Genomic DNA, 252,177 nt, shown 5'->3' with positions numbered 1-252,177 from the left:
AAAAAAAAGGAAAAATTGCACGATTATACAGAAAATAATTGGTCTTACTAATCTAATTTGATTATCTAATTAGAAATAAAGGACTTTAAACAGCTTCCACTAACAAAAAATTTGATACACATTCAGTAATAATTTTTCTCTAGCGGGAACAGATATCTGAAGTTTTTCTCACAATCAAGCACTTTACTTCAACTTCTCATCCATGAAATAAAAGAAAAAAACAAAACAAACAAAAACGAAAATGATATGGCAGAAGGATCTTTTTGACGTGAGACACCAAGGTTAACCGGAACAATTATTTTGCAAAAGTCAAAATTATTTTTTGTTTACTCAGCCAAAACCTTGGCACTCTAAGAAGAAACGAAATGTCTTTTAATTGGAGTTTAAGTTGAAAAAGTTTTGGGCTTAATAGTTTTGAATCAGTCTAGCTTATTAGTCGTGTACTTCTTGCTCAAAGTCACAGCTCTCTAACGATTTTTAGAAACACGTACACATGAATAAGCGATTAGATTTGGATAATTTATTACTGAATATTAATATTTACTTGATACAGCGCTTCTTACTAATAGCTTAAAAGTGCTTTACATCGAATCAATGAAAAAGAAAAAAAAACCGCACTTACCTAACTAATAACGAAAAAGTAATGATGAAAAGGTAAATTATACACCGTGAAAAGATGAAAAAACTTACTGACGTTTCGTACGCTAGTCCTTCGTCGGAGTAAAAGAGAAAGAAGTGGTAGAAAGGAGTGTATATATGATAGAATAAGACAAAAGAAACCAATGAGAGCAAGGTAGGCAAGGAAACAAAAACAAGCATATATATATCATATATACACTCCTTTCTACCACTTCTTTCTCTTTTACTCCGACGAAGGACTAGCGTCCAAAACGTCAGTAAGTTTTTTCATCTTTTCACGGTGTATATTTTACCTTTTCATCATTACTGTTTCATTAGAAACACCGACGCAGCTCACACTAGTTTTTAGCTAGTTATATATTCTTAATAACGAAAAAGAAATTCAGTCGAGAAGACTGTAGTCTTTCACAAAGAAATTTTACTCTAGAAAAATGAAAAACAGAGATTTTGAAACTGAAAAAAAAAATACAACCAGCATTTCTATCGGTATTAATTTTAGTTTAGTTTATTTTTTATCTTTTGATAAAACAAACAAATCTTAGATCAGTAGTGAAGTGATGGTGATAGTTTTCATCTATCACTTGACCACGGAAACAGTTACGACTATCAGTCAGTAAACACGACGACTTAAACTTTTACTTTTACGTCGCTTGTAATGAGCTGTCAGTGTTCCATCAGAAAGTTAAATCAGACATTTGATCGCCATTTGGTCACGTAAACGAAGAAAGGACTTTGTCTTTTTTGAAAAATTCTCACCGAACGTGAATGCTGAGTTTACTTAAAAAACAAAACAAGAAGAATTGGATTGATTTGTTTAGCTTTCTTTCTGTTATGGATACTCTAATTGTCTAATGTTGTATAATATTGGTAGAGTTAAGTTTAAATAGTTAAATACGTAAGTTAAAGCAGGATAAATTGAACGTTCTTCGAGATGACGTGTGTTACTGTTGGTTTTGCTAAGAAGTCTAAGGAAAGTCAACAGAAAGGGAAAAAATGCAAAATGATTCGAAAAATAGTCTTAGCAATAATATATACAAAATATTCTACTTTGGAAGTCGTTAAAGCAGATTTTGCAGAAGGAAAAAACCGTGCGGACTTTCGAATGGCTTCTATAACTGAAGTGTTGTGATTGTATGGTGTGAGTGTTCTTGTTTTTGATTGGTTTACAGTGGAAGCTATTTGCTATTTATTTTTAAGCACTGCAAGAAACAAGAGAAAAATAGACAGACAGACTTACTGACTTACCAGGGCGGGAGCGGACAGACGGACAGACCAAACGAACCAACAAGCAAACAAGAAAATCGTTCTTGTGAAAAAAATTCTTCTGACAAGGCTAAAACACCTAGAACACATCTACATGATTTGTTTAATGATCTGTCACCATGACTACGAAAATCAAATCCATTTTAATGAGAAAGAGTGGCAGAAACCTAATGATAATTCTTTACAGCACAAAGCCTGAGGACATTTCCTAGAAATATTTAATTTTTATTCACTTTAAAAGGGGCCAGGACACATCAGGGACATGTAGTAGAGACATACTTCAGAGGCAATGTCCTCTAGTGTGTGTTGGTCGTCTTCAAAAAACATTATTTTGTTCTACGCGAGACCAATTTTCATAATTACGCAACCCAGAAGCAAGCTGTAATTAGGTATGTTTTTTGGCTTCCGTCAACAAATTTGCCATACTTCATAGTTAGTATCATTGTGACTTCACGGAACGCCGTTGAAAAATTCAGACGTCTTGATTTTTGTTGGTCGCGTGATAGAATGTTTTACCTAAATATTTCAGCCTTGAATAAAAATGCTTTGCCATTGAAATAGTATATAGTATAGACTCCTAGCACGTCTGAGTTCCGAGAGGAATTGCTCTGGGGGACTTGAAAACAATGAATGTGTTTTGCATAACAAAAGAGGGTCTATTAGCATGCAGCCCGTAAAGTCCTCCACTGGTCGTAAATGTAAAGCGCATTGAGATTTTTGAAATGCGCTATATAAGAGACTCCCATTATTATTATTATTATTATTATTATTATTATTATTATTATTATTATCATTATCATTATTATCACCATCATCATCATCATCATCATCATCATTATTATTATTATTATTATTATTATTATTATTACTGTTCTCAGAACAATTCCTCTAGGAAATCAATGCAATGGATCTATACAACAGCAAAAAATTTTAAAAGGAACACCAACTATAGGTCTTTTTATTTTTCATTATTTTTAGGATTTTTTTCCTGTTTTCAAGATGACCGTATTTTTTCATCCTATTGACGAACAAGAAGGTTCAAGAAGACAAATTTATTTCCTTATTTCATAGTATATCCTTCAGGTAATGCATAATATAATATATGTTAGGTCATATCCTATAATTCACATGTTGTAGGAGTGTGGTGTATGTTATATGGTATTTGTATATAATATTTAATCAGTTCATTGGGCGTATGGGTATCTTGTTTCTTAAGGCATACGGTAAACATAGTAAGCTGCAGGTCCACCAACACCTGACCAACACTTCGAATCAGGCGCGACGCCATATTTGTCGTACTGTACTTGTGACATGTCACCGCTCCAGCACTCGCCGTAGAACTGAATGCCAAAAATCTAAACAATTACAAGCAGAGCTCATCAAAATTCAGCATTTCTGTTGGAGATACGAGGCATGGGCGGTAGAGATGGTGTAGCAGGGGTACACTCGCCTCTCACCTCTGCTCTCAGAATCTGATGTTAGTAGAATTTGTAAGGTTCGCTCCTTTGATTTGAGGGTTTTTGCGGTTGCGCAAAGCAGAAATGATATGAATGATCGTATATCACGTGACACAGGAACGCGCAAACAGTATGTCACATGATCAAGGTGGCGCAAAGTCTATACCACGTGATGAAGGTTGCGCAATTATTATACCACGGATAAGTTGGCCATTATTATACCACGGATGAAGTTGAGCAAAAATACACGTGATGAGGTTGCACAATACTATACCACGTGATGAAGGTTTGCACACAAATTATACCACGTGATGAAGGTTGCACAATTACTATACCACGTGATGAAGGTTTCAAATACTATACCACGTGATGAAGGTAATATACACGTGATGAAGGTTGCGCAAACACTATATACCACGTGATGAAGGTTGCACAATACTATACCACGTGGTGAAGGTTGCGCAATTACATATACCACTGATGAAGGTCGCGCAATATTATTCCACGTGATGAAGGTTGTGCAATTATATATCCACGGTGTTGAAGGTCGCGCATTATATAATTACCACGTATGAAGGTTGTGCAATTATTATACCATGTGATGAAGGTCGCGCAATTATTATACCACGTGATGAAGGTTGTGCAATTATTATACCACGTGATGAAGGTTGCACAAATACTATACCACGTGATGAAGGTTGCGCAAACACTATACCACGTGATGAAGGTTGCACAATTACTATACCACGTGGTGAAGGTTGCGCAATTATACCACGTGATGAAGGTTGCGCAATTACTATACCACGTGATGAAGGTTGCACAATACTATACCACGTGATGAAGGTTGCGCAAACAGTATATTACGTGATAACATTGCGCGAGCTTTATACACTTGATTATGGTTGCGCAAACATTATAACACGTGATGAGGGTTACGCAAAGAGTACGAACCCTGGTGAGTGGTTACTAATGATGTATTAATTTCGAACTATTGCGTTATTAAAACACAGTAGACTATAAAATAAAGGACATAAGAACCCATGTCTTACCTTGTAACCTTTGAGATGAGTCAGTCTTGCGCATTCGTTAATCGTCTTATTCATGTTAAACCAATCGATATCTGGCCTCAAGTTCTTGAGGAGCTCAGGAATGGCGTGTGGAGATCCGTCCAGAAAACAACCAAGAGATTCCACTGAAATAGAGAACAGTACCAAGGTGAATTGACCTTCATGAGAATGCCAAGGCCAACCAATTACATCATTGAATTAGAGAATGATTGAAAACTCCTCAGAGATGTTGTTTTTATTACTTACTGAATGAGTGTTACTTACTGCATGGGTGTTCCTGGAACTTTACGTCATCTAGTGCAATATCGCCGTTAAAACTCTTTCCTCGAACTCCTTCAATGATCAACTACAGTTAATAAAAAAACATCAAAATTTTAGCCATAGATATTAATTTTCCTTCTATTTTCGCTTTATTCTCTCTCCCTTTCTTGATTTCTCCCTTCTTTCCATCCATCCTTTCCACACATTTTCCCTTGCTTTCATTTCTTTCTTTTCCTAATTCATTTTCTCACCTCGTAATTCGAGTCAATGAACAGCGACACCTGCGCCAGTTTCCAAGTGGTTCCCTGCTCACCGACTCTAGTCCACAGTTTACGCAGCCCACCCCCGTTGGTTTGAGAATAGACATTCAATTCACCGATGGACGAGCCCCGCATATGATACCAAAACGATAGACAACGACCAGATGTTGGCGGGAAAGTCTTGCTTATGATCCTCGCCTTGTATCCAGGTTGAGCAGGACTGGAAGACTCGATATACAAGTAATGACCTGGAAATTGAATGATACAAGTTTTCAAACTTCATTAATCTGAATTTGTGGCTTGATTTGGTTAGTGTGCTGCCTGCTAAGCAACAGGCTTATAGTTTGATCCTCAGTGACCTAACACACTTGTTTTAAGAAGCAAGTGTTGCTTGGTTGGTTAGTGTGCTGCCTGCTAAGCAACAGGCTTATAGTTTGATCTTCAGTGACCTCACACACTTGTTTTAAGGAGCAAGTGTGGCTTGGTTTGGTTAGTGTGCTGCCTGCTAAGCAAGAGGTCCATAGTTTGATCCTCAGTGACCTCACACACTTGTTTTAAGGAGCAAGTGTGGCTTGGATGGTTAGTGTGCTGCCCTTAACAAAAGGTCAATAATTTGATTGTACACCTATTGTTTTTCACTTCTTATAAATTTCTAAACATTTCAACTCGTACCTGTTCCAGTAGTGTGGTCAGCGGTTGGTCCAGTATTTTTACTCGGTGTCGCCCCAGTCCCACGCAGCCAGTCAAAGGTGTAAACATTGCTTTGTTCATTTTTCCAGAAACAAAATCCATCAAAATCAAACTCACAATCATCGGGACCTTCAACACACAGATATTCAAAAATTTGCCATAGTTATAGTTCGAACGCTCTGATTGGATGATGTCAACGAAAGCCACACGGGAGTAAAATCCTTAAGAGCTCGTAAAATATACTTTTCCTGAAGCTTAAGATTGTATGAGAAACACACTTATTTCAACATTTACTGGCGATAACATTTTCACTGAGGCTCAGTAGGAGACAGTAGAACAATTCTTGAGGAATTTATTAAGCACTGCCTCGTTAGCGCAGTAGGCAGCGCGTCAGTCTCATAATCTGAAGGTCGTGAGTTCGATCCTCACACGGGGCATTATTTTTCATTAAGAAAAGGGTTCAATTTTTTTTAGGAATTCTGTAACAAAAGTCAAAAATATGGAATAGTGCACGTGTGTTTATAATTTTGAGACAATTTTAATCCATAATATATCGAAGAGCTTCATTTTTCCATGTTTTTCTTATTCTTTCAGTAGATTGTCTCTTGTCAATGTTTGTTCACAACCGGTAAACTCATCCTAAAGCGTGGCCTAACGCGAGGCAACGCGGGGAAAAAATGACAAAATGGCCGACACGTGAGAAAGGTTTGACTTACCAAGCCCACACCGTCTGAGATAACACGAGTGGGACTGAGTCGAGTTGCCCGTACAATTTGAACCGCCATTTTTGGGAAGAGGGTCATCACATTGTCTTGTTCTCGTCTGGTACCCAGGGCCACACGAGGTGCAGTTACTCCAAGAAGACCATCTGCCCCAGTGACCATCGACTGGTGCTGGGAAATGTAGGAAAGGAACACAAGGAAAGAAAGAGTTAAATGCATCTAAATACGATCTTTTTCAGTTTACCTTGGAAAGCTATACAACGGTGTCCCAATTCCTTTTAGCAGTGCGATAAATTTTGGAGAAATCCCAGCATGTTAGCATTTTTTTCGCGATTATCTATTTTCCCCGATGATCTAATTCCCAGTCCTAATTTATGAAATTTCATTTTTATTCCAGTGCAAAAATATGCAGCAAATCTTTATAGTTTTCATATTCCATCCAATATGTATTTATTGAAGTTGCTATATGTCTTGTTATGATTTGAAATTTTAAAACTTATATACGGGCTCTCTAGATAGCAGGCACACCCTGAAATCATCCAGGATCTGCCACCAGTGAAATACCGCTTTGTCCATCACCACGGACTCAAATATTAAATCTAAATCCGACTCACCATAACATTCCGTATTGTTACAAACCACTGTCTCAGTTTCCACCTTGTAAGGATGGTTGCCAGGACAATCAACCGCTGGATTGTCAGAGAAGCAGTATCGCTGGCGCTGCTTCTTACAATCGAGGCTACACGGTCCAAAACTAGACCACGGGCTCCATCCAGGTTTAGCAGTGTCTTTAACAGAACGAGAAAAAAATTCTTACGAGTGATTTAAAAAAAGAAAAGAAAACTAACGAAACCCATCCAGCTTGCAGTCGAAACTTTGCGATCCTTTCTACAAATGAGCCTTAATCGTGAGACAAACGAATAAGGAACATTTATTAAAATAGTATAATTCTTATTTCAGTGATATTATTTCCTATTCCAACGACATAGATTCCGGTCCTAGTACATTAAATGTCATTTTTTCAGTGAAAAAGTGAGCAAGTCTTTCCATCTTAATCTTTCACGAAATGCATAGTAATATTTAGCAATTATTGGTGAATGTTTGCCGAGGCGCGAGTCTTCGAGCGGAGGCGTGATGTAATTTTAGAATTGAATATCAGAGAAAAGATTCAGGATGAAAAAACGATTAAGTATTACTTCCTATCTGGCAAACTTGGAAAGTCTCATTATCACCACTCAAGCAGTGATTCTCGTCTCAAAATCACTGGTCAATCACAGCGCGCCAAACTTTACATTCAAGTCTAAAATTCTACTAAAAAGAAATACTTACTTTTGCAGTCATACATGGAATTAATCTCATGAAGATCAGTCGGTGAAAACCCCTGTGTGGTTCCCAGCGGCCTGTTTGGGTCGTGAAGGGCCCTTATCGTGTCTTTTCCGTTCTTTGAGAACTGTTTTCTTCCATAATGCATGATGCTGTCGTAGTCGTAAGGTACTTGAAGACCGTCTACCATATCGTGCTTGTATTTATTGAAATTGTGTGCCTTCTCTAAACAAAACGATCGTTAAAATACCCGCTATTAGTATGGGAATTTATTATTATTCTTTTAGAATTACTCCTTTGTGATTATTGACAAGAGAAAAACTGAAAATTCACAAGACGTGGCCGCCATGTTGGATGACATAACCAAAGGAAAACCTTTTGTTAAACTCAACCAAGATGGCGGCCATGACCATATATAGCATTCTTCGCTTTAGGCACCTTCAATGATGTTCTCCCACAGCACCTCCACATATTGGTTCCTGTCGGTTCTGCTGTGTTCATGCCAGAAACCAATAGCATGCATTAACTCGTGTATTACCGTTTCCATGTTGTTACAGGAAGGACCGAGGGACAATTCCTGTCCGTAATTTACGCGCCAATACTTTCTACCGACGGTTGACCAGCAACTGGAAGAGAAATAATCTTTGATTGGTTAGTGTGACTGGTTACTCGTTTAACTTGTTTTCGTCTAGTTTGCCTGGCTTTACTAGTTTGACTAGATTCACTGTTTGATGACTTTAAAGGCCGATTCACACGGTACGATTTTTCCTCACAACTCGCGCGCAAGATGCTTTCGACACGAATTGCTTCTTGCAAATCGACTGTACAACTTGCTTACGACTTTGAATGGCAGCCAAAACTTGGCGTAAGAATGTTGCGCGACAGTTGTGAGGAAAATCGCACGTACCGTGTAAATCGTCCTTATTATCAAGTTTGACTGGTTTGACAACTTTAACGTGTTTGATTGGTTTGATAATGACGTACCCCTCTTTATGAATAAAGACAATCCAGTTTGACTGGTTGGTTCTTGGTCTAAACTTCAAACAAGTCTTGAGATGAAACTCGTCTATGGCCGCCATGACCGTACTGTGATATGACACTTGATAAAAGATAACAAAAAAATAAGGAAGAGCGCAAGAAATTCTGGTCGTCGTAGTATATGACGTGATAATGCACACAGCCTATTAGTTTACTCAAGACGGATTAACTTTCTCACCTGGTATGCTTGAGTCAAACTCGTATGGTACTTCCCTGTTCGACCACAGTGCCTGCTTGTCACGCATCACATTCCTCTGGTAACGATTGCGTGACGAGTCTCCATCCACGTCACCTTCGTCTGTCATGTCGACTTTATCTTTATCTATGTCCATCAACATGATATCCCCCTCGAATAGATCCAGGCCTAGTTCTAAATTGACAAGAAAAAAATTAGCTTCAAGAGATTACCCAAGGGACCCAATCATGTAGGAATTGGGCTGTTGCGAAATCATTATATTTTTCCTGTGAAATTTAACTTAAAAGACAGACAGACAGACAGCTAGACAGACAGATAGCTAGACTGACAGATAGCTAGACTGACAGACCGAAAACTAGACAGACAGACACTGACAGACAGCTAGACAGATAGACAAATGAATCCGTCATTTTTTAATTGAATCTGCTGCTGTCTATATATACTGAGTATACTTATAAGGCCTCACGTTTGACTTTTAGGGACTTCCCTTTTTTAACCGCGAGTAAATTCCGATCCCTTTCAGTGAAAAAAAAAAACGTTCCAAAGAAGAAAGCGAAAACGTGTCATGGTGAAAAAGCACAGGAAAAAAACAGACAGAAAAAGTCATGAAAACGTTTAGAAAGCAGCAATTAAAGCAACAATAACGTGTCAGATGATAGAACTTTTGAAACCAAGCTTTGCAATGCGAAAGAAAAATAGCTAAATGGAGAGATCCCAGGAGAGTTCGACTGAAGATATCTTGACAGCTAATTGTATCGTTTTTCAACTAAAACTGCGCAACATTTTCCAGGCAAAAAACCATACTATTTACCTGAATTTATAACAGAGATTTGATCAGTAACAGACTCGCCACTTGCTTTTTTAACATCCCACTTTGTTCCTTCGGCATAAGACTCTATAAAAGAATATTAAACAAAGCCGTTATATCTAAACAAACACTATATTTACTTATCCGGAAATGTTATTAACATCAAGAAAATCAATAAACAGAAATCCTTCTTTTGGAAGTACTACACTTCATTGAATAGGTTGGTTAGAAAAGATAAAAATTTAGAAGAAAAGTATCCAATCATTGTTTTCAGGACACGACATAGCGAGCTTCGGAAGAAAGTCACTTTCTCTTGTTTTTCTGTGAAAAGCTCGCTGCTATAGGCTCAGTTTTAAATTCTAATTCGTGACAATCTCGAAAATTAAACAACTAAGAATACAAGGCTAAAACTTTGGAATCTGAGTTAAAAAGTATCAAAATTCTTACCTGTTTGAAGGTTTAGCATTTTCAAGGGCGTTGCATTTAGAAATCCAGCAGCAATCCAAACGCAGAACCCAAATTGAAAAAGCATTTCAAAATGTGCAGAAAAAACTTGGCTCTTACCGAGGTGTAACCGCAAGTAAAGAAAGACCTCAGAAGTGATAACGAAGCCTTTTTATATGATACAGTTAAGATGTTATCCAGCTGTAATGTTCGCATCCATTAAGCATTCTATAGCGAGAAGAGTCAAGTTTGGTTATAGTGTTCGTTTATCTGTTTGATTTCGAAATAAAATCTCACATGTTTTTCGTCTAATTACTCGATTCAATATGACAAAGTTGACCTTGGGTACTAATTGTTTACTTTCCTTGAACGTCGCATTTAATGGTCGAAAAGGGTTTTTGAGATTTTGAGTAAACAAGATGACAGGATATTGAGAAGTGCAATTTTTGATACCAAGACTTTTTGGCACATTGTCTTAGCTTACAGCTTATTTAATTCAGACCGCGCTGCTGCAAGCTAAAGAAGAAAAGAAAAGAAAGGAAAGGAAAGGAAAGGAAAGCGGAAAGAAGAATACAAACAAACAAACAAGGATTGAAAAAGAAAAGAACAAATATATCGGGCATTTTTTAGTTTATATTGTTTCTTATTGTCTTTGTCTTGTTGTAGCAGTCGTAAATTCCAATTGGATTTAATTGGTTAAAATAAGACTACCATACCTTATGTAACTGATCGAAGTAAGAACATTTCAACCTTACTTTCTGCCCCTCTCTCCTTCTCTGCTCTCACCCGTCCCCCAGGCACTAAATAAATTAGACAGCGGCACCATGCAGCTGGCATTTTTTGAGAAGACTGATGTTGGTGGTATGTATGTGTGTGTGTGTATGTGTAGCAAAGGAGTTGCAGTAAGGAATAGTTCAATGTACGATATGGAATCGCATACTCATAGACATGTGTACTTATAATAGCTCCTCTTGCATACTAGGCTTTCGTTTTTCTTCTTATTTTATTTCCATAAGGAAACATTTAAAAATCATCTAGGTCAAAAAGAGGGAGGAGGGGAGTGGAGGGTAGCGTCTATAACTTCCCTGCCTCGATCGATTCTACATTAGCTAGTCCCAATATCTACGTGTCTAAAAGAAAGAAAGGAAAGAATAATCTAGTATCACATGGCTCTGATTGAAAATTGATGGATCAATTATAAGAAGTAATGCAAATAAAAGAGAAAACAACCGACAGATTTCAAAAAGCTTTTATCTTATTTGTTGTACGTGTGAGACAAGGACATAAGGTAACAAAGATTCGAGAGATGAATTGGTGAATTACTGATAGAACAGACACGGTAACCGAGTCAACGCAACATCCCAAACCTTCCAACCTCTTTCTTTCTTCTTTCCTTGCATTCATGCATTATTCCTTTTTCCTGTCAGCTATTTTTCTTTCATCATTTCCTTCATTCCTTTTTTTCCTTTTCCCTTTCTATTTACAGTAAATTCTGTATCAGTCATGCATGTGTTAATGTACAATAAGGAGAGTATTAATATCCCTTTCTATCTATAATCTAAGAAATCTAACTTCATTCAAAAGAATGTTAAGCTTGACATGCAGGGATCTGGATTCGTTACCTTATAATGATAATTCAATGTCACTTATCCACTGTAATACTCTATATCTAAGACTATATACTATATGAGAGAAAACTTGATGATTATTGAAGGAAACTAGTATGCCAAGTCAGAAGGATAAAAGATTAAAGGACAGGTTTAAGGAAAGTGCTCAAAATATTTAATTACTGATAATGATCAAAAATTTTAGACTCGACATGACTTCGCCTGTCCAGATTTATGTTATCATTGAAATATTCACATCTTATCGATACCTTGAAACAACTTCTGGGCTTATAAAAGTCAGGGCATGGCTATTGCTTACGTGGCATACTCCAGAACGATTTCAAGGGGGTAACTGTACTGTTACCTAAAAAGGCATCGCATAGCGTCCTTCTTAGGTTTTACATCATATTTATTCTTATTATTTTCACCTCTAAAGGGAGGTAGCGAGTCACTAAATACACCCTCCTGGATCCACACTTATTAAAGATCGAAAAATCAAGACTCAAATCAAGAATTAAGCTATCGTTGCTTTCTTCAAAGGCACTAGTATCCCTTCTCCTTGGCCCTAAAAAAAACAACAACATAAGTTAGAATTTAAGTATTTTTTCCGGTTTTTATTTATTTATCCCGTCTAACGCTTGTATCTCAGTAAATAATCGGGGCTCTCATTGGAGCGAACAATTTTAGCCAAAGTTACAATTGCGACCGCCTACTCACTACAGCCAACCAAATTCAGCATTATGAAGTGTGCATTGCCATCATTACCTTAGCCCGTGGCGTTGTTTGGGTGTCTGCGGTGTTGCGAAAAAGAGCTGGAAATTAAAGACCCTTTTTCTCTCCCGCCTTTTCCCTTCTTTGCAACACCGCAGGCCAACGAGAATTGCAGGCTATCTTTACCTGGGTACGATGATACAGCAGCCAATGATGAGGATGATGACGATGACGAGAAGTAAAAACAAAGAGAAGGACAGCAGTATGAGTACAGTGGGAGGACGCCTTTTATCATCGTTGTCTTGTCCTTGTCCTTGTCCTTGTCCTGAAGCTGAGAAAAATCGAAAAATTTAGATTTAAAAATGTTGAAATATTTTCAGAAAAAAAGCTTGGATAAGAGCAGCGCTCTGTAAAATATAATGACCAACTGAGATGTTTGTTTTCAAGATAAAGGACGAAGGTCCCCAGTTCTATAATTCCCGAGAAATTTTAGCGACATTATTCGAAACTCATTCCACTTTTCATTTTTATTTCCTATTTCCATTAACCAACATTTCACTTCCAGTGTACGAGATTCCATTCAATTATTCCGCTTACTTTACCCAGAAGGACCCCATATGGACCAGAATGCTGAGTTCACCAATGTTCGCGCTTAAAAGAGCTAAGAGTATTTTTTATTGTTAAGAATGTAATAGACCCCTTGCAGCACGTTGGAATGCAGCTCAATTTGGAGGACATAACAATAGGTTCCCAATTCTCATGAGATTGAAATTCTTTTGTTTTGCCCTCATCCGAATTAAGCTCCTCTTTGACGTCACATGCAAGGGGTATATTGTTTAACAAACATGTGCCTGTGAAACTACGTACGTAATCCTGACGATCCTGTAGGAGTAGTAGGAGTAACACCAGCAGTACTGGATGATGATGCTGCTCCAGTAGCGGCACTAGACGTGATCGAAGCTGCCCCTGCAGTGGTAGCAACAGTAGAGGCCGCAGTGGTAGTCACAGTAGAGGCCGCAGTGGTAGGGGCCGCAGTGGTAGGGGCCGCAGTGGTAGGGGCCGCAGTGGTAGGGGCCGCAGTGGTAGGGGCCGCAGTGGTAGGGGCCGCAGTGGTAGGGGCAGCAGTTGTTGTAGGAGAGGCACTAGCTATAGTAGAGGCTGCTGTAGTCGTAGGCTCTATGAATATTGATGAGCCGACATTACTCATTGCAGAGAAATGAAATAAAAAAACGCGAGTCGCCCTCGAACGTCGAGGGCGACAACCATTGATCTTTAATCAAACGCTGCGCAGAGTCCAGGAAGCACGCCAACCTTAAGTTCATCAGTATAGGTCTGAGAGTATCAGATAAGACATGGGCTTGGTTGCTATTAGTAGCGATCGATCGTTTATCAGTTGCCGATATGAGCCTATTCTTCGTTTGCATGTTACGTCATCGCGGCCATTTTGGTACCATTTAACAAAAACATTTAGCATCCATTGTTAACGGTACCACAATGGCCGCTATGTTTTTGTCTTTTAACTCTGTTGGGAATGCTTGCAACCCATCAATACTACAACTAAATTAACTACTCCGAAATCTTGAGCAAAAAATTTCTTACCTGGACAATTCAGTTGGATTCCTGAAAGAGAAAATGAAGAAACAATTGATAAATATAGCCCTTTTCACCTTGGACGTGGTATTTAAATTCTGTAGCATTAGAAATAATAGAGTGTGTGTTACCATATGTGACTCAAAATCCCTTGAGCTATGAATAACAATGAGACAGCCGCCATCTTAGTTGATCTAACGAGAGAAGCTAATGAGGAATGCTTCGTTATCGTCAACCAAGATGGCGACTATGACGTAACATGCACATGCTCTATAGATGGATGTCTAATAAAGTCCTACCGGTTGACGGGTTAGAATATATCTGTTGAGCCTCCGTTCGGTTTAATGATCTGAAGAAGAAAGCCAATTGCGATAGAGCAACCTGTCTTCCGCCAAAGAGAGCGCTCGTATTGTCGTGGCCAATCAACAAGCTAGTTTCGGTGTCAGCGTGTGTACAACTCGTCTCGTATCGGGCCGTTTCTTTATGTGTACCGTTAACATACACGTAGAACTTGTCTGCAGCTGTTGTACCAGCAGGATTGTAAACTGCAACTACGTGCGTCCAATCACCAGGAAATGAGATTTCTGCTGGGTAACGTTTTGTGCCATCACACAGGATGACGTTTGTGTGAGAGTTCCTGGAATTGAGAATGTGGTACTTAGATATAACAAGACTGATCAAATTTTATCACTTCCTGGCTAGCGCTTCCTCCAACCTCTCTTTCCTTCCTTCCTTCCTTCCTTCCTTCCTCCCTTCCTTCCTTCCTTCCTTCCTTCCTTCCCCTCTTCCTTCCTTCCTTCCTACCTTCCTTCCTTCCTTCCTTCCTCAATACTGATGAGTATTTTAGTCACGATTCTTACGTGTAGAACACTTGAAGCCCTCTTGATGTATCCATCCTTCCTGTACTGATGATGTGCCTGTCTCCTGACCCACTGGCATTTAGACGAACCCAGAATACAACTGTCATACCACTAGTACACAACCCAGGGTTACTGATACACGTGCCGCTGAAATCTCCAAGATTGACCCAGTTGTCTGGAGCAAGATTCACTGATGGATCGCTCTGTGATGAGTCGGGCCCTTTTACTGTAGTAAGTGCAGAGCCTTGGATTGAAGCGGAGGTGAGAATGGTGCAGGAACCATTCTTGGTCACACCGGATATCGTTGAAGAGTTGAGTGGGAAGAAGTAAATTATATCTGGCGAAATTTGAAAGTAAATATTTTGTATAATTTATTTTAAATTGATATTCAGTCGTCTTGAGTTGAGGACTTTCTTTTTTAATCTTCGAACACATATTATTCGCTTGAGTAATATTTCTTTGTTTATCGGTGACACCAGATAAGTCGACACGCAGTTTTTCCCAAAAAGCTTGGTGAAGGTTTTGTGCAAGTTGTACGTTGCATGTTAAAAGCGTAAAAAAAAGAAGCAAATCTTAAATGAAAACTAATTAAAATTTGAAAAATTATAACGTTGTGAATATACTATAATAGACTTTACAAAACATACGAATTCTGCATGAATAATCTCAAAGTTTTTTATACATGAAGAACTTAGTACGATGTTTATAAAGTTTATTCTCAATGCTTCAAGACCCCGTGCCGTGATATATAGACGAAGGGAAAAATGGTAACATCTGTCGAACATTCTAGAACTTCTTCTTTAGCGCTCAAAAAATATACCAAAACATTGCGAGAAAAATTTCAAATAACAAAATAATCAAAAAGATGTTTTTACTCTTAAAAATGCAAAAAAGTTGAGTATTCGTTCTTAAATTTTTATGTTTCTGAATTAGGAAATATTATGTCATTATTGTATTCGATGCGAAAACACTATGTAACGTTTGACAGAAAAACTAAAGCGTCGAGCCAAGATTTGAAATTTGAAATATTCATTGCAGTAAAATTATGTTTGATAGTTAAAATCGTATAAATTTGGTAACTCATTTGTTTAAAAATAAAAATTCTATAAGTCACTAACCTGAGTTTGATAGCAAGGGTAAGAGAAAACCTCAGAGTGAAAAAAATAACTGATGCAAGTAGCTTTACCATGATTCACTCAGCTCTGTGTTGTATACAGTTTTACATTCACATTCATAAAATCCTTTTGAAGATTACAATTTCGGTGAAAATGAGACTAACCTTAAGTTAAGTATTTATAATATTCTTGGTTGGCAAGGCCTCGAAAACGTATGACCCAGGTTCGTTAATCTCTCGTATATATATGTAAACTCCGAAAATGGAATAAACTCTTTATCGAGAGAAAATAAGCAATGCACTACAGGGGACTAGTCTGTTTGTTTTATAGTTATATCGCCATGGTAGCAAGGAAGAACTTTATATTCTACTTCACTACGACTGGAATTTTCTTGAAGTGTCTCCTTGACATTTAAGGGGGTACTTACTTATTTACCAGCCACGGTTGCTATGGGAAAAGATTAATATATCTAAGAGGTTTTTTCTATGTTTTGCGCTAATCAATAAAACCAATTTGTGAAATGGATCATTTTCTGATGAGTGATGACGTCATCGCTCCTACGTCATATTTCATGAAACAGGATGATCAAGTGAATGACTTCAAATCCCACTTCTAACATCATTTCTCTTATTTTCAGTCATAAAGTATTTATGGTATACCTTTATCATGCTTCCTAGCATCTGCGCAACGTTTCTGCATGGCGTTTTGTGCAAAGTTTTAAGATTTCGGTTGAAATTGGGGCCATGCGAGTCAAAGAAAAACTTGTAATAACTTTCGAGGCTTTCATCCAGAAGTGCTTTTGATTTTAACAATATTGTTTAGATTTATTGTCATAGTTGTCAGGATGGCCGAGCGGTCTAAGGCGCCAGACTCAAGGTAAATCCTTCCCAAGATGCTTGGGAGCGGGCGTTCTGGTCTCCGAATGGAGGCGTGGGTTCGAGTCCCACTTCTGACATTATTTTATTTTTTATTCACACAATTGAATATAATTCGCTCAAAATTTTTTAACATAGTAGAAAACCAGAAAAGAGAGAGAGAGAAAAAAAAGGAAAAGTAAGGAAAAGTAAGGAAGATATAGGGGAAAAAAAAGTGAGACTAAAACATTGGGAAAAAGGAAAAAAAAAACATAAACGCAATTTTTTACATTTTTTGTATTTATTTGTACATACAGATTAAATATACAACTTTTTTTGGTCGTTCTTGGTTGAGAACCCGTGCGCTTCAAGCAACCACAGGCAGCCCAAAAAGCGGACATTGAAGAGATGATTGTAGTCATGGAGCAGGATACATGCTATAATTTTAGCTACCTAACACGTGATACTTATAAACCAGCCATGTGATTTTCACTAGACTATCACGCGACGTAGGGAAAGACGATAGAGCGTAAAAGATGTCGTTCATTGATGATAGTCGAATGCAGAAGACAGCAGCTATAGAGAATATATACGGAGACGAGCAAGTTCTAGCAGGAGTATATAATGTTCGCAAAGGATGGCGGTCCAGAATGGGAGCAAAGAGTTTTAATCTGTAGGTAATAAGAAGAGAAAAAATATGTTTAGATTTTCGAGAAAATCAGTGCAAATATTCCGGTCGATTCTTACCTTATTGTTGTGGTTGTTGCTGCGGCTGTTGTTGAACTTGTTGGACTTGTTGTTGCTGTTGTTGCTGTGTTTGTTGTTGTTGTTGCTGTTCGGCTGTGGCGAGTGTTGGCTGTTCTGTTGTTGTTTGTTGCTGGATAAATGTCTGTTGTGGTTGTTGCTGTTGTTGTTGAGGTGCTGTTCCTATCGCTACTGCGGTTGCCGTGCCCGAATGCAGATTCTGCTGGATTTGATATATCTGAAGAAACAAAATTCAGACACCTTAAAAGAAAGGCAATGATGTCCTTGAAACCTTAAGAAGAAAACCCGGAAGTTGGTCTTAGAGATACATACACTTTGTAACCCCAAAAGTTTCGGGTAATATGTGGAACAAAAACAGTGTTGCACTGCTAGTCGAAGGGGTAACATAGCAACAAATGAGGATATTGACTTACTTGACCTCCTGATGTAAAAGTAAACTCTGTTGGTTGTTGAGCGGTCGTTACTTGTGCTGGTTGCTGGGCTTGATCGACTTGTTGTTGCTGCTGTTGCTGTTGAGTTACTACTATCTGTTGCTGTTGTTGTTGCTGCTGCTGCTGCTGTTGTTGTTGTTGTAGCTGTATTTGTTGTTGTTGCAGCCTTAAGTACTGCATTTGTGCCGGGTTGAAATGTATTTGCTGGAAAATGGACAAATATATGTATAAGAACGATTTCTTGACAGACATGCATCTTCAGGGGTGTCTCAAGTTTAAACACTCTCTCTATGCAACATTTTCAATAACACCCTACATTTCGATTCGGTGAATAGAAACTCTTAATTATTGTTAAATAGTTCTTGGAACATTTTAACCGTGAAGGTAATACAAAATAGTGAGCAAATAAGTCCAGTGAATCAGTTATATTTTACATACTGTGTATTGTACGTCTCCTTGTTCCTGTGCAGGTTGTTGTATGGTCTGTGGCTGAGTCTGAAAACACATAGTAATACATTGTTAAACGAATTCCATAAAGAATAAGCGTTGATATACATCGAATCAAAATATGGCGACCAATTTGAATAACTATTGTTCGGCGCTGACAAGCGACTGACTAGCCTCGTGTTCATGTGGAAACACAAAAACGTTTTCACATGAATGAGAGGCTAGTCAGTGCAGAACAATAGTTATTCAAATTGGTCACCATATTTTGATTCAGTGTATTGATTGGCTGGATAAGGGTAATTTTTAGAAAGACTGATGTTTCAACACTTTTATTTGCACAAAGGTGTGCCTTGTGATCATTCATGGTCACACAGTGGCAGCCTAGTGCACCTTTAACAGTCTTTGACTAAACCATCTGAACTGCTGTTTGGGGACACTAGGAAGGAATTGGGGTTCCAATATATCACTTACTTAGGCATGCTAACAATTCATTTGGGAGGGGGAGGGGGGGGATAGTGGGGTTAAATCTACTTCTTACCGTCGCCATGCTAACAATTTGTTGGGGGACCACATTAGGGCTGGTGATGATAACTTGAGCCTGAGTAGTTGAATTAGCTGCAGCAGCAGCAGCTGCTGCCGCTGCTACCTGTTGCTGTGGCACCTGTCCTGGTATAGCCTGCACTGTTTGTGCCTGTTGTACTTGCTGTTGTTGCAAGGAGACGGCATGGTGTTGCGCAAGCTGTAGATAGTACTGGACTTGTTCAGGTGCAACTGTTTGACGAATTGATTCCTAAATTGATAAAAAAGAAAAGAAATGAAGAGACCACTCTGTTGTATGATGATGATTATTGTGATGATGATAATAATAATACGTTTTTAAAATATCATAAACAAGAAAATCTCTATGCTTTTCACAAATGTAACTAGTTCTTTTAAAATAAATTAAGAAAATATAGTTGCTATGTATCTACACTCGACTATAATAACGTTAATAATGATGGTGATCATGATCATGACTTTACTTACAAAGGATAAACACAAAACAGTAAAGATGGTACTGAATCATTAGCCATCTGTATTAAATGGAAAGGACGATAGCTAGGATTGTTTTCAGTTGCATTTCTCTTTACCTGTCTCTTTGTTGGCTTCAGTTCATCTCTTGGAACGATATCAATAAGAAAGTCAAACTGGTCAAACTTGGTGATGGCCATGGCAATGTCATTACGCTGCAAACCAACATTACTAAAAGTAAGCATTCCTTAGCACTGAGATGCAGTGGTCACTCACTAAGGGTGGTATAGAGCTGGTGCACTTGCCTCTGGGGTCTCCGGTTTTTTCTAAATCAATCAGCCCAGAGGTTGTTTCAGGGTTCAATCTGTGTGTTGGCTAGCCCTGACTTAGATCAGCCCAGAGGTTGTTTCAGAGTTCAATCTGTGAGTTAGCCGTGCCCTGACTAGGGTATCAATAACATATGAAGGTTTCTTTTGTGCATTGACATTAATGATTCTCCCCTGATACTACTGTATACCAAAGCAATGCAATACTGTACCTGTAAAGTCCTTCTTTTGTTGTCCTCTGTGTGAATCCATGCCCTCAATGACAACTCATTTATAAATATTTGTGCTGCCTTAGCAAACAGAACTGGAGCCTGCAATCCAACCATAACATGTTTGGCATCAGAATTTATTAAGTCTAATTTTCATACTACATGTAGTTCAAGTTGATTTTAAGATTAAAAATATCAAATAGCATGAAGGAAGACTACTATGAAGTCTTGGGAATGCACAGATGTCAAAGAAAGAAACAATAGTATACACACTTACCTCAGCACTGATCATCTGAAAGGTAAGAAAAGAATAGATTTGTAAGATATGTCAATGCTATTTAATAAACCTTACTTATTTTTCCTCAAAAAATAAATACATTTCATTATGCAAAGATGACAGAATATTTTTTACGAAAGGATTTTTCACCTTTACTTCCTCGTCTTGTTTCATGATTTTCTTTATCCGTGCAAGAGGAAGTTCTTGGATTTTGAAGTCTTGCTGGATTTGAGTAAAAGAAATAAATTAATTAATGACTGAGAAAAATAAAAGTTACTTGCTTCCTCATTCCCTTAGCTTATAATATTTCTCTTTACCTTTGGTATAATGTTTTCTCATTTCAGACCATGTGTCATTCCATAGAGTATATTTCTTTGTTTAATGCTTGTGCATGAGAAGTGAATATGGATACAATCCAAACAAAGAATCTTATTCTCAAGGAAATGATATATGGTCTGAAATGGGAAAACAATATGCCCAACCACCTATAGTGAACATCATACATCATTGTTACTATACTTGTTCCTCCCTAAAATCGAAAACCCTTTTATCATTGTGTTACGACATTGTCACCATCACAGCAGAGATATGCTCTAATCTACAGTAAGTGAAAGCCCAGATTATAATATGAAAAATTGGCTCCAGAACTCAAAAACACAAAAAGTGGTGTATCTCTGTGCCACCCAAAATCCTATAACCTTTCATATCTAAAAGTATATCTCAGTAAATACTTACTGTATTCATGTTTCTAATGTCTTGCATCTGCCGAGGCCAAAATGTAGCAAGGAGCTGAGCGGCTTCAGACTGATTCTGTTTACAAGGAAACATACTTTTTATAAAGCATACATCTATGATATTCTCTGTGTTTCTTAAATCTACAGTGTAAATTAATAAATGAAAACATCTTTGCAGGGGTTTATCAGTATATTTACAAATTTTAAAATTATAAGACCTCAAAGTTTATTTGCTGACTAAATATAATTTGTAATAAAATAAAAAGATAAAAATTCTGAATTCAAATTTGATTATGATCTCCAACAGGGCGGCCTTAATGAAATAATAGACTTAACCTAGAGAATGATATTCTCGTGAAAAGATTCAAAACTAATAGAGTGACTCAGTGGGTTGCACTGGCCACCCTCTGTTTAAAATACTTTCTTGCTTTTAGTAAGGCAAAGATTTATCGTATATAAATGAGAAAATATCTTTCCATTTAAAAAATTTTTTAAAGTGCTCATAAGCCTTTACACAATATTTTCAGAATTGATTCTTTAGATAGTGAATAGTTGAAGGGATCATTTAATATACAACACTGCACTCGTTCTGGAATACAGTATTTTAAAAGCATCACCCTAATTTACTCGTGACTCACGTAAAGGTTCTTACAAATTTTTTTTCAAAAAATGTCCAGCGTTCAATATTAAAAGTTGCCACAAAATAACTCAAATCCCTTATGTTACGTCATAGTCATTTACATATTGGGAATATAAACCTTTGTACCCGACATTCAAATGACGAATTATTTTCACAATCAACTATTCACTATTTAAAGACTCAATTCTGAAAATATTGTGTAAAGGCTTATAAGCACTTTAAGGTATTCCATAAATGTAATGCAATACACAGATAGCATTAGATATCAAAGAAACAAACTAGTTATGGCCATCTTGAAATTGAATTTACTATGTTTGGTTCCCAAATAGAGGAAAACCTCAAATCTAGGAATAGAGCTAGCAAACTCCACTTGCTGATCTGAGTCAGGGCACTGATAAAACACAGTTGAGAAGCAAGAAACCACTCTACTTCATGTCATGGTTTCCTATACTTCTCTCTCTGACTCAAGTTCTATCAGCATCCCATGTGTTTATATCACATTATCTAAAATGGAAAACTGTTTTTAAATTTAATAACAAACAAATAAGATTTTTTTGTAAAAGTTAGAGAGAAATTAGACAATTTAGATTTGTATAGAGTAAAAAGAAAAGAGTATTATAGACAAGCATAACAATCAATAGGAGGTAATCTACTTAGGTTATATGTTATTAAATCTAATTTTTAGCCTATCCTATTTGTACATCTCTGGAATAATTAGGTAAAATCCAAAAATCCAAATATTGTCAAAAAAATATAACTCAATATAAATAAAAAAAATTACTATTATCATTTTTACTTAGAGAAGCATTTTCTGTATCGTGGTATAAGTAGATAGGTAAGGGATTTTTTAGCAGGTGTTAGTATGATTCCAATCGTTTGATATTTGTTCTTTGGTCTTAGTTTTATGATAAGATCAGGACAATTTTCCCACTACAAAGCACATCCTACAAGGCGATAACATATCCGTGTTGAAGCTTGATGTTTTAATAATTAAGTGTAAATTGAATTTGTGTTTCAAATACGTATACTTTTGAAGGAGAAAGGTTTCTTTTTGACAATTATTTGTATTTAAGTATTTTTTCGTATTTTGAATCTCATGCACAAGTAGGGGCTTGTAAACATTTATAAATACTTTAACAGGGGATTAGACCATAGAGTTTTCTTCCTCGTTCAATCACGCAACGAGAGTAAAGAAGAATAAAACCAGAAAATGAAATCCTTTGGAAAAAAAAAAGTGTGACAATTCGAATTTTGAGGTATTATTTAGTCAAAGAAATATTTTTTTCTAAAATCAAAGGAGGCTTACCGATTGCGCGTACACATCACCCATTGTGTTAAGTATTTTGTCCTTGAATTGAAGTGATATGTGTTTAATAAGGAGTAGTTTTTGAAGGGTTTTTCAGCACGTCTTGTGTTCTTCTTCTTCTGTTTACCGCAAGATGGCGTCCTTTCCTTCTGAGACGGCCTGAAATGCATTATGGGGATTTACCACAGCTAACCCATTCAAAATAAATACAATCCGTAGTTTTCTCTTACTTGAGTATGTAATTGTTATTTTATTACCTTGATTTAGCAATAAATATAAATGAATTACAGTTATTTATAAATTTTATTTCTTTATTTGATTTAAATTATTTTATTTGAATGATTAATTTATTTCCAGCTGGGCTTCCTGTGGTATTTCAAGGTCTGAAGTTCTGGACGCCATCTTTGTTTTTCTTCTTCTTCTTTATTCTCGTTGATCAAAAAGAGGAAAAATAAGATGGACAGCGCAATGGCTATGAAAACGTGGGAGTTTTCCAATAACATGGAGACGGTGAACAGCGTTGATGAAATCTTCAAATACGACCGTCAACAACAACAAGAGATTTTACAAGCCAAACCTTGGATGAACAAGTAAAATCGCAATATTTTGTACAAAAAAAAGTTTAATGTCATTTATAAGTTTTTATATTTCCCTTTATTTTTTTCCCAGCCCTAATTACTTCAAGTATATAAAGATATCAGCTCTAGCTTTACTGAAGATGGTAAGGCTGAATAAATGATAACATTTACAAAGGGATATTGAAAATACTTATAAAAACATTGTTGTTATTTGACTGGATTGATTCGGTATGTCCTACTGTCTTTAAAATAAAATTATATCCGAGGGTTGTCAGTAACTATAACCCCTTTGTTGTACAGAATATATATGGTGGTGATGTTGTTGGTGATGATGGAAGTAAAATAAAAGGAAGGAAACGCCCCTAGAGCAGACCTGGATATGCGCTTTATAATTATATTATATTATATCATTATTATTATATTATTATGGTGATAATAATGGTGATAATGATGAGGATAATGGTACATGATGATGATGATGATGATAATGATGATGATACATGATGAGGATGATGATGATAATGATCATGATGAGGATGATGAGGATGATGATGATACATGATGATGATGATGATACATGTTGATAGTGAGGATACTATAATGATGATACATGATAATGATACATGATGATGATATGATACATGATGATGATGATGATACATGATGATGATGATGATGATGATGATGATATGATACATGATGATGATGATGATACATGATGGTGATGATGATACATGATGAGGATAATGATACATGATGATGATGATGATACATGATGGTGATGATGATACATGATGAGAATGATGATGTTGTTGATGCTGATAATGATGATGTTTGGGATGTTGATGATGATTATGATGGAGATGATGACAAGCACTTTTCTGGATACTAGTTACGAAGATGATAAATTACATCCCTCACAAGTGTTCATTTTTTCTATACCTTGACAGGTAATGCATGCTCGTTCAGGTGGTAACCTAGAGGTCATGGGTTTGATGCTTGGTAAGGTAGATGGGAACACAATGATGGTGATGGATGCCTTCGCTCTACCTGTGGAGGGAACAGAAACAAGGGTTAATGCACAGGCTGCAGCATATGAATACATGGCAGCATATATTGAGTCAGCAAAATTGGTGAGTTATTAAGAAATATATCATATATTCAATCTTATCCATCATCGCCAATTAAAAATTGATGCACTTTGACAGCCAATCACAATACAGGGAAGGCATTGTACATTTAGGGGGGTATGCCACTGTTTCTTCCCATCAGGCACTGCAGTCTTCTTTAAAATTTATGAACCAAGTGTTTGGGTTTTGTATTTATCTAATATATAATCTATTACTGTGAGGACGCTTGGAATTGGAAATAAAATGTAAATTGATCACATGGTGTGTTTGACGTTAGTGCTTCATTTTAGAGGGTTGAAACAGATTGAGTGTCCTCGCTGTAAATAATAGCATATAACTCTTTTTTTAGGTTGGTCGGTTGGAGAATGCTGTTGGCTGGTACCATAGTCATCCAGGATATGGTTGTTGGCTGTCTGGTATTGATGTTGGTACGCAGATGGTCAACCAACAGTTCCAGGAACCTTTTGTTGCTATTGTCGTAAGTAAATCATTCAGCAATATGTTTGCAAAAGAAATTTATGTTCCTCATAAACAAACAACAACAAATGGATGTGCAGGATAGGAAGCCTATAGCGATTTGGGATGTACAGTTGCCAGTCTGCTGTGAATCTTTTGGCATTTCTAGTTGGTTAAGGGTGTAAGGTTTTCTCTTTTGTTAATGTAATTTACCAAGAAATAATTCTACTTAGGAAGATCTAACTAAGTTCTAATATCAGAACTAAGATCTTGTTCAGGATCCTATTCAGGATTTTAGCGAGGATTCTATCCCTGGGATATGTAGAAATCTATTCAGGATCATATTCCTAAAAGTTGCTCATAAATAGGATCCATCCTACATCTTATTTTCCTAAACAAAATCTTATTGGATTCAGTTAATCTTTTTTTAATTAACAGATTGATCCAACAAGGACTATTTCTGCAGGAAAAGTTAATCTTGGTGCATTTAGAACTTACCCTAAGGTAAATTATGGAAAAATGCATGCAGTTGATAATATGTAAAGTAAATACATTGAGGTAAACATTTATTTTATTTGCATTTGCATTCCTTGCATCTATCAGGGCTATAAACCACCAGACGAAGGTCCATCAGAATACCAAACCATACCTCTGAACAAGATTGAAGACTTTGGAGTTCATTGTAAACAGTAAGGGGACACCAAATTGTCTCATACACACCTTATACATCACTCTATATTTAATTAGATACTTTATATTCATTTCATGACCCGAAATGTTTTCTTTTGATTTATTTCTGGTTTTTTTTTGTAAGGTATTATTCTTTAGAAGTTTCATATTTTAAGTCATCCCTGGACAAGAAACTCTTGGACCTGTTGTGGAACAAGTACTGGGTCAACACTCTTTCCTCGTCAAGTTTACTAACAGTAGGTGTTTGGGTCACTCTATTCTTGGGGTTCATGTAACAACATTAAGTCATCATTGCCACCATGTTGGCTTAAATTTCCTTTGCTATATCAACTAAAATGGTGAACATGTTTTTTGCCCTTTTTTTCTCCACCTGTTTTGTGTGTTGAGATGTTCATGATCATTATCATAATCATCACCAACATTACCACCATCATCATCATTGATAATATTATCTTCATCATCATCATTATCACCATCACAACTGATAATCATCATCATCACTGTCAACAATATCTTCGTCATCATCTTCACCACCACCATCATCATCATTGATAATATTATCTTCATCACACAAATCTCATACACACATCACAATGACCAACATCATCAGCAAATCCGTGTATCACATCACATCACACATCATCATACTCACAACATCTCATCATCATCATCACCATCATTCAACATCATCACATCAATCACTGTCAACAATTTCGTCATCATCTTCACCATCATCACATTACATCATTAATGCAATCATATTCATTATTAACATCATCACCATCATCACAACCACTATTATCATCATTGTCACCTTCATCATCATGAAATCATATACTCCTTTATGACAATACAGATGTATGTGTGGTGCTATCTGATACATGATACTCTTCTCAGAATGCCGAGTACACCAACCATCAAATAGAAGATTTATCAGAAAAACTAGAACAGGCTGAATCTCAGGTAAATGGCTTATTTATCAAGTGTTTATAATGTTTTCACTTGTATAGTGGTATCATAAGTACTATCTGTATTGGTTTCTCTTATTTCAGGTTGGAAGATTAGGTAGTTTTGGGTTGGATGCAGATAAGAAAGAAGAAGGAAAACTAGCAAAGACAACAAAAGACAGGTACTAATCATAACAGTAAAGAATATTCGTTTGAAGGTTTAAGCTTCCTATGGTGAACGTTCTCGTAAGTGACAATCTCATCCCACATGGCTAGGGGTGTCTAGAGTGTCTAGTGCCTCTGGCATGGATGACCACAGGCAGCCCAATTTATATAAAATCTAGACAAAGATAAAATCTGGAAAAAATTCCATTCATTGAACATTTCGATTTGAGGCCAAGAAAGTATACTAAATAATACAAGCAATTAGATTTGAGCGTTGTTGTCTTTCTACATATTCCCATCCCCTATGGTATCCTATGTTGTCCTGTATGTAGAAATAAAAAACTGGGTTCCCTGTGGTACGGCTAGCTTAGTGATCATCAATCACAGACACTTTATATAACTTTATTTTCCCTCTAGTTGCAAGACAGCTATTGAGACAGTAAATGGACTGATGTCACAAGTTATCAAGAACAGACTCTTTAACCAGGTTGGACTAAAACAGTCCCCACCATCATCATGAGAACAGGACCATGTTAATATGATAGAAAACTGCTGTTAACTGAATAGTGATGAATTCTTGCATCAAATTAACTGAGATCAACCCAAGAAAGATTCTCTTCAGTGATACTCCTGGGAGCCCAAGTGGTTTACTTCTCAACAGGATTCAAAAAAGCTTTAAATTTCAAGTCAATTCTTAAAACACTATTCATGTTTTAAATTCGGAATTATCTTTTTCTGTTTGGCTCTCCTGCATAGTCTTATGAAGGCAACGAAAAAATGCTTAAATTTAAATTGATCAGGCATAGCTTTCCAAAGCTATTTATTTCCTATTTCAAGTCACTGTTCCTTGAGTATTATTACTTTCTTTTCGGGATAATTTGCTCCAGAAAATGCGTATAAAGAAGGTTTTTGGTTGGAATGGCTCAGTTTTTGAAAACCTTTATCGAGGTAATGTACATAAACAATATGTTTATTCTTCGAGTTTCGATATCTGTACATGTCACAAGTGTTTACTGATGTACGTTATGAGTATAAAGAACATATAAAGATGAAGTTGTTCACTTGTCTTTTATCAAAAATAAGTGGGTAGTACAGTATCCCCTTTTAAAAATAGACCTCTTCAACTTGGGCGTAATTTTTCCCTATTTCACACCAAGTGTATCATTTTCTTGAGATTCTTCGTTTGAGTTGTATCAATAGTCATGTGTCTTCTCATGCGGAACCGTTAAACAAAGAAATGATACGCTAGGGAATGACGCGTGGTCTGAAATGGGAAATACTAATAATTCGCCCAAGCCAAAGAGGACTGTTCTAAAGACACCCATTCCTTTTCAATACTGAACAAAATATAGAAGTTTGATGTTTTTACTCTTTTCCTATTCATATATGCCAGAGCTCGGAAAATAAAACTCAACGAATGACAGCGATAATGAATGGGTTTCAAGCGTCACGACCGCGCGCTCTGACGTAATAATGGTAACGACCTCAGATGTTGTAATATTCATAATTAAAATGTCGGCAAATTTTGAATAGAAAGATTTGCTAGTACTGATCTTAAGCCAAGAAATTTTCCTGGAGTGCTAGTCTACAACACCGATGGACAACCCTGTTTAGACCGAGCGGTCGCTCTGCAGGCAATCGAGTGTCTGTACGTCTACATCTTCAATAACGATACCAAGTTCTTGCTCAGTGAACAAGAACCTGGTGTCGTTATTAAAGACATAGACGTATCTTGAAAACTATGTATCATTCAAGGACAAGGAAGAACAAAGAGAAAACGAGTCTAGTTGTGGAGTTCAGATATTTAGTCCAGTATACAATGAAAAGCTACAGTGAAGACGAGACTCTACAGAACTTTGAATTTGAACTTTGAACGAGCATGCACACCTTAGAATATTCCAAATCGAAGCATTTAAAAACTCATTTGCAAGGAAGAATTTTTTTCAAATTATTTTTCTCTTTATTAGTTGGATAAAAATAACCGAAGACCATACTCCCAGACCCGAATGCTGAAGCGTCGTATAGCAGCGCAAAGCATTTACGGCTATGCCAGAGATTTCGACCCCAACACCGCTATCCCCGGGAGGAATTACAGCCTGGTCAGGAAGCTCGGCAAAAGCTTAAAAGGGAGAAGTTAGTCGGCCCCTAGACCATAGATGATTAACCCCTTGCTATGACCAGCAGACCTAATACGTCGTTTGTGTCCCTAACGACTAACCATTCATGGCCACTCTTTTCCATGTGGGATGCGCGTTGAGAAAGAAAAACGCTATGTATATTTACACGCAAACTCAATAGGGATCAATGTCTACACCTTATTTTATTATCCTGTGAGAAACTTTGACAGAAGGCTTTTTTTACTTCCATAAAGAAACTTTTGGTAGAAATTTAGAGTAATTAACAGACAGCCAGCAATAAAATTAAGAGCTAAAATAATGGAATAATGAAAATCGAATAGCAAAATTTATCTCCGACTGGGCTTCCTGTGTTATCACGTGTTTTCAAAATGGCGGCGTGTTATGTGCAAAAGAATATCACTGCTATAAAAAAGCTTCCTCGAGTGGCTTTAAACAACATTAGAGATATCCCAGAGGCGTTTATAACGGTAAGAATGATACTTCCTTATGGATAAAGCATAGCTTTGAAACTCTCGTCTGTATTAAGTAACTGTTTTTTGCCTGTGGAATGACTTCTCTTGCACGATGTGTGGTGGGCTCTCTGCCATAGTAAGTTAAAATTATTGTTATTCTCATTCAACTACTATTTTTATCCAATTGAATAAGATAAGACAATGTCAACACAACCTTCTGGAGGTGATATTGTCTGTTAGAATGAGATTCAGTACAAAAAGCACGCTAAAAGATGCCTTCATGATCGATTGTCCCTCCATATCAATCCCCAAATAATGCTCAGAACAGCACCTTCCGTTGAAAGGGGGCGCGAAAATTTGAAAATTTAGTAAACTTGTAAATGTTACATGTAAAGTCATATATAAGATTAACAGTGCAGTATGTGTCGGAGGAGGAAGGGGGGAGGGGATGTATTGTTGTCCCAGAGCTCAGCCTTAATTAGACTGCATCATTCAAACTGCATTACCAAGAGCTAATTAGGAGTCGATCAACACGATATTCTAACATCATGCAAAAAGTTTACCAAATTTTATGATAATTTAAATTACATGAATCCAAACTATGTTTATAAAAGTTATACTTTTTGCCTTATACAGCATCGCCGTAAAGGAAGAGGACCTGGCTCAGGGCGTGGTAAAACATGTGGGCGTGGTCACAAAGGTCAAGGTCAAAGAAGTGCAAAACCAAGGTTGGGATTTGAAGGAGGGCAAACGCCATTCTATATCAGAATACCGAAACATGGCTTTAAAAACAAGTAAGTTATTCTCTTTATTGTCAAGAGTGCGAATCAAGGTAATCACTGGTGGTGTAGCAGTATTGTGCTTGCCTCTCAGCTCCGGGGACTCTGGTTTGATTCCTGGACTCGAAATGTTCTGGGTCTCTCTCTTGATTAAAGGTTTTTTCTCCAGGTTCTCCCAGTTTCTTTCCTCCACAAAACATTACAACATTTTCTCTTTTGACAGGAAATGATTTTGTTTGATAAGAGAAAATAGAAGCAGCTAGTAAATTTTCAAAAAGCTTTAAAAATGTCATGTTCTTTCTTTCATGCATATTAATTGTGTATTTAAATCCAGATTTCAGAAAGTTTATGAGCCTCTGAACCTAAATAGACTACAGTATTTAATAGACAGTAAGAGAATTAACCCTGCCGAACCAATCACAATGTACCATTTATGGAGAGCTGGAGCTGTAGGGAAGATACAGGATGGAGTTAAATTACTGGGAACAGTGAGTAAAATATCTAATATTATGTCCCTCTTTAACAGTTATTCACCAAAGACAAAGTGATTAATGGTGAATATTTACTGAGCTGTGAATGAAAATGTTTTAAAGGTTCAAGGTTCAAATTTATGGGAGAGGGTAGGGGAGGGGAGGGAGGAACAAAGGGTAAAAACATGTCTGTCTTGTCTTGTCAGGCTATGATTGACAGCTGTTCAGATATTGCTTTTTTCCTAGTGTTTTTTATCATTGTTCATTGTAAAACTACTTCTATGGGGTGATAACAAATTGGGAAAAATTGTCATTCTATGATTGACAGAACACTCCCATGATAACAAAATTAATACTCTTTCCTAGGGCTCTTCGTGGTTCAAAACCAAGGTTGACCTTGAAGTCAGTAAAGCATCGCAATCAGCCATAGAAGCAATAGAACAACAGGGAGGTAAAGTTACCTGTGCTCATTATAACAAACTTGGATTAAGAGTGTTACTAAAACCCGAAAAGTTTGAAGGAAAGTATGTACCACGAAGAGCCCAACCTTCGTCCAAGTTGATGCCATTCTACACGAGTGTAGAGAATCGTGGATATCTGGCAGATCCAGAGAAACTCGAAGAAGCAAGACTAAAAAATGTTAAGAAATTTAACCCAGATGAAGAAGTTGATTAAATACGACTTAAACTATGGTAAAGCATCAAGCATCGGCGATAGAGGTTTTCGGTCAGTTTTTTCCCCCAAGTTTTCATCTGTAATTCCTAATTAATTTTTTACTCTCACTTTCATTTTGATACCTAATTCCATCAATAGAAATGGTCTTCTGATTGTATTTTTACTTTCTATCAATCCCAAATTTTCATACAAAACTTTGATCCTAAATCCCAAATTTTTTCTCTCATTTTGATGCCCTACAGTTTTACCATCAATCCCATCAAAATCGTATTCTCCCACCCATATACCTAGTGACACCCTTGTAAAATGGCCCTAATTGAAGGTTTTGGAGAAAGAATCCTAAAATTTGAAATTCATCCAGGAAACAGATTTTATACCTGGACACTGGAAAGTGAAAAAAAGTAAGAATGAAATAACTGTTTGCGATGGTTGACCGGGGTTTCATTCAGTTTTTTAAATGATATGAGAAGGTCATGAACTAGCCGTAGAGTCTAAGTGAACCTCTTACAAATTTTCTATTTAGGCCAGAGAATTTTGCTCATTTACTGGAGCATTCTACGATCCTTGACCCTTGAAACCCCTGGGTAAGACAAGTACTAGGATAGGGTCACTCGACACAAATATGAAAATGGGTAAGAGAATGGTCCCCTTCACAGTTCCCTGCACCATCTTGAAAAGTAGCCGTGCCTTTGCATAGAAGCAAGACGAATAGTGACCTTGCAATGATAGAGACCTTTTTTAACACCTCGTACAATTATTCACATGTCTCTATCATTGCAAGCTCACCGTTCGTCTTGCTTCGATGAAAGGCACCTCTACCTTTCAAGATGGCACATGGAACTGTGAAGGGGACTGTTGGGAAATCTGTTTTCCCTGTGTTCAACATGGAAGGGTCAGTTATGTGGTTATAATCCCTAAACAAGACCCTTGTAGGGCTTCTAAAATTCCGACCTTTATAACAGACGGAGATACAAACATCTGCAGTACAGATACGGAATGCAGTAGATTGTCACCAGAGAACCCTTTTCTAGAAATAAAAACAAGGTAGTAAATGCCTTCTCGAGTTTCCTTGCGTAGAATTCGAAGCTTGAAGGTGTTACGAATTAAGAATGTCTTCGAGGAGTTGCGAACACTAAAAAAACTGGTGAAATTCTCTTTAAAATATCCATTTCGGTTTTCTTTTCTTAAGTTAATTAACTGAATCCCTAATTAATTTCCCATTTTCTAGAATAAATGTCATTCAGTTAAAGTTTTCCAAAAACACGACAGACCATCCCTTTTAACGGTCTACACTGAAGAAATAGAGAGTGCGAAGCGCGTAAATGTTTTCGAAACATTTTGTTGCATGGTTTTTGCCTAGTGCGTTGGGTGGCATGAGTTGTCTCTCACTGCTGGTAGTCCGTGGCTGGGGTCGCTGGTTCGCGATTCTCGACTGAACCACATGTTAGTTGATCATAAGTTTGTTTGATGTGTGGTTCTCTACCTTGCCACGAGGATTTTTCTTCGGGTTCTCCAATTTTTCTTACTCCTTAAGACTGAACTGTGAGTTGAGAGTTGTACGGATAGGACATTGAGTCTTGTAGTAGTGCGTGTGAGTCAGTAAAAGTGGACCAACGTTTGGAAAGCAGTATTCATACCGAATTCGTTCACCTACCAGCGTGCCGTCAAATGAAATTTAAAGCTGACAGAGTTATATAGTGCCTCATGCGTTTGGTGACTGCGTTGCTCTCCAGAAATAAGGCAGTTCTATCGAAAGCTCATCCTACTCGCCAGAACCTATAACCTATAAATAGAAACTCAATAAAATGAGTACAAGTCAAAAAAAAAAAAAAGAGCTTTAGGGAGATTCTAGTAACGGCAATTGCGAGAAATCTGCTTATCACTGAGGGAGAAACTTTTCAATTGATTGACAAGCCATGTTATGGACAATGCTTCTTGTGAAACTTGTATTCTTTAAGCGCACAACTTTGGCACAGATGCGCAAGGTTTGCGTGACATTTTCATATTAGCTACAGGTGTGTTGACGTAATAAGTCTATCGCTAATAGAAAACTGCCACAACTATTCACTAAACCTGAGTTATCCAACCCCCTTGGGCTATTTTTTTTGTTTTCAGGTGTGTAAACGAATGCATGTCAAAAGTATCTTCTCACGTCAATAGAGGGGGGAATTCAAGGAAAAGAGTTGCTTTAGATCCAAAGAGCTCCAAAGGAATTCATATCGCAGCATTGACTTAAAAAATAATAACAATATTTTTGGTGTCTAATGTTGCTTAAGATAACTCGCGTAGCATGCAGCAACACGGTTGTCTCCAAACAAAGCCAAGCGCTGAGAGATGAGATCAAAACGATTGGCTTTCAACGCCATGGTTGACCTGTAACAAGAGCCCCTTTTAAACTACCTCAAATGTTGTTTTAAAAGTTCGCTACTCCATCATTCGACCGATCCGCAAGTGCTAACTTATACAGCTGAAAAATCGATTACCCTAATGACGAAGCTAATAGCTTGTAACCGTGGATTCGAATTAGAAATCAATTATATATCTCGGTTCTTTAGTCAGCACAGACCTCACACAATTCCATTTTGAATCCCAACACGATGCGGAAGACTGATCGCCAGTCGGTTAAAATCGATAAGGCGCGAGTTGATGTCTTTGGAGCATTTGGAAAAGTCGTTCTGAGGAAAGGTGTTTGTGCGCTTAAATGCGTCGGCCGTGCAACTGGGATAACAGAATTGAAATGTTCTTAAAAGATGTTATACTCTTTAAGTAAGCGATAGGCGGTCCGACAAGAGTATTTTAGCAGAAGTCGTGTCTACTTGACGCCTGAAATAGATTGAACAGAACATGCTTTTGGTGAATATTTCCTCTGTCAACGTGACGACACGTTTTACTTGACAGGAGACAGAAATAGAACAAATTGTACATTTTTTGGTCCCAAATTAAGCTTATTTCTTAGAACTATTTACATTTGGCTTAATCTTTCTTGACTCGTATAGTGAACAGAAAGCAAGATCATTGCTAGTTATAGCTTTCCTGACCACAGGGAGTTTAACAGATTGTGAACCTAATCTGCCAAAACCAGCCACTACGGATATGATTCAAGCCTTGCCTAAAATCCTTGATAACTTTTCCAAATGGTAAATGACTTGGCGATGTGTAATCACCGATTGAAAGAGCTGAGCAACCATTTGCTCACTAGGCTCTTAGAACAGAGCGCCAAATCTACAGTCGACTCCATAAACAGAGTCCTATGAAATAAAAAAACTTTTGAAAATCAAAAAAAAAAAAAAAAAAAAAAAAGAAAGTAAAATATGGGGAATCACAGAAATATGAATTTCGTGAATGGTCGATGTAACCGTGGAATAAGTTTAGTGTTATGTTGATGCTTTCCGTTCTTGCCAGGCCTCTGTTCATTACATTCCTATTTTTTTACGTCTTGAAAGATCTTTAGGGGCTGTGGCACACAATACATTCGCTTGCATCTTGATTATCAATGCCAAAAGACAAAAACCAGAGATTCCCAGTTCACTTACATCTGTGGAGAAAAATACAAAAAAAGACACGAAATTAAATGCTGGGATATTCAAAATAATGCTAAAAAATGAAAGCGTTAAAAGTTTACTCCTTGTGCCAAAGAAAAATAGGGCTGTTTGTTTTGTTCTTAATCACTAAGAAACAGAAAGTAAAACGCCTGAAGACATCTGGAGACTAAGACAAACTTGCTCAAGTATTTCCTGTGTTTTTTCTTCAAAGTTTCAAGATAAGCCTGAGTTGTCCAAGCTTTTTCAAGTACCCTTGATGGAAGGACCTTTAGCTTAACAAACAACAATATTTAACTGAGTGCTGTCTTTAGTGAATGCTCCTGAACTGTTCCAAGGTACTGACAGCAAGACGGACATCGTAATTCAGCTCATACGAAAAGAATGGTGTTTCTGCTAAAATGCCGGACTTATTATTTTTTTCATATTTCGTGTGCAATACATAAATCACCTCTGTATAAGAGTATAGACAAGTTTCTTCGACTCATATTATCTGAGATAACACAGGTTGTTTCGTATAATAAATATCATCCTATTCGAAGAAGGCTCTACATCTACTATACCCATTTTATTAATCTGCAGAAGTTGGTTAATACATAACTCTCTCATTAAGAACATTTTTCGTCCAATTCACACCATATCTTTTCATGGTTTCACTTATATAGGAATTTAGCTTTGACGTCAAAGGAATTATTCTTTTTGTTTGTTTAGTATAACTTGGTAAAGGAGCATGCGATTCTCTGAGTGCTTAAGCAATCTGAATTCTGCAAATTGTCGTCTACAAGGAATTCATATTTAGTCAGTTATACTTGCAGACATGTGTGATCCCAAAGGAAGCCGATATTCGACTAGTGCTATAAGACAGCTAAGGATAAAACGACACACAAACCAATGCTATTCTCGTTTAAACTTAAGATAGATTTTTAATAGATTTTAAATAACTGACTTTGATATTCAAAATTTGTCCTAGACAGTGATTGCTCATTTTGCTGCCTTTGTTTGAGGATGATCATAAACTCAATACCATGATATATCGCTGTATCCAAGTGTCTTTAAGGAATATATCCCACAAGTCATCGTTTTATACCAATTTGTTCTAAGTCTTATAAATCACCTTACCTTATTTATTGACTTATTGAGTGAAATAGAAGTGAGTGGTCTTCTGTTAGCTCGGACTAGAAGGTGACGTAGGAGAGCGTAAAGACGAGTTTGCCTCTAGTGCGTTTTGTAGATCTTGTATGTAGTCAATCACGTACTGTAAGATCTCCACTTTGCTAACTCTTCTTTCCAGGGGAATAAATGGTACCATATTCTTTAGGCGCTCATAGTAAGCATTCATATTGTGAGAGCAACCTTCTTCAAGATCTCCAAGAAGTCTACGACGAGTTATACTAGATGCTGATCGGAGAGTAGCTCTGAGGGACTCTTCTAGTTTCGAGTTGGACCGGTTGGATTGTGGTTTCATTGTGTACTCAATGGAGAAAAGGATTTGAAGATCTTGTGGTGTATCAGATGCTGTGTACAGAGTAAAGGTATGTGGCGGACGGAGAGGTTCACTCTGCTATTTATCCACTGTTGCTGTTTAGTAAAATTCTTGATGCAGCTGTGTAAACTTGGTGACAAACCTTGACCAATCATGCACGATCAAAGCAACGTCTGGCAAACAACTTTGAAAAGTCACACGGCCGTTTGTACAGTGTCAATGACAGCACAGGATGGACCAATGAACGAGGGGTTTGTATCTACTTCTGTCAAACAGGGCCATTCGCGGCAAGGGCAGACAGATTTACTAGCATCCGCTGCGAGAGCTTAATTAAACACCAACGTTTTCCTATGAGCTTGACTCATTTTTGTTAAAGATTTAATAGCTGATAGATACGTGTAAACACGTGTAAACACCTTACGGCTGTTTTGTTGGACTTGAAAAAAGAGCATTGAAGTAACGTCATCTGCAGGGTTTTGATGTTAGGAGCGATAATTCGCTTTCAAATACTAGTGACAACAGGTCAATTACGCGCCAAAACCTGACCAGTCATCAGCCCCTCAGAGCTGTCTTTGGCGCCAAAACTGAAGTCGCCAACGTGACAACTGGACCGACTGGACAACAGTTGTCTTCGACTCCTTCAGTAAAATTTAAACCGTCTTGTCTTGTTCCTTTAAAATGGAATTTGTATCTAAAGTGCCGGGAAGTTGGTGTCTATGATCTGTATGTTCAACAGATGTAAAGTTTCTGTGTAGTGTATTTCGGTGTTGGACTGTTAGTATCGGTCTAGGGAAGGAAATGTTATCGCACGTCGCCTCTTAGATCATTAGAAGATGCACTGAAATAACTCGCCAACCTGATGGTTGGTCACAATGCAGGCAGGACATTAGTTAATGAACCTATTTCATGGAAAATGCGCTTGGAATGTCGATCCCTGTCTGTGAGTCTTAGCATGTTGTCAGGCCAAGCGACACTCTAGGAATTCAACCTAAAAGTGATTGGTTTTAAATTCATTTCTCAAAAGACACCAAACAAGCACTTTTCTCGAAAACTCTTCATATTAATTAAGAGTTTTCTGTTTCCTAACAAAGGTTTTTGCCTCATACAAGCATCCAAAAGGGTTGAAATTCGTCTAAGAAGGGGTATGTTATGTTTCTTTTCACTGAGCAACGCCATCTGCTAAGTTAAAGGCACAAAGTCGGCCAACGGAAGCTTAGCAGGTCATCAAGAGGGCCTTAAGCATTTGCTCGCTCAGTGATAATAAGATCAAGATATATCCACAGAACTCCTCGAATCTAGTTTTAAGTCGTCCCGCCTCAAGCATCCATTTGCCCAATCCATGGACAGAATGTTTTCATTAGAAGAATAATCCTATAAAGACTTTGAAAGCACCCATAGCTTGGAGTAAACTTGCACAGGAATCAAGCAGTAGGATTTCTCTTTTCCAGATGCAAGAGACAAAGCGCAAAAGGAAATAGTTTTTAATACAACAAACAGGGCTCTTTTACTATAACACTTTTTTCTAGGTTCTCTCATGAAATGATTTTTAGAAAAAGTCTTTCATTGATACTTGTACAAATTTTAGGGCAATTTGGTCTTTAGTTAGCTCTTTCTTGTTCATGTTGTATTCAACAGATTTGCGTCGATGGAAACATGTTTGGATTCATGCTGTTCGCAGCTGACTGAACTCCAGATCAGGGGCGGGGTTTGATTGATAAAAGATGCATGTTTTAGGTTTGTTAGTAATTATCTCGATGAACCCGCGACTCAGCCAAACCAAAAAGACACCGACACAGCCCAGCCTTGCAGCTGCACCGTCCTCACGCATTTGTAAAACACATCTACAAACCAAAATAATCGTTCCTCATACTTAAATACACTCCAGACACGATAAGTGAAGTAAAATCTGTTAGTCAGGTTAAAGGGATTTTAATATGAGTAATGCGTGTTGTATATGGTAGGGAGAGATTCCAAAGACTTGTACAGGCAGGGACGTGTTTCTGCCACCACTGTTCTTTGTAAAGGAATGGCTATTTTGAAATCCAGACGGGTCTTACTAGCACGCTCCATCGTCACGCCCCCACAATTAATCTTGTCAAGAGGCTGGTTGAGGGGATTTGGTAAATGTATTGCATAGCGTGACTGCGTTACGAAGCAACAGGAGCGTGAAATAAATAAAAGTAAAAAAACTACAAGATTGCAGCTTAAATAATCGGAAAACTATCAAAAAGGATTGTTATTTCTGAAAGTATTTAGTATGTTTGATGTATTAAAAAGTGTAGCATAAAAGTCTACGCATTGGAGTTGATGTATCCCTCCCTCCCTCCCTTGGGGAGGACAGATCGACTGAAGTTTAGGATCGCCGTTGACAGAAATCTTTCATCAAATAAAGTCAAGGCTCACACACATCGTCTTATATAGTAGCTGAATTGGTTGCAGAAATAGTCGCCCGATAGTTAAAACCAGATTTCAGTGCATGACCAGGACGTCTGTTTGTGCGAAATAAGGTAGTCAGTAAGTGAAGGAATTCCAACAACATAGACAAGGTTGTATGGAGAGTTTGACAGAACTGATAACAGGAAACGTGTGGCAGCCTTCGAGTCTAGTGTTTGTATTTCTCGATTCCTGTTTACATAGCAGGATTTCCTATCTCAGTAATATTCATGGCATGGATTCTTTACTTTTAAAATATTTGTGTCGATCAAATGAATAACCTTTCAATGGACTGTAGATAACCCGTACACTAATGGTGATACAACATGGTTTACACTCAATGTGGAGGAAGAGGGAGAGGTCGAAATATACTGGCAGAGAAAGGATGGCTCAAGCTAATGAGGGGCGGGTCAGTTTAAAAACCTTAGTTTTATCGAAACCTAAAACAACCTTGCTCTGGGCTGATCTAGGGTTTTGCAGAGGGAGAAAAATAAACCTCGAACATGGAAGAGACCCGACCAACAAACTGTAATGCTGACTCACAGAAGACGAATAATAATAATGGTGGGATATGTTTTGGGGGAATCGTTTAAAAAACAATGACGATAATGATGAAATAAAATATAACAACATCAACTATATTCAAAGTCTTGTGTGAATGTATGATTATAGATTTTGGACCTGAAATTTAGGGAATAGTTCACTCATTTCCATGCGGTAATGATGGGTTGTTTGGGCTAGGAAGCGGCAGTAGTCACGTAATAGAATTCATGATTGGAGCCTTAATTTGCCCAATCACTGATTAGACCCCTCATTGCATGTGAAGTCAAAGCAGCTTAATAGTAGTACAAAACAATAGGTTTCCAAACTATCATGAGATCGAAAATTCTTTTGTTTTGCCCTTCAAATTGAGCTGCTTTGAGGGGTCCTATTAATGGTTTTCACAGCCGCCATGTTGGATGAATTTAACAAATGAATCGTCATTAGTCTCTCTTGTCATATCATCCAACATGGCCGTCGTGTCTTTCGTTATTTCCGCTACCTTGAGAATGATTGAAAACCAGCAATAGGAAAGTAAATACGAATTTGATTTTCTCCTAGATAGTCGCCCCCTTTGAACTAATGCTCTTCTAGTTTCATTAATACACCGTATATGTAAAGCAAACTGCCTACACACTAGCTAAACCGCTCTGGAAGGCAGGCAGGATGAGTACCTCAGTCATCAACACTTCTCTATGATTTGATTGCATAATTGAAATCAAGAGTTGTACAACAAGTCTCATTCAGCTCAAGCATGCAAAGGTTACTTTTAAATTAGCAGTAACCTTGGCCTATAGCAGCATACTGTTTCAAACGAGAGTTAATAATCTTCTAAAATGGCTTGTGGTACTTGTGTAACACTGGCGCTGAAGTCAGGGGGGAGATGTGATGCTAATTTTGTCGAAGTAGAGGACTGTGAGAGAGAGGGGATTCGATATCGTACTTAGCTGTAGTGTCTGTTCAAAATCTTTTCTGCAAGTCAATAGACAAGAATACATATCCTTTATTATGTTTTCACATGCCGAATCAATTGTTACCCGGCCCATTTCAAAGTTAGAGGTCATAGCAGGAATGCGAGCATCATAGTGAATACGAACGAACAAGCTTCTAGCTGATATTGACCATAAATGCTTCTAATTTAAGCATACATGTTTTTCCTCATTTACTCAAACACATTCTCTAAATAGTGATAATATCTATAAATTCGAGTGTTTCCCTAATCTGTGAGGTAAAGTATACCTTTACTTGTTAAATTTCTTCTTAACGAAGCTGCTGGCGACGCAGATCTCTATTCTCAAAACATTCGTAGGACATATGGTTGATCATCGAGGCGGGGCCGACACAAATCCCACCAGCTAAATGAAAGTTACAAAGCAGAAAACAGTCATTTAGTCATCCCATCGAACAAATCCTGAACAGACTTCCTAGACATTTGACAGAGCCATGGAATTAGAATCGTCATAAAACTTGCCAGGAGCGTAGAGCTGGTTGCTTCATTTCCTAATCAGATAGCCTCTTGCCCTCATTAGAACGGCTAATAAGTATAACACTGGTTAAAATCATTTGTCGACATTCACCATCAGCTCTTCATCCACAGTTTAAGAAGTATGGCGACTTCGTTCTTAGGTACTATGCAAGCCGGGGACGAAATTTAACGATATGGGTCTAAAATTGAAGTTCTTGAAAGGTACTGAACAGAAAAAGAGTTTGTGGATGAATTTCGTACTGTTTTTTAATACCTTCGCTCGGGTCGTGATGAAACCCCGGGTCTGGATTTCGTCCTAGCTAGTAGGACTTTACTCCAAAATTTCTAGCCGGATTATATGATGCTTTGAAAGCTAAGTTAGGCGGTGAAATTGAATTAGAAAATACTGCCTCAGGCTTCAAAGACTGAGAAAAAAACTCTTTTATCTGGCCCGTTATGAATTCCGTTACTTTAAGTGTATTTCTATAGTTCAACGGCATCGCCATGCAAGACGTTGAACAGAACATCCAGAATTTTCCCGGAGGATGTTTGCAAGGAACGTATCTTTCAAGACCGGGAGCTTGTTTATAGATTCCTAGTATTAACGCTCACAAGTTTTTGATTAAGAAAGAATAGCTTATAATCAGAAACCATGTCAAAAGATTGCCTTGATAAGGATCCATATTTTAGCTTCTCGAAGACACTTAGTGATTGCAAACGTTAACGATAGAATAACCAAGATGTTAAAGACACGTACATGAAAAAAAAAAGCTTACACACTAATAGAAAACAAATGGAAAACTGTTTTAATTTTCAAAGATTTGTTCCAAATGCTTTCAAATTGTTAAATTTTTTCCGATCATGACGCATGCGTAGTGAATACTACTGTTCGGCGCCGACGACTGACAGACGAAAGCAAGTATTCTTATTCACTGGCCGCCCTTTTTCGACAAACAAAATGCAGAATTCCCCCTCGTAAAAAGTCAGGAAAAACTACTATGTTTTGTTACATCGACATATATACTTTATTTTAACATTATACAACATACAAAATCTTTTAAAATATAGTAGATTTGGATATTTCGGGACTCTACAACTGACGACCACAATTTGAAAGATGAGGAGCTAAAAATTATATTTTGCAAGCTATGTAATCAATTTAATGATGTTATAAACTTTTTATATCTTACATTTAAAATACTATCTAACTTCATAATAAGCCCCAGAATCGTCGATTTTGAGAGAATCTTCGCTAAAACTCACTGCAATTAATTTAATCCAGCTTAATATTCATTGACAAGATACAAGACAAAGCATAACTCTTCAATGGCTTCCATTGCTCTGATCCAATCATAAAGCATAAAAATACGAACCATCCAATCACGTTCGAGTAGGGAAGCCATTTGGGAATCATGATAATAAGATTTATAAGATAATAATTTATTGCAAGAATTAGATTTCTGTATCTTTATAACTACTTCAGCTAGTCCAGAAATAGCTCCCATTGAACTATTCATCTATCTATGTTATTTAGATTATTAAACTTTAAAAGGTCGGGCTGTTAGACTTGGTTGGGTTAAATACGTAAGGATCGAAGGACAACGCTGTGTGCTCTGTAATTGAATCTGTGGATTTAATAACGAGAGATTATGGATTAACGTCCAAGTATAATGTAATGAGGAAAAGTGGAGGAAAGAAATAGAACAGATACGATTCTATGGTTGTACATATTAGGATTGGAGATAATCTGGGATCAATAAGTCCAAATTCTAGACATCTGGCAACCTCCCTTTTTAACTGTTATTTCAAAACATACTGTCTTACTGAATAATGAAAACTTCATAGTGAATAGAGCATTACTTTGTTGAAATCCTGGACAAAATTTAAGTAAAGAAAAGTATTCTGTTTTTATTTATACCAAGAGAGTATTGACTACAATAGGTAAAACATGATGGTTTAGCCTTGGTTATGGCTTGCTAAAAGACTCTCGTTATGATTTACAGCGAAGACTCGAGGCTGCAATTATAGTTGCCATTGAGGATAAGATCTCTCCAGTTAATAATAAAACTGTTATCATTCGCAGAATGATGTAGAGTGAACGTATTTAGAGAAGTATTCTCGAATTTATAACTGCAATAAAAAGACTTAATGCGTCATAAACGATATCAATGGATGCAACCAAACTGAACAAGTAAAAAGAAAAGACCAACAACATACACACCTAATACCCATCGCTCCGAAACATTGATTGTCTTGGTTTTTCTACTGATGGTTCCAACAACAACGCCAGCTTTTCTGATTGATGTACAGATCTTAAGCAAGAAAACGAAAAAAGATCTGGAGTGTTATAGGATATATAAATAGTTAGGTAGATAGGTAGGTGCTATGGTACAAAATTAAGGAGCAAATGTGGCAATGACGAGTGGTCTATAATGGGAGAAACATTATAACCATCTAAAGAGGCCTATTAGCCGTCCCGAGGTTGAGGGAAAAACGTGGTCGAGTTCGCATTGCGGTGCATTGTTAGGCTGCTTTACTTGAGTGAAACCTAAATATATCCTAATTTAGGGTATATTCAGGTTTCACTCAGCTGATAAAAGTCTTTGAATCTCATTATCTGGTCCAACACTGATCACCATGTGCTGTCAACCTCAATGAATGCCACTTAAAACTTGCGATTCAGCTGATGAACATTCCGCACGAGGCAGGAAATGAAGTGAAGTGAAAGCCAGCAATACCATAACCACAATGTACTGTAATGCAAACTCGACCTAGTTTTTTATTAACATCAGTTGCTCACCTTGCCGCCACAAAGGGTGATAAGCTGAATGAGTGTTTCACGTGGTGGTGACGTATTATCAGACACAAAAATAGGATCAACTTCAGCGAAGAGTTCTTGGTGATAATCAGGTCCGGAGCTCACTCGCTCTAGTCGACTTAACTGAAATTTGAACAAGATAAGTACATAAATGACACCAGAATCAAAAGTCATTAGGTAAGAAAAAGGATCACGATAAAATACATATATATATATAAAGACAATCTTTATCCCTTTCCTCCCATTTCTCATGCTTTCATTTTTTCCCGTTTTTTCACCTGAGCGGAAGGAAAGGCATCAGCTAGCTCGTACGGTTCTTCGTCCACCCAGTAACCTGTCTCCAGAGACTTCATAACCTGCGTTAAATGACATCGAAAATATATCATCTTCATACCATCATCAAAACCTCTTCATGAAACTCAACGAAAATATTACAAAACCCAACATTATAATTATGTAGCATGAACGATACATTATTGCATAAAAGTACAATTTTAATGTAGTTTTGACAGCTACTCGCTATTTACCCCCCCCCCCCCCCCCCAAGTCAGTTTTATGAGCATGCGCAGTATGTATCTAGCATGGGAACCCCTAACGAAAGGTTCCTTTGGTTTTGCGCAGTTCTGCCGTCAGTGGGATGTGGTTTTTACTCACCCATTCAGGTGACACTAGCCAGTTGCCTTGTGCGATGGCCATTAGAACGTTCAATGTTCGTCTAGGGCTACCGCTGATTACATGCGTAGTACTGGGACCGACCGTATCCGCGATGTAGAAGCCACCCAGCTTACGGACCACTGAGATTACTATGTCTTGTTCACTATACCACGATCAGTAGTGAAAGAAACAGTATCAAAAATATGAGTCAAATGAAAATTGAAAACAAAATTGAAAGACTTACATAGACCTAATTTGCGATCCTAAGAGAAAGTGAATTTGAAAATCAAAGGTGGAAAGAATGCAATATTAAAGACTAAATTGAATTAAACCAAAACAAACAAACAAACAAACAAACAAAAAAAAAAAACGACAACGACGTCATACCTGAAGTGCATGCTGGTAAGGACCAAGGACCGTGAGGGCTGGGAACAAAAAATGATAAATAATAGATTGATGACTGATAAGTTCATACTAAATCAAATTAAACGGCGCATAGTTTGAAATAACGCCGTCCACTCTCCCTATCATTCTTACTACGCATGCTCGACGTAACCTCTTCGTGCATGCGCACTAAGAATGACAGTGCTCTGGGGTCGAGAGAGAACGCTGTCAAATATCGCTACAGTACCCTTGTGTTTTTTATTCGAGAATAGTGAATAGATAAATGAATCCATTCAGGAGTTTAGAAGTGATTACCAAAATAATAGTGATTTATAAATTTACCTTTTTTCTGACTACTTTTTTTTCTTTCGTTTTCTGCTTTCCGTTATTTTGCTTCTCGTTCGATTTATGTGACACGTCTTCTTCGCTATAATCACCATCGTGGATATCACTTTTATCGCCATCATCCTCAGTACTGCGGTCATCATTGCCATCATCATCATCATCATCATCATCAGTGTCATCAAAGATCTTTTTAAGAACAGGTTTAGTTTTCCGTGAGATGTCCTTTTTTCTACAGTCGTCATCATCATCATAATCACCATCTTCATGATTGTTATCAACAATATCATTTTCATCTTCATCATCAGTGTCCAGAATAGTTTTACGAACAGACCTCTTTCTCCTTAAGATATTCTTTCTTTTTCCATTGTCATCATCATCGTCATCACCATCATCATTATTATCAATGACATCATCTTCATCATCAGTGTTAGGAATGGTTTTACGAACAGGCTTCTTTCTGCTAAAGTTACACTTTCCTTTGCCGTTGCCAGTATAGTCATCGTCATTACCACCATCATCATCATCAATGACATCATCTTCATCATCACTAACTTTTGATATATTTTTACGATACATCTTCTTCCTCCGCGAGTCATTCTTGTCTAGTTTAGCTTTCATTTTCTTCGCATCGTTTTTCTTCCCGTCGTCATCTTCTGCTGTGTTGCATATATCACCAGGTAATTTCTTGTCTTCATCCCTCGTTAGCTCCATTGTCTTCTTTTCATTTTTCTTTTTAGATACAGATTGTTTGCCTCGTTTAGTGTCACTCGTTTTCTTAGCTATAGATTCGGTCTTTTTTTTCGATTTAAGTGGTTCAGTTTTCTTACCAACGTCCTCAAGTTCGTTCTCATCTTCTGTACTCACGACTTCACCGACTGTTTTTTCTGTCTTCTCGGATGTTCTCTTGTTTTTCTTTAATACTTTGGTCTTCTTCTCCTGCATTTCCACCTCACTGAACGAAACCCCCGAATCAGACAAGCCCGTAGCACAAACTAAATTATCCAGATCCCGTTCTACGTCCCGCGATCCTGAACCTTTTCCCGAAGTGCTTTTGAGTTGTGCGTCTTCTTGCTTTGAGCTCGAGATTCTTTTTCCTTTGGTCTTCTTCGCAAGGCTGTTTGCTATTAAAAAACAAAAAATATGTTAACTATGATAACTGGTTTTCATAGCCGCCATGTTGGTTGACTCGAACAAAAGATTTGCCCTTGGTTTCTTTTGTTATATCAACCAAAATGGCGGCCACGTTTTTCTCGTTTTTTTCCATACCCTTGGGAATGATTTAAGACTATCTACATATAAAACTTAAAATGACAGATTAAGGTCGACAAAATGTGTGGCTGGCTTACGCTGTTTGTACACCGGTCCTTGGTAAGACCGGACCCGACATAATATGTGGCTGGCTTACGCTGTTTGTACACCGGTCCTTGGTAAGACCGGACCCGACATAATGTGTGGCTGGCTTACGCTGTTTGTACACCGGTCCTTGGTAAGACCGGACCCGGTGTTCGATACTCACTTCGTACAGGTATTTATACAATTTTTTTCTTGGCAAGTTTTAAAATGGCATGGGCTTTCAATTTCCTTTTTATACGTTTATGAACCCAAAATTCCCTTTTTAAGGTATACTTATACTTACTTTTTTGCATTGCTCTCTTATCCCATATTATAATTGCGGGTCAAATGACGCATTACGCTTTAATTATAAATCATAAGTTTATTGAATTTCATTCATTTGTAGATACTATTTATATGACGTTGTAAGATAAAATCTTCAGCAAAGAATTATTGGAAGAAGAGAATTGAATAGAATCTCTGGTATGCTAAAGCTACGGACACACGGTGCAGCATAGCGCGCCACAATTTGTTGCACGCAATGTTGCTGAAGTAGAAAACGATCCTTCTTGCAATCCTGCCTGCAATATTGCGTGTATTGTTGCACCGTGAGTCCGCGCATTAATTCATACTATTCATGTAAACAATAGACCACAAAAATTATTGCATAGCTATCAGCTCTTCTCTCAAGCAGATGAAGGCACTTTTTAGCTGAACGTTACGGGCAGCGGCGTTGGTAGCCAAGTTCCATGACAACTTGACGTAAACCTCGCCATGCACACGAATTTCAGCTAAACTTTTCAACGTGCAAAAAAACCCTTTAGAGACAGAAAAAGATTCAAACATCTTTTTGTTCACCCAGAAGAAAGTCTTACATTGTTTCTATTCTCTTTCTCGTCATAGGAAGAGTGGGTCTCGGTAAAAATATGACTTGGATTTAGAAAATCCATACCAGTCTGTGGTATGAAGCTGAATCTACGCCTTAACCTACCTGGCAAGTTATTTTCTAGTTCATCCTCACGTGCAGCACACGAAGACTCCTCCTCAATCATAGTCTCTACACCACTTGTAGACTTTGATCTTGGTTTACGAGTCCTTTTGAGTTTACTCGTTTTAACATCGGGAACTTCTTCCTCATCAAATGTAAAAACGTCTGTATTCTCGTGTGGGGTTTTGGCTGGTTTGCTTTTCTTGTTTTGATGAGGTTTTTCATCAGGTTCCTTTGGGGTGCTGTCTTTACTAGACAGTAATCGTTTTCGCTTCTTTCCTGGTCCAGAAGCTGTATAAATATTCAAGGGAAAATAGTGCAAATCAAGGGTGGTTTATCGGTAATGCCCTCACCACTAGGGTCTCAGGTTTGATTCTTGGACTCTGCATCACATGTGAGTAGATTTTGTTAGGACTCTCCCTTGATTTGATTTTTCAATTGGTTCTCTGGATTTCCTCCGTCCGCAAAACCTAACACGGTAGATTCCAACTCGATCTGTGAGTTAGCTGTGCCCTGACTTAGATCAGCCTAGAGGTAGTTTTAGAGTTCAATCTGTGAGTTAGCCATGCTCTGACTTAGATCAGCCTAGAGGTTGTTTCAGGGTTCAATCTGTGAGTTAGCCGTGCCCTGACTTAGATCAGCCCAGAGGTTATTTTAGGGTTCGATCTGTGAGTTAGCCGTGCCCTGACTTAGACAAGCTCAGAGGTTGTTTCAGGGTTTGATCTGTTAGTTAACCGTGCCCTGACTTAGACAAGCTCAGAGGTTGTTTCAGGGTTCGATCTTTTAGTTAACCGTGCCCTGACTTAGACAAGCTCAGAGGTTGTTTCAGGGTTCTATAAACTAATTCTTATAGTTTGTGTTATTTGATGTAATGACACTTACCAGTCTGTAGAATATCTGTGGGGATAGTCTTGGGGCTTACAGGGGTCTTGACAGGAGCTGATAATGGTGAGCCAAGAGGAGTGTCAACTGTTGGGAAACATTTTGAAGACTTTGATTTTTTTGAAAAGACAAAAGCTTTCAAAATTGGTGTCTTGGAAGATCCTTAAAGAGGGGTCTAAATCCCTTCCCAAACTATAATTTTCCAAAATCCCAATCGTTGCACCAGTTCAGAAATTTAATTTTTCAGCTCAAGTAATTCCTGCCATCTATGAGGACCCTCAGTGACCTCGTGGATAATGATCTTGAAAGAACTTGATAAACCTCCTTCGAACCCTGCACAAGACTGTCTTTTAATAACGTTTTTAAGTAGTAATATATTTCTGTTGAAAATCCAACATACTTCAAATATATTAATGTTCACAAAAACGTTCTTACCAAAATTTAGTCTTTTGCTTGGGACTTCTGTTTCTTTTGAATCTGAAAAAAACGGCTTTTAGTTACAGTCTGATTGACAAAAAGTGATCTTATATTTGAGATTTTTGTTGTAGGTCATGAACGGATGGATGGGTGGATGGATGGATGGATGGATGGATGGATGGATGGATGGATGGATGGATGGATGAATGGATGGGTGGGTGGGTGGATGGATGGATGGATGCATGGATGGATGGATGTATGGATGCATGGATGCATGCATGGATGCATGCATGGATGCATGCATGGATGCATGCATGGATGCATGCATGGATGCATGCATGGATGCATGCATGGCATGCATGGCATGGATGGATGGATGGATGGATGGCTGTTCTTGCAATAACAGACACGCAATATTTACCTCTATCCTTATGATCAGGGCTGTTTGGCTCAGAATATACTGCTGTATCTGGAACATGCTTCATGGATGAGCTGACAAGCTACAACATAAAATGTGATAAATTTATTGGATAACAGCATTGGCTTATCCAACACTATCTACCCTTTGTACAACTGGGTCCTGGTCAAACTGTGATGGAAAACAACTAAAAATTTGGCAAAATAAAAGACAAATAGTACTAAAAGACTAGTATGGTTCTGTAAATGTTACTTACAGGACTAGCAGGTGCAGGTGAGTCTTCACTCAATAATCTTAGAGCTGTTAATATGATAGAAGTAATAAGAATAGAGCAAACGATTGGTAAGGGTAAGGTATGTTGAGTTGAGCAAGGGGACATGCAGTGAGGTAAGGGAAAGCTGATGAGAGGTGTACAAGTTTATGTAAGGTGATATAGTAAGGTGATATAGTAAGGTGATATAGTAAGGTGATATAGTAAGGTGATATAGTAAGGTGATATAGTAAGGTGTATTGTGGAAAGTGTGATGATGTGAGGTGAGCTGAGGATAGGTGAAGTGAGACAAGGTGAGGTGATAAGGTGTGTTATATGGTAAGGCATTGTGTGAAGAGACTGCCCCTTTTAATGTCAGGAGGTGAGATGTAAAGTAATGCCGAGCTGGCATATCTTTATCAAAATCAGACCCAGGATTTTGGACCCATCTCCTGGTATCCTGGTCAGTGCCCTAAATCTTCCGGATAATTTTATATATTCCAGATATTACAATTTTTTTTTTGCTAGGTACGCCAATGGAATATGGATTTTCTTGGGTTTTCATTCCTTCCTTCCTTCCTTCCTTCCTTCCCTCCCTTCATTCGGCGACGTCACGCCCCTTCCGTATCGATTTTCCAGATCTGGATACTTCAGGGGCTGGCAGCCCTGCAGGCCATTTCACACATCAATGGAAAAAGGAAATGTTAGTGTAAGAAAAGGAAAAGGTAAAATGTGATTCAAGATTAACCTCAACAAGGCTAGAAAGTAACAAGAAACAAAACTTACTCAAAGGTGATAAAATTGATGTCGGCGTTCTTTCTGATGCGATCTTTCGTTGTCTTTTACGATTGATTCGCTCTGTAAAATGCATGCAAAATGGCAAAAATAATATACAATATACAGTAATACCTTTGTTTTGAATAGTGATAGCCTTGAGAAATAAAGTAAACATAGGATGTTTTTCCATGTACATTTGGGAACATTCCTTCAATGATTAGTGTTGTCCAATCACAAAGCGCTAACATCCCGTGCGCACGTTGGTATGTGTGGCGTTGGCTTGATCCAGCTTTTTCGTTTTATAAAATTTACATGGGCAAGGACAAGGAAATACAACACATAACTTTGCTTTTAGGCAATTCAAATGATAAAAATAGGATATATACAGGGGAAAAAGCGATACAGAGCTGACGTAAGCTCTTCGCCGCTCTATTAGCCCATCTCGTCGATGAGCGCTGTATTTTCAAACGCGAACCGATCTTAATTCACGTCACTCATCTTGTCTAAAACGTGAGTACATGAGAATCTTCTTTTATTCCTTGGCGACATGTGATTGAGAATGGTTCTAGTACAGAGGTCTTTCCTCAATTCCTTCCCCCCTCCTTCCTTCCCTTCCCTTTGTTTCCTCCACGTACCAGCACTGTTCCTGACATCATCTTCAAACGCTCTTGGCTGCATTGACTTGGTTCTTTTAAGTTTCCCTGTTACGAGTGGCGTGTGGACTTCGTCAACAACAGGGAAGAGGTCTTCGGGGACTCTTTTACCAGATTCTCGACAGCTTTCAACCCACAGCACGTTGACCAGATGAATTCCCTTCTTCAAGGCCTTCTCTCGAGTTGATTTCTTGCCGTCTTTAAAGATCTAAAGGTAAATTAGAAAAATATGCTTCACCAAGCTCTTAGATGGCAATATCATTTGGCGCGCTAGCAACTGGTCAGCAACTATTTTTAGATTTTTCAACTTTTTTTGCAACATTTTCAAAGCTTTCAAAACTCATACAACTAACTGCAGTTTTTCGATGCTCTATCTGTAAGCTCCTTTTCTTCTTTTTTTTTTTCTTCCAAAAATAATAATGAATAAAGATTGCTGTGTTTCGCAGATTGGGGAAGGGGCGGCAATACTAATAGACACTTAAATTTTTGAAGGTGTTCTTGGTTAATAGATATTATTAAATACACTCTTCCACAGTCTGTGGAAGAGTCTGATTAATAATATTCATTATTGTGTGTGTGTGTGTGGGGGGGGTTAGGTTGAATGAGAGGACTATGAAATTTAAAGATGACAAAGTAAATATACCTCTTTCACTTGGGCTTAATGTTTTCCCATTTCAGACCACACATCATTCCCTAGAGTATCATTTCTTTGTTTAACGGTTGCACATGAAAAGCAACACAAATATGGATACAACTCAAACAATGAATCTTTTTATCAAGAGAATGACATGTGGTTTGAAAAGGGAAAACAGTATTGCCAAAGGTAAAGAGACCTGTCGATTCCTATGACACATAAAACAAACAAGAAAGTTAACATACATACCACATGAGTTACTTCTGGAATAAACTTTTTGACAACCTAAAAAACAGTATTCAAAAACAATAAACTAAATACCATAACCAACACGTAATTATTCAGTATTGAAGAACTTAAAATGGTTTCACATTTGAATCATACACTTCAATACAAAACGTGGGTGCACATTGCAGGAATGTATACTGTGATATAAACGTGCTGGCAGCCAAAGAGCACAAGAGAAGCAAGATTAATAGGAGGAACAGTTCATTATTTCTCTTCTCTTTGAGTTTTTTACAAGCTACCAGAATGTTTTCCAGTATATTGAAATTGTACAAAGATAAAAATATAGCTTATTGGTTTAATGAAATATTTTAAAGGATTTTGAGCAAGCGCAAATCTTTGTCCATAGTTAAAAAGTAGCAAAACCAATCAATCAGCATATACCTTATATAACAATAATATGTATTTACTTCATGATGTAGAGCAAGACATTTTAAAGGTGTAAGGTTTCCTGATTTCAGATCACATGTCATTCCCTAGAGTATCATTTCTTTGTTTAAGGGATGCGCATGAGAAGAAACATTTGGATACAACTCAAACAAAGAATCATATTTTCAAGAGAATGACACGGGATCTGAAATGGGAAAACATTTGGCCCAAGGTAAAGAAGTCTAGTAAAGATAAATTTTACTCACAACAGCACCAAGAAGTTCCATCTGCTTTGAGATTCCTTCGAATCTGTTTTCAGTATTTGATCTGGCCTCAATATAAGCAATAACACCTGAAATTGGTTTTAAACAAAAGATCATTCTAAGTAGTACAAGGTGTTGATAAATTTTATTTTTACTTCCAGAAAATACCAATATCACCTCCATGTTATGACAAGGAATTGGAATTCCAAGGGGTGGGGAGGGTATATGGTTTTGTTGCTGAAAATATCTATAGAGGCTTTGGACCATCACATGATGGTAACCATGACAGGGGGCACAACAATAGAGTCGTTATCCCCTGGGAAACTGAATCTTTTCTCATGTTAATCAGATTAGATCAGATTTAATTGTTCCTGGCTCCTGTCATGGTTGCCACCATGTGATGGGGCAAAGCCTCTATACCTCCCCTATGGAGGGAATTGGAATTTCCAAGGGGTGGGGAGGGTCTGAGGAGGGTATATTGTGTAGTACCAAAAAATACCCATACTGCCCCCATGGATGGAAATTGGAATTATTTGGGCTGAGCTCTATTAATATTATTAATAGCATTACAGGGCTAAAATAATGGCTGTTCAATTACTGGACATGATGACAAAAAAACACCTGACGTCGAACTGTAGTTTGAAGTTTGCGGGGCTTTAACAAGAACATCTTGCTAAAGGTCTCTATCTAATTTACAACTTGTGTGTAAATTAATTCGTTGAATGGATCATCCATGCAAGGTAGCCAATGTATCAGACAGTTTCAAGTGAAGTTGTCTGGTACACAGATATGAAATATAGCTTTAATTACTGCCTACTATGTCTCGGCCTGCAAACAGACTTTTTTATTAGGGTGGGAGGGGACAGGGTTGAGAGGTCTCCCTCTCCTTCCCCTTCACCCCTCCCCTACCGCTAAAACAACTAAGAATAGGGCCGCTAACCACTAAGAATAGGGCATCTGCTTATTTATTGCAGGTAGTGGTTGTACCTTGTAGTATGGCATCTTGGCTGACTGGCTGTGTGCAAGAAAACGAAATATTTTGACTGTTTTCCTCGTCGCTTTCAAACGAACAATGAAAATCAAACTCTTCGTTCCTTTTTTGTTCCCTTGGGCTCTCCTTGATGCTATCACCTAGGGAAAACCTTACTTTGGAGTGACTGCTGGCTTGTTTTCCAACACTGTCTTTCAACACATTCTTATAAAGACTCGTACTCTTGTTGCTGACTGGAGAGTGAAATCCAGAAAAAACCTTCTGAAAACAAAAACCACAAGATGTTTTCAAGCTTCCTGATACTTAATTAATTAGTCAAATTATATAAGTAAGTATAAATGGAGAAAACTGTAACACGTTTTTCAAACTTTCAATTACACATTTTATTTTTCTCGCGGGCAAGTTTGATCATGTTTTTGGCTCCATCGTTGTCTTCAACGTCTTTCCTGATCATAACAGTCAGAATTTGTGTTTCTAGGTAGATGATCTAACTTTATTCATCTCTCGAACTGGGATTCAGGGTATTGCTTACATTAAAAACTTGAGATCAAGAGAAAAATACGTGATAAAAATCCCCTCATATAAAGATTCAACGTTATATTTGCATCAAGCCAAGACGTGAAAAGCATAAAATCTTCAAAAACGACTTACATTTTCTGGTGTTGTTCTCTTCTTTGAACTGAGATTCAAACCTAAAGAAGCTCTCTTCTTATCCATTGCTCAATTGAATACCAGGATTGAGAAATCAAGACAAATATGAAGCTTTAAAGTAGAAAAAAGCTACGAAAGGAGAATATAAACATCTCGACAAGAAATAACTGATTTCGAATTCAGCGCGCTGTGCTGTCACGTGATAGGTAACACAGGGTGCCCAAAATGGGTACTGCAAAAGTGATGGCAAAATATTCAGAATTTGTCAGAATTTTTAAAATTTTACATGAAAAAAGTAAATCGTGCTATAAGTATAAAATATGTAAATATAAAATGGGGGTCATCGGCTTCGTTTAGCCATCAGGTTACGTGGAACTTTTGCGGTAAAAACGCGCAAACCGACGCAAACATGGAGCTTTCAAAAAATTTCGGTAATACGTTCATGTTCTATATGCACCAAACTGCCAATTCGGACTATATATTTTTCTTGTATTTATGTGATTTGGCATCATTTGCTGTCATTAGACATCATTCACCGTCATTCACCATCATTCACCATCATTAGACATCATTGACCATCATTCACCATCATTCACCATCATTCACCATCATTCACCATCATTCACCATCATTAGACATCATTGACCATCATTAGACATCATTCACCGTCATTAGACATCATTCACCATCATTCACCGTCATTCACCATCATTCACCATCATTCACCATCATTCACCATCATTAGACATCATTCACCGTCATTAGACATCATTCACCATCATTCACCGTCATTCACCATCATTCACCATCATTGACCATCGATAGACATCATTGACCATCATTCACCATCATTAGACATCATTAGACATCATTCACCATCATTCACCATCATTCACCATCATTCACTATCATTGACCATCATTGACCATCATTAGACATCATTAGACATCATTCACCATCATTCACCATCATTCACTATCATTCACCATCATTCACCATCATTCACCATTGACCATCATTGACCATCATTCACCGTCATTAGACATCATTCACCATCATTCACCGTCATTCACCATCATTGACCATCAATAGACATCATTCACCATCATTCACCATCATTGACCATCATTAGACATCATTCACCATCATTCACCATCATTGACCATCAGTGACCATCATTAGACATCATTCACCATCATTCACCATCATTCACCATCATTAGACATCATTGACCATCATTCACCATCACTGACCATCATTCACCATCATTGACCATCATTCACCATCATTAGACATCATTCACCATCATTCAACATCATTGACCATCACTGACCATCATTCACCATCATTCACCATCATTCACCATCATTGAACATCATTAACCATCATTGACCATCATTAGACATCATTGACCATCATTGACCATCATTGACCACCATTGACCATCATTGACCATCATTGACCATCATTGACCATCATTAGACATCATTGACCATCATTAGACATCATTGACCATCATTCACCATCATTATACATCATTCACCATCATTCACCATCATTGACCGTCATTAGACATCATTGACCATCATTCACCATCACTGACCATCACTGACCATCATTCACCATCATTCACCATCATTAGACATCATTAGACATCATTCACCATCATTCACCATCATTCACTATCATTGACCATCATTCACCATCATTAGACATCATTCACCATCATTGACCATCATTAGACATCATTCACCATCATTCACCATCATTCACCATCATTGACCATCATTTACCATCATTGACCATCATTAGACATCATTCACCATCATTAGACATCATTCACCATCATTAGACATCATTCACCATCATTAGACAACATTAGACATCATTCACCATCATTAGACATCATTGACCATCATTAACCATCATTAACCATCATTAGACATCATTCACCATCATTGACCATCATTAGACATCATTCACCATCATTCACCATCATTCACCATCATTCACCATCATTAGACATCATTGACCATCATTCACCATCACTGACCATCACTGACCATCATTCACCATCATTGACCATCATTAGACATCATTCACCATCATTCACCATCATTAGACATCACTGGCCGTAATTAGACATCACTGACCATCATTAGACATCACTGACCATCATTGACCATGTTGACTAAAAGCATAGGCTCATTAGGCTTATCTAATAAGCAGATGGCTGAAAAACTGAAGCTAATGCCCACGCTACTTCATAGCTGACCTGCGTTACATAAGCCCCTCTCTGGCGAAGTGTTCTGGCGTGCCTGCCAAATTCTCAGGTCAATCTGATGATCTCGCACAGGAGATACAGTCGTCCACTGATGTCCTCACCAGGGCTGTAAGGTGGCATGTACAGTAGATATTGTTGATGTGACTTCTGGATTTTGTACACACAGCTGAGGACACTACAAAAATTTCAATGGAGTTGCCTTGTCTCATGGACTTCCACAAGTGTGGGCTTATGGCTCGTTTCTTGGATCACTGGGCGTTTTCTTTGAGTTATTCACATATAAGTAACATAAAGCGCTTTTCTCACGATCGTATCAAGCATTTTTACTAAGACGCCGTAGAAATCGCCGTAGAACACTTTATCTGGCTTACTGTTAGGATAATGTCCATCTTTTAAATATTGCATCGGATTCTGGTGCTAACCCGCGAAAAATTAAGTTTCATGGGTACGGGAGGGGAGGGGATACAGTTATCGCGGCTTTTCTGTTTATCAGGGATATATCTTCACCTGCTTGCAAGAACGTTGTCATACGATATTAGAACATTAGTGATTTAGTGAGAAAGGAATACATTAAAAGACAAAAGAAAAAGTTCAGCTCCAGTGGTCTTTTGTTTTTTAATATAATTCCTATCCCACTAAATCACTAATGTTCTATTTTCGTATGACAACGTTTTTGCAAGTAGGTGTATATCCCGAACTGTTGAAACATTTTCCCATCCACTCTTTTGTTTGTTTCTCTTGTTTTGTTTTGCCCCTGTTGTAAAGTGTTGTTGTGTTTTTAATCATCGTAAACGATCGCATACATGTTAAAAGTATATTCAATGTTTTTCCCCAATTTTTCGTCTATTGTACTTGCTTTGTAAACGACCTTCATTACAGCGCAACGCGTAAAAGTATGACCACATTTAATGGCTCCGCATACTTTACATACTGTTCACGGGCTTTTGCAGACAAACGAGCTTTTACACATCTTATTTGGTAAAACAGATAGCTTCACATCGAAAAGCCTGTGCATAGAAGTATGCGAATACATTAAATGTGGTCATACTTTTACGCATTGCACTGTAAATTATGTTCAAAGTTTTTAAAAAAAAACATATATAACTAGGTTTATTGTTTTGAAAATTTCGCGTATGTGCGAGATAAATTGTTCAGTTTGCTGTCCCTGAGTCTTCAGCTGTTGTGGGGGAGGGGACTGGGTGAGACGAATATGAATGGTCACCATCTTGGGGGGTGGGGGGAGGATACACATATCGCTAGTGTTATGTGTGATGGGTACACATATCACTGTGACAGCGCATGTGGAGGAAGCTATTACTTTTACATCTTTTATTGTGGTATATCGAGCATATTTTCCTGATATTTTCCGTATCGTAAATCTAAGTGTATTTCAGAATATGAAAAAACGGTTGGGAAGTAAGCTTATATCCTATGCTATGCAACAAATGGAAAACGATATGGGTTCCACTTTGACTTAACGCGGTAAGTGTATAGTGTTGACTAAATTTCTCGTTATTTTCGAATCTGAACCATTATATTTTCATTTATGATGTGACGTGAACAGCTTTTATTTTCAAATCCAACGGGGGAGTGCGGGCATAACCAGGTGCTTTTGGCATTAACAAAAAAAATATTTTTCAATAAATTTGAATTTCCCCATCCTCAGCCATTTCAAACCTTGGTCAAAACATATATCTGTTTTAAAAAAACCCTCACCAGGGCATAATTTGCAGTCAAATGCCCCTGTATTGCCCGCACTCCCTCCATTATCGAGAAAATATACGCATTTGGAACTTCAACAGGGCGAAACCCTAAAATTTTGCACTGGACTATAATTGTTTTTATTTTTGGAGTTTCTTAAACAGCGGGTAAAACGCAATACTTTTGCAATTAAAATGTAAAACAAAAACCATGTACTACATTTATTAAGATTCAAAATATATTTATTTCATATCCTGAAGGCATAGGGTAATAATATATGTTCTAAGTGGAATTAGTAAGAAGTCACTACTCCATCAGCTCTGAACTTAAATTTTAAAGAACCATTCTCGTTTCAATTCGTAACATACATTCACAATTTATTTGAAAGTGTATTGTTAAAAGAGGATCATTAAAGCCTCACCAGAGACAGTACAACCGTTTAAGCATAAGAACGGAAAGTTTTGATAATCTTAGGGAGCATTCATTTTTTAGGAGGGGGAAGGGGGAGAAATCAAATATTTTAAAAATGCCTGCCCCCATGGTAAGGAATTGAGCTATTTTGATCACCCACCCCATCACCAAATATAAAAATGTACTAGTCCCCCTGCTTTAACTTTCAGAAAATTGTGATCCACCCCTTTTCATTTAGTAATATTTTTTGCCCCCCCCCCCCCCCCTCCTAAAAAATGAATGCTCCCTTATGTCCCGCATAAGGTTCTTAAATGCTTATGTTCAAGCATCTCGCTAGTGAGGACAAGGCTGAACTTTTATATCTCAGTCTTTGTAATTGACAAAAAACTGCAACAAATAATCATATATTGCGGGTTTTAAAACAGTACAAGTATATATCTATAAATCAAAGAAACACAATTATGAAATAAATAATATTTGGTGATACATGGTGAAAATTATAAGTTTTTAAGATGAAACTTTAGGTTAATTGAAATTAATATATATATATATATAAATTGTGGAATTTTGGGTGATCTTTTTTACGGGTTTTTCTTGCGTATTTCCGCGGTCATACTAACGTTATTTAGCTATGATTAGAGTGGTTTTCGTATAAGTGGGAAACTGACCGTAACAGTAACTGCACAGTTACGGTACTGTTACTGCAGAAGTTTCGAATATTTAGATATAAATTACGGTACTGTGGCACTGTTACGGTACGGACAGTATCGTTTCCCCGACTGTTTCCCACTCATACGAAAAATGCTCTATTTAAAAACAATTATTACAATTACATTACCCTTACCGCATTATATGAATTCACGAGTACGGTCTTAATACTTTTTTTATCAGAGGCATCATCCCATCCAAATGGAATGGTTGTTAGGGCTTGCCTGGATTCAATGTACTTCGCTGTTGATTCTAAATTTAATAGAACAATATATAAGTGACAGTGTGGGAGCTTTTCTTACTCTAGGTGTGCGCGTAATTATAAAAATTGCCGTAAGAAAACTGAAAAAGAATATTTTAAATTATCATTGTTCTAACTGTACATGTACCAACTGATTTGGTGACCGATGTTTTAATACATCCGAGTAGATATATACATGTATGATAATCATTATGACCATATTGTTTAGTTAGATTATAGGCAAACAGAAACAAATTTCAAAGTCAAAAATAGAAGGAATAACAATAAGATAATAATGTGACATTTTGTGACATCTTACCACTACTAGAATGAGGGTGCCCAAAGACACTTAACACTGCCTTTAGTGATGTGGTCTTGCCTGCTACAGGAGACCCCATAAGTACTGGTGTGGCACATGCGTCACATTCGTTTACAATCAATCTATAGTTTGCAGCCATGGCGCTGGCACCATGTGCCAGCAGGACTGCTGGAAAGTTGTTTTTCAGGAGTTGCCTTTCAGCAAAAATGAGCTCCTTTAAAGACTCCCCATTATCGAAATCTACGAGAAAAAGAAAAAAGGGGTTACAAAGGAAACTCTAACTAAGTCGCATGGGAGTAACGGCAGTCTGAATGATTCTTTTCAGTAAAAAAGTTAAATGACGAGATAAAGTAGTTGAGAGTTTGAAATCCGATTACACCGTTGACATTCTTCATGATACTTTGGGTTAAATTAAGAAGATATCGGGTCGCTGGTTCAAATGGAATTGAGTTTGCTTTTGTTGAATCTCTTGCCACGTAAGTTTTTTCTCCGCTATGGTTCTCGTATTTTATCCCGTAATCTTCGTGTTTTTTGTTTCACCTCTGTAAAAATTCATTGGCTTAAGTGACTTGCGCATGGTAATTTTGTTTATAAAACATGAACATGTATTTACCTCCTGTTATGTGTATTAATTGTGAGATATAACTAGCTAAAAACTAGTGTGAGCTGCGTCGGTGTTTCTAATGAAACAGTAATGATGAAAAGGTAAATTATACACCGTGAAAAGATGAAAAAACTTACTGTAGTAAGTAGTAACTGTAGTAGTAGTACTGTAGTAACTTAGTAAGTTTTTTCATCTTTTCACGGTGTATAATTTACCTTTTCATCATTACTGTATTAATTGTGGTAGAGCACTATCGCGTTCTTCGAATATGACATATTCCTGTCTATCGGTGGGAATAAGATTTCCATCTGCATCCATTTGAATTGTTGAGTTGAAGACCCACACGTCAGCGTTAGATTGCTTTCCAATAACCTACAAATTTCGGATAAAAGAAATTATAATTTGATGAAATGCATTCAGATTTGATCAGCAGTAATTTGGCAAACTGTGATTGGTTAACATTTACCTTTACGGGTTTAAATCGCCTGGGGTTGCCTCCTGCCACGTACGAGGCACACTGTTTGTAGATAAATTGCGGGAGGAACGTATCCTTCGACTGTGCCACCCATACAGCTTTCGATCTCTCTGTAAGGGCGTTTATGATGGCAACATGATTCCCCAACTGCCGGTTGGTAAGATAAAATCTCCTATACGAACAACATAAAAATATAGTTTATAAACGTAACGCGGATAAAATTTGTAAACGACTTTTAAATGGTAACAAAAGTTCTTGGAAGGGGGAGTGGTTCACAAGGCTATGCAATATGATGTTTCGAAACGCATAGCAGGTGGCCTGATATACGGTACGTTAGACATTGCCCGTTTCAAACCATGTGATGTTTACATGATGTTCCCTGGATAATTGTGTCTATATCTATTTTCACCATGCACTTTTTAATTGTGCAATAAAAATACTGGTTGCTACAACAGCGCAATAGACCCCTTTCACTGATTCCCAAGAGGAATTGTTCTGGGGAGAACATAATGATTTTTTTTTCACAAGAAAAGGTGGCTTATTGTTGAACCCAAAAACAATTCTTCTTGGGAATCAGTGCAAGGGGCCTATACCATTAGGCGCGCGAGAAAAATTTCTCAGGCTGCATCCTTAGCGATGACGAATCACTTGTTTCAATGACTACAAGAAAACACTAACCCTCGCAAGAATCTGGAGACGTGTCTCGTACAAACGAAGTAGAAGAATAAAAAAAAGTTTTGGACTTACGTGTGGTCACGGCGAGCAGAATCATCCCGTAAAGGGTCCTTGACTGCAAGCTCCAGCTCAAGCACATACCCCAACACATTTCCTCCGTCACCAACATACCCGCAAACTTTTACATAAAAGTTTGTCACTGCCTCAAAACCAGAGGGGCGTTCAAACCCCAAAACGTTCCCTTTTTGTGTTAGTTTGTTGGGGTCCACCTCTTGTGCCCCATCCCTTTCTCCTTCCGCTTCAATGCTGATCGCTTCTTCGACGAGATGGTCGCTGTCGTTGTTGTCTAGATGCGGGTCCATGGCAAACTGACATCCGAATAAAATAGTCAGTTCATTTTGAATGGAGCTAGTGGGTGTTGGAATTTCTTCTAATAAAAGGCCGGGAAGTGAAGGAATGTGAAAAAGATAACTACCTCAAGCGTTGCAACACCATCATAACACCTCAAGAATAGGCGGAAAGAAAGAAAGAGAGCAGCAGGGGTGTTCCTAAAACGCGAAAAAGCGAAACGGCGAAATAGCGAAATGGGCATACCTATATAAAATACGTATAATACACAAGGAAGGGATTTCGTATAGATCTTAGGCAAAATGCTTTTCTTTATTTCAATTTTAACGGTGCTTTTCTACTTCTTTATGTTTTTCTTCTTCTGAATGTCATCGAATGCTTGTTATCTCTCCGATACACCTTTTTCATGACCAGGTGTTTTTTAGCAAAGGACCACTACAAGGCACAATTCTGAATTCTGTAAATAATGTTTCGGATTCAACCCCCTTAGGAAGAGATTCTGTTTTGGTCGAGAGTCGAGAGTGGATACAACTTTTATGTATAAATTCAGTTAACTTTTATTGATAACCAAAGATGTTTCTTTTCTAAATGGTGGCTTTCGGTGACTTGTATTCAAGTAAGGTACATCTGGTTTATGTAGTTTGATTCGTTAAAGCCGTCATCTGTTATCTAACATACTACCTAAAAGCCCGCGGGGGGGGGGGGGGGGGGGGGGGGGGGTACTCCCCTATATTTGATATACGGATATGTGCCGCGCTATAGGGTATGGTTTTTCGGCTTTTGGATCTGGGTAGGGTATCGTTTTTTTGCCTTTTTTTCTGGGATAGGGTATGGCTTTTTCCTGGGATAGGGTTACAATTTGGTCGTTTTAGTCTGGGATAGGGGTAGGTTTTGGTAGTTTTAGTCGTTTTAGTGTTTCTGTCGACACAGAAATGTAAATTCCATTCAAAAGTTAGTAAATATTGATTGCAATCTATTGAATGACCGTTTTTTGCATGTCAACAAAATGTAATATGACCGAGATCATATTGTTATCACTAACTGTTTGTTTGAAATGGTTTCTATAATGCCCATTTCCGGTCTTTAAACTTTACACAAAAGACGGCTTTTATATTTAATTTGAGAAACAACAACAACAATGTTTTGTAAAGTATTCTTATCTATAAGTATGAGTATTCTTATTCTAATAGTATCATTGCTAATTACCCTCTTAATTATAAAACTATCGATCATTGTAAACACTTAAGTAATGTAAATTCTTGGGTTTAGTCTGGGGTAGGGTATGAAAAATCGAAATTTTAGGTCTGGGATAGGGTCAGGGTTTTGAGGTCCTGGCGGCACACCCCTACAAGTTGGGGTGGTAGTACAACTCACCGAAAGCCACCATTTAGAAAAGAAACATCTTTGATTAGATATTGTATATAAAAGTTGTATACACTATTCGTAATAATATGTTATGTATATCTTTAGTCTCGTCTGTGTTTGTCCGAAACCGGTACCACCCTACCTCCCGGGCAGCGTACGTAGTTTCGATAGTCCAGTGTTGTGTAAACTGTGAGATTGCGGTTGTATTTTGTGTGAGGATGTGTATATATCAATAGATCTTCAGACATTTTTGTATACTATTTTAAGTACAATTCCTTTTGTGGGTGTTATACTACATGCGAGTAGCCGACCCGTTTTTGTAAAGCTGTATTATTTCAACCGGACCCCTGCAGGGGTGTTGCTAAACCCCGAAACACCGAAACAGTACCAAAACGAAACACCAGTGTACAAATACTTTACAATATAATAGTTAAAAGTAGTAGATTAATGAATCTTTTGATTTTGAGAGCAACTGACATCATTTAACACCTTCAATATATCTTTGCTTTTGACGGAAATATGAATGTTGAAATTGGTCGCGTATAATATCTTCAATGGCAAGGAAGCTTACTCCATGGTCGATTAATGTGCATAGTTGTACCAACAAATCTGAAGTAAACCCAGCCCGATTGGTTAAGTAAAAAGGAACGTACGCATGAGAAGGAAGAGCAGCAAGTACAGATGGATGATGAGATGGGACTTGATGATTGTTCCGGCAAATGTAGACGGCAGAAACAAGAAGAACGGGAGTACATGTATCATAAACAACACGTGGTGCATACAAAACCCTTGACTGTCCATCTGTCCACAATCCTGATGGTCGTAAATGACAAAGTACTCCATTGGAATTACAAAGCCTGCAAGGTATGTCCGCTGTAATGCTGCTGTAGCTACTTAAAACATCCCATATCAAAATAGGAGGAGATAAGTAGGGATCAACTTCGATATCACTAGCATCGCTCGTGCACGGTGTGGGCCATACCTTTTGGTAAAACACTTGCTTCTCGTCGCTGTCCTCGAATTTCTTAATTGCTTCCTTTAACCTTGATAAAGTAAATTTTGAAAGCGGTATAGAATCACATCGAAAGATCAATACGATGAAAATGACATGGACTATAAGCGTCTTCATTGCCTCAACTTATGGGAAGTCAATAATGCAGTATGATCAGCCCGCTGACCAAAAAGCCGGAATATTCTGGACTCGAGATCGAATGTTTCCAGACCTCTCTCACATTTACCAGACCACAGGAAGCTCGATAACGTATAATATTACGTCAGCCCGAGCGTATGAATGATGGTCAATGGTGTCTAATGATGGTCAATGATGATGAATGATGGTGAATGATGGTGAATGATGGTGAATGATGGTGAATGATGGTGAATGATGGTGAATGATGTCTAATGATGGTGAATGATGCTCAATAATGATGAATGATGGTCAATGATGTCTAATGATGGTCAATGATGGTCAATGATGTCTAATGATGGTCAATGATGGTGAATGATGGTCAATGATGGTCAATGATGGTGAATGGTGGTCAATGATGGTCAATGATGGTCAATGATGGTCAATGATGATCAATGATGTCTAATGATGGTGAATGATGGTGAATGATGTTTAATGATGGTCAATGATGGTCAATGATGGTCAATGATGTCTAATGATGTTCAATGATGGTCAATGACGGTCAGTGATGGTGAATGATGGTCAATGATGGTGAATGATGGTGAATGATGGTCAATGATGGTCAATGATGGTCAATGATGGTCAATGATGGTCAATGATGGCGAATGATGGTCAATGATGGTCAATGATGGTGAATGACGGTCATGATGTCAATGATGGTGAATGATGTCTAATGATGGTGAATGATGGTGAATGATGGTCAATGATGTCTAATGATGGTGAATGATGTCTAATGTTGTCTAATGATGGTGAATGATGTCTAATGATGGTGAATGATGTCTTAATGATGGTCAATGATGTCTAATGATGGTGAATGATGGTGAATGATGGTGAATGATGGTCAATGATGGTGAATGATGGTGAATGATGGTGAATGATGGTGAATGATGGTCAATGATGTCTAATGATGGTGAATGATGGTCAATGATGGTCAATGACGATCAATGATGGTCAATGATGGTGAATGATGGTGAATGATGGTGAATGATGGCTAATGATGGTCAGTGATGGTGAATGATGGTGAATGATGGTGAATGATGGTGATGATGGTGAATGATGTCTAATGATGGTCACTAATGATGAATGATGGTCAATGATGGCGAATGATGGTCAATGATGGTGAATGATGGTCAATGATGTGAATACGGTCATGATGGTGAATGATGTCTAATTGATGGTGAATGGTCAGTGATGGTCAATGATGGTCAATGATGGTGAATGATGGTGAATGATGGTGAATGATGGTGAATGATGTCTAATGATGTTGAATGATGGTGAATGATGTCTAATGATGTTGAATGATGGTCAATGATGGTCAATGATGTCTAATGATGGTGAATGATGGTGAATGATGGTGAATGATGGTGAATGATGGTGAATGATGGTGAATGATGGTGAATGATGGTGAATGATGGTCAATGATGGTGAATGATGTCTAATGATGGTGAATGATGTTGAATGATGGTGAATGATGGTGAATGATGTCTAATGATGGTTAATGAAGGTGAATGATGGCGAATGATGTCTAATGATGGTCAATGATGGTCAATGATGGTGAATGATGGTGAATGATGGTCAATGATGGTCAGTGATGGTCAATGATGGTCAATGATGGTCAATGATGGTGAATGATGGCGAATGATGGTGAATGACGGTCAATGATGGTGAATGATGTCTAATGATGGTGAATGATGTCTAATGATGGTGAATGATGGTCAATGATGTCTAATGATGGTGAATGATGTCTAATGTTGTCTAATGATGGTGAATGACGGTCAATGATGGTCAATGATGTCTAATGATGGTGAATGATGTCTAATGATGGTCAGTGATGGTCAATGATGTCTAAAGATGGTCAATGATGTCTAATGTTGTCTAATGATGGTGAGTGATGTCTAATGATGGTGAATGATGTCTAATGATGGTCAATGATGGTCAATGATGGTGAATGATGGTGAATGATGGTGAATGATGGTGAATGATGGTGAATGACGATCAATGATGGTCAATGATGGTGAATGATGGTGAATGATGGTGAATGATGGTTAATGATGGTCAATGATGGTCAATGATGTCTAATGATGGTCAATGATGGTTAATGACGGTGAATGATGGTGAATGATGTCTAATGATGGTCAGTGATGGTGAATGATGGTGAATGATGGTCAATGATGGTCAATGATGGTCAATGATGGTGAATGATGGTGAATGATGGTGAATGATGTCTAATGATGTTGAATGATGGTGAATGATGTCTAATGATGTTGAATGATGGTCAATGATGGTCAATGATGTCTAATGATGGTGAATGATGGTGAATGATGGTGAATGATGGTGAATGATGGTGAATGATGGTGAATGATGGTGAATGATGGTGAATGATGGTCAATGATGGTGAATGATGTCTAATGATGGTGAATGATGTTGAATGATGGTGAATGATGGTGAATGATGTCTAATGATGGTTAATGACGGTGAATGATGGCGAATGATGTCTAATGATGGTCAGTGATGGTCAATGATGGTGAATGATGGTGAATGATGGTCAATGATGGTCAGTGATGGTCAATGATGGTCAATGATGGTCAATGATGGTCAATGATGGTGAATGATGGTGAATGATGGTGAATGATGTCTAATGATGGTCAATGATGGTTAATGATGGTGAATGATGGTGAATGATGTCTAATGACGGTGAATGATGGTCAATGATGGTGAATGATGGTGAATGATGGTGAATGATGGTGAATGATGGTGAATGATGGTGAATGATGTCTAATGATGTTGAATGATGGTGAATGATGTCTAATGATGTTGAATGATGGTCAATGATGGTCAATGATGGTGAATGACGGTGAATGATGGTGAATGATGTTGAATGATGGTGAATGATGTCTAATGATGGTGAATGATGGTCAATGATGGTCAATGATGGTCAATGATGGTGAATGATGGTCAATGATGGTGAATGATGGCTAATGATGGTCCATGATGGTGAATGATGGTGAATGATGGTGAATGACGGTGAACGATGGTGAATGATGTCTAATGACGGTGAATGATGTCTAATGATGGTCAATTATGGTCAATGATGTCTAATGATGGTCAATGATGGTGAATGATGTCTAATGATGGTCAATGATGGTGAATGATGGTGAATGATGTCTAATGACAGCAAATGATGCCAAATCACATAAATACAAGAAAAATATATAGTCCGAATTGGCAGTTTGGTGTATATAGAAGATGAACGTATTACCAAAATTTCACTGAAGAAAGTAAAATTGTCAGAGTATTTCGCGGATTTCTCTTCATGGCACTATATATAGGGGGGAAACACTCATGAATCGTACGACTGACTTTCGGGCACACAGATGTATCAATAATGACGAATTCTAATCAATTTCAAGTAATTTGTAGAGAAACTTGGAGCGACCTCCTCAGTTTGATAGATTTCAATTTGCCGTGTTTGTCCTTTCTCGGCACATAACAAATTAATCAGTTATTTATGTTATTGGTAACGTGACTGTTAAAATGCTCTTGTTGCTACCAAAAGTTACTTATGGATTTAAAAAATACTTTGCCAAAGTTTCTTACAAGATAATAATATAAGATAGACTTTGATCCTTATTGAGTTTGCGTGTAAATATACTTAGCGTTTTCTTTTTCAACACGCATCCCACATGGAAAAGAGTCACCATGGGAGGTTAGTCATTAGGGACACAAACGACATATTAGGTATGCTGGTCATAGCAAGGGGTTAATCATCTATGGTCTAGGGGCCGACTAACTTCTCCCTTAGGCTTTTGCCGAGCTTCCTGACCAGGCTGTAATTCCTCCCGGGGATAGCGGTGTTGGGGTCGAAATCTCTGGCATAGCCGTAAACGCTTTGCGCTGCCATACGACGCTTCAGCATTCGGGTCTGGGAGTATGGTCTTCGGTTATTTTTATCCAACCAATAAAGATAAAACTAAACTTTAAAATGTTCTTCCAAGCAGATGAACTTTTTAAAATGGATCAATTTTACAACACAAGAGGAAGTCAATCCAAAGTGTGCATGCGCGATTATAGGGTGAGTAGGTTCTCAGAAGTATATAGTTAGATCAGTCAGAATTATTTCATTGTTTCAATATATGAAAATAAGGTAAGATATTCGAAGTGTAAAGGATCGAAGAGATAGAGCCACCAATATTTTGCCTAAAATCTAATCAGAGGCAAGAAAAAACGGCAGATCTCCAATTAGCACACTCTGAAACGACTAGCTCGAATCTTTACGACGAGTATACTGATACGACCAAAAGGAAGAAAATCAAAGAACTAACATTTAAGTCAATTTTGAGCATTTTATTTGTCTTTTATTATATTTCATCACATATTGGAGTGTACTTAAGATTTTGTACAAGTTCTAAATAAAACCTAATTGCAAGAACTCGACCCATAATAAATGAATGAACTCGAAGAAATATAACTTTCTTTAGTCTTTTCTTTCTATCTTTTTTCTACCGAGATATTCGTTCTTGAAAGTAGGTTTTATTAAACACGTAGAACAGAAAATACCAAATTAATTTGTACAAGTGGGAGGTTTGCTGACATTCAAATGGCTTTATCTATGAACCAATCGGAAAGCAGAGAAACGTTAGCCATCCAATCAGATTGCATGATTGAAAAAACCATTAGAATGGCAGACTAATGAAATTTTCACTTGGAAATAAAAAGACGTTTTTACTGGGGATTGGGGACTCGCCTGGCTAGCGTATAAAATTATTAAAATGTTAATGTATATAACAAAAAGAAATGCTCAATGCAAAAGGGGGATAATCTGACGCTTGAAACACTGCTTTCCTCATCCCCTCTAAAGCCCAACCCCACCTTCCCCAATGAAAAACACGATTCTTATAATCGTCCTTGTCAAAGATATCTAAATAAATACTTCTGTATATAATATTCACATGTGGAGAGTGAAATCATGTAACTACAATAAATAATTCGTGTTAAGGTATTTTTACAATCATGACTACAATCAAGACAACATGTAAGATTTTGATATGATATGTAATGATGCGAATTTGAGGGAAACATTGGGGGATAGAAAATGAAGGCCAAAAGAAGGGGAAAGGGGGATAGTTAAAAATCGAAGAATTTCTGGTGTTTAACTGGCTTCTTAGGAGTAAAGGGGAAAATGTTCAAAAATAACATGCATCAGAAGAAAAAGAAAAAAGATTCTAATTTCACCGGGGGAAAAAATTGTTTTGGTACCTCAGAAAAAATGTTCATCTCAAAGTTGCACCCAAAAAATATCTGTGAAAGTTATATCCAACTCTAGGTTGATATTTATACATTTGCTATTGCTATAGGTATATCTCAATAATATATCTTATACTTTTCTCTCTCTATCCTATTTAATTATAATTCAATTTTGACTTATCGGATTAAGCCATGTACAATGATTTTTGTCCTCAACTGGGGTTATAAATATTCTTTTTCAAGTTTCCTTGCACTACGACTACCCAAACTTATCGTCCATCTTACTTTTCCTCTTTCTTTCTTTCTTTCTTTCTTCCTCTCTCTCTTTTCAAATTGTTCTCTCCGTAGAAGGTAGAAATAATGGGCAGATATATTCAACATTGCCTCTTCTAATAATATAACCAATGTAATATAGATGATTTCTAGGCTGTTTGAAATAACAAAAGCTCTCATGACTATAATATATATACACTTTAAGTCTTGGTACTTTTTAAGCACTTTATATATCTATAGCTTTCTATTTCCTAGTAATGAGATCCAGTCTCATTTATAGAATCAGTACTAATAATCTAAAGTCTATAATCAGTTATGTTGCACGTACAAATTATCAAAAAATTAATGGCGAAAACTGAGAAAAGGAAAGAAAATTATTCGAAAGTTTCATGGAAATAAAGATTCTCTCGGAGAATTTCTCTCAGTTTTTCAAGGGAAAACTTGAGCTTTGTAGCTAACAAAACTGTGCCCCTCAATCCGTGACTGAATGGGAACGCGACATCTAATTGGCTACCGCTTTTAACTAATTAAAATGTACGAAAACAAATGCATCCAATGAAAATGCTTGGCTTCGAAAGCCAGTTAAGAACCATATTTTCTTTAAGAAATTTAGATGCCAGCTTTAGCCTCGAAATTATTTTTTACTCGTAATATAACCGCTGAATGATAACTGAGAAAACGAAGATATAGATCAAAATTTTCGATTCTTATTTACAAATTTAAACGACCGACTCTCGCTGTAGTTATCTACTGGATTTCTTTTCTACCTTCATATTTTCGGACTCCCTCTTTACTTCATTGTTATTCAACGTCGCCTGACTAGAAGGAGTAGATTCAGGCGTCTTTCTGTTTTTTAAAACAGCATCATTTTCGTGCTCAATCTTGTGGTTTTCAATAGATTCTTCCTTCTTGTGGCTGTCCTCTGGTTCCTTCGGGTTTTGTTTTTTCTCGCCTCCTCTACGTTCATTCTCCTCATTGGAATCTTTTTCTTCCTTCGTTTGCTTCTCGTCGTCATCAGCAGATGGAGTTGGGCTCTTCTCGTTGTTTTCACTCTCAGATTTCTTGCGTTCTTCTTCGCTCTTTTCTTCATTTTTCATTATCTCTTTTTGCTTTGCAACACGTTCTGACCAAAGTTTTAAATTTTTCCTAAACAAGACGAAGAAAAAATAATATCAAAATAGAATCTAAAATTATATACGTTATAGACACTCGATACGAACAAAGAAAACCAAAAATTCACGTCAGTTAGGCTTGCTTTCATGAATCTTGCTTTGCGAATCCAGGATTTTGTTAAATTTTCAAATTTCAAAAAGAAGTCAAATTACTTACTTTCCACCAAGGACTAGGTTCTTTGTTCCCGGGATAATCTTGGCTAACAGTTCGTAACAAGGTAAGCAGATACCAACTAAGAAACCAACCTAAGAAAAATTGCAAAAAATGACTATAACGCAATGATAAAAACGATGCTTGTTGGAAAAATAAATCTGAGAATAAATTTTAAAAAAATGAAATGAAAATTAAGGGATGTTAAAAGGATGGCGTCAAGGAGCAATGTATTGTGCAAGGATGAATGGAATAAATAGATGAATGGGATGGATTAGTTGATAGATGGAGAGAGGGAGGCAGGGAGTAAAGGAGGAAGAGATGATGGATGGAGAGGGTGAAAGAGGTAAAGTAGCTATATGTGACGTCATGTGATCTGGCGCTAAAGATCAAAGTCAATTACCTGGTGAGCTGGCAGTTCATGGGCCGTGTTACGATCCTTCATTGGGATTGGCTGTTTCCCTTGCGCCTTCTCCAAGTCACCCTAGAAGAACACAATGAACGATTGTCATTTTACCAAACAGTACTCGAACGCAAACGCGCTATCAAGGACTTGGTACTAACTAAAAACTTCAATAATAATTTGGTTATTGGCTATAAATACCTCGGCATAGAACTCCTGATAGATGACTTTGACAATCTGGTACTGGATGTCCCAGGGTTTTGTACAGGCTGATAAGTCACAGGCCGTCATGCATATCGCTCGTAGAAGTCGCCTGGAGAGCACAATTAACACTTAGATCAACAATTTTGACACTCGGAAACTCCCTCTCTACCTGTACCCATTTTAGTATCTCTACATCCCACCTACCAGGTCTCCACCTCTACTTCTTCCCCTACTAGTATCTCCACCTCTACCTCCACCTCTAGCTCCACCTCTACCTCCACCTCCACCTTCATCTCTACCTCTACCTCAACCTCCACCTCTACCTCCATCTCTACCTCCACTTCTACCTCCACCTCTAGCTCTAGCTCCACTTCTACCTCTACCTCTACCTCTACCTCTACCTTCATCTCCATCTCTATCTGATTAAACTAAATCCTATCATCACCTGTGTTCCTGGTCTTCCCAAGAGAAAGTTCCCTTCTCCACAAAGTCTTTCAACTTGGCTTTGTTCCCGAAGAAAAGCGCAAGATCTGTTGCTAAGATACATTCTTTCATGAAGCCAAGAACGGACTTGTACTCGGTGGAGCTCAAGTGAGAGAAGATGTTGTGACCCTCGTGCTAAAAAAAAAGATTCCAAAATCAGCTTCTCATTAAATAGGGAAACAAAGGTGTCGTTGCATTACTGCTGACCTCTCACCTCTAGGGTCTCGGGTTGCATTCATGGACTCGACTTATATATATTTAAAAAAAATCTAAGTGAGGTTCTGTACTGCAAAAAAAAAAAAAAAAAAAAAAGCGCGCCAAAGTTTGCCGCTAATGGAGAAAGCGCTTCCGTGACAAGCGCGTTGGTTAGTTTCAATATTACGTGATCAAGCCCGTTCATTAGTGCGCATGTCACAGATAATTGATTCTAACCTGCAGAATGGTAATGGTCTGGTTAAAGTGATGGTGCTCCATAGTAGAGGTGCTGTACACTGCAGCAAGAGGAGTTCCCTCGTTCTTCATCCAAGAATTGGTTCGTCCACGGTGATCTAGGTCGTGACAGAGACAAGCAAAGAACATGGCCAGTGCCTGATGGGGAGAAAACGTTTTACCGTTAGAGCTGCGCGCCAAAACCAAAACCAAAACCATCTAGTGGAGGAAAAAATCTTACTTCTTTATTAACGGTGAGAGAATCATTGTTTGTCGATAGAAGCTTGGTCCTGGCACTAACTTGGAGTCGTTGTTTTGTGTCACTCAAACGAATAGACCCCTTATGTGACGTCAAAGGAGCTCAATTTGCAGGACAGAACAAAAGAATTTCAATCCCCTGAGAATTGGAAACCTTTCGTTTTGCCCTCCAAATTGAGCTGCATTCCGAAGTGTTGCTTTGGGAAAAGCTTTATGTCGCAGGGATGGCTTGACCCTTATACATACCTCAAGTCCTGAGAAGTTGTTATGCCCAGAACGTATCACCAGGTACATGCAGTGCGCCACAGCAAACGCATGAGTCCAGTTGTGATATGGAACACGACGGTAGTTCTTGCGAACCGTCAGCACAAACCGATACAACTCATCAACATCAAATCTATAAAAAAAATATCGAATACTGAAGCGACCTCTATGCTGATCTAAGTCAGGGCATGGCTAACTCACAGATCAAACCCAGAAACAACCTCTGGGCTGATCTAAGTCAGGGCATGGCTAACTCACAGATCAAACCCTGAAACAACCTCTGGGCTGATCTAAGTCAGGGCATGGCTAACTCACAGATTGAACCCTGAAACAACCTCTGGGCTGATCTAAGTCAGGGCATGGCTAACTTAAAAATCGAACCCTGAAACATCCCCTGGGCTGATCTACGTCAGGGCACGGCTAACTCACAGATCGAACCCTGAAACAACCTCTGGGCTGATCTAAGTCTGGGCATGGGTAACTCACAGATCGAACCCAGAAACAACCTCTGGGCTGATCTAAGCCGTGACATGGCTAATTCACAGAATGAATTGGAATTTAACATGCTGGGTTTTGCGGAACTCTGAGAAAACTCCTTGAACCAAGGGACAGACCCAACATATTCTACTCACCGGCATTCGATGCCGAGTCCAGGAGTCGAAGCAGAGACCCCAGAGGTTAGAGGTGAGTGTACTACTGCCATACCACCCTTGAATCCCACATTGTTTCTGCAATGATTATAATTGCAGGGACACCACTTTAACATAGGCCAATAATCAAGTGGTGAAGGGAGTGTTAATCTTACCTGGTCAAGGAGAAGAGATTTCTTGTCATGTCAATGACTAGTTTCGGCATGACCTCGGACTCCAGACTGTATGAATCAAAATCGTATCTAAAAACAAAACACCATACATGTCATCAACTTGAATAAACGATGTTGATACTCGAGCTAGACCTGAAAGCACTACTTCTGATATCTAAGAGCAGATTTTGTAGAAGGACCAATCATATAACAAGAAACACTATTTAACTGACTAATCACGACGCTTAAATGGCTTCCACTCTGAACCAATTACAAGACAAGAAAAAGCGCAACATCCAATTACAACGATTGAATTTGGAAGCCATTTCAGTATCATGATACCATATGCTCCCCATCTTCCCTAACTGAAGACACAACTAGACAATCACTATGGCAACAGACTTACGATTCCAGTTCAGGGTAAGGGTCAACAGTCTGTAATTCCTTAAGAGAGCGAAGCTCCTTTTCAGAGCATTTGCTGTGATAAGACAAGACTTCCAAAGCCACCTTAAAAGAAATACAGAAATGATAAGTTAGAATTTCATAGTTTGCCGAGTAAATTTGTTCATTTTTGGATTGTTTTTAGGCCAATAATCAAGCTAAAAACACAAACGTTTCTAAGTTGTGGAGTTCCCATAATCACTGCCATATTTTAGTTCTCTTTTGGTCCCTTCTATAGCTCAACTTATATGCTTAAACTTTCAAGACTCAGAATTGTTTCCGAGTCTTTCAATTTGCAGCTGCATAAGTTGCTTGATATACTGAGAGGATCAGCTCAATTTGATACATCATGTATCAAATAGAGCTGATTGAGAAACGATGTACAAATATATAGTTTATATATTGTCATATACGTAAACGTAAACTGTTATTGATGTGAACATACCCGGTGTTTCTGTTCAGATCTTCTGATTTTGTCGTACAACTAAACAGTGTAAAAACAAACAAATGTTAGTTAAGTAAGTGATTGAAAGATTGCAAAAATAATAATAACGTACAAGCGGAAGTGAACAAAACGAACTTAAAGAAACATCGAAAATTGATTCCTTGCCTTAGCATGGTGAAGAGCAAGACCACAATAGATAGCAAATGTCTGGAAAGATTTCTCATCTGTTGGCAAAATACAACCATTTTTTGATTAAAGGGGTCTTGGTTTATTCGAGACATTAAAACGAAATTACCGTAAATCCTCTATTTAGCCCCCCTCTCAAATAAGCCCCCCCTTTTTAAAGGAAGAAATTTGTTAAGCCCCTCTTCCCCTCTCTTTTTAGCCCCCCTCCCCTTTTCACGACTAAAGAATCACGTGTACTGATTAAAGGTGATTTATTAAAGTCTTGGTTGTTCAGAACATTTCTTTTTAGCTTACTTTGTTAATGTTACCGTGTTTTAGTTTTGCTATTCACAATAATCGTAAATTATACTTGAGAGACTAACACAGGTGAATCAAATTATAAAAATGCCATGTACATCACTACGGATTATACGAGACGGTCAATAGTAATGCTTCCGTTTAATCCTGAGTTACAATCATATTACATACTGCGTTTCGACTAAATCAATAAGCCCCCCTCTCTTTTAAGCCCCCCCCTCTCCAATAAGCCCTCCCTCAAACGTGCCTGAAATAAATAAGCCCCCTGGGGGGCTAAATAGAGGATTTACGGTATAATGTGGTTTCACCTCGGTCATGTCGTGGAGAAAAAAACCGTAGAAATTTTCTCCTTTGGAAATGAAAAATCTCGACTTATCATATGCAAAAGCATGTTATTGCTATTGCTCTACAGCATTGTTCCCGTGAAACCACGCTCTAACCAACTTTCTGGAGTGCAAAACGAGATGACCATTGGCCGATAATGACTTTAGGACTGCGTGGATGTGTCCGTTTTGCACGTTTGACCTTGGAATAAAAAAAGGCCATCGCGTTGACTATTGACTTTTTTAGATAGTGATAAGATCGCTATCTCAGGTATAGTAAAAAAAAGGCCCACTCTTAATCCACCGACAATACATTATAATTATTTTATTCTGATTTACTTTATCCTAATTATTATCTATTTACATCAATACTACTACTTTATCTATTATAAATATATTTACAACATTTCGCTTGGAAGCACAAAGAAGTATAATACAACCTCATTGTATTTTGGCTAACAGTTGGGAACATCAGCCAGGCTGAAGCCACCATTCTGATCGTAAGTGCGAAAGAATGCGGTTTGGCTATACACGGTTCTTTTAGCAATGTAGAATACACGGGTTGAGCAGAAAGCCTTCAGAAGTCTTTGGTTCAGTTCATTAGTTGTTTAACAAAGTCTCTACTTAAATGAAATGTTCCACATATATAAGATATGTATATAATTGAGTTCAGGAACATAAAAAAAGTTCATTTATAAAACCATATTTATAAGAGAAGGCCTTTGATATAGCACGCAGCTACTTCTTCCAAGGCCCGGCCAGCGAAGGCCCTCAGCCTTTTGAGGCATCCTCTCCATCCACTTCGAACAGTGGTTGCATCTTTGCTTGGAGTAGCATTGGATTTGGGGTCGCTGTTTTCTGCAGGTTGTGCACTGCAGTTCTCATCTACAAATGGAAGATCTTCATCGTCGTCTTTGCACTTCAGATTAGACTCACTGCTAACAACTGCAGGGCCGTTCGAAGTACATTTGTCATCTATATCTCGTAGATTTTCTTCATCGTTGTCGTTCAACTTGGGAACAAATGCTGAGGAAGCCCTTTCAGGGATTTTGTCCAAGGACAAGCTCACAGGGCCACGCTGCTCTTCTTCAGGCGAAGAGATAGATTTGCTCTTTGCAGCTGCAGCGACGATGACCTCTTGTTGAGCAGGCATTTCTTGTGGTTCTTTTGCAGACAACCAGTCGTTCAATTTATTCCTCAATACCTCCATGTTTTCTTCATTTAGGATGGATTCTTGTCCTGGAATGTGAAGGCTGAGGTCCCATTCTTCGAACTCTTGTTTGTCTTCGAAGTATTCAAAGTTCTGTAGATTCTCGTCTTCACTGTAGCTTTCATCGTATACTGGACTAAATATCTCCTCTATCTGAACTCCATAACTAGACTCGTTTTGTCTTTGTTCTTCCTTGTCCTTGAATGATACATAGTCTTCAAGATCGTCTATGTCTTCAACGACGACACCAAGTTCTTGTTCATTTTGTACGTCCCCTTTGTACGGCCACTCGATTGCCTGCAGAGCAACAGCTTTGTCTGAACAGGTTTGTCCCTCGGTGTTGTAGTCAGCAAACATAGGCAGGTCTGGCTGGGTTCTGCATGCTGTTGACTCCATTACATCAAGTGACTGAACGACTTTGGCACTGCTGAATGAGGAAGCACCTCCATACTGTTGGCTCTGGCTGTACTGGTTAACTTGTTCATAGTACGATGACATACCACCTGTCTCTACTCCTGCAGCAACTCTGGAACAACCAGCCACGTAGTTGGTACCTTGTGAATGACAGGAGTAATCTGGTTGATAATTACCACCCGTACCATGGAATAACTGGTTGTTGTAAACTTGATATTCCTGAACATAAGCGCTTTTGGACTGCATTTGTTGAAATGCAACTTCTTGATGCACATTACTTCTTGATTGCTCGTATGTGTCAAACGGTGGTTCCACATCTCCTTCCATTGCTGGGATCCCATGACTGCGACTCACGTTGGAGCTGTACGATGTGTTAGCGCATCCATTATCGTACACTCTTGAACTAGAAACTGTCTTGACATACTGAGTCACGTGACGTGTCTGGGTTGGTTGGATCACCGTGACTCCATAAGGTGCAGCGTAGGACACGACACGGTCACCCTCTTGGTAGCAAACTCCTGCTATGGCTGGGTCATCATTCCATATGCCTTGCGAAGCAGCGGCATTTGAATTACTGGAATAGGACTGGAAGGACGTCGAATACTTAGCTTCCGAAATGAACTGGAAATTTTGCTCATTCATCATTTTATCTGTGGTAATTGTCTATTGTTTTCTCGAGCACTTATAAATTGTTGCAACTTCACTCAAAACTTCTCTAAACAAGGCTTTTTTCGAGACCATTATTACGTTAGAGCGCGCGCTGATGACGTTGGAAAAAGCAATGACATGACAATGATATATCATACGCGCGCGCATCTTCGCGCGCTACTAACCACAGATAGCCCAAAGGTAGAAACACCCGCTGACCCGCGGCCCAGTGCTCCACCAGAAATAAGAAAAGACAAGTTACCTGAGGCAGTGAAGACGCCCGACTTTTTGTTGACCATTTGTACCACTCCAATTATACTATAAAGAGCAAACGAGGGAAAATGAAAAATAGAAAGATTAAAGATTTATTTATTTGTAATAATTTATATGTCTGTATGCTAATCTGTCCCTGATTGTATGTCTGTACGCCTGACTATCTGTCTGTTTACCAGTGTCAATCTATTTTGTGTAATGTGAGTGTCAGTGGGTTGGTTCATTCATCCCATACCTTCCTCTGATGAATATAGGCATGCACAGAAGAGTACGGGTCGTGTATGTCTATACGCCTGACTATCTGTCTGTTTACTAGTGTCAATCTATTTTGTGTAATGTGAGTGTCAGTGGGTTGGTTCATTCATCTCATACCTTCCTCTGATGAATATAGGCATGCACAGAAGAGTACGGGTCGTGTATCCCGTCTGTATGTCGATTTCCCTTTAAGATAAAAGAAAAAATAAATGAACTATGGGAGGTAACAGGTGAAAAAAGCATGTCATTTGTATGTCAAGCCCGTCTGTGGGCAAACGTTACTTTGACTGTGGATATGGAAGAAAAATATTAATAAAAAAATTAATGACTTGGACCAACGCCCAAGTTGGCTTAGTCGGGTTATTTTGAGCATCGGCCTGTCTTGGCAGGAAGTATTGGTTTCAGCCCCTGGCTAGATAAGATCTGATAGGCACGTAGCATTCTAGAACAACTTTGGAGAAGGTGCTTTCTTTATTCTAGTTTACCTATTGAATCTCTCGTCATGATAGGCGTCTGTAATATTAAGTGTCTCGCCCGTTGTCGCAACATACCCAGCTACTCCCTTTGTTTTGGGAAACCTGTGGGGGGAAAACAGCCAATCATCAATGAGCTTCTGAAAAAAGGAAGGACATAGTTCAAAAACCGGAACTTTGCAGGTTCACGTGATGGCAGCCATGACAGGAGTCTATTCTGGTTTACACGAGAAAAAACTTTAGTTTCCCAGGGAATAAGACTGTTGTCATGCCCTCTGTCATGGCTGCCATTGCTGCGACAGTGCAAAGCCTCTAGTCATCAATGGTCTTTCCTCCCCTTGCCACAGGGAGCCCATCACAAACAGACATACCTGATCTCTTTCTGTAGTTTGGATGACTTGCTATCCTCCAGGCTTCCACCGATATCAAATATCCTGGCGTAGAGTTCACTGGTTTTGTTGTCAACAAGAAACAGCGAAGTCCTGTCTGCATCTACTAGTGTCTGTGCGTAGTTCTAAACAGCAATCAATCAATCAGTCAATCAGTCAGTCAGTTCACACCCTGATCAGTCCCACAATCCATTGCGAGATTTGATTAACCAGTTTAATTGAACAAAGGACAGATAAATCAACAGTTCTGACATACCATAATTTTCATAATGACAGTATCCATGCTAACTATATCTTGAAATATAGACCTGGGGTAGACATCAAATCAATATAAATAATTTATATAACAAAGTGAGTAAAAATAATAGTATCGAAGATGGTGTAGCTCTTGGGTTCGATACTTGGACTCGACAATTCACATGTCAGTGACATTTGTTGGGTCTTCTGGTTTTCCTCCCTCCACAAAACCTGTGGGTGGTATGGGTGGCGTAGAAGTTTACAGCTCACCTCTCACCACTGTGGTCCGTGTTCAAGCCCTGGCCCAGACTGGATCATATGTGAGTTGAGTTTGTTTGATGTGTTGTTCTCTCCCTTGCCACAAGGGTTTTCTCCGGGATCTCCGGTTTCCTCCCTCCGTAAAAAGCAACATGTGAGTTGAGTGTTGTATGTTGTAAATATAGAATGTAGTGATAGTGCATGTGGAGGGAACCTCACGGAAGAGCCCCGTTTGGAGATTGGTGGTTGTAAAATATAAGTACATTGTATATTTGAAGGAAAGTAGTGGGATGTTCAAGTTTGTACATTTAAAGAAAAGTAGTGGGATGTCGGCTTCGGACAGGTCTGTGCACTGTGACCCTGCTTTACCTTGTAACGTTCAAGAGGAATTCTGTCAGCTTCCTGTGTTTATGCATGTGATGATACATCTGGAAAAAAGAAAAAAAATTCAGCTGCAGAGTCTAAAACAGCCTTTGAGTGGACGTTAGTTACTGGCCGGGCTGTTCTATCACAATCTAGTCTAATGAACATATTTGATTGGCTAAAACGGACTGGTCTATCACAGTCTAGGCTAATAAATACCTCTGATTGGTTGAAACAATACGGTCTATCAACATCTAATCTAATAAATGCCTATGATTGGCTTAAGTGATGTGGTCCATCAGAGTTGAATATAATGGGGGTCTCTGATTGGCTGAAACAGTCTAATATATCAAAGTCTGGAAATGAACAAAGATATAAATCCAATATACACTCTGTTCTATTGAGAAAAAGTAATAATAATAAAATAAACACAGCAAAGGCGAGCTGAGATAACATTTACTTGTATATTTTATTATCATAGAATGTCATTACTTTTTTGCAAAGAAAAAAAATGTTGACTTCTTCTAAATTCTAAGTTTTTTATTTATTTTCTTTTATTTATTATCAAAGATATATTGTATATCTTATTATTAAAGAATTTCATTACTTCTTTTGCAAAAAAAAATTTTTTTGACTTCTACTAACTTCTAAGTTATTTATTTATTTATTTTTATATTTTCTAAAAAAAATAATAATAAACAAGAAAAAGCAATTAAGCCTATCTTTCTTAAAATCCAACTAAATTAATAAAACTAATTAAGTAGTAAGCAAACAATACTTTAATCTGCCAATTTGAAGTGAAATAACAAACTTACTGTAACACACTTCCTTAACAACCCTGCCATGCATACAGCACACCAAATGAAACTGTCTGTCAATATTTGCTTTCTCCTAAAATAAAAACCCTTAACAAAGCCTGCTCTTTCGCTTTATACTGATTAAATATTTTTCCATGACGTACATAAAAATATTTCATTGAAAACGTTTCTTGTGAAAATTCAATATTGCAGCAACATTCTCAGGCACAATTTTTAGGTAAAAAATGAAAATAAATATGTTTTTGTACAAAATCATTAAAGGCCTTGATTGGCTTCTAAAAGATTCGGGTTAAAATTCAAAACAATGGCCTAAGTTGCAACCTTAAGTATTTATGAAAAAACCTTTTTGAAATAGCTCTATCTAAGGACATTCTCTGATTATTTTCCCAGTCGAAAAGTACTTTGTGAAGCCTGGGAAAGATACATCTGTACACTATGAAATAAGCTTTCAAAACCTTGACATGTTAAGTCAAAAAGTGCTTCCTAAAGTGTAAAGTACATTATGGGTAATACTCTAGATCTTTAGAGTACTTTATTGTCTAAAACATATACTTGAATTTTAATGTATTGGTTGAAAGACATGAAGGAATATTGCTATGTCATTGAAGAGAGAAAGTTTTGGACTTCAGGACTCCAGTACTTGAACAAAGGTTGTCCTTCAATTTTGATTTTTAGAGACATAATAGAATGTAAATAGCTATTAAGCTAGAGAAGTGTGTGACAAAAACATAGGAGTTGAGAGCAGGGGGGAGGGGAAGGGAAGGCTGGTAGGAGGGTTAAGTGGGCTGTAAACCCCATATTTTTTAATTACATGTCTAGGTGATTACCTCAGCATAATACAAAGATATTCCACCCCACACCAGATAGCTGTTTACGATCTGTCAAAACAAAAATAAAAACGAATATCAACAACTGTATTGGAGGGAGGAATACAGGGAAAAAGCAAGCAAGCAAGGAAGGAATGAAGAACAAAAGGAAGGAAGGATTAAGGAAGGATAGAAGGGAGAGAGGGAGGGAGGGAGGGAAGGAAGGAAGGGACAAGATTAATGGATTAAGGGTTGAAAAAAAAAAAAACTAGCTAAAAACTAGTGTGATAAAGGGTTGCACTTCTTGGCTTTTCTTATGAAAGACATACCTCTTCATCTTCCTCATCAAATGGATCACGACCCACAGTCCTCGTCAATTCAATCGTTCCTTAAAAAATAAGGTATAGCAAAGTTATAGTTTTGATAGGTAGTCTGTAAATTGGAACAACTGCAAAAAAACACATTTTCAAATATTACTCTATATACAACAATTAGTGATAATCCTGGGTGGAAGAGAGGGAATTAATTCTAATGAGCACTATTTTGAGAGTCACCTCAAAATCCAGAGGGTAGGTGAAGGAATTTTTGAAATTCATCAATTCTACGCACCTATGAGGTCACCATTTGATTGCACAATTGGCTGACATAAAACTGACTGAGCTGTAGTACCTGAAAAAAGAAACAAATTTGTGTTCATTACTAGATCTAGAGTAGGCCAAACTACCAGCCATGATAAATCATCAATTGGTCAGTCAATATCACTGTGTTTTTTGAGTTGGGAACAACTGATTTATCCCTCAATCACTGACAATCGATCACTCTACTATGCAGGAGCTGATCTAAGAGGTTGTGAAGGTTTGTCCGAACACCCTAAACCATGATCAAACCCCTTTAATGACAACTTCAAACATTTTAATTAGATCATCTTGATTTCATCAAACCCCCTAAAGGATGTAGGAGTGCGAATCTCATGATCTCATGATGCGGATCTCGCCAGTTGAGATCCCCCTTAGTGAAAATCCTTGATCTTCCTCCTGAATATTTGCACTCAATTTATGGGCACTTAGACGAAAATGGCAAATACCCTCTTTATATTAATAGTATATGAGACATTATATCAATAAGGCTAATAGGTTTTACTAACCATCAACACCAGTTCCCTGGGGAAATCGCTCATCCTAAAGATCAAGTGATAAAGACAGAGAAAATAAGCCATTCATATTTTGTTATGTTACTTAATAGCCCTAATGGCCTGTGGCTAACAAACCTGTGGCCTTCATTCCATGATTGAATTGAATTGTAGAAGTGCTGAAAAAAGTTTAAACAAAAGAAAGAAAGATTCCTTAGTTTCTTACCCCTAATATATCATTGGTCCTGACTGGTTTTAGTGCATGAGCGACGTATGCTGCTATTGTTGATTTGGGTTGAATTTTGATAGGAGAAGAAGTCTTCCTAAAAAAAAAAAAAATTATAAGAGAAAAAATTAAATAAGCAATGTTAAAACATTTAAAAGTAAGATTCTCTAACCCTAAGAGTTATCATAGTTCAGAAACGATGACACATTTTATACTCATTGACACCCATCTTTGTAATTATTTTAACCAAAACAATTCCAGACATTTGGATTCACAATCATTGTTACCATTAGCACCACCATCATCATTATCATAACCACCTTTTTTTTCTCTACAAAAATTTATTATCATATTCTAATACTTACCCCTCTGGTAGACTAGGGTTATGAATATACAAATCCTGCAATAAAAACCCACACATTCCTAGTCCATTATAATATTATATTCACTTAAAGTTATCATTTATATCTAAAAAAAATTTTTTTGACCCCCCTCCTTGTGACCTTTTTAACCCCCCCTTTTAAGTCAGCAAATACTATTAAAGCCCTCCTTTTTTGTGTGATTTTTTTTCAAAGCCCCGCTACTTTTCCTCCAGCCCCTTCCTCCCCCAAGGCATAATTAATGAACAGTATACTCACTACATTTGATAATGTTTTAAGCACACAACTATCAACTCACATGTTAATTTTTGAGGAGGGAGAAAAATTAGAGAACCCAGAAAAACTATTGTGGCAAGGGAGAGAACAACACATCAAACAAACTCTGATCCCACCGATAGGAGAGCACTTAGGAATCGGCAGAATGCATTGTACTTCTTATAACAATTGTTTCATGCTCTCCCAATCCCTACATGCTTTATATAACTGCATGCATTTTCTATTTCTTCCATTATAATAAATTAATTAAAAAAATGGGATTCTGATGAATTCAACTGGAATTTGTTAACTCACTTGTCCATTAGAATCAACCAAGTACAGAACAAAACCATCAGCATGACAAGCTATGAGAAAAGAATTTACATTCATGTTTGAATAGTAATGAAAAAAGAGTTTCTTATCTTAACAAATCTGTATCTTAACTCTAACCCTACAGCCTTGGGTTTGAGTTAGTTGCATGCTAAGAAAGATTTATTAACTAGTGGTTTACCTGATGCAATGCAATTTGCCAGCTCAAGAAGAACTTTTTGCTTGTTTGGTTGTGTGTGTATGTCATGTGTGAGTTCCTCGAGCATCTTCTTCTTATCACTATGAACACAAAACTGGGGAAAAAATCAAAACTAAATGTTATTAAATAATGTAAAATAAAAATGGGAGAAAATGAAATCGAAATGGGAAAAGTGAGAATAACTTTTTCGTAAGAAAGCGGTAAAAGAAAGGGAGTCAAAAAATGAAATAAATAAGTGGGAAATAAAATGAAAGAAACAACAGAACAAAAAGTTTGGGAATTGGGAAAGGGATAAACAAAGGAGAAATAAAATAGGGTTGATGATGATAAAATGAGAGCTGAGCAGAATTATGCAAAACTGAAAGAAAATTCAAATCAATTACAAAATTTAAGTAAAGGGAAACAAAGGATTAAGAAAAGCTCTAACATATGAACAAAAGAGCATTCAAAACCGTAAAAAAATAAATACATATTCACAATGCCCAGACTGACTATATAGAATTAAAACTTTAGATTTTGTTACTGTAGATTTTAATTTGTTGAATTTGAATTTTAAAATAGTGAGGAAATTGGAGGTTTCACACAAATATACAAATTGAATTTTCTGTAGAGTAAAGGTTTTCAATTTACATATATATTGTACAAAATCAATTTACAAATGAATGTTATCAAAATTTATTTAGATTTGAAATCAAGGTTCTTAATAAGTTTAATCTTGTATTTCTTAGAGCGTAACAATTGGAGTACAATGTTTGTTCTCAAGGGCCCCTTATAGTGATGTTATATAGGTATTATGGCCATGAATGGGAAATCCGGATTAAATGAAAACATGAAATATGAAATCCTTCTTTTTAATAATTAGAAAATTTCACGATATTTTTTTCCAAGGTTTAAAAGTTTTTTCTCTAAGTAAAACATAGGCTTCAATCAGAAGTAAGTCCATAAAGATTTTTTCAATTAGACATTTTTTTCGTTCAAGGTGTTATAATGTATATATTGTTCCTGTTCTTGGCGCTGGTGATGAAACCAGCTGTCAAAATGATACCGCTTTTGGATATCCCATCGATGATTTTTCCAAATCTAGATTTTTAAACTATTAGTAAAAAAAATTTTTTTTTCAAATGGTTATCCCACTCACCTTCCATTTTGACAGCGACGGACGGTGACTCAGGGGTCCTATAAAATGAACAGCGAGTAGTAGTTTTTTTAGTTTGCTTTTTAATTTGTCAAGCGGGCTTTTATCGAATCAATCCTTCAAATCTTTTTTTACCGTTTTGTTTGCTGTTTTCTTGATCGCCAGGTGGATGTCGTCCCTTTTGCTTTAATTTTCTAGTTTTCCTGATAAGCCATCGCTCGAGTCGATCTTGGTCAACATGTTTCATAACGAACTCGTCTAAGAACATTGGGTTCGCTACCAAATAACTCCTAACATTTTCACCATCGAGTTGAACTTCTAAAATATAAGAAAAATACTCGTTCCATTGACTAGAGCTTTACTTCAATGAATAAATGGTTAATTTAAAAAAAGTTAGATAAGTTAAGCACTAAAAATCGATATATTCATCGCTGACTGTTATTTCAAGAAATACTTCGTCTTTTCCCTAGAGACCATATAAGCTTAGTACACAACAATGACTACGACCTTTTGCGGGGCTTTGCCCTGACATCGAGAAAATCCTTCAAGCTCATAAACCGTTAAATACAAGTAAAAAAAAACCTGGGATGATTTTGCGGTTACACGGAATAAATAAGACACAAAAAGTCAGTTTCGAGGCTTCAAAGATAAATTTCGCGCGTTGTCAAGAATATGAACAAGTGCTGAAGGTTCGTATAAGAACGACAACTTCTGTCGATTATTTACCGTGCGTTTCTGGGTTTGGCCGCTCTCCGATCGCTTTTCCTTGAATCAAGGCAGGTCTAAACGGTCCGTCACTGAAGGGAACGTTTAAATCGTAGTGTCCATGATTGTTGACTTGACTGCCTTGATGGTTGCTAGTAGGACCGTGTCGAGAATTGGTAGAACAAGCACTTGTAGTTTTAACGCTCCCACCGCTCGTGATCCTTCGAATTGGACTACTTCGAGAACTATTGGGAAGCGGAGGAAGACGTCGATTCGATATTTGTCTTGAAGGACTAGACATCTTCGTGGGAATCGCTTGAGATTTCAGCTCATTTTCTTGCGGAGAGAACCGACCACTAACTCAAGTGGTGTTGGTGTTTACCTGCAAGGCTGCCTACACAGCCAGCTGTCTTCTACAAGTCACGTGTTTGCTCACTTCAACTGACTGAAAACCAACTAAAATCAACTAAAATAATATAAGCTTCAAATCCCATGTAAATCCATATCACTTTTCCTATGTTACCTATTTTTAATCCTTGAGAAATAAAATTAAAGTTTTGAAAAAAATTTTTTTTTTTTTGCCATCTGGTCATGAACGGATCGGTCGAACCAGGATCCCTGTCACCTCAGAAATCAAATTTTCAAAATCGGACAGTAAAACAAAACGTTGATAAATATCGCTAATGAATTTTCCAGTTTGCTCAAAAATCTTTTAGGAAAAAAAATATCGTCGTCAAATTTTGCTTTAGTGAACTAGTACTTATAAAGACCATTTACCTCAACTAATCTATTGCCTATTATTGCATTAAGGTGAACTTCGCCACTTTTTGTCTTATTTCGTAGCCCGGCCATTCAAAAATATAAAACTGGAAAGTCATTATAATCACAAAGTCGTTACAACTGGAATAATAGAAATGTCGTGTAATCATACTCTTTACATTAAAATATAAATTTAAGTTAAAATTCAGTTTTGTGAGCCTCGAAATATCGATAAAAGGCTTCTTAAAAAGTTCGTATTTTTGGTTTATTTTCGCAGAGCTAAAAATTTGCTCTTGATTAGAGGCAACAACTTTACTTGAACGAGATTACGTTAAGTGATGTTTCCAGGAAATTACCCATAACCATAGCATCACTAACTCCTTTCCAGATTTATTTATGTACTTGGACAAATCTCATTGTTGCCACTTGACAGCATTGCCAGCCAATCGGATCACGTAAAACTGGTATTTTCAAAACTTCAAAGAATATAGCGCTGAATTTATAAGAAAAGCTTAATGCAATATATATTTTTGGTCTTTTTTGATGAGGTAAATGCATTTGCAAGAACACGGAAAGCATAGGAAAGCAGATTTAGGAGTTTTGCGTAGTGGTGCAGTTCTTAACTACATATATATGAACAACTGTATGCGCTTGCACACAGCAGAAAGGAACCGCTTGTCATTCATGCCCGGAAGAAGAAAGCGTTTTTCTCATATACAAACAATTGCTCAAAGATTGTGTCTAGTGTTGTTAAGTTCCTTATCCATCTTGCGAAATCATTTTACGATAATTGATGCATTATATATATATATATTAAAGCTAGAGAGAGTATCTGCGTTTCTAGGGAATTTTCACTCCACGTTTCGGCAACTTACCAGCAGATGTAGACTGACTACAGTGATGCGATAAAAGTCATCTGTCCCCCCATTATTAAACTGGCGCGACTGAGGACTTTTCATTTCTCCTTCGCGCCGATTCAGAGTTTATATCATGGATCATCGTTATAATATATTTGAAACACTCTATGAGAAGATTTTTGGCGCGAAACGGAGGTTTCAAACAAATCACCCACTCTAGTACTACTCGCGTCGCTTGAATTTCAATAATGAGCTGCAGGAAGAGAAAAACAGTGGACGGATATTATGGTAGCAAGTTTAGGAAGTCTTCTCATTCAGCTAATCGGAATTTGTTCAATTTTCCTTTTATACCCCCTATAGGATGGGTTAGCAGCTTTGATTAAAAGCAATAAATTTAGATAAAGGTAGAAAAGCTAGGAGAAAAGAAAGGGAAAGAAAGAGATAAAGCAAGAGAAAAGAAAAACGAAATGAGAGATGTAAACGAAGAAAGAAAGAAAAAGACAAAAAATGAAAAAGCTCTAAGCTGCGAGAAAAGTAAGAAAAAAGAAGAAAAAAACTATAAGGATAAGAGAAAGAAAGAAAGAAAGATCAATAAAGTCCGAAACCGGAAGTCTACGTGGTCTTCGTTCATTGGAGCCAGACAGGTGGTAGCCCCGGTGTAATGTGGGAAGACCGGAACTCCAGCAACAAAAGAACATCATTTAGAAGAACAAGATGGCGGACGCAGTCGTCAACGAAACTCTGGCAAATATAACAGCGGCCGCTAATGAAACGGCTAAAAATGCCACGGGTAGAGCTGCTGCTACCCCCGAAGGACTATTCACTGCTTATTGTGGTTTGATCATTATGGCTCTTTTACCGATATTTTTCGGTTCTTTTCGGTCTGTAAAAGCTGTCATTCAACAGAAGGTTAGAACCACCACACACTCTCTTCCTCAAAACCTTTTTTCTTTTTCTTTAAATCTTTATTGCTCTCGTTCAATTCATTTTGAAAGGCTTTACAGTGTGTTTATCTATTAATACAGCGTTAATAGAAAGAGAAAGAGAGAAAAGCAGTTTTCTTTGGTCTGGAGTTTAATTTATGCCAAGGGTCGTAGATAAGACACGTAAGAGTTCAGAAAAATTGATAAGATTATGTTTTTTTTCGTCTTTGTTTTAGGAATCGGGTGAAAAACCTGAGAGCATGACTCCTAAGGATGCAGCTATGTTTCCAATCATCGCCAGTTGTACTTTACTGGGACTGTACATCTTCTTTAAAGTGAGTTCTTTTTATGATTTACCATCATTCTTTGTCAATCGATCTTGTTTTATGTGGCGGAAAAAATTAAAACAAGAACAGTTATTTTTTAGTTTGATAAAGAATAAAACAACGGCATTTCGATTCTGAAGGCAAATTATAACAATTTATTTTGGGTTTAACCATCCACGTGTATTTGTTTAAGTTATTCAAACCAATCAAATCCATCTTTGGTGGTAATGTTTTAGGGTTTAATAAAACATTACCACCAAAAATTTTTTTAAATGTAGAACTATATTATAACTGCCCATATAATTTATTATTCAATGCCCTTTTATTTTTTAAATATTCCATTTCTATCCCATACATTTCTCAATTTGTTCGGAAGGTACCTCTAGTATATGATAAATCTTTCATCTTAAAATACATCATATCAAAGACTATGAGATACTATGCTTTTTTGTCAGATATTCATCAAATTATTAGACTAAAGTGGTTAGTTGTTGGTGGTGAATGATAGATACTTTTGAATTTGTATGACACCGCTGTGTTCCTTAATTATAAACTCCATTTTCTCAAGGTTAACATCATTTCATCCTCAAAATCGTATAATAGGTAACAGAGGAGGGTGGCTAGGAGCTAGAGCATCCTCCACCCCCCCCCCCCCCCTTCCCCACTTAAGAGTTCAAGGGGACTCAGCACTCATACTTTGTTAGGGTAGTTATAAATACATTTTGGTTGTCTGATGATTTTAACCCCCCCCCCCCCCCCCCTACACCAGTCATGATTTAGGCCCACTTTCTGCTGCAAGGTTTAGGTGTAAGATCTTACACTCTGTTGTTATGGCAACCTTCTGGCTGAATCCAACTGCCGGTTCCACGTAGGAAAGTATGCATTACCAAAGGTGTCGCAACTTCTTGTCATAAACAAGGTTTACAACCTTGCGCCCTTGCAACTTTACAACCTTACGGCCTTACAACCTTACACCCTTGCAGCCTTACAGCCTTACAGCCTTACACCCTTACAGCCTTACAGCCTTACAGCCTTACAGCCCTACACCCTTACAGCCCTACACCCTTACAGCCTTACAACCTTACACCCTTACACCCTTACACCCTTACAGCCTTACAGCCTTACAGCCTTACAACCTTACACCCTTACAGCCCTACAGCCCTACACCCTTACAGCCTTACAACCTTACAAGGGTGTAAGGGTGTAAGGTTGTAAGGCTGTGAGGTTGTAAGGCTGTACACACATAGGACTCCCATGAATGTCAAAACGATTCTGATTGATAAATAGCTCTAGTACAGTTTTTTTCAAGTGTGTCATGACATGTCGGTTGTTATTGTCACACAAGCTCATAGCAAGAATGACCGTAAGACCTTGCAGAGAAACCTTACACCCAAATGCAGACCCTAAACCGGGACACATTTGCCCCCCCCCCCCCCCCCTCCCAGTCACTTTCATTTCATTCAGCCATTACTGGAATTTTTCACAAATGCCAACTGTACAGCTTCAACAGTAAAAACACTTGTACCTTTACTTGATTATTACACATGAATATTCTACTAGTAATCTACATTGTAGGCTTATCCTTTTTTTCCAGATTTTCAGTAAAGAGTATGTCAACCTTCTTCTTACTCTCTACTTCTTTGTCTTGGGTGTTTTGGCTTTGACCCATCTCATCAGGTACAGTACTGTATGTTGGAGAGTGAAACTCTCTAGCTTGGGTGTAATGTTTTCCCATTTCAGACCATGTGTTATTCCCTAGAGTATCATTTCAGGAGAAGACACACATGTAAAATAATGTAGTGGTATCTGAAATGGCAAAATACATTTCTTCCCATGTTATCTAGTTATCTAGTTTTTTCCCTCTGCAAAACCAACAAGCAAACTTATTATTTACTCAACTTTATCTCGAAGGCCAACTATTGAGCTGTTGTTGCCATCTTTCTTCCCAAATCAAGTGTACACATTTGATTTGACAGAAGGCAAAGGAGAAGAAAAGAAGGGTAGGTTGTTTGAGAACAGTGTACATGTAATTAAGAACTTATTTATTATTCTTTATTAGATTCTTATCTAATTAGATTTTGTGATTTTGACTTTGATGAAGATCATTAAACTTATAATTGACATGTTTCACATTGTCAAATGCCATCCTATGTTAATTATTCTACTCCTTTGCTCTATTTATATGTTGTGTACACTTGTACTTCACTTTCTGAGGATGGCGTTTGACAAGGTCGAAACATGTCAATTTGTATATGTAATAGGACTCCATGCTGTCCAATTAAGAAATAATTGGACAAGGAAAATTCTGAGGACTGACAAAATTGGATGAGGCTGTAGGTCAAGTCCATTTTTGCAGTCAGAGAAATTTTTCAAGTTCTAATTATTTCTTGATTGGGGAGCATGAAATCCCATTACCTATTAATTATATAGCTGCCTAATTAATCCCATATCAGCAAGACCTGTCCAATTAAGAAAATAATTGGACAGTTACCTATATGGGATTAATGAGAAGCTGTGTAATTAAAAGTTTAATCAACTTCATCAAAGTCGTAATCAAGTTCTTGCTGCTTCGACCATTTTGTGATTTATTAATACAAGTATCTGGAAATTTATTATTTGTTCATTCATTCACCCATCCATCCTTCTATCCATCCATCCATCCATCCATCCATCCATCCATCCACCCACCCACCCATCCATCCATCCATCCATCACCCACCCACCCATCCATCCATCCATCCATCCATTCATCCATCCATCCATCCATCCATTCATTCATTCAACTATTACCCATATTTATGTGTATGTTATTATTTCTCATAGAGGTTTCTCATTTGGATTTTGATCGTATTGATCTCCTGTGCCTTGGAGCTTCAGCCGGCTTTGGAGTCTGGTATCTTCTTAAAAAGGTTAGTTCCAAAAACCTCTAAAATGAAATTATATTGACAATTATTATATGAGATCCAAAAACTATACACATCTATGGCATTTATTGTCATCAGTGTCATTATCAACATAATCATCATCATCATCATTGCCTCATCATCATCATTGTCATTAACGTCATCATTGTCATCTTCATCATTGTCATCATTGTCTTTGTCATTAACTTAACCAACATCATCATTCTCATCATCTCTAAAAAGTTTAAACCTTCCCTGTGGCTTGGATTTCAACATTTACAATGGCAGTTCTGTCTCATTCAGAGACAACAAATGTAGATGGCCACTACATGTACTGTCACATGTTACCTTCGAAATAAATTATGACTTCAGTACTTCTGAAGCTATTTTTAATGTATGTCAAACGTTTTGTTTTGACATAATTGTGTTTGTTTTTCGTTATAGCATTGGCTTGCCAACAACATTTTTGGTTTAGCATTTTCACTGAATGGAGTAGAGCTCCTACACTTGAACTCTGTCACTATTGGCTGTATTCTTCTTGGGGGTCTCTTTATCTATGATATATTCTGGGTAAGCTGTTCTAAAGACACTTGTTGTTGCTGGTTTTGTGTATAGATCAACCATTACTATGTAATATTTTAGTTATTCTTTTCAAATTGGTATGTCTTTGAGCTCAATTAACTTTGACAACTGACCCCCCACCCCCACCCCTGCTAATCCATGTTACATTACTATTATTATTATTATTATTATTATTATTATTATTATTATTATTATTATTATTATACAGCTTCTCATTAATCCCATATAGGTAACTGTCCAATTATTTTCTTAATTGGACAGGTCTTGTCGATATGGGATTAATTAGGCAGCTATATAATTAATAGGTAGTGAAATTTCATGTTCCCCAATCAAGAAATAATTAGGCTTGAAAAATTCCTCTGACTGCCAAATTGGACTCGGCCTACAGCCTCATCCAATTTTGTCAGTCCTCAGAATTTTCCTTGTCCATGCAATTATTTCTTAATTGGACAGCATGGAGTCCTATTACATATACTTATTATTACTATTATTACTATTATTATTACTTCAAAAACCCTCTCACAATGTACTTTTTTAAGCATTACTCTTAGAAGTACTTATGCAGACTTTTATATTTTCATCCTTCAGGTGTTTGGTACTGATGTTATGGTGACTGTTGCCAAGTCCTTTGAAGCTCCTATCAAATGTATTTATTAATACTATTATATCAATTATTTATTTATTATTTTTTCCTCTCCTCTCCTCTATGAAACTTGCACAATATTGCTATTCCACTATTCCAAAGCCTTCAATAGTATTCTATATATTTGTAACAATAATTGGTCATACGCATGTAATATTTATTCATTTTCTTGTTGTTTATTCCAGTGGTTTTCCCTATGGATGTTCTAGAGAAGGGATTATCTGCCTCTAATTTTGCCATGCTGGGTTTGGGCGATATTGTTATTCCAGGTATAGAAATATATATGCCATTAATAGCAAAGAATGCAAACACAAAATCGGTCTTAAAATATTTAATTATTTTTCTATTGAATTAATCACTAAATATTGTTTATTCATATTGTTGTTTTATTATATATTTTTTTCTCTTTCATAGGGATCTTCATTGCTCTTCTACTTCGTTTTGATCACAGGTATTACTATGAATAAAAACAGTAACAATTTGGGACCAAGGGAAACAGTGTGTTTTGTGGTCTGCTGTTGAAGGACCTCAAAACACACTGTTTTCCTGAGGCTCCAATCAATGAGTGTTTTGTTAATAATATACCAAGTGTCAAAGAACACAAAGCAATATTATTTGATTTTGAAAAACTTAGAAAAACTTACATTTCTGGGAAAATCACTTCCGGTATCGTTATTAGCGGTCAACAACATTGTTGTCCACTGAGAGCCATGTTGCGGGGAAACAGAGAAACATAGAAACTTGTGATATCCTCTCGCCCAATCAGAGTACGAGAAAAATGGACTTTGACAGTTGGTATATAACAATAGTATTTATTGTACCCTAATATTTCCCATATTTCCACGGCAGATCCTGGGTGATTTAGATGGGGCCATTCCTACCTAGAAAGCCAGTATATTCCCTCTTCACATTTTACATGACTCTTTGTTCTTATATTTAAAAGTGCTGAAGACTGGTTGGCTAGTTAGGGTGAATCCACCCTATGGATCTGCCCTTGTACTAATTTAACTTCTGTAAATCATCCTTACCTGTCCTCAACTAAAACTTGGGATGCAGCATTTTTATACCCAATGAACCTTGATCAAATGTTGCCATGTTTCTTCCAATGAGCCCAAATAACTTCTATCTTTTGTTCCATCCAGCATGCCTAGAAAGGTCCATGCAATACTAGTTGTATGTCACCCTATTTAAATTTCATTAGATTGAGATTGTTCTATATAACTTGATTAATTGTTTGATATATTTTTACTCCCAATGTTCTCAGCAGAAAGGGCAGCAAGAATGTCATATATTTCTATGCCACATTCATTGCATACTTTGTCGGCCTGGTCACAACCGTGCTTGTCATGCATAAGTTCAAAGCAGCACAGCCAGCTCTGCTGTACTTGGTACCTGCCTGTGTTGGAACACCAGTTGCACTTGCTCTTGTCCGTGGTGAGATCAAAGAGTTATTCAAGTAAGTCAAACAATCAAAGTACCTTAACCAGGGTGCATCCAGGAATCAGGGGCTGGAAAACTGTGTCATTAGAGGAACTTCTATGAATAGGAGAAGGGGGATGCTCGTAGGACATGGGGCTTCTGCCCACACTTGTTACAAACTCTATTCATGTGATGCTAAGTTCAGAAATCAAACTTGAAAAATGAGACACGAGACCACTTATAATACTACGATACCTTAGAATCTCTGCATCCAGGACCAAGGAGCACCCTAAAAAATGCCTTAAGATTAGAAAATATAAGAGACTTGTATTAAGGGTACACAAAAGTAAATGCATTACAATACAATAACCTATTACAGAAAAGATAGAGTAAATAATTGCATACAAAAACAATAAATACTACAATAGTATAAGTGGCTAACTGAGAATTAAAAATTAAGTTGATATAATTACTGGAAGTTAGGAAGTGGGGGGGGGGGGGGGGGGGGTGACAGCTATAGTACCCCAACCTCTCCCCCTATGCACTCTACCCTAGCATCTGGGTCAGATATCAAATATTTAGTATTACAGACAGTGTCATTATATTCTCAATTAATGATTTTCTTCACTCATAAGGTACGAGGACCATCCTACAGAGGAGGAAAAAACAGAAACACCCAAGGAAACAGAAGTTCAGGAAGGTGCACAAAATGGAGAATCTAAAAAATCCCAATAAGAAATGTGACTGAACCAAACCATACCAGAATAACTTAAAAGGAAATGCTCAAAGTCGAACTTTTATTTAACCTACCGGATAAGAAATACTGTATGCTGTTAAAGATAGTCATTATATTTTTCAAAGTTTATTTCCCCAGAGTTCTTATAATTTCTTTATTTGTTGTTAGGGTATATTTAACAATAATTATTCACTGTAGCAGAAGTCATCATTAGTGAATGTTCACCATGTTAACTAAACCTGAGGCAAAAATGTTTTGAGCCTAATTTTAGACTTCAGTATCAAAGAAAAAAAATATTATTACTTCTGCTTTTGGTGATTTCACTTCATGACCAGTCTCGACCAATCGTAGAGTGCAAAACTCTATATTCAAGTCTAAAATTACACTAAGTAAGAGTTAATTACCGAGAACGGAGGCAATTAAGTATTTTATTTATCAATTGAGAAGGTTTTCTATCAAATGTTGCTCATTATAAATGCGAGGTCTATATATAGTTATTAACCAGGTTAATAACTAACTATATATTGACCTCGCATTTATGATGAGGGTTATAACAAAAATAATGCCTTGTGAATAACAAAGAAAACCGTGTCATTTGAGAAATAAATACTAGTTATTAGTTAAATACTACAAAAAAAATGTTTCATGGATTGAATTACTTTCTCAAGCTCATTAATATTTTGCTTTGAATTTCTCCAGGAACTATCAAAGGCATATCAAACATGAAACACTCTTTCATCCTCTACCCAAAAACCTTAAAGTTGGTTTTTCTTTGGTTGGTAGCTTTTTCTTTTTCTTTACCCCACTTCTTAGGATTTGGACATCAGATAAAACTTTATCATTATTGATATTACTTGAAATATGTTAAAAAATATATAGATAAAAATGCTCACATACTTCAGATTTCCTAATCTTGACTATTGGTTTTACATAACTAGCTTCTTCTTGACACCAGGGCTGGGTTGTTCAAAGCTGGATTAGCGCTAATCCAGGATTAACTCTATAGGTCTTATTCAGAGTTAACCAAGGATTAGCACTAATCGGGCTTTGAACAACTGGGCCCAGGATATTAACAGTAGTGTTGGGTGTTGGCTGGTGTTAAGGGTTCACACCACCAAGGACACACCCTGGGACGTGTGAGTTGGGTTCATTTTGGACTCTTTGCAGCCTCCACAACTCAAGCCATCGTATTTAATTTGGTGGACAGAAATCAAAATGAGCTAGAAACAGTGATTTAGAGAAAGAAGTTATGTACTTTCCGGCCATGTTGGAGGGCAACTTAAAACCATACTTTTTTACATACCCAAGACAAACTATTGGCCTATAAAAACGTACAGGATTTAAATTCTATTAAATTTTACCTTGTCATCCAACATGGCGGACGACTTGATCTGTTTTCTCGCTTTCATACCAATGTTTCTGAATATAATGAGTGTTGTAAAGTAGAAATAAACTGATGAACTCATGACTTACATTTGTGATTTTTAGAAATTTTGCGCAGCTTGCGTTACTTGACGCCACGCTATATTGTGATTGGCTGGAAATACAATATCCGAGAGCTGTAAAATTAAAGCCAGTTCTATAGACCTTTATTAGAATTCCACCGCGTAGCCTCTTATTCAAGCTCTTCAAGGAGCAGATTACTTGTTCTCGTGAATCAATAGTAGGAATGCCATATCCATTTTTAAAAAGTTTAATACGAATTTCCAAGCAGTCCCCCTCCCCCGTCAACAGTCAACAGATAACAGCTGTCCGCCTTTCTTGTGACATATTTTGGCAGACGTCAAGCTCATGGCCACCCTTTTTCAACACGCGAAATCCTCGCGTGCGCCTTTAACAGAAATCATTATCCGGCGCGCTACGAGACGGCACATTAAGGAATTCTAGCGTTTAGCCAACTATTTTAGAACCGCTCGTGGATCCGCCCTTTTAGTTGTTATTTCATTTCTATTTTAAGAAAATGTTATTTCAAGCTGTTACGAACGTGACGAAATCTCTTAACTGCTAAACTGATAACGCAGTGCATAAAGTAATATCTCCCAAACAGTAAGAGGAAAAAATAACTTTTTTGTCACCGATTGATCAGGATATTTCTGTGCTATAATTAGGAGAATATTTTATTAATATCAAGCAACAACAGCGGAAAGCCCTACTTGAAAAACATGTTCTTTGTAAGTAGGTTGGCGGTTGTCGGTCTCAGCTAGGACTTAACCTTTGAACTTGACAATTATTTTTACACGATTTCGTACAATGGCCAATTTGGAAATCACGTCAAAGAATCGTAAATAATTCGAGAACATTCGAAATAGTTCAACCTTTGCGATAAATTTTATTTTCATCATCATCACCATCATCACCACCATCATCATCCGAGTCATCGCTTATCATATTTGATGCTTGGTAGTGTAAGCTCAAGTAGCTAAGAGTTTTACGGAAGAAACGTATAAAAAGATATTACGTGCGCTGAAAGGCGACGTCGCAGTCTCATCACGAACCCAATCGCACAAACAAGAGGGCAATCCAAGTTTGTTGACAGTATGTCCCGTTCGAACAGATCTCCTGTAATGACCTACTAGTCCCTTATACGTGCTAAGAATTTTCCTACCTCTAATGTTTACATAATATGACCTACCATTACCTCTCAGCAATGTATGCGACACGCTTATCTCTTTATCTTGCTATTAGAAACTGTGGTCGTGTTTTATTTCATGTTTTATTTCTGTAGATAAAATATCATATTCATTATATTGAGAGATAAGGCCAAGGTGAAATACCAGTGCAGTTTTTTTCTTGGTTGCTGTTTTCTTGCCCTTTCCTTTCCTTTCCTTTCCTTTCTTTCAATACGAAAACAATGTCCCGCATTACGCCCGCAAAATCCCGCATCACGGGAATAAAAACAGCGGCCTACACCATTAGTGCCAGCACTACTCAACTCTCTTCTAGATTCAAGATGGCGTCGAATGCAGCTGATTGAAAGCCTTCCAAACATTCGCTTTCTTTCTTCATTATGAGCTTCATTTACCTTTAAATTCGATTTAAACTAAGGTCAATTAGAGCTTGAGTATATGAAGGGTACGTCTGACGCCATGCTTTGTTTAAAAAGGAGTTGGAATTGCGTCGAAACTTCGTCCAACTGAGCGAGTGATTCAACATGTTTACTTTATTTTCTGGACTTTGGAAATACTTGTTCCGAAAAGATGAATACTTTATCCTTATCCTTGGACTTGATAACGCTGGGAAAACGGTGAGTTTTAAAACAAACTTCAATGGAAAAAGCCGTGGAGCTTGGCATTCAGGATAAGAGAGTGGGAGGTCATATTTTCTGCATATTTTTATACTTATTCCTGCTTTTTTATTTCAGACATTTTTGGAGCAAATCAAGAGAACGTTTAGTAGCTCGTACAGTGGGATACCATTTGAGAAGATAAGCCCTACTGTAGGAATGAATGGTAAGAAGGAGAAATAATATTATCGCTTAGATCAAAAGCTTCTTTTTAGGCCAAGTAAAAAAAAAATTGAAGCCGGCGGGGACAAGAATTTTTTTTCCTGTTTTACTTAGCCTTATTTCATTCATTTGGTTAATGCAGTTATTTATACTAGTGGTTACAAATTATCCTATTAATATTCAACAAAATATGTGTATTGAAAAACAATTTATTATTAAAAAGTTAATATATATTTCTCATTTTTTATGGTACATTCTACATTTCACTTTTTAAAAATCTTTAATTTTTTATATTTCTCATACTTATATTATTTTTCAATTATTTCTTAATTTCAGTTGGTAAGATAGCAGTTAATGGTATAAAGCTGATATTCTGGGATCTAGGGGGACAGCTAGAGCTGAGATCACTATGGAATAAGGTAAAATTTCATAAGTTTTCTTTAGGGATTGAATCAAAGGTGGCGTAGTGCACTTGCCTCTTTCCTTTGGAGCCGGGGGGGGGGGGGGGGGGTGGGGTACTCTTGCCCGTTTAGGGTAGGGATGTGCTGCTGAGCCCTCTGAACCATGAACAAAATGTAGTATAATAGACCCCTTGCCAAAATGGCGGCTGAAAATTAAAGTTTGTTAAATTAAAAAGCCAAAACCAGCACTGGAAAGAGCACCTTTACTTTAGTGTACTTTGGTGTATACCCCCGGACATACAAATGTCTGTAAATTTGTCAATTTTCAACTTAAGTTTTTTTAGCCAATATAGCACCCGACATAATAAATCTTTTTAAGGTTACCAAAATAAAGGTGTTCTTTCCACTGCTGGTATTGTTTTTTTCTCAGTTTAATTTAACTCAACCAAATTCGTGGCTGCCATTTTGGCAAGGGGTCTATTCTCACAGTAATGAAAGACAAACATTTTAAGGATATGCTACCCTTGCAGCAAAATGAATGGTTTAATTTAACGTAAATATGAATTCTACAGAAGAAGATAAATGTTTTTTTCTTCATAGTATTTTGAGGAATGCCACGGAGTCATATTTGTGATTGACAGTAGCGATGAAAAAAGGCTTGAAGAATCACACAATGCATTTGGTAAGGCATGAGATTGAATTTTCCTGTCTGTTTTTCTTCATCTTTCTTGTATTAGGCCAAACAAAAAAGTGTGTTTCCTGTTGTGTGAGAAAAATAATTAGGGTCGGTAGGTCAGATTGTTTTCTTACTGATACTAAAGTGGAAATGAGGTTACTGGGAACCCTGTGGTGCATTTGGGAATGAAAAAATATTAGGGTCGGCAAAAATCGGCAAGAAAATTAGGTTTGGTTGTGTAATAGGAAACACACTTATTTTTTTGTTTGGCATTAGATTAGAGTATTGTTACTGTGATTTACCCTGTCTTGTCCATAAATATATAACAAACTCTAATCCTCTGCTTATAACCTATGGAGTTCCTCAAAGGTATATCCTAGGACCTCAACCTTACTTACTCTGTCAATAACATAAGAGTTCCTCAAGGGCCTGTCCTGGGACCACTCACTCTGATGGACTCTGCCATTAACTTTTGGAGTTCCTCAAGGGCCTGTCCTGGGACCACTCACTCTGATGGACTCTGCCATTAACTTATGGAGTTCCTCAAGGATTTGTCCTTGTGCTGTGGACTCACTCAGATGGACTCTGCCTATAAGTTGTGGAATTCTTCAGGGATATGTCTGGGACCAATCTGGACTCTGCCATTAACTTATGGAGTTCCTCATGTGTCTGTCCTTGGACCACTCACTCTGTTGGACTCTGCCAGTAAATTGTGAAATTCTTCAGGGGTCAGTCTGGGAACACTCATTCACTGCTGCATGTCATTATTGTTTGTTATTCTTCAGATGAAGCCCTCAAACATGAGTTTCTCAAAGGAGTACCACTGTTAGTGTTAGCAAACAAGCAGGATGTTCCTGTAAGTATATTCTCTTTCATTCATTCATTCCTTCAGAACAGGCCAGAACAAACTCTTTTCTCTTAAGACACTGAATCTGGGGTAGCTAGAACAAAAAAATTAGCTGGCTTATTCTGACAGAAATGGTATCACCTACTGTAGTTGATCTGAAGATGTTGATGACAGATGAAGCGATTTTCTTCTTTAAAATCTCCATACATTTTAATGCTCTGTGTAGGGTTCTCTTTCTGTTGATAAAATCCAGTCAGTTTTTCATCCCGAGTGTGCAATACTGGATGGACGACAGTGTTTTATACAACCAACATCGGCATTGCAGGGGTAAGCATTTATCTACATACTAAAGCATAGTTAACAATGTTTGCATCTCTAATCTCAAGCTTATTGTAGTAAATGTCGTCTTGGAAATATGTACTCTAAAACAGTCCCACAATGCATTGCCAATACAACCCAGTTTTTTCCTTGACCTCAAAATGGGTGATATGTTTCTTCATATCTGTACCTGTGACATGAATGAGATCTTGTCATGTTTTCATTGTAGCGATGGCATAGAACCAGGAATACTATGGATTGCAGATCAAGTAAAACAAAACCTTGACAGGCCACCACGTCAAAAGGATATCTCATGATATATCACATCTCACTTACATGTAAGGAATATTGACTGAAGTATGGTATGTTGAATAATCAGATCCACAGCTTGAATGTGCCATGGCTCATGCCCCCAGCTCAGTAGCTCTCATTTTTCTCTACTAGTGGGCTCTCACTTATAGATTTATCTTGGCATATTATAGTCAATCATATATGATATTCACATGTAGATATTCAATATCTATATATATATGTATATTGATTCCAAAGTTTTAAATTGTATATACTATATTCACTGAAGAGATTTTATGTACTTGTATGCAGGACATGGCTGATATACAGTATTACGGGAAGGGATAGCTTAGCCAGCTGCAACCATGTAACCAAAACTTTTAAAACCTTAACAGTAGACTGAAACAACCTCTGGGCTGATCTAAGTCAGGGCACAGCTAACTTACAGATGGAACCCTGAAACAAACTCTGTGCTGATCAAAGTCAGGGCACGGCTAACTTACAAATGGAAGTCTGAAATGACCTCTGGGCTGATCTACATCAGGGCATGTGTAACTCAAAGAGAAAGAAAAAATTTCTCAGGGTAATGATATTGTTCTTGAATTATTTGTTGGATCTTGTTCCCCTGGGCAAGATTCAAGACAATAGATAGATACATTGTATCATTCTTTTAGGTTTTGATCGTACACTTAATGAGTATAACGTTTGAGGATGTGGTTGCATTAAGCTGTCAAACATCATACTGTTGGATAGATGAATAGATAGATAGTTACATTGTATCATTCTTGGAGGTTTTGATCGTACACTTAATGAGTATAACGTTTGAGGATGTGGTTGCACTAAGCTGTCAAACATCATACTGCTGGATAGATGAATAGATAGATAGCTACATTGTATCATCCTTGTAGGTTTTGATTGTACATTTAATGTGCATAACGCCCGAGGGTGTGATCGCAGACTGTGGTTGCACCATGTCAGACATCATACTGTTTCTCATATCTAAGATATCTGTCAGAGTTTTAAATTTCTGTCTTTTACACCCCGTGAAGAGTGACATAATTGCTTGTGAAATAAAATCCTACTTGAGAACAGCTGGAAATCAAAATGCAACATTACAATGCAACGTCAAACTTAGAAGAATTTTTTTGTTTTTTTGTTTTTTGTTTTTTGATGGACGCAATTTTAATGATGCAACGAAGGTTTGAGATTCAAAGTCAAAGTAAAACAAAAGAAAACAAAGGAATTAGTGCATATTATGTATTATGCTTGTTTTTTTTCATGGGCCTGTTAAACTACGATGATTAAATGAAACGGAAATGCAGTGTCATGGTTCAGAGGTCCTCAGATTTGAGTGAAAGAAAAGTATAGTTGACATATTGCAGTCGTTCTCGCGACCATTAAGGACTCTTAAACAGCTGACAATTATCAATCTGTTGAGGGAATTTCTGGCTGCATATACCATTACTCCCATTGCCAGGCACATAGGTCATAATAATGAGTAGCTATTTTTTATTTTTTCGTATGGATAACAGTATTGCATGAAAGAAAATTGTCGTAAGACCTGGTAGATAAGCTACTAAACTGGTAAACGATCCCCTGATTATATCCATCCCTTAGGTTGCTTTGCATGAGGTAACAGAGTGTAAGACAAGCCACTAATCGACCCATGCTATGGTTGGCCCCCTCGTTGCATGAACTAAAGAAATACTCTCTGAGGCTCCAAGAGAAAATTAAGCTGTAATTTGAATATGAGGATAGACCTTATGGACAATCGAGATGAAATCACGCTTCTGTCAACAAATCTAATTCCCTGGAATTAGTTTTATAAATCCAACCTAAATTCCTCCATCCCTCTCCCCACCCTCTCCCTCCACCCATCTCCTCTCCTCCTAGAATTCAGCGTTCTATTTTATCATATTATATTGAAAAGAATAGCCAAGATATTTGAACACTATGCCGAGTGGAATTCCTGTGGAATTGGCGGGAAAATTTCGCGCCAAATCGCGCCACTCTCGTTGAATCTCTGAAACAACTGATATAACGACCACAAGCTTTTGAGAAATACGGGGTCGAATTTGAGGGAAGCAGAGGCGCCCCTACCACCCTTTGTGAGCTTATATGGTTAACCATTGCCCTCTTGCGGGAGTTCGTTAACACAATGATTTAACTGAATTTTAGGTGTAAAAATCTAGTTCTCATGAAATAATACTTGACACTAGTGAAAATTTGGCAAAACAGCTGGATAAATATATTTGAAGAATTACAAATCTGGATGCTTGAGGCTATACTGTCGGTAGAGCGCTCAATGCATTTTTGAAGAATTTTGGATATTTTAATCTGCACATGCGAAAATAAATCAAAATGTGCCCAAAATGACCCATATACCTCTGTACTTAGTGGATGAATTTTTCTTAGCATAAAATCAAACTCTCCCCTGTTGTTGAGATTTCATTTCTATTTCAAATGGTATAAGTTGTTTCATGTGGAAAGTGAAATAGTATTAATTAAATAGTATTATGAGTAGGTTTGTGTTGGAGATAAAATGTTGTAAGCTATTTTATGTGGAATATTTTACCAAAAACATCCATCATTTCAGACTATGTTAAGCTTGATGGTTTCCTAATCTTTTATGTTTTTGAAAAAAGAGTTGTAAAATGTGAAGTCAAAACTTTTAGCCGTCGACAGATTGGGCTTGGAGATATCCTTGTGTCGAATCACTTTGCTTGAGATTTTTATAATGTTTGATCAACCCCTGGAAAGACCAGGAATGTCACTACCACACATACCATCACGCACTTTCAAAATTCGTTGGTGCAATGTTATCATTCTTCTATTTTCCCCGTTCATTGCTCAAACTCTCTTTCTCTGTATACAGGTTTGGTTTCCTTGTGTATTCGTACATTCGTGCTTATTCTGTTTCTTTCTTTCTTTATTTCCTTTCTTCTTTCCTTTTTTTACATGTGCGCTCCACGCACGCGCACTCTACCCTTCACACTTCCCGCGCGCGTTGTACCCTTACATAATCTAACCTAGGGGGCAAAACTACCGTCCTGATTGGCTAAAATTTGAAATCTCGTTAGAATAAATAAGCTCACCTAATGAACAAGAAAAATGCATGCTTAACTTCTCAGTCGCTCTACATGGGTGACGATCTCTTCTCCTTTTCCTCTGACATTGAAGTGTGAGTACGAAGTGACTTTGCTCACGTTTTAGGTAGCCCTAAGAACAGCTGTCAAAGTTATATAAGTTGATTTCCTTAACCCCTCTTCACATTATACAAGGGAGCAGATCCCAGATCTTGATTGCAACCGATCCATTACTCCGTTATATAGCTATTCCTCAATCACATAACTAAAAATAGTAAAACCGCTTATGACTCTCTTGATGAAATCTCTTTCCTTCTACGAATTGAATCACTCGCTAAGTCTTGAATCTTTTTAATAAGTTAGGGGCCCAGAATTGACGAATCAATCATGAAGCATTAACGCCACCTCCCGCTGTTAACCCCGCTTAGACACCGTCAACTCAAATATCGATAGCCAACAAAAAAAATTTTAAGACAAATTTGGCTGCATTTTTTTCGTTCTGCGGTATATGTATTAAAAACTGATGTCGTATCGTCTTTTGAATATCATATTTAACAAACGTACTTACATTTAATGTCTTACAGATGGGTTGTAGATTTGTGTAATTTTTTTATTATTGATTCAAGGACAAATTGACGCCTTGTGCGTCACATTTCATGCTGTTATTTCTCCTCTTAGGCCAACGTTTCGATGAGCCTTGAACTGATTGAGATAATCTGATGTTTCCTTCAGCTCTCTTGCCGTTCTCCTTTTTGACCATGCCAATTAACTAGTGCGATTTTCTACTTTGCAATGCCAAGTTCAAGGCACCCAAATGAGAGGTCTTTATTTGTACCTATGGTATATAGCACGTAATTCTTGGTATTGGAGGATGTTTTGTATTCTTAGTATTGTAAGATGTATTGTATTCTTGGTGTTGCAGGATGTATTGTATTCTTGGTGTTGTAGGATGTATTGTATTCTTGGTGTTGTAGGATGTATTGTATTCTTGGTGTTGCAGGATGTATTGTATTCTTGGTGTTACAGGATGTATTGTATTCTTAGTTTTGTAGGATGGATTGTATTCTTGGTGTTGCAGGATGTATTGTATTCTTGGTGTTGCAGGATGGATTGTATTCTTGGTGTTGCAGACTGTATTGTATTCTTGGTGTTGTATGATGTATTGTATTCTTGGTGTTGCAGACTATTGTATTCTTGGTGTTGTAGGATGTATTGTATTCTTGGTGTTGCAGGATGTATTGTATTCTTGGTGTTGTAGGATGTATTGTATTCTTGGTGTTGCAGGATGTATTGTATTCTTGGTGTTGCAGGATGTATTGTATTCTTGGTGTTGCAGGATGTATTGTATTCTGTCCAACGTATAGCTTCGATCTGAACTACGCCTAACGATCAATTCAAGCTTGTGATAGAGTTATTATCGTGTGGAATTTGAAAAGGCATCGTTATCAAAGACCAACGTACTTTGCTTTAGTAAAAACCAATAATTGTCTTGGTCTTGATTGCACATAATAGTGCAAACTGACCTTATCTCCATGTATCAAGAGTACCTGTCTCGTAACATAGTTTTCAAACCAAACAAAGTAATACTCTAACACATTTTTTGCCTAACCCTTAATATTCTGTCAGCTTTTCCTTTATCTTCAGGTGTTTTATCGCTTTATTTTGCTTTCATAACTTTACTGTGAAGTGTCTTAGAATTGTTTAAATGGCTTTAAAAGAATCCAATTTCCTGCTCGCTCATAGGTAGAAAATGCAGAACTATCATAATTTCGATCATATTCATAGGTTCTGTTTATGTGTTTTAAAATATCTTATTTAAAATATCTTATTTTGCAGATTCAGATTAATAGCCCACTCTTTTTATTACCTGGACCTGCAACAGACAAGGAAAAAAAAAACGATTCGTATAAGAAATTTTTATGTTGTAAGCTTACAACAAGTTAAATTACAACTGGTTGAGGACTTTGAAAGCGAAAATTTTTTTGGCTCTTAAAATAAGTCCTCAATTTAAAAAAAAATTAAAACAAAATTGAAGTTAAAACTAGAACCTTCCATTTGCACGATCTGGATATTCAATCCTCTCGGTTTTCAGATGCCAGTCATATGCTTGCCATCAACAATGAGATTGCTCCTGTCACTTAATTGAGGCGATGACTGAAATGTTTTTAAATGCTGACTGTCTGGAATTCTGTCTGGAAATTAAGTTAGAATCGAATCAATTCCAGGAAAAAATTCGAAGTCGATGTGGAGCTATTTGCGAGCACACTTTACCTGGCACGTAAAGCTACCCAACGCCTTCTTGGCATTTCATTCTGGTAAAGGAATGCTTATTTGATGCAATTTCTTTTGAATAGCCTGGACAGTGTCAGATGAAAGAGAGAATTTTGGAAACGTAAAGAATCAAATCGAAAGGGTTAAATCTTGAATAGAGTTCAAGTATATTTGTATCGTGTTACTATTCCAGGTACAGCTATGTGCAACCTTCAACTGCACGTACAACGTGGTTTGTATCATGTTGCATAATATTTAGTACCGTATTATTACATTTAAGTCAGCATTTTTTTCTTTCATATAGATTATCTTGCTACCTGGAATTTTGTTTGCAACCTACTAAAGGAATTTAAGAAATCAAAAGTACAAAAAATCAGATAAAATATAATATGATCTGGCGAAGTCAGTATTGCATGAGGCATGTGTTCTCGTTTAAGTTGACTTTAATTTAAACGAGTTTGAACGCGTCTCTTAATGCAAATAATGGCTTAATTTGTAGATTATTGAGCCCCTTATATACAGAGTGTTTTTAGCTTAAAGGGATTATGAAACTCGCAAGTTAAGCTGATCATGGCACAGGCCTGTCAGGCCCGGGTGTGGCTGAGCTTGGCAGCGTAGTCAGCCTGCGTAACAATCCAAAGCTCCCCCTTCACTTTCCCCTTTGGGCCGCTACAAAGGCTACAGCGAAATGAGTTATCTCTGTTTCTTACACTCTTTGGCCTCTTTAAAGCTATATTTAACCTGGAAATTAGCTAGTCGCGGCCTCTTTTCTATATATAGCTTTATTAGGCATTGAAACAACCTATGGGCTGTACCGAGTGGCTGTATCGATAAAACCCTGAAACAGCCTCTGGGCTGATTAAAGTCAGGGCACGGCTGACTCACAGATCAAACTGCATTTTATCATGTTGCGTTTTTTTTTTGTTTGTTTTTTTTTTTTGGAGAGAGAAAAAACACAGAGAGATCGAATTAAGGGAGAGAGAGACAACAAACTCTACTTCTACGTGATGTCGAGTCTAACAATGGTGCCTGAACTAAGACGCTCGTAAAATGCGCTCAACAAGAAAAGCAAGAAAAACCGGTTTTGAAAAAAATGGTAGTAAAAAAAGCTTTGGTATCAAGTTTGATTCTATAAGTAACCATGCCTCTAGGCTTTATTGAATTAGAGGTTTGACAGTACATTGCGTCACAAGGAAACTTACCTCCTGTCCGATGTAAAGATATTTATATGTTGGCCAATGATTTATTTCATAGTAATTTTTATATGGCATAAATATCGCCAACCCCTTGATCTCCCCATCCTTTTGCGTCAAACAATGTCGTCAGTTTAACCGAGAGACAGACAATTATTCTGTTCTCGTCTGGCATCTCAGTCGACCTGGGAATTCCTGGACATAGTGATATCCAATTTGAAATTTGAACCCAATTTTGAAGCTATTTTATAGGAAAACGTTATAAATAAGTCTGGTGTTCCCTTGGCTTCGTTCCTTCCTTCCTTCCTTCCTTCCTTCCTTCCTTCCTTCCTTCCTTCCTTCCTTCCTTCCTTCTGCCCTATAGATCATCAAACTCTCTTCAACTTTTAAAACCATCCATTCTTGGCTCAGCTTTTCTGCACTGACAGATTTTTCAGTTTCTGCGGTTTAGATTTAGTTTACACAGACTTTACTGAATGGCGTATAGAATATCAGGAGGGTTGTCAGAATTCTATGACTGGATCTTATCTCTTATCTCTCCCAGTACTAGGACTGCAGGGATTATTAGTACGATACTAAGGACTCTAATGCTATAGTAAACTTTCTATCGTATGAATCACATTACCTACGTGAGATAAATTACAGACTTTATATAACCTGGTTCAATATGGTCATAACGATACACTCATGTGTTGGTTCGAACCACAGTATTTATTTGTTGTAAAAATATTTGGAAATTTGTCAAAGTTATTCAAGCCATTTTAAGACCATAATACGAAATATAGTACGAAAATTCCGCTGGGAATTGTCGAAGTTATTGAAGCAATTCTGAGACCATAAAACGAAATAAGATTTTACAGATTTTTTGGCTAAGAAATTTTGAAAACAAAGGAAAGTTTGAGGATTACAATCCGTTTAAAAAAAGGTTTTAGGAAGAGTTTTGGAAGTGGTATATAGAGAATGCGAAGGTATTTAGTCGCCTTGAGTGACATTACGAAGAACGTTCAATTGGAGCGGTGTTAATGAATAATTAGCACAAATCAGTGGCCCTTTGTCTTTTCTAATGTTCGAACAAGAACCATTTCCGGTGTAGATGAGTATAAGATAACAGTCCACAAGAGGCACAAATGAGAGTATTACGAGTGATTACCGATGTTTGAACAGCTTTTCTTCTGGGATTACTAACCCAGAGAAAGCGAATTGAAAAGCCTTCTGATGTAGGATTTGTTTGAAGGTTGGTGTCATCTGAGTCCTGTCAAACATCAATCAAAGAACCCAACACAAGTTGAGGTAAAACGCATTTGGTGCGGGGATTAGAAATGTTCATACTTGGCAAATGTGCAAATTGAAAACAGATTGATGAAGTCCATCTGATCAAAGCTGCGATTCAACCACTCGAACTCCCCTACCTTAGATGACATCTCGTATAGAGCTCTGATGTGCAGAGATAACGAGTAGGCGAGGGTGATATATATGTTTCTTTTGATTTAGAAATCCTTGGAAATTTAATTTATCTGCATTTGGTTTGTGACTGTCTTAAGTGACATGTGTTGACAGGCGTGTTGCGCACTTCATCTGCTGTTAACCAATCGCTTCCAAGTACATATCTTGATTTTCATGTACGACCTCTAGTGACAAGGCATCAAGAAACTGAGGGACTTGAAGATTGAGAAAGTTCAAGACAACCTGAACGAATACAAACAAAAACACAGACCCAAGACTGGAAAAAATAAGAGTTTTAATGAAGACAAACCTCTTCTCTGCCTTAAAATAAAAGTATTTCCTTTGCAGAGACATATAAATTAAATCCAAAGTCCCCAAGATAATATTAAGCGAGCTCCTACATATAAAATTATTTTTCTATTTTGTTCAAACACACATAAGCGTTGCAGAACAGATCTACAATGAACGTATGTAAACTCGAAAAGTTGCAAAATATACTAAATAAAAATCCTTTTTACAAATACAAAAGATAGAAAAGTGCAAATATTAGACAAAATGCACGAAAGTTATCTTCAATATGAAGAAAAATTTCGTCCTTCATTCAAATATTCATGCTGATGTCGGCATGCCATGTTTGGTCTACCTAGAAATAGAAAACTACTAACATTGCAATTTTGAACTGCGCGGATACTATTGTACAGATTAATAGTCTTCAAGACTACTTGTGTCCACCTCGCTTCCATCGAGGTACTGATCAAACTCGGACTTGTTGACTTCCCCCAGAAATAAGTCGCAGAACGGGACGGTCTGTGTGGAGGTTTCTTCCAGATCTGTGCTGTTTCTGCAAGCTTGAGATGTAGGGACGCCACAAGGACTTGGAGGAGAGTACATTGACGAAGGAAAATTAATGTTGCCAAAGATTTCCGAGATGTCCATTTTTGAGGCCTGAACCTTGGACTTGTCGATGTCCTCGTTAGGTCTCTGCAGTAGCATCAGAGCGTAACGTATTTCATCCTCCGTGGTGGGGAAATTGAACACTTTTCCAGGCTTGATGCCTACTGCAGCAGGACTCGACTCCGGGGTTGGTAGGTCAATGTCGCTCAGATCTGGAAAAGGAGTTGGTGTAGTTTGCATCTGAGTTGGTTGTGTTTCCGTCCTGAAGTGGAAATGTTGGATAGTCGTACTGCCTATACTTGGGCTTGGTAGACTAGGACTTGTTGGAGTGCCTGGGATTGAGAATAGATTAGAATCATCACTAGTAGGAGGCTCTTCTCCAGACCTGGACCCACTTGCTTCGTTTGCTTTAAGATTGCTCTGATGACTGCTTGAGGAAGACATCATCCTCTTGCAAACTCTTTTAGGGTGTTTTCGTCTACGAGGTCTGTATTTATAATCAGGATAGTCCTGCATGTGTTGTAGACGCAATCTCTCTGCTTCTTCAACATACGGACGTTTCTGCAAGTCGTTCAACCCGCGCCACGTCGTGCCTAATATTTTACTAAGCTCCGCATTATGAAGCTCTGGATTAGCATCTGCCAGCCTCCTTCTTTCCACCTGAGCCCAAACCATGAACGCGTTCATAGGTCTCTTAATTCGCTCTGACTCTGTAAATTTGTCATCCTTCTTTGGGCTTCCAGGACCGGCTGCAGCAAGGTTTCCGAGCCATTTGGTGTATCTCAAGGCTTGTTCTCTCGGTCGTGGAAAACCCTCTGATGTTGGGACAGTAATAGGAGGAAGATGAGACAAACGTTTGTCCCTAACAATCCTTCTGTCCATTAAAGGAATATTTTCTGTGCTCTCCATCAACTTAGTTTCTCTCGTGGAAGTGTTGTCTACGCCAAAAAATTTTTTCTCTGTGAACCCAACTGACCGAGCTCAAATATGTAACAACACATGTGACAGGAGCCTTTGAAATTAAGCTGAACTAATCACGTGAACCGGTACATATTAATCTACTAACCAACCAATCAAAAACCATCTTTCTGACAGCTATCACGAGCTCAAACCGCCTTATAAAGATGAGCCGGAGTCTTGCTGGCGAGCAAGACTTTGATTATTTTTAGGACAATTTGAGCTGAATATCAGGTTACAAAGTTCATGATGGATCGAGAGGGCAATACGTCGAGCTGTACTCAATGATATTATTTGTTTTAGAGAACGCTGCAAGAATGTGCCTTGATAGGAGATAAAAAGGTTGAAAATGTGGTTTCCGTCCCTTGAGGGCTCTGGCTGTATTCCACTCGTTCGCGCGCGCGCGCGCGCGTTAGTTTAATGAATGATGTTTATGACATGCTCGCGGGACGATAATGCTCGAGGCGGGGCATTAGGATACTATCTGGTATCGAAATCGGATTAGACCTAGTCGTTCGTCTCGATCTTCAGTTATATAATTAGTTAACTAGCGATAAAAAAATTATAACTACCAAGGATAAAAATTCAACCTTCACCTTTAAATAAGGCACCACATTAATTTTTTTCTCCCGGACGTGACCACAATATTGACACAGTAAAACAAGTTGTCACTTAGTTAATAGTCCCCGCTGGTGAGAGCGAAGAATCCTGGAGTCTTTACAAAAAACTCCCTTAAAAATGAGAATTAAATCTGTTAAACGAGGGATCCCTTGGGAAGGAAAGTCTTGAAGTGCTCAAATTACCCAACAACCTAAAATATAACACTAATAGTAATATCAAAATAACCATGATACATTAAAGATAGATCCTAATGAATGCTTGAATCAATTAGACGAAATAACTCATTTTAAAAACCTTAATTCTTGGGATAAAAGCAGGTATTCAATATAGTTGTGATTAAGAATATTCTGTGATATACTTGACCATTTTTAATGACATGATGAAAATCATTGGACACCTTCAATACCTAGGGATTAGGAGGATGGAAATTAAGTCACGTTGTGTCATTTCTATGTTTATATAATCACTATTGAAAAAATGTTGGTATTAAGAATCAAGAAAATTTTATTTGGTGATGATACAAATTATTAATATTAAACTGAGTTTTTAGAACCCGACTCAAAGTTTTAGAAAGCTCCAGAGGTTAAAACTAAGTTAGAGAAGCATGCTTTACATGTTTAATGGTAGGAACAGTTACATGAACGTGACACTGTGGGAAAACCAGATATTTTTATCACTTAATTTTCCGTATTCTTTGGTAGCAAAAATTACCAAGGCATTTATATCAATTCAGCTATTTTTTCCTAGAGTTTATGTAAAATTTTCGAGTACAATAGCGTGTTGACAAGCTGGGATTGTCGATAAATATTTGTACAGTGCCTGTACTAACAAAATGAAGCGAAAAGTTCGAGCTCTTGCTGTTTCTTTCTCACTCTTCGTTGATTTATAAATTATTATTCCTAATAGCGAAGTCCAAGTTGGTTAACTTCTAAATGAAATTTTCTGCACTGAGTATCTAAACTGAAGATCTATAATATCTTTATTTTAATGAAATATTATTGGCCAAATGAATAATTGAATGGCTTAATGATTCTTGGAGTTTCTTTTGGATTTCAGTGTCTAAATATTGCTTGAGAAAAAAATGTTTTAAGAAAAAAAAATTTAAATCCTTTTCTGAAATATTTGTAGCTTATCGATACAGTTCAATTTTTGTGTCACCCAAAACACTACATTTATTATCTAAATAGCTCACTATTTATTAATTATTTTGCTCTTTGAAGTCCAACACAAGAAATCCAAGTTTAGATGGCCAAGGTTAGAATATACGTGTGCTATTTTTCCATCTTCTGGTAACGAGAAGAACGGTTCTGTTTATCTAACGTGTTGCCATCTTGCAGCACTTCAGACTCCCTGACGCCGAGGGTTTTTGTCCATGATAATATTTACAAATGTCCTTGTCCTTCGCGTCATTTTTACTGATGGAAAAAGAACTACTGTGGACCGAATCAATAAACATTGTGACAGAAAATCGTGTAAGGGGACTTAGATATGACGAAAGGTCAATTAATGATACAGAATAACACATTAAAATGGTAATATTTATCGTCAAGGGTACAGGCAGCCAGTCCTTCGTTATCAGCTCTTTAACATTTTTCCTACGAAATCCATTCAGTAGTTTTTTTAAACTATCCTAATAAAGTGAATCTAAAACGCGAGAGAAAGTATAATTGAAAAACATTAATAGTATTAAATTAAAATACAAAAACATGTTTACAAATAAAGTCAGTTAAAAGCTTTACCAAGAAACCTGTCTTGACTTGTAACTTCAGCCCTAATGTGCAGCCGGAATGAGTTGTATATAGTGTTGGAGATATTTTTACTTGGTTGAACTAAGAAAACGCGGTAAAACTTAAGAAAATTATTGGCAATCTAAAAAAAAAAAAAAAAGAAAGAAATTCGCTTTGATTCAGCGTTGAGTGAATTGGGTTTTTTTAAACTTAAGTTTCCTAGTTTCTTGGGGCGCCGCGATTACACGGTGCGATTTTCTCTGCAACTTGTCTCGCAACGGCGTTGCGACACACCACGAAATTTGAAAAATGTTGCGAGATAAGTTGCAGCAATCGTTGCGAAAAGTAGAATTCATTTCTACTTTTGGCAACGATTGCGTCTCCGTTGCACCATGTAATCACTCTTGCAACTGGTGTTGCAACGCTGTTACGAGACAAGTTGCAGAGAAAATTGATTCTGTGTAATCGCGACTTTAATGGAGAGAGTACAAAAATGTACCAAAAAGATCATCTACAATCCACCCACGGTTACAATTACAGTTTAGCTACTTTGCCTGTCGCCGTTCACAAACCATTAGCCTTTTTAAAAATACTATTTTGGAATTATATAAGTTCTGTAGCCCCAAATTAAAATATTTTGACTACAAAAATAGAATTTGGATGTAAGTCGAATTTTCTATCAACTTTACTTTTTCTTCAAAAGTCGTTTTCATCTTAGCAGAATCGTAGTAGTTAAAAGGTACTCTGGCATTGTTTTTTTAAAACTATTGTAAATGAAACTGTACCGTACAAAACAGCTTTTTCACTACTTTGGCGATATTTAAAATATCGTTTAAAAAAAGTAATCTTCCTGAGAAACGACAGAGGAAAAGGAGTGACGTCTACGAAGGAAGGAAAAAAGTCTGGAAGGTAGTTACTTTCATTTCCGGGCGGAAATAACTGTTAACTGTTTCCCCACACACCCTTCCTTGAAACTAAATTTTTGATACATTTGATATTGCTCTATTCATATGACTGAGATTAGGAATAGATATTTTAGTCAAAGACGCACAACAGGAAAAAATATGTTTGGGCCTAAGAAAGAAATTTAGAAAGAGCAGCAGCAGAAGGAGGAGGAGGGGGAGAAGGAGAAGGAGAAGAAGAAAAAGAAGAAGAAGGAGAAGAAGAAGAAGAAGGAGAAGAAGAAAGAGAACAACGACAGCAAGAGGAAAACAAAGGAAAAAGCAGCAGCCACAGACGAAAAAGAAGAAAAAATAATTACTTAACTGAAGTAACAAATATAAATTCAAAAACTTTATAATCGCCATTTCCGAAGAGTAAGCCACGTTGAGCACCAGACTTTGCACAAGAGCAAAAAGCTTTTAGCACTGCATTTATAATAATTGATACCAAAGTGCGAAACATAAGTACAATTTTGCCTCAGGCAAGTAACTTGCTACTACTTAAATATGTCAAAAGTAAAGCATCTGCAAAAGACAGAGTTTGTCCGGAAATGTGAGCTGTCTACGAGGAAGTTCGTACAACATTCCAAGCTCAAAAATTCATGGACCCTTCTACTCGGTTGTCATCTGTTAAAGAGAATTCTAAAAAACTTATAAAACGTGTTTATTGTCTGCCTAAAAAGCTTTGAGTGAACAGTTAATCTCTCAATATATGGTGTATTGTTTTGTTTTGATTTTTGTAAGTTAGTTTTAGCCAACAGTTTTAGAGGTTGTCTAAGAGCATCTGATGAAGTTTTATATTGGAACAAAAATTTGATTGACAAGTGGAACTCAAAACTTGTTTCCTCTGGGCATGAGAACTTAATGTACTCGCACATCTATTATCAAATATAGCTAGACTAATTAGGGTGGACGGGACGCTAACATTTCTTACGTAATTTGTGGTATCCGGAAGAAGGAGGGACGAAATCAGGTGAAAGCCATTACATCTTCGTGCGCGCGCGCGGAGTGACCTCTGTCTCGACGGAGTAAACCACAAAAATGAACTCGTATTCGCTTGGCTAAATGGGGTAATCTAAAATGTAATTTGAGTTTTTCTGATGTTATCTCGGAAAAAAAAAACCCGTATGATAAAATCTCGCGTAAAAGGATTCAGGTTTTTTTTTTTTTTTTCCGCATGAGCCGTAGAGAATCTCCAAAGTTCTTCGCTTCTAAAAGACTTTCTTTCTTTTTTCTTTTTTTTTTTCCTTTTTCTTAAATCCACCCTCTACGTATAAAAATCAAAATATGAAAACGTTACTTTTAGATGCTCGATAAAGGCTGAACTTCCTCGGTCTTGTACTTTATTGGAAACGTTTACCTAAAATTTTATGTCATCAATCTGTACACCTTAAAAACTTGTTCAATAAAGTTTCGAATAAGACATCACACTGCTCATGTGGGAAAATTCCTTGAGAAATTCATTAACGAACGTCAAGTCATCACGAACCGATAATGACAGGTCTAGCCATGAAAGGTCGGCAAATGATTTTCGCTGATAAAAAAACCCTTCAGTAATCTGTCATTTGTCACATTATATCTAGGATAAAGTTATTTTTTGCTTGTTTTAAGGATGCTGTTCGTTTTTAGCCTTTAAATATTCTCATAGGGATTCTTAAATTGCTTTCAAACTGAGTACAAAGCCCGCGCTTTGTCTTTTTTGAAGGTCACGTGACGAGCTACAAGTTCAAGTGTGCGATTGAATTTTATACACTATCATCGCGACTTCATAACAACAGACTTATCGTGACTGAGTAAGAAGGGTTTTTCCGGTGAGATATCGTTATGTTTATCCTAACTTGTTTTTATTATTTCCGTTTTAGATGAAACGGGCTGTCTCCAAAGACAGCTACCCTGAACCCGCCAGTCGGAACTCAACGTCAAGATACGAGACTCTGTTTTGCCGGTCGCTTTTTATTGAAGAGGAATTCAATTTACCGCAATTAGGGTTCCGGATTTGAGCTCTTGTGAGCTATCGAAAGGTATTGAACATGAAGTGTACGTTGGTATTCGTTCATTTGGAGAAGTTGTTTATGAAGCTTGCGACTAAGGAAATCTCATTGGCGCCACTTGTAGAAAATCTGCTCAGAGCTTGCTTTAAATAACTCTGTATCGAAGGCTACTTGGAGAGGAGAGGAGAGGAGAGGAGAGGAGAGGAGAGGAGAGGAGAGAAGAGAAGAGAAGAGAAGAGAAGAGAAGAGAAGAGAAGAGAAGAGAAGAGAAGAGAAGAGAAGAAAAGAAAAGAAAAGAAATGAGAAGAGGAGAGGAGAGGAGAGGAAAGGAGATAAAAAAAGAAAAGACAAGAGAAGAAATAAATAAAGAAATAAAAAAGTCAAGTCCTACTACAATAAGGCAAACAGCTATTTTGAAACGTTTGTACACAGTAGAATGGTCCTAGGGCATCTTAGGAAGCCACGCGGCGCGCAAGACGAAGCAGTTGCGGCTTTGCGGTAGAACGATTAAGAAACACGCTGAATGATTTATCAAACATATCAAGCATCTCGTCTTCTTACATTCCTGATAATCCTATTCATCCTCTTTCCTTCCTATAGCTTGAACTAAGCTGTAATACGCGAACGGTCAGGAAAAGAGGTCATTGTCCACATATAATTATTATGTCGTAAAGATACCTCACTATCTCACATTCGCTGGATCGTGTAACTCAGTTTCGATAAGCTCGATTGACGGGACTTAAAAAAATCAAAATAAGAAACCATTGCCAAGTTAAGGCTTCTTATAAATCTACTGTTACAATAACAAAGGGGATTGTGTGAAACAATAGCGCCAATTGTCTTGTATATGACGTCAAAACGGCGCCAAATTTTCTCCCAGCTGACCTCTTGATGAAAAGCTACTGGTAGAAATGATAGGCAAGACGAGAGCGTCGATTTTTTATTGGTTTTGAGCTTGTTAACCTTTACAGTATACCCGACCTTGATGAAAACGGCGCAAACCAGCCTCGCTTACTCATCGTTATATTTAGAATATGATGTTCATGGGAGATGTTTATCGTTTTAGAACGGGGAGATTACCATCGCTGTGGCTTCTAGTTCAGAGATTATACCCGACCAGGGTGCATAAGATTGATTTTATCCGAGGTTTTTCCCCTCAGTAAAGTCAAGGTTACAAAAGACTGTTGGTCTTAATCGCAATGAATCTTTACTCGTCATAATCCTGCTTCGCGGAGAAAACTAGAGCAAGAGAAAATTCTCTTGACTAGAGTTATTCTTCACAGGCCATGCACATGGAAGCTGCGCACTCCGGAATTGAATAAACGCATTTCCAATTATGGTCAGTGTTGTAAGATCCTATATCCTTGTTACTGGCCGATATTAACATGACAAATAAAAGGTTAAAAGGTTCGACTTCAAATCTGTTTTTACTTGCTTATATTGGAAGTTCTGACTGAACATGTTCTGATTGATCCTTTGGCAACGCTAAGGGGAACATAGCTCTTAAAACTCATCTCGTTCAGAGGACTATTCTCGATCCATAAAAGGATGTTCAATTAGTAATAGACGTCTATTTATTTCGAAGCCTAAGATTTGAAGTGGTTTTGGAGAGTATTAGCTGTAAGCTTCAATAATACATGCCCCATACTCTTTCACAGCCCTATTTCCTATGGATTATATTAATACCATCTTATAAAGCAACATTTAGCGATGCCATCCAACGCGTCTGTCTATCTTTTAAGATAATGCAACTCTCTAAAAACGGTCTTAGTTTTTGAACAGCCAAGGTGGCGAAAAAAATGTGCTGATTAAGGCCACATTTAAAATAGGTCTGCTGCGAGCTCACAGTGGTCAAGCAAAATCAAATGTTTCAAGTTTACTGAAACAATATTTATAGAGCTATTAAAAAAGTCATTTACAGACGTTTCGTATACTTTAACAAACATGTTATTTTCCTTTGCTAGACAAGCATAAAGCGATCAGTTTGCTTAATGGCGAAGGTTACACGAAAACCAGGAAGTGAAGAGAGACACTTCAAAATCCTTACGATAACGGCTATAGCAGGAGATAGCGCCAGCTAGCGCCCACATCCGTTTCTCCCGCTGTATATTACTGTTTCCGATGGCTATCTTGGCAAGGGTAATGATCACTAGTTGCTATAGCGTGCACGACAACGAATCCCCTGGATAAAATGTCCCCGTCTTTTTTTTTCCGCATTCAACATTTTACATGTATTTGCCAAGTTTTCAATAAACAGCGTGCTACGAAGCGTTGGTCTGAAATATTCAGTGGGCCCCAGCGAAGAAAGAAAGAGGGCTATGGAAAGGCATCGAGATAATAAAAAAATGAATGAATGGATAAATGAAAAGGTTATGGTTACTAAATTCAAGCTAGTATTCGGTTTATCTTTAAAGTAAAATCAGGAGTAAAACTACAGAACGACCACGTGCATAGCACAGCAATATAGTGTGAGAGCAAGCAGAGAAAAGCAGAGGTCCTATATAAGCTGGCTACTGTCGCGTGTTACCCTCTCTAAATATAGACGATTATTATTGAAGATTTATTAGAGCAGAGCAAAATGGCATGGAATCAAGAGGGTACACTCTTGGATGGTGGATTATAGAACAAAACTTTAGCAAAAAATAATAAAAAAATATCTTTCCCGCAAATTGTTTTTCAATTTTTAAAAAACCTTCGGCCCGGGGGGTACTCTTGCCCGTTTAGGGTAGGATGTGCCGCTAAGCCCTCTGAACCCTGACCCCGTTCCAGAGTAAAATCGCTGAAAACCATACCCTGTTCCAGAGTAAATATCGTAAAGGTAAATCTGATTTGCTGAATGATAATTTATTGTATATGAAAAAAACCTGTTCCGGTATTACGAAAATAGATACCCTGTTCCAGAGAGGAGAGAGCGTGATTTCATATACCCTATTCCAGAGCGAGCGCGATTTTATATACCCTGTTCCAGAGTAGCAACGCTGAAAACCATACCCTGTTTGGCGGCACGTACCCGTATAGCGAATATAGGGGGGGTACCCCCACCCGGGACCTTTTGGGAACTTTAAAAAAATGCAAGACATGTATAACCAAGTTCTTTTGACATTTCAGCACAAGAAGGTCGTTGTGCGCTGTCGGAAGTAGTGGATATTATAATATGAATTTTTTGTTGGAAAGGAATGTCCGCCAGATAGTAGTTGAGTGTCATGTCTCCACTTCAGAGTGCCAGAAAGTTGTTTGGGGAAGTTCAAGGGGGTAGGAAAAGTTTTCAATGCAAAAATATTTGGTTCAGGGTCTGGGGGAGTAAAAAATATTTGTCTAATATGAAAGGAAAGGTTGGGGGGTAGGAGGTTGCCTGCACGTTAAGACCTTTAATTCCCTCCCCCCCTCCCCACTTACCAGATGGAAGAAAGTGCTAGAGTCCATTGTACAGCTTCTTGAGATATGCCATGAAGAGTAAGGCGACCATTGGTGAAATACAAAAAATCTCAATACGCAGTTACTTTGTCTTTGAGACTTGTTTCATGGACTAACCCCTGTGGCATGGATGTACTACCAAGTTTATTCCATGGATATGTCTTATGCCACACCAGATAATTCCCTAAATGTTGACACTAAATCCCCATCTGATTGGAGCCCTGAGTTTGTCTAGTTGAGCCTATTTACCTACTTTCTTTTTTTACTTTATGCAATGTTTACACCTTACGACGTAAAACAAAAATTAACACAGTCAGTCTAGGAATGCAGCCACTCTTCCTAAACTCGCTTCAAAAAACATAACTACATCACGCTACGCAATATAGCAACGTAGAAATACAATCAAGAAAGAATAGTGGTAGTAGTATTAAGCTAAATTCTTTTAAAGGTAAGTAATACCAAGTTCATGAATGATTTTTATGCTGTCTATCGTTGTTCAAGTTGCTACCGGTGGACTTCTGAAATTTTATCGACAATTTTTTACAACTCATTAAAGGCGTAAAAAATATAATTTAAAAAGATGAGAATTGCATCAAAATCTATCCAGATAGCGTTAAGTTGTCTCTAATATAATCTAGAACTATTTGATAAATTTTCATTCGAAATTTTTCAACCTCAAAATATCTCTGAAAACTTTGTTGTAGTTAAACTTTTCAAGGTGAGGCGTTTCCAAGGTGATTCGTGCCTTTGCATTCAGAGAACTGAATCTTCAAGTTCTGGCGACGAACTGTAATTTAGCTTCAGTACACTAAAACGTATTCCTTTACTTTTTACTTTCGTAAAAAAAGCATTTTGCGTTGAATGAATATTTTTCATCTTCAAATTTTAAAGAATTTTAAATCATGCGCGAATTATGGGTATTACAAATCGTATTAGCTTGAAAATATTTTTATTGACAAATTTTCCTGCTGAAAGTTTGGTTGATAAAAGCCGGTTGGGTTTGAAACCTTAATAAATTCTCCAGTGATTTCTGGAACAAAGCTATTTAAAACTTCAATAAAATCAAAGGAAATACTGATAATGGAGTTATTTGCATTGTGAGGGGAACATATATTTCGACGCCGGAGTAAAAAGCGAAGCGACGCTTTCCACAACATCCTAGCAACCTTTAGCGCGTTCAATGCGGTGATTGTCGGTCAAAAATACTGAAGCCAAATTTATGTTTGTTATGTTGAGTAAAATGTCATTTAAAGGAAATATTATTCCTTGATTTGTTTGAACAAGGATTCCTTTACTAATCCTGACGAGCGTGGCTGTTCACCCAGTAACACAACATAACATAACATAATGGTTTATTCACAATTCATCACCTTGTATACAGAAAATAGAGAAGAAGAAGAAGAAGAAGAAGAAGAAAAAAAAAAAAAAAAAAAAAAAAAAGAAGCAAAATACATGAAAAATTGTGAAAGGAGATGAAAGAGGTTATCCCTATCTAGGAGATCAGTAGATCAGTATCAACATACGGACTTGCACTTAGTGCAGCTACCATCATCAGTAAATTCTGCATCGATGTTTTATACACAACAGATTACTTACTGAATTTTCCTTCCCCTTTTGCTCTCGTTCCTCTTCGCTTTTGTCTTCTTATGTGGTATTCTTTTTAAAGCTATATGACTTTGGTTTTCACGATCGTCCAAAAAAAATGAAGGCAAGAATTACAGCACTGTTCTTGCTGGCCGTTATCGCAGGTTGGTGCCTTTCTTTTGTTATCCATCAATTCATCCATTCATTCCTCCCTCCCTCCTCTCCCCTTCCTTCCTTCCTCTCTCCTTCCCTCCCTCTCTCCCTCCCTCCTTCCATCCATCCATCCATCCATCCATCCCATCCATCCCATCCATCCATCCATCCATCCATCCATCTTGTCAATTTATCTGCCTTCACCTAGCTATCTTTGAACATTCAATTATTTTCCTCATTCGAAGCAACCGAGTCAACTCGATGTACAAATAACGGCAAAGCCACCTACAACGAATGTGGCGAACGATGCATATGTGGCAATAGTAGACTGACCCAATGCACACGTATAAGAAGGGACTTCTACTCGATGCCATGGGGTGAACGTTTGAGGTTTGTCAGAACTCTCTTGACTGCCTCAAGCAAAGAACCCTACAAGATGGAGTACGAGAAACTCGTGGCTATTCACACTGGCCAATTTGATAAAGGCATCCACACGTGAGGGAATTATTTAATGAATAAATTAATAAATAGTATTGCCATGGTTACAAATGTGTGAGGACCAAACTATGGACCTCTTGCTTAGCAGGCGTGCAACACACTTACCAACCAAGCCACACTTGCTCCTTAAAACAAGTGTGTGAGGTCCTGAGGATCAAACTATGAGCCTCTTGCTTAGCAGGCAGGATGCTAACCAACCAAGCCACACTTGCTCCTTAAAACAAGTGTGTGAAGGCACTGAGGATCAAACTATGGACCTCTTGCTTAGCAGGCAGCATACTAACCAACCAAGCCACAAATGCTTCTTAAAACAAGTGTATGAGGTCACTGAGGATCAAACTATGGACCTCACCTATTTAAATGTTCATTCTTTTTGTTCTTTTATCAGGAAGACACAATTCCTTCCATGGCATCGTTGGTATCTCATGAAGATGGAGAACATACTGAGAAAGATTGATTGTCGTGTTACAATACCATATTGGGATTGGAGCCTGTTCTCTGGGCAACCGTGGAGAAAACAGGTGGGTACAAATACCCGTGGGGGCAGGGGAAAGTATGAAAGAAATCAGGGCCTGGGCCGCATAATTAACTAACAGATCGGATTGGAATTTGCTTTCTTTCGTTACACAGTTAAATGATATTTTCTCGTCGGCTCCCTGGAGTCTTGGTGGAAACGGTGGTCTGGGCATGTGTGTGACAGATGGACCGTTCAACAAGTATTCCTGGAAAACCACATCTTCCAACGAAGGAGAATGTCTGAAGAGAAAATTTAATGGTAAACTCGACTCTTTTCAATTCTCATTTTACTTTTACCCAAAAATCTTTATCCGACCTTGGCTGTCCCATTTGAAAGCACTTGGGAATAGAATACTACGAAAAGGAATGACTAATTCATATTCTCTTGCATTTGGTTAACATCAAAGAATTGCTATTATCATATAATTATCCATAAAATACCTATATTTCTCCTTTTCGAAAAACTGATATTTTCACATGTGAAAATATCGTTACCATGTGTATTTAAGCTATAGTTTATAAATAAGAACTTTTTATAATAATAAAAAGCTTGTTAAGTTGATTTTATGGATAAATATACAATAAACAGAATATTACATGGGCACTTGGAGATACGAAATTTATCTTCTCGTGTTGAAAATCTCTCACTCGTTCACTGCGCTCACTCGTGAGAGATCTATTCAACACTCGAAGATAAATTTCGTATCTCCGCGCGCCCATGTCATATCAATCACAAATATCTTTTAAAATCACGTCAAAAGAATGCGACTATACGAATATCTTTACTAACACAGGCAACCCACCAGATATTGTTGCTGTAGCAGAAGTCCTAAAATACGAATCTAACCAGTTTGACGAGTTTGAGATTGGTCTTCGTGATGGTCTTCATAATAACATGCACTGTAGGATAGGTGGGAGTGGCGGCACAATGTGCTCCAAGTCCTCGGCCAATGCACCCGAGTTTCTTCTCCATCATGGCTTCACTGACAAGTTGTGGAATGATTGGCAGAAAAAAGGATCAAACTACAAGAATGCTTATTTTAGTGTAAGAGCTTAATGTTGTCAGATCTAAAAATGTGGTCATGCACCGAATCGGAATATGGCGACCAATTTGAGTAACTATTGTTCTGTACTGACTAGACTGTGCTCACGTGGAAACATAAAAGCGTTTTCACATGAATGAAAAGCTAGTCAGTTGCTAGTCAGTGTAGAACAATAGTTATTGAAATTGGTCGCCATATTTTAATTCGGTGTATACGGGTAAAATGATTTAACAAGATTGTGCAAATTTTTTCGAGCTAAATTCAATTTGCGCAGTTGAAATGGATGAATAAGGCAGCGTGGTGGATAAACCTTCACTAGAAACCCGAGCTCATAGTTTACACTAGCTCCTCATGATTATTCGTATTCATGACGTCATACGTTCCATATAACGTCATCACGTCTCCCATTTTTTTGCATTTATCTTGCTTTGATTTCAGAGGCTGAACGACAAAATGCTTGGGACTGCCGGGGCTCGTATACGTGACTACATAGACCTCGGTAACCATGGAAACATTCGAGTACAATACGAAGACCCGTTGCATAGCAACTTCCACAATCTACACAAGGACCTACAACAACTCGAAATGAAAGATCTACAAGCTCTGAAAAGACGGAAGTAAGATTTCCAAATGAAAAAACGTTTTTTACAGTGCATCTTAGACTCATGCTAATTTTTGAATACAAACTGGAAATTTCAACAAAAAAAATATTGTTACACACTCGGGTTCACTGTGTTTTCACTCGGATTGACTTTTACTACTCGTGAGGGTTAGTGTTGATCGGGTTGACTTCGTTTCCAATCGGCGTGACTTCGTTTCGTCATTTCTATTAGAGTTGACTTTGACAATTTATTTTACAGATTTACACCAACCAACTCGCTGGAATTCAAGGTTTTCATGGTGAATCGTAAAGAACAAGCAGTAGTGAAAGCTCAGCAAAATTCTCTTGAACCAAAGCAAGTGCTCAGTTCTAAGGTTCGACTCAGCAACGCGGACAAGGCTCTTGGGTTCAGATTCATTGATCTGGAGAAGGCATTGAAACGAAAGAGAGAGTTTGAGCTCACGAAAAAAGGCATATAATTACCAAGTACAGAAACTTCTGATATAGAAGTGTGCAAGTGGGACTTTTTCTTTTAGTATTATTTCAGTGTAGTTAAACAAATAGAACTGAGCGAATCCAACGAAGAGGAAACCGCAAAGAGAAAACAATAAAAGAACTAGAAAATTTAGAACTTTGTCCGAGTTTGAACTTTTTTGTTATCTAAAATCCCTTCCTTTTTCTCTCGTTTCATTCATTCTTTCTTTCTTTCTTTCGCTAGTTCTTTCTTTCTTTCTTTCTTTTTTCTTTTCTTTTTTGCTTTGGAGTCCAATGTGGTTTCTTTTGTAGATCTTGTCGTCAAATGCCAACTTATATCAAAATACAGTACGATGTCAATGATAGCCAGAGATTATAGGCTCCTATTCACATATCTATTAAACAGGAGCCTTTTATTTGAAATATATCTATCTGATCTGACTTCCCACATGAAGGAAGACCGAACTATTTCAATTCTTCCAAGGTTTTTCTCTGCTTTTTTGTTGTTCATACGCCTTCATAGCCTTTTTTGGAGGGACAAGAGAATCTGTGACTCCAACTCTCCGCTTCTTTGGCTTCGCTTCCTCCCACTCATCCCCGTCGTTTTCTGGATTATATGGTATTTCTGTCCTGTTGATATGAACATCGTCTCCTGCAACCTTTTTAGCATCGTTGTCTTCGTTAACAGCCTCTGGTTTTATGATATTCGTAGCGTGAGCAAACCTGCAATTATCTCCAAAGCGACACTTCCCTTTTTGAAACTTGTAGCAAATTCTTTTGTTATTCTTAGATGAAGGCACACTCTTTGTTAAATGAACATGCTTTTCCAGTACATCGAGTTTTCTCTTCTCCTCTGCTTTGAAAGGATTATAAAATATAGAAGATCGTTGGAAGGTTCGAGTTGAGAATTCTTTAGAAGAAGAAGGTTCTGAAGGCCCCAATAATGGCGACGGTAGAACTAGTTTTTCACCATCTTCCTCACCATCGATGGCTAAATTCTTGCCTAATTTATAAGCAGAAGATCCCTCTGTAGGTGTTTCTTCATCAGATTCAGAGGAGCTTGAAGAAGTTCCTTCGTAATCGATCAATCCAAAGAGAGACATTTTCAGTTCTTGACGGCCGCCATCTTGTTTAACTCACCACAGGAAACCCAATAACCAACAACAATAATTTATTGGGCTTCCTTGGGTTAGTTCCAGCTCTCTTTAAACTCACGTCCAACATGGCGGACGGAGTAACAAGTTTTTCCCTAGACATTTCTGTAGAAGAAAAAGACCCAATTTTGGATAAATTTTTGATTTGGTGCAAAGAAAATGGCCTTATACTCAGTAAGAAGGTATGGGTAGCTTTGATACTGCATGTCAAACGTTTTATGTAACGTATACTGTTCTTTTAAACTAACTTATTTGAGCACAAATTTTTTAGGTGAAAGTATGTAGCAGAGGTTCTTGTCATCGTTACGGTATGGTAGCCACAGATGATATAAGTCAAGGCGAGTGTCTTTTCTCGATACCAAGGAATTTACTGCTTGAGCCGAAAACGTGTTCTGTTGCCTTGGAGACAGAGAATGTTGGGAAATCACAAAGAGGGTAAGGAATAGAATAATATTAAATAACAATAATATAAAAAAATGAAATGAGTTAATATGACTACTTTTTCCATCCATCCATTCATCCATCCATGGGGCACAACCCATCCTCCCATCCATCCACCCATCATCTGTCTGTCTGTCCATCAATCCAGCCATCCATCCATCCATCCATTCATCCTCCCAGCCATCTATCCTCCTATTCATCTTCCCATCCATCCATCCATCATCCATCCTGCCATATATCCTGCCATCCGTTCATCCATCCATCTTCCCATCCCACTCTAACCACCATGCTATTGATATACTGATATGCAGGTCAGGCTGGATTCCTCTTCTGTTAGCCCTCATGTATGAGTACACTAACCCTGCATCGTTCTGGAGGCCTTACCTTGATATTATACCTGGTATTGGCGTACTGGATCAGCCGATGTTCTGGACTAAAAACGACAGGGAACAACTTTTAAAAGGGACTGAAATTGAGGAAGATGTGGAACAGGATCTAAAATGCATTGAAAAGGAATATTCTAGTGTTGTTAAAGCCTTTATCAAGAAAAATAAGAACAAGTTTGAGTAAGTATTAGAAACTCTGATTAATCCCAGATTCTTCATGGGGGAGGTATGGATATTTTCTGGAACTACACAATATACCCTTCTCAGACCCTCCCCACCCCTTGGAAATCCTAATCCCCCTCTACGGTTAGTATGGAAATCCCAATCCTTCATATGGGGGAGGTATGAAATTTTTCTGGAACCAGAGTCCAATCTATACTATTTGCATGGTAGTAAGACCATCCATTCGTTGGCCCTCTACAAGCACATGGCAGCCTTCATCATGGCTTACAGCTTCACAGAAAACAATCCTGGTTGCCAAGGTGACAATGCCCCTGTTATGGTGCCCATGGCTGACATTTTGAATCACCATAGCAACAATAATGCACATCTGGAGTTTGCTAAAGAAGAGCTTAGGATGGTGTCCACTCAGCCTATTGCTAAGGTAGAGTTTGGAATATTACGTTGTAAAAATCTATATTTTAGAGAGCTTAATACCATCTTCTCTGCCTATGGAACTTTTAACTATTTGCTCTGCTGACATTATCAGTAATAACAGTTGCCATATTTCTCTTCCATAGGATCAAGAAGTGTTCAACACATATGGACAGCTTGCCAACTGTCATCTCCTTCAGTCTTATGGATTTGTGGAGAAAACACCTAACCCAAATGACACGGTGATTATAATAACATTAGGTTCAACCATTCACGGTATGACATATTGGTCTTTCTGGTAATGATCCGGGGGGGGGGGGGGGGGGGGTCCACTTACCCATTTAGGGTAGGGATGTGCAGCTGAGCCCTCTGAACCCTGACCCTGTTCCAGAGTAAAATCACTGAAATTCATACCCTGTTCCAGAGCAAGATCGCTGAAAACCATACCCTGTTCCAGAGAGGAGAGAGCATGATTTCATGTGCCCTGTCCCAGAGGGAGTGCAATTTTATATACCCTGTTCCAGAGTAGAATCACTGAAAACCGTACCCTGTTTGGCGGCACCTATCTGTATAGCGATTATAGGGGAGTACCCCATTGGGTTAATGATGCTTATCTGAAAGAACTTTGACTTTAACACAATACTGTTATTGGTTTTTGATATCTGTCCTTTTTAGTTTTGGTATGACATAGGAAATGCACAGTTTGCTTTTGTTTTTGAAAATTAGTTTAAGCTCTATATAAATTTAATATATTATAAAATATAGATTTCTAGTTGGCAAAAAAATCACCAGTAACAAATAACTTGTCTTCTTCCTTCCTTTGCTCCTTTGTTCCTTCCATTTTCCTTCTTTTATTTCTTCCTTCCTTAATTTCTTTCTTTCTTCTTTTCTTTTCATCGCCAGATGGATATCCCTGTTGCCATTGTCTATGACGTTCTTCGTCAACATTCGATATCAAAACACGAAGCTCGCATTCTTGATGCAAAGTTTCAACTGATGGAAGAAATGGTGAGGATTCAGTCCGTTTTATTTTAATGTATTTCTGAACATTTCTTGAATACCATTAGCAGACCTTACCCTTTTTTATAAAAGTCAGCTCAGCTCAGTGTTTGTCTGACGTAATATTCCTTATTATGGAAGCTAGTATACACCCATTTTAAAAAACGTTGTCATCGCCAAAGGCGATAGGCAATAGGCGAAAAGCGATAGGAGATAGGTCATTCCAAGATCCAAGAATAGCTGGAATGACTTGTGTTTCTGCTTCTTATTCTCGTCAAGAACATGGACCTTAGTGTTGAGACTGATTCAATGTTCTTTGTGTTCAACGAAACCATTTCCGTCTCGGAATGGCCTATCGCCTATCGCCTTTGGCGATGACGTTTTTTTAAATAGGTGTATATCATTTTTGGATGAATATATTGTAGGTAGGTTATACTTGAATTTATCATATGACCCGTACGGCCCTGCTCGCGCGCTCTAATAAAACCATTGGAAAAAGTCACGTGATGGGGGCCGGACGGGTTGACGTAAGCGGGCCGGAAAAACCCGTCCGGCCCTGCTCGAATCCGCGCGCTTTCTTTTTCTTAATTATTTTTATTTTCGTGAGGGTCATATGATAAAATGCTTATTGACTGAGTTAGGTCGGGCCGTACGGGAAAATATTTGGCTCTCGGTCATTTGTACGGACCTCGCTGCGCTCGGTCCGTACGACATGACCTCGAGCCAAATATTTTCCCGTACGGCCCTCCCACTCAGTCAATAAGTACATAGTATTTTTGCAGGGGTTGGCTTCCAGTGACGATGTATTCGTCTTTGATCTGAAGGGATATCAAAACCAGGGACCCGATCTATCAGTGGTCCTCAAGGTACACCGTCATTAACTTCCTTTGCTTCTAAAATAATTTTTTCCCCCTTATTTGAAACCTTTTTTTTTTTCCACTTTCTTCGGTTTTGCACTATTGATTTATTATTATTATTTTTTGTCTTCTCGCCTTTTCATCGTATCAGAGTTAATATATTAACTATGATATTATCGTATTAATAAACCTATTCTATGAATTCTGAGTTAGCGCCTATACTACTTCTGCTTGTCTCAGGTTCTACACCTAAGTGAAGAAGAACTTAAAATGATACTCAAGAAAGACCAAGAAACAGAGAACCATCCCAAAGATCTGGAAGACTTGGTTCGTCTTTTTGAAAACTGTAGCGAAGAACAGAAGTCTATCAACAGCAAGATTATAGAAAATGCATTTAATGTTAAAGATAGAAAACGTAGGAATGAATCATTGGTGGACAATGAATCTATGAGTGGTGTAGCAAACAAGAAAGCAAAGGCTAGACGTGGCGGCTGTAGGAATGATGATGATGACGTTGTGGATGATGATGATAATGAAGATTATGATGATGATGATAATGATGATGAACCTGGACATTATGCTGTTAATGGGGTATATGATAGCGATGATGATGATAATGAAAATGATGTGGACGACGAAAGTAATGATGACTTGGATGCTAGTAATGACGATGATGATGATGTGGAGGATGATGGTGATGATGATATTGACAGCGAACATGATGAATCAAAATCTGAAGATGGAGACGACGAGAAAATAGATCACATGACCTATGGTGAGTTACAAAACATTGATCCCTTACCACCCTGGTTGAAAAAATTAAATGATCGTCTGAGAAGTTTACGAACCTTATCCGGATATTTTTCTCAATTTTCTAGAGCAAATGAAGAAAGAGTTTCCTCTGGCGTGGAGACAAGCACTAAGCAGGTACCCCAAAACTGTAGATATAGATACACTACTGTCTGACATTTGTTGGATATCAATGAAATCAAACTCACAAGGGTTTGAGTTGGTGAACGTTTGACTGAAAGAAATGAAAAAAAAAACCCCAGAGATCTTGAAGAAGTATGAAAACCAAATTGATGGTTTTCACAGCCGCCATGTTGGATGAATTTAACAAAAGATTCGTCACTACTCTACTTCGTTACATAAGCATCCAACATGGCTGCCGCGTCTTTTGTTATTTCATTCTCTTGGGAATTATTGCAAACCAGCAATATGGCGTCAGCTTCCTTTTTCATGAGAATGATAGGACAAAAGACATGGCCGCCATGTTCGGGGTGATATAACGAAAGAAACCAAGGCCAAATCTTAAGTCAACCAACATGGCGGCTATGACGTAACGTGTTGCAAGGATAATTCTCGATTTTCATTACCGCATTTACACGGATAGTTTTTCATGTACTGTGCTCTGTTTTTATGTACGTTTATATATTTTTTAATAGAGGAATATTCTTAATTTTACTTTAGGGTCGCAGAGGATTGTAGCTCGAGAATCGTTACCATGGAGAAAGAAAAAAAGATAAGTACAGAAAACACAGATGAACTAACTACACGAGAACAATCAATCAAGCTGATGTTAGGAGGATTGAAGGACATTTTACGTCATGTTTGTGAACTGGTTGATAAACCAGACAATGAAGAATCAAGCTGACAAGATATGTATTGACTTTATACAATTAGTACAATTTAGTACAGTGATCTTACTCGGCCCTTGAAAGAAAGTTGTATAATAATTATTTCCTACCAGTCCAAGTAAAACTAAAAAACGATCGAATGAGTGTCTATTACTATGCTTTATGCTTGTTATTTTTTCATGGGCCAAGTAAAATCACTTTACCAGTAGCAAAAGTGACATTTAATGTACAACCATAATCAGGCGTAGTGATTGGTTGGGGTGTATTTCCACGTTTTCTGATTGGTTAAGTTCTGGAAGCCATCTTAGAGTCATTTTACCGTTTTCCATTTGTATGAAAAGGGAAGGTAAGCTTTGCACAAGTAACGTCAGCTACGTTGCAAATTTGTACAATTTTTTAATCTATTTTTATCGTTATTTTTTCCTACGAATATTACGCGCGTCCAACTAGTACTTCTGAAAGTCTATAGATAGCTCGTGTTCGTTGTGAACCAAGAATGTATCTCTAATAAATAACGAGATTCATAGATAGTACGATATACGATCCTGTTTTTTATTGATATATTAGATCCATTTCATATAAATTACAGATATATTTACAGATAGTGTTATATATTAGTAAGGTATAGACATGTCTACCATAAATAAACCTATTGAATAAAGAGCATTTCTAAGTCAAGCCAAACTGTAACGTAAGCTGTGTAAAGCACCAAGCAGAGATCGAGAAGCAACGTGGACTATCGTTTGTGGAGTTTGATTGGTAGATTAAGTTCTCAACGTCTAATATGAGTCTGACAATTAGGGGAACTTCTGGTAAAGGTTGTATAAGGGTTCTGACTGATGTATGTCTGTTTTTAGTGGCCGAGTGGTCAATCGTAACACTGGAATGCCTAATAGGTTGGATTTCAAACATGAGTGACAATATCACTGCTGTGTCCATGGGCACGGCCTGGCATGGAACATCCGTCTAATGTCTTTAGTTTTTCAAAGTCACACAAGAACTTTCCTAAAGCAAGAATTACCGAATTTCTTCGCGTACGTCTTATAAAAGGTGAAATAAATTAAAATCTGTGCTTGATACACAAAAGTGTGACTAAAATATCCGAATGCGTGACCAAAAAATGGCTATAACTAGTTCAACGAGTATGACGGGTTCTGAGGCGTACCACACAAGTGACCAAGCAAAGGCTATAACTAGTTAAACGAGTATGACGGGTTCTGAGGCGTACCACACAAGTGACCAAGTAAAGGTTATAACTAGTTAAACGAGTATGACGGGTTCTGAGGCGTACCACACAAGTGACCAAGCAAAGGCTATAACTAGTTAAACGAGTATGACGGGTTCTGAGGCGTACCACACAAGTGACCAAGCAAAGGCTATAACTAGTTAAACGAGTATGACGGGTTCTGAGGCGTACCACACAAGTGACCAAGTAAAGGTTATAACTAGTTAAACGAGTATGACGGGTTCTGAGGCGTACCACACAAGTGACCAAGCAAAGGCTATAACTAGTTAAACGAGTATGACGGGTTCTGAGGCGCGCCACACCAGTGACCAAGGAAACGAAGCACGTCTTGACACTCTGGGCTGTGAGAAACCTGTTGGGTAAAAAATAGAAAGAATGAAAAACAAGATAAAGTGAAAGGTACACAAGATTTATTTTCCAAATTAAAGCCTAACCTTTGTTGCCATGATAAACTTGTTCCAGTCTTCCTTGTTCGCGGCCTTCCCTGGCCGTTTGAAGTCAATCTTGTTGCGGAGCACTGGGTAACCTTAAAGTAACAAAACAATTTGAACAATATCCCTGACAGTCGTATCGAACAAAAAAGTTAACAAGACGTGACTTTGGTTAAAATACATGGTTTGTCATGAGATATTTTTGCGTGACTAGGTACAGGATTGTGTGACTAGACTTACCTGTAATGACGCAGGGCAGAGATTGAATCCCAGTGTTTATAGCAACCAAAGATGCTTCGTAAGTATCTCGTTCGTCTGTAGGAAGAACTTGTTCGACCTTTTAGAAAGAAATGGGGAGTATTACATCTGAAGCCCCTCGTAGCATCGGCCTAGCAACATTTACTCACCCTTTGGTCCATGGACACTGCCAACACCCATTCCTTTATTTCTTCCCGTTTTTCTTCCTATTTAATTGAAGAACATGCTCATTAGAAAACTGAAGATATGGGAAAATAAAAAAACAAAATGAAAACTAATCCCTCTAATCCCCGAGTGGCCACAGGCCCTGCTTCCTGGAATAGCAGACATGGTGCATTCTGTTCTAGCTCGGGTACAAACAACACCATATTAGCACGTTGAACAAAGTATATTTGTACCCAATCAAGACCACAATGCACCCTGTTAAACTCCAGTCTTTTCTCCCATTATATTTTCTAATATTTCTAATACAATATAAAATTAATAGACGAGTGTACAACCGGCAGGAACTGCTTCTCGGGTACAGGGACTTCAAATGGAATATCCGTATCAGCAAAATCACTGTTATCCAGCATGTCCAGTGAGCCTTCCTCGATACCCTGCAATATATGATCAACAATGAGTCACTAACTCCGCAACAGATTTAGCAGAGTCACATGCCGCTTCATCATCTTTGCTAAGAATTTTCTAGTGTTTCCTTACCTCACTCAAATCCAGGTATCGATTGAGGAACACAAAGGCCATATTTTCCCAACCAACGCTCTAAAAGTAAACCGCACAAAGTTAGAAATACATCAAACTATTTTATCAGTTGGGCTTGAAAGGCTACTGCGAAGGAACAGCAATACATTTGGTGGTACCCTCATCTGACTGCATAACAGTATGAAAGCATTTGACCACCCATGTTGGGAGTCTAGCTGGTACAGTAACGTTGACTACTGAAATCAATTATCCGTACATATACAAGCGACTGTACCCATTGATTGACAACCCAGTCATTTGACAGCCCATGTTGGGAGTCTAGCTGGTACGGTAACGTTGACTACTGAAATCAATTATCCGTACATATACAAGCGACTGTACCCATTGATTGACAACCCAGTCAGAGCAGTGTCGTAAGGTTTACCTTAGCTGCTAGCCCAGCTTCGTAGAAAGCCTTGTCACAGGGGACAAGATCAGAGTGTCTTAGCAGGGATATAGAGAGCTTGGCTGCTATAGTGTCCTACAATACATCAAACAAACCATGTATTAGATCAGGATTTCATTTGACATCATTTCCTGTCTCGTGTAGAATGTTTATCAGCTGAATCACAAGTTTTCAATAGAATTCTTTCTGGTTGACAGTACGTGGTGGTCAGCAGATAATGAGATTCAAAGACTTTTATCACCTGATTGAAATTCAGCAATTCTTCTTCAATTTATTTGTTAATGCAGGAATTTTCCTTGATACCAAAGAGGAGAGAGATTTTATTATTTACCAGTGATTTCTGCTGCAGACTGGCAGCCCGACAGCTGTAGTAGTGAGTAACTTGAAGCATGTTATCAAACTCTTGCGCCTGGGGTGATCCAGTGTCGCCTGCTTTGGCTATCCCTTCCACCTAGAACACAGGATGAATACAACATGAAAAGACACTACGATATATAGGACCTAGAAAAAACTATCTACCTAGAACACAGGATGAATACAACATGAAAAGACACTACGATATATAGGACCTAGGGAAAATTATCCACCTAGAACACAGGATGAATACAACATGAAAAGACACTACGATATATAGGACCTAGGGAAAACTATCCACCTAGAACACAGGATTCATGAATACAACATGAAAAGACACTACAATGTATAGGACCTAGGGAAAACTATCCACCTAGAACACAGGATGAATACAACATGAAAAGACACTACAATGTATAGGACCTAGAGAAAACTATCCACCTAGAACACAGGATGAATACAACATGAAAAGACACTACAATGTATAGGACCTAGGGAAAATTATCCACCTAGAACACAGGATGAATACAACATGAAAAGACACTACAATGTATAGGACCTTGGGAAAACCAGTTACCCCTGCTATTTCATCCTGCCCTTGTGCTTTGGGGTCAAAATACATTGCCTATGTTAGATTTTACTGCCCTCTGGAATATTGATGGAGAGAGGAAGACTTTGACAACTGGCTGCTTAAAGGATGTTGGCTGCAAATAGCGGTTGTTCTACTGTAGCTTCATTACTTACAATATCAAAGAGAACATCTCTCAGGTCAGCCCATGTTCGATAACTTTCTGGACCATCTAAGTCTGGCATGGATACGATATCAGTCACTATGCGCTTGTAGATGTTGAAATTCTGATCAAAAAAGAGTGACAACTGAATCAACATTTCACGGGCTTCATTCATTGTTTGTTTTCTCGATCGATAATTTATATTTCCATCCATCTATTTACTCATTCATCTATTCTTTCAAGGAAATCATTCGTTTGTCCATACATTTTTATCCTATAATCCACTCATTCATCCATTCATTAAAAATTTAAGAGTTTATTTGATTTATTTTATTACTTAGTTCATCTATTCATTTATCTTATCCCATCCATTCAATCTTTATCCGTTCACTCATTCATCCATACAGGGTTAGGGTTAGGTAAGGGTTAGGGTCCATCTATTCATTTATCTTATCCCATCCATTCACTCATTCATCCATTAACTCATTCATCCATACAGGGTTAGGGTTAGGTAAGGGTTAGGGTCCATCTATCCATTTATCTTATCCCATCCATTCACTCATTCATCCATACAGGGTTAGGGTTAGGTAAGGGTTAGGGTCCATCTATCCATTTATCTTATCCCATCCATTCACTCATTCATTCATACAGGGTTAGGGTTAGGTAAGGGTTAGGGTCCATCTATCCATTTATCTTATCCCATCCATTCACTCATTCATCCATTAACTCATTCATCCATACAGGGTTAGGGTTAGGTAAGGGTTAGGGTCCATCTATCCATTTATCTTATCCCATCCATTCACTCATTCATCCATACAGGGTTAGGGTTAGGTAAGGGTTAGGGTCCATCTATTCATTTATCTTATCCCATCCATTCAATCTTTATCCATTCACTCATTCATTCATACAGGGTTAGGGTTAGGTAAGGGTTAGGGTCCATCTATCCATTTATCTTATCCCATCCATTCACTCATTCATCCATACAGGGTTAGGGTTAGGTAAGGGTTAGGGTCCATCTATCCATTTATCTTATCCCATCCATTTAATCTTTATCCATTCACTCACTCATCTATACATGACGTCTTTCTTACCTGCGAGTTTGCTGGAGCTCCATATCTAGCAAACAGTTCCAATGCCTTGAGTGAATCGCCTTCTTTAATACAGTTAGCTGCATACAGTGCCACGTACTTACTAAGCACCTCGTATCCCTGCTGTTCAGCAGTTTCAATGGCTTTATCCCACTGACCACGTTGAACCATCATATCTAGGCCTGCTATGACATCAACGTCAACAAGCTTCAAACAAACAAGATATATCATTAGCACTAAGGCTTCAACCTCTAAACTATGGGTTATGATTTATATGGCGCCCTCTCTCTGTATACACTTATTTCAGAAATCGTTGTCGCACCAAAAGCCTCAAGCAACAAGCCAAGATCGCAGAGAACGCAGGTACTTTTAGCTGTAATTAGTTTATTCATGGTGCATTTTCATTTATTGACTTCACAAATTGCTCCAAGCAAGGCTGCTTGAGATGATAAATAGTGGAGAACTATAGCCACTTGCATGAACCATGAATAAATCAATTATAATTAAAAGTACCAACGTTCTCTGGAGCCTTGGCTTGTTACTTGAGGCTCTTGGTGTGACAACGATCTTCGAAATAGGTGTATATGCGAGAGGCACAGGCACTGAGGGTGGTCACTGCGAAGGTTTCTTTACATTCTCAGTGGTTCTTTTAAGTCACTCTGATATTGTTTAGTAATGATGAAGCGTGGAGAGATGGCCTGAGCTGCAATTTTATGCAGCAAGCAAGCAAAGTTCTCGTACCTGTTCTGCTTGTCCCTTGTTCTTCAAAAAGTTGACATAGGCATCCTCAACATATTGCTCGTACCTTGAAATCAATTAATGATTTAATATTATAAAGCATTGGATAGAATAGTAATAATAATAATGAAGTTTATAATAGCTGATGATGATGATGATTATGATGTTTGACGAGAATGGTGATGGTGATGACAAGGCCAATAAAGACACCCAGTATCTTTTACTAACTTTGGGGCCATTTCAGCAGCACATCGTTTAGCTTTAGGCCACAGTTCTCCTTCAATGTACATATCAATAGCTTCTTTGATCATCTCTACTCCCAGATACAGCTCAGCACCTTGTTCGTATGCCTTGACGTCTGCCAGTCTAGGACAAGCAATACTGGCAACATCTACAGCACGATCTGGTACGAATTTCATCGCAAGTTCTACAGCCTAACGGAAAGAAAATTAATGTTACTGTAAGAGACTGGAATAATTTATCGATGAGAAGCTGGGTAAAGCAATAATGATCATTCTTTTTGTTCATTAGAAGCAAGCCGATGGCGTGGGGGTAGTACGGTCTTTTTATTTCATAAGATTTTTGTGCTCTTCTCAAGCGTCATTGACAAACGAAATGTAATTCTCCTGGAAATTGAAGATGTTATTTACGTACCTTGACCATAGCGTCTTCGACCAGATCCTGATCTGTAGTCATGCTAGGGGTTATCTTCATGTACATGTCTATTGCTCGGTTATACTCGCCCTTCTTTTCCCATTCTTTCCCTTGTGATAGTAAAGATTCTGCGCCTCTGAGGGAAGAAAAAAAAGGAAAGGATGAGAGTGTATAAGTGCATCTTTAATTAGTGTATAAGCATTCAAATAATTTAATTTGTCATTACCTGTTGCCCTTGGAAAGGACTTCTCTATCGTATTCATCTTGCCACTGCTCAAGCTAGAGGAAAAAAGCATCGAGGATGACAATTAGAAAGTCTATATAATATATCAAGGAGTGACTGCTTGATGAGAGCTGATCAATGATTGGTGTTTACCTTGTGTGGAAGGTATTCCTTGACCACTCTTAGAGCATCAGTCCACATACCCGCGTCCTGGAATAAAAAGGATTAAAAAAACAGTCAAATACTACTTCTGAATCAATTAACACTACTACTAGAACAACAGCAACAATAACAGCAGCAACAACAGCCAAAATCAGCATTGACAACAGCAGAAGCAACAACAGCCGCAACAACAGCCAAGATCAGCATTGACAACAATAGCAGCAACAACAGCCAAAATCAGCATTGACAACAACAGCCAAGATCAGCATTGACAACGACAGCAGCAACAACAGCCAAGATCAGTATTGACAATGACAGCAGCAACAACAGCCAAGATCGGCATTGACAACGACAGCAGCAACAACAGCCAAGATCAGCATTGACAACAACAGCAGCAACAACAGCCAAGATCAGCATTGACAACAACAGCAACAACAACAGCCAAGATCAGCATTGACAACAACAGCAACAACAACAGCCAAGATTAGCATTGACAACAACAGCAACAACAACAGCCAAGATCAGCATTGACAACAACAGCAGCAACAACAGCCAAGATCAGCATTGACAACAACAGCAGCAACAACAGTCAAGATCAGCATTGACAACAACAGCAGCAACAACAGCCAAGATCAGCATTGACAACAACAGCAGCAACAACAGCCAAGATCAGCATTGACAACAACAGCAGCAACAACAGCCAAGATCAGCATTGACAACGACAGCAGCAACAACAGCCAAGATCAGCATTGACAACAACAGCAGCAACAACAGCCAAGATCAGCATTGACAACAACAGCAGCAACAACAACAGGAACAACAAAACACATTACAAATAACGTCTTTTGGGACAACAATGAAAAAACGCCGACATCTGAATCTTCAACAGTCAACAAGATCGAGAATCATGTACCTTGTAATATTTAGCAGCGAGTTCAGGACGTTGGGCCCTCAGTAAGAACGTCTCTGTCTTTTGGTACTCCTTGCGTTCGAATGCCACACGTGCCTGTATGAAGAACAAAGAATACGATTAACTTGTTTTGTCAACTACTTCAATGAATTCTCCAAAATGTGTGGTAAGTTATAAAGGAATTATAAAATGGACAAAAAGAGTTTAAGGTGATCCATTCTTACCTGTCCTACCATCACGTCAGCTACACTGTCAGGATCATGTTCTTCTGCAACTCGTTGTGCACTGTCCCAGTCATGGTTATGGACATACCTAACAACACAAATACAATTTTATACTACAGTTGTACACCTGGACCCGGTTGTACGAAGGGTGGATAGTTCTATCCAACGGATAAATCTTATCCAGTGGATAAATTTATTGGATAACAGCATCACCTTATCCATTGGATAAGGATTTATCCGCCGGATAGCGTTATCCAGGCTTCGTACAACCGGGCCCTAATGTCTTTGCTTTAGAGATATGGAAAATGTTTAAGTGTGCACGGAGGCCACTTGTCAGTCCTCTGAAACTGTTATATTCCCAGCAAGAATGCAGTGTCTAAAAGATCATAATTATGGTTAGATTGTATTACTTACATGAGCACCGCTTCTTTAGCTTTTCCTGCCTTGACAAACTGTGACTCTGCCTCGCTGTACTTGCCTTCATCTTCCAGGTACATGGCGTACTTCAGGTGAATATCAGGTAGTTTGTGCTTCATTGATGTACGAGCCAGGTCAAATGCGAAATCAAATGCGCTGCAAAGAATATATACCATTAACAAGGAAAGATTATCAGGACTTTGTAATACATGCTTAATTCCAACTCGATCTGTGAGTTAGCTATGCCCTGAGGTTGTTTCAGGGTTTAATCTGTGAGTTAGCCATGCCCTGCTTTAGACTTTGATAAGCCCAGAGGTAAGAGGTTGTTTCAGGGTTTGATCTGTGGGCTAGCCCTGCCCTGACTTAGAACAGCCCTGTAGTTTTGAGGCTGGTATACTACATCCTCAAAGAATAGTTCTAATCAAAGTTAAATGTTACCAGTTTTCTGCTGCATAGTCAATGGCTGCGTCTAATAACCCAAACTTGGTCAGTAGTTTAACAGCAGAATCACCACCTGACAACAAGATGATGGTTAAATAAGATACACAAGATACAATATTTTGTTGTTACATCTATATACATACCAAGTCCTTTAGCCCACAGGTATGCAACTTGCTTTGCTGCATTTGGCCCGCCATTTTGTTTCGCAGTCTGTGTAAAAATGACCAAACAAAATGCTTGAGACATCTTTTCTTTTATTATGATGATGTGAATGAATGTGACATGAAGAGTACTTACTCCATAAGCCTCTTCCCACATGTCGTTTGCCCGGTACATATTCACTGCAGCCTTCCAGTCTTTTGATTCAAGGTAGTGATGCTCAGCTTTAAGCAGTTGCCCTTCATTCTCAAATTCCTGTTACAAGAGATTCAAGTTAGTCAATAATTAAAGGAATTGCCCTACTTCACTATGACGTCACATCAAAACAATCTATTGTTTAAACGCAAAGGATCATGGTCGTCGGACGGGGTCAAATCAACGCAAACTAACCGAAAATTGTTCTAAATCCCGTATCATTCCACGAAGAGAAGTAGAATAGCCAGCAAACGCTCAGAATATCTTTTAGTACATATTAACACACATTATATCTGAAAACCAGGCCATTTTAGATTAAACTGTTTCGCTAGGAGCAGATTTAGTTGAATTTTCTATTGGATTTAGCGATTCTATCCCCCACATAAACAAGCAGTGACGTCATAGTGAATTAGGGCAATTGTTGGTGGAGGTCACTAAGGGGTAGCCTTGATTCCATGATGAACTGCCTGTGAAACTCCCGAGATCATCCAAAGAACTTATCCCCCCCCCCCCCCCCCCGAGATTTACCCCCTACCCCCTGAGAACCTCAATTGTATCTGGGAAAAAAAAACCAGCTCCAAGAAAACATGTTGAGCTTCTAGCCTTGGAGATGGTGCACATGATCAAAGGATTTTTCTATCACTATATGCTTACCTTAGCGAGGTGAAGGTGAGTATCAACCAGGAGATCTTTGTGATAAATAGTTACAAGCCTGATCATCTGATCAAACTACAAGATGAAAAAGAAGAGAACACGATTTCTGTAAGTAAATGAATTAGAAAGTATTTTTTCATTTAACACTGGTCATTCTGCAACTACGCTTCAGCTGCTATCCTTTCTATCTGGGCTTTGTGTAGATAGTGTTGCAGGAAGCCCACAATAGGAAAATAAACAAGTGCTAAAAGACACCAAGCCTACAGGAATGCTTGCTTGTGTGTCATGCTCTGCACTGACCTGTCTTAGTTTCTTGTACATGTTGATTGCCAGATCAGGTTCATCAACTGTGCAGTATAATCTGATATACAACACACGGGATAACAATAAGAAAAGCACATAAACAAATTTGTGATTTAATAATTATTAGACTAGATGATTTCCAATAAATCTACCTTTCAGCTTCTTTGAAGCGACCTTGTGCTTCAAGCTCCTGTGCCTGTGATATGTACAGCACAGCGACTTCCTCTGGTTTCATACATTGGACAGCAATCTGATAATAAAAGATGATGCATGAATAACGCTTACTAGTATTGGTATTTAACTTCGCAGGGTTCAATCCAGGATTTTCATAATCATTTTCAAAGGACTCTTCCTTTTATTGTAAGAGGGTTCATTGTTGTCTATTGAGATTGAACCCTCACCCCGTTAGATCTGCCCACCCTCCCCCCATTAGATCTGCCCCTAGAGAGAGCTAGTTAAAACTACGAGATGGAAGTCACAACTCTTTAACCAACCTCAGCACCTCTGTTCTTATGCATATTATAGTATCTTTTGGTTTTGCTTTGTGCAGGAAAGCTGGACTGTTTTCAGAATTAGTTCATCTTGAGCAAGGAACGATTCTTATCGAGTTAAGTACCTTGTGTGCAGCCTCGTACATGTTGGCCTTGGTGTACATCTCAATCGCTGCTCGCGGATCCCCTGACTTGACGTAAAACTTCTCTGCCAGCTGACATACAAGAGAATCGAGATACGAGATGACGAATTAAAAAAATATTAATAGGTACTGGAATCTTTTTTCACGCTAACAACACAATACCATTTTTTCAGTGCTGTTCATACCTTGTATTCATGTACTTGTGCGTAGTGTTGTGCTATCTGGTGGTAATATCTGTAAGACAAATCAACCATGAATATCTAATCTCATTTCCAATCCCAATTAACATGCTTGAAGCCAACAAGGGCTCGTCAGTACTGGTGCTACAACTTTTCTTTGATGGAAAGAGACAGTGTGAGAGTTCAGAGTTATCTTTAAGGACACGACATATTAAGTGACTGTCAATATCGATTGCCAGACCTCAGATGCCTGGACAACACACTATAGGGTCATTGTATCATGACACGCCTTACCTCTCAGCTACAATATCATCCTGTAGTTCAACAATCTGCACTGCTTTGTTCCATTGATGTGCTTGGATTGCTGCTTCGATGGCTTTGACTGAACAACTATCAAACAATCGAAACGACATGATAAGAAGGGAAGCTAAATTCGAAAATGAAATGAAGGCCAAAGGTGTTAGTTACAGAGATTTTTGATGAAATATTTTTGAGAAATGATGCACATCTGATTGGCTGCCTATATCAGAAGGTAGTCACTTAAACACTTAAAAATCATTAAAATATAAATGTAGAGTCCTCAAAAGGCAAGAACACTTTACTATGCTTGGTATTTCTAAGCTTGCCACTCGCATGTATATATTACTGTCATTAGTAGAGACTCACGCACACAGCCTCTGTTTAGTTATCATGTAAAGTAGAACATGGTTATATATATATATATATGTTTTACCCAGCTTCTATGTAATGGTTGATAGCAGCGTCCAATTGTTTTTGTGTGGCCAGGTGATCACCCCATTCTTCTTCAAGTTTGACCACCTCATGTGGATAGGTGATTCGAGACAATTCAACCGCTGAAACACAAACCACGTGTTACTTAATAACCTTAGTCGAGGAGTACAAAATTATGACTAACTCAAGTGATATTTTGTAATCTATCTTTAAGATGTGACGAGAAATCCTCTTCTTCCTATTCATTTGGATTGCAGAGCCCTTTTCCCTGGGCATAATGTTATTCCATGTCAAACCATGTTTCATTCCCCCGAGTGTCATTTTTTTGTTTAACTGTTGTGCACGAGAAGACACAGCACAAAATGTATGGATACAGCTCAAACAAAGAATCTTATTCTCAAGCCCGGGGGGGGGGGGGGGGGGGTACTCTTGCCCGTTTAGGGTAGGGATGTGCAGCTGAGCCTTCTGAACCCTGACCCTGTTCCAGAGTAAAATTGCTGAAATTCATACCCTGTTCCGGTATTGCGAAAATAGATGCCCTGTTCCAGAGAGGAGAGAGCGTGATTTCATGTACCCTGTTCCAGAGCAAGCGCGATTTTATATACCCTGTTCTAGAGTAGAATTGCTGAAAACCATACCCTGTTTGAAGGCACATACCCGTATAGCGAATATATGGGAGTACCCTCCACCGGGTTCTCAAGAGAGTGATGCATGGTCTGAAGTGGGTACACATCCTCCCACATAACAAAGAGATGATACTCTTACCCCTCCTGTAAGCCCCTCCTTTTCTGTAGGCCTCCATTGCTCTGTCATTTCTGCCAACTTTTTCAAACAGCTCTCCAGCCTGCCATCACAACACGAACAAAAAGTTAGGATTGGGATGAAGACTGCTTCTTCAAAGTAATGCTAATAATGCCAGCAACTGTTACTAAACTTACCTTTTCATATAAACCTCCTTTTAGTAAGGCTGCTGCGATGCGCTCCATCAGATCTGCTGATTGGTATAACTCCTACATCAAAAAAGAGATGGTCACGCGAAGTTACATGCAAAGATACCATAGATGATGATAGAACGGTTTCAATAGAACGTATGAGTGGGAAGCGATAAAATAAATTATTGCAAAACAATGGGACATGCAAGTCAATAGCATGTCAATACCCACTCATATGAAACTCATTACGGACAAGAATCCCTGTCAATGTGAGAATTACATTTTCTTATATCTAACTGTAAAGAGATTTATTGACGCACGCACCTCTCTGCTCATAGCGAGTCTTGCAGCTTTAGCGGGCAGCCCAGCCTTCATGTACAGATTAATAGCTTCCATGTAGTTACCCTCCATCTCTTTAACCTGAAGATAAAAGATTATCAGTATCCCATGGGGAAGGGGGGGGGGGGGGGGGGGGGGGGGGAGGGGGAAATACTCCTAATTAGTCTTAGTTAAGGATAACAAGTGCATCTTTAGTTACCTGTCCTGCCTTCTCCTCTTGACCAGTGTCTGACAGCCAATGATAGTGATTGGCACATAAGTTCTCCAGCTCAGGATGACTCTATGTGACATACAACCAGCAAACAATGTTTAGTTTATACCTCTATTTTAGTGTCCTGTCTTGGCTTCTTTAGTTATACGAAAGGCTATGCCTACCGCTCATGAGTTCACAACATTTTGAAGGCTAGATGACGAAAATCATGGTGAATCAGAAGGATACCATGGAAAACTGGAGGGAATGGGTTAAATCTTTCTGAATTTTTATTTGCTTCTATTAATTATATATTTCTAGTCTATACCAATCCCAGAATGATAAATTTTACTGTACAGCCTACCTTAGCCTCTGCTACAGCAATAGCTTCATCCCACTTGTGAAGTTCCTGGTACATCTCAATGGCTTCATCTACATGTCCTTGTTCCAGAAGGATTGTTTCTGCCATCTTGAAGTTCTTGTCAAGAACAGCGAGTTTAGCACGAACAAGAACATGGTTTGTGCCATCTCCTCCCTGTATAACAGTAATCAACATCAGTACAACATGAAAAGTGATTCAAAGGACATGAAGTTGATGGAAAATAGTCTATGGCATGAAACAGGAGAGAAGAATAGGAGTATGCCTAAGAGAGAGCAACAACACTCAATCACAAAAGCTGCAGGAGTAACAACAGTAACAGTAACAGCAGCAATAACGAAAGAATCTGCATCAAGCATTGCCACAGCAGCAACAACTGCAGCATCAACAGCAGCAGTAACAATGGCAGCAACAACAGCAATGGCAACAGCAACAACAACAGCAGCAACAACAGCAGCAACAACAACAGTAGCAACAACAGCAGTTGTCTGTAGACAACCATAACCACATGATGGTCGAACATACAAAGAAAAGATAATTATAATACTTAATGTATGTATACCATCTCTTCAGCTGCTTGATCGGCTATCTTGTTGATCTGCTTCAGTGATTTTGTCTTGGACACATCACCAAGAGCAGCAAAGCATCGCTCAGCTATGTGAAGCTGTCGGGCCTCTAGAGCCAGTCTACTCAGTGTCTTCCACATTGCTTCTGTCTCAGGTGACATTTCAAGACTCTCCAGGAATGTCACTGCCCTATAGACGTAGGGAATTTGAAACAATAAGTGGTACATTTTCTATAACAATAATGCAGTGAAAGCTGCATAGCAAGGAAGAGAACAACGCATCAAGAAAATTCAACTTCAATGTAGTATCAGAAGAAATGTACTAAATTGTTTGGGAAAAAGATTTTCTTACCTGACATAGTCTCCGTCGTCTATAGCAGTTCCAAATTCAATCAGCCCTTCGTCCAGTGTGTAGGATATGTTTGTGACACCTTCATTCACTATCACCTCTGTTTTACCATCTACTCGTTCTAGGTCTATGATCTCACCCTAGAAAAAATCAAAAATGAAATGAATGGATGTAAGTATTGGTGGACAGATGGATGGATGGATGGGTGAAAGGGTGGATGGATGGAAATAAGAAAAATAAAAAAGACAAACAAGAGAGATGATAAAGAATCAAGGCAACAAATGGAAAAAGAGGGAGAGAGAGTGAAGACACATGTTGAATAAACAAGCAACTAACCTTAATTGGGAACATGGTAACTCTTTGAGGTGAGTCAATGTTGTACCAAATGCACAGGTTACCTCTGTTCTGAGCCACCACAACATCACTTAATGGCACCCACTAGTAATAATATACAATATCATCAATGAATGATGCATTAGTTAAAATGTTCACAAAGATTTCCAGAGCATAGTTTGAGTGCACAGCATATACTTAACCAATCATTTTATTGAACATTTGATGTGTGTTTTTAGTAAAGCACTAAAACTGTGCTGTTATGGTATATTAGACCACTGATTCCCTGACTATAGCGATCAGTGTCTGTATGCCTACTCACCTGAACATAGGTACAGTAGTTCAGGACTGTAGTTCGCGTTTGAGACTCTACATTCAGCAAATGAAGCTAGGAATGAGAAAACAAACTATAAGTGAAAATATCTTGCAAGACTATTAGTTATGAGGGGCAAAAGAACATTGTTTGAACAAAAGAGTTCTTACTAATTTTACCTTTAGCTTTTTGTCACGAAACAAGAGATATTTTCCAGTTTCATTCAACTGCAAAAAGAAATAAAATAAATAAGTGACTCAGGGAATTTAGTAAGTAGTGATAAAATGTTGGGGGAAAGGAGCAAGGAAACAGGAAGGGAAGGAAGAAAAAGAAGAAAGGAAGGAAGGATGGATGGATGGATGGATGAAAGGAAAGAAGAAAGATATGGTTGTGGGATAAAGTGACAAAACCTACCTCTAACCAATCAATCTTAGAATCATGACCAACAGTTGCTTCAATGATTCCAGTTATCAGGTTCACTAGAGACAAAAAATATAATTTTGAAAAAGAGATGGTATTTATAATTGAATCTAGCAAGGAGGGGTGGAGGCTGCTTACTGCTCTGATCAAAGGAAGACCCTTACCAACACTGATAGTCTTCAGATCAACCAGGTAAGCCATCTTCTTGTTATCATCAATGCCTTGCTGTTTACGTTCATTCAAACGCACACTGAAATTATAAAAAAGTCATGAGAAATGCTGTACAGTTGGTACATATAATAGGAGACGTGGTGCATAGTTACCTGATTAGATGTGGATTCATAAACTCTGTTCTTACTGTACCAAGGATTTCATTGTTACCATATTCGATCAATGAGAGCTCTCCTGCGTTGAATATCATGCAAACCTAAACAGAGTGAAAAGTTGAAATGTTTCAAAATTTTGTAGACATTCCCTTTCTTTCTTCCTTATTTTCTCCTCTCATTTTTTCCATTTAACTCTTTCCTTTCCCTTTTTAATTCCCTTCATTTGTTTTCCTATTCCTTTTTTTTCCATTTTCCTTCTCCTTGTCTTTCTTTCCTATTCATTTTTCCCTTTTTATCCCTTTATCTTCCTTTCCTTTCTTTTCCTTTCATCCACTTCACTTACATTCTCATTTTCAAAGAAGAACTTCTCGTTGCCACCAGATCCTTGCCATGGAACCTGGACAGAAAAAAAGAGTTAAATTCACCTCAAATAGAATAGTACATAATATTTGTAGCTTAACTTCCAAGAAATTTTTCATGATCTCATAGAACAACAGATATCTCAATAAACCTAAGAAATCAACCCACCTCACTGAGCTTGTTAGTGTTGAGATCCCCGACTAGTATGGTATCTGTTGTGTACGCAACCAAGTAGCGGTCCTTACCCATGATACTAACTTTATCAACCTTCAACAAACAAATTAGAATTATAAATTTGTTAAAATAACAAGGTATTTTCAGAAGATGTGTTAATTGAAAACACGACTTGACATTTCAGCAGTATGCTAATAATAGCCTTCTTCAGAATGAATGACATTATCTGCAATAGATTTGATATTATACTGAATGAGATGCGTAAACGCAGTACTTACCTCATAGCCATAGTGAGACTTGAGAACAACACGGGTACCTGATGAGAGGTTTTTCACAATGACCTGGCTAAGACCAACGTATGTCATCTCAAATTTGTTCTTGTATATGGATCTTCTGAGGCAGCAGTCAAACAGTTCTACACCACCACAAAGGGTGCCCTAGAAGAGTTGTAGAGCGAAAATGAGAAATGTTAGGTTAAATCACACAGACACCTTCAAGTTGTTAGATGGACACCCTTCCTTAAGCAGACAGCTATTTACATAGTCTTAATGTCATTTGGATCATCATGCAATGCTTCATAACTCCATGAAGTGAAACATTATGTACCCCTAATGTCAAGGATGTCTGCCAGTAGGCTACTAAAAGAACTTTGAATACAACTTTCATATAAAGGTACATACTGCAACAAGCCTGGATCCATCTCTCTTCCACGCCAGTGCAGTAATGGTGTAGAGGTTTGGTATCTCCTTCATCTTGGATTCATCCCAACCACCTTTTCTTGGACTCCAGTTGTACACTCTCAATCTAAAATATTAGACATTCCAAAACCTTTGTAAACGTTTGTGAGGTTGGCAGGACGTGATAGAAGTGTTAGGAATGAACGATGTATGTACTATTAGGAAACCATGAAGTCTTACATATCTTACTTATGTATATCACATACCTATCAAAACTTCCAATCACGACAGATTGTCCACTAGGGCTGCACACTGCCACTGTGAACTCCTTCTCGTCATCATCTCTGGAGTAATCAAAGTTCTGGAGTACACGACCTATAAGAAGACAATGGTATTGGATGTTAAACAAATGTCTAGTAGTCAGTCGGCATAAGAGTCCTTGTTTATAAGTAGAGGGTAACACTTAATAGCTGGTGACTAACAAATATGTGACTCTCATTCCATGATTGAATTAGAATTTTGAATATAGAGGTTGAATACCAGTAAAGAAATTTGATTTTTGCAGAGGGAGAAAAACCAGAGAGTACCCAGAAACAGAGAAAAACCCTCAAAGCCCAGGAGAGAACTAACAAGTAACTCACACTTGAATGGAATCTAAGTATTGAGCCCATGAACACCAAAGTGAGGGCTGACAACTCAGCAGTACATGCCTCTCAAATCATTATTATCATTATACAGTACCTTCTTTTCCATAGGCGACCACTCGTTTGTCACAGCCTGCAGCAACAATAGATGATCCCCAGCACAGAGAGTAGGGAGCACAGGAATGTTTACACAGTTGTCCCTACAAGGACAGATACACTGTTGTTACACTAGTAACTAAAATTTGACTATATGAATGATATATCATTTATCATTATCGATGATGATAATGATACATGATAATGCTGATGTTGTTGATGATGATGATATTGATGATGACAATGAAGATACATGATGATGATAATGATAATAATATCCTGGATATACCATACAGTACCTGTGATAGCCCTGTCCCTTCATCATCAAAGAAATATCTTACAATAGCACCATCAGCATGCCCTGTCAGTATGCCTTTACCTGAAGTACTAAGATATAAAAACACATGATTGTTAAAAGTACACTAATTAAGTTAACGTAATATCAAAAGCTTCAAGTTACTTACTTCGATGTTAATGAGACAACATAACTGTCAGTCCCATAAATTGTTTGTGACTTGTTTGTTTTCAGATTGGCCAACCGTACCTAAAATTCAACAATAATTTTCATTCAGTAAGTGTAACATTCTACATATGAAATTTTTATGTATCAAGTACTTTGAAATAATAATGAAGCTTTAACAATTTTACCTTTCCATCTGCTAAGCCAAAGATAACACTTTGTTGTTCTGGTGGCCAGATCATACAAGTAACTGCACTCTAAAAACAATATCAACAATACAATCAGCATTAAAAACGAAGAGTGGCCTTTCAGCCACTGGACTTGACAGAATTTTATATATATGTATATTTGTTGACTAGAGAAACTAAAGACCCTCGATAAAAAGTTTAAATCCTGGAAAGAACCAGGTGTATTTACATCAATAATAATTCATTAAACTGATCTGATATACGAAAGGTATTATGACACTTCACTTACTTGTTGGACAAACTTATTACAAATCACTTTCTTCTCTCCCCTAAAACAAAAGTTTACAAGTAACAATATGACTTTTTATGCAATGAATATTAGGGTAGGGTAGGGTAGGGTAGGTAGGGTAGGTAGGGTAGGGTAGGGTAGGGTAGGGTAGGGTAGGGTAGGGTAGGGTAGGGTAGGGTAGGGTAGTATAGGGTAGGGTAGGGTAGGGTAGGTAGGGTAGGGTAGGGTAGGGTAGGGCAGTGTAGGGTAGTGTAGGGCAGTGTAGGGTAGGGTAGGGTAGTGTAGGGTAGGATAGTGTAGTGTAGGGTAGGGTAAAGTGTAATAATATATGTGTACACTCACCATTCCTCTCCTATCTTGTAGACAAATATAATATTGTCCGTCTGTCCAACTGCTATTTTAGTAGAATCAGGAGAAAATGCCAGTCCTTTTACAATGTAACTCTTCTTCCCAGCCTAGATAAAGCAATAAAATAATATAATATGTACACAAATTCCCTTCCAATTCTTTGATTCATTATTGCTCTTGCAAGTACTAATGCTGAACAAATGTAAGGAAGCTTTCATTTATTAGTGCAGGGGGGGGGGGGGGGGGGGGGGGGGACAGAGGGTGGGAGGTTGATAAAATCACATGGTACACTTTTTGAAAACATGTCCAAACCCACTTCCATGGTAGCGGCAACAATGTTTGCATAACCCCCTCTTTCATCATCCTGCAATAGTTCTCAACCCTTTCTCAATATGGTAGTCCCCTAACCACTTCTCAAAATAATCCCCCCCATGTGCTAATAAAATTTATTAGTGAAAGCCCTCTTATAACTGTCATGAGATTGTATCATTGTACCTGGGAATTAGCTGGCTTGGTTAAAAATTTATCTCGTCTTTCACCAAGTTCATCATAGAGTATAACGACTCTATCCATTGTTACCACTGCCATCTTTTGGTTGTTTGGTGCCCAGGCAATAGCCGTGACCTTGCAGGCACCATCCTAAAAAGAATGGACCATGGGTTAAAATTAAAACAGCTCAATGGCTGGCCAGGATGATTGGTTATATTATACTGATCAATCAACATGAGACTGACAGTCAATGTGACTGGCGAAGAAGACAGGCCTATACTGTATACAGTGTATCACAGGCATTTTCCCTCCAGACACGTGGCTAGACATTGTCTGTTGATCATTATTTTGAGCCTTTGCCTTCCCTCTAGAGATAATAGCTGAGACCTTAGACACACCACCCGAACATTATGCAACTGTCATAGGTTTTCTGAGTAGGAGGGGGAGGGGTAGGTGGGGAAGGCTCCCCTTTTGGCAACCGATGACAGCAGTATTAATAACAAACAGTCTAAATATATACTGATCAGTGATGCAGGTCATAAATGCTCTCTCCCTATCCCTGGCCAACCAGGTCTTAACATGAATATGGTCCCCAACTAAAGAACATTGAAAATTATTCGGGAACCCCTCAAAAAGGGGATGTCTAAGTTTTTAAAAATCTATAGTTTCGTTTTCAAAGGTCCTGCACATTTTACTTATTATTTACTGTCAACTATTGTTTTACAGTATAAAAATCAGACGATCAAGAAAATTATACACGGATTTAGAAAGATCACCACAGAGGACATGACAGTCGTTGATAAAACAAGTTTCACATTGAAGTAAATTTTGTAAAATCAGCAATCGCCTAGTAATGATATATTTCAGATTTCTTAGATTTAGGATGATTCCTTCTTCAATCATACAAGTCCCTCTTTTTCCATTTTTCCTCTGGATACATTCACATCATTCATTTGCTTTGGTAACCAATCTTATTTACAATAATTTCAACTTCAAATTCACCTCAAAAATTGTACAAAAACAAACCAGATTTCTGCACTTTGAAAAGAGTTATTCACAAATCGCTCATACCTGAGGGTTCATCAATGTTTTCATATAACGAAGCTGCATTTTCCCGGTCTTTTTAAGGTAGAAAAGTCCAATAAAATCGTTATTTTTCAAGAAAGATTTTCTCAGTCGCCATTTTGGTTTGGTTGGCGCTTCGAGGTAACCAAGGAACCAGACCCTGCGCTGACTACCAACTAAAGGAAGCCCAAAAATCAAAACATTCCTTCAAATGTTTAATTATAACCTATATTTCTTTTATTTACTGCAAATGTTCATAGCACATATTTTAGCTTATTTTGCAATTCCTTTGGTGCTTTATATCGATTTTCTAAAGGTGATTTTTATCAATATTTTTTAAGAATCCTAAAACTGAAGCTGGGTTCCCTGTGTCAGGGATCACATGACATAGCGTGTGTTCAATCTAAAGACTCCAAACATTTTCCTGGATTCCTTATTTTTATTTCTTTTTATAAAAAAGTATGTATCGTTTTACGATCAAGATTTTAGTTTTATTGTTATCATTCTTAGTTAGAGATTGTATATGTGAAGTTTTATGGAGATCGGCCTTCAGAGAGTCTATGAATCAAACCTCTTTGTGCACGTTCTGTGGAACAAAAACAACAGATTTTGTAGAAAATAACTGTCACCCTAACAACCACGTTTTCCGTCGTTGCTGTCTTGATTCAAGCAACAAAACAGTTGGGTAAGTCTAGCTATTTATCGTCCTAAATCTGTAAGACGGTGCTACGTTGATTACTAATCATTTGACAACAACAAAACAGTTTCTTTGTTAATACAACCTATGGACTTTATGAACGATTTAACCAATATCACAGTACTGTACCCTTCGAAAAGGGCTTTTGTAAGCTAAACAGCAAATAAAAAAGAAAATATAAGGAAATAAGGTTTCTCAACGCGTTGTTTTTCTTTCAGTGTTGACTTAAGTAACTGTAACATAAGAAGTATACAAGTTTTGGATAACGTGAAGGACATATCTTGGATGTAAGTAGATATGCATGAATACTGAAGAAATTTCATATGTCTATGGAAAACTAACAATATGCATGTGTTGTGCTATCAACCCTGCTAACGTCATGTCAAACATTTTCATTCTGAAGGGCTTATAAAATAACAGCGGGTCTATAAGTGAAGTCTGGCCAAAAGCGATATACTGTATGCTTGTCCAGCCAAATGCTTCTTAGGCCAGTTCTCTTGACTGGTTACACTGACTGGTCACATCGGTCGATCTTCTAAATATATTGGGCCAGTCATCATGCCCAGCCATTGCTCAAGCAAACAGTGTGAGCAGTGCCATTGCATGTGACTCGTTTGTCAGATTACACAGATATCATTGTAATTCGTAGGATCATACTCCAGGGATAATAAGTGCTTGTCACCCCCTTTCCTTTGGCAGTTAATTTCTAACTTTGTCATGTGTAACTGGGGTTTTTTTCTAGGGAGGAGAGTGAGGATAATATATATAATAATATAATAAATATATAAGTTCAATGATATATGTGTATCTGATAAACAAGTCAACATCCAACAGCATTGCTTGATCCCAGGGAAGAGATAATTTGTTGAGAAAGTAGTTGTAGTTGTAGTAGTAGCAAGTGATCCCATTCACAGTAAATCCTGGATATGCCAAACAAATTCTGTAATGTGATGCTGTGTTAATGTTTGCTTTGCCCCCTACCTCCCCCCCAAAAGATCACAATATCACAGCTTGGGCTACCTGTGGATAAAACCACAGCTATCCCAAAGAGTGATTTTGTAAAGACATACGAAGTTTTCGTGGGGCATGGAATATAACATATGTTCTTTTGGTTGTTTTATTCAGAAACCTTGCAAACAATTCAAACTTGGCCTGTTCTAACCAAACATTCTCAAACTTCTTTGAAGGATTCAAAATGCTGAATGAAATGTAAGTAGACTATGTAAACAGTACTACCATTAGATCATCATATTAAAATAAGACCTCTTCAAATGATATTTTTGTTGGAAGTGTATCCATTATATGTCTTCTCTGATAAAAAAAGAAATGATACTTTAAGAAATGAAATGTAGTCTGAAATGGGAAAACATTATGCCCAAGCTAAAAAGGGCTATTTATGAACAAGCACAATATCATGTGAATATCAGTGTATGGGAAAGGAAAAGAAAGGTGGTTAATTAATCTTTTTCTTTCAATTCTTAGTGTTCTTCCATCTCCATGCGACTGTCCTGGCAGTGATTTACTTTGGAATCAATCAAGAACTGTGAATAATTCAACAGTGTATTTAACACAAAAAAGCACTTGTAACCTCTATAATGGTATTCAGACACTTGTTTGTGTTTATTAATTCTATCCCTTTTTAACACAGTCCATTAGAGTTTTGGACATTTCTTTCAAGTTAATAAACACTTTGAATTTGGTCTAAAAACTTGACTATAACTTATTATTTTCAACCCAATTTTCCTTGCATTTGAACTGTCTTAGTTATTGGTGCTAAATTTGATTGCGATGTAAGGCCCTGGCTAAACGAGGAAACATGTTTCCCTAAATGTTTCCTAAGGTGGCAAAACTGTTAGGAAACATCGGGAAACAATGTTTCCATGCATCTTGGAAACATGAAATGTTTCTGCCGCAGAGCAAAAACATTTTTTGCGTCTTGGAAGCAAAAGTTGTTGCACGTAGCAATGTTTCGCATGTGGCTAAACTGGGAAACAACGAAGGCAACATGTGCGCGGTAAACATGTTTCTGGAAACATGTTTCCTCATTTAGCCAGGGCCTAAGCTTTGCTTATTTTGACATATATCTATTACCTCAATATGCAGGACCCAAACCTTTCCCACTAATCAACATCATTGAAAGATATTTTTTTTTCTGGATGAATTAATGAATTTCTGATTTCCTCTTTAGTATCATGTCCATATAATTCACTATGCAGCAATAATGGTCCAGGTATGTATTAGAAAATATCTGTACTACCTTCATGGAGGGGATTGGAAATTCCAAGGGTAGGCAAAGGATTGAGGAGAGTAATAAGCAGAAAATATCCGAACCTCCCCCATACCTCCCCCATAGAGGGAGTTTGGAATTTCTGAGGGGTGGTGAGGGTCTGAGGAAGATATATTTCGTAGTTGCTGAAAAATTGAGGTTTACAGGTAATTCGTTGGACTATATAACACTCCTGTTTGTTTGTTGAACAGTGAAAATGTTGGGTCCATTCAATAATACTCTTGCTTTGTCATCAGGGTTCTATGAATGCTTGTGTGATGAAAACTGGATTGGTTACAAATGTTTAATCAAGGTAAATACTTTTTTGGAGTGGGGAACGATAATATGGAAAATTCATAGCCATACACATACATAGCCACACCATATCTTACCCTAGCTGTAACTACATGCCAATTGTTGGATGAATTACTGGAAAGGCCATTTCAGTGTTCAGTATATTGTACCATACATGCTGTAAGGCAGTAGTGTACGATATATGTCTCCCACTCCTAAGAAAACCACTCTATATAAAAATGTATGATATATTTTCAGAGTTGAAAAGGTCATTTCTTTAAGTGCAAGTTAGTCTTGTAGACTAAGTTTCATATGGCATGTATTAATATTTGAAATATTATAAATTTCCCAATTATTATCAACATTAAATTTGCTTGATAATGACAACATGTCGACTTCGAAACATTGCACCAAATTTGTGTTATTTTTTTATTGTGACTTCAATATTGAATATGGTTTTTTTCTTTTTGTAATAGAAAGGACTACCTCTAGTTATAATATTGGGTTGCATTGCTGGTGGAACTATTTTGATAATCATTCCTATAGCCTTATTAATCAATAGACGGTAAGTAAATATAACTCACTGTATTAAAGACAAAGCTGTTGGCTTTTATGATGTATAGTTCATAAATAAAAGCATGGGTAGGAGGGGTTATATAAGCCTACTTGTGACTCACTAATGCAAGCTGGGAATAATTCCTAATCTCCTATGCTGGGGGGAATGGGGCTTCTGCAAACCTTCTTACCTCAAAGATTGATATTCACATATTCCAATTGGATACTGTGCTTGACTGCTCTTTAAATGAAGAGATAACTAGATAAAAACTAGTGTGAGCTGCATCGGTGTTTCTAATGAAACAGTATATATGATAAAAAGTTAGAATTATACACTGTGAAAAGATGAAAAAACTGACGTTTTGGATGCTAGGACCGGCTCTTTTACTCCGACCAAGGACTAGGGTCCGAAATGTCAGTAAGTTTTTTCATCTATTCACAGGTTTATAATTGACCTTTTTATCATGACTGCTCTTTAAATGACAATGTTTTTCTGAAATCCATTTTTTGAATTCATTCACTCATTTGTTTGTTCATTCATTCATTTCTTTGTTCATTCATCCATCCATTTTATTTTATTCACTCATTTTGTTATTTATTTCTTATCAATGTAATACGTTTAAATATAGAGACCAATTTGAATATTTATTGTTCTGGACTGCCTACTGGCCTCATGTTCACATGGAACATAAAAACATTTTCATATGTATGAGAAGCTAGTCAGTCACTAGTCAGTGCAGAACAATAGTATTCAAATTGGTTGCCATATTTCAATTCAGAGTATTGCTTGAATGTCATTGATTTTTCATTTTCTTATAGGAAAAGAATGTATTCTGGTTATACTTATGTCGAAGGAACAACGCAAACCTGAAAATCACTACTTAACAAACTCCTAGATTATCAATCACTTGATTGATTAATTATTATAAATGATTATTTAAAAAAAAGGTCCTTCTTGGTAAGAAGTCGACTGGAAATTCACTGACATATTGGAGTGTCATCATTTTGAATAGACTTCTTTACCTTGGGTGTAATGTTTTCCCATTTCAGACTACGTGTCATTTACTTGAAATTAAGATTCTTTGTTTGAGTTGTATCCATATTCATGTGTCTTCTCTTGTGCAACTGTTAAACAAAGATATGAAATGGGAAAACATTATGCCTGAGGTGAAGAGGTACATGTATATTATTGGACGAAACAGAAGACCTCTGTAAAAGGCTTTAATTTTTTCATTCAAGCAATCTTACTAATAACGAATTTTAATTCTTATATTTATTTTTTAATGATTTTTATTGAAGTGTGCAGCACTGTTAGTAATTTCTATACGAAATGTTACAATATTATTTCATATCCTAAGCACATTTGCCTTCCACAGGTCTCAGGTTCAATATCTGGACCCACCTTGATTTGAGGGTTTTTCTTGTGGATCTCTGGTTTTCCTCTCTCTGCAAAACCTAACATGCTAAATTTCAATTCAATCTGTGAGTTAGCCATGCCCTGACTTAGATCAGTCAGAGTTTGTTTCAGGGTTCAATCTGTGAGTTACCCATGCCCTGACTTAGATCAGCCCAGAGGTTGTTTCAGGGTTCAATCTGTGAGTTACCTATGCCCTGACTTTGATCAGCCCAGAGTTTGTTTCAGGGTATTAATAAAATGTGAAGAATAATTTCCACATGGCTGCTTGAATGAGAAGTATAGCTGCTTGTAAAGAATTTATTGTAAAGTACTTAAGGGCTCAAATTTGGTTTTTTTCCCCTTTCATATAGATTTATGGTTGGGTAGCTTATCATAGTATTATCACTAGCAAAATGATTTAAATTTGCAGATATGGTCTAACAGAAAAGGAAAAAATATGTACAGTGTCTGGATAGATAAAGCTAGAACCAAAAATAGCAATCATATTATGACAAATTCAACTGTCAAATATATTATATCAAGCCCCGTTTACACTGGCGATTTTTTTGGCAATTTTCCGAAATATGAAATCTTTTGTCTCATCCTTCAAAAGAGACATTCGTCTAGGAAAATCTTGGTATTCTGAATAAAACTTTACAAGTAAATTCTTTACCATTATTTATTATGGACAAAATCGCAAAAAAAAATCGCATCAAAAATCGCCGCAAAAATCGCTAGTGTAAACGGGGCTTTAAAGTTTCTTTTTATTGATGGATGTTGCAAACCCGTTCACAGAAACAGAGGAAAAGAAAAGCTTTTATCCGAAACTATATTTGAATCGAACACTTCTACGCTCTTAGAAAGTTACTTTGTTAAATATTATTAATAACTGTGTAAATTTTTGGGGGGTGGGGCTCATAAATGAGCGTATTTTTTTGTCATTTCTGTTCACATGTCATTCTGGATAGGCGCTTTATTAATTATATTATAATATTATTAAATCTGAATTAGTTCAGTGTATTCCTCGAACTTGCCATTTAATAAACATGAACTAATGGTTTGAATTTGAATATTGGTTAGTCTTTCGTTTTTGTACTATAATCGCTAGTCAGGTAAAGACAGGTGATAGAATAGGACCTGTCATCGTATGTGAGGAGAGTTGCTTGTTGCTCCTGGCGGCTTCGAGGATTTTTCTCCACTAATATTTTCCTCTGTCGTTGTCTCGCGAAAGTCAACGCTTTCTTTTCCAGGTTAATCTCATAAAGTTCCCCTTCTTCCTTTCTTCCTTTCTTTCTTTCTTTCTTCCTTCCTTTCCGTTACTTTCTTTCTTTCTTTCTTTCTTTCTTTTTTTCTTTCTTTCGAACATTCTCGCTGATGTACTTACGTAACACCATTTGAACTTATCTAAACAGTATGATATATTTACTGAACAGAAAATACCTAGTTTCCAAAAGACAAAAGTAAAGCAAATTCAATTTGAGATTTTACATTTAATACCAATACGAAAGCTCAAAAAACGTTTTCTTACAATGTTAAACTTTTATTATGCATTGTTTTCGACGATTTATTTAGCTGTGCAAACCTTCGCCGTTTTGTGATATTGTACGTTTGTGAATCTCCTTGGAAATTTAAACTTTATATGACAGTTGTTGGCACTTCAAATCGTGGTTAGACAATAAAATTCGCATTAACCGACCTAAAGTCAATTACTTAGCCAAATGGGAACCTTTTCGATCAAAGGTTTGACAGTACCACTTATTTCCTCGGCCGAATAAACACACAAACTAAAAACACTTTGTAACGTACCTGACTACACCTGACATACAAGAACAAATAAAAAAAGCAGGATAAAACGTAACTTTAGAAAAAATGTTTTGCAATATGTTTGCTAGCAGAACTTTTGTAAAAGTTTGCATGTATTTGTCTTGTCTTGCTGGCCTTGGTATCGCTTCCTTGATCAATGCTGAAGTCATTTCGTCGTTCTTTGGAGTAACGAGAGAGAAGGACATTGAAAGAAATAGCCTTGAAGTGGCTTCTTTTACACGAGAAACTCAAGTATTAAACTGTGTGCTTAGTTGCTTGCGAGAAAAGAACTGTTCACTGTCAAGCTTCAATGGTAAAGATATTGGAGCTTGTCTTCTTTATCGTAAAAGCAATTCTTCAGAGCTTGAAGATAGTAGTTTGAGAAGTCCAGACTTTACCCATTTCAAGAAGGTAATGATTATCAAATGCCTGAATTTTATTCTTACTAAAAATCTCAAATAATATTATCAATATAATAATGAAAAACTAATGAGTAAATGTAGTTCGGCAGAATTTAAAAAAAAATTTTTTTTGCATCGGTTTTTCGAATACTATTCACTCTTGAAAATCACTGCAAAGGAGTAGTCATTGCCTACTGAGAAAATAGTATTCCCTAAGAAAACTCGCTATTTACATTAAATTTGTGTTATTGTCTTTCTGCAATAGCTTGGTGAATATGATCCTCAAAAAAAGCGATTCATGAACGACCCAGATCTAGATGATGGTAAGTACCTAAAAGTGCAAACCATATATACGTGAAACTCAGTGCTGGTCACCCATTTCTGGTAAGACTTCGCTCAACTGGATTCAGACTCATTTTCATTGAAGCCCAAGTTTTATTCCACTGGGCGGAATCAGCATAACGGAAAGCCATGAAAACAATGCACCAGATATGCTAGCCTTTTTAGCATAAATTATTCAATCGATTCCGTGTGTGGAAGAGATGCAAGGGGTTAGCTGTAGATGGTCTGGGGGCCGGCTGGGCACCCAAGGGCAGAAGGCCTTAATCGCCGTAAGGTCCGAAGTCCATACGACGCCTCAGCTCTGCGGATGTCTGGGGGTATGCGGGCACAGTAGAATCTATAGTTGAATTTCTGACGGTGGTTCGAACCCCATCGTATCCAGATAAGATGTTTCTTTTAAAAAATGCATATTATTGTCATCTTGGCAATAAATATATTTTAAAAAAGCCGGAGTGACTGTCCAATTCCTTTATTTGCTCATATTCAGAATTAGTTATCAATCTCGACTGAGTTTATGTTCCTGGTTTGAAATGTTGCCTGGGACTCTAGAGATTACTCGACTTGGTTTTGATTTTCGGTATTTCTTTCTATATGTGGTTATAATTTCTGTTTATATCTTTATAATTTACAATATCATACTATACTCGACTTCATCCAATAATTGTCAATAATTGACTATCAGTCACATACTTTTATTTTATCAGGCTCTATTTCAGCCTTCAAACAATCGAAAAGTGAACCTACTTCTTGCGCTGATATTAACAACAAAACAAAGTAAGTATTAGAACTCTCTAAAAATTTGCTTGAGACTAAGAATCGTTATGAAATTAACTGATGTCTCGTTCGCTGTGACCTAGCTCGCGTGAACAACGATGTAATCTCACTAAAACACCTGTAAGTAGGGTTGGACTTATTCGATCTTTCGGTTATACAACAATTCGATAAACTAGTGTGCAATGTTTCAGACCATGTGGCTCTCCCTTTGGTATATGAGATTCTTTGATTGAGCCCTACCCTAGAACTACATGCATCTTTCGCCTTGGCCTGGCCAAGCTTGAGCAATAACTACACTCAAAGAAATGACATGATCGTGACTCAACTTGAATGGGTTTATTGATTATGGCTCATTATATGAAAGCTGACACGAGCTCTGAAATTTAAAGCATTGGCATTACAACAGTGAAAACTGGGAATGATAAAATTTAATCTTGACCTCCAAAATAATCAAGTACACTTCTCGAAATAGCTAAAATACTTATATAAAACTAAGAGGAATAAATATCATTTGTAGTGGAATATACAGCATAAAGCTTCCAGATGACAAATATGCACAAGTGTATTGTATCATGGAGAATATCACAGGATGTGATAATGGTGGCTGGGCACTCGCCATGAAGATTAATGGTTACAAGGTGAATTAATTCTTACTTTGATACATGCATTATTTTGATATTGTATAAACCTGATTCAGAATACGTACCATGTCCCTTCTCACCAAAAAATCGAAATTTCGTTAGAAAGCTGAGAAATCTTTGGGTACGAGAATGTTAGTTAGGCCATCTGAGACTATACGGAATTTTTGTGCTTTTATGTTTTCTGACTAAAACGGGAAAAATCACATTCCTAACTCAAAGGTCCTGCTTCATGAATTATGCCCATATTCAAGGGCGGATTCAGCCAAAATTTTAGGGGGGGGGGGGGCTAACTGAGTTTAGGGGGGGCTAATTGAGTTTAGGGGGGAGCTAATTGAGTTTAGGGGGGGGTAATTGAGTTTAGGGGGGGGCTAATTGAGTTTAGGGGGGGGCTAATTGAGTTTAGGGGGGGGGCTAACTGAGTTTAGGGGGGGCTAATTGAGTTTAGGGGGGGGCTAACTGAGTTTAGGGGGGGCTAATTGAGTTTAGGGGGGGCTAATTGAGTTTGGGGGGGGGCTAATTGAGTTTAGGGGGGGGGCTAATTGAGTTTAGGGGGGGGCTAATTGAGTTTAGGGAGGGGGGCTAATTGAGTTTAGGGAGGGGGTTCTAATTGAGTTTAGGGGGGGGGGCTAATTGAGTTTGGGGGGGGGTTCTAATTGAGTTTAGGGGGGGCTAACTGAGTTTAGGGGGGGCTAATTGAGTTTAGGGGGGGCTAATTGAGTTTAGGGGGGGGGGGCTAATTGAGTTTAGGGAGGGGGTTCTAATTGAGTTTAGGGGGGGGGCTAATTGAGTTTGGGGGGGGTTCTAATTGAGTTTAGGGGGGGGCTAACTGAGTTTAGGGGGGGCTAATTGAGTTTAGGGGGGGCTAATTGAGTTTAGGGGGGGCTAATTGAGTTTAGGGGGGGGGGGGCTAATTGAGTTTAGGGAGGGGGTTCTAATTGAGTTTAGGGGGGGGGGGCTAATTGAGTTTGGGGGGGGGGGTTCTAATTGAGTTTAGGGGGGGGGCTAATTGAGTTTGGGGGGGGGTTCTAATTGAGTTTAGGGGGGGGCTAATTGAGTTTAGGGAGGGGGTTCTAATTGAGTTTAGGGGGGGGGCTAACTGAGTTTAGGGGGGGCTAATTGAGTTTAGGGGGGGCTAATTGAGTTTAGGGGGGGGGCTAATTGAGTTTAGGGAGGGGGTTCTAATTGAGTTTAGGGGGGGGCTAATTGAGTTTGGGGGGGTTCTAATTGAGTTTAGGGGGGGCTAATTGAGTTTAGGGGGGGCTAATTGAGTTTAGGGGGGGCTAATTGAGTTTAGGGGGGGCTAATTTTAGGGGGGGCTAATTGAGTTTGGGGGGGGGGGTTCTAATTGAGTTTAGGGGGGGCTAACTGAGTTTAGGGAGGGGGGCTAATTGAGTTTAGGGAGGGGGTTCTAATTGAGTTTAGGGGGGGGCTAACTGAGTTTAGGGGGGGGGGGCTAACTGAGTTTAGGGAGGGGGGCTAATTGAGTTTAGGGAGGAGGGCTAATTGAGTTTAGGGAGGGGGTTCTAATTGAGTTTAGGGGGGGGGGCTAACTGAGTTTAGGGAGGGGGGCTAATTGAGTTTAGGGAGGGGGTTCTAATTGAGTTTAGGGAGGGGGGCTAATTGAGTTTAGGGAGGGGGGCTAATTGAGTTTAGGGGGGGGGGCTAATTGAGTTTAGGGAGGGGGGCTAACTGAGTTTAGGGGGGGGCTAATTGAGTTTAGGGGGGGGCTAATTGAGTTTAGGGAGGGGGGGCTAATTGAGTTTAGGGAGGGGGTTCTAATTGAGTTTAGGGGGGGCTAATTGAGTTTGGGGGGGGCTAACTGAGTTTAGGGGGGGCTAATTGAGTTTAGGGGGGGCTAATTGAGTTTAGGGGGGGGGCTAATTGAGTTTAGGGGGGGGCTAATTGAGTTTAGGGGGGGGCTAATTGAGTTTAGGGAGGGGGTTCTAATTGAGTTTAGGGGGGGGGGCTAATTGAGTTTGGGGGGGGGGGCTAATTGAGCTTCTTCCGTCAACACAACGGAAAAGGGGTTGTTGAAGGGGTTGCTTCAGCCCCCCCTTTGCCCACCCCCCCCCCCCCCCCCTTGAACCGCCCTTGATATTCCATATAAAAGGGAAACTACGTTGTTCGGCATTGAACGAATATATTACATTTTGAAGGGTGTTACTTTCTCAGATTTCAGATTTCAAATCTCTGACCGACAACGTTTTTTGAAATATGTGTATAGCAATTATACAAGAGGCAGATGTGTGTCGTCCAGGATTTTCCGTTTGGGTACGGTTCATTCCCACGTCATTTCGACAAATTATGCCTCCCTCCCCTCCCATCTGCTCTACCCAAAACACACTGCACTTGACAGTGGCAAGGAAGGATGTCTCAGGGAGGGAGGGAGCTCCCTGAGAGGTGAGAAATGAAAGAGGAAAATAGCAAAAGCTAGCCACTGTATTCATATGACCAATAAAATCAATAATATAGCAATATAAAGAACAAATTTGATGACCCAAGTCTTCATTTTCTATATACAGTCAACGTTTACATTCGAGTCGTCTTACTGGACTAACACACAAACTCTGAACTACCCGACAAACATGGCGAGTCTAGATGACGAAGAAATTAAATCTCCCATATTCTCTGAAATTAAAGCAAGTAAAATCTGCATTGGAATGAAGCAAGGAAACGAGACGCGCTGGCTACAAATTCAACTTAACGTAAATTCTCTTCGCTCTCTTTTCGCAAGCGGGAAGCCTTATGGGACTAATCTTGGGAAGTCTTCTTGGAAAAACCTGATCAAAGGATCGTCTGTACAAGAAGTTTGTTCCGTAGAAGGCATCAATCGTGTCACCGGGAAGCCAGGCTCTGTACTTAAGATAAGATTAGGATTAATAGGAAGCGGTAAGCCATGTAATGCCCCTAAATCGTTCATTGGTTTTGGATCGAGTATTATAGCGTCCAGTGGGAACGTTATTGTGGGACAACATGAAATAAAAACTTTTGGATATATTTTAGTGAAGTGAGGAAAGAAAAAATGAGGGATGCTTCATTAGTTGATGCACTATTACTGATATTACTACCACTGACAGTTTGCTTCAGTGGTGTAACGTTGGTTTTGAGGAGTGGCTGTAGACAACAGTTTTACTTAACAAAAGCATACGATTTTAAATCCTTAACCCTTTTGCCCAGATAAAAACATAATGGTATCAAGACAAGACGCATTATGAGCTTTGTTTCCTTTTAAATAGAAAATTTCTTTAAACCAAATATTAATGATATGTTATTCTGAAATAAAAACAGAGCTTGGGCTTCCTGTGGTCTACAACTGCGGTTGTCCGTTTATCGGATTCATTTACTTCTGTTAACATATGTAACTATGAATCTAATAAGGATAGGAATGAAAAATTAAAACAAAAATGAAATAAAATAAAATAACGGCAATAAAGCCCGAGAAATCAAACCTTTTCTCTTGGGGGCGGGAGGGACGGGAGGTGATTTGATTCAAAAGGCTTGGTTACATCGCTTGAAATTTGGCGCGAAAATCGCGAGTCGAAGAAGAAGAAATCTCGATTTTCGATTTCTCGTTTATTTTTGCAAAAAAATCGCAGAATTTTTTCTGTAGCAATATATTTTTTGAAGAGAATAAGTATTAGATAGTCTACATTGCTTTAAGATGCAAAGTGATGTACCAAAAAGGTTGAAGCAGCCAGTCGTATTGTCGGTTGTCCCTGACTTCAAGAGATACCCAGATCGACTGCAGATGTATAGACTGCCTCCAACTGATAATATATCGCTGGAAGAGTTTGAAGAATTTGCTGTAGAAAGACTTAAAGGTACAAAATACATACGTTCACCATGGGAATCGGTTACTGAAAAGCATTAAGTTTAACTAAATACAGTATACGTAGTTATTAGGTGAGATTGATTAACTTGGAGATGTTGTTTCACTTTTAGTCCTTCGAGAAATCGAGACAAATTCCATCAGGTACAAGAAAGATAGCGATGAGTACAAAAAGAATACTATGAAGGCATTAAAGGAACTCGTTGGTGTAAATTACAAAGCTACAGTAAGTATATTTTGCATGGATTTATGTATGTATTATAAATGCAAGCCTGTGGGATGGAATTCTTCTCAGAACCCCAACCTCCTCAAGTTTCAACTATGTGCAATCACATTTTGACATCAATCTAAACTTAATCAACTCATTTTCAGGGAGAAGAAAACATTAAAAAGAAGAGTAATGAAATACATAATGAAAGAAGAAAAGATCACATATCTCACTTTATCCTACGACTGGCATATTGTAGATCGTAAGTTGTACAGTCACTCAGGCCCCGTCCACACTATGCCAGATAAATTTGAATCCGAATATTTATTTATTCTGTTCCATTTTGAAAATTCGTTTCGGTGAAGAATTGTTCCGGATTCGCCCGACTAGTGTGGATGGTAGGCCTAACCGAATAAATAAAAATTCGGATTCAAATTCATCCGGCATAGTGTGGACGTGGCCTCAGACTAATGATCACAGGCAGTCAAGGTTTAATGCTTTTTTATTACTAAATTTGATTTAGTTATATAAAAAAAAAAATTTCAACTCTTAAATCCCTTTTCCCTACTTTTAAGATCCTTGGTGTTCCTCGACTTGGTGATGTAGGACTCAAGCACATATAAATGTTTTGGGCATTTTCTGCACTTAGAATTAATTTTTCATTTAATTAACCATTTAGGGAAGAGCTACGAAGGTGGTTTTTAACCCAAGAAACAGAACTATTCAGGTAACACAAACAGGCAAAACTCAACTAGAATTCCACTTTGATCTGTGAGTTAGCCATGCCATAACTAATAGATCAGCCGAGAGATTGTTTCAAGGACCACTTGATCTGTGAGTTAGCTGTGCCGAGACTTAAATCAGCCAAGAGGTTGTTTCAGGGTTGGATCTGTGAGTTAGCCATGCCCAGAGACTTAAATCAGCCCGGAGGTCGTTTCAGGGTTTGTTCAGTGACTTAACAGTGCACTGACCCCGGGGGGACTCCCTTAGGAAAGGGGGCGCGGGTCCTCGTCATCCCTTTTAGGGTTTGAAATCAAGGTTTTGGTCCCGCTTAGGGTGATAACGGCCAGATTGCACACCAACTGAATTTTGTGGTCCCTTTTAGGGTATAAGATCAACGACAGGCTTCTATATACGTACCTTAAGCTTCTTTATTGCACCTAGTCTGCAAGCTAGGTTCTTAGCCATTGTAATTCCTTTTTTTCAAACATTGATTGGTCCCTCTTAGGGGTGAAATTTCATCACTGCCACTCCCATCATCCTAAAATACAGGTCCCTTTTAGGGGTCTTTTTCGGAATTTCCGACAAGGACCCCCGCCCCCTTCTACAAGGGAGTCCCCCCCCCCCGCCCGGGGCACTGACTTAGATCAGTCCAGAGATTGTTTCAGGGTTGAAGCTGTGAGTTAGCCATACACTGACATTAATCAGCCCTGAGTTTGTTACAGGGTTTAATATGTGAGTAAGTTGTGCCCTATCATTTGTGAATATTTTGACACTGAAATGAGGCTATATAACCCTGATTATATGAGTATGTAATCAAGGAACACAAAAGTATTGTATGGATTCAAAAATAGTCTTACTCTTTCATTGCGTTTATCATTTTAGATTTCGATTTGACTTTGAAATTGATCCAAAAGCCATTGATTCTTTTCTTGAGCACAACAACCTATCCTACACTGATGTAAGTTTACATTAAAGTATCTATTCTTGGCTTTCATGTGACATCATGAAAAAACCATGATAAAATCCAAAGTATTCACTCCTCGAAACTGTTTGTTGAATATTTTGTGCCCCTCAATGGGACACGAAGATGGTGGACCCATACATTTCAACCAAATTAGTATAATCAATCAACGATAGTCAGTCACTCATATCTCCATATTTAAAACTTACTTTAGCTAGAATTTTGGCTGAGATATTCAGTTTTAGTTTCTCTTTCAGTTTGTAGAGGTTTTGTTGTGTATAAGTCTTTGGAAAAGTTTTGATGACGTAGGTGAATGCCAAGAATTGAATGACTAAATGGAATGAATGAATGAATAATATAATAATAATAATAATAATAATAATAATAATAATAATAATAAAAAATAATAATGATTATTATTATAATTGTAATTATGATAGTAATAATAATAACTATCATTATATTTACAAGGATATGCACTTTGATAATATAAAATTACTGTTATCAATGTGTGTCCTGCAAAAAAGGTGTAAAAATCACAGGAATTGTGAGGTTGATTATCTTTTCAAGGTACCCACATTTCTTAATATTTACTCTATGTATTAATGAGTTATTTTGGTTTTGGTGATAGATCAGTAAGGAGGAAAAGGATCGTCTTGAGATAAAGCTCAAGGACTCTGGATATAATCTTCCACTACAGCTAGTCCAAGCAACTCAATATTACAAGGTTTGACATGCTTGAAATTAAAATTCTCGAAATTACAGTCACTACAGGTACTAAATGCTATATTAAAGCTTTTGAAAAAATATATTTCGTGATTTTCTTTTGTTACTGTAGGTACCTTTTACAGAGGCTCTTGATTTAGTCCGTTCAAGGAAGGTGTATCTTGAAGGAGTAAGTGTAGGGATATTTTGATTTTGAATACTAACAAATACATTGCAATCTGTGTTGATAAGTCTATAATTACCCCTATCTATAAAAGGGTTTGTCAGAGCCAAAGTCAATAGGCAATAGGTGATAGGAGATAGGTCATTCATTCCAAGACCCAATCTTATCATATCTGGAATAACTTGTGTTTCTTATTATTCTCGTCAAGAACAGGGAGTTTAGTGTTGAGATATACAGCTATATTGCTTGTAAGTGGATGAAGCCATTTTAAACTACCCAATAATTGGTGTTTAGATGTATGCCCATAATTCGTTTAGGAATTGGAATGACCTATCTCCTTTGGCTCAGGCAGTGTTCTTTTAATTATATGAAGACTGTATTATTTCAATTAAATCAGTCATAGTCATTATTCAAAATTCATAAAATTAGTAATAGATGTCTCCTATTATCAATGCACCTGTCTCAAGCTATAAAATTTGAAACATTAATAAAATTTATTTTTATTATTATTATTATTATTATATTATTATTAATGATGATATGACTTTATTTAACGAGGGTAGACATAGATTACCAGTAGCCCAGTAGTTTGCATTATGGCCCTCCAAATTATTGTTATTATTAATCACCCACATTTGATAACTGAATTATCTTTGCTTTTAGGGATATGCCTATGTTCCTCGGAATGAGCTTTCTTCAATCATATCCAATGTTTTCCGCACCAACCTATCTCATGCATTAGCAGTAAGTGAACATAGGACATTTAGGCAATAAATAGCCCTAATTGTGTTGTCTAGTCTTAAAAGTTAGCACAATTGTCTGTTTTATCAGACAAAAATGTATTTTTACGATAAATTGCATCATCACATAGATCCCTAATTATGTTTTAATTTTCTTTTTAGCTAACAGCCAGAGCATTACCATATCTTGAGGAGGACGAAAGACTTCTCCCAAGACTCACCAATCTCAGGTTAAATATTGATTAAAAAATATTTTTGAACCATTTTGCTTTTTGGTACTTTGGGTTCCTGAGGCTCTAGCTCCAATGCTTCTCTGTCATAAGTTTTGTGGAGAACCACTGGAGCTAGAGAGTCTCTTACTTTAAGCCTCTTTGGGGTCATAATTTTTCTGTTTTGATATTTCTTATACCTTTGCTTCTCAGTCGGCAGTATGTGGGTCAAGATTATAGTCAGAAGAAGAACATTGCTGGTGGTAAAATAAGCTTGGATCAAATTGATGCTGTACGTACAAAAATATTAATATACATACTGCTATTTCTTGAGAATGTAAAAACCATAGTGTGATGTCTAGAATCTATCAAACATTGTAGTGAGTTATCTAGATTTTGAACCTATTCTATTTTATTGTTGTTTTCAGGTTGCATGGAAATCATTTCCCTTATGCATGCGCAATCTCCATCAATCTCTCCGTGAACATCATCACTTGAAGCATGGTGGCCGTATGCAATATGGTTTGTTCTTAAAGGTATACTACTAAACATTTTGCAAGATAAAGCTGTATTGTTGGTCTGCAGCTATGTAATATATATATAATGTGTTTTTCTCTCTTTAGGGCATTGGGATTTCGCTTGAGGAGTCTTTGATATTTTGGAGGTCAGAATTTTCAAAAGTAATGGAACTTGATAAGGTATACTATAAAGTATTAATTGTACAGTTTGCAAATAGCATTCTATCTAAGGCCATTCTATACAGCATTTTGTTTTAACTAGGAGAACTGTTTCCATACCTAATTGAATACCTTATCTAACCTCTCAACATTGTTTAAGTCAATAATATTTCATGTCTAATGCTGTGCTCTCTCCTGTCTTCAGTTTGACAAGCAGTATGCTTATAACATTCGACATAATTATGGCAAAGAAGGCAAGCGAGCAGATTACACACCTTACAGCTGTATGAAGATTATCATGTCCAGTCAGCCAGGGCCTGGAGACTGTCATGGTAAGATGTAATCATTTGAGTTGATTGAATTTGTTTTTATTTTGAAAAGTGATGACGATGATGGCAATTGTAGGTGTTGGTGTGGTTATTATGTTGATGCTAATGATGAAAGTTTGAGGTTGTGGTGCATGCAGAGACAGTGGTAACAATGGTGATGATAAAAATTAAGATACGAAGATCATGGTAGTGGTTATGAAGTAATGTTGGCTTGGGATGGTAGTTATAATGGTGATAGTGGTGTTGATGGCTATGATGCAGATGCTGTCGATGATGATCAGTGTTGAATGATTGATGACAATTAATGACAATGACATTGATAATAATATTGAAATTGCCCAAGTCCGAGTGCTCTACCAATCGAGCAGAAAGACTTGATATCAAATATCTAGTGCATCAGATCAACCTTGAATAACAATTTTATTTCAGGGTGTCCATATAGACACACAGAACCTAATCTTCTCAAACAGAGGCTGGCAACTCACAAACTTGGCAAAGAAGGACTGGATCAGGTACTTTGTTTCAATCAACATTTGAAACCATTGGCGGGGGGAAGGGGGAGGGGGGAGTTGACTTTTTTTAGTCACTCGGCCAGGTCTTCACTTGTGACACAAGCATATGCATAACAACATACAAAGTCACAGATTAATTTTTTTAATTTTATTCTCTCAGGTAATGAATTTAGTGAAAGAATCTCATTACCAACTTGCCTGCACCCGTTATTTCGAGCTGACTCATTCAACAGAAGACATGCCTGGCTTTAACCATCCAAATCAGTACTTTGAAGAGAGCAGAAAGATTCTCACAGGAAACACCTCAAGCTCTCAGGATAGAAGAAGTCAAACACCTAGACCCATCAAGAAAGAAAATGCCATCAAACAGGAAAATACAAAGGAGAATGAACTTCTGGAAGAACTGGATGACAGTGAGCTTATGGAGGTGGAAGGTGTTTGATAGATTACACTCTGGGATCACTGTAGAATAAATTTGAATGCCTTATTCTGGACTCTAGGGACTGTAGGCTATTATACTATGCTGGTTGTGGGCTTGCTGTTGAAAACCTATAACCTCAGACCTGCTGGCTTACTGCGTGGAACAAAAAAGACAAATAAGGCTTTAGGTAAGCAGAAAAACGAGCGCTTTTATCCACTCTATTTCTTTCCTTTTCCATTATTCGGTATTCCATGAAAATAACATCCTTTATACCAGTAAGATATATGTACATAGAGCATTGATAATAATTATAAATGAGCAATAGCAAACAGGAAAAAAATGCCAAATATTTTGCAAATGGTCCAAAAAATTAATGCTTTTAACCAACAATTTTCTTCGTTACTTTTTGTCAGATTTATTATTTTTCAAAAATCAGTTTAGTAATTACAGTACATTTGTAACATACATGTTTGAGCAGAACGTATCTATGTTGTAGTTTTGATCAAAAATAGGATTAAAGTTTGTGGTATGCTGCCCCTCAGTGGTAATAACGTAACAAATGGTTAGCATCCTCATCTATCAGGTCATCTTCAAACAACGTCACTCCTGTTGTCTGATAAAGACAAGTTCAAAGAAAAAACATTCTTAAAGCATCCATAGTTTTTTCAAATTTAAAAAAATAAGAAATAAACAAGTTGATGAAAGAAAAAAACAAATAAGAAAGGAAGGATTAAAGGAAGGAAAGAAGGAAGGAAGGCAAATAAGAAGGATGGAAGAAAAGAAAAGAGGGAGGAAAAGACGACAAAGAAAAAAAAAAAGAAAAAGAAAAGAAGAAGAGAAAAAGAAAAAATAACAAAGAAAGAAACAATGCATGTCTGAATTTGGTTAGTGAAATCGTAGTACACTTTCAAGAACTTTTAAGAGCCACCTAAAGTTGTTCGAGGCAACCTTTTTGCCTTTTTCTCTTTCAACATAGAATACTGACGCCATTACATAAGTTTTTCTCTTTACCTTTTCTTTTTGAGGTCTAAGTGCTTCAACATTTAGATGAACAGGGCTTCTTTCTTCATTAAAGATGAAATATTTTGGCGGTGAAAAGACCTCTAATGATTTTCTTTGTTCTTTCTTCTCTATAATCTTAAAAGAAGAAGAAGAAAAAAAACATTAGTTGAGCTTTAAGAAACGTGTTTTCGACGAAAATCTTTTAAAATGCCCAACAAAACGTAATATTGAACTAACTACTGGAAGCTTTTTCTCTGTTTGTTGTTCGTTCTTTAGTTCTGGAAGTCTTCGTAGCTGGAAAGGAGAGTTTTTCAATCCTTCGCTCTCTCCATCCTTTGCTTCTTGTTTTTCTTGATTGTTTTGCGGAGTTTGGCAAGAAATTTCTTGAAGTGGAAATTCCTCTTGCGGACTTTCTACATAAAACAAAAGAATAAATGAAAACAGCTAGTTGAAAGCTTACACTATTTTAAATAAGCATTTTTCAAAAACATTTGGGATATTTTTTTAAGATTTTAATTTCTCGAACAAAAGAGAGCCAAAGTTTAACTCGAGCAACAATTAATAAGATGTAGGACTGCCATTTTTGACAAAACCGTGGTAAAGTCCGTTTTTCTAAAGACAAATAAAATACTTCCAGTTACTTTAGAGCAGTAGCTCACCTGTATTCACGTTTATTTTTGTATGAAAAGGGAAGGCAAAAGTATGAAGTTGTTCCGCCATGTTTTTTAGTACGTCTTCGTCTTTCTTGTACGACACTGGAATGGCTTTTCTGCCTACTGTCAATCATTTTCTGATGATGGTTCTGATTGGATAGACTTGTGCCTTCATAAATTCCTATACATGGAACTGAATGGGAACTTTGGGTGTTTGATTGAAATTTTTTCATATGTTTTGTCATTAAAAAAAGAAAAATCTTATTTACGAAAACAATATCTCGTTGACTAAATAGATACAAGATCAAGAAGTCATTTTTTTAGAAGAAATTCGAGGACGTTTATTAACTGTATTATGCACTGAATCTTAATAATCTACATACATCTTTTTTTAAGTAAATAATGTAAAATGTCATTGACGAACAATTCATTGATCATATATTTTGTTGATTGCTTTAAGTGGCTATTTAACAGATCGAAAAGATAGCAAAGCCAACTAGTTTTTGTTGCTCACCAAAAAATGAAATGTTCACGTGACGGTTCGTTGGGTGCCCTGCGTAATCTACCAAATGAACAAACTTTGTTTTTAGAAAAAGCTATTTACATATTAATTATTTTTTAACAAACGCTTCTCTGATCCTTTCGCTTGAACGAGATTGAATTGAAATAAGAGACTTTAGATTCAAAACAACGAGCCATTTCATGGATGAACGCCAATCAACATTGAAAGCTAATAGAGGTCAGTCAAATGAGGTAGGTGACCGGCTTTTACGCGTTCAACTCAATTAGATGAGTGTTTACTGTCTTAACCATGGCTGAATCAACTCTGGCAGAGAGTTTAAAGGAAATACTGACTTGTCCTATTTGTGAAAGACTTTACAGACAACCCAAAACCTTGCCATGTTTTCACAGCTTTTGCTTTAACTGCTTGAAAGAGCTCCAACGAGCGACAAAGCTGTTCGAAAAATTACGCTGCCCTGTTTGTAATTATGGATTTTATTTTGAGGATAGAGTCGCGTTACAAGCACTTCCATCGCCTTATTTTATCAGCTCTTTACAAAATGTTCTTGACTGTGGTCAGGATAAAGTGGAATTATCGTGTGCTGGCTGTGACAGACACACCTCGGCTACTTCGTTTTGCTTTGATTGTAAGTGTCTTATTTGTCAAGAATGCATTGAGGTCCACGACAACATGAAGCCCATGAGGTTGCATCGAATTTTGGAACTACGAAATATTTGTTCTAAGGATTTAAGAGAACTTGTTCAAGAAATGAGGAATTGTACTCAAAAGTCTCATGAAAGTGAGCCTTTGGCGTTCTTTTGTGTTGACTGTGGGGAGTGTATTTGCGAGAAATGCCAGACAGGAATACACGAGTTGCATAGATTAAACAAACTTAACGATGCAAAACTAGAAAGCGAGCAAGAAATCAACTCATACATCGATAAACTAGACGTCAAAATATCAACCTGTAAATATGTCCTCCAAAAGACCGAAGCTGATTATAACCGTGCTGTAGGGAAGATTGTGGCGGTGAGAACGAGCGTTCGTGATAAAATCAACGCTTTGGTACGTGTTCTTAGAAATCACGAGAAGGCAATGGTCAGTGAACTCGAACGCATTCAACTGGACCTAAGACAGGAAATTTTCCTTAATAAGCAGGATTATGAAGATAAGCTACTACAAATGGAGAAAGCAAGAGATACCGTAGAAGGGATTATCGATAGGGATATTGACATTGAAATACTTAATCTTCGTAATTCGTTAATAGGAAGGATTAATGATCTGTTGAACGAAAGGATTGAAGAAGCGAGACACAAGTCTATAAACGTTGACTATCACCACAATAATCGAATCCTTGGAGTATTGGAAAGTACAGACTTTGGACAAATCAAGCTGAGCTTTACAGATCCATCTTGTACAGAAGTGATCAGCGATAGTCTTGAACAAGCGGTGACCGGGGCAGGAGAACGAATGCTTTTCGAAGTCGTCACCAAGGATTCCGAAAGTAACATAAGCTATTCGGAAGACGATCGGCTTGAGGTATCCATCGAATCCGAGAAAGGCAATACTCTTCAACCCAGGGTAGAAGATTTGAAAGATGGGCATTATAAGGTCAGTTTCATTCCCTTAAGACCTGATTTGTTGACAATACACGTCACGGTAATGGGACAGCCAATCCACGACAGTCCTTACCAAGTATATGTCAAGTCAAGAATGGAATACCTTAGGCAAAGCCTGAGTACCCCATCCATAGGATCTGTCAGCAGTAGCGTCATGACACCGCTATGCATCCTGGGATTTAACAGGGGTCATTTTGGTCGTCCCTGTGGAGTAGCCGTAAATGAAGATGACGTCATTGCTGTAGCGGATTCCAGAAACAAGAGAGTTCATATTTTAGGTTTAGAAGGGAAAATCCTGCGTCGACTAGGAGAAGATGGGAATTCTAATACGACATTATCCAATCCAATAGGCGTGGCGTTCGACCATGATAGCAATGTTCTAGTCACAGACAGCGATAGTCATGTCGTCAAAGTCTATAATCCCTCAGGAGAATGTATACAGACGTTTGGAAAAAGACACCTTGAGCGACCTCTGGGTTTGTGTTGTCTTCCCGACGGCTCTTGCTTTGTTTGTGATTCCCTTTCTAGAAGCGTTAAGATGTTTTCCCCCAAAGGAATTTACGAAGGGGATTTTAGAAGTCCTGATTTTCATCCCTCTGGCAAACGCGTTGCTCCTTACTTCATAACTCGACACAAAAATAAACTCTTTGCTAGTTTTGATGATCATTCGGTCCAGGTCTTCGACGAGGGAGGAATGTTCCTTTACAAGATAGGAGAGAAAGGACACGGTGAAGGCCGATTCAAGGACCCCAGAGGATTGGCTGTTGATTCACGCGATCGGTTATTCGTGAGTGATTCGGGCAATCATCGTGTGCAAGTATTTTCCAGCGATGGGAGGATCTCGATGTTCGGTTCGTATGGAGCACAGCTCGGACAGTTTGATAAGCCTCAGGATCTTGCAATAACTGTGGATGGGACAGTTGTCGTTACAGACTTTAACAATGCTAGATTACAGGTATTTCGACAGGAAACGTATTGATGTTAGCGTATCTTGCGTCGATGTTCGTAGTTCAAGATTCCAAGTTCAAGATTCGTTCTAGTTAGGGTTGTGCACTCACCTCGCCCATTAGGTTTCGGCGGGGCATTGGACCTCCCTCGATTTTCTCCAGGTTCTCCGGTTTTCCTCCCTCTGCAAAACCTAATACGCTTAATTCCAATTCAATCTGTGAATTATTCGCGCCTTAACTTAGAGTCATTAGCCCAGAGGTTGTTTCAGGGTTTTATCTGTGATTTTGCAGTCTGCTCTGACTTTGATCAGCCCAGAGGTTGTTTCAGGGTTCAATCTGTGAGTTTGCCATGCCCTGACTTTTTTCAGTCCAAAGGGTTGTGTCTGGTTTCGATAAAATAGCATGATGTTGGGAAACGCTTTTTTCTTCCTGGAAAACGATGTTCAATTAAAAGTTGTTCTGTGATCTCGAAGTTTTTGTAATTTTAATATCTTTAATTCACTAACAATTTTCAAAAAATAAAATAAAATAAAGAAACAAAAAAATTATGTAAATGTTCGTGTTTTTCATTTTATTTGTTCAGATATCGAGTATAATTAAAAATAAGTTATTAACATGATAAAAATCATCATCATCAATATATATATATATATATATATTTAAATCAAAAACGAATATGTTGTTCATGATTCTAATACAATAAAATGGGCAATAAGAATTCCATTCCGATATGAAAGTGGTGAATATTTTTCTAGTATTTTGTGAAACATTTTTTCTATTTTTTTCACTTTAAAAATTGTCTACAGACTACAACGTGTACTAGCACCGCCATCCAAAACAGAGATCTTCCTTTTGAGTAACTTCGTGACATTCAAATATTGGAACAGGGGGTCGAGTCTTTCCAGCCAAGATACTCTACTTTCCTGTTCTTGTTTCACGTGTTACAAGGTCCCTCGTTTCGTGGGTTGTTCTTCAGGTTCTTCTGCTTTCTTTCCTCCGAAAAGAACAAGCTAAATTCCAATTCGATCTGAGTTGATATTTCCCTAACTTTGATTAGCTCGGAGATTGTTTCAGAGTTCAATAAAAGTTCAAGATATGAAAGTCAATCGGGTGGCCATTATAGCACGCGTCGTACTGCAGGACTTTACTATCCACAATATAAAAAGACATGAATACAAATGTCCAATCTTATATTGTTGGTATTTTTGTTTATAAAATAAACATTGCGCAATGCTTGGTTTGTTGCACGTACATGGTAGAGGCTAACTATTCGAGTGCTCTAGCACTTTTTTGTTATGAAAGATGTGACATTCGGACGTCGACTTTCAAGCATAGACTTTCCATCCTTCCACATTACACCACTCTACATGCAGTGATATTCTCCATGGAGTGGGCGCTGTGCCGATATGGTGCTACAATTATAGGTAAGTTTCTCTTTCGCAGTCTGTAAAACTTCCACAATGAACTTTTATCTCTTTCCGTTTACCGACGACGCCATTCTGATCTGATTGGTCCTTGGGACTGAAGATACAAGAGATGAAGTAACAGGTAGTGATGATAATTTTGGATAGTAATCCCGTGACTAGCACGACTGTTGAAAGTCTTCTGTTGTCATACTGTAAACAGTTTTCTCTACCGTTGCATCTGAAAGAAAAGGGTCAACTCTTAGTCAAAAACGTTTAAACTGTCATTAGCATTTCATGGTTGGGTTTCCTGTGGTACGCTGACCACAGGAAGCGCAACAACATACTGCTCCACGCTACGTATGCATTCTCGATACCAGAGCCCAGTTATTCTTGCTGCGCATGCTCGACGAGCGAAAGTAATCTTTAAGCTACTTACCCTTCATTCCATAAAGTACACGTCATGTCAATCAGAGTACCAACTACAATAGGTCCAGGAATAGTACCCAGAATCCTCAGTAAGCTGGACTGAATGCCAAGAGCGTATGCCCGCTGATCATTAGAAACGGACCTGGAGGTGAAGAAAAGAGATAGGATAACTCATCAGTATCTTGCACGCCTTTCCGAAGTTTGAAGAAAGACTGGTAACTACTTTGCTGTCGGGGACTGAATGACTTTGCAAGCGGAGAATGGTTTTTCTTGTTTTATACGTGAAGAGAGATCTTTATCCCAACATTTAACTAGAATATTCAAGAGATTAACAGAGAAGTATATTACCTTAGTGTTACGACTGTTGCAGGGGTTGCGCTCATGAAAGTCAAGAAAACCACCAGGAAATATGAAATAAGGTAAAACAGCGGTTTGAGCCCGCAGTCAATCCTACAAATACCGATGGTTACGTCACTTCCACTTGGAAGACATGCGCAGTTACTCAGAGACTAAGAGAGAAAAATAAGAAGTATCAGTTTATTGTACATATTGGGTCACTTAGTGAATCTTTCTGATTTTGTTTTATGAAACAGACAAGTTGCTAGTTCGAATAGTTCCTGCAGACCTAAATGTTAGCTGAGTTTGTTTAATACGTTGTTCTTTCCCTTGGAATGAGGCTTATAGTTTATACCAGCTTCTCCCGTACTCGCTCCTTTAACGAAATATTTCGCATATTGTGTTTATCAGTAAATATTTATACGGTGCGGAAGGTAGGAAGAGCTGCTACGGGGAGTTTTCGGTCGTACAAGAGGGTTGAGAATTTTTGTAAAATCTAATCTCAAAATTCATTACCCCGTTTTTAAAGTCTGTCTGACATCCTGCGTAACATGGCGAGAAGTACGTCACGCCTCCAGAACAAACAGGTTTAAAATCTATGGTCGAACATGCGCATTTAGCGTTACATGATGACGTCAGCTGTGAAGAAGACCTTTGTACAAAAAAAAAACGACGGTTAATTCAATGTTCATGTGTGTTAACTATGATACTACTTGTATCCAGTCACGCGCATACGTCACGTGCGTAAGTGTACCATGTGTGTACCATATGTCACGTGCTAATAGTTTAGATCGTCAGGACTGTAAAGTAAAAATCACACAAGTTACGTTCTTGGTACGACAATGTAACCTTTTACGGTTACAACTCTCACATGAGTCGGTACTTACTCATTAGCATAAGATCCATTGATGCCTGCTATGGATGGTGTATCGCAATTTAGGAACAACAAACAGCCAGCCAGAAGACTGAGTGCACTAACCATGTACGCCATCTTAGCTGCTCCTCGAAGATGGAGATTTAAACGTTTGCAGATATAAGCACCTAAGAAACGAACAATATTATCTAATCAAAACGTCTATCAGAAAACCCTGAAAGGACAAGAAAACTGATGTATATTCAGAGTCGGATAAAAGAAGTGAAGATTTTTTTAAACGGGGCTAATTAAAATTTCCATTTAATGATTTTTATTTAAAGCGGGCTTCCTGTGGTCTTTTGCGGTCACAAATGACGTATCAATGAACGTTGAACTTTAAAAAGTTAGAAAAAAGTTCAGTGCTGTTAATTTCTTTCACCCCTAAAGCGAACTTCTGACTCAGACCCCCCCCCCCCCTCTCTCCTCCCACACACAGACCTACGTCACATACTTCACAAGCTGATGAGTTATTTGAAACAGGACTTGACGCAAGGATTATTTTCTAGTCTATGATGTCATTACCTATAAAGTTTCCTAACAATGCTGCTGGTATAACAACCACGCCCATCAGTAAACTGACTGTAGACGGCGAATATTGGAACTGTTGTTGGATGACTTTAGGCATGAATGCTGTGAATGCTGACACCAAGAAACCTTCGATGCAAATCCCTAGTGTTATTGCTACGTATGGGATCTTGGATAAAAGAGATTTGGAGGCTTTAGGTAGATCTTTTAGTTTAACGTAACCAACTTCTTGGTCGATTGCCTGAAAAAGAAAGTTTTCCGTGTTTAAGAATGTATATTTAGAAAAAAATAGGTGCTTCTGGTGAGAGGGCCTTCGATCATGCGATGTACGGCAAAGGCTTTGAGTAGAGCGCACTAGTTAATTCTATAACTAATTCTAATCGAGGCAGAAGCCATGTGAGGTCGAAAAGAAAAGTCCAACCAAATTTATCGAAAGCCACTAGATTGTGAAACGTGACATTAGTATTTATACCACACCTCATGGGAACCCTGTGCACATTCAAGTTTCGTGCTTCAGTACAATCTCAAGCCCAGTCCTCCGGCTTTTTGGTCAGCGGGTTGGCGACAATGTTTCTTCAGGCACTGCAACGCTAAAAGACTCTGGGTCTAAGATTGGCTTTAGTACTTACACTGTTATTATTTCCAATCAAGTTTTGTTTCTTCAATTCTTGAGTCGTTGGTAACTCTTTAGGGAATCCAATAAGCCATCCACTCCATAAAATAGCAAGCACAGTACACACAATGAATCCTAGCCACCAGGCTCCTACCCATTCCTCACTCTTGGGCGTCAGTGAGGTCTGGGTACCAACATCAACGTACATCGAAAGGAAAAAGCCACCGAGAACAAACCCGACTCCGGCTCCTGAAAGAAAAAAATTGATAAAAATTATCATATTGAATCCGAGGTGAAGGCGAACATTTATACTTGTAATACTAAGTCTTATACTCGAGCATTTTTTTCTTTTCTTTTTTCTTCTTCTGGTGAATAGCGCAGCGCACTGATTCTAAAATTAGCTTAAAGATTCGGACAAACATTGCATTCTGTTTAACCGCTACGAGGATTATACGAACCGATTTTATTATTTTTACTTAAAGTTACAATAATAACCCATGTAAACTAAGATCAACTGCGATCGGCTGTGAAAATTATCTGCTGAAAGTAAACTTGTAAGTTTGTTTGTCCGAATTTCGCCTTTGTCTTCGTTTTTATGACGTCACGGTTGCGCTGTGTCACCTGACGTTCTGATTTGGCGCCAAAAATCCAAAATTAAATTTCAGGCAGACATAATTACTTTGAATTTTTGTTTTCGGTTTTTTTTTTACTTTTCGTTATTTATTTATCTACATTATTCTTTCCATGGTTGTCTGCGCCATTAGTAATAGTTGAGAGTATTATTTTCTTGAGTTCAGTTCTCAAATAAGAAAATACGAAAAGCAAAACTCACCGATAACTCCCGAACATGAAAATATCCCAATATACATCGGAGATGATTTTGCCTTAACGTTCTCATCAATAAATGCCGCTCCAAGGTTCCACATCGGTATTGACCCAGACCCAATAACCAACATTCCAACAATGAACAACATATAGTAAGCCAGACTGCTGTGGGACTGCTTGCATTGTGGACTGGTGCTACCTATGGTTCTATTGGCGTCACATAATATGGACCTTTCTGATGATGGCTGGCCTGCATTGTGGAGAGGAAAATCACTTTATTGGTTAGCAAAGTGCATGGTAAAGGATTTAGTTTGGTGTTGGCGCTTTTTTCACTTCCTCGGGAGGAGGTAAGGCGTAAGGCTAACCAAAAATAATTCCTTCTATTGCACACAACAAACGAGGTACTGACATGTTTCAACTTTATCAATAGTTGCTTTCACAGTTCCCTGCGCCATATTGAAAGGTAGCCGTGCCTTTACATCGAAGCGAGACGAAAGGTGAGCTTGTAATAATGGGGACCTTTTTTTTAACACCTCGTACAATTATTCACATATCTCTATCATTGCAAGCTCACAGTTCGTCTCGCTTCGATACAAAGGCACGGCTACCTTTTAAGATGGCGCAGGGAACTGTGAAGGGGACTATTAATCATTGGATATTGGAGATCGTATTTCCCACATTTTCGGTGCCATAAAGGGCAAAAGGGGGAAAGTATGGGGTAGTACACAGACAATGAACCTCCCCCAGATCCGTCGCTGGGTTCGGGACTCAATCATGTGCGCGAAGAATTTTGTCTCTTATTGACCATGTCAACGTTTTTAGGCTGTTTTTAAATCTACTGAACATTTCTACGTGCAGTAGACAATCCGCGTTCCTAATAACTTACCCGTCCTATGACAACACTAATCATCTAAAATCTACTAGAATACTTCCGAACATGTCAGAACAAGTATCAGTTATTCTACGTGGTTTCCTAACCACGGAAAATTAGTCACTTCCGAACGAGCTTTTTTGGTTTTGTCGCCAGACGTTACCAGGCTTGTTCGCTGCGTGGTTAACATTGAACTTTGCCGGCGGAGTCTGCGTCACTATGACGTCAGGTGCTGTCTGTACGTCGGCAGATATTTAACCACACATACCGTGTGCATGACGTAAAACTAACCCACAAGAAACGAGTGAGTATATTTGGCTGCCTCGAAAGTAAAACGGGAAAGGCGTGGACGACCAATTACCAGGCCATCCAGGTCGATAAAGTGACCTTGATGTTATTTAACATATTGCGTGACCTAATCAAAGATGAGCGCCGCAGGTGACTGCATCTGAAAGTACGTTTAGCTGTAGATTAATTGATGCGCGTCAACAATAACAACCAATACTATATTACGTATACAAGCTAATTTTTTTTGAATACTGAGAGAGAAATATCCGTGACAAATACTGAGGAATATTGCATGACAAATTGAACCGAGCTTTGAAGTACTGACTGCGAACAGATCCATAAATATTTGTAAAGACTTTGCGAGTTAGGGCCTGTTTTAATACTTGAAGTTAGAGTTACCCTACTGTTAGCGATTGTTAGCGTAGTTTTTGTTTTGGTTCCCCCCTGGGGAAAGAAAACAAAAGCTTATTCCTAGCATTACGGGCCATCCAGCCCTCCACGTATAACAATATCTTAAACGACCTCTGGGCTGATCTAAGTCGTAGAAAGGCTAACTACAAAGAATAAATTGGAAATTTGCGTGTAAGGTTTTGCGGAGGGAAGAAAGTTAATTAACCGGAGAAACTGGAGCAAAACACTCGAATCAAGAGAGAGACCTAACAAACTCTACTTACATGTGATGCTAAGTACAAGAATTGAACCACAGAGGTGAGAGACTAGAGCACTAGTTACCGCTATCCTTGATTCACAATCAAACTTACCAGCTATATATTTTCCAGAGAACAGATGCGGTAGAATAAAGATGAAAAAACCAGCACCCATGACTAACAGCCCCACACCACACCACTTGGGCTTTCGTCGTCTGGCACCGAGGTAGCTAACCAGAGGAGTAAGGAGAAAGGCTGCAACATCGTAGCAACTTGTCAACACACCTGTCATAGAACTAAGAAATAATAATTTCTTCAGTATGCAGTCCTTCAAGTCCTCGACTGGTCAGAAAATGTAAAGCGCATTAAGACGATGTGATAATGCGCTATATAACAACCTCCACTAGCGTAGGGAGGGAGGCACCAAAATTTTATTAATTAATGCAGAAATCCTGGATGAAATCCTGACAACGCCCCTGACAACCTCCGTCATAAGAAAAAGAAAAATAAAATTTCTTGACTTCTGTCATGTTGCTTGGTACAATGGCTGCTACAGCAAAGGCGGATTGTAGCGAAGCCGAAATAAATGCTTTATTTGTAGTTTGCGGTGGGAGAAAAACGAAAGAGAACCGCAAACAAGCAACTCTACTTTACCCACAGGGGCGAGTCCGGGAAACAAACTTATGATGACCACAGCGGCGAGAGTAAGGCGACATATATTTACCAAAATAACTCGATTTATTAACAAACTAACTATAAATCACAGCTAGTAAATGTGCAACGGATTTGGTTATTTCCGATTCGTAAATATTGAGCATGATTGAATTTGATTTCATTAGTAGAACGGATTTCCTTTCAGTGGGAAAAACTGGGTACACTAAGTCTAAAGCGGTTACTTTACTTAGCCGTACTAGCTTTGAGTATTCATTGACATCAAGCTTGTTATTGAACCGCGTTGTCTATACATCGTACTTAATAGCATTACTTTTAGTCTAGCGCTTTTAATAAAACTTCAAAATCTTCAATTATCGTCTGACCCAAGGCTAATTCACGGATCGGATTGGAATTTAGGGTGTTAGGTTTTGGGGAAGGATGAAAACCCGACGACCTGGAAAAAAACTTAATCAAGGGAGAGACGTGAAACTACTAATATGTGATGGGGAGTCTGGGAATTGACCCCAGAGATGAGTGTACTACCTCTACACCAACCTTGATTGATATGAGTAGGGGGACCATGAGTGACCTACAGCACGTACACGGTACCTACAATTAGCCATATAACATTGAAATGGCTTCACATTGTTTTTGTACTGTACAATTGACCCAATCACAAGGGCAACCACATCCGACTTGTTCATACATTTGTTATCAGATGGACGAGGAAGGAAACGAAAGGCGTGAGAAGGAAGGAGAAAGAAAATCTGGGAGGAGGTTGGGCCAACCTGGTGACGGTGCATGTATGAGGTCAAAGATTCGAAAACATCGCACGTACTGAATAGTACATCGTCAATAGCTTTGCATAGAAATGATCTTACAAGATGACTGTACTCGATGAATGGTGATGCGGACCTAACCGCGATAGCTATTTGCAGTATTTTTCTGCTGTAAAAACTAAAGTTCTATAGCTATTTTACTGCCGGACCAACATGGATACTGGGTAGTTAAATAAAGAAGTAATTCTTGAGGAATTAACAGTCTGATCTTTACTTCACGAAAATACCCTATCGAAGAAAGACTACGTCTGAAATTAGTTTGACCGGGTTTAGACAGATGCTTTTGACTAATACTTCACCCAGTCGCGACGTTCTTAGGAATGCGTCATTACTGTTCCGACCCAGTCACGAGATGTAGTAAAAAATGCTTTTGTTTAGCGTTTTCTCTTAGGGAAAGTCTTCCAGAATGAGTATATATATTGCGCAAGGTATGGTCGTTCTTTCGAAAATGATTCCTTGCTTTTGATTAGTTCACCCAGTCGCGACGCACCTAAGAATGCGTCATTGCCAGTCACGAGATGAAAAGAAAAATATTTTTGTACAGCGTTTTCTTTTAAATAAAAGCCTTCCTTAATAGATATATAATGCGCAAGGTATGTTCATTCTCTTGAGCATTATTCCTTGCTTTGGCGGGAAGAGACACTGATTTCATATACTGTTATACTGCTAAAAAACTGTCCTAAATCGAGTGAGAAAAGACTTCACGGATATAAGTTAGTTCTGTATTCTTTTGAAGTATTTGATAATGTATTTTTGGCCATGTCTTTTGTATCTAAAGTCAAGTGCAGGTCGCAGTTTTGCAACCTTACTACACAAACGAACAATTATCAGAAAACCTTTGCACACTTAGGAAAACATTGCTCGATTATTTATGAAGGAAATAACATTTCGTACGTACTCCTTTGCAGTGAAGTGCTTTACTGAACGAACGATTCTTTTCAATGAACTTTAACATACCCGCCAAGACTCAAATATTTAAGATTTTCAGCTAATCCGGATTTTGAGGGATTTGAGAGTCAATATATCGTCAATGAAGTTCCGGTTCCAAAATGTTCCATGCTGGATGGCTACAAGGTTCTTGAACTACCCATCTGTTTGCAACTTTCCCAAGATAAAAAAGCAGATCGATTATCGGTTACCTTTTTAGGGTCAGATAATATTCAAACTATGACTTTTGCTAATTCAAGTGTCGGGAAGACTTGCCGACATCTAAAGAAGCAAAGCTTGTCCTTTTTGATCTTATCTAATTGTTTCAATAGTTAAATCAATAAACTTTTGTCCGCGTGCTATTCACCATTGTGGATGGTCAATTCATGGCTTAATCATCAGTGAAATCCTGCGTTTTAACTTTTAGATTAACTTTGAGCTATCAGGAGAAACAGTTTGCAATATTGTCCGATTGCAAAACTTCCAAGTGCAAACCTTAAAATTCCAAAATCATCGAAGATTATAAGATTGTCTTTGTTAAATTGGTGCTGATAATCCTAAATTATTACTCAAATTACATAATTTTTCTTGCTAAATTTTAGGTCACCCTGCTAGGAACCCTGAGTGTCACAGATCTGATACTCGCCCGGTCTCGCTTCGTCTTGCACAAATACTAAAGGGACTGCTGCTAGAGGGGTTTTTGAACCCATGCTGTGAAAATCCAATGATAAAATATAGGAAGATAAAACCACATATCCGTTGTGTAATGTTCATATTCCCGTAGTAGGGGTTTATAGCCGCAATGAGGGTCTATTAATTAGCTATTGTGTGAACTTATAGACTGCTAAGAGAATCAATAGAGTGTGAAGTAATACAGACGAGTAAATGTCCAAGGGATGACAGGGAACTCGAATTACCGTCTTGCCCTCAACACAACGACTAATAAACGCACTAAACACCTCTAAGATACGACTAATAATGATAAAGCACCTTTCACACTTGGTTATTTTGTGTAATCCATGGTTTTTAAACCGCTAATTCGAAGCGTAACTGTTGAACTTGTGTTTGTGATATAAGGGATAACTTAATATGACCGATACACTAGTTAATACGAATCTTATTTGTCTTCGATGAGTGTTTGTACAAGTATAGCTAAGTCATGTTGCGGTCTTATGGGTCAGTTTATCTCGTTTTTTACAGATATCATGTCGAATTAGTAAAGCAAATAAGTGTAGATAATTTTTTAAAGTAGTCCAAATGCTCGCTCACCTTGAGTAGCCGTATCTCTTCTCTATCGTAGTAATAGACACAGAATATACTCCATTCACCACTATACTTTGAGTAAAAAAATACATGCAAATGAAAAATAAAAACCACTTTGAAGTATTTAGAAACTGGAGCCATTTTGGCCGAAAGCTGAACCATCCAAACCAAAGCAGTCTATATTGTGTATTCTCAGCTGATAAAGCCATTTTAAACTTCGTCTTTTCAGCTCCGACGTCAGTGATCGACATCTAGAGTATCATATACTACGAGTTCCAGGGCACTCTCCTTGTAGAAGCCGTCTGCGGGGCACAAAAGGTGCTGACAAAACCCTACAACGCTTTATAAGCTAACTAGCTCAATAACTAAACGTCCCGACCGCGGAATGTCAATATAGAGTGCTGGTGTTCGGATACGGAAGGATTCCTACATAATTTCGACACGCTGCTAAAAACAACGACTTCTCACTCTAAATAAAAAGTTAAGCTTTACGAAAACAATGCTAATTCAAATTTCTGTACAAAAACAACCAATTTGAGCTTGGTGATAAATTATTCATGTCGAAAAAACCCAAAAGCACTTTAATATGAAAAGTTTGAAGATTTGATAAAGTTGCTTTAAAATTTTGAAGTCTGTGTTATATTTACGCATTGGAAGAGAAAGCTAAATGACTCAAGACGTAATATCTTTAATTTGGGAATTTAATACTAGCTGGTTCTCAAATAGTAACAGTTTTCAGCTGTAGGGCGGGCCGTTGTTTTTATTTAGTATGGCATTGTTTGATTCGAATATACCGAAAACAAAACCTTAAAATTTTCGAATCTAATTCATTTTGTGGTTGAACTGATTTATTCAAATTCAAAAATGTCCAATTCCTCAACAAATTTCCCTCCCAAAAAACGCTAAAAGTTGGGGAAAACACCTCGTTTCGTTTTCAAAATTTTGATGAAAAGGTTAAAAAAAAGGTTGAAAATAAAGGTATTTCGTTTTTTTTTTTTTTTTTTTTTTTTGTCGGTGTGGTCAATGGAAAAATTAATATAAATGAGAAAGGTTTCAATTATTTTATTCTACCTCGTGTTTTGGAACGAACAGCTGAAAAGCAAAGTGTCGACTCATTCCAGAAATTATAATATTCTGACTTCAACCTGCTAAAAAATATAAGATATACTTCAAGAATTTCTTTTTTTCCACTTTGTATGCACTCTGATGAATTTTAAAAGAATTACTCGTAAGAGTTGAGTGATTTTTTAGAGTTTATTTTATCACTTACTTTCGAACTATCATACTTAAAAATTGTACAAAAACATATTTAAAGCTTTACCAAAACAAAGGAAGATAAATCAGATTTGGTTATTAATCTGAGGTGAACCTAGAAAGGTAGATTAAATAGATTTTTCGTGGCCAAAACTAATGCTCTTTTTTTGCTTTAAAGATTAAAAACTGAACTCTACAGTTCGTCTTTCTTTTTCGAAATAAAGTGCTGAAACGACGTCAAGATATCGAGTCGAATCGTGAACAATTCTCGCTTTTTTTCAGTAATTTTATCTTTTAAAAGTTTGTTTACCCGAGAAACTTCATTTTTAATGTAATCTTCGCCATTTTCTTTGACTTTTTTCATGATTTTCACGTAGATATCCCCAGCAGTTTGGTATTTTTTGTGCTTTGTTTCTTTAAGTAGTGTTTCAGCTTCCGATATCACTTCATCTGCTTTTGTTATCGCGCTATTGAGGAACTTCTCTGCCAGTTTATCGAACTTTTCGACGCATCCTTGTAAACCTGGAGATAACAGAAATAACAGGAAAAACTACATGAACACTGACTTTAGGAAGTTATAGAGTACTTAGAAAGGTGGTGCAGGCCAGAGGCATGTTGCACGCAGCAACCTTTTCTTCATTAAATCCAACAAAGTATATAGTTCCCAATGGCGTACCAAAGTATCGCATTACATTGTCTATGATCATAACCCCTTTACTGGAAGGCTGCACTGCACATGGGCACATAATGAATGCATGATGCGCGCAATGCTCCTGATAAAGCGTAACTGTCAAAAGTGCGTACTATAATGTCGAGAGCGGGCTAGAATTCATGGTCCCGACTCCCCTAGTTACCTTTGCTACGCCGTCTCACCAAATTAGCTAGAATATTTCAAAACTTAAAACTTAGATCGCAGAAATTTTTTTATATATTAAAGACCTTTAGCAAGATGTTCTTTTAGGTTACGCAAACCTCAAACTGCAGTTTCACGTCAGGCGTTTTCCGCCAAACTTTCGATATTTAGCAAGGCGTCATGACGAAGTTGTTGCTGAAATAGCCGCCATATTTGAATTTCATTGATGCTGAGTATTTTTCCGTGTTTCTGGGACTGATCCCTTGCGGTTAGCGGTAAACGGTTAGCAGTGTCGCGATTGGATAAATCTTTCCGATGCTCAGAACATTTTAGACCCTTTTTAGGAGGGTCTGAGGAGGGTATAATTTAAGAAATACTGTTTTTAGCAAACATTCTAGGGCTTTTTGTGATAAATGACTTTAATATTCCCTCTGTAGCAGTGACATGGATATTTTCCTGGCTTTATACACCTTCTAGCTAAATTATTACCTATCCAGAGCCCTGCATGTTTCGACACAAATGCTGTCAATGCATCTTCTTTGATTTCTCCTTTGAAGTGAACTGGTTGTTCTTGATCTTGAAGGAAGAGCATGTAATAAGGAAAGTCTTCCTTCTTTAATTTGAATCTTTCTCTCAAGTCATCATTATCTTTATCTCCGTACTCTGTAAATAAGATGTTTTCTTAATTATTATGGAGTGTTCATAATTCATAGGTCAGAGAGGGTCCGGCTATGTGGTTTCTGTGCTTTAACAATATCTTTTTGGTAGTCCTCCTTTACAAACCTAATAATTACCCCCCCCCCCCCAACCTCAGAAATTTAGAATATATATCAATTAGTCAGTTATCTAACAAGGTATTTATCATAATCATCATCATCATCAACATTCATTATTTATTCATTACCATCATTATCATCACTATCATCATCAACTGTCATCATTTATTCATTACCATCATTATCATCATCATCATCAACTGTCGTCATTTATTCATTACCATCATCAACTGTCATCATTTATTCATTACCATCATTATCATCATCAACTGTCGTCATTTATTCATTACCATCATTATCATCATCATCATCAACTGTCGTCATTTATTCATTACCATCATTATCATCATCATCAACTGTCATCATTTATTCTTTACCATCATTATCATCATCATCAACTATCATCATTTATTCATTACCATCATTATCATCAACTGTCATCATTTATTCATTACCATCATCCTCATCATCATCAACTGTCATCATTTATTCATTACCATCATTATCATCATCAACTGTCATCATTTATTCATTACCATTATTATCATCATCAACTGTCGTCATTTATTCATTACCATCATTATCATCATCATCATCAACTGTCGTCATTTATTCATTACCATCATCAACTGTCATCATTTATTCATTACCATCATTATCATCATCATCATCAACTGTCGTCATTTATTCATTACCATCATTATCATCATCATCATCAACTGTCGTCATTTATTCATTACCATCATCAACTGTCATCATTTATTCATTACCATCATTATCATCATCAACTGTCGTCATTTATTCATTACCATCATTATCATCATCATCAACTGTCATCATTTATTCATTACCATCATTATCATCATCATCATCAACGGTCATCATTTATTCATTATCATCATCATCATCATCAACTGTCGTCATTTATTCATTACCATCATTATCATCATCATCATCAACTGTCGTCCTTTATTCATTACCATCATCAACTGTCATCATTTATTCATTACCATCATTATCATCATCATCATCAACTGTCATCATTTATTCATTACCATCATTATCATCATCATCATCAACTGTCGTCCTTTATTCATTACCATCATCAACTGTCATCATTTATTCATTATCATCATTATCATCATCATCATCAACTATCATCATTTTTTTCATTACCATTATTATCATCATCATCAACTGTCATCATTTATTCATTATCATCACTATCAACTGTCATCATTTATTCATTACCATCATCATCAACTGTCATCATCCATTCATAATCATCAAGGGACATTCACAGGGACCATGGGGTATGCTGGGCAGGGGGGAGGAAGGGCTTAAATTAGGGTGGTCCATGTTCATGGCGAGGACTTTCCCCCATCTTTTTGTTTCTCTTTGCTTGGGTTTTGTTTGCTTGTTTGTTTTACTCAAATCCTTCCCTACCCTTCATTTAATCTTCTTTCTTTCACATTTTCATTTGATTTCCACTTTACTTTACTCCAACATTATTCTCTTTTTTATGGGGATGGTTAGTTGATATTTATCCAAGTACCTGCAACACCCACTTCAGCTACTAACAGTTCACTTTGAGATGATGCTTTCTTACAAAACTCTTTGAAGATGTCCTCCTTCTCTCCATAAGCGTACTGTTTGTCAAACTTTACGAGGACTGCCCTGTGTTTACTTATAACCTACAAAAATAATAATAACACATTAAATAAATTGCTTTTTTATAGTGAAGTTTACGTTAAGGTCACCTATTGATATTAATGTACCAACCAGAGCTCTATAGAGATATTGCACCATCATGTGTCGGTGACCATAATACTGCTTGGACTGCCTGTGGTTAGATGGCAGAACAATAAAATCCCTCTGCTGTTGGGAGTTGAGTTCTTTCTCATGTAAAACGATCGTATTGTTTCTGCCATCTAACATGGCTGCCGTCACATGATGCATGGTGCAAAGCCTCTATTGGCTACTGAAACTAAGAGATCTTTTGTTTTAATGCTAGTGGCAAATTCAAATGAGAAAAGATACCTGACGTCAATGTTGGTAAACCGTAAATATATATCTATAACATAGCCTGTGGTAATAGGGCCTATATATCTCTGTTATCTTTACACAAGGAAAAAATTAAGAATATAACATGATTTCTTGGCTAGTAACATTTTAAACGATTTTCTGGTCCCCTTGGTAACTATTACCAGCAATTTACCTGGCCCCTCTTACACCTCGTGTAAGCAGAAACAAATCTAGAGACTGGAGATTCATTATATTAATGAAGAAAAACTGTTAGAGTAGATACATATCCCCAATACATAAATGTCCATAAGGGTCCATAAATTTTGTCGTATCATATGGTGGGTGTTGCCCTACCCACAATTTCCTGGGGATTTTTGGATACACATGTGCTAATGGCAGTTGCCTAGAAATAGACCCCTTGCATGTGCCATCAAAGTAGCTCGATCTGGGGGGGAGGGGTCTATAGAGTATAGATCCCTCTACATCCCCCACCCCCAAAGGAAAAATAATGATTGGTCCATAAGGCTTTATGAAAGTGATATGCTATCAAAATAATCTAGTTTATATTCAGGTTAACTCGGAGGTTACATGATATGAATCCTTGATGAAGATCGATAAAGACATCATAAGAGTAAGTGGTTTGAAACCAGGTTGAAGTTTGTTGTAAAGTGTGATCGTCGGTGTGAGTGTAGTCTTGTGAAAGACCACCACCGCCAACAGTCTTTCTAAAGGCTACACTCACCCGGACGATCATGCTTCACAACAAAAGACATATAATGATTTAGAAGTTGTTTCAAAGTGTCTATTTTGGTAGCAATAATAAACTTGTTGATCTTCATTATCATTCAACTTCTCCAAGATTTTCTAGAATATACAGTAAAGATTAACAGCTTGGAAGTTGATTAAGCTAAATTTATAAGCTATAGTACTGGCGGCGCAATCGTGGAAGCTATCATGTTGAGTGGTATTCAGAGTGTTATTAGTATATATTTCAGTTTCTTTCTAAAATCCCAGCAAAACATACCTTGTCAAAAGTCAGACTATCTAATCCAACAGCTCCTTTCGCAGATCCACTAACATAGTGAATCAAATGAAGGCAAAAAACAACAAAACAAATGAACCAAGCTGCAGCCATCTTAACTATATAGGATCATGGGATTTCAAAATGACAGTTCGCGTGACAAGCGTGATAACGCGTGATTACTTAATTGTCATCACACAATACGCACCCAAATATCTGAGTATTTTTCACCAACAAATAATATTCTACAAATAACTTGTTAAATATTATATTTGAATCAATTAGGATTTGTATTTTATTTTTTAAGCTGGTTAGGATCATCAAAAATTCAGAAATTTAAGAAGATTGGCGAGAGATTGAGACGTTCAAGCGTAACAGCATGACCCAGCTCAGTAGACTTGACGCCGACAGTCGCTTTCTCTCAGCTAAGTTTGCCCTTTTATTCTCATTTTAATATTTAATTTCTTGCCTTTTCTTCAAGACGTTGCCATGATGAACCAACGTAAGTGCTTTATCTTATAAATTGAAAGACTCTAATGCCTAGAAGAGATTTTTTTAAGAGACGACTGTTTTATATAACCGGGCCTCTCCCTAAGCTTTCAAGTATCGGTCATTAGACTTTATTGTAGGATTGACGTCATAAAAATACCACAATGAGATGATTTATTACTTCAGATGCTGAAAAGACTTTTTATTTGGTATCCAACAGAGTATTTCTCTATTTACGAGGTAAAATTCACAAGGTCTGGACTCGTACGGAATGGATGGAGTGAAGGACAAGTATAGAGCAAACGAGATGGCCCTATTTCTGAGCACAGCCATAACGTTATGACGTCAAACGCATCACTAACGCCATCTTGTTCCTGCAAATCACATACAATTCATTTGAGGCATTTCTTTAATATTGAACGAAAGCTGACGGAAGATTGACTTGAATTGATGATATCATAAAAGTGTAGTCAAGTCGTGCCATGCCGAACGTCGAGGGCTACGCCAATACCGCAGCAATGACTTTATTTTACAAAATAATACAATCCAAAGAATACGTTCAGTCAAGCTGAGAATAGAAGACTTATCCGCCCACGTTGATAGCAACAATATAAAACAACCCACTTCTCCCGCTATTAGTCTATAGAAACAACGAAGCTTTCGTGTAGGACCCCAGTACCAGGTCATATCAACATCATCTACTGCAGCATTTGATTCATCAATAATTTATTTTGAATACTTTAAAGGACTCTAACGATATATTCCAAAGGATTTTCGCGGAGTTCTATCCTCTTATGATTCCATTTTTTCCATTCCAGTTCTCATTTTTCAATTTTTTCAGTGGGTTTGGCTTGATAACGAGGCGAGTGGCAGCTGTTTTTCGTGACGTCATTCAAAATGGCTTCCGGCCGGCGGAGCAAGCAGTTACAGTAAAGAACTGTTTACCTTTCTACTGATCGACTATGTACGGATCTTCCATTCTGCTCAACCCTATGGATGACACTTGACATTCACGTAGTCCTTACCGATCTTCTGGTCCAGGTCGAAAGAAGGCTATTCTATCGGTCAAAATGCTCATCAAAGAGTATAGAATTCCTTTGCCAATGAGCGTTGAGGAGTACCGTATCGCTCAACTATACATGATTCAGGTATATATACTCCTTCATCGTTCGAGATTTCTTTATTCAGTGCTCTGTTTGACTCGAAACACTACTCTTATTATTGATCTTCTCGGGGAATTTAGTTGTCTTCATTCTTGTAAATACGAAGGTGTTGTGTGTCCTCTTTTTGTGAAGACAGAAATGTGGGAAAAAAAGCCAAGAATGAACATTTGGTCGCTTGACTGATAGGCATCGTTTAGATATTATGCTAACTAATATCCTAACTTTATTACTTTAACTTTTGCTTTTCTTCATCGAAATATTCTTAAACCGGAGAATTCGTGTTTGCTCTTCATGAATAAGTGTTTTAGGTCTACGATTTTTGGTTTACAGATACAAGACTGTCGATTATATCTCCGTTGCCAACCAAACTCTCATTGCCATCGAGAACATTTCTAATTCTTTTAGATTTAGAATAATCAGAGATGTCAAATTTTAACAGAATTTATTCTGGTTTGCTTTGGTTTTGGAGTTATAAAGAATAATAGAGCGATCGATCAAGTGTGGTTTCGGTAGACGGTTGAATATTACGGCCAAGTTCCCTGGGTTATCTAAAAAAGATCTGACATCCTTGACAACTGGAGAGACAAAGTACGATGAATAATATGTAATCCAAAGCTAGCCCTCACCTAATCACAAACAATTCTCCCTGGCCTTACAGCTAACTAATCTTTCCTTTGAAAATTGAGAATTGAAAAAATTTTACTCTTCTTCCTTGGTGTATAAGCCTGTTTACATGTACCTTGTCAAAATGGAACTTTGAACATGCGAAAATATACCTTTAACTTTCGCGGGGTAGAAAACATTTATTTTTTCTATCGTTGTTGTGGCAAATAAGTTTATATTCTCACTGTGATGGTAATCATTCGACAGTTTATTCCTACCCACATAAATTTTTCGATGTACTGTGTATTTTATAAAGTAATTTTCCAAACATGAATTTATAAAGCTGAACGTCAAAAAAAATTGTACTTATATTTTTTCCAAAATTTATTCAATGAAATTGGAATATATTTTGGTATGGTTAGAGTCTTGCTTAATTTGCTTGACTGTATTCTCCAGGCAGGTGGTAAAAATTACTACATAGATTTTATAAGGTACCTCACAAATGTCATAAACAACCAAATCTCTTTTTCTTCTTTTGACAAAATTATTAAATATACTCCAAGTTTTTGAAGTCTGTTTGGCTTTACTTCAAAAAAAAACGACATTTACTTATGCAGTTTTGGACCTCAGAAATGTTAGCTTTTACTCCTAGGGAAAATATTTATAAATTTTTTAGTGTTTTTATATTATTCTGCGAGAGTAATTTAATAATTTATGGAGATAAAGTATTACTGTTTGTATAGAATTTTAACTTTTCATATATAGTTTATGGTAGGGAGTGATCAATTTGCTAAAATTTCAAGTTAATGTTAGTTTTTATGCAGGATTTGAATCGGAATTCTCAAGTCAAATGTTCATACAATTAATTGTTTATAAAATTTAATATTCCAGAAATGTTCTAAATTATTATAGCGTTTTAAGATTTTTTGTGAGATGTATATACTTTTACTGAGTGGTCATTTTTCTTGATGTCTGCAGATATTATCTGATTTTTTTAGATAAAATCTAACACTTTTGTTCAATCCTAAATTATATTTAGATGTATGCAGATACTGCATGTTGAAATTCAAATTTAAGGTACAATGGTCTATCTCTCGGTTGTATAGAAATCAGGTGTGAATAATATTTTCTTGGTGTGATTTGTAACTTAAAATCTGCACTTATTTTCTCACATGTTGTGATTATTTTTATTATTATTTGTCAACAATTAACTAACTGAAAGAAAGCAAAGATCACTCTGTTTATTTGTGCTTAATTTTTTATTTAATTCATAAAGAAATGTGGAAAATAGCCAGTTAATACATGTACAAACATTAACATACAACTACCTACATAAGGTGCAATATTATTCAGTTGTTGAAGAGACCAAATCCTAATTTGTGGCTGGCCATGTATGATAATTACAATAATCTGTCAGAAATAATCAAAAAAGTTAATTTGCACATAACAAAAGGCTTGAACACTTGTTTACACAGTCACTCAGATATATAGATTTACAGCAATCAACTTAGTTAATCCAAAAGAAAACAATAAAACCTTGATCGATAAGCTGTTTTTAATTTTTTATAATCTAAGGTATACATAGTACGCACGTTCGTTACGATTCATTTCTTTATTTCATAGTTCCACTGCTATAATTTTTGGTCCAAATCAAATTTATTTCACATTGGATTTAATTGTTTTTAAATATATATTCTTTTTACCTTTTGTCATTATTATTTTTCTAATTTTAATACTGTTTACTTTTACACTAAATATATATATCTTGTCTGGAATATTTGATTAATGATCACCATTCCAAATGAAAACCATCAATAATTTTGAACAATAATTTTAGCTAGTCACATAGCAACTAAAATAAAAGCTCAATCACAAAAGAATTTACATTAAAAAACCTGTTTCGTGCATATTGCTTATTGTTGTCCTTTAAAATTACCCATCAAATTGATTTTGAAGTTTAATCATGGTATAACTGATAATGTTATTTTTATTTTTTTATTGATGTATTTTTCTCCATTTATGTTAAGTTTAGAAGAGCATAGTTATAGAAACTTTTTTGTAGTGTCTTTTAAATTTAAAGAAATGAAAGTTGCTTTTAGCATTAAGTAATGTTTAGCTGTAGGATCCCTATATTGCTAGATAATAATAATAAGTGTGTATAGGTTACTGTTAGATACAGTAGATAAAGAAAGATATCCCTGGCTTCAGTCTCTAGTTTGAATTCCTCCATGGCTATATCATACAGTAGTTAAACTTTTATTCTCTATTGTCACCACTGCCATTATCATCATGCAAAACCACAATCATTGTTATTGTTATTGTTATTAATGACAATTTATTAATTTTGATTATTAGAAAAAGAGCCGATTAGAAAGTACTGGTGAAGGAAGTGGTGTAGAAATCCTTGAAAATCATCCGTACCGAAACAAAGAAGGAGAACGAGGACAATACACCAAGAAGATATATCACATTGGCAACCATCTACCAGGATGGTTAAAAGCAATTTTACCCAAATCTGCTCTGCGAGTGGAAGAGGAAGCATGGAATGCTTACCCATACACCAAGATGAGAACCACTTGTCCGTTTGTTGAGAAGTTTGTCGTTGATGTGGAAACATATTATCTCCCTGACGCTGGACAAACGGTAAGTATATTAGTGAGATTGCACTTGGTGTAAATACTCTGATCGTCAGTCTAGGGGGACTAAAGTTAGAAAACATTGCTTGTTGCCTGATACTCCAGAAGGTTAGAAGAGGTTGAGAGCAGTGTTAGGACCAGGGTTGCTGCAGCTGAGATTTAAGGAGAGGGGACCACCATATCCTTAATACTAGGTTTTACAATATCAAGGAATTAACATTTGGTCCGTGACCCAGTCTGCCCCTCATGGGGGGGGGGGGGGGGAGGGGATTATCTATGAGAATAGGGTGTGGCAAGGAGTGCTAAACAGTTTTAAAAAGGGGCTTCTTTCTATTATTGCTGTCTTACTGTGGGATTACAGTACGGATCACCACCACAACCTGAGGCTGAGATAATGTTAAATAATTCAAACCCAAATTCCCCTCCCTCCCCTCCCCCAACTCTTTACAAAATTAATCATCATTTATTGTTTTAGGAAAATGTTTTCAATCTCAGTCCAACTGAATTGAGCAATAGAGAAGTTGGTAAGTGGAGATAAATATTTCCAATGACATCCTATATGGAGTTTTAATTTTGTTGTACTCAAGTAGATGCTATATTTATTTGTCTGGATTGATAGCTTTAGGTTGTGTTTTTGTGCTTCTTGATGCACTGAGAATGAGTAATCTATTTGATAGAAACACACATTATCATTCACTTGAAATAAAAATTTAGAAACGAAAATATTGAAGTAGCACATGCTAGCTGTCTAGAACAACTAGAACAACTGGACTCAACTAATATATGAATAAACACCAACCTTTCTATGGGTCTTATTTGCATTTTGTTATATTCTTAGCAGAAAAAGAGACAGCTAATAAACTGATGATGTTATGTTAAATATTCTTTAAAATAACTGATAGAGACTAAAATTACTGACTTATTTAGTGACTTATTGTTTCACTAATAGGAAAGCTAAATATGAGCAAACTAGCAAGTGATTTAGCTAGTGACTTAGCTTATCCCCCCCCAAGTTTCACCTCACTCACAATGACTACATTGTCTTCGTCAAACCATTATGCAAGAAAAAGAGATGATTGGTAAATTTATGCTAGCCCAAACGTGACAAAACTTCAAGTTGCATTTTTTCATGATCAAGCAGTACTTTTTATACATCAAGTTGATTTTCATTACACCAAGACCCTTGTGTTCTATGTCTAGTCATTTGTTTCGCTTGTCTAGTCATTTGTTTTTGATATCAAGCGCAATGTTTAAGTTGACAAGCAGCCATCGCAATCAAAAGTCATTTAGGTCTTTGCGATTTGCATACAAAAGGGAACGCTAGAAGCACTCAGGAGAAGATTGATTTCGATCAGCTTGCGTTGCATGGGCACTACTCTGCCTGTCAACAATGGCGGACCGTTTGTGGAGGAAGTTCGGCTGACAAGAAGATCTTTCAAAGGTAAATTTAGGGTTTTCATCTTTGTTTTTAGCCAATAAAACAATTTTATTGGTTTTAGAGAACACCCAAAACATGATAAGAGTTTTCATTATGAAGAATTCGCTAGTTTTTGTACTCAAAGAACCATTTTTCATGGTGTTTACGCTAGATTTTATATAGCAAATACAGGCGCAGGGCATTTTTGGCTTTATTACAATGTTTTCCAAAACCTAGTTTATATATTTTTGAAATGTTTATATAGTGTTCTACTAATGTGAAAAAAATCAGACTAAGCAAATTTGAGCAAGATTGGTTTTTTGACATCTCAAATGTAGACTATAGCAACTATTTGCTATATAAAATCTAGCGTAAACACCATGAAAAATGGTTCTGCTTGTCAACTTAAACATTGCGCTTGATATCAAAAACAAATGACTAGACAAGCGAAACAAATGACTAGACATAGAACACAAGGGTCTTGGTGTAATGAAAATCAACTTGATGTATAAAAAGTACTGCTTGATCATGAAAAAATGCAACTTGAAGTTTTGTCACGTTTGGGCTAGCATATAAATTTTGTCCATTTATTTCAGATTTAATTGACCCAATAATCGAGGAGGTTTTACCGTCCGACTATCTCATAGAGGAAGATCCATTGTTATACAAATCCAAAAAGACCAATAGAGGACCAATGCTGCCCAACTGGCTTGATGAATACCAATCTGATAATCCTCCTTCTAGTGTCATGTGTGCTTACAAGTTAATCAAAGTCGAGTTTAAATATTGGGGAATGCAGGTAAATTATTCAATTATTCTACCTCAATACATGAAATTTTTGCCACACGTTCATTTCACGATTTGGGGGCTCACACATTTTGCAACAATTTAATTTCTTGTTTTTGCCTTAAAAACATCTTCTAAGTCGACTTAATTTTGCAATTTCATTGAATAAATGACTCATGATTAATAGACCTTTATACCTCAGGCGTAATGTTTTCCCATTTCAGACCACAGAACATTCCCTAGAATATGATTTCTTTGTTTAACGGTTGCACATTAGAAGACAAGAATATGGATACAACTCAAACAAAGAATCTTATTCTCAAGAGAATGGGACACGTGGTCTGAAATGGGAAAACTTTACGCCCAAGGAAGAGAGGTCTGTTGATGACAAATAGACACTTTCCTTGAACAAAATGACTATTACCAAATATTAGCAATAAAAAATGAAGACATTATAAAATTTCATTTTTTTCTCCTCAGAACAAAATTGAGCACTTTATTCATTGTGGTCTTCGCCGTCCAATGCTGATGGGTCACAGACAGGCCTGGGTATGGCAAGACGAATGGTATGGACTAACAATGGAAGACATACGAAAACTCGAAGAAGAAACAAAAGCTATCCTGTCTCAAACCATGGGAAAACAAATTGATTCAAATCAACACGGGAATCTCTCAGACCGCGAGAGCGATCAGGAGGGAGGCTTTGCCAACACAGAGAGTAGAGGAAGCGTGGTTCACGTGCCGCCTTTGAACTTTGCGAACATTGAAGGGAAACGCGGTTCTATTAATGAAATAAATGGGTCGAAATTAGAACTTATTTCGAAGTATTCTTTGGAAGAATCTGAAGGGAACATACCATGTCCGCCAGTAGAGATTAACATAGAAAGACACGAACTTGAGAGAGAAGATACTCCTCTTGTTTACCAAGAGCGCGAAAAAGATTTTCCTGGGGTATCGAATATGCGAGATTCCTTTCCAAGGCAAATCAGACCGATATCGTTTAGGGATGGTAAGAGAGGTAGTGTGACGAGCTACGAGAGCGCCTCTGCGTCACTCCCTCGGAGGATGTCTAAGGCTGATGTTATGAAAGGGTGGCAGATGACAAGTATCGAGACGTCTGATTCTACCTCAGAAGATGAGTTCTTTGATGCTCAAGGTACGAACTACACTATTTATTTACATGAACCATTGAAACTTCATTTCTTGATTGGGTGGGTTTCCTCAAGTTTAGAGTTTGGGACAAGGATAAGTTTTTACGTGTGACAATCTTTCTAAACCTCATCTTCGTGCCGACAACAGATGATTTAGGGGAGTCAGAATGGCGTGGTGGTGTTAGAACTCTCGGCTCTCACCTCTAAGGTCCGGGGTTGAAATACAATTCGCCCTGCCCCATCTGAGCTGCCTTGGTTTGTTCTCCTTCTGACTCCAAGAAACTTTCCGCCCCTCCGGTTATTCATCCCTCCCCTCAAACCATTTTTTACGTTGACAGAGGAACTCGACAGTCCCGAAACAGAACCAATGGGATCCAATCTCTTAACGATACAAAATATCGAGCTGAGCAATAGCTTCAAGAGCCTGGAGCTGGACTCTGATTCGTCCCGTGGCTCACGGGAATCCCTCGATTCTGTAGGGTCGTCAGTGATTGATCAAGCCAGGGTAAGTGAATTGATGTAATTCTTTTTGTCCATATCAAACAATGAGTGTCAAAGCTCTCTTTCCCGGTCTTAAAAAAAGGGACTGGGAAGAAGCTTGTTTTTTTCGTATTTCTTGTAGTTTTTTCTTGTTTTTCGTCTTCGCCAAGCTCGAAAATGTCTCTCAGCCGTTTCGCCAGCCGACGAACACGCTTGTCCGCCATCTTTGACCTCAGGGTAAAGACCCGCAATCCAAATATGGAATTATATGATTCCATATATGGAGTGACCTTTCTCAACTCCAACTTTGACACTAATGTACGAGGCAAAACTTAATATGCTAGCTGTGATCGACTCGGAATATTTTTTGAGTACTAACTAGCTTACTTTCATTTTTTCATTTATTTTTTCGCTCATCCATTCATTCATCATTCTTCTTTACTTGTTAGGCTCCAACGTATATCCATAAAGAGAGACTGTGCAAGAAGTACAGCGATACGTCAACCAGTTCTATAACCACGTGTAAAATCACTACCCTCCTATTGGTTGTTCACGGGGGAAGCCAACTCGAAAGTGGCCAGGACAGCCAATCAAAAATCATGGATTTAGAATTAATAGAGGACAGCTTTCAAACCGTCATTAAGTCTCACTACAGGGGTGCCGTGGGGAGATTCGCGATTCGTTTGGTAGAATGTCCGTCTGTCTGCTCCAAGGCACTCAATATGCTATCACAGCTGTGCCCCTATGTAGATAGTGACTCAGGTAAGGCACCTAATATACCATCATAGATGCGCCCCTATGTAGATAGTGACTCAGGTAATGCACCTAATATACCATCATAGCTGTGCCCCTATGTAGATAGTGACTCAGATAAGGCTCCTAATATACCACCATAACTTTGCCCCTATTTAGACAGTGACTCGGGTAAGGCTCCTAATATACCATCATAGCTGCGCCCCTGTGTAGATAGTGACTCAGATAAGGCTCCTAATATACCATCATAGCTGTGCCCCTATTTAGACAGTGACTCCGGCAAGGCGCCTAATATACCACCATAGCTGCGCCCCTATGTAGATAGTGACTCAGGTAAGGCATCTAATATACCAGCATAGCTGCGCCCTTATGTCCTATACTGATTAAACATATTTTCTTTCATCAGATACAGGCAGTTGTAGTTCGGGTTTTTGTCCTATCTCAAGTAGTTTCCCAATAAGTGCCATTCCGTTGATGGTCACTTCATCGTTAGAGTACGATGAGATGGTCGCTGCCATGATAACAGCTACCAACTCAGTCTATCAGGAGTTCTTACGTTCAGATGAAGGGCAAGGGTTCAATGGAGAGGTACGTTGCTCATCACAATTAATCACTTTTTATAGTGGGATTCAGAATGTGTTTACTGGTTCCCAATAAAGTCTACTATCACACACTCACACACACACTAACACTACATTAATTGTTCTATGCATACAACTCACAACTCACTTGTTGATTTTTATGGAGGGAGGAAAACTCAGAGAACCTGGAGAAAAACCCTCGTGGTAAGGGAGAGAACAACACATCAAACAAACTCAACTCACATGTTGATTTTTATCGAGGGTGGAAAAGCCAGAGAACCTGGAGAAAAACCCTTGTGGTAAGGGGAGAATAACACATCAAGCTAATTCACACATAGGGCACGCAGGGGTCGAGCCACCGACCCAGAGCGTGAACTCAACATTGATAAAAAGAATATTCATTAGGAACATAGACCAACCATACCATTGCCATTATTGTACTCGTTTTGTGAATAAATTAAATGAATAGATGAATGTGAACGACCGAAATAATGAAGGGAAAAAAGGACGACATAGGAAGGAAAGATGAAACCACACAAACACTCTTGTTGTTGATATTTTTATTATAATGTTATTTGCTTGCAGGTGTCTATTCTTGGCGACTGTATGGGTGCCTTACTAGTCTACGATGCTCTAACCATCCCCGTACCGTACCGTGGCCGAACTCAAAGCGTCAACTCCAACAGCAGTTCACAATTTCAACCATCGGCAAACAATTCTTCCTCCTCGTCTTTGAACGGCGAGTCAGGACCGTCGTCGCCAAAGATAGAGAAAGCACGTAGGATAAGCGCGCACGGTCCACCGAAGAACAATCTTGCAGCTTCTAAGGGTTTACGTATGTGTCTAAGCAGTGGAAATCTAAGAGAGAATGAGGAATATAGTACAGGTGAAGAGATGGATAGTCAAGGACGTAGATCTGTGTCTCCTTCTGAAGGTAGTACAGGTAACTCGCGTTTATGCTATATCTGAAATACTGAACTCCTGGTCAAACCTTTACACGAGTCCCAGTTACAGATATCAAGCCCATACAAAATCGTTTTGATTAACAATCTCTGGGCTGATCTAAGTCAGGACACGGCCACTTTACAATAGGCCCTTTGCAGTTAACGGTCACGTGTCTGTACTGGTGAGCAACATTTATTTATTTATTTTAAATTGGAGATTCTTTATAGCTACTCGTAAAGAACTGAATGAAACGATCTGTAACCAGTGTGTTACGAAATGCAGTTTTATTACGATCTCTCGAAACAGGTTGTAGAAATTTTGTTTGCTCTCCAGTATATTTCACCCATGGGAATCAAGATGTTCATTCATTTGCTCTCAGTGAATTAATCAGCACGTGATTACTGAGCTGCAAAGAGCCTATTCACAGATCAAGTTAGAATTTAGCTTGTTGAGTTCTGCTGTGGGGAGGAAAAGCAGAGAACCAAGAGAAAAACCCTCGAATCAAAGGAGAGACCCAACTCTACTCGAGTGTTGCCGGGTCCAGCAATCGAACTCCAGAGGGGAGAGGCAAGACATCTCCTGCGCCTGGATTAGTGTATTCCAGTGACCTTCATATGTTATATATATACATAAAAGCGACATTTTTTTATCTTGAAGGTTTCACTTACAAGGAGAGGACAGTGAGCAAGAACAGCTATGATGGTCTGTCTATGTCCTTGGACTCAATCGATCAAATGGCTTTCGATTTTGAAGTGTCCAAGTTCTTTGCTTTTGGCTCTCCTATTGGCTTGGTCTTGGGATCGAGGAAGTTCATACAAGGCGAAGATTATAAATGTAATTTTATTAGCTATCTTAGGTTTTTGCACCCATAAAAAGAGCACAGTGGGAGGAGAGGAAAAGAAAGGAAAGGAAAAGGAAGGGAAGGGAAAGGAAGGGAAGGGAAGGGAAAGGAAGGGAAGGGAAGGAAAGGAAAGGAAAGGAAAGGAAAGGAAAGGAAAGGAAAGGAAAGGAAAGGAAAGGAAAGGAAAGGAAAGGAAAGGAAAGGAAAGGAAAGGAAAGGAAAGGAAAGGAAAGGAATTGAATTATTGCTGGCATCATTTTATTCCAATGATTTGTAATACGCAATTTTACTCCCAGATTTTTACTTTTTCCGCATGATTATGTTACCCACCGTGCTTTGTGTTTGTCCCCAGTTTTACCGCCAAGACCAGCGTGCACACAGTTCTACAACCTATTCCACCCATTCGATCCATCAGCCTCTAGAATCGAACCTCTAATCATCCAACAATTTGGGCAAATTCCATCAGTCAGTGTTCCCCGATATCATCACTTCCCATTAGGTGACGGGCAGTCACACTTTGTGAAAAACACCATCGGGGCGTTTCCCGATATCTTCTCGAACCAAAAGGCCTCGCCTCGCCTCTCTCCTCATGGGATCCCTGGTCGTCCAGGGATTACGAGACATGATAGTAACATGAGCACTTCTAGTGTTTCATCTTTGGACAGCTTATATGAAAGACCCTTTGAAATGGATTCAGGTGAGATACCTGGGTAGATTAGTTGTTGAGGTCCATGTGACGTTATAGCCGCCATGTTGGATGACTTGATCAAAAGATTTGGTCTTGGTACTTTTGTCATGTCAACCAACATGGCGGCCTTGCCTTTTGTCCTTGTGCATGTGACGTCATAGTCGCCATGTTGGCTGACTTGAAAAAAAGATTTGGTCTTGGTACTTCTTTTGTCATGTCAACCAACATGGCGGCCTTGCCTTTTGTCCTTGTGCATGTGACGTCATAGTCGCCATGTTGGCTGACTTGAAAAAAATATTTGGTCTTGCTACTTTTTTTGTCATGTCAAACAACATGGCGGCCATGCCTTTTGTCCTTGTGCATGTGACGTCATAGCCGCCATGTTGGATGACTTGAACAAAAGATTTGGTCTTGGTGTCTTTTGTTATATCCACCAAGATGGCGGTTATGTCTTTTGTTCTTGAAAGATCAAACAGTGCAAGGTAATGCCATTATACAAAATACAGGCTTATCTTACACAGATAGCCCAAATAGAACCGCATTTTCCAACAAGTAAGCATGGTAGCTTTATACTTTACATACACAGAAGAGGAATTCATGAAATGTTCTTGTCTTGGTTCATTTCCAGGATACGCGTGGTGGGGTAACAAGCGGCTGGATTATGCTCTATATTGTCCTGAAGGACTACAGCAGTTTCCTACTGCAGTTCTTTCTCCGCTCTTTCATGTCAGTTACTGGGAATCAAGTGATGTGGCTGCTTTTGTTGTCCGACAGGTAACTAGTCAAGAATCTACAAATCCAACGGTTATACCCGTGGGGAGGGGAGGGGGGAAGGATCCTGGGGAGCCTGTGATGCCTGTGATGCCCACTTCACATTGGCAATTTATTTGTAAGGTGCATTTGGTTAGGGGGAGATGGTGATATGTGAAGGTAAGTGTGAGTGACCCTCATCCCACCATAGGCAGGGATATGCTGATGGATCATTTTAACAGTTCGTTAGGCCTCTTCTTTTATATCAACCAACATAGCTGCCATGGCTTTTGACATATGACTTCACAGCCGCCATGTTGGTTGACTTGAACAAAACAGTTGTTCTTGGTGTCTTTTGTAACATCATCCAAGATGGCGGTCACCTCTTTTTTCCTTTTATTCTCATGGCAAGGAATGCCCGCCTCCTATGAAAAAGTTTACAATCAAATTTAGTTAATCTTAGTGTTTTCTGGTGATAATCAACAGATACTCCGTGGTGAGTGGGACATATCTACCGTATCATCACCCAGTAAGCGAGGCATGACCTTCTCTCCTTCACAACCAAGAGAAAAATGGTTGAGGCGAAGAACAGCCATTAAAATCAAGGTAAATATCAATACTTGCATCCACACCTCTCGGGGATAGGCCCCTTACAGCATATCGGAATGCATCTCAATTTGGAGGACATAACAATAGGTTTCCAATTCTCAGGAGACTGAAATTCTTTTGTTTTGCCCTCCAAATTGAGCTGCTTTGACGTCACATGCAAGAGGTCTTTGAGTGCACCCAGAACCAAAGGACGTGTTCATATAAAATGTGTCCGTATTATACAGGTCTTTATATAAAACATTGCTTTTCCTACAGAATCTTAATTCCAATCATCGAGCTAATGATATAGTGGTTATGGAGGGCACTCCCCAGGTCCTCTCGGCTAGATTCATGTACGGACCGCTGGACATGGTATCGCTGAGCGGCGAAAAGGTATTTTGAATCTTATCTTAATGCTATAGTCGTACTCAATTATGCACAAACAACGAGAGATGGAGAAATAGCACTCCAATAAAAAACAAATCTGGCGGACGTCTAGTCAGTCAAAGCGTAGTTTGCGAAAATAATCGCAAGCCCGTTGTTTTTTAATTGACGTCCACCTTACCAGATTTGATTTCGTTTGAACCCAATGGCATGGATGGCATGTGTGTGTTATATATATGGATCACAAATAATCACCTTACATCGCTTGGCTATGTTTTACAGCATGATGACAGCTTTGTATTTCTCTTTGCGCAGGTCGATATTTATGTCATGGTGCAACCCCCTTCAGGAGAGTATGTGCTGCTCGATACAGTGGTAACAACAAGTGGTGGACGTCTATCCTACACGATACAGGACGATAAGCAGCTTCCTGTCGGTATTTTCCCTCTTAAGATGGTTGTCAGGTAAAATAGTCGTGTTAATGATGCTGTTGTTAATCGTTTCCTCGATGTATTGATTAAGAAAGTCTTGAACATAGCCGAGAAGAAAATCACTTATGATTGTACATTAGTCAAAAGTCATGCCTTTGCGCCTTTTTATTGTTGCTACTGTTGTTGTTGCTGCTGTTGTTGCTGTTGTTGCTGTTGTTGCTGTTGTTGCTGTTGTTGCTGTTGTTGCTGGCTTCTGTTGTTGCTGCTGTCGTTGCTGCTGTTGTTTAGATTTGAGCTGCTGTTATTGCTTCTGCTGTTGTTGCTGTTGTTGTCGTTGCTACTGTTTGTTAAAAATGCCGCTGTTGCTGCTGCTGCTGTTGCAGTTAGTGTTGTTGTTGATGATGATATGATGATAAACTGCTATTGTTGCTGCGGCAGTTTGTAGCAATTGTATTCCTCACGAGTACGTCTTACCATTCACACCTGTTATTTTATTACTCCAGAGGAGACCACACATGGGTAGACAGTAATCTAGCCGTGTTACCACCCAAAACAGAGTCAGTAGTATTCAGTATTGATGGTTCGTTTACTGCTAGTGTATCAATAAGGGGCAAAGACCCTAAAGTGAGGCCAGGAGCTGTTGATGTCGTCAGGTGGGTATCTAGTTATAGAAAACGATTAGAATAAAGCGGTTCTCTTATGTTTGAGTAACGATATTCACCATTTTCCATACATCGGTTCACTGGTCCAACACAAAGCGCTCAAGCGAGGCGCCAAGGTACTTTAAAAGGATTATTCCAAACTTGAATCTTTCAGCCTCGACTGAATGCTTTGTGTTTGACCAGTGAACCGATGTATGGAAAAAGGTGAATTCATATGGGATACGCATCCCAGTCTTCAGGACCCTTTCTAAGTGTTACCAGTAAAGAAAGAAATAATGATCAAGCGAGTGACGTTTTCTGAGATAAAAAAAATACACCCCGTCCAAAATCTAGCTAAAGACTGTGACTGGAAAGGACTGTGCGCAAGCTTGCTGTGTGCCACGCTTAGAGGAAATTTCGTATGACTGACGTGCCGTGACCTCTACAGTGCCGTGTCCAATTGATGCTCTCTGATTGGTTAAGCAATAAAGTTGCGTGCGCTGGATTGGTTTAAATAATCAGTTGTCAATTCTGTTACCGTAACCGGGTCTTAACACAGTCACACGAAAGCTACTCCGTATAACATCTAAAATAGGTATCTCCATTTTTCTTCTTCCAGGCATTGGCAGGAGCTGGGATACCTCATTATCTACGTCACAAGTCGACCTGACTTCCAGAAGCATAAAGTAATGTCATGGCTGGCAGAGCATAACTTTCCCTACGGTCTTGTTGCGTTTGGTGACGGGATCACTAAAGAAATACAGAAACATAAAACGGAATTTTTACGCAAAATTATTAACGAGGTTGGTGAATTATTCTCTAAGATAGCTGTCGCGTTCTAATTGAATGAGAGCGTCTGGTTCACGAGGTCACACAGCAACGCTCGTACTTTCTATTTCTTCATTTGTATTTTATGAAAGCTACGCGTCGTACTTCTAACGCTTCTCTCTTCTGCTAATCACGGCATCGTTCATAACTCCACACAACACTCGCGGTTTTTTTTAATTCAATGTCAAAGCTGTTTCCAAACGAGTGGAAAACAATACGTAGTTCTAGCATAGAAGTACCGTTTCTTGCCGCAGCCGTAACTACTTAATAGTCCCTTTCACAGTTCCCTGCCCCATCTTGAAAGGTAGCCGTGCCTTTGCATTGAAGCGAGACGAACGGTGAGCTTGTAATGATACAGACATGTGAATAATTGTCCAAGGTGTTAAAAAAGGTCTCTATCATTGCAAGCTCACCGTTCGTCTCGCTTCAATGCAAAGGCACGGCTACCTTTCAAGATGGCGCGGGGAACTGTGTAGGGGACTATAAGTTTGATTGGACGAAATTATTCGGTCAGTTTATTCGGTCAAACGTTGCTGTCGTACCTTATGTGTCTCATGTAAGTCAGTACTGTACGTTAACGACCAAACGCGCAGCGAGAGTCCTAGAGTACTGCGAGGGCGCGCGCGCATTATGCCGCCAAAAGCTCCTGCCCAAAACCACAGTAACCCCATCATGAAGAGAGACGTTTTAGGAGCAAATGGTTTTCGTGAAGCAATGATTAACTACCGAACTCAGCTCACTTGAAGCGCGCGAGGTCCCAGTACTGAATCGAGTACCTCAGAGGTGGGATGCGACAAATGTTGTTACCCGGATCCCCAGCACTCTTACTTCTGTATATTTTGTATTTTTACAGAGTCAAGTGATCGTCCACTGTGCGTATGGATCAGTTAAGGACATATCTGTCTACTCTCACATGGGATTAAAACCACAACAAATCTTCTGTGTCGCCAAACATCATGTCAGGAAGTACGAAAAACAAGCTCAGGTAATTAAGGGCTGGTTTGGGGTGCCTGTGGATAGGGAAAGCGCATGGGAATAATAATTTAATGAACCAATCAGAAACGAGTGCTTCGTAATATCTGTGCCGTGTGTGTATATGAAGGGGGATATGGGGGAGGGGTAGTAAAGAAAATAATCGTGTACGCGGGATGTGTTATGTTGAGATCCTTCCTTAATTCCTTCAAATTACAATTTTTCTTTGCGCGTTTTCAAAATTTGGTACCATTTTAGGCATTTCTTTACTTTTCTTCCATCCGTTTCTCTCCTTCTCTAACACCCTTTCTTCCTCTTTCCTTAACTATCTCTGTCCCTAAAGTATTTCATCTTTCTTTTCTTTCTATCTTGTGATTACTAGTTCCTAAAAGAAGGTTACGCAGTCCATCTAAATGACCTGTCAACCAACGCCATCTCGCGGCCAGCTTTGGGCAACTCTCGTCTGATTATTCGTCGAGGATGCTTTGGGCTTCCCACGAGACCATCCAAGTCACGTCACAAGCAGCTCAAACGAACCAGTTCAGATAAACAAAGAAACAAAGGTCAAAAGTTGGAGATACAAGGAGAAGGACCTGCGATTTCGGGCACGTTTAACTACTCTTCTTTCAGGCAGACTAAAGGTCTTTCGATAAATAAAATCCCTTAATGACTTCATCCTTAACTTAAACTGCGCTGTACTTTATCTCGTTTCAAGAAGGTAGGTACCCTGGGGCCCAGAGGTTATTGCATTCTCGCTCCGGCATTTCTGATAATCAAACCCATTTAAAATCCTAGGTGGCTGGCTCCGAGACATGACTAATCTTGGCTAGAATGGTAAAATAGACTTCTTACCAAAAAAACGCAGTCCTTGCTAAAAAAAAAAGTGATAACGAAGCTGTCGAGAAAATTATTTTTTAAACGCAGGAATTAAGTGTAAATGTTGTTTATTTTGTTAATATTTTATGTTTTGTAATATAATTCAGTGCTATCCCCGTAAGCCGCCACTGTGCTTTTACAAGTTTATTTAATTAGAAATATTGGTTTCCGTCGGATGTAGCGAGTTAAAATGGCGGGCGGCGTCTCTGTCCTTTGCATACCGCACGTCGCTTGGTCTACGTGTTTGCGGTCAGATATTCATCTAATGCTGTTTTATATTCACGAGTTAGACCAGACGATAAATTTATCTTTCCGTATTGGTTCTCTAAGTCACGTAGATGATGTGATGCCAAGATAAAAATAGAAAAGAAATTCTTCATTGATTCCGAAGGTTCAGCCTTAAAAATCTTTACTCCTTCATTACTTAGAGCCCGCTGTCTTAGATTAGAGGTAGCCAGCAGTCTTAGAGCTAAAACGGCAAACAAGCCAAACGTCAGCTCATGCGTAGTAGTAACTTTCAAGTTTAATCGTTTGAATTTAATGGGGAACCAAGTCCTTTTTAATCTGTAGCCAAAGTTTAAAATAGCGGAACCTACTTGACTAGTGCATAAAAAAAAATAAAAAAAGAAAGCTAAGAGTTTAAAGATTTTATCGATCTTTTATTTATTGAGAAAGTTTGCTTATGTATAGAGCAACTCTTATGCTGTAAATAAGATACTTTATTTGACAAACCAACAACTATATATAAAAACTCCATTTATATATTTAAAAGAAAGTTGACCAATATCATGAAAGTTAACAAATCAACCGCCCCGCCAATCCGAATGATAAAAATTCAGTTTATTCAGAAAACTTGGCTTAATTTTTCGAACGAGTTCAAAATCGTCAGTTTTACGTGGTTATAAAATTTATTCCATCGATTTTGCAGCGTTCGAAACATTATTTCGCAGAGTAACTAGTTTAATTCATTGATTCCAGTAGATGAGAATTCATTGGAATTATTGCGTAAGCGTATAATCTCACTACTGGAAGAAAAGAAAAAGATCAATATAAAGTAGTTGGGTCAAAAATATCACTTTAGTTTTGATAACTTTTAGCCAATTAATTCCTAGATTAAGAATTTCTATATGTTAAACTTCATGAAAATTTGGTCATACTCATTTAAAACCTCCTTAACTTGAAAAAATTATGGGTAATATATTGCCTTTCTGGTTTTAAGGCTCTGAAATCACCCGTGTTCCCAGGTCCCACTCGGCTTATAAATCAGCAAGGGCCTGGAAACGATCGGGGATTCTTGAAAATATTATAAATAATTGTGCCGTGATAAATCTTCGAGAATTGAATTAGATATGAATTGATCATTAGAAACCTTTTTTGGTTTCAGTAATTCTGGCAAAAGCCTAAAAAAATAATCATTAAGATGAAATAGAATTATAATTGTTACAAATGTAAATTAGAATGAATTTAGAGTATAAGTGTCGTTACTAGATATAATATTGGTAAATGAAGATACTAGTAGTGTTTGAAAAGACTAATAAAAATAATATGAATATCATACTGAGGAGAGACAATTTTGTCTGGTACGTCAATAGATATTTTCAATAATCTACATGTTTTCCCATTTCAGACCACTTGTTATTTCCTAGGTTGTGGAATGAGAAGACACATTAATAGTCCCCTTGCAGCACGTCGGAATGCAGGTCAATTTGGAGGACAAAACAGTAGTTTTCCAATTCTCCGAAGATTGAAATTCTTTTGTTTTGTCCTCCAAATGAGCTCCTTTGACGTCACATGCAAGGCGTCTATGGATAGAACACAGGTAGCCCAAGCTTGGTTTCTGTGGTGTCATGTTATGAGGAAATATATGTATGGGGATTCATCAAAAATGTCAATAAAATCATTGAAACGTGAAATAAAGCCTTGAAATTTACCCGATCATTGAGAAATAGCACTTCTTTCGCTCTGTGTGGTTATTTTTTGAATTTAGCCCGTTTTAAGGATTTTTCCCCCACCACTACCTGTGGGAAATTTTATTCCCAAAAAAATGACACGTGGTCGGTAATGGGGAAACATGAATCGAGTAATAATGAGAAGTCCGCATGAATATGGATAGAACTCGGAATTTTATTCTCAAGAGAAAGACAAGTTGTCTAACTGTAATGAGAAAACATGTCTAATTTAAGTCTCCACGGGTCTTTCATTATGCACACGACAGCCTGCCTGGCAGCAATCGAAAGATCTATACCACAGGCATCCCATAACAAGTAATAGTGAAAACATGGCGGATGAAGTTTAGTTTGGGCTTCCTGTGTTGAACTTGATTTGCGCATGTCGCTTCTGTTTCTAGCCGCTGTTTAGTTTGCAAATGAAACGAAGGAAAAGCAGGTGAGTGAAAGATTGCCAATATAAGCTTAAATTATTTAACTTTCAGACTACTGATAATTTTGCCTGTTATCCATTATCTCTAAATCTATTTTGTCAAACTATCCTTTACTGATTATATACAGCTATTTCATACATACATAGTTTATTCAAGACGTAAATAAGACGTTAATGGTAAAGTAAAAGAGACTCAAAACATTACACGAAAGACAACATACACTACCGATGACTAATATGCATCTTGAATAGGAATTTACGAGGTTACATGTGAAACTGGACTCCCCCAAAATTGTGCCTATCGCCATCCTGATCCTTAATAGTTAATTCCCCTAATATTCCTAAAGCCTTCGCCAGACCCCAAACAGGGCCCGGAAACAGGGGAAGGATTTTACACGGTGCCATATCACCTCAAGTCGTTGCTGCAGCAGAGGACATTCTATATAAGAGGTTTGATGGAGCTCATTTGAGATGGTGTAATGTATTCCTATTTCAGACCTCGTGTTATTCCCTACAGTATCATTTCTTTGTTTAATGGCCGTGTATTAGTATTTGTTTTTCATGATGGGTTGACCTTGGCAATTCATCTGACGGGCAGCTTCAGTTCGGATGTCACGTGAGAATTGCGGGTGCTTGAAGATTGGCCACCGCGTACGTACGCAATACATGGCTCATCAAATACATTCATTGGTAGATAATGTTTTACCGGCCTATCTTTCGAAAAGAAAAAGCTAAGAAAATTTGGGTAGAAATGCCAGTCAGTTCTACTCAACAATGTTATCACTATATATACTGAACCTTTTAAGCTTAATGCAATGTTGAACAATTTATTCCATAGAGCCTCATTATGGTGCTAGGATTTTAATATCTGGAACGTGGCCTATTAACTTTAATGGGGTCTTTAAGAAAACTTCAGAACACTGTGAGAGATTAGATAATTTTCTGACAGCCAACATTAAGGCTTTGAGGAATAACATAATGATTATGACAATCATCTAAAGCTTTATGCTATTGCGTCGTAATATCTAAATGAGCCATCCAATAATGCCTAATAATATCTAATGTATTTTATCTAATAGACTGCCATATACACATTTTGTGATATTTTTTCCTAAGGAATTTTCAAATCTATTGGGTAAGACCTCTTTTTCTTCGATGGCTCAAAGTCAGTCATTCCTGTTCATTCCTGGTAATTGTCAAACTTACCAGGAAGAACAAAAAGTACGAGAAAACGGAAAGCACGTTCATGTTCTTGTGAGTCATGGCGCTAGGAGTCGACCGGAAATATCATAATCTCCTACATTAAATTAATCTTGAAAGAACAGGAAACGTTCTATTCGAAAAGTCTATCTGAGTGACATTAAGGCTATAAATTCATTTACTTCGTGAGAAAAGTCAATATTCAATAAGAATACACGGTAAATATTGAATTAGTTAAGGATATTATTGAGGCAAGTTTTTTTATTGCTCAGCTCATCAAAAGTGAGCCACTAGAATTTGACTGATGAAGACGTCTTGTCAGTCAATCCGGATTAAAAAAAAACAAAACTTTATTTAACCACTGAAGCACATAGAAAACCTGGCTCTCTCAAATAAATGAGTATGCTTTTCTGTGTCGTTAAATTTGGCAAAAGTTGTATGCAAAATTCTGCGTAATGTTATTCCGAGAAAGATGAATGGAAATTTATAGTCAATTCATACGAGAACTAGTTTTGATTGACTAGTTTTAGCACGATTACTAGTTCTAAGTATTCGTTATCAACCCCTTTCTTTCTCAAGTGACTTGTCAACGATCGGGAAATTGGGACTATTTGTACTTCCTATCCGCGACGAACATAGTTAATAGCGATAAATAATGAGTAGCTTTAGAAGATAATTGTATCAGTGATACACAATATTGTACGGTATGTCGAACTGTGAATTCAGCTGTAAAGAAAATGGCAAACACTGAGCGAATATACTGACAGATGTATTCGTGCAAGATACTGCAGGATTAATGCATATCCGTCTATGCTCAATACTTCAAATAGTGTTCGGTTCTTTCAAAACAAAAACCCTAGAATTATTATTTTAATAAAAAGAGAAAATACGGATCGAGGTCAAAAAATTATTTCCAAGTCAGTGAACTAAGTAAATATTAAATTGTTTTATGATCAAGAGAAGCTTAGACATGACCACTGCGATAAACTGCCATCGCTGACAACATGGTAGGCAGTATCTTGTAATCAATCTAAAAATATCTCATAAATTGGCATTGAGATTTAATTCTAATCTGCTTTATTAACACCAGGGTTCTGTTTTAAATGGTTTTGACTCTCGTTCGCCTTGAGAAAAATTAAAATGCCTTACTGTGTCGCTGAAAAATTGGAAAACAGTGCTGATCGACTAGACGCCCAAACCACGTGTTAGAACGAACCCAAAATCTTTGGTACAAAATCTGATCCCCTTACGAAAAATCTCTATCTCCTGAGTACATATTTCTAACTGAAGCCTTGAAGAGATTTAAAGAAAGAGAGTGTTTGATTCACTGAAGTAGCGATACTGTTTGTTTTTTTTTTCAATTTATCTGTGACTTTTGAACACTCGTGAAAAAGATGGTTTTTGGAAGACGGTGCAACAAAACTTGATAATATTTCATCAATAGTTTCGTAGGAATTAGTCGAAAAGTTGAAAAAAATCCCCTTACCAGTTCAAGCCACATTAGATAACAGAACTTAATGGTCGAACAAACCTTAGTGGAAGGCCGGAGTATTAATCGAGTCGAGTTGAAAAAATCACCCTAAATCAAGCTAGCATGCATTCACATTAGAAAAGAAGCTAATACCCAGTTTACACTAGCGAGTTTTGCGGCGATTTTTACTGCGATTTTTTCGGCGATCCTGTCCATAATAAATAATGGTAAAGAATTTACTTGTAAAGTTTTATTCAGAATACCAAGATTTTCCTAGACGAATGTCTCTTTTGACGGATGAGACAAAACATTTTATATTTCCGAAAATTGCCACAAAACGCAGCAAAAATCGCCGCAAAAATCGCCAGTGTAAACGGGGCTTAAGGGGAACATGAAGGCACCGTGCTCTACTTCAGAACTCGATGTTAACAATAAAAACAAAATCAAACAAAATCATTTTTCTGCTTGACAAAAATCATCCTAGCATGCAATAATTTTGGATAAGAATTAAGCTAAAGGAAATATGACTAGAGTCTGCAGACTTCAGGCAAATAGCGGAACAAATGATCTTTTTTATTTCAGTAATACAAAAGAAAAACTCTTCTTGAATAAAATTCCACGCTTCATCTACTATAAGAGCTAGTTTACCAATGTTTTCAGTCTTTACATGTGTGTGAAAATGGGCATATTGTAAAACATTGACTGGACTGGACTGGACTGGACTGAACTGCACTGGACTGGCCTGAAAAAAATCTGTAAAACATGGACTGGACTGGACTGGACTGGACTGGACTGGACTGGACTGGACTGGACTGGACTCGAAATCTGTAAAACATGGACTGGACTGGAATCGAAATCTGTAAAACATGGACTGGACTCGAAATCTGTAAAACATGGACTCGAAATAATAAGCTTAAATAACCGGAAATGACTCCACGACTTCAGCTTATTATCCGTAACTTTGATTATACATTGGAAAAAATTGCCCATACATTTGGAATATTTGCTCTTTTCGGTCTTTTTCCTCTCTTTCCAAAGCAATAGGTCGTCCTTAAAAGTAAAGTAATATAGCACAAAAAGATATAACTAGCTAAAAACTAGTGTGAGCTGCGTCGGTGTTTCTAATGAAACAGTAATGATGAAAAGGTAAATTATACACCGTGAAAAGATGAAAAAACTTACTGACGTTTCGGACGCTAGTCCTTCGTCGGAGTAAAAGAGAAAGAAGTGGTAGAAAGGAGTGTATATATGATAGAATAAGACAAAAGAAACCAATGAGAGCAAAGTAGGCAAGGAAACAAAAACAAACAATCAAAAGACAAAAGAAAAGGTTAGTTGAAAATAAAGCGTTCATTAATCCCGTTGGGACTAAGAGTGCCCAATAGGTGAATAAGCCGCATTTCTTTGGTCTTGCGACAATCATTGTTGCCGTTAAGCAAAGAAAGACCGAAAACAATGAAGTCAGAAAGAGAATGGTTAGCTAGATTAAAATGGCGGGAAACTGGTTTGGTGGGATCGTTATTGCGAATATCATAAAGATGATTGCAAATGCGATCACCAAGACGGCGGCCAGTCTCACCCACATACAAAAGATTACAGCGGGTACATTTAATACAATATACAACATTAGAAGTGGTACAAACAAAATGGTCAGTGATTTTAACAGTAGATTTAGGACCGACAACAGAAGTGTGAGAGACTATGTGAGGACAAGTATAACAACGTTTACGAGAACAGCGAAAAGTACCAGGTTCTTTGTTAGAGGGAAGAACTCCCTTGACCAAGAAAGAACGGAGATTACGATCACGTTTATAGGAAAAGAGAGGGCGGTTGTTGAAAATAGCAGAAGTGCGAGTATCAGAGTCAAGCAGAGAAAAGTTGCGGTTAACAATGGGTTTAATGGAAATGTTAATAGGATGATACGTAAGAGTGAAAGGAATGCGGTCATTAGAGGGACGAGTGTGAGGAGTGAGAGCGGTGGTACGATCAATAGTAGAAACTTTACGAATGGCGCGATCAATAACATGAGCAGGATAATTACGCTTAAGGAAGAAGGAACGCATCTCAGAACATTTAACAGAAAAATCAAGATCATCACTACACAAACGACGAAGACGAAGAAATTGCGAGAACGGAATAGCGTTAAGAGTGTGCTTAGGATGAGAAGACGAGTAGAGTAAATAAGAATGAGAGTCAGTAGGTTTGTAATGGACACTAGTGCTAAGACGGTCGTCATTAACACTAAGCAAGATGTCAAGGAAAGTGACTGATGTTTCACTAACCTCCCACGTAAAGTCTAAGGCAGGGTGAAAAGAGTTAACAAAAGAGATGAAAGAATCTAAGTCATTACGCGAACAAGAAGTAGCACCAATACAATCATCAATATACCGTCCAAAAAACTCAGGTTTAGGTCCAGTATATTGTTGAAAAACAAGGTTTTCGATATAACCAACAAACAAATTGGCATAACTAGGGCCCATCTTGGTACCCATAGCAACACCGTTTATCTGCCGATAATACCGATCACCGAAAGAAAAACAATTAAGAGTAAGAACAAGTTCAGCTAAGCGTAACAAAGTGGAAGTGCTGGGCTCGAGGACAGGACGAAGATCGAAAAAATGCTGAAGAGCACGAAGGCCCTCATCATTAGGAATAACAGTATACAAAGATTTGACATCCATAGTAAACAAAAGCTTAGAAGAGTTATCAGGAAAGCGAAAATCATTAAAAATACTAAGAGCGTGATTAGTATCCTTAATATAAGTAGGTAAAGACTGAACAATAGGCAGCATGAGATTTTGTTGGTTATATCGAAAACCTTGTTTTTCAACAATATACTGGACCTAAACCTGAGTTTTTTGGACGGTATATTGATGATTGTATTGGTGCTACTTCTTGTTCGCGTAATGACTTAGATTCTTTCATCTCTTTTGTTAACTCTTTTCACCCTGCCTTAGACTTTACGTGGGAGGTTAGTGAAACATCAGTCACTTTCCTTGACATCTTGCTTAGTGTTAATGACGACCGTCTTAGCACTAGTGTCCATTACAAACCTACTGACTCTCATTCTTATTTACTCTACTCGTCTTCTCATCCTAAGCACACTCTTAACGCTATTCCGTTCTCGCAATTTCTTCGTCTTCGTCGTTTGTGTAGTGATGATCTTGATTTTTCTGTTAAATGTTCTGAGATGCGTTCCTTCTTCCTTAAGCGTAATTATCCTGCTCATGTTATTGATCGCGCCATTCGTAAAGTTTCTACTATTGATCGTACCACCGCTCTCACTCCTCACACTCGTCCCTCTAATGACCGCATTCCTTTCACTCTTACGTATCATCCTATTAACATTTCCATTAAACCCATTGTTAACCGCAACTTTTCTCTGCTTGACTCTGATACTCGCACTTCTGCTATTTTCAACAACCGCCCTCTCTTTTCCTATAAACGTGATCGTAATCTCCGTTCTTTCTTGGTCAAGGGAGTTCTTCCCTCTAACAAAGAACCTGGTACTTTTCGCTGTTCTCGTAAACGTTGTTATACTTGTCCTCACATAGTCTCTCACACTTCTGTTGTCGGTCCTAAATCTACTGTTAAAATCACTGACCATTTTGTTTGTACCACTTCTAATGTTGTATATTGTATTAAATGTACCCGCTGTAATCTTTTGTATGTGGGTGAGACTGGCCGCCGTCTTGGTGATCGCATTTGCAATCATCTTTATGATATTCGCAATAACGATCCCACCAAACCAGTTTCCCGCCATTTTAATCTAGCTAACCATTCTCTTTCTGACTTCATTGTTTTCGGTCTTTCTTTGCTTAACGGCAACAATGATTGTCGCAAGACCAAAGAAATGCGGCTTATTCACCTATTGGGCACTCTTAGTCCCAACGGGATTAATGAACGCTTTATTTTCAACTAACCTTTTCTTTTGTCTTTTGATTGTTTGTTTTTGTTTCCTTGCCTACTTTGCTCTCATTGGTTTCTTTTGTCTTATTCTATCATATATACACTCCTTTCTACCACTTCTTTCTCTTTTACTCCGACGAAGGACTAGCGTCCGAAACGTCAGTAAGTTTTTTCATCTTTTCACGGTGTATAATTTACCTTTTCATCATTACTGTAATATAGCACAAGTAAACTGCGTGACACAACATCCTAAATGAACCGTAAATCTTCTGTTCTTTCGCTAACTACCGTACAGTAGTTAGCTTGTTTTCGAGGCCACGAAACCTAAGAAACCATAAGAGGCAAATGTATAGCCAACATATAGTATGTGCTTATAAAATCAGCAAAACTACGGTTCTAAATTTTAACAAATTCCTATGACTTATATACCAAAATGCTCAGGAAAGCCCGGGGTTTTCAAATCCACTTCTGTTTTTTTGACAGGTTCTGTTTTATTTCAAGGAGAGACGATTTTCTAGCTTGACCCCGGTTATGTCATGCATTTTCTCTTGTAAAACACATCCAATAGCGTACATTCAACTCAAAAAGTACGGTGGTTTTTTTCAATAGAATTCAATCTAAACCGTATATTACAGTCCGTGAATAGTTGAATTAACTGAATCCACTTCTGTTTTTTGCCTAGATAGTCATTGTTTTGAGAAATGATCCAAAAACCGTGTTTTTGAGACATCAGGGCTTCCAAGGGCTGAATCAATAGTAGATCAACAGTGGATCTGTTTTATATATCGATAAATGACAGCTGCGCTTGACATACCTCTGTTTATTCAGGGGCACTTATCTTTGTCTGATGAACCAGTTACTAAGAAATTGCGATTTTATACCCAAGGCCTCATAATAGATATGAATATAAAAAACCGGGCGAAACATCAGTAAAGTTTTCCTGTCTCCCACAGTAGTATTTATTACTGCATATGATTTTGAGATAACGCTGTTGATACACGTACGTGATTGTCTCAGAATAACACCGGAAATTGTTGGAAATGTAATGATCGTTTCATATATAACAGCGGTAAATTGTGGTTGTGGTTTGATTGTTCACGACCGAGAGAAATTAAACATTTTTTGATGCCGGAATAAAAAATAAACTGATCAAGTTACGAATCAACATGTTTATATATCAGAAAAAATCTGTTAACGTATATTTGGTCAGCTACGATTTCGAGCTAACGCCCCCTCATGTGAGCCCATACAAATTATGTCTCAAAAACACGGTTTCTGGATCTATCAAAATAATGACTATCTAGGCAAAAAACAGAAATGGATTTAGTTCATTCAACTATTCACGGACTGTATTATACGGTTTAGATTGAATTCTATTGAAAAAAACCACCGTACTTTTTGAGTTGAATGTACGCTATTGGATGTATTTTACACACAAGAGAAAATGCATGACATAACCGGGGTCAAGCTAAAAAATCGTCTCTCCTTGAAATAAAACAGAACCTGTCAAAAAAACAGAAGTGGATTTGAAAACCCCGGGCTTTCCTGAACATTTCGGTATATAATTTATAGGCATTGGTTAAAATTTAGAACCGTATTTTTGCTGATTTTATAAGCACATACTGGCTGTGGCCACACTTGGGCGTTTAACTATAGTTTAGCAGTAGTTTAGCTTAGTTAAATGACGTAATACAAACTATAGTTATACTCTTTCATATATGGTTAAACAACTTTGAGGTCACACATGTGAGGTTTAACCATAGTTACACCAAGAACGACTCACACTTCTGTGACTTATCAGTCAAAACACGAAAATGGCTGACAGAAGAATCTTGAGGATTATTCTCCTGTTATTCAAGCAAAAACGAAAAAGGACGAAATTTTTTATTATTTAAGGGTTATTCAGTCATCACGGCGATTTAGATTGCTTACTATTTCAGTTATCGCACCTTTACTAAGACGTAACCGATACTCGCAGAGTGTGGATCCTTCCAAGACCTCAGTTCTGGTTCAATTCTATGCTAAATGAGTGTGTGTATGAACATGATCCGTATTGGCAACAGCAATTTCGAATATCAAGAAGTCCAAAAAACCTATACCTTAAAGAAAAATGTGAAATTAAAGGAAAACACAGACTACCGTGTGCTACGTATACGTTTTGGAGGGACTGATTTAATTGTCCCTTTATTGGCGCGACATACTTATTCCACTTACACAAAATAACCGAACCTAATTGGTCATTTTTTTCTTAATAGAATCTATACCATGGGTTGTACCTTAGTTTAACTTGGTTTAAGTTCCATTGTTTTACCTTGACGACCAGCATAGCAACTAACAATAGTTAATTAAACAGAAGAGAGGTCACATTGGTTTTGAAGTTAACAATTGTTAGAATTGGCTGAACTATAGTTAAACGCCCCAGTGTGGCCACAGCCACTATCTGTTGGCTATACATTTGCCTCTTATGGTTTCTTAGGTTTCGTGGCCTCGAAAACAAGCTAACTACTGTACGGTAGTTAGCGAAAGAACAGAAGATTTACGTTTCATTTAGGATGTTGTGTCACGCAGTTTACTTGTGCTATATTACTTTACTTTTAAGGACGACCTATTGCTTTGGAAAGAGAGGAAAAAGACCGAAAAGAGCAAATATTCCAAATGTATGGGCAATTTTTTCCAATGTATAATCAAAGTTACGGATAATAAGCTGAAGTCGTGGAGTCATTTCCGGTTATTTAAGCTTATTATTTCGAGTCCATGTTTTACAGATTTCGAGTCCAGTCCATGTTTTACAGATTTCGATTCCAGTCCAGTCCATGTTTTACAGATTTCGAGTCCAGTCCAGTCCAGTCCAGTCCAGTCCAGTCCATGTTTTACAGATTTTTTTCAGGCCAGTCCAGTGCAGTTCAGTCCAGTCCAGTCCAGTCCAGTCCAGTCAATGTTTTACAATATGCCGTGAAAATGTCCTTATTTGAAAAGCCGAGGCGTTCAAGCAGTCACGTTTTGAGACACTGACTCGTTCACCTTGGGGAAAAAAGGCGTCACCCTCTTGGTGTCTTTCTTCTCACCGTTTACGATATTGTAAAGAGCGTTTTTCTTCACCACATGCTTCTAACAGTGTTGTGAATTCTTTGTGGTTAATTCGGTGATAGAAGACCAGGTGGAATGGACTTTCCGGTTGAGGTGAACTCGTGGACAAGAACGTGAAGAAAGTTCATCCGTCCATGGCAATATGCCACAAGGGTACTTGTTTATTTATTGTAAGCCAAGTAGCCTCCAGGAAACAAGTTGAGAGAAATTCAAATTGAGATTAGTTTCAAGTGATTAGATTAAACTAGAGCGTTTACAGTAATCCCAGATATTGAGTATGGTAAAGTGGACATTATGACGAGATCTTCAACATGTGCCTGGAAGGACACTGCATAATGGTTTCTCTTCAGCTGGCGGCCATGACAAATCAACGCTTTTTGGTGTGCCTTTAATTTTGCAGAAATATTTTATTGTTTTTCATTGGTGTGGGTTCAGGAATTACAATAGTGTGATAATGAACCAAAGGATCTAACTACTAAGATGTTGATAAGATAAGAGATTCGTTCTCAGACGTTTTGCTTATGGCTTTGATCATCAATAACCGACTGAGTCACAAAGCCGACGTTAATCACCACTTGAATACATCCATATGTCGATGGAAACTCCAAAATACTACTCAATATTATTGTAATTAAATCACTAATGAATGTAATTCATAAACATTTCGGTAGTAAACGGTTAATTAAATCAAAGAGCATTACACAACGGTCTAAAGAAACGTACGGACGATGAAAAACTACTTGTTTCCTTCTGTACTGATCTTACAAGAAGATGGCAGTCTTTGTATTTTATGGCTCAGTCTTCAAACTAAGGATTTCTTTTTACAAACTTTTTTCTTCAAATGGAAAACAAAGAGGAAAGGAAAAGAGGGGAAACAGTTTTTGTTGATTTTATTTTTGAATCTAGGCAGATAAATGCCTTGATGATGCCTGGAACTTTTTTTTGAAACATTTTTTGAGCGTTTCTGTTAGCCAAAAGAAACCAGCCAAAGAGCTATTGAAAGGATGATTAATCCCAAACAAATCCTATTCCTTACAAATTGTTTAACTTCAATATAGATCAAATTTAAGATATAGTCGAGTTCTGACCAACACGTTGTCAGAGAGATGCATTCCTTGAATATTTTGTTCATTGTTCCATGTGGGATTACTACCAGAAGTTATGTGTGGGCGTATAAGAATTGTTGAAAACATTTTTCCTTGAAAACTTCACATTGCGTAAACTGACGAAAAAATCTTCCAAAGTCTATCTAGAAATTTCAGCTAATTTCATTATTTGTTAGTAAATTAAGCCCCTTTTTCAGCATTATTAGTCTTAATAGCTATGTAATCTAACAGTAAAAGTTCCGCCAAGAAAAAATTGAAGAAATTTTAGCTTATCAATTTATACTTGTCAATTTTTGTATCTTAAAATCAATGTGTGAGTTGCTATTGACGTTTTGGTGTTGACAGTACAGACAATAGTCTATTTAGTGAAGTCGAGAAGAGAGTTCCAACAGCTTTGGCGTTTAAGTCCGGGCCAGTAACGTTCCCAGACTCTCGCATGTTATCAGCTCGAAGCGATGAAGGAGAAAAAACATGCAAAGATTTCAATGACATAAGAGCTGTGTTAGGAGTGATAAACTCACACTCTAATCAGACTTATTTGTTTGGGATTCAATGCAAGAAGGGTGAAAGATTTTTAACTAAAACTCGATTTTGTTTTTTTGACTTGTGTGGATTCGGCGTATTTTTTTTTTCGGGCAGTAACTATTGGAACTTTTCTTCTATTTGTGTGTCCAAAGACTTTTAAAATTGAAGCAGAGTATGAGACCCAGAGTTCATGGATTATGATTTGTAACTGTCTGTTGAAGTGAATAAGTTTTTGCATAGTGGCGTTTTTAGCGGGTCTTGTAAAGAACGACGTTGATTTCTTCTTGGGGAAACGATCATTAAGCAATGATTAAACAAAGAGGAACAAGGAAAAACAACAGATACCACCAACAAATATTCTGCTTATAAGCCAATACTATCGAGGAAATTTACAGGAAATTTTACCGAGACAATAATCAAGTCTTTTGTCTTAGAAAGGAGGAAAAAATCACTTTTTGTCGGCAAGCGGTCATAACAAAACCCGACACGAGCATAAAAGAAAAAGAAAAAAACTCACAAGGTCGTGCTATGAGAGTATTTACACATCTTAAACGCTTCCTACACACAAATATCACCTCTATTTCACCTAAGGCGATAGAATTCTGGTCCTTTTCCCACCATGACGACAATAATTACGAGCGAAAATATGGATGTTCCCAAAGAACTAGTATTGGGACCACGACACTCACTTGATGGAAATCACTTTATGTTTTACCTTTTATTGACTGTAAACGAACAAGCAATATAAAACTCTTCAATCCATTAGCTAAGTTTAATCAGGCTATATTTTCCATCACTCATTAAAGCATTTGTTATTTCGAATTTCTTAATTTTTCTAGTTTTTTTTATTTTTTACTTTTTATTTCGCTCTTTAAAAATAGACTATTTTATGCTTGGGTTTCAAATTGTTTGTTAAAATTCTTTAAAGCAGGTCTTATTTTTTATTTTTCATCACAGAAGGATGTAATTTACCAATAATTCGCAAACAAAAGCTAGTTTTCAACATTCATTATTCACTGATCGTCAGAACCTTCCAAATCTTGACAGAACATCAGATTGTCTATCAGACGTACTGCTTTCACAAAAGAGTGCGAAAAACACTTGCCTTTTTGTACTAATTCCTAACCTAGCTCTTCTAGATGTTTCCATTTTCATGTCAGAGAGTCACATGTTTTTTTCCACCACCTGCCTATTGGTGAAGAATAGCCAGCCCATCGTCCGAAATATCGACTATTGTTCACGGGACCCTTCAGGTATGAAATATTGAAATACCTGAATAAAACAGCACAAAACCTCGTGTAAACTTGAGGTTCATCATCATATATTTCGAATGTCAACTTAGAGTGAATTACTTTTAATAAATGTTGTGTTTTTGGTTGACTTTTGATTCCGAAATGTCATAATTTTGAATATATACACATGGCTAATGTTGTTGATATTTGGCTCGAGTTTATGGGATAATGGCATCTAAAGAGCGCTTTCAAATTGGAAATCCATAATAAGATCATAACTGCTGTGTTTATAGCTTTAAATCAATGAATTTTCAACTGCTTTATCTTATATTTTATATCCTAGGATTCCAAGGAAGCACGCGCCATGATGATGAAAAGTTCTGTGACGGAAACGTGCGAATATTTACCAGATTTGAAGCAGTTTTAAAGATTAATTTTAACTTCTGGTGGTGTGAATACGACCCCATGTCGGTAGAGGAATGAAAGCGAACACTGTTATGTAGTTAGGGGTAGAAAATATCAAACATTTATCAAGTGTCAAAATAATTTTTATTCCACGGGAATTTGTAATTAATTCCTGTTGAGAAAAAAAAAAAAACAACAACAAAAAGACTGAAAAAAAAGAAGAAGAAGAAAAAGAAGAGAGAAAAAAGAAAAGAATCAAAAAGGTGAAAAAATAACGAGCGGTAATATTCAAAAACATGCGTTTTTGTTATTCTCATGCTGCTCGATTTTAACCAAGGTTTAAAATCTTTAAGAGATATATTGTCAACTTTGCATTTTAGAGACTATATGTCCTATACTTCCATTTTTGGATCTTTAAGGCGCAAGGTTAGCGAGTTGCTAAACGAACCGCGATTCCACTGTTTCAATTTCGGCACGTGTAACTTGGAAAGCTTCGAAAATAGCTCTAAAAGAATATTATAATAATGTTCTATTCAACTGTTTGCGTACATCACACTTCGCTAACACCTTGTGAAGGTCTTACTTATGAGTCTTGAAACAGGTGCAGTTGTCCGAAACAGTGATCAGATCTTCGACTATAATCATCCATCTGTAGATTCCCAGTGTTTGAGGATTAAGTTGTTTTTCGTGAATTCGTATCAGTGAGTTAGATTAATCCTCTCATTAGAAGCTCAAGTAAGTCGTTAAACCTTCGAATTTCAAGGGTTATTCAAATTGTTTGAATCCTTAAACTTGTATTCCTAAATGCATTGAATAGCTTTAGTAATACTTAAATTTATTAATGCGTAAAAAAAGTCATAAAGGTCGAGAGGAACGAATTGGTAAGAAGAGACAAGAGTTAGCAAGCAAGTGCTTGAATGCATGGCGATTAAGGAATCATTGGGTGCGGATATATTTGTCTCAAGGGAAATTAAACACTACAAAAGTGATCTTTTCTTTCTTATTGCGAACGTATGACTAAGTGAGAGTTTCGCTTGTGTCACAGTCAAATTTCCTGGTCTTTGAGAAGCCAATTGCAGAGCTTTCTAGCTATTGTCCTAGTTGTATCAGAGAACTCTTTTAAAATGCACTGACAAGGATATTAATTTCTTTTAAGATCCACAGAAATGTTTGGTAGGAAACCAATCGCGTGGCAAATCAACACGGACCACAGGTCAAGAGGCTTTTCAAGCTTTATAAAGCCTGGTTCACATATGATCGCAGACGATCGCAGACGATCGCTCTCGATCGCTCGATCGCAGAGTCCACTCAACCGAGGATCTCAAATCGAACTGTTCACATATGATCGCAGCCGATCGCCGGCGGTTTGTTGACACCTGAGTCCGCGAATTATTATTCAGCAGTAAAACAAAGTACGATGCAGATTCAACATAGACTTAAGAAAATAATCGCTGGCAAATCAAAAAAGAAACATTCGACTTTATGATCGTCAATACTTCATCAGGGGAGTCATCACTATGAAGAACAGGACGTGCAATCTTAAAATATACCCCCAAACGACAGTTGTTTACTTGCCTATATGGCTTACAAACGTAAATTAGCATATATAACCGTGTGTCGATACTTTTAAACCAGTTATATCTGAAAAAAGACTAAAAAGAAATGCTTTTTCGCTTGTGAAAATCAAAAATATACACGTGTTTTATGGAAAACTGAGCATTGTGGGACACCTTCCAATCTCACGGTCGCAGAATTCTGTTCACATATAATCGCAAACGATCGCAACCGATCGCAGGAATAGAACCCGATTCTATTCCTGCGATCGTCTGCGATCGTGATCGCAGACGATCGCAGAGCTGTTCACATATAATCGCACTCGATCGCCAGCGATCCTCTGCGATCGTCTGCGATCGTCTGCGATCATATGTGAACCAGGCTTAAGCCTCATTCGTACTAATAACCTTTTTTATAAACACACGACTTAAAACCTTAAACTACTCACGAATGACTCTATTCTGATATACATTGATTCTACCTTCAAATATATTTTTTTCCTCAATCAAATTGCGGGAAAAATTTTTACCATAAAACCTTAGTTTGTAAATTATCCCAGTGGATTTCTTTGCCAGGAAGTGGTTCATGTGCTGATATTCTTGCCATTTTCTCCCCTCGAGTATCATTATATTTGAAGCTAAGAAACTACACAAAAGATTAATTCAGAAAAGTCGAGATGCGTTTGTTTTTTGAATCCAATTTCTAATTATCCCCTCAAATGTGACGGTTCTAGTATGGACCGGGCACATGAGAGTTGACATTACGATCAGCTGTCATAGCACACACCTATCAATCATATCAATCATATCAACCATTCCTAAATTCAGTGCAAGTCAATCTCGAATGTTTCACAGTATTTTGTTGATACAAGGATTGATAATAATAGCCAAGTGTTTGTAATATTACACGGACAGTCCCGTTTTCGGACGCCATTGCCTTCCTTGGGGCATTTTCCAGTTGCAAACATAATCATAGCTGTAAAAAAAATACTGGAAAAAAATCATACTCAAAAATAGGACAAAAATCTAATTTTTATGGGGAAAATATCCAAACATTTGTATCGGATGAATGCTTACTATGATATTAATTCTATACTTTACAAAATCTTCACTTTTGCCTAATATATATAGCAGGATGTTAATAAATCCAGACTAGGCTTTCCAGGCAACCAAACAAGCTCCAAAAATTGAGCCAAAACAAAACCGCTTTGTCTTTTCCAACTGACCGCGAACCCTCCCACACGAGCGCATCGGATTTTTCCTTCATCGTCAAACTAACATCTGTGTTCCTTTCGGTAGATTCACATGAATCAAAACAACTAGATTCCTAGCTTGATATGTTTTTAAATAACGGTAGAGCAGCGGAAGCTGAAACTATAAAACTCATAAGGGTAAGGGCACAAGTAACACATTCTGGTGTCTCTAGGGCGCCAAACTGACGAGAAAGGCGCGAGTGGGCAAGCAAGTTTGAGCTAAATCCAACTTCATTGAAAGAAAAAGTTTATAATATGCAAATCATTTCTTTCGTCATGGTTAAATAATTACGTCACGATCTGGATTGTCATTCAAATGAATGTTGTTGATATATTCCTGTAAAGAAGTGAATCATATATGCTAAACTGACTGACAGATCGGCCGGTTTACGAGGCGTTCAAATCTACTGGCCAGTATTAGGCAAAGTGACAAGAAACATAAAAAAGGTGCTAATTCTTTCAGAAAAAGAACACAAAATGTCACCTTGTCAATCTATTGCACGTCAATTACATATGTCAAGTTTGTGTTTCTCGTGATCTGATTGGTCGGTGATAATCCCATGACCAATCAGCGTCGAGTGCTCATTAGCTCTTGTGAAATGTTAGCTTGTTCCAATGCAGCTGTGGAAAGGACCCAACAACAATACGTGAGTTCGTCAGTAGCGTGTGATAACCGTGAGAGGACAGTAATGGCTTACTATCCTTACTATCCATCGAGAATGAGAGATTTTAGAGTTAGTTCTCTGCTAGAGGGATGTTCACAGTTTATTCCAGGAATGCCAGGAAGCAATCCTTCGATGCCAAACAATTTGAATTCAAACGGGCCGTATTCTATGTATCCCCCGTACCATCCGCAACAACTAACCAAGCAGCCATCTCACTTTGGGCCAGCAACAGCTATTGCCGCAAATCCTCATCCTTCTTCACAACAAATTCATATGTCTGGACACGAATCCGAGCTGGAAAATGCAGAGCTTACGTTAGAAAACAAAGATCTTTGGATGAGTTTTTATAAAGAGAAAACAGAGATGGTTATAACGAAGGCCGGCAGGTACGTTCGCACGACCAGTCATCTATATCATCAACGTGTTGTAGAGCCAACGTAACGGGCAACTCTCATCTCGGTGTGTCGATTCAAACGCCTTCACGTCTCAAACTGATGCAAATATCACTGAGGAGACTCGACCGTCTGTCTAGTCTAAACAAGCGCGCCAAACGTGTGATTATTTACTACAGATCTTGTTCATTTCAACGACCATGTTAATTTCAAGTCAGAAACAACTAACTCTCTTTCTCTTTGATATATTTACAGACGAATGTTTCCTCCTATCAAGATCAGAGTCACCGGCCTTGATCCTAGAGCAAAGTATTTCTTTTTACTCGATATCGTTCCAGCCGACGACTGCCGATATAAATTTCACAACTGTCGATGGATGGTGGCTGGAAAGGCCGATCCCGAATTGGCGAAACCGCTTTACATTCACCCTGATTCCCCGAGCACAGGAGCGCAGTGGATGCAGAAAACCATATCATTTCACAAGATGAAGTTAACAAATAACATCGCCGATAAACACGGCTATGTAAGTATGTTCTATTTTCGTCGTTTCGCGTTTTTTGCCTTTGTAACTTGAGTGTTGTTGTCGGTGTTATCGTGACTATCGGAAGTAAGGACTCTTTCATTCGCTAGAAATGTCTTGCCTTTTATAATGGATTAAATCTCTGTGCTTTCTCCTTTAGACAATCCTCAACTCAATGCACAAATATCAGTCCAGAATACACATAGTACGAGGAGATGATGGCTACAAGTATCCCGTTAACTCACCCTTCAAAACCTTTACCTTCGAAGAAACTCCGTTTATAGCCGTAACAGCTTATCAGAATGAAAAGGTACGTACTAAACATCGCCTCAGGGGTCTCATAAAGATCGTCTAAACAAAAACCAGACTTTTGTATGATAAAAGTAATCCAATCTAGATTCCCCACAGATTTTTTTTACAATCAATATATTTTAGTCTCAGCTGGGGCAAATTGATAACAATTCGATGACGGGAGGTTACGGGTCCTAAACACAAATTCAACATGTATTGTAACAGCAAACAAAGAACAAGTAACATACAAATTGACCCCAATTTTATCCAAGATAAAATCCTTTCTTTCTATCTCTTATTTACGAAGTTCAGGTTTCGAGAAATAATGCTTTTAAAAAGCTGTGGATTTGTCTATTGATTTGATGCCTCTGTGAAAACGGTGTTAAAATAGCGTTGCATTTGGAACGACAACAATTTCATTCATCTATTTGTTACGTGTTCTATCTCTTTGATTGAATCTTACTTTTCAATGCTTTAGATTTTAGGATAGAAACTCGCGCTTTTTCGGTCCAAAAAACTTAAAATCCAGTTCATTTAAAAAACCCTTTTGACCATCTTCTCATAACACTAAAAAACTTATTGCTTTTGTCTTTAGTATTGAATCTCTGAGAGGTTCCGTTTTCTTTAAAAAGCAGCAAGATAAAAAATTTTCAACAAATTTTCAAAGAATATTTTGTATGTGTGTGTGTATTTTTATTTTTCGATAGCTTCACACGTTCTCTGAGATCAAGTAGATCCTCTTGCGAGGGAATTTTAAAGCTTTGAATATTAATAAAAATGTTAGGTCCTTCTTGTGATTTCAAGTGGATAAATTATTCTTTGGGCTTGAAATTGTCCTTTAGTTTTAATAGAATCGAAGCGTTTTAGTGAAGTGTTCTTTCATTGACAGATAACACAGTTAAAGATCGACAATAATCCTTTTGCTAAAGGATTTCGCGAGGAAGGTGCAGGCCATCGACGAAGAATGGAAAGAAGGTGAATAAAGCCGACGCAACTGCTCGCGTTTTCCTCACGTTTTCATTCTCATTCGCTGAAATTTCAAAGTGAAAACAAAAATTGATTTGACATCTATTCTAATCCGTTTTGGCAGCTCAAGAAATACTGTTAAAAAATGATATTTAACTTATGGTTCACTTTTGTCGAGTTTTAATGTTATGCGAAGAAAATTTCCTGGAAAATTTTATACGTGTCTTGACCACAAAGAATATAATACCCATTGGAAGAGAAAGAAAAAACTGGTTGAAAAATATAGATTACAGAAAAAGATATATAATTGTTAGCTTTTCCTCTTGTGTTTTTTTTTCAAACAACTGTATGTTTTGACACGAGAAACACTATAATAAAACGAGTAACGCCTTAAGAAGTTAACACTTTTCATTCTCACCCTCGATCTATTTCTGCTCAGGCGACGAACCGAATCGGGGAATGACGACGATTTCAATGACGATGACGAGGATCGTAATAGCGAAGATGGAGCTGACAATCTCAAAGACCAGCTTTCAATAAACCCCAAACCAGAAAACGGTAAGCTATAAGATATGGGTTTATTTATTTTATTTACTTTTTTTTCTGAATTAAAAAAAAATCCGCAATTTTTTTAACATTTGATTAGGTTCCCATCTTGTTTTCAACTAGTTTTCAGCTTAAAACTTCGCGACTGAATTTTTTACGAAAAATCTCTATTCGTAAGGGATTCGTAAAGGGTTTATCGAAAAGATTAGAAATCACAACTTCTTTTAAACCGGTTTCCACAAAAAAATAATAAATTGGTATCTCACTTGCTTATTCCGAACTAATATTTTAGTAGCGTAGTCCATGTAATTTAGCTCGAATTTTTGGAGTTAAAAATTTTGGATTACTCAAAATCTCATCGCGTAAACACCAAAAGTATTCTTAGAGATATTTTTGTCGCTTTTTTCTGGTGGCTTTGATGCGCTGGTGACTGTTGTTAATGAAAACGTAATTGTTCTAAACACTTCAAGGTTATGAACGACAAACACAAGGTCTTTTCTTCCTTTCAAAAGCAAAGGAGACTAGATGCTGTCAATTTACATATCGACAATAAGCGCGAAGTTTCACTGAACAGAGAAAAGTATTAATTAAAAAGTTTTCTGCAAACAAAGGTAAAAGGAAGCTGCCTGGAATTCTAGATGAGAAAAACTTAACATTTTAGCATTCTTCGTTTATTAGTTGTTTTTTTTAATGTGTGTGTGTGTTTATGTTTGGGAACCGTTTCTTAAATTTAGGTCATACATAGACTTTGCCAAAAATTCGAAAATTTCTGAATTTTAAAAAGTTTGGAACCTTGGGTACTACTAAAAATCCGCCTTATTTATCGTATTTAATGAAAACTAGCAAAAGTGAGTATGTTTCCCTTTAATCTAATTTTTTTTTTGTTTTAAAACCTTTGCATTGTATTTGAAATGAAAGTTTCTAAGTGACTTTTTCCTGTCCAAATTTGTGTTGCAACCCTATCAATAATCTTTCCAATTGTCTTTTCCGGTTTTTCCGGATCTTATTTTTGATTATTTTCAAGAAATCTGTCTTGTTTATGTGAACATGAAAATATTTCTTATTAACAGTTCGCTTTTCAAAGGTGTTTATGACTTTGGCTAAATGTACCAGAAAACTGTCCTCGTATATTATTTAAAGCTGCATTTCAAACTTCTGTTACTACAAGACTAAATTAGTCGTCTTTATCTATTAAAAATCAAAAAAGAAACTTATTACAGCAATGAACTTGGTTACGACGGGATTTTTTCTCTTTCCTTTTCGTTAACGATGTCCGTTTAGGGTTTAAATTAGGGTTTAACCCTCCCGTCTAACATAAATTTTGATTCTTTCTCATCACTGGCTTTTTCTCTGACTGCGACGAAAGAACAAATTGGATTTATTATCTTTTGAGCCCGAGTAGTTCCTCGAAAAACAATGGCAATGATTAGAATTGAGAAAGATTAGCGATGAATGACTTACTTATTATCTTATCGTGTACGAATGATCCTAGCAAAGGTTTTAAACCTTGAGCAAAGTTATCATTCAAGTAGGTAGTTACAAAGTCAAGGATGTTTATAAGAGCCTATTAGATGTAACTCATCTCTTTAAACAATTATTTTCTTGACTTCATCTGAAATTTCATTTACTAAAGTATTGAAAAAAGCGAATTCGATAGCGCTTGCTCGGTCTCCATGACAAAGCAATCCTGTGAAAGCCCACAGAAAGAGTTCATAATATTTTCAAAATAGATGTTTGAAGTCAAAAAAGGGATACTTTAAAAAGTAATATCAACTTGTTGGTTACGAGTTTAAGTAACGCTTGAGCGCGAAGCTAATAGTGTTAATTGTAATAAAGCATGGAAAAAGTGGGCTTCGAGTTAAGGTTTATTCCCTGGAGGGACTATCATAGCACATCTTTGAAACTAGGCGATAATAGGCTCTGTCTAGAGTGTAAAGAACTTAGGAAAAACTTCACTTTTGGTGTAAAAAATGCTTTTTGTGTGCGTTAAATCGAATCACTGATTTGCGAACGTCAACAGAGTTTTTTTGTCTTTATTTTTTTTGTCATTTTAAATCTCATGAGAATAAAAATATGCAAGGTATTCCATTACGAATTTATAAAGAAAGTTTCAATAATCTCGAATTAGTTTTAAGATTTAAGATTAATTTAACATTTCTTTTGATTTTTTTGGCCATATTCGGGTAGCATAATTGTTCTTAACATTGCTTGTATTTTACAAGTAATTTTCGTTATTAATTCTGAGCTCGCTATCACCGCACTAAGTATCTATTGTTAACAATCAACAACGATCAGTCATATCTATCGCCACATTTCGTCTGTTTTTCTATTTTTTTTTTTAATCAAAAATCCTTAAGTTTCATTCCAGATGGAGTAACGATTGAAAATATCAACCTTTGAGACTGCGCAAAAAATGGACGACTCAATCTGAGGGTAGAAGTTTGAAGTTTACTCAAAGCTTCTTATCTTGCAAGAAACTTCAAAATACAATATTTTTCGTCGAATGCTTTGAAGCAATTAACGGGTTTCGAAATTTTGAGGTCGTCGTATTGTTTTTCGTGCGATTGTCTGTGGCGAATTTAATTGATTCTGTGTTCTATTCTATGTGTGCTCATCATTTAGTCTCTTTTCATTTTGATGTATTAATGAATAGGGAAAAAAGAATATAGGAAGCCAATGGTGAAGAATCTGTCCGGTTTTACTTTGGCTTTTTATACTCATAGACAACATTGTTAATGGAAGTGAATCGCTTCAGAATTGACAAAAATGAAAAGCGAATAACTCAACAACCTGTCTGTATACTTCTGCTTTTCCCCAAGTACAGACGATCAGCTCGCTTTTGAAGATGTCCTCATTTCTTTTCACCTCTTTAATCAGTTTGTACTTTCCAATTTCAGAACTTGTTATAAAAGATCGTAAGGAAATTCTCTAATATCTCATAGCTAAATTAGCACTGAAAATAGAGTGACAAGAAACCTCTATAAATGTACAATTTTCTCACCCAAGCAAACCAGAAATCGATATTATCAAACCCTGAAACTACTTCTGGGTTGATCTAAGTTAGGGCACGCCTAACTCACAGATCGAACCCTGAAACAACCTCTGGACTGATCTAAGTCATGCAGGGCATGGCTAACTCACAGATCGAAACCTGAAATAACCTCTAGGTTGATCTAAGGCAGGAACGAGGAAAACTAAAGAACACAAACTTTGCTCGCATGTGATGCCCGAGTCCAGGAATCGAACCTGCAATCCCAGAGATGAGCCATGCAAGAGAAATACGAAATGTGCAGTACATTTTGTTCAAATCTTTCTTCCTGAAAACAAAAGTTAACGGTTTAAGCCACTTAATATATTAAAAAATCATGTATTTATTTCCCAACTTTTGCGTCTTGCAAGTCAAAAAACAACAACACTATATCGACAGATATTTAATCCTCACAAATAAAATAAAAACTTATATATATTTATTTAATTTGGTGAAACCCATTGAAGGGAGCACATGAGTATTTGACGGAACAACCTTGTGATCCACGGTCGTTTTATTTACATTAACAGTTGCTTCTTGTCATATCTTCTGCTTAAGGACTGTGTGTCCTAAAACCTCCAAGTTAATCCTTACCATAGAACAATGGTTTTAAATGTTTTAGGAATTTAGTGTAAAGAAATAGTTTTTTTTGTTTCGATTTTAAACTGAAAAATGGATATATATATAGATAGATAGATAGATAAGCGTTTATTTAGGACCAAGAGGATGTAGTGCTATCAATGTAAGGATTTATCATTGTTTTTCACTTCATATATTTGTCATATTCCCACGATAACGAATTGACATTATCATCATTAATCCTTAAGAAGCACTTGGTTTTTAAAAACTTCCTATACGAAAATTAGTGCAAATTGATGGTATTGTAAAAGGATATAAAGGATCATGCTGTTGTAATATAGTGACAGCTGTCCAAATAGTCTATAGTTGAACTTGTCTGAAGTGCTAAGAACACTTAGATTGATGTCAATTTAAGCACTTGTTTCTCAAATAAGTGTAAACGTCGATTTAAAACACTAATGTTAAATGATAGCTCTGCAGTCTTCATATATATTTTAAGGTGTTGTTAACATCTTTTCTCTTATTAACTTCCATTTTTCTTTTCCATTTTGTTCATACAATTGGCACTTATTGTATAAATGACAGTCAAATTTTTGCCCTTTGTTTAAATTGTGCAAAAAGTACTTAAAAAGTTGCGAATCGTCCAGGAAGTTTATCCGTTTCTATTAAGAAGGTTTTCCCATTGACTATATCAATATCATTCACTCTTATTTGCTGTAGAACGAGGACTTTTATCATCCCGGACTCGAGAAACCTCTTCCTTCTAATGGGGGAAAAACAGACATTTTTCTGATTCGTAATCATTACTAAGGTGGTTTATAATCATTCCTAAGGGAATAAAAATGGCAGCTATGTTTGATAATGTTTACTATAGTGTTTTGTACTCATTCGTGAGGGAATAAAAGTGGCAGCCATTTTAGAATTTCAGTTTATCCAACATGTCCGCCATATTTCTTTTTGAAAATAAAATTCCTCAGCAAAATAATTATTTATTTATTTATTTATTTATTTTAGATGCTGGCAGCGTTTCTGCCTCTTCTTTAGTAAACGAAGATAAATCACTAATACCACTGAAAAACACCACTACCTCGTCATGCAATGCCGCCATCGTGCCTTCAGCAGGAGACATCAAACCTGTTGTACACCAGTCCAATGAAGAACATCAATACGGTGCCTACAACCATGCTCAAACCGTTCACCTTCCTGAAGATACCAAACATATTCATTTAACGCATGAATCCAACGAGCCTGGAAATGTAGGCGGTTCATTGGCGATCCCTCCACATCTCAAAGCCCCAACACCAAGATCATTCCACATGGACATGAGATTCAATCCTTACTCGAGACCACCATACTCACTGAACAGCGTACCATCAGGCTTCATTCCCACGCATGCGCATACGCATGGTCATGTATACCCAGCATGCACTATTCCTCAGGCTGTTTTTACTGGTTATCAGGGAAGTCAAGGAGGGTATCCTGCCTTTAGTGCTAGTCAGGGATATGGGTTCCCTGCTGGAATATCGACGCCAAGTATGGTAGGAAGCTTACCAACAGAGACTCGTACAAGTTCGGAACTACACAATATGGATGCACACGTTACAGACCATGGTGGGCATCACCAATAATTTAATATATAAGCTATATATATATCTATATATATATATGTATATTTAGGGGAGAAATTGCATAACAGTGAATATGGACGGTACTGTTACAGTAATGACGTTATCAGTTGAGCATCTCCTGATTATCCAATCGGAATGCTTGGACACGACACGGTACGTTCAAAATGTGCCTTTTTCGCACTCATACGAAATCTCTCTAGAATCAGACATTTTGTGCTAGAGTGACATATCCGAGATGATGTGCAACATTTATGAGCCTTGACTTGTGGAGGTTTTGTTAATTTAAAGCTAGCTTAATCCCTTCGTTCAAACTTACAAAACTTAAATAACATTCTTCGTTCGCTCGATATGAGCCAAAAATGCCCAACAAGGCCAAGTTAAAACGGCGAATTTTACATGTACACGTGCCGAATGTAGTGCAAATAAGCAGATCCTACTGTTTAAATTCATTTGGAGTGATTGAATTCGGCACGTGAAATTCGACGTTTAAATTTTAACCTGGTCTGACTTAACTGTACAAACGTTACTATTTCGATTCGTCGTATTTTTTTTTGTTAAAGCGATGAATAACTTCTCTTTCGTAGTATGCCTTTCTCTCCTAGTGAGTTAAGAAAGGTAAAGTCTAAAAATCTTTTTGAACTGGCTCAGAATAGCTGAATCATCGAAATATATTATATAATATAGTTATGTTCAAACTTAAATGTTATTGAGAATCGGCTTGGAGGTCTTAGCTTCAAAACATAATCTGTCGTATTATCTACACACAGAGCGCATTCAAAGCTAAAGTTTAGGAATACAATATACTAGGATGTTTGCATGATGACGTCATTTGACTACGACTACCGAAATGCTTTGCGAATTTCATCGTGAGATAGTAACTGAACAAAAGAAAGTCTGCAAAGGATTCTGCTTGTTGTGGTTACTATACTAACACCATAATGCAAGTGTCCTTCCTAATTGGAGCGAACTTATCCGCTTTTCCGGCTCAGTTTCAGATTACGCGTTTATTCTTCCTGCAGTCTAAGGACAAAGCGGCCGTTTATATTTCATTTTTTAACCTTCTTGAAGCAATAACGTGAAACTATGAGCTTTGTCCAACTGAAATCCTTCTTGCAACCTTTTGACCAATCAGAATAAGCGTTATATCTTAGCTTTTTAAAATGTAATTGTATTTTTCTTACAGCTCCTCTTATTGATTCGATCTGAATATTATGTAATTTAAGTAAGACTCTGAAGCCAGATTTGAATACACATGACTAATATGGTTGTTGCATAACGGAAGCGTGACCACACGTCACGCGAGCATATTATGTAACGCATTCTTTCAATGATTGCAACCTATATCTATAAAAGATGTAGATGTCTCTACATATATATATATATAATATTTATTTAAGTCAAATACCACTTGTACTTCTTGGTCCATGTCAGAAGACATGAATCGGACAGGTTTTGAGATATATTCATTGCTAAAAAAGCCATGAATGTCGTTCCTTTTCAAGCCAACTGTTTTCAAAAATCTTAACATAAGATAATAAAGATTCAAAAATACATTTGTTTAAGAAAATTATAAATTAGTTTATTTATAGAAATATTAAAGCTTAAAAGAATTAAAATTTGCTTCGTTTTTATGATGATGTTTTTCTTGGTGGGTAGTTTGTTAAAAATATATAAGTAACCTTTAGATAATATTAGATAATATTAGTGATTCCATCCACTGGTATCTATTCGTAAATTGTTTAAGCCGTTTGGCTTCACTTAGTATAATCAACCATTCAAATGTGGTTAGCTTGTAATCTTGCTAAATCATTAAAAATTCAAAGTAATATTCATTCTGTAGTCATTTTTTAATCATTATATATTTTTCATATTTTAACTTTGTCACACTCCAAAACAACCCAAGGAGAATCTGGGCTTGGGGCGGGGCTTGGGGATCACAATAAGATAGCCTTCTTAGCGTGGCAAAACTACATCTCTTTGGCAAACTAACTGACGCAATCTGAAACACTACGTCTTGAAATGCAACAAGTTGTCTGGGTCTTCAAACCCTGTCTTGAAACTGATGAGCTTTTGTACTTATACAGGAAAGGTAATACTGCGCATGCGGAAAACAGAGTACAAAAGTAATGTCAAGAGCGGCAGCTCGTGATATCTTTTAAGAGGTAGCTATGTCACTTCATCAGTTAAGACCCTGACGCAAGCAGGTATAGATAGCAAACGAGCAACAAACAAACAAGTATGCAAGTAAACAAGCAAACAAGTAAGCATTCAAGTAAACAAACAAGTCAAAAAGCAAACAAGAAAACAATCATGCCAGTAAACAAACAAAGCAAACAAGTAAGCAAACAAGCAGATGGTCGGTGAAAAATGGATGGCAAACTTTAAGGATAAAGTAACATCAGAGTACAGGAGCAATGTGACCATACTCATTTTTACGGTGAGTAACTGGTATACACCCTTCTCATAATGGCTGACAAGTGCACGAAAACGCGGTCACCCAGTCATTATTTCACGATAAAAGATATAAAATTACATGAAATGACTTTAAAGAAGGAAAGTATAAAAAAATGACCTTTGTTTTGATCTGAATTAGCACTAACAGCCTTTATTTTGAATGAGCAGCTTGGCTCAACCTTGCAAGATGACTGGGTGACCTCGTTTCCATGCGTTCATCAGCCATTTAATATGAGAAGGATATATGCACCACTGCGGTTTTAAGGTAGTTAAAGATGCCGAGGGCTGGTCATTTTATCCACTCATGCCTTGCGCGCCATGTCCACCATTTAGTTGCAATGTTCTAATATGAATGCCCTAGATAACACAAAGCTGGTAAGAAACTCATCATGGTTCACCAAACAAGACAAATTTCATTGTTATTTTAGTTTTTGTTCCTTTATTTTACAAGCGTCGCCATTGAGATGTGAACCATTGTTGTTTCACGTGTGATTCACAGTCAACTTTTTGAAAAACTCCTACCATATGACTACTATAATAATTATAATAAATAGGTGAAATATAGTAATTGTACTATTATTACTTATTTTTGGGGGTGAAAAATCGGTTTGTCAAACGGAATGTAACGCATTGACGAAAATTCTTCAAAGTCAAATCATCAATTAAATACCGGCAAAAAAGATTATGTTAGAGATGAACCTTCGAGTAGAAAAGGCTTTTGCTTCAATATTCACAAATCATGATCATATTCAACGAATCCGTATATAAGAAAATTTGAGTAGAATTTTAAAAGTGTTGAAACAAAGGATTGAGTAAATAATAAAAGTTAGTTCGCCACTTAACAGTGCTAAAGGTATGGAGGAAGCGTTACAGTAAACGCGAGGTTTTGTTTGCTAAGTGTCTCTCAGAGAATGTCACTAACACCAGCGACAAGCAGACTAAGCTAGTCTTGTTCACCTGATGCCAAATATTGCTTCCAATAGACCTTTTATGTATAAGACATATGTCTCATGTCTGGTTTTGACCCACTTTGTGAAGTTCGTGCTAGAATTTAATGAGCTCAGGAAACAAAAGCCATTGTTTGGCGAGTAAATTAAATAATGGTATATCAACGTCTTTATCTCTTATCGCCTACCCGAGTGAGACAAAGGATATTATTATATAGATATCAATGAAATATGAAGGTAGTCATGTCAACAGTGATATCTTCACATGTGACGGATATGATATCTTCACTGTGTAGAATGTACGAAGGTTTAGGACACCGGGTAAGTCCTCGTATTTCGCTCATCGATATCTATATAATAAACAGAACATTACATGACCACTTGGAGATACAAATTTTATCTTCTCGTGTTGAATATCTCTCAGTCGTTCACTCTGTTTCGGTGGGCACTAACCCCGAGACCCCCTCGATGCTCCTGCTTTCGGTGGGCCACCCCAAACAGAATTCCCTAATAATAGTGTTAGGGAAGCACAGATATGGTAGCGATGATCAGATTCTCACTGCCTAAACAATGCGACTAGATTCGAATAGATTCGAGGACACGGTGTTGCATGTTTGGTTATATCCTTTGATTCGAGGGTTTTCTCCTGGTTCTCCGGTCTTCCTCCCTTCTCAAAATTCAACTTCTAAATTCATATTGGAATCCAGTGGAAGAAGAGCTATTCTGTTGATTACCATTTATTTATTATGATGAACCAAACATGCGACATCGTGCCATCCATTGTTGAGGCGGGGAAGCTCTCATCGATACGCTATCCATTCGAAGTTAAAAGAGTTTTCCCTGATTAAACCACTGAGTACAATTTAGAATACGTATAAAAACATTTGAAGTAAAAGAGTTACATATCTATCCATACATCTATTTACAAGACTCTCCTGATTGTTGTGCGATAAAAATCTATTCTAAAACAATCCCTTTTTTGTCCCTCTCTCTTACCCCCACATAAAGTAAACGATTAAGTGAGTGAAAACTTATTTACTATCAGTCTAAGCCTTGGTCTACTCGCGCAAGCTATTTTCCGAGTCCGGTTCTGTTGTGGGTCAGATAGAGTTTCACTATTTTAAAAAATTGTTGATAAAGTGAATTTAACTATAAACAAATGCAATGCATGAAAAACCATGGCTATGAATTGGTTATTATGTCCTGAGAAAGTTTAATGTGACAAAAAGATTTTCTTTAGAAATTCAATGTGACAAAAGATTTTCTATAGTTGTCTGGAAAGGGTGCAAGCAAAATCTGACCAATCAGATTTGGTACACTCCCCCTCGGCAGGCTGCTCGTAAAGAGTTCAGTATCCTAGCCATATGGAACTATTTTAACACGAGAATATCAACATTATGGGTTTTATTCGAATGAATGAATAAAAATAAAATGAAAAATAGTTAGTTTAGTACACGTCCTCTTTGTTTCTATTCAGCTCCATAGTAACAAAGTTACTGAGCCATGATGTAGCGATCGTTCTTTCAGTAAAGTCAGAACAGTATCCTATGCAGCTAAGCAGTGTTACCCCCGTTTCTTCACCAGTGCTTTGTTTTAAATGTATTTAAATTGCAAATTACACGAAGTGGAGAAAAGTCCTTACTTCAGTCGGTTGTTGGCTTCGTCTGTTAATTAGCTAAAACGGCATCCTTGGCAGGCGACAGTTCACACAGGTATTCAAAGCTGAATTCAAAATGTGTGAGACCACAGGGATCCAACTTCGGACCACTAGCTTTGCAGGATAGCACACTACTTTCCAACTTAACCATACACATACATTTTTGTAAAAGTGAGTTTAAAAATGGTTTCTTTTAAAACTAACCATGATTAAAATCGTTTGCAAATGTGTTAGAATATCTATTGATTGAGTCTTTCCTGGAAGCCATTTCCAAAGATCTTACAACTATTTTAAAATGCGATAAATGTTGAAACAAATCAAGAGAAAAAGAAAAAAATGAGAGAAACTTTGACTGGAATTATTCATACAGTGTGCACTGAGTTCGTTTGTACTTTTGGAATAACTATGGAATACCCGGCAAATCATATGCAGTTGGTCAAAACTCTTTGTAACTTTACAAAGAATGTTGTCTACAGAATTGTATTTATTGTTACTGTATGCGTTAAATATTCTATAAAACGATAACAGCACCTCATCAACAACTCTAAGCAACTCCATGGCAACCGTGGTTTATAATCAACGCGCTGTTTAGTATGAAAACAATTGAACGTGAAAAACAATTTCTTTAGTTTACTAAATGTTTAATTCAATCTGTTTTCAGCGCCTCTCGGGCAGCGTGAGACTTACTAAGAATAGCATCTTTTCAGTGGGATATGCTTCGTTACATTAAACTGATCTATTGAGGTTTATATGAGGTTGTTTTCTTACCACCAAAAATAAATTTAAAAACACCGAATTTTTGTAAAGAATCTTCAACTTTGATATTATGTTGTTTAACTTTATAATTTTCAGCGCAAACTCAGTTCGTTTGAGAATATTTAAATCCTCAAACTTCTCATGAAAGGAATGTATTGATAATCTTACCAAAATACCATCACATTCAGTACGTTCCAAACCAAATAATTTAATAAATTAATGGTCGAATTTTTGCATGAAAACATTGTTACTTCAATTTGAAAACTTTGATTTCAACGTCGTTTTGTCTTCGTGTTAAGTTTGTCTTTAAACTCAGGACAAAATTCGCTAAAATTTATATCTCATTCACTTTACGAAAACAAATTTCGTTCTAGAGGAATCGTACGCGTCTTTTACTTCTACCTTTGTACCAACGAGCTCTCCTTTCTCAGCAAATATCAACAGTAAATTTCGAAAAAGATCGATTAAAAATCGCTAAATTTCTGCAACGATATCTGGCATTTTCATTGTGTTCGAAGTGGTTTAAGAAGGCGGGGACCACAAATACATGAAGTAATTATTCTATTCTTTGAAGAAAAAAAACAAGTGAAAATAGATAGTAATTAGATAAAGATGTTATCAATACATTGTGGAATATGCAGCTTTTTCTGTTTTTGTATATCCGCAAAGCAAAGCGAAAATAATTGCACACAGTCCACTTACTAAACCTGACAAACTTTAGCCAAAAACTTTGGTAAACTTTATACAAATCGTCGCATTTATGACAATGATAATGAATATCAAGCACTTATTGAAGTACTCGTTTTGAATACGATTTTCGACTTGCTTTTTTAGAATTCAAAGCCCAATCCAGTCACGTAAAAAAAAAACTTCAAAGACAAAAATATTCTAGGTATTTTTGGCAATAATCCGTGGGACTGCAATTTTTTTAACTTTTAAATTCAGATAGATGTATCACGAGCGTGCAAAACTTCTAAAAATGCAATATTTTTGTAGTGTTTTATAACTATGTAAACTAGGATGGAGTGTGTATTTTCATAAATCGAGAGGTAAATAATAATGCAGTCAGCGCATGCAACGAGACCGGAAAGGATTTGCCTTGATGTTCGTTAGTATTGGCTCGCGAGAGATATTCAAATCCTTCATCCTTTGATATTGCAAATCCCTTTGAATTCGCGATATTTGGTTCATTGTTACTTAGCTAATTTCCTTTGTATCAGGTTGTTAGGGCCCGCCTTCTGGACACGGTACGTTAATTGTCCTTCACAAATAAGCATTTAAATATTTACAGGAAATGAACAAGGAATGACAAGCAGTAGAATGGCTTCCTGTGATATTGACTGTTAAGATGACAAGGACTGGACCAATCAGAGAGCTCGTTTGACGATTACAATAATCGAGTAGAACACCTTGGTGATTTATGAGTAACCACTAATAGCCTAGCTGTCTCGTTGTTTCATAAATAACACGACTAGTGATTGATTGATTGACAGCCTAAAACAGCAATCTGAACATGTATTGTATTGTGGTTTATTCATCATCAAAGCAGTAGTAGTCCAGGCAGCCGGGCCGTCCGTGAGCCTCTCGTCAACCCCCAAACCTCCGAAGCGCTTTCAAAATCGTGCGACAAGTGGAAGAGTGAATTTTCACAGTCTATCACAACATCAGCAGGATTTCACGCATTTCTAAGAAAACAAATCTTGACAAATTCTTCTATGGCTTCTCTGCATTTACCGGAAGCAGGACTTACACGTGCTGAACTTCAATACTGCGGTCCAACGATGGTACAAGCTCCTCAAAACCCTCTGCCTCAGGACATAGATTTTGGTAAGAACATGTTTATCTTCTTCAAAACAATTTTCATACTTTTCCTGATTTAAGAGTTCACTTTGCCATTGATAATCCTCATAACTTGTCGATGTTATTCTAAGTTTTATAAACTCTGCATGATATTTATGCGTAATTCCGGTATTTGATGGTATTTATGACTTAAGTTGGTAACATCTTCCTCTGCTTGTCTTCCGCCAGATATTTCATCTTTCTATCCTGACAGAAGAATCGAATCCATCAACTCTTACCCCAAGCAACCTGGTTTCTGTGAAGGTATGCCAGCGGCCGTGAACAACATTACGACAACAACGTCTTCAGCTCAAAACTTTGCATTAACTGTTGGTTACTCATCACCGTTGCCCCATGGACAACTTGTATCAGAACCTCTACAAGTTGAGCTTGAAAATAAAGAGCTTTGGGAGAAATTCCATGATATAGGTACAGAAATGATCATTACCAAGAACGGACGGTAAGTTTTGATTTATGTAGATAAGTTTCGAATATGTCATGTCGAAGTTATCAATGTTTTCTATCAAAACAAGGAACTCGAACATGGTAATGGATTCAACGACAATTACTTAAAATTTCTGTTAGTTCTGACAGGTTCAATTGTTTCTGACGACTTGTATATGAATTTAAATCAAACTTGAAGAATCCTCATCGAGACTTTGATCGATTTTTCGAGTATTTTTGTGGTTTCCTCTCTGGATATATGAGATGGAAATCCAGGAAGCCTGAAAACTGTGCCGAAATCTTTCGAATGACATCTGCGCGTTGCTGGACCAAATTGGAAACCAACTTTCATCCCTTCAGTAATTCATTTATGGGTTACTTAAAGAACTCTCAAAAAGCTTTAAGATTTTTCAACAAGTTTATTGAAGGTTTCTGTTGAAATACAAAATTAAACGATATAAATTGGCCGTCCTCTCGAAAGAGGGAAATCACACTTCATATACAATTTAAACTAAAGTTTTTAAAAATAAACAAAGTAACTCAAATATTTTCTTATTACTAAAGTAATTTAAAGTCAGGGGAATTTTAAGTTCTTCATAATGGTAGTTGTTTGTCAATGGTTGTGTTTTTAAGTTGTAATCAGGTAAAGCATTGCATGGTTTTTAGGTCCCCCACTGAGGTAACGTCAACAAGAGGTGGTATTATAAAACAGAGCCAAATTCTTCCTAAATTACATCATTAAAACTCCTCTTTTTTAATGAACAAATTCCCGGTAAAGCGAGGAAGTATTCCTTCGTCCAGGAATTCCGACATTTTGAATCAGTTTTATAATGGGTGCTTGTTCTGGATAACGCCTAAAAGACAGAACCAAGCTTGAATCATCCCTTCACAAACACTATAATCTGTAATCCTTGTTCTTAAAGTAATTAGACAAGTAATGATAATCTCCACATATATTTGTATAATAAAAGCAAGAATCTTTTCTCCTTCCTTAGTCGAATGTTCCCAGTTGTTCGGTCCAACATTACCGGCTTGAGTCCTAAAGAAGAATACATCATCGGGCTAGATCTTGTCCCTGCTGACGAGAATCGTTACAAGTACCATAACACAGAATGGGCAATAACAGGCAAGGCTGAAAACCTGATCCCATCTCGAGTTTTTATCCACCCTGATTCCCCTGGAACCGGAGCCCAGTGGATGAGACAAGTCGTATCCTTCCAGAAACTCAAGCTAACAAACAACCTCAATGACCAATCTGGCCATGTAAGTATTTTAGTAGGACACTTGAGAAATTTTGCTTCTAACTAAACCGGCTTTTGTGCAATGGCTTTCTTATTTTGGGTGTAAGAAGGATAAATGGGGTTCTGAAGTTTTTTAAATCAAGAGGGTTAGTCTGATTGGGAAAACTCATGATTTACGTTAAACAGTAAATAAGGGTTAGTTTATCTTTTCTTTAAAAAGGAAAGTCTCTACATTTACATGCAGACGTGAAGCGGAGCAAAGTTGTTCCATCTTTGTACAAGCTAGATTATGCACACGGATCAGTTTGAAACTGAAGTTCTTTAGTCAATAATGTATCGGGATTTGTCGTAAGGTTTTTGCAGATAAACAAACTGATAGTAGCAAAGCGCTGCATAAAACTACACAAGGCTCCAAACCCCTCAGTGTTGGTGTTCCCAGAACAAGGACCTGAAAGCTAAAAGCATCTTTGAGAGACTTGAAGGCTCTCGATAAGTTTAAACACTACTAAAACTTAAGCACTGCTTTGATTTTTTCCCCTGTAAACTGATGATATTTGCAAATCAGTCGAGATTTAGAAAGTAAAGAATTATGTCCAAGTTATATTTCTAAAGAAATACACAGTGATCTTCAGTAACAGTGTTCGGGATTCCATTCTTCAAATCTCTTTGCATTATTTGGATTGAAAAGTTCATAGTTATTCAAAACGTTTTTTGCGATTTTCTTTTCTTTTTTGGGTAGAATTTTCGGAATTGAAAAGTAAATGATTCAGCATATTATTCATGAAGTTCAAAGATTACTTGCACGATGAGAAGTCCCGCCTACATTCACCTTGGCAATGTTTGACAACTCGACCACTAACACGTTGTACGAACGGCCCGGCCCTGTCGCTTTCTTCTAATGGCACTTCTCTATGCTTTCAAACAACCAAACAGATAATAATAATAATAATAATCGAATAAATTTGCTTGTGCGATAGCACTTGCTGTTGAACTTCACACACAATAAAAGTACGAGGGAAGATTTTTGCTTGTCATTCTTAGAAAATGTTCAAAAAATCTTCTTTTATCTTCAATCTCTTGCCAGAATAAATTGCGAATCAAATTACACAATTGGCATTTATTCAAAAATCTCCAGAATTTTACTAATTTTTGGCGAGCTTTCAAGGTTTTTTCGCTTCGTTATCTTAGTGCTGTTCGAGAGATTCATTATCGTTTGTATTCCAGTAATCACACATATTAACACTTCCAGTTCTTTAAGATTTCTATCACACCTTTGATAAGAGAATATGTTTTGAAGGTGATGGTCAGTGCCCTGTGGGATCGTGTCGTTGATTAGAGTAATTCGTAGCTTTTCATTCATTTTGTTGGTTTGAGTATATGGTTTTTTATCGTCTAACCACAGGTCCAACCCAACGCTCATTCATTAGTGTTATTATGCTTCTATCTTATATAAAATGAAGCGAAACTTAAAGTGCATTATGAGGCCTACGAAAGAACGTACGACCTTCGCTTCTTTGAAACAACCGCGAAAATAACTTTGCTACAAAATAATATAATTTCACATTTACTGGGTTTCGACTCGTGTAGAAACGAAAAACCTTAAGTTCAAACATAGAATGAGCCTTTTTAATTCATGTGTTTGAATTCATATATTAAAAACTTTGCTTAAAAAGTTTAAATAACTTTTCTATGTTTCGTACATTTGGCTTGTTGATGAAAACCTTTTCTGAATCGTTCAACTGCACTTGTACAACATTAAACTTCCTTTCCAGTTTCTTTTAAAAAGCTTTGAAAAATTAAAGATTCGAGTTCTTAAATTCGAAAATAATTACAAAACACATTGAACTTCTTTCCTTTTGTCTTGTAATTTCAGTTATAATATCTTAATTGTATAGTTGTTTTTCAAAGAAAAATCAGAAATTGCGAAGTGTGAAGTGGTGTCACCTTCTCCCAGGCGCAAAGCCAATTGGCACCAGAATTGAGTTCACAAGATTGTGATATTTTGATAACTAATTTGTAGTCGAATTGGCAGTAATTTACTCTGTCGTGTGCCAGATAACTCTTCTTGTACATATTAAGGGTAATTTTCAGTAACGACTTTAAAGCGTTAAAACTTTTCCGACTATAATTTGTTTAAGTGGTTTCATTCCATCGTTGGTTTGTTGAGCCTGCCAAATCACATCTGGAGTCGTAAATGAATTCTAACCAAATTTTCAGCCGGGAAAAAAACCTAATTGAGGCGAATTTGTATTCTCGTTGTCCATTCGAAATACCGTTGCTAAAGGTTATTTACGTAGTTCAGAACAAAAGGTATAATGAAAGGAAAAGCCGGTTTTAGCATCAATAGATTATAGTCAATGCGAATTTTATGAAACATTTCTTGCAAGTTTGCAGCTTCATTATTGTGATTTTTTATGTAAAAACAAAAAATCTTTTCGCCTTGGATATTCTGCTTTTTATGTTTCAAGATATTCAAAAACAGACAAACAACGGCAATATCAAAGATAATCCTAAAAACTAATCAAAAATATTTTATCTGCGAACAAGTTAATCTTCCCCAATGAACATGCTCTCGTGAAATTCGCAATATGTTCACAACTCAATAAACAAATTGTCAAGTTCTTTAATAATTTTCACAGCGTTCCATACGTGTTTGAGCTTTCTTCATGTGTTAATACATAAAATCCAACTCAAAGGATCTGCGATGAACAAAAATGTTGAAGTGTAAATGTAGTTAGTTCTGGAACTGATTCACATTTGTAAATTTTGTATCAAAACCTTTTCACACTTGAATAATATTGGTAGAAAATGTATTTGATCGATGCAATATATGTGCTACAACATCTGGGTTGGAAGCCGAGAAATGTTTTTATGCAGGAATTATTAAACACGAGAAGCAATTATATATTAACAAGTAGTGCAAATATTCTATTTTCCATATGAATGTTATGCAGTACTGATGTTAGATATCGAGAAAATCCTTTTAAAAGGTTTCATTTTTTTTTTTTCCCCCGTACATATTTAATACATAGTTAACGGGTTTAGTAAAAAGGTATTTTCCCAACAATAAAGAGAGCATGACATGACATTGTGTTCCAACTTTTCAACACAAGTTGCTAAATTTCTAAAAATGAAAGAATAAAAAAAATTTTCAAACCTTCCAATTTTATCAAGCCGTTAAACAGCCGGTTTCTGGTTCAGTGGGTGGAGTCCAGGAAGAAACCTAACCAACTCTGGTTACATGTGATGGCGAGTCCAGGAATCAAACCTGAGACCCCAGAAATAAGAGGCGAGTAAATCAAATACTACGCCATCCTTGATTTTATCGTATTACAAACAGAAATGAATGTGCATGAATCATTCCCGATATATGCCCTGGAAAGAGAATGGAATAAAGATACTACCAGTCACACCCTAACACCTACACATTACACTATGATACGTGTCGGTGTCGCTTTGCCACGCTTGTGTAAAAAGCCTTGCTCATTTTAATAGATTTTACTATCAAACCTTGAGAGAAAATAAACACATGTTGTAGTATAGTAAAGCTACCTAAGTAAATAGCGATAAACCTTTTAAAAATATTGCTTTTTACACTATTGTCATTATCACTTTTTGCTAACCGTCAGCCCGATGTTGGTTCTCATACTGAATGGAAAGAAATAATCCAGTTATGTCACGAATTAGGGATGACAATAAAAACTATATGATAAAGCAAAGAAACATTCAATTAAAAAGAGAGGATCTTTTCTTTATCTTTAGGTGATATTGAACTCCATGCATAAATACCGTCCTCGTATTCACGTCATCCCCGCCAAGGAGTACAACATGTTTAGCATGAAGAAAGGCACGTTCTACACGTTTACTTTCCCAGAGACTGAATTTATGGCTGTGACGGCTTATCAGAACCCGAGGGTAAGTTGTTGGTTATATTGAAGTGGGTGCTGATGGCTAGAAAACACCAGAAAGAGAGAAAGAAAGAAGGAAGGAAAGAAAGAAAGAAAGAAAGAAAGAAAGAAAGAAAGAAAGAAAGAAAGAAAGAAAGAAAGAAAGAAAGAAAGAAAGAAAGAAAGAAAGAAAGAAAGAAAGAAAGAAAGAAAGAAAGGAAAGGAAAGGGTCATGTATTAGTATAGTAGGATACAATACTCGTTCAAATTGGATCAATATATTTTTAGAGGTGGTTTGCATAGTTTTGTATACTCATCGTTATCATTTTTTTCACACAGATAACTCAGCTCAAGATTGAGAACAATCCTTTTGCCAAGGGCTTCCGAGGAAACTGTAACAACACGAGTCATCACTTTGGAATGAAGAGGTTTGTGTTTCTCCATATCTACGTTTCTTTTATTTCATTTCTTTCTTTCTCAATATTTTAACCAGTTCCCGTGCATTCGGACCTCGTGCTCCTTCTTCGTTTTTATTTTAATTTTAATCGAGTTACTTTTAGATATCGATAAAGTTTCAGGGATTACCCTTAAACAAAGGGATAATACTCAAGACACGCGATCATAAATGCATTTTATCCATTTAGAAGTAGTCATTATTTGGAATTTTTTTTCCAGGAGAAATCAAGAAAACACAGACGACACGGGATCTCTTTCGCCCTCGTCTACAACAGGCAGCGTTGAACCCTGTAAACGTTTTCGATCCTCCCCACAGATCTCGGAATCCAATACCACCACCCCTCCCCCCTCACTATTCTCAGGTACAGTATTCCTCTACCTATTCATATTGCTCGGTATCAATCAGCTAAATAAATCTTATAAATCCCATAAATCTTATTACCAGCCTTAATTTAGCTGATAAGAATTCGTAAAAATTCCTCGAGAATCTATCCGGCCATGTTGTGTCATAATGGTTTAACTTGATGCTTATTGCTTTGTAGGAAGCCCTCTTGGTAGACTGATGATGTCACACAGACCCGACTCACACCAGTCACCTTGTGTCTCAGCTCCATTACAATCAACCTGCCGACAAAGACCATACTATGGCGACGACTCATCAGATATTTTTTCACAGCCACCAATCAACCTGACGTCAGCGTCTCCGTTTAACCTCTCGTCACAGTCTTATACGCATGCGCATGGAATGAACACCCCTATGACGTCACAGAATCCTTTTCCTCACCCACACATTCCACGACCGATTGTACATCCGGGATATTTTGGACATTCTCATCATAACGAGCATACCATTCATCACAAACCAGCTCACCTATCTACGCATGCGCACCAAAGTATGCCTGGATATCCAGAGAGCTTCCGAACGGACTTCAACCTGGGACGAAACAGCAGCGATTACAGTAAACCGCTGACCATATCTACTTCGTTTAATAATGGATTTCCTGGGAATTCTTCGAGTTATCCATTCCATTGAATTGAAATTAGAAAATATTGTCGTATTAATGATGAGTTCCTCACGACAGGAGTGAAGTTATCGGGAATATATTATAGAGACGTTAATATTAATTTAGTGGTTGGGGTACGTTAAATAACGTTGTGTTCCTGTTGGATCGATACTGAACAATCTCATTAACATCTTCTGGTTACATAAATTGCTGGTTTTTAGAGCCGCTGTCTTGGTTGAATTTAGCAACCAACATGGCGGCCTCGTATTTCGTTATCTCGTTCTCTTGGGATGGATAACAAATCATTGGTGTAACGGTAAGATCTCCAGGAATTTATACAAAAGTTCGTTAATTCTCGGCGGACTACAAGAAGATATACTACAGAATTTAAATTTAAAAAAAGAGAGATATGGGTTGAAAGATATTTGGATAAATATATTATTGTTATACATAGAAAGACATCTAAATCATTTGGTATTTAAAACCATAGGTCAGCTTTTCTTGATTTATTTACGCTGATCAAGTAACGAACTCTGTGGTACTGAATTTGCACAAAATCGTATCCTAAAAAATATTCATTGTGAAAACTATTTAAAGTAGCGTTCGCCGCTATATCTTGAAAACTAGTAGCCTGGCCTTCGAAGCGCCTTGATGATTTTACATATCCATATATGGTAAACGAATCCTTATTTGGTATCTTAGCTTTATCATCCAATATGGCGGATGTCTGTTGCGTTTGGATCAAATGGAAGCTAGCTTTAATTCAAAATTTCTCAAATTCAAATATTTCAAATTCGTTGTCTTCGTTTTCTTACAACGTGACTATTTCGGAAACTGAGGAAATTTTATGGGCAAAAATAGCTGAAAAAATTTATCCAATACAATTTGGATGCTGAATTCAAAAGTAAAGGTCGAAAGAGGTAAACAAAAAATTATATGCTCATCATATGCAAATTTATATTTTATTTAAATGCTTTTTATGTGAAATTTAAGCTTATTTAAATGTTTTGGAATCAAATATAAACTGTAAAGTTATAAATAACAATTTTCACAGGTTTTGAATGGAAAATTACTTATTCATTCTTTTATGAAAGGTTTGTCTGCTCGAGATGGATATATTTTCTCCAGGGAAACCAATGTTCTGTAAAGTCAGAGATATTACATGTAATTTCTAAATCACTCGCACTT

At 37.5% G+C, this 252,177-nt stretch overlaps 25 protein-coding genes, 3 long non-coding RNA genes and 2 other non-coding genes across 46 annotated transcripts; 17 read left to right on the top strand and 13 right to left on the bottom strand.

Annotated features, from left to right (window-relative positions):
* Positions 1-2,939: 2,939 nt before the first annotated feature.
* On the bottom strand, positions 2,940-10,377 carry LOC116287249 (meprin A subunit beta). The gene is made up of 13 exons (XM_089032295.1): positions 10,172-10,377; positions 9,728-9,811; positions 8,899-9,090; positions 8,667-8,781; positions 8,121-8,308; positions 7,689-7,907; positions 6,974-7,147; positions 6,354-6,530; positions 5,620-5,766; positions 4,939-5,195; positions 4,691-4,772; positions 4,409-4,551; positions 2,940-3,257 (listed from the first exon to the last, which is right to left on the bottom strand). The coding sequence occupies exons 1-13, from the start codon at positions 10,254-10,256 to the stop codon at positions 3,114-3,116; spliced, it is 2,007 nt and encodes a 668-aa protein (XP_088888421.1). The 5' UTR covers positions 10,257-10,377; the 3' UTR covers positions 2,940-3,113.
* Positions 6,002-6,074, top strand: Trnam-cau (transfer RNA methionine (anticodon CAU)). Its single transcript has one exon. It is a non-coding gene; the product is annotated as a tRNA-Met (tRNA).
* A 1,026-nt stretch (positions 10,378-11,403) lies between the features above and the next one.
* On the bottom strand, positions 11,404-16,403 carry LOC116287248 (uncharacterized). Of its 2 annotated transcripts, none has more exons than XM_089033440.1 (7): positions 16,216-16,403; positions 14,937-15,273; positions 14,376-14,713; positions 14,086-14,106; positions 13,354-13,662; positions 12,673-12,817; positions 11,404-12,340 (listed from the first exon to the last, which is right to left on the bottom strand). In XM_089033440.1, the coding sequence occupies exons 2-7, from the start codon at positions 15,041-15,043 to the stop codon at positions 12,319-12,321; spliced, it is 942 nt and encodes a 313-aa protein (XP_088889566.1). In that variant the 5' UTR covers positions 15,044-15,273; positions 16,216-16,403; the 3' UTR covers positions 11,404-12,318. The 2 variants fall into 2 exon arrangements, with proteins under 2 accessions (XP_088889566.1, XP_031549763.2); XM_031693903.2 differs by having other exon boundaries at positions 13,354-13,452; positions 16,216-16,380.
* Positions 16,404-16,889: 486 nt separating this feature from the next.
* On the top strand, positions 16,890-17,006 carry Trnal-caa (transfer RNA leucine (anticodon CAA)). Its single transcript has 2 exons — positions 16,890-16,927; positions 16,961-17,006. It is a non-coding gene; the product is annotated as a tRNA-Leu (tRNA).
* A 646-nt stretch (positions 17,007-17,652) lies between these two features.
* LOC116287247 (nuclear transcription factor Y subunit gamma) lies at positions 17,653-23,203 on the bottom strand. Its single transcript, XM_089032293.1, has 10 exons — positions 23,052-23,203; positions 21,107-21,181; positions 20,522-20,593; positions 20,372-20,386; positions 20,098-20,196; positions 19,679-19,774; positions 19,087-19,338; positions 18,540-18,596; positions 18,084-18,305; positions 17,653-17,887 (listed from the first exon to the last, which is right to left on the bottom strand). The coding sequence occupies exons 1-10, from the start codon at positions 23,073-23,075 to the stop codon at positions 17,654-17,656; spliced, it is 1,146 nt and encodes a 381-aa protein (XP_088888419.1). The 5' UTR covers positions 23,076-23,203; the 3' UTR covers position 17,653.
* A 215-nt stretch (positions 23,204-23,418) lies between these two features.
* On the top strand, positions 23,419-28,070 carry LOC116287317 (COP9 signalosome complex subunit 5). The gene is made up of 10 exons (XM_031693982.2): positions 23,419-23,641; positions 23,721-23,772; positions 24,580-24,762; positions 25,109-25,237; positions 25,654-25,719; positions 25,819-25,904; positions 26,030-26,141; positions 26,803-26,868; positions 26,958-27,034; positions 27,435-28,070. The coding sequence occupies exons 1-10, from the start codon at positions 23,508-23,510 to the stop codon at positions 27,535-27,537; spliced, it is 1,008 nt and encodes a 335-aa protein (XP_031549842.2). The 5' UTR covers positions 23,419-23,507; the 3' UTR covers positions 27,538-28,070.
* Positions 28,071-29,508: 1,438 nt separating this feature from the next.
* Positions 29,509-32,583, top strand: LOC116287285 (uncharacterized). Its single transcript, XM_031693950.2, has 4 exons — positions 29,509-29,622; positions 30,244-30,401; positions 30,721-30,874; positions 31,223-32,583. The coding sequence occupies exons 1-4, from the start codon at positions 29,524-29,526 to the stop codon at positions 31,529-31,531; spliced, it is 720 nt and encodes a 239-aa protein (XP_031549810.2). The 5' UTR covers positions 29,509-29,523; the 3' UTR covers positions 31,532-32,583.
* An 8,188-nt stretch (positions 32,584-40,771) lies between these two features.
* Positions 40,772-50,449, top strand: LOC116287303 (uncharacterized). Its single transcript, XR_004196058.2, has 3 exons — positions 40,772-41,213; positions 49,251-49,502; positions 50,008-50,449. It is a non-coding gene; the product is annotated as an uncharacterized LOC116287303 (long non-coding RNA).
* On the bottom strand, positions 42,026-54,219 carry LOC116287302 (uncharacterized). Of its 2 annotated transcripts, none has more exons than XM_089033108.1 (18): positions 54,103-54,219; positions 53,448-53,712; positions 52,464-52,549; positions 51,793-51,828; positions 50,892-51,117; positions 50,266-50,337; positions 49,486-49,529; positions 49,233-49,311; positions 48,830-48,871; positions 48,395-48,481; positions 47,516-47,803; positions 45,190-46,313; positions 44,851-44,888; positions 44,464-44,626; positions 44,088-44,165; positions 43,792-43,932; positions 43,213-43,303; positions 42,026-42,616 (listed from the first exon to the last, which is right to left on the bottom strand). In XM_089033108.1, the coding sequence occupies exons 1-18, from the start codon at positions 54,166-54,168 to the stop codon at positions 42,537-42,539; spliced, it is 3,006 nt and encodes a 1,001-aa protein (XP_088889234.1). In that variant the 5' UTR covers positions 54,169-54,219; the 3' UTR covers positions 42,026-42,536. The 2 variants fall into 2 exon arrangements, with proteins under 2 accessions (XP_088889234.1, XP_088889235.1); XM_089033109.1 differs by having other exon boundaries at positions 53,448-53,709; positions 54,103-54,181.
* A 14,523-nt stretch (positions 54,220-68,742) lies between these two features.
* On the bottom strand, positions 68,743-86,700 carry LOC116287267 (putative 3',5'-cyclic phosphodiesterase pde-5). 2 transcript variants are annotated; one of them, XM_031693929.2, is made up of 29 exons: positions 86,319-86,700; positions 85,728-85,910; positions 85,596-85,633; positions 84,440-84,551; positions 84,244-84,293; positions 83,659-83,693; positions 83,294-83,390; positions 83,083-83,116; positions 82,548-82,607; positions 82,268-82,326; positions 81,960-82,010; positions 80,321-80,379; positions 79,713-79,764; positions 79,439-79,581; positions 79,080-79,172; positions 78,712-78,780; positions 78,329-78,384; positions 75,154-75,212; positions 74,989-75,027; positions 74,509-74,609; positions 74,106-74,192; positions 73,933-74,028; positions 73,283-73,433; positions 72,782-72,937; positions 72,312-72,484; positions 71,864-71,975; positions 71,663-71,743; positions 71,266-71,354; positions 68,743-71,082 (listed from the first exon to the last, which is right to left on the bottom strand). In XM_031693929.2, the coding sequence occupies exons 1-29, from the start codon at positions 86,596-86,598 to the stop codon at positions 70,680-70,682; spliced, it is 3,018 nt and encodes a 1,005-aa protein (XP_031549789.1). In that variant the 5' UTR covers positions 86,599-86,700; the 3' UTR covers positions 68,743-70,679. The 2 variants fall into 2 exon arrangements, with proteins under 2 accessions (XP_031549789.1, XP_031549791.1); XM_031693931.2 differs by lacking the exon at positions 73,933-74,028.
* Positions 86,701-88,609: 1,909 nt separating this feature from the next.
* LOC116287272 (signal peptide peptidase) lies at positions 88,610-96,913 on the top strand. 2 transcript variants are annotated; one of them, XM_089033040.1, is made up of 11 exons: positions 88,610-88,822; positions 89,073-89,171; positions 90,757-90,839; positions 91,074-91,162; positions 91,986-92,071; positions 92,510-92,635; positions 93,236-93,293; positions 93,476-93,559; positions 93,705-93,741; positions 94,558-94,746; positions 95,345-96,913. In XM_089033040.1, exons 1-11 carry the CDS (start codon positions 88,628-88,630, stop codon positions 95,442-95,444), a joined length of 1,146 nt encoding a protein of 381 aa, XP_088889166.1. In that variant the 5' UTR covers positions 88,610-88,627; the 3' UTR covers positions 95,445-96,913. The 2 variants fall into 2 exon arrangements, with proteins under 2 accessions (XP_088889166.1, XP_088889165.1); XM_089033039.1 differs by having other exon boundaries at positions 94,555-94,746.
* On the bottom strand, positions 93,552-104,802 carry LOC116287276 (uncharacterized). 3 transcript variants are annotated; one of them, XR_004196055.2, is made up of 4 exons: positions 104,519-104,801; positions 94,965-95,009; positions 94,319-94,437; positions 93,552-93,747 (listed from the first exon to the last, which is right to left on the bottom strand). It is a non-coding gene; the product is annotated as an uncharacterized LOC116287276 (long non-coding RNA). The 3 variants fall into 3 exon arrangements; XR_004196054.2 differs by having other exon boundaries at positions 94,965-94,998; positions 104,519-104,796; XR_016120259.1 differs by having other exon boundaries at positions 94,319-95,009; positions 104,519-104,802.
* LOC116287274 (ADP-ribosylation factor-related protein 1) lies at positions 98,361-117,967 on the top strand. 6 transcript variants are annotated; one of them, XR_004196053.2, is made up of 9 exons: positions 98,361-98,689; positions 98,807-98,894; positions 99,227-99,309; positions 99,892-99,973; positions 100,753-100,823; positions 101,041-101,141; positions 101,362-101,494; positions 116,419-116,577; positions 117,614-117,967. XR_004196053.2 is itself a non-coding variant. In XM_031693942.2 (8 exons), the coding sequence occupies exons 1-7, from the start codon at positions 98,597-98,599 to the stop codon at positions 101,447-101,449; spliced, it is 606 nt and encodes a 201-aa protein (XP_031549802.1). In that variant the 5' UTR covers positions 98,361-98,596; the 3' UTR covers positions 101,450-101,470; positions 116,419-117,967. The 6 variants fall into 6 exon arrangements, 5 of the variants coding, with proteins under 5 accessions (XP_031549802.1, XP_088889168.1, XP_031549800.1 ...); XM_031693942.2 differs by having other exon boundaries at positions 101,362-101,470; positions 116,419-117,967; XM_089033042.1 differs by having other exon boundaries at positions 116,419-117,967.
* Positions 109,695-111,344, bottom strand: LOC116287273 (transcription factor SOX-18). Its single transcript, XM_031693938.2, has one exon. It carries the CDS (start codon positions 111,217-111,219, stop codon positions 110,119-110,121), a length of 1,101 nt encoding a protein of 366 aa, XP_031549798.2. The 5' UTR covers positions 111,220-111,344; the 3' UTR covers positions 109,695-110,118.
* Positions 117,968-120,266: 2,299 nt separating the features above from the next.
* On the top strand, positions 120,267-124,987 carry LOC116287291 (uncharacterized). The gene is made up of 8 exons (XM_031693957.2): positions 120,267-120,409; positions 121,628-121,709; positions 121,944-122,193; positions 122,585-122,717; positions 122,827-122,971; positions 123,507-123,757; positions 124,194-124,372; positions 124,616-124,987. Exons 2-8 carry the CDS (start codon positions 121,664-121,666, stop codon positions 124,833-124,835), a joined length of 1,224 nt encoding a protein of 407 aa, XP_031549817.1. The 5' UTR covers positions 120,267-120,409; positions 121,628-121,663; the 3' UTR covers positions 124,836-124,987.
* LOC116287292 (uncharacterized) lies at positions 124,867-125,960 on the bottom strand. Its single transcript, XM_031693958.2, has one exon. The coding sequence runs from the start codon at positions 125,931-125,933 to the stop codon at positions 125,301-125,303; it is 633 nt and encodes a 210-aa protein (XP_031549818.1). The 5' UTR covers positions 125,934-125,960; the 3' UTR covers positions 124,867-125,300.
* Positions 125,961-126,052: 92 nt separating this feature from the next.
* Positions 126,053-131,363, top strand: LOC116287266 (N-lysine methyltransferase setd6). The gene is made up of 10 exons (XM_031693928.2): positions 126,053-126,166; positions 126,256-126,419; positions 126,737-126,991; positions 127,205-127,415; positions 127,552-127,647; positions 128,309-128,413; positions 129,187-129,270; positions 129,502-130,036; positions 130,140-130,188; positions 130,732-131,363. The coding sequence occupies exons 1-10, from the start codon at positions 126,053-126,055 to the stop codon at positions 130,913-130,915; spliced, it is 1,797 nt and encodes a 598-aa protein (XP_031549788.1). The 3' UTR covers positions 130,916-131,363.
* A 63-nt stretch (positions 131,364-131,426) lies between these two features.
* LOC116287264 (intraflagellar transport protein 172 homolog) lies at positions 131,427-151,849 on the bottom strand. The gene is made up of 54 exons (XM_089032557.1): positions 151,721-151,849; positions 150,656-150,799; positions 150,155-150,267; positions 149,813-149,852; positions 149,524-149,592; positions 149,340-149,419; positions 149,175-149,262; positions 148,877-148,979; positions 148,402-148,510; positions 148,139-148,262; positions 147,737-147,895; positions 147,453-147,551; positions 147,268-147,321; positions 146,922-147,025; positions 146,763-146,848; positions 146,593-146,657; positions 146,358-146,405; positions 146,188-146,253; positions 145,869-145,970; positions 145,536-145,672; positions 145,181-145,373; positions 144,604-144,774; positions 144,249-144,329; positions 144,035-144,130; positions 143,717-143,788; positions 143,544-143,622; positions 142,780-142,900; positions 142,341-142,436; positions 142,053-142,101; positions 141,850-141,939; positions 141,386-141,483; positions 141,231-141,291; positions 140,931-141,005; positions 140,220-140,336; positions 140,066-140,132; positions 139,920-139,995; positions 139,479-139,637; positions 139,065-139,152; positions 138,844-138,936; positions 137,922-137,978; positions 137,772-137,824; positions 137,546-137,681; positions 137,120-137,325; positions 136,895-136,958; positions 136,157-136,360; positions 135,079-135,189; positions 134,312-134,431; positions 133,960-134,055; positions 133,536-133,595; positions 133,334-133,432; positions 132,983-133,039; positions 132,816-132,912; positions 132,579-132,670; positions 131,427-132,496 (listed from the first exon to the last, which is right to left on the bottom strand). Exons 1-54 carry the CDS (start codon positions 151,757-151,759, stop codon positions 132,407-132,409), a joined length of 5,253 nt encoding a protein of 1,750 aa, XP_088888683.1. The 5' UTR covers positions 151,760-151,849; the 3' UTR covers positions 131,427-132,406.
* A 271-nt stretch (positions 151,850-152,120) lies between these two features.
* On the top strand, positions 152,121-157,996 carry LOC116287245 (all-trans retinoic acid-induced differentiation factor). Its single transcript, XM_031693897.2, has 8 exons — positions 152,121-152,399; positions 152,630-152,698; positions 153,537-153,620; positions 153,894-154,009; positions 154,600-154,641; positions 154,935-154,990; positions 155,448-155,536; positions 156,346-157,996. The coding sequence occupies exons 1-8, from the start codon at positions 152,176-152,178 to the stop codon at positions 156,395-156,397; spliced, it is 732 nt and encodes a 243-aa protein (XP_031549757.2). The 5' UTR covers positions 152,121-152,175; the 3' UTR covers positions 156,398-157,996.
* A 653-nt stretch (positions 157,997-158,649) lies between these two features.
* LOC116287279 (uncharacterized) lies at positions 158,650-164,305 on the top strand. 2 transcript variants are annotated; one of them, XM_089033077.1, is made up of 5 exons: positions 158,650-159,136; positions 159,392-159,449; positions 160,173-160,242; positions 160,760-160,880; positions 163,056-163,277. In XM_089033077.1, exons 1-5 carry the CDS (start codon positions 158,792-158,794, stop codon positions 163,092-163,094), a joined length of 633 nt encoding a protein of 210 aa, XP_088889203.1. In that variant the 5' UTR covers positions 158,650-158,791; the 3' UTR covers positions 163,095-163,277. The 2 variants fall into 2 exon arrangements, with proteins under 2 accessions (XP_088889203.1, XP_031549806.2); XM_031693946.2 differs by lacking the exon at positions 163,056-163,277 and adding an exon at positions 163,406-164,305 and having other exon boundaries at positions 158,651-159,136.
* Positions 164,306-164,395: 90 nt separating this feature from the next.
* Positions 164,396-170,941, top strand: LOC116287321 (DNA primase large subunit). The gene is made up of 15 exons (XM_031693988.1): positions 164,396-164,704; positions 164,826-164,938; positions 165,085-165,182; positions 165,600-165,647; positions 166,526-166,601; positions 167,236-167,331; positions 167,443-167,499; positions 168,157-168,237; positions 168,396-168,463; positions 168,656-168,734; positions 168,871-168,978; positions 169,066-169,140; positions 169,325-169,451; positions 169,878-169,960; positions 170,121-170,941. The coding sequence occupies exons 1-15, from the start codon at positions 164,545-164,547 to the stop codon at positions 170,400-170,402; spliced, it is 1,551 nt and encodes a 516-aa protein (XP_031549848.1). The 5' UTR covers positions 164,396-164,544; the 3' UTR covers positions 170,403-170,941.
* On the bottom strand, positions 170,888-172,268 carry LOC116287322 (uncharacterized). Of its 2 annotated transcripts, XM_031693990.2 has the most exons (4): positions 172,043-172,268; positions 171,621-171,796; positions 171,393-171,518; positions 170,888-170,994 (listed from the first exon to the last, which is right to left on the bottom strand). In XM_031693990.2, the coding sequence occupies exons 1-4, from the start codon at positions 172,101-172,103 to the stop codon at positions 170,920-170,922; spliced, it is 438 nt and encodes a 145-aa protein (XP_031549850.1). In that variant the 5' UTR covers positions 172,104-172,268; the 3' UTR covers positions 170,888-170,919. The 2 variants fall into 2 exon arrangements, with proteins under 2 accessions (XP_031549850.1, XP_031549849.1); XM_031693989.2 differs by lacking the exon at positions 170,888-170,994 and having other exon boundaries at positions 171,258-171,518.
* Positions 172,269-172,714: 446 nt separating this feature from the next.
* LOC116287261 (E3 ubiquitin-protein ligase TRIM45) lies at positions 172,715-175,658 on the top strand. Its single transcript, XM_031693924.2, has one exon. The coding sequence runs from the start codon at positions 172,848-172,850 to the stop codon at positions 175,134-175,136; it is 2,289 nt and encodes a 762-aa protein (XP_031549784.2). The 5' UTR covers positions 172,715-172,847; the 3' UTR covers positions 175,137-175,658.
* Positions 175,659-175,684: 26 nt separating this feature from the next.
* Positions 175,685-186,074, bottom strand: LOC116287262 (solute carrier organic anion transporter family member 4A1-like). Of its 3 annotated transcripts, none has more exons than XM_031693925.2 (10): positions 185,644-186,074; positions 182,069-182,250; positions 180,156-180,398; positions 179,340-179,572; positions 178,708-178,951; positions 178,160-178,313; positions 177,789-177,924; positions 177,285-177,445; positions 176,947-177,078; positions 175,685-176,748 (listed from the first exon to the last, which is right to left on the bottom strand). In XM_031693925.2, exons 1-10 carry the CDS (start codon positions 185,886-185,888, stop codon positions 176,523-176,525), a joined length of 1,956 nt encoding a protein of 651 aa, XP_031549785.2. In that variant the 5' UTR covers positions 185,889-186,074; the 3' UTR covers positions 175,685-176,522. The 3 variants fall into 3 exon arrangements, with proteins under 3 accessions (XP_031549785.2, XP_088888475.1, XP_088888476.1); XM_089032349.1 differs by lacking the exon at positions 185,644-186,074 and adding an exon at positions 183,164-183,291; XM_089032350.1 differs by lacking the exons at positions 182,069-182,250; positions 185,644-186,074 and adding an exon at positions 181,035-181,163 and having other exon boundaries at positions 175,687-176,748.
* On the top strand, positions 181,255-182,979 carry LOC116287263 (uncharacterized). The gene is made up of 2 exons (XR_004196051.2): positions 181,255-182,015; positions 182,087-182,979. It is a non-coding gene; the product is annotated as an uncharacterized LOC116287263 (long non-coding RNA).
* Positions 186,075-186,872: 798 nt separating the features above from the next.
* On the bottom strand, positions 186,873-191,726 carry LOC116287260 (endoplasmic reticulum resident protein 29). The gene is made up of 4 exons (XM_031693922.1): positions 191,570-191,726; positions 190,076-190,214; positions 188,234-188,407; positions 186,873-187,413 (listed from the first exon to the last, which is right to left on the bottom strand). The coding sequence occupies exons 1-4, from the start codon at positions 191,678-191,680 to the stop codon at positions 187,085-187,087; spliced, it is 753 nt and encodes a 250-aa protein (XP_031549782.1). The 5' UTR covers positions 191,681-191,726; the 3' UTR covers positions 186,873-187,084.
* Positions 191,099-211,126, top strand: LOC116287259 (protein retinal degeneration B). 2 transcript variants are annotated; one of them, XR_016120182.1, is made up of 21 exons: positions 191,099-191,176; positions 191,874-193,203; positions 196,177-196,464; positions 196,933-196,981; positions 198,471-198,673; positions 199,141-199,816; positions 200,150-200,316; positions 200,741-201,053; positions 201,451-201,632; positions 202,211-202,568; positions 203,228-203,404; positions 203,764-204,108; positions 204,728-204,873; positions 205,336-205,455; positions 205,714-205,830; positions 206,137-206,285; positions 206,756-206,905; positions 207,513-207,696; positions 208,575-208,706; positions 209,076-209,411; positions 209,489-211,126. XR_016120182.1 is itself a non-coding variant. In XM_031693921.2 (20 exons), the coding sequence occupies exons 2-20, from the start codon at positions 193,126-193,128 to the stop codon at positions 209,358-209,360; spliced, it is 4,119 nt and encodes a 1,372-aa protein (XP_031549781.1). In that variant the 5' UTR covers positions 191,099-191,176; positions 191,874-193,125; the 3' UTR covers positions 209,361-211,126. The 2 variants fall into 2 exon arrangements, 1 of the variants encoding a protein (XP_031549781.1); XM_031693921.2 differs by having other exon boundaries at positions 209,076-211,126.
* A 4,572-nt stretch (positions 211,127-215,698) lies between these two features.
* On the bottom strand, positions 215,699-217,411 carry LOC148909799 (uncharacterized). The gene has a single exon (XM_089033446.1). It carries the CDS (start codon positions 217,409-217,411, stop codon positions 215,951-215,953), a length of 1,461 nt encoding a protein of 486 aa, XP_088889572.1. The 3' UTR covers positions 215,699-215,950.
* A 10,524-nt stretch (positions 217,412-227,935) lies between these two features.
* Positions 227,936-237,438, top strand: LOC116292814 (uncharacterized). Its single transcript, XM_031700171.2, has 6 exons — positions 227,936-228,740; positions 229,002-229,269; positions 229,427-229,576; positions 230,447-230,532; positions 230,963-231,081; positions 235,691-237,438. The coding sequence occupies exons 1-6, from the start codon at positions 228,250-228,252 to the stop codon at positions 236,302-236,304; spliced, it is 1,728 nt and encodes a 575-aa protein (XP_031556031.1). The 5' UTR covers positions 227,936-228,249; the 3' UTR covers positions 236,305-237,438.
* Positions 237,439-243,833: 6,395 nt separating this feature from the next.
* LOC116301609 (T-box protein 2-like) lies at positions 243,834-251,018 on the top strand. The gene is made up of 7 exons (XM_089032213.1): positions 243,834-243,945; positions 244,147-244,417; positions 245,397-245,664; positions 249,405-249,557; positions 249,869-249,957; positions 250,208-250,347; positions 250,528-251,018. Exons 1-7 carry the CDS (start codon positions 243,834-243,836, stop codon positions 251,016-251,018), a joined length of 1,524 nt encoding a protein of 507 aa, XP_088888339.1.
* Positions 251,019-252,177: the final 1,159 nt, after the last annotated feature.

This window comes from Actinia tenebrosa, unplaced genomic scaffold (assembly GCF_029948245.1).
Source record: "Actinia tenebrosa isolate PJP-AT-01 unplaced genomic scaffold, QUT_ActTen_1.0 PGA_scaffold1__47_contigs__length_23844297, whole genome shotgun sequence".
In the NCBI taxonomy this organism is placed as follows: domain Eukaryota; kingdom Metazoa; phylum Cnidaria; class Anthozoa; order Actiniaria; family Actiniidae; genus Actinia; species Actinia tenebrosa.
Note: the sequence above shows the minus strand (reverse complement) of the source record. Positions and strands in the feature narration are given on the sequence as shown.

Excerpts from the sequence above, each read along its gene's own strand:
- LOC116287249 (XM_089032295.1), bottom strand. The coding sequence starts at position 10,256 with ATGCTTTTTCAATTTGGGTTCTGCGTTTGGATTGCTGCTGGATTTCTA. Across the intron at positions 4,773-4,938 it reads TCATTGACTCGAATTACGAG|TTGATCATTGAAGGAGTTCG; the intron begins GTGAGAAAATGA and ends TATTAACTGTAG. Across the intron at positions 4,552-4,690 it reads GTTCCAGGAACACCCATGCA|TGGAATCTCTTGGTTGTTTT; the intron begins GTAAGTAACACT and ends TCTCTATTTCAG.
- LOC116287248 (XM_089033440.1), bottom strand. The coding sequence starts at position 15,043 with ATGACAGTTGTATTCTGGGTTCGTCTAAATGCCAGTGGGTCAGGAGAC. Across the intron at positions 14,107-14,375 it reads ATATTCTAACCCGTCAACCG|GAATCCAACTGAATTGTCCA; the intron begins GTAGGACTTTAT and ends TTTCTCTTTCAG. Across the intron at positions 12,818-13,353 it reads TACAGGATCGTCAGGATTAC|CTTCAGGACAAGGACAAGGA; the intron begins GTACGTAGTTTC and ends GATTTTTCTCAG.
- LOC116287247 (XM_089032293.1), bottom strand. The coding sequence starts at position 23,075 with ATGGGTGATGTGTACGCGCAATCG. Across the intron at positions 20,594-21,106 it reads ACATTAGAAACATGAATACA|CAAGACTTCAAAATCCAAGA; the intron begins GTAAGTATTTAC and ends ACTCAAATCCAG. Across the intron at positions 17,888-18,083 it reads CTTTTACATCAGGAGGTCAA|ATATATCAAATCCAGCAGAA; the intron begins GTAAGTCAATAT and ends TTGTTTCTTCAG.
- LOC116287317 (XM_031693982.2), top strand. The coding sequence starts at position 23,508 with ATGGACAGCGCAATGGCTATGAAAACGTGGGAGTTTTCCAATAACATG. Across the intron at positions 24,763-25,108 it reads ATATTGAGTCAGCAAAATTG|GTTGGTCGGTTGGAGAATGC; the intron begins GTGAGTTATTAA and ends CTCTTTTTTTAG. Across the intron at positions 25,720-25,818 it reads CATTTAGAACTTACCCTAAG|GGCTATAAACCACCAGACGA; the intron begins GTAAATTATGGA and ends TGCATCTATCAG.
- LOC116287285 (XM_031693950.2), top strand. The coding sequence starts at position 29,524 with ATGGCGGCGTGTTATGTGCAAAAGAATATCACTGCTATAAAAAAGCTT. Across the intron at positions 29,623-30,243 it reads TCCCAGAGGCGTTTATAACG|CATCGCCGTAAAGGAAGAGG; the intron begins GTAAGAATGATA and ends TGCCTTATACAG. Across the intron at positions 30,875-31,222 it reads GAGTTAAATTACTGGGAACA|GGCTCTTCGTGGTTCAAAAC; the intron begins GTGAGTAAAATA and ends ACTCTTTCCTAG.
- LOC116287302 (XM_089033108.1), bottom strand. The coding sequence starts at position 54,168 with ATGGATAAGAAGAGAGCTTCTTTAGGTTTGAATCTCAGTTCAAAGAAG. Across the intron at positions 49,530-50,265 it reads ATCAATTTTATCACCTTTGA|CTCTAAGATTATTGAGTGAA; the intron begins GTAAGTTTTGTT and ends TCATATTAACAG. Across the intron at positions 44,166-44,463 it reads GGCTAGTGTCACCTGAATGG|GTTATGAAGTCTCTGGAGAC; the intron begins GTGAGTAAAAAC and ends CATTTAACGCAG.
- LOC116287267 (XM_031693929.2), bottom strand. The coding sequence starts at position 86,598 with ATGTCTAGTCCTTCAAGACAAATATCGAATCGACGTCTTCCTCCGCTT. Across the intron at positions 85,634-85,727 it reads AGAAAACAGCAAACAAAACG|GACCCCTGAGTCACCGTCCG; the intron begins GTAAAAAAAGAT and ends TTCATTTTATAG. Across the intron at positions 79,765-80,320 it reads TTCCTCTTGAACGTTACAAG|GTCTATATTTCAAGATATAG; the intron begins GTAAAGCAGGGT and ends TGTCTACCCCAG.
- LOC116287272 (XM_089033039.1), top strand. The coding sequence starts at position 88,628 with ATGGCGGACGCAGTCGTCAACGAAACTCTGGCAAATATAACAGCGGCC. Across the intron at positions 89,172-90,756 it reads GACTGTACATCTTCTTTAAA|ATTTTCAGTAAAGAGTATGT; the intron begins GTGAGTTCTTTT and ends CTTTTTTTCCAG. Across the intron at positions 93,560-93,704 it reads GGGCGATATTGTTATTCCAG|GGATCTTCATTGCTCTTCTA; the intron begins GTATAGAAATAT and ends TCTCTTTCATAG.
- LOC116287274 (XM_031693942.2), top strand. The coding sequence starts at position 98,597 with ATGTTTACTTTATTTTCTGGACTTTGGAAATACTTGTTCCGAAAAGAT. Across the intron at positions 98,690-98,806 it reads TTGATAACGCTGGGAAAACG|ACATTTTTGGAGCAAATCAA; the intron begins GTGAGTTTTAAA and ends TTTTTATTTCAG. Across the intron at positions 99,974-100,752 it reads AGAATCACACAATGCATTTG|ATGAAGCCCTCAAACATGAG; the intron begins GTAAGGCATGAG and ends GTTATTCTTCAG.
- LOC116287273 (XM_031693938.2), bottom strand. The coding sequence starts at position 111,219 with ATGGAGAGCACAGAAAATATTCCTTTAATGGACAGAAGGATTGTTAGG.
- LOC116287291 (XM_031693957.2), top strand. The coding sequence starts at position 121,664 with ATGAAGGCAAGAATTACAGCACTGTTCTTGCTGGCCGTTATCGCAG. Across the intron at positions 121,710-121,943 it reads CTTGCTGGCCGTTATCGCAG|CAACCGAGTCAACTCGATGT; the intron begins GTTGGTGCCTTT and ends CCTCATTCGAAG. Across the intron at positions 122,972-123,506 it reads TCTGAAGAGAAAATTTAATG|GCAACCCACCAGATATTGTT; the intron begins GTAAACTCGACT and ends TTACTAACACAG.
- LOC116287292 (XM_031693958.2), bottom strand. The coding sequence starts at position 125,933 with ATGTCTCTCTTTGGATTGATCGATTACGAAGGAACTTCTTCAAGCTCC.
- LOC116287266 (XM_031693928.2), top strand. The coding sequence starts at position 126,053 with ATGGCGGACGGAGTAACAAGTTTTTCCCTAGACATTTCTGTAGAAGAA. Across the intron at positions 126,992-127,204 it reads AAAAATAAGAACAAGTTTGA|TAAGACCATCCATTCGTTGG; the intron begins GTAAGTATTAGA and ends TTTGCATGGTAG. Across the intron at positions 128,414-129,186 it reads TTCAACTGATGGAAGAAATG|GGGTTGGCTTCCAGTGACGA; the intron begins GTGAGGATTCAG and ends GTATTTTTGCAG.
- LOC116287264 (XM_089032557.1), bottom strand. The coding sequence starts at position 151,759 with ATGCAGCTTCGTTATATGAAAACATTGATGAACCCTCAG. Across the intron at positions 149,853-150,154 it reads TACAAGATAGGAGAGGAATG|GGGAGAGAAGAAAGTGATTT; the intron begins GTGAGTGTACAC and ends CTTTTGTTTTAG. Across the intron at positions 146,254-146,357 it reads TTCGTGACAAAAAGCTAAAG|CTTCATTTGCTGAATGTAGA; the intron begins GTAAAATTAGTA and ends TCTCATTCCTAG.
- LOC116287245 (XM_031693897.2), top strand. The coding sequence starts at position 152,176 with ATGTATCGTTTTACGATCAAGATTTTAGTTTTATTGTTATCATTCTTA. Across the intron at positions 152,699-153,536 it reads GTGAAGGACATATCTTGGAT|AAACCTTGCAAACAATTCAA; the intron begins GTAAGTAGATAT and ends TGTTTTATTCAG. Across the intron at positions 154,010-154,599 it reads CACTTGTAACCTCTATAATG|TATCATGTCCATATAATTCA; the intron begins GTATTCAGACAC and ends TTTCCTCTTTAG.
- LOC116287279 (XM_031693946.2), top strand. The coding sequence starts at position 158,792 with ATGTTTTGCAATATGTTTGCTAGCAGAACTTTTGTAAAAGTTTGCATG. Across the intron at positions 159,137-159,391 it reads ACTTTACCCATTTCAAGAAG|CTTGGTGAATATGATCCTCA; the intron begins GTAATGATTATC and ends TTTCTGCAATAG. Across the intron at positions 160,881-163,405 it reads TGAAGATTAATGGTTACAAG|TCAACGTTTACATTCGAGTC; the intron begins GTGAATTAATTC and ends TTCTATATACAG.
- LOC116287321 (XM_031693988.1), top strand. The coding sequence starts at position 164,545 with ATGCAAAGTGATGTACCAAAAAGGTTGAAGCAGCCAGTCGTATTGTCG. Across the intron at positions 165,183-165,599 it reads CGACTGGCATATTGTAGATC|GGAAGAGCTACGAAGGTGGT; the intron begins GTAAGTTGTACA and ends TTAACCATTTAG. Across the intron at positions 169,452-169,877 it reads AGGGCCTGGAGACTGTCATG|GGTGTCCATATAGACACACA; the intron begins GTAAGATGTAAT and ends ATTTTATTTCAG.
- LOC116287322 (XM_031693989.2), bottom strand. The coding sequence starts at position 172,103 with ATGGCGGAACAACTTCATACTTTTGCCTTCCCTTTTCATACAAAAATA. Across the intron at positions 171,797-172,042 it reads AAAAATAAACGTGAATACAG|AAAGTCCGCAAGAGGAATTT; the intron begins GTGAGCTACTGC and ends TGTTTTATGTAG. Across the intron at positions 171,519-171,620 it reads CAGAGAAAAAGCTTCCAGTA|ATTATAGAGAAGAAAGAACA; the intron begins GTTAGTTCAATA and ends TCTTCTTTTAAG.
- LOC116287261 (XM_031693924.2), top strand. The coding sequence starts at position 172,848 with ATGGCTGAATCAACTCTGGCAGAGAGTTTAAAGGAAATACTGACTTGT.
- LOC116287262 (XM_031693925.2), bottom strand. The coding sequence starts at position 185,888 with ATGTCGATCACTGACGTCGGAGCTGAAAAGACGAAGTTTAAAATGGCT. Across the intron at positions 178,952-179,339 it reads TGATTGGAAATAATAACAGT|GCAATCGACCAAGAAGTTGG; the intron begins GTAAGTACTAAA and ends TTTCTTTTTCAG. Across the intron at positions 177,925-178,159 it reads AATGGATCTTATGCTAATGA|GTCTTCTTCACAGCTGACGT; the intron begins GTAAGTACCGAC and ends TTTTGTACAAAG.
- LOC116287260 (XM_031693922.1), bottom strand. The coding sequence starts at position 191,680 with ATGGCTGCAGCTTGGTTCATTTGTTTTGTTGTTTTTTGCCTTCATTTG. Across the intron at positions 190,215-191,569 it reads ATAGTCTGACTTTTGACAAG|GTTATAAGTAAACACAGGGC; the intron begins GTATGTTTTGCT and ends TTATTTTTGTAG. Across the intron at positions 187,414-188,233 it reads ACATGCAGGGCTCTGGATAG|GTTTACAAGGATGCGTCGAA; the intron begins GTAATAATTTAG and ends TGTTATCTCCAG.
- LOC116287259 (XM_031693921.2), top strand. The coding sequence starts at position 193,126 with ATGCTCATCAAAGAGTATAGAATTCCTTTGCCAATGAGCGTTGAGGAG. Across the intron at positions 203,405-203,763 it reads ACAAGGCGAAGATTATAAAT|TTTTACCGCCAAGACCAGCG; the intron begins GTAATTTTATTA and ends GTTTGTCCCCAG. Across the intron at positions 207,697-208,574 it reads TACGCAAAATTATTAACGAG|AGTCAAGTGATCGTCCACTG; the intron begins GTTGGTGAATTA and ends GTATTTTTACAG.
- LOC148909799 (XM_089033446.1), bottom strand. The coding sequence starts at position 217,411 with ATGCTGCCTATTGTTCAGTCTTTACCTACTTATATTAAGGATACTAAT.
- LOC116292814 (XM_031700171.2), top strand. The coding sequence starts at position 228,250 with ATGACCAATCAGCGTCGAGTGCTCATTAGCTCTTGTGAAATGTTAGCT. Across the intron at positions 230,533-230,962 it reads CGACGAAGAATGGAAAGAAG|GCGACGAACCGAATCGGGGA; the intron begins GTGAATAAAGCC and ends ATTTCTGCTCAG. Across the intron at positions 231,082-235,690 it reads AAACCCCAAACCAGAAAACG|ATGCTGGCAGCGTTTCTGCC; the intron begins GTAAGCTATAAG and ends TATTTATTTTAG.
- LOC116301609 (XM_089032213.1), top strand. The coding sequence starts at position 243,834 with ATGGCTTCTCTGCATTTACCGGAAGCAGGACTTACACGTGCTGAACTT. Across the intron at positions 243,946-244,146 it reads GCCTCAGGACATAGATTTTG|ATATTTCATCTTTCTATCCT; the intron begins GTAAGAACATGT and ends GTCTTCCGCCAG. Across the intron at positions 250,348-250,527 it reads TCCCCCCTCACTATTCTCAG|GAAGCCCTCTTGGTAGACTG; the intron begins GTACAGTATTCC and ends ATTGCTTTGTAG.